The sequence below is a fragment of the Ovis aries genome, chromosome 20 (assembly GCF_016772045.2).
Source record: "Ovis aries strain OAR_USU_Benz2616 breed Rambouillet chromosome 20, ARS-UI_Ramb_v3.0, whole genome shotgun sequence".
NCBI classification, from domain to species: domain Eukaryota; kingdom Metazoa; phylum Chordata; class Mammalia; order Artiodactyla; family Bovidae; genus Ovis; species Ovis aries.
The window spans coordinates 27,828,631-28,069,384 of record NC_056073.1 but is presented as its reverse complement, the minus strand read 5'-3'; the positions used below and the strand labels follow the sequence as shown (position 1 = coordinate 28,069,384).

General features: G+C 46.1%; 10 protein-coding genes, 3 long non-coding RNA genes and 1 pseudogene across 43 annotated transcripts; 7 read left to right on the top strand and 7 right to left on the bottom strand.

Annotated features, from left to right (window-relative positions):
- Positions 1–24,395: 24,395 nt before the first annotated feature.
- On the bottom strand, positions 24,396–27,070 carry LOC114109557 (putative olfactory receptor 2I1; annotated as a pseudogene).
- A 6,289-nt stretch (positions 27,071–33,359) lies between these two features.
- Positions 33,360–62,915, bottom strand: GABBR1 (gamma-aminobutyric acid type B receptor subunit 1). 3 transcript variants are annotated; one of them, XM_060403752.1, is made up of 23 exons: positions 62,811–62,915; positions 62,159–62,243; positions 61,258–61,461; positions 60,347–60,532; positions 58,969–58,989; positions 57,290–57,450; positions 53,775–53,909; positions 53,225–53,395; positions 52,072–52,173; positions 51,580–51,645; positions 50,945–51,136; positions 44,259–44,501; positions 43,577–43,640; positions 42,041–42,118; positions 40,510–40,660; positions 39,898–40,030; positions 38,490–38,606; positions 38,282–38,389; positions 37,766–37,859; positions 36,968–37,095; positions 35,847–35,975; positions 35,483–35,626; positions 33,360–34,762 (listed from the first exon to the last, which is right to left on the bottom strand). In XM_060403752.1, the coding sequence occupies exons 2-23, from the start codon at positions 62,241–62,243 to the stop codon at positions 34,589–34,591; spliced, it is 2,886 nt and encodes a 961-aa protein (XP_060259735.1). In that variant the 5' UTR covers positions 62,811–62,915; the 3' UTR covers positions 33,360–34,588. The 3 variants fall into 3 exon arrangements, with proteins under 3 accessions (XP_060259735.1, XP_027814904.1, XP_042093283.1); XM_027959103.3 differs by having other exon boundaries at positions 62,644–62,887; XM_042237349.2 differs by lacking the exons at positions 60,347–60,532; positions 62,159–62,243; positions 62,811–62,915 and having other exon boundaries at positions 58,969–59,129; positions 61,258–61,431.
- Positions 62,916–78,560: 15,645 nt separating this feature from the next.
- Positions 78,561–94,952, top strand: MOG (myelin oligodendrocyte glycoprotein). Of its 8 annotated transcripts, XM_015102803.4 has the most exons (8): positions 82,604–82,746; positions 83,870–84,217; positions 88,125–88,238; positions 89,713–89,733; positions 90,064–90,084; positions 91,707–91,823; positions 92,121–92,141; positions 92,524–94,952. In XM_015102803.4, exons 1-8 carry the CDS (start codon positions 82,662–82,664, stop codon positions 92,535–92,537), a joined length of 741 nt encoding a protein of 246 aa, XP_014958289.1. In that variant the 5' UTR covers positions 82,604–82,661; the 3' UTR covers positions 92,538–94,952. The 8 variants fall into 8 exon arrangements, with proteins under 8 accessions (XP_060259744.1, XP_014958289.1, XP_027814941.1 ...); XM_060403761.1 differs by lacking the exon at positions 82,604–82,746 and adding exons at positions 78,561–78,869; positions 82,217–82,321 and having other exon boundaries at positions 91,707–94,952; XM_027959140.3 differs by having other exon boundaries at positions 92,121–94,952.
- Positions 90,503–115,290, bottom strand: ZFP57 (ZFP57 zinc finger protein). 13 transcript variants are annotated; one of them, XM_060403753.1, is made up of 7 exons: positions 113,831–115,290; positions 110,830–110,905; positions 109,521–109,573; positions 96,943–97,442; positions 96,359–96,485; positions 95,583–95,687; positions 90,503–94,772 (listed from the first exon to the last, which is right to left on the bottom strand). In XM_060403753.1, exons 4-7 carry the CDS (start codon positions 97,126–97,128, stop codon positions 93,499–93,501), a joined length of 1,692 nt encoding a protein of 563 aa, XP_060259736.1. In that variant the 5' UTR covers positions 97,129–97,442; positions 109,521–109,573; positions 110,830–110,905; positions 113,831–115,290; the 3' UTR covers positions 90,503–93,498. The 13 variants fall into 13 exon arrangements, with proteins under 13 accessions (XP_060259736.1, XP_060259739.1, XP_060259741.1 ...); XM_060403756.1 differs by having other exon boundaries at positions 95,583–95,663; positions 114,554–115,290; XM_060403758.1 differs by lacking the exon at positions 109,521–109,573 and having other exon boundaries at positions 95,583–95,663.
- A 72-nt stretch (positions 115,291–115,362) lies between these two features.
- Positions 115,363–118,712, top strand: POLR1H (RNA polymerase I subunit H). Of its 2 annotated transcripts, XM_004019007.6 has the most exons (5): positions 115,363–115,422; positions 115,620–115,774; positions 116,013–116,113; positions 116,535–116,644; positions 118,488–118,712. In XM_004019007.6, exons 2-5 carry the CDS (start codon positions 115,639–115,641, stop codon positions 118,510–118,512), a joined length of 372 nt encoding a protein of 123 aa, XP_004019056.1. In that variant the 5' UTR covers positions 115,363–115,422; positions 115,620–115,638; the 3' UTR covers positions 118,513–118,712. The 2 variants fall into 2 exon arrangements, with proteins under 2 accessions (XP_004019056.1, XP_060259745.1); XM_060403762.1 differs by having other exon boundaries at positions 116,535–118,712.
- Positions 118,713–119,757: 1,045 nt separating this feature from the next.
- LOC132658309 (uncharacterized) lies at positions 119,758–123,694 on the bottom strand. Its single transcript, XR_009597742.1, has 2 exons — positions 123,611–123,694; positions 119,758–121,196 (listed from the first exon to the last, which is right to left on the bottom strand). It is a non-coding gene; the product is annotated as an uncharacterized LOC132658309 (long non-coding RNA).
- Positions 123,695–123,833: 139 nt separating this feature from the next.
- Positions 123,834–126,968, top strand: PPP1R11 (protein phosphatase 1 regulatory inhibitor subunit 11). Of its 2 annotated transcripts, none has more exons than XM_004019006.6 (3): positions 123,834–124,112; positions 125,173–125,281; positions 125,717–126,968. In XM_004019006.6, exons 1-3 carry the CDS (start codon positions 124,044–124,046, stop codon positions 125,917–125,919), a joined length of 381 nt encoding a protein of 126 aa, XP_004019055.1. In that variant the 5' UTR covers positions 123,834–124,043; the 3' UTR covers positions 125,920–126,968. The 2 variants fall into 2 exon arrangements, with proteins under 2 accessions (XP_004019055.1, XP_011956413.1); XM_012101023.5 differs by lacking the exon at positions 123,834–124,112 and adding an exon at positions 124,141–124,347.
- Positions 126,905–132,351, bottom strand: RNF39 (ring finger protein 39). Its single transcript, XM_027958389.3, has 4 exons — positions 131,814–132,351; positions 130,095–130,117; positions 129,788–129,879; positions 126,905–128,356 (listed from the first exon to the last, which is right to left on the bottom strand). The coding sequence occupies exons 1-4, from the start codon at positions 132,177–132,179 to the stop codon at positions 127,776–127,778; spliced, it is 1,062 nt and encodes a 353-aa protein (XP_027814190.2). The 5' UTR covers positions 132,180–132,351; the 3' UTR covers positions 126,905–127,775.
- A 10,859-nt stretch (positions 132,352–143,210) lies between these two features.
- Positions 143,211–159,387, top strand: LOC121817448 (uncharacterized). The gene is made up of 2 exons (XR_006057377.2): positions 143,211–143,423; positions 155,596–159,387. It is a non-coding gene; the product is annotated as an uncharacterized LOC121817448 (long non-coding RNA).
- Positions 159,388–160,587: 1,200 nt separating this feature from the next.
- Positions 160,588–190,142, bottom strand: TRIM31 (tripartite motif containing 31). 4 transcript variants are annotated; one of them, XM_042237591.2, is made up of 10 exons: positions 189,780–190,142; positions 171,776–172,254; positions 171,035–171,130; positions 170,012–170,242; positions 168,685–168,707; positions 168,045–168,160; positions 165,317–165,391; positions 164,102–164,167; positions 163,374–163,547; positions 160,588–162,065 (listed from the first exon to the last, which is right to left on the bottom strand). In XM_042237591.2, exons 2-10 carry the CDS (start codon positions 172,190–172,192, stop codon positions 161,539–161,541), a joined length of 1,725 nt encoding a protein of 574 aa, XP_042093525.1. In that variant the 5' UTR covers positions 172,193–172,254; positions 189,780–190,142; the 3' UTR covers positions 160,588–161,538. The 4 variants fall into 4 exon arrangements, with proteins under 4 accessions (XP_042093525.1, XP_042093524.1, XP_027814248.1 ...); XM_042237590.2 differs by lacking the exon at positions 189,780–190,142 and adding an exon at positions 172,435–172,461; XM_027958447.3 differs by lacking the exon at positions 163,374–163,547.
- Positions 161,921–167,073, top strand: LOC121817447 (uncharacterized). Its single transcript, XR_006057376.2, has 2 exons — positions 161,921–162,033; positions 163,226–167,073. It is a non-coding gene; the product is annotated as an uncharacterized LOC121817447 (long non-coding RNA).
- Positions 190,143–199,051: 8,909 nt separating the features above from the next.
- Positions 199,052–212,367, top strand: TRIM40 (tripartite motif containing 40). Its single transcript, XM_042236804.2, has 6 exons — positions 199,052–199,123; positions 199,661–200,202; positions 209,451–209,546; positions 210,181–210,399; positions 210,692–210,714; positions 210,895–212,367. The coding sequence occupies exons 2-6, from the start codon at positions 199,858–199,860 to the stop codon at positions 211,136–211,138; spliced, it is 927 nt and encodes a 308-aa protein (XP_042092738.1). The 5' UTR covers positions 199,052–199,123; positions 199,661–199,857; the 3' UTR covers positions 211,139–212,367.
- A 1,295-nt stretch (positions 212,368–213,662) lies between these two features.
- On the bottom strand, positions 213,663–223,463 carry TRIM10 (tripartite motif containing 10). 5 transcript variants are annotated; one of them, XM_012101017.5, is made up of 8 exons: positions 223,164–223,463; positions 222,559–223,054; positions 220,664–220,759; positions 219,917–220,147; positions 219,159–219,181; positions 218,711–218,826; positions 217,511–217,543; positions 213,663–215,788 (listed from the first exon to the last, which is right to left on the bottom strand). In XM_012101017.5, the coding sequence occupies exons 2-8, from the start codon at positions 222,985–222,987 to the stop codon at positions 215,247–215,249; spliced, it is 1,470 nt and encodes a 489-aa protein (XP_011956407.2). In that variant the 5' UTR covers positions 222,988–223,054; positions 223,164–223,463; the 3' UTR covers positions 213,663–215,246. The 5 variants fall into 5 exon arrangements, with proteins under 5 accessions (XP_011956407.2, XP_042092753.1, XP_060259731.1 ...); XM_042236819.2 differs by having other exon boundaries at positions 223,251–223,463; XM_060403748.1 differs by having other exon boundaries at positions 222,559–223,463.
- Positions 223,464–226,279: 2,816 nt separating this feature from the next.
- On the top strand, positions 226,280–236,872 carry TRIM15 (tripartite motif containing 15). Its single transcript, XM_004019003.6, has 7 exons — positions 226,280–226,820; positions 228,970–229,065; positions 232,053–232,283; positions 233,030–233,052; positions 234,305–234,420; positions 234,799–234,831; positions 235,852–236,872. Exons 1-7 carry the CDS (start codon positions 226,452–226,454, stop codon positions 236,367–236,369), a joined length of 1,386 nt encoding a protein of 461 aa, XP_004019052.3. The 5' UTR covers positions 226,280–226,451; the 3' UTR covers positions 236,370–236,872.
- Positions 236,873–240,754: the final 3,882 nt, after the last annotated feature.

Sequence of the window (240,754 nt, the reverse complement as noted above, 5' to 3'; positions counted from 1 at the left end):
AGACTGGGATATTCACACATCTCTTACCAGCAAATGAGCTATTACCTGGGAGATATAGTACCCCCGAAGATGGGAAAGATCCTCTCAAACTCACAGCTTTTTCATCAGATGAGGAGAACGCTCAAGGGCCAATGCTCCCTCACTAAACTTGCACAGATAAAGGACATGGGGATTTTACCTACAGCACGTGAACCTTTCCTGATGGGAGGAGGGGACCTCCTCATTAACCACGGGCTCCTTAGGGACAAATTGTGCAGATTCTTGTAGAGAAATGAACAGCCTGAAGGCTAAAGTCTTTACACCGGACATTCCCATCCTTGGATCCTGGGTAACATTCCCCTCCTTCCCTCCCTGACTGACTCACTGTGCTCTTGCCCTCTCCCCAAATCCCTCAGGAACCTCCTCACTGCCTCCTGCACTTCCTTATTCCTGAGGGTGGAGAGGAGTGGGTTGAGGGCGGGGTGCGTGACAGTGTAGAAAAGAGAAATGAACTTGCCTGCCACTGGTTGTAGCTGTGCGTGGGTTGCAGGTAGCTGCAGAGGAGGGATCCACAGAACAGTCAGATGGCTCTCAGAGGGGACACACAAGTGCCCACCGCTTTCCTGTGGCTTCCTCTGGCCCTCATGCCACAACAGCATGGGCCGTGCTGCCAGGTAGGCCAGGATCATAGCAGAGGGCACGAGCAGCCACATGATCCAGAGCCAACACTGCCTGGGGGACACACTCAGCCAAGCCCAGAGCCAGCGATGCGCAGAGCTGCCCCAGGCACCCGGCCAGCTCCAACCTCAGCACCCGACCACGGATGCCAGCAGGGGAGGCACCACGCTTGAGGTGAAGCCCACATCCACCAGGGCCAGGTGGCAGAGGAAGCAGTACGTGGCCACGCACCGCCAGCAGCACCAGCACCAAGTTCCCCTTAGAGTCAGGAGGTAACAGAGGAGGATGAGGGCAAAGCGGACAGGCTGCAGGGAGGGCCCATTGGAAGAGCCCAGCAGGAGGAAGAGCTCTGTGCTGTGGTTGCCCTAAAGGGCAAACTCGCAGAAGCTTTGGAAGGACGACACACACAGGGTGATGTATCCCTTACAAGCAAAGGGATGGGAGTGCAGAGGGGAAATGGATGGCAGCACACACATGCTTAGGTGTCCATGGGAGCTCATTTACAGATCTGAATCCTTAGTTTAGGAAACAGCCATGTATGAGGATACCCTGCTGCTGCTGCTAAGTCGCGTCAGTCGTGTCCGGCAATGGCACCCCACTCCAGTACTCTTGCCTGGAAAATCCCATGGACAGAGGAGCTTGGTGGGCTGCAGTCCATGGGGTCGCGAAGAGTCGGATACGACTGAGTGACTTCACTTTCACTTTTCACTTTCATGCATTAGAGAAGGAAATGGCAACCCACTTCCAGTGTTCTTGCCTGGAGAATCCCAGGGATGGGGGAGCCTGGTGGGCTACCATCTATGGGGTCATTGATGTATTTACCAGAAAATTCTGTAAGTAAAATAGAATCTCCCTCCTAAAGATAAACATATTGGGCTCTATAAGATAAAGCGTCCAAAGTTCATAGTCACTGAGTGGTGCTTTAGAGATGTACTCAGACCTGTTTGATTTCCGAACCAGTACACTTTTGCTGCTTCCCTGTTTCTGGTGTATTCCTAGGGGTCAAGGCAGAAAGTAGAAAGCTAAACTTCCTCTCACACAATAGCCCTTCAGATATTTGAAGACAGATTTCTTTTTTGAGCCCCGCAACCCCCTTCTTTGGAAGCATGTAAAAAAGTGCCTTAACATAGATTAAATGCTCCAGGTTAGTATAACCAACACGGGGTAGATCAGAACTGTCACTTTTTGATTCAGGTGCTTTACTTCCATGAATACAGCCAATATACTGGTGAATGCTGAATTTTAATCTGTGGTGAGTCTCTCTTCCAGGTTATGTCCAATGTCCATACCACTCCTCTTTACCATCTAGTGTGACGATCATGAGCAACACAGATGGGTACGTGTGTAACAGGAAAAAAACATCAGTCAGGAGACCTGGATTTCACCTAACAGAACCACCTTGGTCCAGTGATTTGATGATTTTATAGTCATACTGGAAATGAATAAATGCAAGAGATGACATTCAGGCTTATAGACCCATGGTTCTAGACATGTAGAGTTATAAAAAGTGAAATCACCTAATTCTGTGATTACATAGACACACACTAGTTCAGACAGACAAACTTTAAACCTCTCCGTGCCCATCCCCAATCCCTGTCCTGCTGCAGGACTTTCTCTTTCCAGATCACCCTCAGCCTGACCTGAGCTTTTCTGCCTGGACACTGGTGAGGATTCAGAATTCCCCAATCCTATTGGACAGTGAACTCGGGGAGGGTGCTGCTGTGCTTCAGCCCAAGGTCATAATCTTGTCTTCTAAACTCAGGGACAATAGGAACCTGGAGAACTATCTGAAGGGAGAAAAGGCAGGTCAAGGTTTCCACTCTATTCCATCAGACATTCTTCCCCCTTCATACTTATTCTGTGTGTTTTAGAATATATGTCTTTCCCATACACACACGAAATACGCTCAAATAAGTATTAGGTTTTCCAACTTGATTCTCTCTCTAGTGAGAACTTAAAAGAGGAGAACAGGGTTTATGTTAAGTTTTTTAAAGTATTGGAGTGAGTTCTCAGCTCCCATTACTTTGTTGTTGTGGTTGTTTTGCAGTGGTTTTTCCCATACATTGCCATGAATCAGCCATGGGTATAGATGTGTTCCCCATCTTCCCTTCATCTTTCCTCCCCATCCCATCCCTCTGGGTCATCCCAGTGCACCAGCCCTGAGCACTCTGTCTCACACATTGAACCTGGTATGGCGATCTCTTTCACATCTGATAATACACATGTTTCAATGCTATTTTGTCAAATCATCCCACCCTCACCTTCTCCCGCTGAGTCCAAAAGACTGTTGTTTACATCTGTGTCTCTTTGCTGTCTCACATATAGGGTTATCATTACCGTCTTTCTAAATCACATATATATATGTTAGTATACTGTATTGGTGTTTTTTTCTGACTTACTTCACTCTCTATAATAGGCTCCAGTTTCAACCACCTCATTAGAACTGATTCAAATGTACTCTTTTTAATGGATGAGTAATATTCTATTGTGTATATGTACCACTGCTTTCTTATCCATTTGTCTGCTCTAGGACATCCAGGTGGCTTCCATGTCCTGGCTATTATAAACAGTGCTGCGATGAACATTGGAGTCTCTTTCAATTCTGCTTTCCTCAGTGTGCATGCCCGACAGTGGGATTGCTGGGTCATAAGGCAGTTCTATTTCCAGTTTTTAAGGAATCTCCACACTATTCTCCACAGTGGCTGTACTAGTTTGCATTCCCACCAACAGTGTAAGAGGGTTCCCTGTTCTCCACACCCTCTCCAGCATTTATTGTTTGTAGACTTTTGGATAGCAGCCATTCTGGCCAGTGTGAGATGGTACCTCACTGTGGTTTTGATTTGCACTTCTCTGATAATGAGTGATGTTGAGCATCTTTACATGACATGTTAGCCATCTGTATGTCTTCTTTGAAGAAATACCTGTTTCGCTCTTTGACCCATTATTTGATTGGGTCATTTATTTTTCTGGAATTGAGCTACAGGAATCGCTTGTATATTTTTGAGATGAATTCTTTGTCAGTTGCTTCTTTTGCTATTATTTTCTCCCACTCTGAAGGCTGTCTTTTCACCTTACTTATGGTTTCCTTCGTTGTGCCAAAACTTTTAAGTTTAATTAGGTCCCATGAGTTTATTTTTTATTTTATTTCCATTACTCTGGGAGGTGGGTTATAGAAGATCCTGCTGTGATCTATGTTGGAGACTGTTTTGCCTATGTTTTCCTCTGGGAGTTTTATAGTTTCTGATGTTACATTTAGATCTTTAATGCATTTTGAGTTTTTTTTGTGTATGGTGTTAAAAAGTGTTCTAGTTTCATTCCTTTACAAGCGGTTGACCAGTTTTCCCAGCACCACTTGTTAAAGAGATTGTCTTTTCTCCACTTTCTGTTCTTGCCTCATTGGGCAAAGATATGGCGTCCATAGGTGTGTGGACTTATCTCTGGGCTTTCTATTTTGTTCCATTGATCTTTGTTTCTGTCTTTGTGCCAGTACCATACTGTCATGATGACTGTAGCTTTGTAGTAGAGCCTGAAGTCAGGCAAGTTGATTCCTCCAGTTCCATTCTTCTTTCTCAAGACTGCTTTGGCTATTCGAGGTGTTTGGTATTTCCATACAAATTGTGAAATTATTTGCTCTGGTTCTCTGAAAAATACCATTGGTAGCTTGATAGGGATTGCTTTGAATCTAAGGATTGCTTTGGGTATTATACTCATTTTCACTATATTGATTCTTCCAATCCATGAACTGGTATATTTCTCCATCTATTTGTGTCCTCTTTGATTTCTTTCATCAGTGTTTTATAGTTTTCTATATATAGGTCTTTTGTTTCTTTAGGTAGATATATTCGTATGTATTTTATTCTTTTCATTGCAATGGTGAATGGAATAGTTTCCTTAATTTCTCTGTTTTCTCATTGTTAGAGTATAGGAATGCAAGAGATTTCTGTGTGTTAATTTTACATCCTGCAACTTTAATCCTGCACTTGATTCCGTCAGGCATTCTTCCCCCTTCATACTTATTCTTGTGTTTCAGAATGTATGTCTTTTCCACACACACACACGAAATACGCTTAAATAAATATTAGGTTTTCCAGCTTGATTCTCTCTCTAATGAGAACTTAAAAGAGGAGAACATGGTTTATGTTAAGTTTTTTAAAGTATTGGAGTGAGTTCTCAGCTCCCATTACTTTGTTGTTCTTGTTGTTGTTGTTTTGTAGTGGTTTTGCCATATATTGCCATGAATCAGCAATGGGTGTACATGTGTTCCCCCTCCTGAATCCCCTCTATCTTCCCTCCCCATCCCATCCCTCTGGGTCATCCCAGTGCAACAGCCCTGAGCACTCTGTCTCATGCATCGAACCTGGTATGGCGATCTCTTTCACATCTGATAATACACATGTTTCAATGCTATTTTGTCAAATCATCCCACCCTCACCTTCTCCCGCTGAGTCCAAAAGACTGATCTTTACATCTGTGTCTCTTTGCTGTCTCACATATAGGGTTATCGTTACCATCTTTCTAAATCCCATATATATGTGTTAGTATACTGTATTGGTGTTTTTTTCTGACTTACTTCACTCTCTATAATAGGCTCCAGTTTCATATACCTCATTAAAACTGATTTAAGTGTATTCTTTTTAATGGATGAGTAATCTTCCATTGTATATATGTACCACTGCTTTCTTATCCATTCGTCTGCTGATGGACATCCAGGTTTCTTCCATGTCCTGACTATTATAAACAGTGCTGCAATGAACGTTGGGGTACATGAGTCTCTTTCAATTCTGCTTTCCTCAGTGTGCATGCCCAACAGTGGGATTGCTGGGTCATATGGCAGTTCTATTTCCAGTTTTTAAGGAATCTCCACACTGTTCTCCATAGTGGCTGTACTAGTTTGCATTCCCACCAACAGTGTAAGAGGGTTCCCTGTTCTCCACACCCTCTCCAGCATTTATTGTTTGTAGACTTTTGGATAGCAGCCATTCTGGCTGGTGTGAGATGGTACCTCATTGTGGTTTTGATTTGCACTTCTCTGATAATGAGTAATGTTGAGCATCTTTTCATAACATGTTAGCCATCTGTATGTCTTCTTTGGAGAAAGGCTTGTTTAGTTCTTTGGCCCATTTTTTGATTGGGTCATTTATTTTTCTGGAATTGAGCTACAGGAATCGCTTGTATATTTTTGAGATGAATTCTTTGTCAGTTGCTTCTTTTGCTATTATTTTCTCCCACTCTGAAGGCTGTCTTTTCACCTTAATTATGGTTTCCTAGGTCTCATGTATTTATTTTTTATTTTTATTTCCATTACTCTGGGAGGTGGGTTATAGAGGATCCTGCTGTGATCTGTTGGAGACTGTTTTGCCTATGTTTTCCTCTAGGAGTTTTATAGTTTCTGGACTTGCATTTAGATCTTTAATCCATTTTGAGTTTATTTTTTCTACGGTCTTAGAAAGTGTTCTAGTTTCATTCCTTTACAAGTGGTTGACCAGTTTTCCCAGCACCACTTGTTAAAGAGATTGTCTTTTCTCCACTGTATGTTCTTGCCTCATTGGGCAAAGATAAGGTGTCCATAGGTGTGTGGATTTATCTCTGGGCTTTCTATTTTGTTCCATTGATCTTTGTTTCTGTCTTTGTGCAGTACCATACTGTCTTGATGACTGTAGCTTTGTAGTATAGCCTGAAGTCAGGCAAGTTGATTCCTCCAGTTCCATTCTTCTTTCTCAAGATTGCTTTGGTTATTCGAGGTGTTTTGTATTTCCATAAATTGTGAAATTATTTGCTCTGGTTCTCTGAAAAATACCATTGGTAGCTTGATAGGGATTGCTTTGAATCTAAGGATTGCTTTGGGTATTATACTCATTTTCACTATATTGATTCTTCCAATCCATGAACTGGTATATTTCTCCATCTATTTGTGTCCTCTTTGATTTCTTTCATCAGTGTTTTATAGTTTTCTATATATAGGTCTTTTGTTTCTTTAGGTAGATATATTCATATGTATTTTATATTTTCATTGCAGTGGTGAATGGAATTGTTTCTTTAATTTCTCTTTCTGATTTCTCATTGCTAGAGTATAGGAATGCAAGTGATTTCTGTGTGTTAATTTTACATCCTGCAACTTTAATCCTGCATTTGATTCCATCAGGCATTCTTCCCGCTTCATACTTATTCTGTGTGTTTCAGAATATATGTCTTTCCCCACACATGCACGAAATACACTTAAATAAGTATTAGGTTTTCCAACTTGATTCTCTCTAGTGAGAGCTTCAAAAAGGAGAACATGATTTATGGTAAGGTTTTGAAAGTATTGGAATGAGTTCTCAGCTCCCATTACCTTCATTACACGGACACTTCTGTAAAATCATATTCTCCAGGATGGAAAGAGCTGGAAGTAAAATTATTGTCAGGGAGTGAAGGTACACTAAAGGGTCACTGAAACACAGCAAACAATGATGAATACCTGGCATTTCTGAAGACTTTTTACATTGAACTTTAGGAGGAACTTTTAGTAATCACTCTCAGAAAAGCAGAGAGGAGGGTATAGAAATGTCCTGAGCCTTAGGAAGAGGGCAGAGATTAATCTGGGAAGTTAGGAGATCGGGGTAAGGAAAAAAATTCCAGGAGAACGCACAGTTTATGTACTCCCTTGTCATCCTGATCCAAATCCAAACATGCACGGAGTAAGAAGCCCCTTACGAATGTGTGAGATGACACGAGTGAGTCTCCAGGAGGAAAGGCCAAGAAGTAGAAGAACTATGGTGTGAGAGTGGGTCTGTGATTGTTTTGACATCTAGAAGGTGAGAGTCAGCGTTTGACTGGTAGTTCTGGATAGTTCCCAGGTAGTGGATTTGATTTGCAGGTTCTCAGACAGGAGAGGAAGAGTGCTAGGAAGCTCAAGAATCAGGAATCTAAAATTCTTTGTAAGGGACAGTATGTAAAGAAAGTTTCTTGAGCCTGAAGACCCTTAGGAGTTCTCTCCAATCACAACATTTATAGACCAGAAAACCAACATCTTGGGCGATGAACAGATTTGCCCAAGTTAATTCAGCAGGTGGCATCCCTGGACTGGAATCACGTCTCTTCTCAGTGCAGGGTTATGTGTCTTATGTCTGGTTCTCCTGGTGTATTTCACACATTCTGTCAGGCTGGTGTGAACAGGCTGCTCCTGGTCACATCACCCACAGCAACTCTCACTGTCATGTCCAGGGCACTCTTCCTCTCAGAAAGACCCTTAAATACTGGTAGGAGGAGGAAGGGTCATGGGCCGGTAGAGTTCTTAAAAGCACTGGAGAAGACCAGCAATGTTCAAATTCTTCCAGCCACTGAAGGTCAAGGGCTACATAGAAATCAGGATTGAGAGTGGTGGGTGGTTAAGCACGCAACAATTTCCAACACGAAAGGGTCATGTCACTTTAAGATCAAGGAGGGCAATGGATTGGCTGAGAGGAGACAGGCTTGATTAGATGACATTTCTGCTTACAGAATCCTCTGTAGAGAAAGTGAAAGCACTTGCAAAAACAATGGGTCCAGGAAAACCTGATACAAACAGCAGGCAGGCAGGGGATTTCCAACGTAGCTGCTTCTATAAATGAGAGGCCAGCTCCTTTGCTCTCTCTCCTGTTTCTACTATCTTGAGTGCAGAGATGGCTGCCACCAGTTTCATAAGTTAGGAGTCGATACTCCGGAAGGGAAAGAAAGAGGACCTCTGAGACATGGTGGAACTCTCATGGGTACATGAGGGACAGTGCTGGGGAGATGGGGTGGCCAGGAAGACATCTGGAAGGGAAGGAGATGGGCATAGATACCTACCCAATGTGAAGAAAGTTTCTGTGAAGAGGACCTGGTCATTGGACTCCTGAGTCCTCTTGCATTGAGACCTTGCAGGGGCCACTGGTAGGGTATGTGGTACTGTTGTAGCCACACGTTCTGGGAGACAAACTCACTCAGAAGGACAATGCAAATAGTGGAGTGCAGTTTATTACACCAGCAGGCCCAAGGCAGAGTCTCCTCTTAGCCAAGAACCCCGACCAGTTTTTGTGAAAACCTTATATACCCTAAGTGTACTTGCTCAAACCCATCTTCCCAAATTCCTTGAAACTACTCTGGACAAGGTAAAAGAGATATACGATCAAAGTTAGCCCATGATTCGTGTGTCACAAGACTAGATAAACAGTGGACATTTATCAATAGGACGGTAGTCATATCCCGATAAACATAATGGAATTTACAACTTTGTTCTGCTACAGAGACAATTAGCATATTCTTTTAGGCACCGGAGAGTCCAAGTACAAGTCCTGAGGCTCTTTTATCCAGGGGATCTGGTTTCCCATTAGTATGCCACTTCTATAGACACCGGCCACAAAGCTCAGAGTCCATTGGGAGGGTGACCATGAATGTAGCCTAATGTTCACAGCCTGGCCTAAGATGGAGTCCAGCTCTGTCTGTTTCCTCCTTCACTGTGAGCATTTCATTAGGTTGTCAAGTCTAAGAAAGTCTCTTTGGAAATCCGGTGTCAATCTTTGGATATTTTGCAATTGTATTCAATCTTTTTAAAACTTTTATTGGAGTATAATGTCTTCCCAGGTGGCTTCCCAGGTGGTTCAGTGATAAAGAATCTGTCTGGCAGTGCAGGAGGCACAAGAGATACAGATTCCATTTCTGGGTTGGGAAGATCCCCTGCAGAAGGAAATGGCAACCCACTCCAGTATTCTTGCCTAGAAAATCCCTTGCACATAGGGTCACTATGAGTCAGACATGACTGAGCAGGCACACACTCAAAACACAGTGTCTTTACGATGTTGTGTTACTTTCTGCTGTACAGCAAAGTCAATCAGATATATGTGCAAATATAGCCCCTAGTTTTTTGGATTTTCTTCCCATTTAGTTCACCACAAAGCACTGAGTAGAGTTCCCTGTGCTAGACAGTAAATTCTAATTAGATATCTATTTTATGCATAGGATCGATGGTGTATATATGTCAATTCAAAGTTGCAGTGAATTTTGACGTCTGACAAACTTTATATGGACAAGAAATAGGCAATATTTTGGGATGGATAAGAGGTATGATCACAAAGGAAGAGGACAGTTTTTCTTGCCTTATAACCTGGAAAATTCCAAAGAAGGAAGGGACACAGCTTGTTGTGATGGATGAGGAGAATCAGGCAGGCATTGAAGGGTGGGAGCAATAAGAAGGGGGAATAAAGGGTGCAAATGGTAGCAAGTGCTCTAGGTTATTGTCTCCTGTCCTTCGTTGTCCCGGTAAATGTCCAGTCTGAGCAAGGGGAATTAAAAAGCTTCGCTGCCCACTCAGAGGACAGAGTGAAGACCATCAGTGACCACTCCCAATCTGAAGCCAAGTTTCCTGCACAAGATGAAGTCCTCCGGTGGAGTTCGAAGAGTCTACATTCCCAGAGGCAGGAGGATGGGGCCAGCATGCAGGGCGGGGAGGCCTCGAGGCACTGGCTCCACAGCTCCATTGCAGTGGAGGACTTCATAAAGCTGCTGTGCTCTGTCTCTGACAAGAGGCAGATGAAGGAGGCCAAAAAATACACCTGGAGTGTCATCCTGGTCATTCTGGCCTGCACCCTTCCTGGGTGGTATGCTGGGGAGTCCACCAGGAATACTCCTGGGAGGGATCATCAGGAGTCAGTTGATGAAAGGAAGAGAGTCAGTTCAAACCAATTTCTCAGATCATAATGAAGCTACCTCCTGGCAAGTAGAAGAAGCTCTTTAACAAAGCCACTGTCATCCTCAGAAACCTGTACTGGACGGATGTCAAGCAGCTGACCATGCTGGTGGTGCTCAGTGAGACCCTGAAGAAGCAGCTGGTGGATATGCTGAACAATTATTTCAGCAAGGAGCTGGGCTTGGAAGTGAAGCAGGACAAGTAGGCCTCTACCCTGGGGGGCATGGTCCATTTGGATGATTCTAAATTTGTTATAGTTGATGCATAACTGATGGGCAATGTCACATTTTTTTGCATGGGGTACAGCAAAGATCACTTACTTTTTCTGACATAGCGCTGCATTGATGGATGACCATCCTGGAAATGCAGGTATATCAGGAGCAAAAGACCGTTTATCCTTTTTCTTCTTACTCACTAGTCACGTCCTTTGAAAAATTCTCAAAACTAATCAGAAAGATAAATAGAACTCAAAGAGAGCATAAAGTAGGGGGGAAACCTGCAGAATATTTCTAGCTCAGTAATTCTTTGATTTTAACATGATTGACTAAATGGCAGATTTTCATATAATTTAGGTATAATATACTATAATAAATGAAAATTTAAGGCAAATTAGAGATAACATTCAAGTAAGTTTGCAATTTAATCCTTTCTTGGTTCCTTCTAATTTATCTCAAAATGTCTATTTCTTTTCCATCCAAAATATAGTAAATTTTAGGTGGGGCCTCATGTTTTACATGTATCTATATTTGCATCTTTGTTTAGCCCAGTGCTTCATCTAACATATCAGTAGATAACCATTGAGCCAAACTCACTTTCTACTTACAGAGAAGAGTGAAATAGTTTATTATGAAGTGAGTTATTACTTACTTTGACATAATTGCAGGCTTATTCAAAAATAATTTAGAAATTCAATTGCATTATGACCCCTCGACCTTTTATTGTTATTATTATTGAGTAGTGAATAAGAGAATATGAGGCATACTGAAACTGGCATCAAGTCAATTCAGAAAAGATTTTTGGAACATCACAACTCTTAATGGTAGACCCTTTTAGATATTGCAGATCTGGACCACTGGCTAAGTCTTGCTGGACCAAAGGCACTTGCAAGAATTCCACTCTGGGGTCTACAGTACTCAGTGGTCTGGACAAAATGGATGTCTATACGGGGCACTTTCTGCTAATTCTGCCCCAGAGTACAACAAGCTGATATTTAATTTTAAAATAGGTTACCTAACTTCTCCTGGTATGTTAGATGATGGATTCCAGTTCTTTTGGGGCTTTTGCATCTTTTGTCACTGAGCCCCATGGCAGGTCATAAGCCTCTTTGGAATCCGCGAGTCAGAATACCCTGAGCTTTCGATCTATCGTCCAGAAAGAGTGGCAGTCATGGGGCCTGGCTCTTCCTCGACTGCTTCTGAGGTAGAGTCTCTAGTCCTGGAGGTCTTCTACTGGAGGTGACTCTCCGTCCAAAACACGTCTCAGCGTCCTCCAGATCTCCTCCAGGGGTGCTTCACTTCGATGTCAGACGTCAGGATGCCTCTTCTGTCCAGAGCTCCGCGTCCGAGCTCATGAACTATGAACAGCTTGAAGGCAGTGCAGCTATTTGGTATGAATGAGAAGGGGATGACAGAAGATGAGATGGTTGGATGGCATCACCAACTCAATGGACATGAGTTTGAGTAAACACCGGGAGTTGGCGATGGACAGGGAAGCCTGGCAGCTGCAGTCCATGGGGTCACAAAGAGTCAGACACAACTGCCTGAACTGGACTGGTATGAATGAAATTTGGTACCAAGCCCCCTGTTATTCTCACATCCATGTAAATGGTTCCTATTTCTGGGGATGATGGCAGTCATGGCAAGATACTCACCTTAGGGATCTAGAGATTTTATGCTGCTCATGGGGGCTCTTTGGGAATAGATGTGCTCTAGGTGGGAACACTTTCAGGAAGGTGGGGTATTGGGGAGCCGTCTCTGTCCTGCCTGCCTTAAGCTCCAGCAGGTCTTCTCTGGGTTGAGTTAAGGGGGTGGGGATTGGTCTCTGGGTTGACCCCAACACTCTGTCCAAAGTCTGCCTAGTGGAGCTTTTTCCTCTCGACCTCCTCCATCTCATTCCCTTCCTTTCCTCCTCCATGTCACCACCTCATGTCTCCCTCCTGATAACATTATGTTTTTCTCTCAGCCTGAAATATGTCCACCCTCTTCCACATGAGTCTCTTCCCTTCTTTATAACTGTCTCAAGAACCACTTCCTGCAGAAGCGTTTCTAAACATAACCCCACTCAGCACAAGGCACACTCATAGGTGTTGCTCATTACAGTTATGAGCGACATGCTCTGGGGTGGGCACTATTTAACTGGGAAGGTAGACATTCAGTTGCACTGATTTTTTTTTCTTCTGGATGGAGTCTCCTTCAAGGTAGAGTCTATGATTTTATTGTCATTTTATTGGGATTTTTCTGATAGCAGACACCTTGGCATCTTCCATGGTGTTTTCCATCAGACTAGGATCGTCGTACATCTCTTACCAGCATTTGGTCTCTTGACTCGGGGATACGTTATCCTCCAAAAGTCCTCCCAAAATCATTTTTTTCATCAGCTTAGGAGAAAGCCCAAGGGCCATTCCCCCCTCACTATACCTGAACAGTAAAGGATGTGGGGCTTTTTATTTATAGCACATGACCCTTTCCTGCTGGGAAGAAAGGACCTCCCCGTTAACCATGGGCTCTTTAAGGACAGATCCTGCAGATTCTCATAGAGAAATGAACAGCCTGAAGGCTAAACTGACTGACTTTCCAGTAGGCATTCCCATCCTTGGGCTCTGGGGTAACACTCCCCTCCTTCCCTTCCTGATTGATTCACTGCGCATCTTGCCCTCTCGCCTGACCCCTCAGGAATTCCTCTTTGCCTCTTTCACTTCCTTATTCCTTAGGGTAGAGAGGAGTGGGTTGAGAGTGGGTGTGGCTACAGTGAAGGAAAGAGAAATGAACTTGCCCAATGTTGGTTGTAGCTGTGAGTAGGTTGCAGATAGGGGTAGATGGTGGGTCAATGGAACATGCAGACGGCTCTCAGGTGAGACCCACAGGTGCCCACCACTTTGCTGAGACAACCTCCAGTCCTAATGCCCAAACAGCATGGGACACGGTGCCATAGGAGGTCAAGATGAGGGCAGATGGAAGTAACAGGATGAAAACGCAGTCCAGAGCCATCACCACTGGGAGGACGCACTCAGCAGAGCCCAGCACCAGCGATGCACACAGCTGTGCCAAGCAGCCACTGGGCTCCAACCCCAGTGTTCAGCTGCACAGGTTGACCAGCAGGGGTGGCACCATGCTTGTGGTGAAGCCCGGGTCCACCAGAGTCAGATGGCAGAGGAAGCAGGACATGGGTGTGTGCAGGCGCATGTGAAGGCTAGCACCGCCGGTGGCCGGTGCTAAGTCGCCCATCAGAGTAAGGAGGCAGCATAGGAGGATGAGGACGAAGAGGACAGACTGCAGGGAAGGCCCGTCGGAGAAACCCAGCAGGAGGAGATGCTTCTCTGTGCTGTGGTTGCCCTAAAAGGGGAAAGTTGCAGAAGGTTGGGAAGGACGACCCACAGAGGGTGATGTGTCCCTTACAAGCAAAGAAAAACCGGGACCATGGTTGGTGGTGGGTGAGGGAACGGAGGGCAGCACACACATGCTTAATGTCCGTTGGAGCTCATTCACACTTCTAAACCTTTAGTTTAGGAAAGCAGCCATGTATAAGTATACCCTAATGATGTACTTCCACAAAATTCTATGAAAGAGAAATCTCTGTCCTAGAGATGAACACATCTGGACTTAATGGAGTAAGTCATCCCAAGGTCATAGCTTGTGAGTGGCACTATGGACGTGTACTCAGGCCTGTTTGATTTCCAAACAAGTGCTCTTTTGTGGCTTCCCTGCTTCTGGTTAAACTTATAGAAGCCAAGGTAGAGATCTAACCTTCCTCTCACATGATAGCCCTTCAGATATTTGAAGACTGATTTCTCTTTGAGCCTCCCAATCACCTTCTTGGAAAATACGTAGTGCCTAAAAATAGGTGCTACCAGACCACCTGACCTGCCTCTTAAGAAACCTGTATGCAGGTCAGGAAGCAACAGTTAGAACTGGACATGGAACAACAGACTCGTTCCAAATAGGAAAAGGAGTACTTCAAGGCTGTATATTGTCACCCTGCTTATTTAACTTATAAGCAGAGTACATCATGCAAAATGCTAGGCTTGATGAAACATAAGCTGGAATCAAGATTGCTGGGAGAAATATCAATAACCTCAGATATGCAGATGAGGCAGAAAGTGAAGAAGAACTAAAGAGCCTCTTGATCAAAGTGAAAGAGGAGAGTGAGAAAGTTGACTTAAAGCTCAACATTCAGAAAACGAAGATCATGGCATCTGGTCCCATCACTTCATGGCAAATAGATGGGGAAACAGTGGCTGACTTTATTTTGGGGGGCTCCCCAGTCACTGCAGATGGTGACTGTAGCCATGAAATTAAAAGACATTTACTCCTTGGAAGGAAAGTTATGACCAACCTAGACAGCATATTAAAAAGCAGAGACATTACTTTGTCAACAAAGATCCGTTTAATCAAGGCTATGGTTTTTCCAGTAGTCATGTACAGATGGGAGAGTTGCATTATAAAGAAAGCTGAGCACCAAAGAATTGATGCTTTTGAACTGTGGTGTTGGAGAAGACTCTTGAGAGTCCCTTGGACTGCAAGGAGATCCAACCAGTCCATCCTGAAGGAAATCATCCCTGAATATTCACTGAAAGGACAGATGCTAAGGCTGAAACTCCAGTGCTTTGGCCATTTGATGTGAAGAGCTGACTCACTGGAAAGGACCCTGATGCTGGGAAAGGTTGAGGGCAGGAGGGGAATGGGACAACAGAGGATGATATGGTTGGATGTCTTCACCGACTCAATGGACATGAGTTTGAACAAGCTCCAGCAGTTAGTGATGGACAGGGAGGCCTGGCGTGCTGTGGTTCATGGGGTCACAGAGTCAGACACGACTGAGCAACTGAACTGAAAATAGGTGCAATAGTCCAGGTTAGTATAACCAACACGAGGTAGATCAGAACTGTCACCTTCTTTGTTTCTGGTGCTCTACCTTCATTAATACATCCACTATACTGCTGAATGCCGAATTTTAATCTGTGGTGAATCTCTTTTCTAGGCTGTCTCCAATGTCCATGCCACTGCTGCTTACCATCTAGTGTGATGATCATGAGCAACACAGATGGGCACATGTAACAGCCTTTAAATGCAGAGTCTTCTGGGTAGAGGAGAACTCATTAGTCAGGAGACCTGGGTTCTACCTGACAGAACCCTCTTGGTCCAGTGATTTGACATGAGGGGGTCACTTCATTTCCCTTCATCTCAATATTTTCATGTATAAATGGTCATCTAGATGACTAGATGACTGCTGAGATTCCTGTACTACTTTCCTGGATCTCAGATTGATCAGTATTTTTCAAACAAATGAATGTGGATTCAACTCTTGAGTGTGATGCTGAATCAATGGTATGGAAACCATCATAGTTGATGTGATGGATAAAGTTAATGGAATCTTTCTACTGCAATTTTGCCAATGGGTATCTTTTATAGATAACCTATTTTCAACATCTTTAATTTTCTTCATTTGAACAATAATCTTGTAATTCTTTATTAATTTTTCAGTAAGGAACTCTTTTCATCCCTGTCAAAATATTATGTATACATGGTTCTGTCGTTATAGCCCTAATAGGTAGAGCAAATATTAATAGTGTGATTAAGAATACATGTTTGGAAGTCAGCCTTCAGAGATTCAGTGTTGCTTTGCCAATTCCTAGATGAGCATTCTTGGGCAATGTTGCTTAACCTTCCATGCCCTTTTCTTGACTTGAAAATAATATTTGTTAACTAGTCAAACAGTCAGAGCTCTTAAAATAGCGCCTGACAACATTTGTGTGTGTGTATGTGTTAGTCTCTCAGCCCAGTCCAACTCTTTGTGACCCCATGGACTGTATGTAGCTTTCCAGGCTCTTCTGTATGTGGTATTTCCCAGGAAAGAACCACAGAAGCATGCTTGGAAGCAGCTAGATCCACAGATCTGCAGCTCAGGGTGGGGCTATGGGTAGAGATCTCAGGAGTATTGGCACACAGATATCATTCCTGGCAAATGACATTTCTGGGCTCAGCATCCTGGAGATTCTGACCAAGGTTCCCTGCTTCCCATGAGAATGCAGACTTAAGCACCAACATGGCATAGGTCCCTGGAGCCAGAAGGGCAAGACAGAAAGGCTCTGAGAAGATGTGATTTAATTTTGAGCTGTTTTAACCATCCACACTTCCTCTTCTCTTTCCAGAAGTGGCGTGAAGATTTAAGAAATTAAATGAGTGCAAGTAAAGTTTGAAAATTGAAAACACTTTACTCCAGGCTGCCTAGTTCAGTCTTCTTACTCTTTCCAGGCCCCTCCCCCATCCCTGTCCTGCTGCAGGACTTTCTCTTTCAGGATCACCCTCAACCTAATCTGAGCTTTTCTGCCTGCCCACTGGTGAGGTTTCAGAATTCCCAGATCCTACTGGACAGTGGACTTGGGATAACCCTTTACTGCTGTGCCTCAGTCGAAACTCACAATCGTGTTTTCTAAACGCAGGGATAGTGAGACCCTGGAGAGCTGTCTGAGGGAGAAAAAGCAGGTCAAGGTTTCCACTCGATTCCATCAGGCATTCTTCCCCCTTCACAATCATTCTATGTTTTTCAGAATGTATGTTTCCACCCACAAAATAGGCTCAAGTAAGTATTAGGTTTTCCAACATGATTCACTCTCTAGTGAGAGCTTCAAAGAGGAGAACATGACATATGATTAAGGTTTTCAAAATATTGAAATGAGTTCTTGGCTCCCATTCCTTTCATTACACGGACACTTCTGTAAAACCGTGTTCTCCAGGATGGAAAGACCTGGAAAGGACCACCAAGTGTTCAAAGTCATCAAGACACTGAGGGTCCAGGGCTACATAGATGTCACAATTGGGAGTCGTAGGTGGTTAAGCACAGAACAATTTCCAACACAAAAGGGTCTCTCATGTTAGGAACAAGGAGGGCAATGGATTGGCTGAGCAGATACGTGCTTGATTAGATGACATTTCTCCTTACGGAATCCAGTGTAGAGAAAGTGGAGTACATTCTCCAGCACTTGCAAGAACAAAGGGTCCAGGAAAGCCTGACACACACACAGCAGACTGGCAGAGGATTTTAGCTGCTTCTATAAACGGGAGGCCAGCTCCTTTGCTCTTTCTCCCGCTTCTACTCTCTTGAGTGCAGAGATGGCTGCCGCCCCGGCGTAAGTTGGAATTTGATACTGTGGAGGGGAAAGAGAGAAGACCTCCGAGACATGACGGAGCTCTCAGGGGTGCCTGAGGGACAGAGCTGGGGAGATGGGGTTGCTGGGAAGACATCTGGAAGTGGAGGAGACAGCCATGGATCCCTACTCAATGTGGAGTAAGGTTCTGTGAAGAGGAAGTGGTTGTTGGGCCCCTGAGTTCTCCGGTATTGAGACCTTGCCGTGGCGGGAATGGCCTTTGTGCTCAGCAGGGCTGGCAAAACTTCAAACTATGGAAATACTGTTTTGATCCCCTTTTCCTTTATTCTGTTTAGGGATCCAGGGCTCTTAAATCTCCTTCTAGTCCCCAGAGAGAAGTTCACATAACTCTGTTATCCTATATTCTTTATGACCTGAGCTGTTAACTGACATAAGAATATAAACACTTGGAAGGAACTTGGCATGAAGGCAATGCTTAGCACAGAAGAGTGAGACTCAGGAAAGAAATGTCTGTTGCATCTAGATTAGGAAGATATTTTTGAATGAAGCCTGGAAGAGGTCCTCTGAAGCATTCCAGTGACACGATAGGGATTAAAGTTCCCACATTCAAAATTTTGAAGTAAGATATGCCTCCTCCTTTCTGTAAGTGAACCCTGATTTGATTAAAGGAAGAGATCATTTTCTGCAACAGGTAAATTTAAAAACACAGGAAACACAGATGAGCAAGTGATGTTGAACATGAGCATGCTAAGTCTCTTCAGTTGTATCTGACTCCTTGCAACCCCATGGACTGTAGCCCACTAGGCTCCCCTGTCCATGGGATTTGCCAGGAATGAATACTGGAGTGTGTTTCCATTGCCCTTTTTCAGGGGATCTTCCTGACCTAGGGATCAAAGCCATGCTTCTTAAGTCTCCTGCATTGGCAGAAGGATTCTTTTATTTTTTAATTTATTTTTTTATTGAAGGATAATTGCTTTACAGACTTTTGTTGTTTTCTGTCAAACCTCAACATGAACCAGCCATAGATATACATGTATCTCCTCCCTTCTGAAACTCCCTCCCATCTCCCTCCCCATCCCACCACTCTAGGTTGACGCAGAGCCCCTGTTTGAGTTTCCTGAGCAATACAGCAAATTCCTGTTGACTATCTATTTTACATATGGTAATGTGAGTTTCCATGTTACTCTTTCCATACATCTCACCCTCTTCTCCCCTCTTCCCATGTCCATAAATCTATTCTCTATGTCTGTTTCTCCATTGCTGCCCTGTAAATAAAGTCTTCAGAACCATTTTTCTACATTCCATATATGTGTGTTAGAATACGATATTTATCTTTCTCTTTCTGACTCACTTCACTCTGTATAATAGGTTCTAGGTTCATCCAGCTTATCAGAACTGACTCAAATGCATTCCTTTTTATGGCTGAGTAATATTCCATTGTGTATATGTACCACAGCTTCTTTATCCATTCATCTGTCGATAGGCATCTAGATTGCCTCCATGTTCTAGCTATTGTAAATAGTGCAACAATAAACAATGAGATACATGTGTCTTTTTCAACCCTATTTTCCTCAGGGTATATGCCTAGGAGTGGGATTGCTGGGTCATATGGTGGCTTTATTCCTAGTTTATTAAAGAATCTCCATACCATCTTCAACAGTGTCTGTATCAATTTACATTCCCACCAACAGTGCAAGAACATTCCCTTTTCTCCACACCCTCTCCAGCATTTATTGTTTGTAAACTTTTTGATGACGGCCATTCTGACTGCTGTGAGGTAATATCTCACTGTGGTTTTGATTTGCATTTCTCTAATAATGAGTGATGTTGAGCATCTTTCCATGTTCGTTAGCCATCTGTATGTCTTCTTTGGAGAAATGTCTGTTTAGGTCTTATTCCCACTTTTTGATTGGGTTGTTTGTTTTCCTGGTATTGAGTTGTATGAGCTGCTTGTATATTTTCGAAATTAATCCTTTTTCAGTTGTTACATTTGCTATTATTTTCTCCCATTCTGAGGGTTGTCTTTTCACCTTGCTTATAGTTTCCTTTGCTGTGCAAAAGCTTTAACGTTTAACCAGGTTGCACTTGTTTACTTTTGTTTTTATTTCCATTACTCTAGGAGGTGGGTCACAGAGGATCTTGCTTTGATTTATGTCATCGAGTGTTCTGCCTATGTTCTCCTCTAAGAGTTTTACAGTTTCTAGTATTACAGCAGAAAGATTCTTTACCATTAGTGCCACCTGGGAAGCCCAAATATTGAACACTGTTGTTGCTATTCAGTTGCCAAGTCGTGTCTGACTCTTTGCAACCTCATGGACTGCAGCACACCAGGCCTCTCTCTCCCTCACCATCTCCTGGAGTTTGCCCAAGTTCATGTCCATTGCATCAGTGATGCCATCCAGCCATCTCATCCTCTGATGCCCTCTTCTCCTTCTGCCCTCAATCTTTCCCAGCATCAGGGACTTTTCCAATGAGTCAGCTGTTCACATCAGATGACTGAAATACTGGAGTTTCAACTTCAGGATTAGTCCTTCCAAAAAGTATTCAGGGCTGATTTTCCTTTAAGATTGACTGGTTTGATCTCCTTGCTGTCCAAGCTCCTCTCAGGAATCTTCTCCAGCACCAGAGATCTAAGGCATCAATTCTTTGGTGCTCTGCCTTCTTTACAGTCCAGCTCCCAACACCGAATGCAACCACTGGGAAGACCATAGACTTGAATCTTGACTATATGGACGTTTATCAGCAAGGAATGTCTCTGCCTTTCAACACACTAGGTTGTCGTAGCTTTCCTGCCAAGAGGCAGAGGTCTTCTGATTTTATTACTGCATCACCATCCATAGTGATTTTAGAGCCCAAGAGGAAATCTGACACTACATCCACCTTTTTCCCTTCTATTTGCCATGAAGTAATGGGGACGGATGCCATGGTCTTAGTTTTTTTAATATAAGTTTTAAGCCAGCTCTTTCACTCTCCTCCTTCATCCTCATCAAGAGGCTCTTTAGTTCCTCTTTGCTTTCTGCCATTATAATGGTATCATCTGCATATCTGAGGTTGTTGATGCTTCTCCTCCTTATATTGATTCCACCTATATTGAACATAGTGTCGCTATAATACATGAGCTATTACTATAAACCATTGGGACATTAAAAAAGAAACTAACAGGACAGAGAGGATGCATCTTCTAATCAGGATTTCCTTGTAACATATTCAAAAAGGAAGCCCTATGGGCATTTCATTAGGTTCTCAAGTCTGATAAGCTCTTTTTGGAAATCTGGTGTACACCTTTGGATACTTTGTGATTGTATTTAATTTTTAAAAAAATTTTATTGGAGTATAGTGTCTTCCCAGGTGGCTTCCCAGGTGTTTCAGTGGTAAAGAAACTGCCTGCCATAGCAGGAGACACAAGAAATCCAGGATCCATCCCTGGGTTGGGAAGATCCCCTGGAGAAGGAAATGAAAACCCAGTCCAATATTCCTGTCTGGAAAATCACATGGACAGAAGAGCCTGGCAGACAACAGTCCATAGGGCTGCAAAGGGTCAGACACGACTGAGCACGTGTATACATGCCCGTACACACACACACACACACACACACACACACAGTGTCTTTACAATGTTGTGTTACTTTCTGCTGTACAGAAAAGTCAATCAGGTATATGTGCAAATATAGCCCCTGTTTTTTTGGATTTTCTTCCCATTTAGTTCACCACAAAGCACTGAGTAGAGTTCCTGTGCTATGCAGTAAGTTCTCGTTAGGTATCTATTTCACACCTAGGATCAATGGTGTATATACATCAATTCCACATGGCAGTGAATCTTGACGTCTGACATGCTTTGTATGGATAGGAAATAGGCAAATAAAGTGGGAAATCATTGAAATATTTTGGGATGGATACAAGATATGATCACAAAGGAATGGGACAGTTTTTCTTGCCTTATAACCTGGAAAATTTCAAAGAAGGAAGGGATACAGCTTGTTGTAATGGATGAGGAGGATCAAGCAGGCATTGAAGGGTGGGAGCAATAAGAAGGGGGAATAAAGGATGCAAATGGTAGCAGGCATTGTAGGTAATTGTCTTCTGTCCTTCGTTGTCCTGGTGAATGTCCAGTCTGAGCAAGGGAAATTAAAGCGCTTCACTGCCCTCTCGCAGGACAGAGTAAAGAACATCAGTGACCACTCTTGATCTGAAGCCCAGGTTCCTATGAAAAATAAAGTCCTTCAGAAGAGTTCGAAGACCATAAAACTGCAGAGGACCCCCAGAGGATCCTGAGAGAATGGGGCCTACGTGCCTAGCACTGACGTCGCAGTGAAGGACACCATGAGGCTGCTGTGTGCTCCGTCTCTCAGAAGAAGATGAAGGCGGCCTTCAAGTACTCCTGGTTGGGTGGCCTAGTTACTGGGACTGTGGCCGTTGTGGGTGGTTTGGTGGGTGGTCCAAAAGGAATAGCTATTGGGGGAGCTGTCGGGGGTTTGTTAGGTGCATGGATGACGAGTGGAAAGTTTAAGCCAGTTCCTCAGATCATAATGGAGCTACCGGCTGACGAACAGGAGAGGCTCTTTCATCAATACCATTGCCATCCTTAGGAACCTGTCCTGGATGAGTGTTGAGCACCTGACCATGCTGGTCATGGGCAATAAGACCCTGCAGGAGCAGCTGGTGGATATGCTGAATAACTATTTCATCAAGGAGCTGGGATCAGAAATGAAGTAGGACACGTAGGCCTCTGCCCTGGGAAGCAGAGTCCATTTGGATGATTTGCAATGTCATGGTTTTTTGTGGGGTACAGCAAAGATCACTTACTTTTTCTGCACTGATGGATGACCATGCTGGGAGTGCAGTGATACCAGGAGTAAAACGTCGTTTATCCTTTTTATTCTTACTCACTAATCACATCCTTTGAAAAATTCTCAAAATTAATCAGAAAGATAAATAGAACCCAAAGAGTGGACAGAGTAGGGAGGAAACCTGCAGAATATTTCTAGCTCAGGGATTCTTTGATTCTAACATAATTGACTAAATAGCAGAATTCATATAGTATAGGCATAATATACTATAAACTAATAAATGAAAATGTAAGGCAAATTAGAGATAACATTCAAGGAAGCTTGCAGTTTAATCCTTTCTTGGTTCCTTCTGATTTATCTCAAAATGTCTATTTCTTCTCCATCCAACAATATAGTAAGTTTTAGGTGGGGGCCTCATGTTTTACTTATATTTGTATTTGCATATATGTTTAGCCCAGTGCTCCATCTGTCATATCAGTAAATAAACATTGAGCCAAACTCACTTTCTACTTACAGAGAAGAGTGAAATCGTTTATTACAAAGTGAGTTATTACTTACACTGACACGATTACAGGCTTATTCCTAAATAATTTAGAAATTCAATTACACTATGTCCTCTTGACTTTTTAAAAGCTATTTGGTATGAATGAAACTTGGTACCTGTTATTCTCACACCCACTTAAATGGTTCTTATTTCTGGAGATGATGGTGATCATGGCAAGATATTCACCTTGGGAATCTAGAGATTTATGCCTCTGGTGGGAGCTCTTTAGGAATCGATATGCTGGAGGTGGGAACACTTTCAGAAAGGTGGGGTATTGAGGAGCAGTCTCTTTCCTGCCTGCCTTAGGCTCTAGCAGGTCTTCTCTGGGTTGAGTGAGGGGGATGGAGACTAGTTTCTAGGTTGACCCCAACACTCTGCCCACACTCTGGCCTGCGGAGCTTTTCCCTCTCTGCTTCCTCCATCTCATCCCCTTCCTTTCCTCCTCTGTCACCACTTCAAGTCTCCCTCCTGATCACATCTATGCTTTTCTCTTGACCTGATATATGTCCACCCTCTTCCCTACTAGTCTCTTCCCTTCTTTATAACTGTCTCGAGAACCACTTCCTGCAGAAGCGTTTCTGAACGTGACCTCACTCAGCACAAGGCACACTCATAGGTGGTGTTCATCACAACTATGAGTCACGTGCTCTGGGGTGGGCACTATTTAAGTGGGCAGGTGGACATTTGGTTGGACTGATTCCCTGAGATGCGAGACCAGGGCTTATGCTTCTGGATGGGGTCTCCTGCAGGGAAAAATCCACGATCCTCTTGTCATTTGGGGATACTCTGATAGCAGGCCACGGGGTCTTCCATGGTCTCTTCTAACAGCCGTGATCATGTCCTCCGTCATTTTAGCACATGGAATCTCTGGATGCGGGGGAGGTGGGGGTTGGTTATAGCATCCCCTGAGGATGGTGAAATTCTTCCTCAAATCATGTAGTCTCTCTTTACTGGCTTAGAGAGAGCCCGAGGACCATTCCCACCAACACTAAACCTGCACGTGTACAGATATAGACACTTCCCCAGAAGCACGTGAGCCTTTCCTGATGGGAGGAAGGGATCTCCCCCATTAACCATCAGCTGCTGAAGGACAAACCTTAAAGACTCTCATGGAGAAATGAACAGCTTGAAGGCTAAACTGAGTGACTTTCCAGTGGGCATTCCCATCCTTGGGCCCTGGGGTAACACTTCCCTCCTTCCTTCCCTACCTGACTCACCATGCATCTTGCCCTCTCCCCAGAGCCCCCAGGTACCTCTTCGCTTCCCCCTTCAGTTCCTTATTCCTGAGGGTGGTGAGAAGTGGGTTGAGGGTCGGTGTGACTACAGTGTAGAAAAGAGAGATGAATTTGCCCAACGCTGGTTGTAGCTGTGCGTGGGTTGCAGGTAGGGGTAGATGGCAGATCAGTGGAATGGGCAGGTGGCTGTCAAGTGAAACCTATAGGTGCCCACTACTTTCCTGCGGCTGCCTCTGATCCTCATGCCCCATACAGCACGGGACACGGCACCAGGTAGGCCAGGATGACGGTAGACTGCACCAGCAGTTGCGTGGTCCAGAACCATCACCACCAGGAGGACACACTCGGCTGAGCCCAGCACCAGCGATGCACACAGCTGCCCCAGGCAGCCAGCACGCTCCAGCCTCAGCACCTGGCTGTGCATGTTGGCCAGCAGGGGTGGCACCATGCTCATGGTGAGCCCATATCCACCAGGGACAGAAGGCAGAGGAAGTAGTACATGGGCGCACACTCCCAGCAGCACCAGCGCCAAGTTGCCAATTACAGTCAGGAGGTAGCAGAGGAGGAGGGCGGAGAGGACAGGCTGCCTGGAGGGCCAGTCAGAGAAGCCCAGCAGGAGGAAGTGCTTCTCTGTGCTGTGGTTGCCCTAAAGCAGGAAACTCCAGGAAGGCTGGGAAGGACAACACACACAGGGCAATGCATCCCTAACAAGCAAAGGAAAACCCAGACCATGGGAGTGGGGAGGGGGAACGGATGGCAGCACACACACTCTTAGGTGTCCACCGGAGCTCATTTACACATCTGAACCCCTAGTTTAGGAAGGCAGCCAAATATTAGTATACCCTAGTTGATGTATTTACCAGAAAATTCTGTGAGGAAGATAGAATCTCCCTCCTATAAATGAACAAACCTGGGCTCAATAAGGTAAATCATCCCCAAGTCATAGCTAGTGAGTGGCCCTGTGTACTCAAGCCTGTTTGATGTCCAAACTAGTGCCCTTCTGCTGCTTCCCTGCTTCTGATTGTACTCCTCCGGGCCAAAGCAGAAATCTAATCTTCCTCTCACATGATAGCCCTTCAGATATCTGAAGACAGATTTCTTTTTTGAGCCTCCCAACCCCCTTCTTTGAAAGTGTGTTCTGCCTGAAAATAGCTGCAATGTCCCAGGCTGGTATAACCAACACTGGGTAGATCACAACTATCACCTTCTTTGTTTCAGGTGCTCTACCTCTATTAATGCAACCCAATATACTGCTGACTACTGAATTTTAATCTGGTGAATCTCTCTTCCAGGCTGTGTCCAACATCCTGCTTACCATCTAGTGTGATGATCATGAGCAACACAGATCAGCACATGTGTCCAACTCTTTGCAGAGCACATCTGTAGCAGCCTTTAAATCCAGAGTCATCTGGGTAGAGGAAAGACCCTTAGTCAGGAGACCCGGCTTCCACTGCCTTTGACCAGTGACTTGATATGAGGAAGTCACTTCATTTCCCTCTACCTCAATATTTTCATGGGTAAAAGGAAGACTTTGAGCCTAGATGACCTCTGAGGTTCCTGGCTGTAATTTAATAAATACTTATCATTTAGTTTAATTTTTTTTGACCACACCACAAAGCACATGAAACCATAGTTCTCTGACTAGGGATTGAACCTACAACCACTGCACTGGAAGCCTGGGGCCTTAACCACTGGACCAGCAGGGAAGTCCCAATAAATATTTTTCAAACAAACTAAAAGTGGATGCAGAAACCTTTTAACCCTCGGTATGATGCTGAATCAAATTTCCTAATGATACAGAAACCATCATGGTTGATGTGATAGATCAAAGTCACATAGAAATCTTCCTACTGCATGGTCCCTGACAGGTATCATTATAAGGATAACATTTTAAAAGTCATATTCACTGTCCTTAAATTATAAATTATAATCTTCTATTTTTATTGTTCAGAAAAGAACCTTCTTCCCCCTAACACAGCAATGTATTTATATAGTTCTCCCGTTTATCTTCATTAGGCAGAACCGATTATTAATGTGGTTGAGAACAAGGATTCAGGAGTCAATGTTTGGGCAATGTGGGTCTGGTGCCATCTAATGGCATAATGTGATATTGCATCTGGCATCCCAGACTCCTGACCTAAGACCTAGCAGTGGTCCACCGCGGTTATCAGTCCTGTGCTCTTGCTCAGAAAGATGATAATTATCATATTGTTATTATTAGGTATTTATATAGTGAGTATGATATCCCAGGGGTAAATTAAAGTGGCCTACATGTTTAATCTCTAGTACAACACTATGAAACAGATAATATCATTATCCTCTCCCAAATGCAGAGTTTAAGTACCAGTTGAACCATGCCAGATATGTGGACCCAAGAGGACTGATTCAAGTCCTCATGGTCTCAACCCTGCGGTTGGATACAAATAGTGTCTCCCCAGCCCAGGTGAGAAGTCTCAAGCTCTCAGTGAACTTTGAGGAAAACATCTCCATCTAGAAATAATTTGATCCCCCAGCTGAAGGAGGTTTGCTTCCCTGAACTAAGAGCATCCTACAGGAACTCCAAGGAACTTCTTGTTCCCTGGGAACAAGAAACAATAGCCTGCCTGGAGGAAGTTTGGGGACAGCTTATGGGGTGTGTTCCTCAGTTCTCCACTAGATTTCAGACTCCCAAAAGTAGACCATAATGTTGCAGACAATTGGCCCCTAATTAGTTCTATAAATGAGTGAGTGAGTGAGTGAATGTCTCTAAGGAATGTGTAAAGGGTTCTGGGATCCTAATCTCACAGTTGCTGTCTCCTGCTTTTCCATGGCAAAGACAATACCAAATTCTCTCAGGCACATGCTGACAAAATAAGAAAAAGGAAAAGCCTAGTTTTATTCTAGTCCCAACACAAAAAGGCTTTGATTCAACATTTACTCTGGAATCAGCACAACACAGCAGCATTAATTCTATTTCAATCCTAATCTTCATTTTAGCCTTCATGGACTAATGTTCTTGTCTCCTTGGCCTAATTAGATTGTATCTTAATCTCAATGTAGATCCCCATTTTAAATTTAATAATCCTAATCTCAACCCTACAAGTGATGCCAACCCTAGTTCTACTTTTCAAATCACGTATGTAATACATTTTTCTCATGATCACCTTCATCCTCTTTCTCTCAGTGGGACCTGGAAATTTCTGCTCTTTTTGTCTGTTTATCAGCTACCTATGCCCAAAAGCCCTAATGTCCTCATACAGGAAAATCCTTTCTAGAGATTCTAGGGGAAATACAACAGAGAATTAAATGAAGCAGTGTAAATAATCTGTTGTCATGAAACCTAATTTGTTGAATAAATGGTTTAACAGAGGCTTTGGGGCTAACATGCCAAATGCGTTCAGTCTGTGTGGACAGTTATCTACTGGATACTCCAGGAGAAAATCCAGCACAAGCTCACTCAGTCACAACCCTCAGAGTGTTTGAAGCAGGTTGAGATGGTCAGAGACACAATTCCAACATAAGTAACCACTACACAACTGAGATGGGACTCCCCAGGTGGCACCAGTGCTAAAGAACCCGCCTGCCAATGCAGGAGACACGGGTTCAATCCCTGGGTCGGGACAGTCCCCTGGAGAAGGGCATGGCGACCCACTCTAGTACTCTCACCTGTCACCTGGAGAATCCCATGGACAGAGGAGCCTGGTGGGCTACAGCCCATAGGGTCGCAAAGAACTGAACAAGACTGAAGTGGCTTAGCATGCACACAACTGAGTTGGGGCCAAGTACGAGGCCAAAGGCATAGAGAATGAAAGAATAAAGTGTGCGAATGTGTGGGTGGTGTGGGTATCAGAGAATTCTTCCAAGAGGTTTGAAACACAGCAGAGGGAACAATATTAACATGAAATATTTGCCAATTCACTGTGTGGAAATGAGCTAATGCATGTTGTGCTAATGCATGATGGAAAGATGTGAGGTAAGGAGTTACACCAGGGAACCAAATGATTAAAAAGGAAAATATAAGTTATTTTAGAAACATGTAGAAGCTATTGAATTGGATACAAGTGGAAAAAGGGATATCCTTACAGACAATTAAAGTCTACAAGATTTACGTCCGGTGAATGTGAGCACTTCCCCATCCAGTAGGACACACAAGTTGGAAGCACTTGTGTTCAGTCACTTCAGTCGTGTCAGACTCTTTGCGACCCCATGGACTAGCTCCCCAGGCTCCTCTGCCCAGAGGATTCTCCGCAAGAACACTGGAGTGTGTTGCCACGCCCTTCCCTAAGGAAACCTTCCCAACCCAGGGATGGAACTCGAGTCTCAAGTCTCCTGCATTGGCAGGCAGGTTCTTTACCACTAGTGCTGCCTGGAAAGCCCTGGAAGCACTTAAAGGACCTTATTCAGGAACCTCAGGTGTAACCTCCAGTGCACTTATGAGGGGCTCACTGCACCATGAATAGGTCCGGAAGCACAAACCCAGCTTCTGTTGTGTCCCTCCAGCACCCGCTGAAGCCAGACTTCCCAGTTGCCCTGACCAGAATTCATCACTCATGCCTGAAATGTTCCAGGATATGCTACCCCAGAACATGTCTCTTTGGTGTATGGATTATTTTAAGCTAAAGGCCATTAACCCGCAGCTGTGGGAAAAGCTCTAAAACAGAGCACAGGTTTTCTTTTTATAAAAGAAATTTGCATTCATTAAGGCGTCTCCCCATCATGTAACTGGAAAAGGAGTTTTAACAACACGCTAAGGAGAGGGAACTGGCTTAAATCTGCATAACAAACCTTAGTAATGATACTTCTTGACTACACTTTTCCTTCCCATGTGGCACTAGTGGTAAAGAACCTGCCTGCCAATGCAGTAGATTAAGAGATGCGGGTTCAATCCCTGGGTCGGGAAGATCCCCTGGAGGAGGAAATGGCAACCCACTCCAGTAATTTTGCCTGGAGAATCCCTCGGACAGAGGAGCCTGGCGGGCTACAGTCCATGGGGTTGCAAAGAGTCAGACACAACGGAAGCGACTGACTTAGCACACACTTCTCCTGATCGCTTTCCCAAAACTTGCCTCCACCACCCAGAAGCTCAAAACCCCTTTCCTTTGTTTAGCCTAAAATGGTATAGAAGCCCCAGTTCTAATGGTCTCTCTAGGTTTTTCATCACTGACTATTCCCATGTGCGTGCACGATGCACGTGGTAATAAACTTCTGTTTTTCTCCTGTTAATCTGTCTTTTGTTGGTCTCATTTCCAGGGCCCCAGCTAAATAAAGAACCTAGATGGGTTCTAGAAGAATAAGATTAATTCTCCTCCCCTCCACCCCCAGAACACTCCTGTCCTGCTTAGCTTTACTGCCACTCGGTCCCAGCACAGCGCCCTCTCGCGGAGGCCTCTATGCAGTTTACGGTGGCAGCCCGTTCATCTCTGGGGGTTCCCTTCCTTGCTCCGCGGGCTGTGTAAGTGGATGCTTCATTGATTAAGTATTTTGAAAATCAACCCTGCTGGTGGGACAGGGGAGAGTACTGTCTGATATGAAGCCCACTCTCCGATTCCCCTTGGGGTAATGGAACCTGAAGTACAATGAGAAGTTCCTGTTTCAAAAACCAGAGAATAAGCTCTATCCAGAGTGCCCACTCCAGTACTCTTGCCTGGAAACTCCCGTGGATGGAGGAGCCTGGTAGGCTGCAGTCCATGGGGTCGCAAAGAGTTGGACACGACTGAGCAACTACACTTTCACTTTTCACTTTCATGCATTGGAGAAGGAAATGGCAACTCACTCCAGTGTTCTTGCCTGGAGAATCCCAGGGACGGGGGAGCCTGGTGGGCCGCCGTCTATGGGGTCGCACAGAGTCATACACCACTGAAGCAACTTAGCAGCAGCAGCAGCAGAGTGGCCTAAAATTACAATGGACCATAGGAGGAACTACAGTTGGCAGAAAGGGCTAGGTGTGGGACTACTGCTGGCCCTGAAGCATCCAGAAGCAACCAAAGACCCAGAAAGAGACTGAAAGGCAGCAAACAGCAAGCAATGCCTGGGGGATGGGCCTGGGTGGGTAGATGGCAGTGTGTGAGGCGCCATGAACACTGGCTTTGGAGTAGACAGACCAGATGCAGTGGATCATTCTTTCCAAAGAAGGCTGCAGCAGCATATTTATCCCATCCCACATGTTCTTTTCACAGTGGGACTGATGCTCAGCCCACCATGAAATGAGGTCCATTCTTCATCTCCTTGAATCTGGGCATGGCCTTGTGCCTGCCCCGACCAATGGATGTTATGTGACGTACAAGGTTGTGTCAGGAAAAAGTTGGGCTTCAACCTAGCTGGCTCAGATTCTTGGCTTCGGAACCCAAGCACCATGTTATAAGGAATCCCAGACTGCATGGAAAGGCCAGGTTGTAGGGGTTCCAGCCCACAGTCCCAGCTGAGGTCTTGGCCAACCCCCATCTTGAGACCCTTCTGAGGATTCCAGCCCCCAACCTTCAAATCTCTCCAGTGTCCCCTGAGTTCCTGACCCACAAAGCTGTGAGACATAATAAATGATTATTTTCTTAAGCCACGGTTTTGGGGTAACAGGTTATGCAGCAACAGACACTAATTCACTCAACCTGGATGCTGTCTCCTCTCATCAACTGTGTGACCCTGGACCAGAGTCTTCCTCTCGGAGTTGCAGTCTCCTTGCCAGAAAACAGACATGAGCACATGACCCCTTCCCTCGGCACAGTCTTGAGCAGCAGAACTAACGACTGTGAGGTGCCCACACTCCTGGCTGTTCTCTCAAGCTACGTTGTTTAATTTAACCTGCCTACTTACTTCAACTTTCCACTTTGAGAATGTACATCCCACAAAAGCCCATCTTGCCTACTGCTCTGGTGTGCTTTAGTCACTAAATCGTGTCCAACTCTTGCAACCCCATGGACTGTAGCCTGCCAAGTTCCTCTGTCCATGGGATTTCTCAGCAAGAATACTGGAGTGGGTTGCCATTTCTTTCTCCAGGGGATCTTCCCAACCCAGGAATCGAACCTGGGTCTCCTACATTGCAGGTAGATTCTTTTTTGACTGAGCTACGAGGGAAGCCCTGCCAACTGCTCTACCCCAAGGCCTATCAACCCTGGGATTTCTTTGGAAAGAATGATGCTAAAGCTGAAACTCCAGTACTTTGGCCACCTCATGCGAAGAGTTGACTCATTGGAAAAGACTCTGATGCTGGGAGGGATTGGGGGCAGGAGGAGAAGGGGACGACTGAGGATGAGATGGCTGGATGGCATCACGGACTCGATGGACGTGAGTCTGAGTGAACTCCGGGAGACGGTGATGGACAGGGAGGCTTGGTGTGCTGCGATTCATCGGGTCACAAAGAGTCGGACACGACTGAGCGACTGAACTGAACTGAACTGAACTGAAGGCCTAGACAAGCACCTACCACCATAATTTCCCCATCAAAACCTGATTGACTGAAAAAAAAATAGTAAAACTAACATAGCAGCAAAGTGTTCACAAAACACTTCCTGTTAATAAGTGATCAGGGCAGGGAGGCAAAAGACCAAGTCAAGGCAGAGCAGGGGCCACTGAGGTCTGGCAAACAGTCTAGAGTTCAAGATGTTCTGCAGTCAGGAGATCTGAAAGCCCAGAGGTGAAGCCCACCCTGACCCAGCAGGGCTGGAGAGGCCAAGGGAGCTCTTTCCAGAACTGCTGAGTAGTAGTCACATACTTCCTCCCCACACCAGGGGCCTCCGCTAGCCCTACCATTTGACCTGGCCCCTGTCTGTGCTCCTGCCAGCCAAGAATGTCTGGCTTAACCGTGGCTCAGTAGAACTGATCTTCTGTAATCTGCAGCCCTGCTAAGCGCAAAGAGGGCTTCCCAGGTGGCTCAGTAGTAAAGAACCCACCTGCCAAGCAGGAAACGCAGGTTCAATCCCTGGTCGGGAAGATTCCCCTGGAGAAGGAAATGGCAACCCACTTCACTATTCTTGCCTGGGAAATCCCATGGACGGAGGAGCCCAACAGGGTGCAAAGAGTCGGACACCACTTAGTGACTAAACAAGTACAGGAAAGTTCAAGGTGGTGACTCTGGTCTTTTCTGTTCTGCCCAGGGCTGGGAGGCAGCTCCCACTGCTGCTTCTGAAGCCAACTGTCCATTTTCTACACTGCCAGCTGACCTCCTCCACAGGCCTCTTCCCTTTGCCTTGAGAATGCTCCATTGTGGAATGAAGGGCTGCCAGATTCAAATCCTAGTGATCCAAAGCGGATACTCACAGTGGAATGGTTTTCAAGTACTGGTCCAAGATTCAACCTCCCCTGCTCTTGGGAAACTTCAGAAATTGGCTATTAAACAGGGTGGTGAAATGACACGGCCCATCTAATCCTTACAGCGCTTTCGAAAAAAATATATGAAAATCATTTTTTAAAAATCAGTGCTATGGGGAAGGAGAGAAACTGAGCTTCGGGGAAAAAAAAAAAAAAAAAAAAACACTTCTCCAAGGGGACACAAAAAATTACAAAACTGTCGAGCAATGTTTTGTTTCATTTCCATTGGCCATTGAGGACTTTCTTTCATGTGGACAGCAAGCTTGTGCCAAGATGCTCTGAGTTCTCAGTGACTTTTCAGGGTGGAAGAACTCAGGGACCATCTAATCCGCTACCTCCGAGTGGTCACGTTTTTTTATTATCCTCAATTCCTAGGAGGAATAGCCCTCACATCTGTTCAGCCACATGCTCCAGGCTCCCAATACATGCCCATCACTGTCAGAAACCTCATTAAACAGTGACAGTGGCTTGTTTACCCAACATGTTCCATGAGCCAAGAACCATCATGAGCACTCGTCCTGGCATCCACTCTGCGGAGGGATGGATGTGAAGACGGTGGTGGGAATGATGACTATTACCTTCACAAGTGAGGACGTGGAGAAGAGAGATTAGGAATGCTTTTTGTATGTGGTAGAATCTGAAGCTCTGGGACTTTGACTCCGGCCCACATTTTTAACCTGTTATGTCACCCCTCACTAATCTCAGCCCTAACTGTGTCCTCCTTAGCCCTCGACGGATCAACACCTCTGTCCATCCCTCCACTGAAGTGCCTTTTCATCAGTGCGGAGGGGCCCCAGAGCCTCCCTTCTTGGGCTGAAGCCCATTAAGTTCACAGTAAGGGACGAGGTGCTGAGTCACTCCATTCACTGGTTTATTGAGATTTGGGGAGCTCCTTTCCCCAAGACACCACAGTGCAAAAAGGACACCATCTCCCGCCACACAGGACCATCTTCTGCCTCCACAGTCAGGGGTGCCTTCCTTTGGTCAGGCTTCTCACCAACTACCCACTGCAAGCAGCTCCCCAAACCTGCCCCCATTTCTTCTCCCTTCTTTCCCTCAGAGAAATACAAAACAGAAGGGAACACTCTTATAGAGGAGGATTGTGAGTGTGGACCGAGGATGCTCCAGAGCACAAAGGAGAGCAGGGTGAGTGCGAGCAGAAACCGTGATGTGGACCCAGACGTGGACGGCCACACCAGATGGGAATGGGGGTAAGTGTGTAACAATGTGCAGGGTGGGTGCATATGGCTCTGCTGGAAGGACACAATGATTTTAAGGTGCAAAAAGAAGAGGGTACACGAGGGCACACAGGGCAAGTGCACAGGTAAACTTAGACGTGTACAAATGGCACACGCCCACCCACACAGCTCTCCCAAGGGCATATCCACGACCATGAGGGGGCACACGCAGCCACGAGGGGAGGCAATACAGCAGGGCCCGTGTGGCCACAGGAAGAATGGAGAGAGCACATGTGAAACACGTGCAAACAGGAAAGTGAGAACAGGGAGGATAGATGTGTCTTGGGAAGAGGGAAGGAGCATGTGACCCTTGACAAAAAGAGTGAGTGCCTTGCAAAAGCTAAATTCAAGAGGGATAAAACATGGGGCAAGTGGGTTGGAAGGAGATGAGGATGGTGAGAGAAATGGCCAGGCTCTGTTGCCACGGGGAGAGCACTCTGGGGTGGCCCCTGCCAGTGGGAGCAGAGCACAAAGGTGAGGGGTCTGCCGGGCTGTCGTGGCAACCAGAGGAAAAGAAGAGGGGGTGTGTGTCGTGAGGCACCAAGGAGCCAGTGAGTGAGAAGCTTCAAGCCGGGTACAAACTTGATTATGAAGTAGAGATAGACAATGATTCAAATGAATGAGAGAACAGGGCCTGGCTCCCAGAGCACTGGAGACTCACATGGAGACTCACACGACGCTGGAACCTGGGACTCTGGGACTCAAGAGGGGCAGGTATTTACAAGAGATGGGATGGAACGGTGTTCTTCCCACCTAGGGTCCGGATCCCCTGCTTCGTTCCCGAGCTCCCCTCCTTCCCCCTCTGCCTCCCCCTACTTGCCTGTCCCCCCTCACACCTCCCTCACTTGTAAAGCAAGTGGACTCGACTTCCATCACAGCTAAGCCGGTCAGGGGGCTCAGGGGGCCCCCTGGGCAGGCCCCCCGAGGGGTCTGGGGGTGTCGGAGGGTGACGCCGGGATCGGAGCTGCTGCCGAGACTGGAGCTGATGGCGCAGTTCAGAGACGCGCTCCTCTTTCTGGAGGAAGAACACAATCGGGCGAGTGGGAGAGAAGAAGTCAGGGAAGGGTGGGAGGAGGGAAGGAGAGGCAGAGAAAAATGTGGGGGAAAGGGACGGGGAAGACGGACAGAAGAAAGGAACAGGAACTACCAGGCAGGAACAGGGAGAGCCGAAAGCACACACTGAACACAGTGGGGCGGCAGTCGAGATCAGGGAAAGAAAGGGGGTGGGAGAGGGGAGACAGGGCCGAGCACATAGCTTCCGCTTCCCACAACGCGCTTCCGACAACGCACTCAACAGCTTAATGCCAACCCAGTTTGAATACCCCCAGCCTGATACTGCACTGGCCCCTAACTCCCGCTGGGGCCACTGCAAACACCCTGCATATCTGCCCAGACCCCTCTCCCTGGAGGGTATACTCAACCCCCACAACCAGCCACGCCCAGCCCAGGGCCACGCCCTCGCCTCCAGGAGGCGGAGTCAACAATGTAGTTCCTGCTCCAGAGCCCCTCCACCCGCTGAGGCCAGCAGTTTCTCAGATTTTTACCTAAGATTGACTCCACCTTCTCCCCTTCCCTGTCCTTCTCCACTCACTCCCTGACAGCTTGTCTCCTGAGACCCTCCCTTGGTAAATCACCTGCACAGGAACCCCGATCTCAGGGTTTACCTCTGGAAGCCTGACCCCACCCGAGACGTGGGCCTCCCTGACCTGCCACCACCTCTGCCTTCACCACACACCTCGGCGATGATCTTCTCCAGCTCGCGGTTCTCCTTCTCCAACAGCCTGGACTTCTCCTCCTCGTTGTTGTTGGTCGAGGACCCTGTCTTCATGGTGTCCTGTGCCTCCGACTGCCACTCCCCTCGGGTGATCAGCCTGCGCATCTGGGAGCGGGAGTTGGGGGTGTGGATGGGCCAGCAGGGACTGTCAGCGATTAGCTCATGGTGGGTTGCAGTTGGAAGGAAGGAAAACAAGAGGGAGCCGAGCCCAAAACGGACGAAATGGGAGGAAGGGAAGTAGGGTGGAGAGGCTGGGAGGACAACCAGAGCCATACCTTGGGCACAAAGTAGGTTGGAGAGGCTGGGAGGACAACCAGAGCCATACCTTGGGCACAAAGAGCACCACCAGGGTGATATAGGAGGAGAAAACTATGGCGAGAGAGGCGAAGGCAAAGGCAGCATCCTGCTGGCTGGACAGGATCATGGTGACCGGGGCAGTGATGAGGCACAGAACCTGGGGGCAGAGCGTGTGTGGGGTCACAGACCTGCTGGCTTAGACAAGAGCCATGATCTTCTTCCCCCAGCAAAGTCTATGGGGACAGGTTCCTGGGGAACTTCCCATTCAAAAAGGACCCAAAGTTGGGATGTGAGAGTTGGGCCATAAAGAAGGCTTAGCACTGAAGAATTGATGCTTTTGAATTGTGGGGTGCTGAAGAAGACTCTTGAGAGTCCTTTGGACAGCAAGGAGATCAAACCAGTAAAGCCTACAGGGAATCAACCCTGAATATTCACTGGAAGGACTGATGCTGAAGCTGAAGCTCCAACATTTTGGCCACCTGATGGGAAGAGCCGACTCATTGGGAAAAACCCTGACGCTGGGAAAGACCGAGAGCAATAGGAGAAGGAGGCAGCCATGGATGAGATGGTTGGATGGCATCACTGGCTCAGTGGACATGATTTTGAGCAGACTCTGGGAGATAGAGGAGGACAGGGAAGCCTGGTGTGCTGTAGTCCATGGGGTCTCAGAGTAGGACACGACTTAGCGACTGAACAATAGTCAGGATCATCCTCAACTGTAGGTTGGTAAGAATCCCAGATAAACTGTCCCAAACCAGCTTCAGGTCTAGGACAGCCCCTCCCTCCAGACAGGAGCCCCCAGGATCTCTTTACACACATCAGAGTCCTTAAGAGCCAGTCCTGAGCACCTCTGGCAGGAAATCTCATTCACATTCCAGCTTGGGAACCACAGATGAGGAATTTCACCTGTTTCTGCTTCCACATCTGTCTAGTGGGGATGCTAATCACCACTTCACTGGGTGGTTATACGAAGATTGATGTGCACTTTATACATTTATAAAGTGCTTTTCAAACCCAAGGCATTAGAAAAGGTTTTAAGACTTCCACCCAACTGACCCCACATTAGGCACCTCATTCTTCCCAGGCCACCCCCATCTGGGTTGCTGTGGCCAGTCCCCACGGTCAATGCCAGGTATCCAGGGAGCTCACCGCCACATTGTAGATGGCCATGCCCACAGCCCGGTGGTCATTGATCTTCTCAGTGGACACACTCTTGGTCTCATAAGCAAGAAAGATACCCAGCAGCAGCAGCAGCCCCTTGTAACCATAGAAGATGCCTAGGATGGCAGGGAAGGGTTATCCTCCACTCACTCCCCGCTTCTCTGTGCTCCTCCTGATGGCAATGACATGGGGGTCTCCTCTCCAACCCAGCCCCTCTGACCTAGTACACCCCTCCCTGTCCACTGCCCCTGGGCCCACCCTACTCGCCCTGACCTCACTGCTTCCTCCTGGGACTAAGAGCCCCATCACACAGGACGATGATGGTTGAGCGGCTATCAGTACACACAGTGTCTCACCTCCTCACCCTGAGTGGGAAGATGGCTTTCCTCGCTGAGGGCAGGTTTGCCATTTGTGGTCAGAGTGATGTTAAAAGGGCCAAAGGGGCCTAACCCCTCGCAGCCCCAGTCTCACTCCAGGGAGTGAACCAGACAGAGATGGAGATGAGGATGAGGCCACATTACTGGTCCCTCTGATGAACACAAGCTCTGCCTCATCCCTGCGGTGGACACTAAGCACCTCAGGCAAAAGACCAACTCTCCCCCAGCTCAGAAAAGACTAATGCAGTGGCAAACAGGACGAGATTCCAACTGAGTTGACATGAGTTCTCTGCTTCTTTTTCCAAAGACCCTTCCCCCTTCAAAGCTACTGCCCACTCCACACACATTCCCTCCCCACTAGCCCCCCTTTATGGGCATCTCCCCCACCCTTCCCCCACACCCTGCACACCAAGCCACGTGTTCATCTTCTTGGAGCTACAGTGCTCCAGCTGGGGCAGAATAGACACGTCAATATCTTCCTTCGGCTCCTCCTTGGCAAAAGTCTAAGGAAGAGAGAGCCACACGCAAGATGGTTGCTGTCCTCCTCTCCCCTCCCCACCTCTGCTCAGTTCCCGACTCCCAGTTCTGCCCCTTCTTTCTGAAGAGATCCTCAGTTTTCATGCCACAGCCAACTCCAGGCCTGGGAACATTTGCCTAAACACCTTATAAGTGCTTGTTCCCTCACGTTCACGATGTCTGAAAGTCTGCCCATCCTCCCAGATCGCCAACACTTCCTTTCGTCACAGGAACTCAGAGTGTCTGCTAGGGCTCCCTCCAGAAAGCAGGGAGAGCTGCTGAGATACCCAGGGCTGGAACACACCTCCCATGGGCAGCTCTTCTCCTCAAGACCCCCTGCAGCTCCCGAGGCCTTTCCACCAGTGTGTCCTGCAAGGCCTCCTGACCCAAGCGCCTCCTCAAAGGGTACCTCAATGGTCCGGTGCAGGGGGTCCACGATCTGCCAGATGGCAAGGGTGAGGACGTCCATGCCCACCAACAGGCCCACCGTGGCGTACAGCTTCCAGGGCTCCAGGGTCTGAGTCAACACACAGTACAGGCGTGTTAGGGTAGGGGACAGGGCCTCCCAATCCCTGAGAGCCTAGGCACTAGGGGCTGAAGGATCCAGAGCAGCTCACCTTCCTCCACTCTTTCTTTTCCTCCTTCTTTGTGAAGACTGTATGGACCCACCAGATCTTGGTGAACATGGAGCCGTAGCCCAGGCTAAAGCCCAAACCCAGGAGCCAGAGGCGGGCCTAGGAAAGGAGAGAGAGCAGGAGAGAATAGGGCAGGGCAGCAGGTGGGCAGTGCCAGGATGGGGCAGGGCTGTAGGAGGGAACAGATGACCAGACTGGCAGGATGCAGCCAGTAGGGGCTGGGTGGGGAGGGCTACTGGGCAGCAGACAGTCTCTTTGCACTTTGCCACCTGGATAATCTTGCTAAAAAATGGGTTTTAATAGCCAATCACTTCTGACTGTTCCCCAAGGCCTGCAGATTGCAGCCTGAACACCTCCAGATGCGGCATGAGACCCTTTACAACATGGTCCCACCCACCTTTCCAGCCTCTTCTCCCCCCAGACCCTTACCTGCCCCAGACGCTCACCTGCCCCTGCTCCAGCCCTGCTCAACAGCTTGCTTGCTTACCCTTGCCCTTGATCTACTCTCTTTTGTGCCTCTGCTACCCACAGGACACTCCCTCCATTCCTGGAGTAACCCTCTTTTATTTCTCCAGCTGACAAAAGCCCCTGCATCCTCCACAATTCACATGCCGCCTTTGGTGAGGTCCATGCAGCCACTCGGACAGTCAGCTGCTTTCTCCTCGCTCCCACAGCAGATCCCTGCTCTGATACCTCTTGTGTGTCGCTGCTAATTATCTGCTTTCCCACAGTATTGGGTCTCTCTGAAGAATTGTAGGTGTATGTATGTGCAAATGCCATGTGTACAGATGTGTGATCAGGAAAGGTACAGAGCAGAGGAGAAGAGTGAGAATGGGCAGGAAAGAGAGGGGCAGCATAAGAAAGAACCAAATATTGCCGCTGAAGCCAGGCTTACTCTGTAGCCCCAGAATCTTCCATGTGCCAAGAGTCCCACAGGGCCTCCTCCCTGTGTGAAAGTGGTCCCTTCCCCCAATTCTCCCTGCTGTTGGTTCAGATCCCCGCCTCCGTCCTTCCCAACCACAACTAAGGCTCCCACGGGCAGTCCCCAGTTCTTGTTCTCAGCCCCTGCGCCACAGACAGGCCACCATTGTCCAAAGGTTCTCTGTGCAGACCCCTTCCTGCGCCTTCAATACCTCCCCCCACCCTTCTCTGCAAGGCATGCCATGGCAACCTTGGAACTGACAAGCCAGCTACAGAATGAAAAAGTCTGGAGGCACAGAAAGAAGGGACAGAGCCAGACAGAGATGAGACGGCGATGTCAGGAGAAGAACTAGGGACAAGGAGGAAAGACAAGGAGGACAGGCAGGGGACGGCGCATCACAGAAGGCACTCCTGAGGGGGCAGGCCGGAGAGCCATGCTGTGGCAGGCGACCTGCCACCCCCTCCTCACCTGGCAGACGAAAGGGAACTGACTTCTCCCGATGTGGTAACCATCCAGCCCGAGGGGGAAGACGGCGGCTAATGCTAGTGAGCAGCCCACAGCAGTCAGATTATTCAGGTTGGGCTGTGAGTTCTGGATATAACTAAGGCAGAGGCGGAAGGGTGGGAGAGATTGAAGAGCAGAATTACCCTCCTCTCCAGGGAGGCTCAGCTCCCCAAACACCCCGCAACGGCCTGACCCCAACCTCAGGACCGGGAGACAAAGGCAGGCGGCCTTGGAGCTGGCATCAGAGACGAAGCCAGTTCGGTCACGGGGGCCCACAGACGGCTTCCCAGGCACAGGACCCTGCCACACACACACTCTTTAGAGCCCTAAATTATGTTACCTGATCCCAAAAGCTTTTTCATTTTTCCATTAGCTGCTTTGGAGCAGGGATGGGAGTTATACCTAGCTTCCCCCTTTTCGTTCCCAGTGGTCACTAGGCAAACACTAATCCAGAGTGGCAATCTCAGAGACACACGGCCTCAGGAGCTACATACGTTCCTTCTCACTCCCGTCAAGCAAATGACCTTTATCTTAGAGAAGCAGACAGGACAGGGAAATGTCAGCAGAGAAACTTACCGGACATGGGAGTTATAGATGTTAAAGGACAGACAGACAACAGCTAGAACAATGCCCAGGCTGGAGAGAACGGAGACGGAGATAAAGAGTTTCTGTGACAGGAAGCGGAACGTCTTGATGACCAAGGTCTGGTCAGCTGGAGGGGACCCTCCTGCGTGGCACAGGGGAGGGGGAAGAGAAAGGAGGAAGGACAAAGGCATGAAGGCGGGACAGGAGAAAGGGGAGAAGGACCAAGCTGCTGATGGGCACCCAGGTCTTAACTCTGAGGACAGGAGGCCCTCACTGCCCTGAATCAGGGCTTGCTGCGGCCCAAATGCTCTTTGATTCTCTGGCTCTTAGGAAGCAATCAGAAATGAGACAAGAAGATGGAACTAGAGGCTGAGCTGTATCACCAAAGTTGTAGTATTTTTGTTGTTGCTTTTTGTTCTTTGTGTTTTTTCATCTTTCAGGAAAGAAAAATGGAAGGGAAAGAAGGGGATACTAAGAAATAACTTTTATGAGGTCTCTTACAACTCAGATCAGAAGCTGCAAAAGACAGTCATAGAGTCATGAAGCTAAAGTGCCTCATAATAGAGTCTGGCCTCCTAACCTCTGGAGGAATTTTCTTAAAAAAAAAAAAAAAAAACTGATCTGTGATTTTAACCCTGGCCAGGTGATAGTCCCAAAGGTGTTTCTCAGTTATTATTAAAGGGAAGCTCAAAGTTGTCACAGAATTCACAGAAAGCAGGGGGTGGGGGGGGTGGGGGGGGAACGGGGAGAGGAGGGGGAGGTACTAATTTCAATTTGCTGAGCTTTAAAAAAAAAAAGCATAATTTAGGCCATGCAGCATTTATAGCAATACAGAACACTGTCCTAAATTCAAATTATAAAAAAAAAAAAATTCAGAACTCCAGCAGTGCTGAGAACTACTAGATTTCAGCTGGGTAGGGCAGATGGCAGCTGTCTCCCATGGCTGTGCCCTTCCCCCTCCTGAAGACACCAAGCCTTTTTTTGATCAATAGAGTCCTCATTTTGCCCACCTTGAGTATCTTTCCCACTTCCTATTATTTAGCCCACCAAGCACACAAAGAATATAATTTCTTCCTTTCTCTCCTTAAAAAGCACATTTTAACAGAAGACAATTAAATGAGGTTTTACATCCTCTCCTATAATTTAAGCAACCGTCTTCCTAAGAAACCTAAGAGGCAACTTGAGGCTTGAAGTAACTGATTCAGATACATCAGGTCACCAGAACATCTGGGAAAGCCAAATGCAGTTTTCATTTCCCACCCCCTGGACCTAATCCCCAGTCATCCCAGGAATGTACTATTTTTAAAAATGCATTGCTACCCACCACCTATACCCTCTCCAAATACACCAGTCTCCTACCCACATCTTGAAGGTCTTATTCCCTTTCTCTGAAACCCAGCCCCTGGTTCATCTCCTTAGGACATTTCAACCCCATGGTACCAACCACCCCACCCTCGTTCAAACATAGTATTCATCAGTGGTTCAGAAGGGCTAAAGAAAATTATAAACAAGATCCACTTACCAATCCACTTATCTGTTTTGGACCAGGAAAGGTCATCCTTGGTGCTGTCATAATAGCCAATCTTCTTGTAGCTGCCACCTGGACAGATGATAGAGGTAACCACAGGTAGGTGAAGAGCTGATCCCAAGCATTCTCAACCTCCCACTTCCCTAAAGTAGATCTCTATGGTCATTATCTGATTCTCCCTTCACCTGAGCCCCCAAAGGATACTTGGAAGGATCTGGGGGCCACTTGAAACAGTGATCTGATTGAAAAGCACTATAGGGTAGATTCCAAGGCAACACAAAGAAATTGCTATTTAGTCACTCAGTCATGTCTGACTCTTTTGTGACTCCATGGACTTGCAGCCTGCAGCCTCCTCTGTCCATGGGATTTCCCAGAAGAATACTGGAGTGGGTTGCCATTTCCTTCTCCAGGGAATCTTCCCGGTTCAGGGATCAAACTCATGTCTCCCGCACTGGCAGGCACATTCTCTACCGCTGAGCCGCCAGGGAAGCCCACACAAAGAAACAAGAATGTCTTTTATGCTTTAAACCCTTCAGTGAAGAGCGCTGCACAGGATGTCTGCCGCCCATTCCACGGGCTCACACCTCAGAAAAATGCCTCTCACTGTGATTCTGGCTTAAAAATCTTTAAACATGTTTCTGCTTATTCTTCCTCTCCTGATAGAATCACAAGATCTATTTTCCCAGAGGCTTTCATTTTAATTTTAGAAATTTCTCATCCATTGACTTGGCTTCTAATTTCTCACACAAGTTGCATCTGCCTCTTAAAAAGCCACAAAGTGAAATTCAGCCACTCCTAAGATTTCTAGAGCTGCCCCAGTTACCATAACTTTTTCTTCTAAAGCCAACTCACAGCCCTTGGACCGTGGCTGAAGTCTATTCGTTCTTGTCCTGGTTATAAAGATCTGAGAGGATGTAGGAGGTTGGGAGAAGGAAAAGAAAGAAACTTTTCACAAGAGGCCAAGAATTGGTTCTTTTGGCTCTGCTCTAAGAGTCTGAGTGGAGTGGAGTTGAAAAACTAATTCACAAGTTTTGCAAATACCTCACTGTGGGAAGTTATAAGCATACACCATCTAGAAGAGCCAAACTAGATATACTGCAGAAAAATCAGAGCTAATTGTTTACATATCAAGGAAATGCAATAGGTTCCCTTTAAAATAGCATGTTTCCTAGATTCAGCTTTCCTTGGGTCCACGAATATGCCACTGACAAGTCATGAACCCCTCAAGTCACCCACCAGAGGGAAATTTCTCAAATCAAAATGGGGGCCATTAGGGGAAAAGAGTGGTTGTTTTCAATTTGCATGCACAACCACTGCAACTCAAAGAAATTCACCCATCGCTAAGCTTTTTATTATCAGTATCATCATTATTTAAAAGCTTGGGGAACATGGAAGAGCAGGCAGGAGGTAGGGAGGCACCAAGGCAATGTCTTCATGTCTCCCAGGTTTCTCTTCCCAGATGGTATCCTAGCCCAGCCCCAGCCTGGGCCCCCCACTGACCTCCCCATCCCCCCACATCCCCATGCTCACCCTGCAGCTGCTCGATGAGCGTCCATGCCATCCGAGAGCCGCTGGCATCAAACACCACATGGCCCTGAGGGGGAGAAACATGTGGAGGAAGGCAAAGGGGATAAAAGCAAGAGCGAAATGAGAACATCAGGGCCTCTTTGAATCCTTATGTTTTTGAAGTAATTGAGCTTCTGAATGAATTCTATTTATGGCATTTGCCTGCATATAGGACATACCCCAGATGCCCATACCCTAGATTTTAGAAACATTATTCTTTGGAAAAGAAGCTTCACCCAGGAGATTTGAATGGGAAAAATCCCCAGATGGAACACCAGGGGACCTGGCCTCTGGCTGTGTGACCTGAGCAAGTCACCAAGTCCCTCTGGATGCTGATTTCCCCACTTTAAGAGGAATAAGGAGAGGACCTTTCAGGCTGCTTCCTCTTTTAAAATCCTGTAATTTTCATCTGACTCATAAACATCAGGACTGAGAAAAGTGAGGGGAGAGGTTGGAGGAAATGGTATGTATCATTGCTCTTCTAGACTTCTGTGGGGTTTTCTGGCTTGGGGGCTCCTACTTCCCTGGTCTGAGACTGATTATTGCAGAGAGGTAACTGAGACAGAAGGCATGTCTCCAGAGAGACCTCAGAGAGGTCTCTCCGGATGGGAGGACTGAGGTCAGCAAAGGGGTTGCTGTAACTCACAGAAACACCCTCAAAGGACGAGGAGTTCATTGCCCGGTAGATTTGGTCAGTTATGGTCTGGTTGTTGTAGTTGAAGTCTTCCAGGCGCACGCCCGAACGGCCGCCCCCTCCGGACGTCTTGTTGAGGGCCAGTGCCAAGGCCCAGATGGCATCATAGGCTAGGGGTGCCTCCTGGAAGCCTCCCGTCTCCTCGGGGTGTCGTTTTAGTCGTTTGGTCAGTTTCTCCACAAACTCCTGGGACGTCTAGGAAGGGAAGAACAGGTCGAAAGGATTGGAGTGCGGTGGGCTTCGGAGTCTGGCTCTGACACTTTGACTTGAATGGATGATTTGTGTTTAAGCCGTCAGATTGAGCCTGTGTACATTCAACATCTTTAACTATACATGCGCATCTAAGATCAGAAGCCACTAGACTAGAGCAGGGGTTAACTGGTTCTGATGGCCTTAGTGTGCACAGCTGCAAGCTCAGAACTGCAAGCAAAGAAGTTTAATAAATAGATGCTCTGCATAATGAACAGCAGAGAGAATGAAATGAAAGCAGAGAGAGCAAAGCAGAGATGTGGCCCTGCCAGTGAGGAGCTGCAGCACTGGTGTTCTCTCAGCCTTCAGACTCTCCCAACAGAGCTGACGCAGGAACTAACAGCTCCTCCAAGTCTGAAAGAGCCCAGAAAAGGTGACACCACAGCCTTCCTCGCTCTGTCAACCAAAAAGATTTTTCTTTAGCGTGCTAACTTCCTGCCATCCTCGTGTGCTTTCAGTTCACTGTCTCTTGGATGGTTTTCAGAAGACTTGGGGCTGCAGAAACACCCTTCACACGTTTGAAGTCGATTATTCAATCCCTACCCACACCCCTCCCAACCTTACATCTTTTTTTTCCAAGAAAGCTAAAAAGAATAAGAGCTCCTTTAACTCTGTCATGAAATGGATGAAGAGAGCTGAATTTCTATACCCGGCAGTAACACTGTTTACCTAAATGACTGCAAGTAAATTGCTTCCTTTTTTGGAACTGTCTTCCACATAATGGGGAAAATCATGTCTGCCCTTCCTTACCTCCCAGAAACCATACCAGGAAAGGCTCAGTGTCCACCTCTTGACAAGGCACAGCTAATACCCAGGGGCACCACACAGCTCTGTTTAGACTTGGAATGTGTTAACATATATACATGGGCTTCCCTGGTGGCTCAGACAGTATAGAATCTGCCTGCAATGCGGGAGACCAACATACATACATACTCTAATGAAGGGATGAATAGATGAATGAAGAATAAATATGAATCTCTGTTCCAGATGCCCCGCCTACTTTCCCTTCTAGTCAGCTTTCTGGAGACACGGGGGAATGGGAAATGCAGAGGATGCGCAGTGTGGTGAGGCGGAAACAGCCCAGGATTGAAGACAGGCAGGCCTGCGCTCTGCTCCTCCTGAGGACAGGACCAGGGTCTCTTCTGCTCTTAATCCTCAGCATCCAGCACTGTGCCCCCCCCTACTCTGGACAAACAACAAGTGTCTACAGATGAAGGCAATGAAACATGATTATCTACCTATCAACACCTACTCAATGTACACCACCAAGAGTGAGCCCTCTGTAAACAATGGACATTGAGTGTTAATGACATAGCAGTATAGGTTCATCAGCTGTAAACTCTCTGGTGGGGAATGCCAATAATGGGGGAAGCTACGAATGAGTGGGGCAGGGAGCATATAGGAAAGCTCTGCGTCTTCCTCTCAATTTTCCTGTGAACTTAAAACTGCTTCAAAAAAAAAAAAAAAAATCTTTGGGACTTCCCTTGTGGCTCAGTGGTAAAGAATCTACCTGCCAATGCTGCAGACATGGATTCAAACCCTGATCCAGGAAGAATCCACATGCCGAGGAGCAACTAAACCCGTGTGCCACAACTATTGAGCCTGTGCTCTAGAGCCTGGGAGCCGCATCTACTGAAGCCTGCATGCCTTAGAGCCTGTCTCCACAGCAAGAGAAGCCACCACAATGAGAAGCCCACACATCACAGCTAGAGAGTAGCCCCTGCTCACTACTGTTAGAGAGTAGCCCCTGCTCACTACAGCTAGAGAGTAGCCCCTGCTCACTACAGCTAGAGAAAGCCCCTGCTCACCACAGCTAGAGAGTAGCCCCTGCTCACCACAGCTAGAGAGTAGCCCCTGCTCACTACAACTAGAGAAAGCCCACACAGCAATGAAGACCCAGCACAGCCAAAATAAATAAAATTATTTTTCAAAAAACCATCTTTAAGAAAAATGTCCATTGGATGGATAAACGGAAAGATGTCTTCTAATTCCAAATAATCCACCAAGCTGCTATTTAATCTCAAACAAGTTATTAGATTTAACTATGGAGTTATTCAGGCTTCCCTGGTGGCTCAGTCGGTAAAGAATTTGCCTGCAGTGCAGGAGACCTGGGTTTGATCCCTGAGATGGGAAGATCCCCTAGAGGAGGGCATGGCAACCCACTCTAGTATTCTTGCCTGGAGAATCCCCATGGACAGAGGAGCCTGGCGGGCTACAGTCCATGGGTTTGAAAATAGTCAGACACAACTGAGCAACGAAGCACAGCACATGGAGTTATTCGGCTTTAAAATGGGAGTGATATTAACTACCTTGAAAAGTTTTTATAAGGATGAAATTACAACATTATAAAATGCTGAGTATAACATTACATTTTCTCTTTCAACCTCATCATTGTTACCAGTATTCAAATCTGTAATTCCAGCTCAATATTTCAAGTCCTGAGTCTTTGTCTCTAAGGCATTTGTAACTATATAATCAGTAATCTCAAATTAAAAATATCTAAGAATAAGCTTTATTTTTCCAACACTCCCCAGTATATAGGATTGAAACCTTAGGATCACCTTGCTGCTGCTGCTGCTGCTGCTGCTGTTAAGTCACTTCAGTCATGTCCGACTCTCTGCAACCCCATAGACGGCAGCCCACCAGGCTCCCCGTCCCTGGGATTCTCCAGGCAAGAACACTGGAGTGGGTTGCCGTTTCCTTCTCCAATGCATGAAAGTGAAAAGTGAAAGTGAAGTTGCTCAGTCGTGTCCAGCTCTTCATGACCCCATGGACTGCAGCCCACCAGGCTCCTCCGTCCATGGGATTTTCCAGGCAAGAGTACTGGAGTAGGGTGCCATCACCTTAGACTCTTTCAAATCACCGAGTCCTCTTAATACTTTTGTGTTGAAGTGTTTCATTAATATCACTTCTTATACAGAATGATGTTAATCATAATTATAGCCGATATTTACATTGTTCTTATTATTGTCCTCACATATATCAACTTATTTAATCCTCAGATAACCCAATGAGGTAAATACTATATATGCTCATTTTAGTAAGTGACAAGGAACCTGAGACACAGAACACAGTTTCACCTGCTTGAAGGTATGCTGCCAGCACATGGCTGAGCCAGGATTCCAATCCGTTCAAAGTCCAGTCGCTTCCAGCTACCCTGTAAACTGGAATATCTCTCTCCAATAGCACCTGCTCAGCAGATAGCAACTAGCCTGAGCAACCTGTCAGCCTCCAAGCTCATCCAGCCTTCAGTTCAAAGTAAACCCTGCATCCAAAAATCACTCAGACAGGAAGGGAATCATCTGCTCTGCATGACACTCTCATGATCTTCATACCCCCCTGGCTTCAGGTCACCACCACTAACACACTTGGATACGGGGAGCACCATTGCCCCCAGGCAGGACTAAAATTACCAAAAAGTCTCTCCCCTTTGGGTCAGCAATGATGGCTATACATTTTCAAATAGAAATGTTATAAGGCAACTTAAAGATAACAACAAGAACAAAAATTCTGCAAAACCCATAGAAATTAGTGAACTATTAATAGATTACCCAAGTACCAATGTATGATCCTAAATTTTTAACAGCCCTGTTGGCAGTCTCTATATGTGAGAATAGATGTACAATGGTGATCTAAAATGTATATCCTGAGGTAGATTTTTATTTTCTATTGTACCCAACTTCTCTATCCCAACCAGAATTTACTGACAATCTTTTTTTTAATTTCCCAGACTCTTTTTAAAATTATTTATTTATTTAATTTTTATTTGTTGGCCGCTCCTGGAGGCATGTTGGATATTATTTTCCTGACCAGGTATCGAACCCTCCCGCCCTGCACTGGAAGCATGGAGTCTTAACCGCTGCAATGCCAGAGACGTCCCCATATCTTATCCCCAGGTATACTGCCTCATACCTGAGCTCTAGTACGGCTCCATCCTGGAGCTGTTTTTTTCCAAAACCACTCTAATCCACTCTCCCATGTATGGCTCCTAAAAACTTTTTCTCTAAACCAGAATTTCTCAGTCTCTGCACTACTGACATGTTGAGCAGGATAATCCTTTGTTGTGGGGATGATCCTTTGCATTGTAAGTTATTTAGAAGTATTCCTGGGGACTTCTCTGGTGGTCCAACGGCTAAGACTCCACATTCCCAATACAGGTGGCTGGGGATCAATCCCTGGTCAGGGAACTAGACCTCACATGCCACAACTAAGAGTTTGAATGCCACAGCTAAGACCCAACACAGCCAAACAAATATTTTTTAAAAAGAAGTATTCCTAAAAAAAAAAAAAAAAAAAGAAGTATTCCTGGCCAACTCATTAGAAATCAGTTGTGACAACCAAAACTTCCCCTAAATATTGCAACCTCTGAAAAACAGTGTGGTCCCCAGACCAGTAGCATCAATATCCCAGGGAACTTGTTGAAATGTATTAAGTTCCAGTCCCACTTCAGACCCACTGAATCGAAACTTCCAAGGAAAGAGCCCAGTCATGGTTCTGATCCAGGCTAAAGTTTGAGAACTATTGATCTAAATGTAAGGCCTTCCTTACAGAGAGAAGGCAACTCTGCTTCTCTTCTAAATCTACTCGGTTCTGAGTCATAGGCTCCATCCTTGCTTCTGATCCACTTCTCTTGGTCCTATCTGATCCATCTGTAACCTCGTGTCTAGTTAATTATTAAGATGGCTTCTACACTCTGAAAAATCTTGGCCTTTTCATCTGGCATTTTAGGCTCCCAAGCAGGCCTAGCAATACCTCTAGATCTCAAAGGCAGGCACCATCTTTCTCTAGAGACCAAGAGTCAGAAAGAGATCCTCCAACTCAAAAGCCCAGGGGCCTATATACCCCCATGCAAATCCCTGTTTCCTATCAGGGCAGAGGGGCAGAAGGCACTATTGGCAGGTCCTGGGTTCAGGGCACCAACCAGCTTTTCTGGCTTCAGTTACCACCTCCTTTACTTCCCTAGAGTCTCAGGACAACTCACCTCTCAGGTGATCTACATGGAAACAACCTGGCAGAATTTTTCTATCATAATTTTTCAATGAAGATCCCTTGAATATGCCATAGGACAGTATCCATGATTAAAGTACACATGGCAACTGACCCTTACATCACAATCCACTGCCAGAATAAACTTCCTCAATCTTATCTCTCTCTTGCTCAAGAACTGTCATCTGCTAAACAGTGTTAGCTGATATAAGGGCAAGCTTTTTAGTGAGACTTCAAGGTTTTCCATGGGAGGTGACAGAGCAGATGGTTTAGAGTTAGATTCAACTAGAATTCAATTCCAGCTTCACCACTCAGCAGCTGGTGACCTGTGATAAATCACTTAACCTCTCTGAGTCTCAATTTCTTGTCTATAAGATAGAAATGAAAAATCTACATCAGAATATCACTATGAGCGTCACTGAGATCATGTGTCTAAGCTCCTGGTTTACTATATAAAAGTGATTATTACTACAGCGTTTTAAAAATAAGATATTCTCAGGACTTCCATGGTAGTCCAGGGGTTAAGATTCCACACTTCTGATGCAAGGGGCATGGGTTCAATCCCTCATCCAGGAATTAAGATCCTACATGCCTTGTAGCGTGGCCAAAAAATAAATAAGATATTCATGTGGTTTTACAGTCATTCACGCTCTCCTAGAATGTTCTCCAAGGCAGGTATTCCAGATCTGGGGCTATACCTGAATAATAAGCAGACATATAGGTTTCCCTATCAAGCTCAGCCAAGATTCTCATACTCTTTAATACAGTCCTGAACCAGAAAGGAGGCTCCCTGCCACACCACACCCTACCCACTTGTGCCCCTCACCTCTAGGCTGGTTCCCACATCAACCAGTGTGTCTTTTAGCCCAAGGTCTGTCAATAACCAGCTATCTGTGGCTAACTGATTTCAAAAATCCCTTCTGCATTTAAAATTCTAAAAGAAAATCATTTTTTAAAAAGCATCAGGAGCCAAGCTAATTGAGTATCAATCAAGAGTGAATACTAAGCAACTCTAAAGTATTCTGAAGTAACCAAGAAAATGAAATGAATTTTTGCCCAGAACAGCGCTCCTACAAAGGTGTGCTGGCAGATGCAGCATCTATATTGTCATTAATACCTCTCCCTCATTTGACTTCTTGCCAACTGCTCCTTGTTTCCATGGTAACAGCCCTGCAATTCATCAGGGGCCCACTGAATGTACCACTCTCTTCAGTCCCTCTTTCCTGCCCAAGGAAGTCACGGCAGAAATGGAATCCATAGGAAACACGATGCACAAGTTGAGGGTGAGCAGAGGCCCCTTGCCCTCCTAAACCTCCAAGTCCCATACCTGCTCCCCACCTAAGAGATTCCCTCAGTCCCTTCCTCCTGCCCAGAGGCCACCTTCTAAGTCCTCACACACTCACCATGTTGGAAATGCTGCGAGTGTTGGCCGGGTTCAACATGACGATCTCAGTGGTGATGTGGCCCTCCACCGCCTCGGTCATCTCGTCAACTGTGCAGTTGATGGACGGGTCATAGATCTTGAACCAATTGTCAGCATACCACCCGATGAGGAACCAGACGTACTTCTTCCCAAAGAGCCGCTCCTTGTACACCTGAGTGCAGAGGAGGAGTGGGGCTGGGTCTTCGTTTCGTTTCTTTGTCTTATCTGACATGACACTATTCAGCCTCTTCGGATTCAGAGAAAAGCAGAGCATTGAAAAGACAAATCTACAAGTCTGGGGGTAATAGGGAAGGTTCAACTACTTCTCCTTCTAAGTGTCTCCCAGCCTCTATTTCTGAATGGCCATTTCCAGCCAGACAGGAAAGATGAGATTCTTCCGGCTCCTCTGGAAACACAAAGTGATAGGAAAATGAGACCTGGAGAGAGTGTCACGTGTGGGAGAGGCCAAGATGTGGAGTCAGAGCCAACAGACAGGAATTTCATACTAATCCTATCCTTCAATCATTTGCTCAGAGAGGCAAAGAGGAGAGCCCAAGAGACACCCAAGGCAAAGAGCCCACCCAGTGCCCCTCCTTTCTCAGATTCCAACTCCACCTCACAAAAAACTTTCCGGGCTTCAGTCTCGTAGAAAAGTCCCACGATGATCCGGGCATCCTGGCGCTATGGAATGGAGAGAGAACAGAGCTCCTGAGGGATGCAGGAAGGGGCCAAGGCAAGCAGTTTCACAGCTTTGACTTCCTGTCCCAAGGCACTCAGTGCAGGGTTCTGTTCGATGAGTAGTGGATAAATGTCAACTACAGGATGAAGCTAACCTTCCCCAGGAGATGCTTCTGCCTCAAAGAATCAAAATTATGTGACTTGATGCAGGTGTTAGCTAACGCTATGATGGTAATCAAATTGCAATAGATTAATGTATCAAATCAACACACGGCACTTCTTAAATTTATACAACATTGTGTGTCAATTATATTTCAATACCAAAAAAAAAAGTATCCAACCCATCTCTGTCTGCCTCTTTTCCCACCCACCACTATTCCCCCCACCCAGACCCTTACAGGCTGGGCCCACCAGCCTCCACTAGCCCACCTTAAGGTTTTTGACGGGCACAGCTGGATCCGAGAAGAAACTCTGACGAAAGGTAATCTCAATTCCAGCCTCCTTAACCCGCTCCTCCAGGTCGTCCAGAGTCTTGGGAGGGGATGAGGAACAAACAGAGAAAGCACAGGGTGCACAATGGAGTAAATCCTGGAGGTGTCACCTGGGGACCACATACTCAGAACAAAGGAAGAGCGGTTCTAAACCAACAGCTCTGTCCCCTGTGGGAAGAGTTTGAAGGAGAGCTTCTGGGGTTTTAGGACATGGCTCCCTACTGGGAAGGTGCTTGGTGAATCCCTCCTGAGGCTCTGAGTCCAGGGAAGTCACCCCATCACCTCACCCCTGCCTGACAGCAAAAATTGGGGAAAGGAAAATAGAAGAACCAGGAAAAGACAAGGCAGGGTCTGGTCTAGGCAGGATGATGTCAACCTCAAGAGGCAAGTGGGCAGATAGACAAAAGGATCAGAGAATGTCCTGAGTCACTGAGAAGGTTGGGGGAGGATTAAAGAGTCACCGAACACGAGAGTGAATAGAGGACCCCAAGAATAGAATTAAAGAGAGGGAGCAGACTGTCTTCTTCGGGTAAAGAGCCAGGTATTTCCTTTCTACCCCCCTCAAGTCTCCCTTTTCCCCCTCCACCTCTCCTTGCACGTCTGCACCTCCGTCTACACCTCCGCGTCAATTACCAGCCATGTGCGTGCCTGTGTCTGTCTGCCTCTTCTCTCCCTCCCCCCTGGCTCTCTCTCTATTCCCTCTCTTCCCATCACACACGCCCACCACCTCCCCTGGAGTGCCTCTGGAATCTACTACCTCCCCAGGTTCTAGTTTCATATTCTCTCCCTCATCTTATTTCAACTTTAAAATGAACCTACTTAATAGAACTGGGTTGCTTGGAATCTATCTGTCTGGGGGATAGAACATCAAAGCAGGGAAAAATTAAAGACCTAAAATCAAAAAGTTGGAGAGGGTCCTGAAAACCCAGCTGGTTTACTCCTCTGGTTACAGGAAGAACATGCACTTAACCCACTTAGAATGTGTCCTCTCTTGATAAAGAACCAAGGTCTTCGCCCCAGAAGGAATCCCGTGTCGCATCCCTCTGGGCTGGGATTTGAGCCCAGGGCCCCATCACCCCATCCATCCTCACCGAGGTGAAGACTTCAGTGGTCTGCTGGATGGTGGCGATCTTCTTCCAGCCCCACTTCTCGAAGAGTTTCACCCGGGTGGGATTGTGGAGTGTAGCCGATGGGTGAGTTCGGAAGAAGGTAGGAAAGCGTTGTCGGTTCGACAGAGCTGGTGAGCTGGAGCCGTAGGAAAGCTACGAGAGGAGGGACAGTCTTCTGCCCCAGTGTGTTCCTGGCAGCCTCACTAAGAGAGCTCCTTCCACCCTTCCCTGCCTCTGGGCTTCTCTCCCTCACTCTCGCCAAGCTTCCCTACTTCTGCCCAAGGGAAAGTGATTCTCAAAAGCCCCCTCCCTCAGGGTACCCTTTCATTCATCTGCCTTCCATTCCTTCTGATGGTGAGCAGGTCAGCTGCAGCCCTGTCAGACCACTGCTGCTAGCAGGCCAACTAGCTCAGTTCTCCAAAGAACTCTGATCTTGGAAGCGTGGCCACTGTGGTCCTCAATACACCCCCCTCTTTTGTAAATGGCCCAAGAGGGGACAGCCCCACCTTCTGGCCCTCAGGGCCCCGCATACCACAATGAGGTTCCACATCCTGGCAGCCTCAGCCACGAGCGTGGAGACAGAGCTGCAGCCAGGCATAAGGATGATCTTGATGGGGTCGTTGTAGAGCAGCTCGTACAGGTACTTGGTGGCTTGGCCTGGGTCACACTGCACGAGGGCGAGGATGGAGGGGGTGATGGGAAGCTCCCCCAGGGCTCCTCCCCTCCCTGCAACTCCTACTCTCTTCTTTTCTCCAACAACCTAGTCACTTGCCTAGTTACCCATCCCCCTGCTCAATCTCTTTTCTCATTATCCCCATTTCTTCTCTTTCCTGAGTCTCCTTTCCCCTCATTCGTGAAACACCCTTCTCTGCCTCCCACCTGGCACCTTATCCACACCCTCTCCTGCACGCCCTCTGCCAGTGTGCATGCAAACACTGCCTTCCCTCCTCTCAGAGCATCCTCAGACACCCCCTAGCCCACCTTCCCTCAACGACCCCTCCCTCCCTTTTTCCTTAGGTTTCTATGCTCCAAACACCTGTGAGTAGAAAAGAGTCTGCAGGAATATGAATAAATTTTCCCCAAGTCCCCAGACAGCCTCTTGAAAGCCATATTATGAAAAGTCCTCCCTCACCTCTGCAAACTCCCTCTCCCACCTGCTAGTTTTTTTTGTTTTTTTTTTTCCTCCCTCTTCTCTTTTCAGGGCTAGAGACACACAAACAGGAGAGAACAGGGACAGACCCCCAGGGGGTCCTGGCTCAGTGGATTCATGCCCTCCTGCTGGGCTCTGACATTTGGCGGGTGCACTGGGAAAAAAGACATTCAGGGGCAGAAGCGGGTGGGGAGAAACAAGGATGAGGGAAGAGCTGGGGAGAATAAATAGAATGGGATGCCTGAGAAACCAGATGCTTTCAGGGGTGCCTGCAAGAGAGGGACAGAGCTGGGAAAGTAAACAATGCAGAGAGCTTGAGGGGCGGAGGGGAAGTGGGGGGAGGAACAGCCAGCCGTGGGGCTCCCACTGCCTGTTCCCCTCCTGCTGAAATATGACATTTCAGAAGCTGCTGGAGCCCCAAAGGAAGGGGAGAAGAAATGGAAACCAGTGGGGAGCCAGGGCAGAGGGGACAGACAGGAGGCACAGTGGACTGGGGAGGGTGATGGAGGGCAGGGCAAGTAGAAGGAAATAAAGAAGGCCCCCTAGGGCCTGCTCACTTCCCACTGAGGCCTGACATTTGGGACATGGTGGGAAGCTGGAGAAGGGGGAGTCAGGGGGAGGCTGGCCCATAGAACCAACACCCTGCTGCCCACCCAGGCCTACCCCTGCTAAGGGCAGCGCTCAGTGCCTGCTCAACTGCGTGTTTTGAAGGTTCTGCATTCCTCCCACTTGCACATCTTTGTGTATCTTTACCATCCTCACGTCCCAGCTTCCTGCATTTATCACTCCAGATCCCTGCCCCCAGCTTCTCCCAAGGGTCCTCAGTGGTCCTTCCTTTCTTGTCTGAGGGGAGGTTATTAGGAACCATGAGGCCATATAAGAAGAACACATAAGATATGGACAAACAGGGCAATGTACAGGACCCTAATGTCTTTCCTGTTTCCTTCCCTACCTTCTTTTGCACTCCTTCCCCCTTCCACACTCTATTCCATCACTGCACACTCCCTTGGCCACATGATTCTCAATAGACCAGATCTGTCTTCCTCTCTCTCCTTTCCTCTCTCTCCCAAGGAGCAAGGATCCAGATTTGCAGGCAGGAAACGACACATTCCAGTTTGTCTGCCTTTTCATCTCCCCCTCGCCGCCTCTGCTATTTTCTCCTCCATCTCCCTTCTCTCAGGTCCCCATCTGCTCCCCAACACCTCCAGGGAATCACCTGTCATGGTGGATGAGTTGGAGCTCACACCCAGGGCTCCCCTAGCTCCCTACGATCCCTTATCCTAAAGCCTGCACCCATCCCTCCTTGTCCCTCTCCCCAGATTCCCACTCCCATAGCCAATTACCACTCTTCTAAACTGACTCCTCCATGGGATCTGACCCTCTTTCTCATCCTGCCTCTCCTACACTAACTAGTTCTTTTCCTGTGTCCTGCTACCCTTCCTATAGGCATCCTGGGGTTAGCCACATAAGATTTTTATTGGTGAAAATGCAGACCCTTGGGACTCATCCCTGACCGAGGAGTTAGGATCTGGATTCTTAACAAACTTCTCTGGTGAGGCTTAGGTACACTGAAGTCTGAGAATCACTGTGAAAGTCTCAGAAGTGATTCAAAGTTCCAGAAGAGTCCTTGTACCCTCTCCTACTCAAGCATCCCATCTTCAGCTCCACCTCTGCCCCCTCCTCCCTCACACAGGTATTTCTAGGTGTACACTGCTATTCCAAAGAATGACTATAAATGCCCAGTCCACCCCAGGTGTAAGACCACCAGGTGCTCACCCGCCCCTGTGCTCTTTCACTCTCCCCCAAACCCTTAAGTCTCTGGGGCCTTCTGGGATAAATGATAGATTTGAGGTCCCAAATCACCTTGCTTGCCTGGGCCACATCCTCCCCCATACTCCTAGTGATTCGTGGGGGGGGTGGGCCGGGAAAGGAATCTTACAGAACTATCCCCTACTACCCCTGGGCCTTTCCCCCTCTCCCACTTCCCCCTCTCCCTAACCCTACATTCCATTTCCCTTCTCACATCTTAAAAGGCCACAATGCTGCAGGGAAGACAAACTCAGGAGCCAAGCTCCACAAGACACCCCAGGGTCTCACGCAGTCACCACTCCTCTTGCTGGCTCCCCTCCCCCACTGCCATTCTTTCCTGTTCTTTCTCTTCTCTGCATTCTGACTTCTTGCCACCCCCATGCTCTTGTGGGGGGCTCCTGTGTAGACCTTTAATCCCCTTCATTTTCCTAGCGCCTCTGCCCATCTCTTGACCATTAGCCTTCCCGCCTACAGTAGACCACAAAACAATTCCACGATCCAGGAATCCACAACAGGGTTGCAGATGAAGGGATGAGAAAGAGTCAGGTGGGGACCCAAGCTTCCGTGCTGTTTGTTGTGATAAATAAACTAGAGCACTGAAGTCCCTCAACATTTTCCTGATTGGGTCCCTATTCCTTCCGCTCCAACCTGCTGCCAAGATTTACCTTGTTACCATGGTAAATGTAAACCCCTGATCCAGCTCCATTCCCTCCATCCCCCAACCCACCCAGGGTTAGTTTACTCCCGGGAGGAACCAGATCGGCTTGTTCCCTAAAGCCATCACCTTCCCTAAAGCCATCACCGTTTCTCCAGCTACCCCCCACCTGGGCACTTCCGGGGGTCTCAGAGAACAGAAGGGTCTGCCTTGCAGCGTGATTAACCACCTCGAACCTCTAGACCCTCATCTTGAACCTCCAGCCTCTGCCACTCTCCCCAAGCTCCCACATCCCCCGCCTATCTCCAGCTAGTCACACATGGGAGGGGTCAGCCTGGCAATCGAAGAAGCGACTCAGACTAAGGCACGTGCAGCAGGCCCCCTGCTCCCCCAGCCCCCCCCCCCCCCCCCCCACTCCCCTGTCCGGGGCTACCTTGCTGTCGTGGTGGATGAGCTTGAGCTCATAGTCCGGCAGGATGTCCCTGCGGCTATTCACGTCCTCCAGCGCCATCTCCACCGCGGGCTGGCAGGCCTGGCCCCCCGGCCAGCCCCCGCTCATGGGAAACAGCGCCCCGATGTACACAGCGCGCCGTTCTGAGGAGGGGTGCGGAGGGACCCGCGGGTGAGGCCGCGGGAGATGAGGGGAGTGGGAGGCCCGCACCGGAGTCACCCCCGCAGCCAGCACCACCAGGAGCTGCAGTGGCCACCCCACCCCGGGAGAGGGGGCCCCCGGACCCATGGCAGGGGGCGGGCAGGGGGCTGGGAGCTGCTTGCGGAGGGGGACGAGCTCAGGGGGGACACTTTTCCTGGGGAGGGCTGCTGAGGGGCTCTCGGGGAGGCGCCTCCATCCCTGGTTCTGTGCGGAGGAGGGAGATAGGGTCTCGGGAAAGCAGGGAAGGCTGGCTTCCTACGGCCCCCACGGCTCCGGCTCCCGCCACAGCCGCCGCCGCCGCCGCGGACTCTCCTCGCGGACTGACTGACCGACCGAGGGGAGGAGGAGGAGGGAGAGGCAGGGCTGGGAGGGGGCTCTGACGTCACGGGCGGCGCGCGGCGGCGGGGAGGGGGCGGGGGCCGGCTTGGGGAGGGAGGGAGGGGGCGGGGACGCAGGCGAGAGCGGCTGAGGGAACCTCAGAATGGGCGGAGGGGAGGGGAGGGGAGGGCGGCCGCGCCCCCCAGCGTGACGGGGGCCGACGGGGAAGGGGAGGGTCCCAACCTGAGGGGACGTTCGCGGGGGAGGAAAGAGGGGAAGGGGTGTGCCCGGAGGGCAGGGTGGGCGGAGGGAACCGCGGGAGCCCGAAGCTCTGAGGGGCGAGGGATGGAGACGCGAGGACGACAGAGGGACGCGAGAGAAAAGGGGCTGGCGCCTGAGCGTCTTAATGGGGGCGTGCATAGACGGGGTGAAGGGCTGAGGGCTGGGCGAGAGGGCGATGGGAACGGTTTTGGAGAGAAAGGGAGAGCTGGGAGGCGAAGGCTGGGGTAAAGGGCGTGGAGGTGGGGGGTGCGGATGATGGGGACAGAGCAAGGGAACACGGAGCTGGGTGGACAGAGTCTGGACCGAGAAAGGGTGGTGGGAGAAGGAACTGAGATGAAAGAGAAGGGAAAGGGCGTCGGGAAGGGAAGGATGTGGGGAGGCGCTGAAGGCAAGGGAGGGTGAGGCCTGGCAGGGTGAGATGGGTGGGCCGGGCTGATGGGGTCAGCAGGTGAAATCCTAGGAAGGGGGCAGGCAGGAAAGGTTCCAGAGAAGGTCGGAAGGAACCCCACCGGGGCAGGCGAGGGGCCGGCTCCGGGTCTCCCAGCACTCTGCCGCCCCCTGCTGGGGCTGTGCCATTTGGCAGAAGCGGAGTCTGGAGGAGGCGGAGCCGAGGGGGGGCGCCTCCAGGCAGGGAGATGGGAGGGACCGCAGCCTCGCAGAAAACCGAGACTGGAGGCTGGAAACAGGTAGGGAAAGAAAGGGCCGGCCGCGTACTGGGGACTGGGGTGAGCAGGGGAAGGTGGGGGAGGAATGGGCAGGATGAGAACCCACAACCTAAGGGGCAGAATCCCTGGAGGTGGAGGGTGAAGAGTGAGGGGTAAAAGGATTGCGGTGCACGCGATGAGGGTTTCTGATCTCACCTGAGTGTGGCGTTCGATTCACTGGCAGCAGGAAAGACGGGGATCAGAGAAGAGTTACCAGTGGCGCCCGGCTTCCCAGGCCTGATCCCCAGCCCCCTCCCACACCTGTCCATGCCGAAGACCGCGGGGAGCAGAAGCCTGCGTTTCTGAGGGGAGGGTGCCTGGGAATAAGAGCAAGTGGGGCTGTGGGTCAGGATTTGTGGTTTTCTTCTTTTATTTTTCATAGGACAACAGAATATGAGACAGGAGTGCCAACAGCTAAGACATGGGCAGATCCTGGTTTTGTGGAGCCTAAGTATTACAAAATTTGGGGATCTCTCTTTAAGAGAAAAAAATTACAAATGCGATTAACTTGAAGCTACTGCTGTTAAAATATCTTACTTTGGCAGTTTTTACAAAACCCTGTGACCACGTGAACACATTATTAAACCCTCTATGTTTTTCTCTTGGAGCACAAGGACAGGCCTGCGTAAGTAAGGAACCCTGGAGCTTAAATTTCGTTAGCGTCATAGTTAATTCATCCCTGGATGGGACTCCCACTTCCCAGAATGGAGTGGTAAACCACAAACAGAATAATTTAAGTGAGGAAAGCCAGGTCCAAGCATCTCAAAAGGCAGAAGGTCTACAAAGGTAGAGGAAGCGGGAGGTATGCCTGCATCCCAGGAGAGAAGATTGCAGAGGGAGAATCTGGGAGCCCAGGAAAGTGGGAAGTTTGCAGAACCAGATGGAGAAACAGGTGATGGACACAAGACGGATTCCCTTGGGGAATGATGGAGGTTGTCTGGGAAGTATAGAAAAAGACTGTCCTCTTCCTTCCCCATCTCTGGATTGTTCTTAATGTTCTGACAATTCTGCCCCCACTTTGAAGTCTTTTGACTTTTACCCTGATAATTTGCCACCCTGGATATTCTTTTCAATCTTATTAATTGTTCTAAATATGGCATATGGTTTATTGCTGAGTCTTTACAATAATTCAGGCATATAATGAATGGAGAGAGATCAATTCTAGAAGAGGATCATGCATAGGAAATGTTAAGTTTACAGAAAGGGACTGAGGCTGGGGGAAACTGTAGTATTTGAATCTTAAGAAGGGTGATGGAGGGTGAGATTCATCAAGGAAAGAAGAAAATGTGAGACCCAAGGGTTGAAAGCATGGGGAAGATATTAACAAGAGAAAGGTAAAGGAAGGAAGCCCTCAGCATAAAGTGGAAATGGGGAACTTCAGGAGGAAGTCTGAGGCAACTGGATGGAGGAAAGAGTGGAGCATTCACCTCTGCCTCCCCAAAGCACCCTGTTTTCCCCACCATCCATTCCCACCCCGCTCCCATCCTCTGACAAGCGTCCTCATCCGCTGCATGCAGGCAGCTGTTCCCCTCACCCTGGCAGTGGGGCTTGGGGGTGCTCCACTGGCCCTGACTACAGATGCTCCGGGAGCTGCCCACCAGATGAAAGTCGGGGTCACATCGGAAATCCACCCGGGCTCCGTCCAGAGCTGGGAGGTCCCCACCCGTCAGGAAAACCTTCCCATTTTCCAGGGTCAAATAAGACTTGGAGCAGATTCGGACTGTGGAGACAGGAAAATAAAGAGAGGCGAGTTGGACAAGGCTCCTTCCCCTTAGAGAGAGGGAGGGGGCTCAGCTTTGAGTTTGAGTCCACAAGCATCCTACTCTGCGGGAAATCAGGTATTAAAAAGATAGCTTCTCTAGTTTCCAGTCCTCCCTTAATCCTGTAAGTATCTACATTCAGAAAAGAAAGAAACAGCATTTCCATCATAGGAACCCAAGATGGAGCTATAAGCACACAAAATGGGATCTCTTCAAAGTGGGCGGTTGTCTGGCTTTGAAATGTGTAGATGTATGTAACTTTAGATGCACAATCAGATTTGCCTTATTATAGTTGGCTTATACTCCTGTTAAACTGGGTGTTAATTGGGGGGGGGGGGGTACTGGTCTCTCCACTGGAGACAGGTATTCCCAAATGGGATAAAATCATTTTAGAACGTTTTTGCATAAACTGCCACTGGTAATCCTCAAAGATACTAACTCACAAGATATTTCCTCAAATGGTCAGTGGCCTAATGACGGGAGGATGAAATGAAACCTGCAGGCTGCTAACTTTACTGCCTGCAATTGCACACAGCAAAGTCCCTCTTACATAGTAGTCATTCCATAAATGTACTTGTGAATTTAGTTACACTGGATTTAAAATGCTGACTTGCCAGCAATGATGCCAAGTTTGAGGCAGGAGGAATTGGCTGGAAAAGGGGAGGGGCTTTGGGAAGCTACTCACCACAGCGGCTGGGCGTGTCCATATCTGTCCAGGAGCCGTTGGCCAGGCACTTGCGCACCTTGGGCCCCACCACCTCGCGCTCCCCCCGGCACACATACTCAATCTCATAGTCCACGGGCAGGAAGTTGATGGCCTTCACCTGGTCCCGAGTCAGGCCCCTGTACCTGATGCCCCCTTCCCAGGGCGGGTGTATGATCTGGCAACCTGGGGGGTGAGTCCACAGGGAGGGGGAAAGAGAAGGATGGGGGGGGGGGGGGGGGGAGGAAAAGGCAGAGTCAGCAGTGGGAGGCAGGGGTGCGTAGGGCGGGGTCTAGGGGGCAGGTGGAGGACAGGTGCTGGGGTGAGGTGCTGGAGGGTGGGAGAGGGGAGGAGTAGGGAGCCCTGGGTTAAAGGGCACAGCGGAATGGGCCAGGGCTAAGGCTAATTGGGGAGCCCACAAGTGGGAAGGGAAGGATGCTGGTTGGGGTAATGGAGAAAAGTAAGAAATCACGAAAGGGTATGATATGCAAATAAGTTTGGTAAGAAAAGACTAAAGGAGAATCTGGTTGAATGAGGATGAGAGGAGAGGGGTGTCTTCCAAGGCCACCCGGGCAGCAATGTAGGATCAAGGAAAAAGCGGAACTGAGGTAGCAATGTGGGCCCGGGAAAAGGGGGGGGGGGAGGGGCGGGGAAACAATGCGGGTCACAAAAGGTGGCCTAGTGTAGTAATAGGGGGCAGAGAAAGGGGGTGCTGGGTAATAATGAAGGGTGATGGAAAGGAGGTCAGGAGTAGTAAAGTGGGGCTGAGCAGACGGGGTTGCCAGGCCCCGATGCCGTGTAGGGCTGACGGGAGAGTAGGGGGGATGCAAGGAAAGGGGGAGTGGGGTGGCGGGGTGCCCGAGGTCGCCGGAGAAGGGTGCACCTTCAGAGGTGGCGTTGGGGGTCTGCGCCCCGCCCGCGCCCGGGGGGCGGAGAAAGAGCGGCGCCAGCAGCAGCAACAGCAGCATCTGAGTGAGAGGCGGCCGTGAGGATCGGACCCGGGAGGCGGCCAGGCCTCCCTCCGGTCGCCTCGCCGGCTCCGACCCGGCTCAGCCCGGGGACCGGGAGAGCGCCCCGCGGAGGAGGCGGGGGCGGAGCCCGGCGCGGGGTGGGGGGAAAGGAGGAGAGAGAGCCTGTCCCCACCCTCCTCCTGCCTCCCTCGGCACCCCCACCCTCCCGGGACTCCTCCTCTCCCCGGGCCCCGGCGGCTCGCCCGAGCCCGGCTGCCCCGCGCTCCCCGGATCGGCCGCCTCGCGGCTCCCGGCTCCCTTCCCCGCCGCTCCTCCTCTCCTCCGGCCCCCCGGCCCCCGGCTTCCTTCCCCGCACTCCCCTCTCCAAGCCCGGCCTCCCCCGGGCCCTGGCTCTTACCTCGGCGCGCCGGCCCGGCTCCCCGGCTCTCCCGGGCCTCAAGGCCCCAGGCCCGGCCGCTCCTCCCGGCTCCCCCCTCCTCCCTTGCTCCACCTTCCCCTCCTCCCGACCCTCCTCCCGGCGAATCCGCTCTCCAGCCCGGCCAGGGTCTCTCCCTTCGGTCTCACCTCCCCCAAACCCCACCCCCGTCTCTCCTTCCCCGGGGCGGCGGCGGCCGCGGGAGCGGGGAGCCGGGAGGGAAGGAGGCGGCGCCGGGGACCGGGAAAGCTCCCGGGCGGAGGGAAGAAGGAGGGTGCGGGAGGAGACAGGGCGGGGGGAAGGGGGGGGAGACTGGGGAGAGGGCACCTCCCACAACCCAAACCCCGGGAGCCGCCCCGGATCCCGGCCCCGCCCTGGACCGCCCACAGCGCCGGGGGGCGGGCGGCGGGCGAGCAGGGTTCGGAGGTAAGGGAGAGGGGCGCCGGTGCACCCGCACACACGCGCGGGGGGACCCGCGGGCCCAACCACTGGGAGCTGGGGCGGGGGCGAGGGGGCCCGACCCAAAGGCCGAGGAGCTGGCGCTGAGACAGGGAGCCTGGGATGCAGGTGGAGAAAGACGGCTGCACAAAGGGAAGCAGCCCTGGCCCGGGTGAGACGGGAGAGGCTGAAGCCGACGACCAGGGGCAGGACGAGATGGGTGGGAGAGAAAGAAGCCAGGGTCAGATAGCGGAGGGGCGGGGAGGGGAGGGGGTGAAGGCCGGGAGCCACCTCAGCGCGACTGGAGTTGTTGGATGGAGAAGAGCTGGAGACCAGAGCGGCTCCGCGGGTCCAGCAGCGAGGCTACTCGCCTGCCTAGGGAGGGAAAGCAGAGGGAGGACTGGAAGCAAAAGACGGGGAGGGTAACGTCAAGGAGAGAAATTGAAGTAGGAGGGGGGGAAAAGACAGAAAAAAGACCAGAGAATAAAGAACCTCCAAGTGGGCAGAAGCCAGCATTATCTCCGCTCCAGCAGGGCCTAGCAATCAATATTTCTTGACTAAGGAAGAACTGGGCGCTCTAGAGACAGCGGGGCAAGTGCAGGCCTTTTGACAGTTCCAGAAGCTCCAAGCTATTGTCTTTCTGGTGGAGGAAGAAATGTGCGTGTGTGCACGCACACGTGTGTGTATGGTTCATGGGGATGGGTTTGGGCTGCCACAGGAGACAGAAGGCTCTTTTGTGGGGTGGGGGGAGGGGTGGATTTCTTTCTGGCTTGTCCTGGGAAGGGGTGGGGGAAAGCTAAATACTATGAGACTGATTAGAACTGAAGTTCTAAAACCTTCAACCCTTCAAACATCTTGTCATGAGTCCTTTACTGTGCTGAATTGAAACTCATAAAGGAAATAACCTACCTACACACAGAACTTTAAAAAAAAAAATGCTTCCCTGACTGTAGCATAAGAAAGAAAAAAAACAGTAATTTGTAGTAAAAGAACATAAACAGTATTTTAACGTATGAGTGTTGAAGTCATGACGAAGTAGGCAGATGCTAGCACTTATCCATAGAATCACAGGGCTGGAACTGCTACAAACGCCGGTTAATACAGGTGCTGAGTTGGTGACTCAACTACCTCCAGCGTGTTGCCATCAGTGAAGTGACTTAACAAAATGTTGAACAACTCTTGGTAGCAAAGTCAATCTTCCCTGAATTCACACAGAACTGTAATTGCTTTCCTAGAAAGTTCATTGTATATTAAAGCCGCTTTTTTAACTGTATTAAATTCTAGGTTCAGATAATTAAATACAAGTTATCACCTACATGAAGGTCCTAGGGGATACTTGAGAATCTGGAGGAAGGACAGCTCTTCACTCTGCAGGCTATACTTTGAAGGCTGTCTTATTCCCCATTAGGGCCCATTAGGGCCCTCGGTGGCCCCCTCCATCACTTACAAAAAGAAAGCCCACAAATTTTCAAACTGTCCTTTAGGGAGTGGTTGGGATCTGCTGAGCTACAAAAAGGGCAGGATTTCTAACCTCTCAAAATGATAGCAATCCCTCCTCTAAAGATGTGCTGTTTTTTTCAGCAAGGCAGAATCAAAAATGTGGGTGTCAAGTTATTGGCAGCAGCAAAAAAAAAAAAAAAATCATATGGATGAGAATTTTCCTAGACTGCTTTGAAAGAAGTGTTTCCTGACTCTACCGTGTCTATGGGCTAGGTCAGCTGTCTGGTCATGCTCTTTCTTGGTCCTGGCAAGGTTGAGAGCCCAGAGGACACCTTCCCCATTGCCAGCAGGGCCTTCCTGTAGGGGAGCATCTGAGTAGGAACTCTCCCAGAAGCCCAAAAGGTCCTCATCTAGTCTTTCTTTTCTTTTTGACGAATGTACAGCTTGCGGGATCATAGTTCTCTGACTGGGGATTGAGCCCAGGAACTAGACAATGAGAGCACCAGGGAATTCCCTAATCTCTCACTCTGGAAACTTGTCTTTGTTTCCCTGAGGTCCTGAGTCCTTCACTACACTGAACTGAGGAAGGTGGAAGGACGCAATCCCCCACCCCCCAGAAAAGAGGAGTCTAAGATTCTATGAAATTGAAATTTATCTTGGTGATATTTATCACCACACTGCTGATGCTAGCCCAGAAAGGAAATAACTTTAATTTAATGTCCAAATCACAGAATGTTGATTCAATAAATTAGAATGTTATTCATTCAAAGGAATAGTTATAAAAACATTTTTAAAAGAGTGTTTAATGACATTTACATGGGAAAATAAGCAAATTTGAGGGGGGAAGCAGAATACAAAATGTGTACAATTGTGGTATACATGTGTTTAAAAGCTGAAAGAAAATACATTAACATATTAGCTATGATTACCTCTGGGGCCATAAAATTATTAGATACATTTTTTGGGGTCATATTGGTTCAATTTTTTTCAAATGTTTTACAAATATTACCTTTATCATACTTGTTTTTAATTGTTGGGGGTTTTTTTAACCTTCAAAAGCATATTGAAGCAGTGTAGCCAATATCTCTTATTCAATGGGCAGAGGCATCTGAGGGTATGGAGAGAGGCTCCAATTATATTCAGTATACAAACCACTCACCTTTTTCCACCAGTAGCTGCAACTCTTCCTTTCACACCTTTGTACTCTCCAATATGGCTTCCCAGCTTCCTGGTCCGTATTCCTCAGGGATTTACTGAGGTCCTTCCTTCCCCACTCACAGCTTAGTATCCTAACCCCTCCTCCCCACAGTCAATCCACTTCCTTCTTCCACATTCAGCTCAGAACTCCTCTCTTCCAGAAAAGTCCTTGAACCTGATTCCTTCCTTCCATCGCTCCTGTATTGTTTATGCCTTTGGCAACATCAAAGGCAGTTTTCTCAGTTTGGGACTATTTTTTTTATAGAGACAGTAGCGTTCCCACTCAGATTAACTGAGAATTTCCATGCCCAATTATCTGACCAATTTCCATGTTCATTTTATTTCCCATACTTCCAGTTTCTTTCCTGTCATCTGCCTCATGTTCTGTCCAACTCTGAGAGGAAAAAGCCCAGAATTTAACACCTCGTAAGCCCTAAAAACATATTAACCAAAGTAGCTCAGTTAATTGATGATCTGCTAGATGCTTTCGTGGGGCATCTAATATAATTTTCACACAACCATGCAAAATAGATGGCAATGTTTTAATTTTGTGAGAGGTGAAAGTGATAAGTCGCTCAGTCGTGTCCAACTCTTTGCAACCCCATGGACTACACAGTCCATGAAATTCTCCAGGTCAGAATACTGGAGTGGGAAGCCTTTCCTTTCTCCAGAGGATCTTCCCCACCCAGGGATCGAACTCAGGTCTCCCACAGTGCAGGAAGATTCTTTACCCGCTGAGCCACAAAGGAAGTTTTAATTTTGGAGGAGAGTAAACTGTGATTTAGAGAAGTTAAGAGGCAAATCAGAGGATACTGAGCTACAAAATCAGCAGAGCCAATATTTGAATTCCACGTCTTTTACTTCATTTCCAAAGACTTTCCAGTGCATCCAGACTTCGTTTCAAGGCGCATCTCTCATCTAACTCTCACCCCAAGGTATTCTTCATCAAAGATCACACTGCATTTCAGCTCTGTCTTCCCATCTGAAGCAGCAGCGGTCAGTGTGTGAAGGGAGGATATTTGTACCCTCTTACGTTACCTTCAGGCTAGGTTTTCTGTCCTGCACAGCTCTTGCTGTTTAGAAAAATGTATAGGACAAAGATTTAAAATTAAACATGAGTTATTTGCATGCTAGGCTTCACTAAGGCATATACAGGGGAATCCAATCAGGAATTCACAAAACTTCAATGAAATTAAAAAGCCACATTGCAAATGTCTAGCCCAGTACTTACCTCCTGTACCCACAAGATGCTCTGAGGTCATGGGGACTACTGTCTCTCAGCAGCTCTGGGCCAGTAGTGACCAGATTATAAAGGTGATACGGTGAGTTACCTCTGCAAATAATTTCTCCATAAATAAGCCCTTCTATAATAATGAATGAACACAATGTAATGAAATGCTAGGTTAACCTAAGCAATAAAAAAGGCAGTGGTTATTTTGTCTCTCTTATAAAAGGTATATGAGGTCAGGTTAGCAGATCTAGAAAATATTCTGTTCTCACAAACAAATCTGCTAAGTATTTCTACTCATGGAACTATGAGACGATCGGATTTTTAAGGATTTTATGATAAGGAAGTATCATGTTTAATTAAATATATATAATTAAGTATATACACCAAGTATGCATAATTAATCATACAATTTCAAAAAACACATGCATCAGAATGCATGTATGAAATTGGTTGGTAGAGATCCTACTTGTTCATTTTGCTGTAACATTTTTCTCTTCTGAAGTATCCAATTCACATATCTATCATGATTCTCACTAATGCTAAGCACTCTAGGACACTCAGTTCACTTCAGTTCAGTCGTTCAGTCGTGTCAGACTCTTTGCGACCCCATGAACTGCAGCATGCCAGGCCTCCCTGTCCATCACCAACTCCGGGAGTTTACCCAAACTCATGTCCTTTGAATTGGTGATGCCATCCAATCATCTCATCCTCTGTCGTCCCCTTCTCCTTCTGCCCTCAATCTTTCTCAGCAGGGTCTTTTCAAATGAGTCAGCTCTTTGCATCAGATGGCCAAAGTACTGGAGCATTCTAGGACACTAACCAAATGATATTCAGAGTAAAAGGACGCATCACCCAGATTTATCTATTAGCAATCACAGAATGTTGAAAACTCCATTGTTTGATAGGTATATCCAGGTCTCAGGCCCATAATAAGCACAAGCATGTTTCTGCAGTAAAATGCATGACTCTCAATACTAGGCTGAGTAAAGACCATACACAGGTTTACCTCTGGCTTTGCCGCAAAGTGGAGGCAAGTCAAGCCAGGTATGCCACCAAATGAGTTTAGAAACAAAATTTTTGGTTTTCAGAGCATTGTGGATTTTGGAATTACAGAAAAGGTGGTGTGGAACCCATTATACAAGTATGAGAAAATATTTACAAATCGATGTTTTCAGGAGTCAAATGAACACACCTGAGGCAACAGACTGGAACTAATTTTTTATTAGTTTCTAATTTTTATTGACGTATAGTTGATTTGCAATGTTGTATTAGTTTCTGGTGATTCAGTTGTGTGTGTGTGTGTATACATACAGACTAGAAATTCTGCTTATGGAAATACCATAGAAACAGGGCTTCCCTGGTGGATCAGTCCATAAAGATCTCCCTGCAACACAGGAAACCTGAGTTTGATCCCTGGGTTGGGAAGATCCCCTGGAGAAGGAAATGGCAACCCACTCTAGTATTCTTGCCTGGGAACTCCCATGGACAGAGGAGCTTGGCAGGCTACAGTCCATGAGGTCACAAGAGTTGGACATGACTTAACTACTAAACTACCACCACCATGACTATACCATAAAAACACCATTGAGGATTTCCATAAAGGCCCTATATGGAAACCATGACCCTACAACAGTGGGGCAGATGGGTCCTGCCCTGGGCCAGAGAATCATATCATACTACTCAAATCCTAGCAGAAAGAAAGTCTCAAACAGCTGTGAAGCAAGCTCTGCTTTTAGCAACTAGAGTAAACAAACACCTGCTGAGTTTTACCTCTTCCCTATTATTCCAAGACATCATTCTGAAATTCTAAAAACCAGCATGACTCATCCACACCTTCAGATGCTTTCAGTATTTATTACACTTAGAGCAGCATGGAAACATAATACCTTATTGGTGTATCATTTACAAAGAACTCGCATTATCTCTCTTAATCCTTTCAACTGCCTCAGTGTGGTGATATCTCCATTTGTCAGATGAGAAAACTGCTGCTCAGAAAGTCTAAATGAACTCCCCAAGGTCACACAGCCAATAAATAGCAGAGCTGGGCAACAAACCCAGGCTTTTGGTCCTTCCTTCTCTCACCCTGCTCCAACCATGCTGGCCTGATTGCATTTTTTGTGTGCTTAGTCGTTCAGTCGTGTCCGACTTTTTGTGACCCCATGGGCTGTAGCCCGCCAGGCTCCTCTGTCCATGGGGATTCTTCAGGCAAGAAAACTGGAGAGGTTGCCATGCCCTCCTCCAGAGGATCTTCCCAATCCAGGGATGGAACCGAGGTCTGCTGCACTGCAGGCAGATTCATTATCATCTGAGCCACCAGGGAAACCCAAGAACACTGGAGTACGTAGCCTATCCACTCTCCAGGGGATCCTCCCGACCCAGAAATCAAACCAGAGTCTCCTGCATTGAAGGCAATCCTTTACCAGCTGAGCTACCAGGGAAGTCGTCTTCATGGTGTCTGTAGTTTGTCAAAGACCTTGCAGGTATTGGTAAAATAGGTACTTTTTTCCATGGGCCATAATGGTGACACACCCTCCATATATGTAGGTCTTTCCATCCTGTGAGTTACAGAATCACAATAATAGCATTTATTGTATTATTAACAGTTTGGGGCCGTGTGATTTACTTAGACTGTCTCACGTGCTCCTTATAACATTCTCTGGTATAGATGTAATTTCTGTTTTTATAAGCTAGGAAAATGAGAAGCAAGTGAATTTAATAATCTGCCCAGTGTCTCACACATAATAAGCTGAGATCAGAACATCTGTTTATCTGACTCCAAAGACCCTGCTTAGCCTGATGACCAGCTGTGGGAGGTATTTCGAAAGCACCCAGGGGTCTGACTCCCTGGGAGTCTTCTGTGTATCAGCCATGCTGTTGTGGATGGAACCACTGGGGCAAACATTACATGAGTAAGATTTCTGTTAGGAGCAGATTCACCTGAGCATAGATAGAGCCAGGGGATTGGCAGGAACACAGGCAGGGTCCCTCTTCAGGAAGGCTTCTCCAGTATTTTCTGAGATGTTTCCTTTCAGCTATGGGCTTCCTAGATGGCTCCAGCAGTAAAGAATCCACTTGTCAATGCAGTCAACAAAGGTTCGATCCCTGGTCAGGAAGATCTCCTGGAGAAGGAAATGGCGACCCACTCCAGTATTCTTGCCTGGGACAGAGCAAGCACACAACTCAGCAACTAAACAACTTGTAGCAATGTCTCTCCTTAGTTGCCTTATTTGCAGGTGCTGTTGCTATGCGGCCCATGGTGCCGGGATGCCCATGCCCTTCCTTTAGTGACCAGTAGATGCATAGCCCATCCTAGTTGGATTAGTAAACTGAAGCTGCCTCACCAGTATTAAGCCTGGCAGGATCTCTGTTCATTTCCCAGCACCCTCGAATTTCCTCTAATGGCATTTTAGGTATAGTTTCTGGTGATGTATAAGCTTTCATCCAGATGGCAGCACTCATGGTGGTCCATGTACTATGCTAGTACAGTAAGATGCTACTGGGAAGCTGGTCCTCCTGCCCTTTCTGCTGCTCTTAAGGAAGGTGCCCTTCCAAAGATCAGTCTTCTTGGTCTTTTTCTAGGATGCTGCTATGAAATAGAGACAAAGGTGGAGATCGTCTCTCTGTATCTGGAGCACATTTTTATTCTGTCTCTTTAATTACAAGTAGGACAGGGGAAGGGGACAAATGAAAAGAAGAGGGAGACCCAGTGGACCTTGGGAAAAGAACTGGCGACCCTGCTGTCCCCGGTTGCTGTCAAGCAGCCGGCAGGCAAGACAGGGTGTCTTGTTTCATCCTCCTCTTGTGCTCACTGTCCTAAATCTGAGAACAGTCACCCTTTGAAGTCTCCCTCCCTCAACCCAAACCAACTGAAGCCATTGTGGGGAATTTTTTAAATAGCAAGTATCCCTGAATTTCCTACCCTCTTACTAACATGTTACTGAGGGGACTGGGGGTAATGATGTAGCTGATACTCTAGGGGCCTATGAGGAAAGAACACAAGCTAAACAGGAGATTAATGTGGAGGGAGGAATGTGGATGTACTGGTTGGGAAGGAGGATGAAATGGCTCAGAAGAGAAGCACAACTAGGATGGGCTGAGCACCTACAACCTTTTTTTCTTTTTTTTTTGGCCACCCGCTTGGCACATGAGATCTTAGTTCCCCCACCAGGGATTGAACCTGCACTGTCTGCATTGGAAGGGTGGTGGCTTAACCACTGAACCACCCAGAAAGTGACCATTTCTTGATTTTAACTCCTGAGTAATTTCATTCTGTGGGCACTGAGGGGTCATGCAATCTCCAAAGTCTATCTGGGAGTTAGATAGACTTAGGTTGCATGTGGTGGTTGTTGTTGGTGGTGGGTTTCCCCCCCCCGCCAGGAAATTGGTTTACTTTTATTTGTGGGGAGGCAGGGCAGCAGATATATCTTTCTTCAGGTAAGCTCAAAAAAACGTTAGAACTAGAACTGATTTATTGCAAAAATATTTAGAATAGGATAAATTTAGACTTACATTTATCTAATAAAATATGAATTGTTCAATTTACATGAACATAGTTTACAAGAACATTTTTATTCCATATTGTGAGGTGCACTTATGTATTTTGTTTGTTTATACATCATCTTTTTTCACATGTATTTTTTTTTTTGTGGAGGAGAACAAACAGAGAGTCAAGTGTTATTCTTCCTTGCTTGGAGGAGAAAGAAGTAAGGCTTGAAATATAAGATATGTCACGTCCATACTTTTCTCAGTTATGAGACAGCTTCACCGGCGATATAATTTAGGGAATTATTTTGGATGAGGGAAAGGCAGCAAAACATAAGTAAAAGAGAAAGGAATTTGAAGTGGAAAAAGAAAAACCAACCTAGAATTAAAGAATCAGATCAGCCAGCAACAGCACCCTAGCAAACAGCACCCAATATGAGCATGTGACCTGACCTCGCTGATCCCTAATTTCTAACTATAAATGGAAAAAAAATTTCTACCATCACTCATTTGCTTTGCTAAGTAATTATGAGGTTCAAACAACATAAAGCACTCTATACGACTGAAACCCTGACACAGTGTAAGTATGTAAAGTGTTACTATAGGATGATCCATGCCTCAAAGAGACAGGAAGACCAAGAAAATGAATGTTTGCCTATAAAGTAACAAATGTAGGAGGCACTCATAGATGGGGAAAAATGGAAACAGAGGCAGATTTTCTTCTTGGGCTCCAAAATCACTATGGACATTGACTGCAGCCACAAAATTAAAAGACCCTTGCTCCTTGGAAGAAAAGCTGTGACAAACCTAGACAGCATATTAAAAAGCAGAGATATCACTTTGCTGACAAAGGTCTGTATAGTACAAAGCTCTGGTTTTTCCAGTAGTCATGTACGGATGTGAGAGTTGGACCAAAAAGGCTGAGTGCTGAAGAATTAGTGTTTTCAAATTGTGGTGTCAGACAAGACTCTTGAGAGTCCCTTGGACAGCAAGGAGATCAAACCAGTTGATCCTAAAGAAAATCAACCCTGAATATTCATTGGAAGAACTGATGCTGAAGTTGAAGCTCCAATACTCTGGCCACCTGATGTGAAAAGCTGACTCACTGGAAAAAACCTTGATTTGGGGAAAGACTGAAGGCAGGAGGAGAAGGGGGCGAAGAGGATAAGATAGTTGGATGGCATCACCAACTCAATGGACATGAGTTTGAGCAAGCTCCGGGAGATAGTGAAGGACAGGGAAGCCTGTTTTGCTAGTCCATGGGGTCACAAAGAGTCTGGCATGGCTTAGCAACTTAACAACAACAGCAACAATTCATTGAATGTTTGTGATTAATTTAGAAACAGAAACATGGAGTCCTTCTGATTCCCCATCCCAGAAGAATACCCTCCCACCATCCTCCACCAATAGCCATCTGGGAAGCCCCAGGATGTCTGAAGCAGCAAGTGAAGGGAAGCTGCTTCCTTTCCCTTCACAGAACCCTGAGAGGGCACTGGCCTCCTCTCAGAGTCCTTCACTCAGATTCTTAGATCTTTTCCGTCTCTGGATGCTGCTACTGCACCTGGCCCTGGATTCACCAGGAAGTACCCAGACGCCACAGCTCCAAGATACACAAATAATTGCTTAGCCCTCTGTGCCTTGCCTCATTCTCAAAATGAGGTAATAATATATGTCTCCTGGTGATCAAGTGAGGTAGTCTTGGATGTGAAAGTTCCTGGCCCACAGAGGCTCCCCAAAAGAGTCCCCATCCGCAACTCCTATAAGTGCCCCCCCGGCCTAGTCTCAGCTCAAACACCTCACAATGGGTATAGAAAAGAAGTTCTATCATGGCTTCATGATGGACAGAATTTATTTCTTATGTATTCTTTCGGAGATAGATTATGGCTATTTAAACAAATATATTTCCCCTTTTCTGACACAATGTGATTGTTTGCAGAGATTGTTCTATAATAATACACAAAGGCCTTCCTCTTGCTTTATCATAGCTGAATAATATTCTGTTGGATGGCTGTCTCCATACAATCATCATTCAATGGATGAAAATGTGTTTAATCAGCTCTCTTTTAATAGACCCTAAGATGTTTATAATATTTTGCAATTACAAACAAAGCTGCATTGAATAATTCTGTACGTACATCATTCTCATATGTGAGGATTTATTGGCAGGATCACTCCATAAGAGTAGAAATGGGTAAATCGTGTATGGATGTGGGGGCGGGGTTGCCAAATATTACCAAACTACTGGCAAAGGGAGGACTTCCCAGGTGGCTCAGTGGTAAAGAATCCGCCTGCCAATGCAGGAGCTGCAAGAGACATTGGTTTGATTCCTGGGTCAGGACAAATCCCCTGGAGAAGGAAATGGCAACCCACTCCAGTATTCTTGCCTGGAAAAATCCCATGCATAGAGGAGCCTGGCAGACTACAGTGCATGGGGTCGCAAAGAGTCAGACACGACTGAGAGACTGAGCACAGAACACAGACAAAAGGGGACTCTTGCCTGAAAAAGAGGATATCATCAAGGAGTCTGAGCAGAAAAATAAAGGATTCAGAATGTTTTTCTTATCTATGTCATGGGCATTATTGCTAAGAGCCTCATAAGAAAATATTATTGTTCCATAACCATTATTGAAAGTATTACAGGTGTATGAAGGAAACTGCATTGGCTGTAGGTTTTGTTTTGTTTTCATTTATTCAACAGATATTTGTGGAGCAAAGCACAATGCCAGGCACTCTGGGGTGTCACACATCTGAGAGAAATATGGTGTCAGCAGCCTTCATAGTCCTTACGATCTGCAAAAGTGATTTGGAAACTGGGATCGAGAAAGATAGCAAAATAAATCCATGCTTCAAGGCTCTGGGTTTTTGGGGGTTTTTTTTCAGTTTAAAAAATAAAGACCGATAATATATATTTGATATGAGAACTAATTAAAATATCAAGTTTCCTTACTCTGGGGTAGAATTATTCAAACCCATACACTCATAGCAATGACTAGAAGACTGGAGGAAGTTATAATTTAAAATAGGTTTGATTAATAAGAAAAAATTAATTATATACAAATTTCATGCTGTTGCTGAAAGTCAGGTCTCCAAACAGTTCAGTTTGAGGAAAATAATAAGAAGGTGTAGAAAGGGAATTAAAAGCTACAGAAATGGTAGAGAAAACTTAGTGAACCACTAGCTTCAATATCTAATTGAACTTAATAAAATCCTAAATATAAAATGAAGCCTGCATATTTCCACCCCTAACTGAAGCAGAAACATCTGGAAAAAAATGCCAGTCTGATAACCTAGAATTCAGGGTTCTAGGTCTTACCCTGACAACAATCATCTGGCGACCTCAGGCCCCTCACAACATCTCTGGTCTCAGTTTCATCATCAACACAAAGGAATAAAACTTTTATTTAATCTTCTTATGCTACATATTACTGTGAGGAATAAATATTAAAACAATCATAGAAAACATTTTGAGGAGATTAAAAAACTCCCCAAGAACGAGAATTAGTTATTTCCTCCACAATTAGCATTCAATGCTGGTATGTTACACACCACCAGGTTCTTAAATGTGAGTTCATTGATGCATTAATATTTCAGTGCGTATAAACTCTATACAACTTTGTCAACCAACTAAGATACAATATGTCCTCCACTAAGTACTCTCACAAGGACAGACCCCAGCTAAACTTCACCCAGTGTCCCTCCATGCTTGCTGTGTCCAATCTCACAGCAATAACTTAATTTGATCACTAGAGGGCACTGGTTACAAGGCAAGCTTAAGTTCCTCCAGAAACTATTTTTCCCAGTTAAGGAGATTTTCCAGGCTTGTTTGTTTGGTAAGGTTGTTTTGTTTTGGTTTTTTTAATCATTATTATAAAAGCCATATGTTCACTGTGAAACTATATCAAACACTGTATGAAATAACAAGGAAATGTCTCATTTCCTAGCCTTGATTTGAATGCAATAGTATGTAGCCCTAATTAATCCCAGTTAAGCAGAAAGCTGTGCTGGGGAAATAGAAATAGCCATAATGTTTCAAGACCACACTGGAAGCGTAGCCATAACCAACACAAAACTACTATACCCGATGTCCATCCCACCCCACCCATAGAAACACACGTCTCCACATTCAACTCCACTCTCATTAATTTTAAGGCCCCAATCCTCTTAATAGTTTACTGTCTCCTTTCAAAATCTTTGTCCTTCTTTAAGGGAATAGCATCAACAGACTAACTGAATTGGTTGAACTTCTGTGGTTGTTAGTAAGTCAGTAACTTGAAAGAATGGTTTCAAGAAGCATATTTTAAAATCCTACAGTCATGGAGAAGGAAATAGCAACACACTCCAGTATTCTTGCCTGGGAAATCTCATGCACAGATAAATAGGCTACAGTCCATGGCATCCCAAAGAGCCGATCCCAACTTAGCAACTGAACAACAACAACACACAATCAGGCAGATTGTGATTTAGGAAACTACTTCTTGATGGAAATCCGGTATAAAATGGGAGTGAAATGACCTAGCAATATGGAATATAGAGTTTTGTAAAAAAATTACAACTTATGTATAGAATAATAGCTGCAAATATTAAAACAATAAAGTCCATAGCTAAAGGATTAAAAAAACACCTACAGTCAAACATATAAATATAATATTTTTCCCTCTCCATAATGTTTTTTCCTGAGGTAAAAGTATATATCTCATGACTTCGCAACACCAACCACTTAGAATGCTGCTGACAAGGGCAAATGAGAACCAAATTGTTCTGATTAGTCAAAATGCCTGTCATAACATTCATTCAACAAGAAAGAATACATTTGAATCAACTTGATTGATTAACAAATCTAGATATCAGTCTTCTCATCTGGCACTTGAAGGATTCTTGAGCACCTGGGTGCTGCGGGTTCAGAGCATCAACATCCCCTGGGATAAACACAGAGATGGATTGCCTTGGTGGGAAAAAAATGTCTTCCTTTCCTAGAGCAGGAGGGAAGATGACAGAAAGAGAAAGACTTGGGTCCTGTGCCTGTGAGAGTCTCGGAAGCTGTGGAAGCAGAGGTTGGGAAGAACATGTATATACAGACTGCACTGGGTCTTCATTGCAGTCAGTGGCCTTCTCCTGTTACTGAGCTCGAGCTCTAGTTGTGCTGGGTAGGCTTAGTTTGCCCCACAGCATGTGGGATCTTACTTCCTCAGTTCAGTTCAGTAGCTCAGTCATGTCCGACTCTTTACGACCCCATGAATCACAGCACACCAGGCTTCCCTGTCCATCACCAACTCCCAGAGTTCACTCAAACTCATGTCCATTGAGTCGGTGATGCCATCCAACCATCTCATCCTCAGTCGTCCCCTTCTCCTCCTGCCCCCAGTCCCTCCCAGCATCAGAGTCTTTTCCAATGAGTCAACTCTTCGCATGAGGTGGCCAAAGTACTGGAGTTTCAGCTTTAGCATCATTCCTTCCAAAGAACACCCAGGGCTGATCTCCTTTAGAATGGGCTGGTTGGATCTCCTTACAGTCCAAGGGACTCTCAAGAGTCTTCTCCAACACCACACTTCAAAAACATCAATTCTTTGGCACTCAGCTTTCTTCACAGTCCAACTCTCACATCCATACATGACCACTGGAAAAACTTCCCCAACCAGAGATCAAATCCTCATCCCCTGCGTTGGAAGGTGGATTCTTAACTACTAGACCACCAGGGAAGTCCTGGGTATAATATTAAGGGATGGCAAAGGTGAGGGGGAAGGGCGAGGAGATCCTGGCTTCAGGTAAGCCACATTTGGCCCCTGAAAAGCAACCAAAGCCATTTATCATAGGTCATCCCTACCCCTCAAAATAGTTCCCTCCAGGCAAGCAGACACCCGAAGCTCCTCATCACACAAAGCCCTTAATCCAGGATTCAAGATGAAAAGTCAAAAATACTAACCTCTGAATTAACAAGTTGGTATGATCATAGACCAAGTAAAAGTGTAAACACTGATCTAAAGGGATTACAATGCAAGAAGGTACCTGAAGGCAGAACCCACAAGCCTGAAAGAGAGGACACTACAAAGGCTGGTGATCTGAAGGTGAAAATTCCAGTTTTTCATTTATTCTTTATACAACCATATTCTATTATGTATCCCTCTTTCTTCCAGCCTAGGAGGATACAGGGAAAACAAGATAGAGTCCTGCTCTCATGGCTGGACTTTCTATGCCCAGGCAGGCCCTGCACAAAAGGTGTTATTATGGCCTTTGAGAGTCAGATACAGACCTAAGTACCTTACATACCTTGTCTCATTCAATCCTCACATCAACCCCATAACTCCCATTTTACAGTTAAAGAAGCTGAGGTTTCTTTTTCTATCCAAGGTAACATTCTCCCACAGACTAGTAAACTGGAGTCTGGCATGTTTATCAATCAGCTGCATGGAGCTGGAATTTGCACTTGAGCATCTAGGCATATATATATATATATATATATATATATATATATATATATATACATAGAGAGAGAGAGAGAGAGAGAGAGAGAGAAAGAGAGAGTCATATTCTAGAGTAGGGATATTGGGAGCCCTGAAAAAGTTGTACGAATTCCGAACAGAATTCTCTCTCCGTGTAGTTTTCTCTGGTAGGTGAAAAAAAGAAAAAAGATTGTCGTTGCCAGACTCTAAGATGATGGGCAAAAAGACAGTCTCTGAGCTCCAAAATGGCCACGACGTTTTCCTTCGTAGGAGCAACCGCGTAGGGACAGAAGGGCCATTCGCAGGCGGGTGCTCTCAGGGACTGGGCCAGGCGCCAGAAGGGCCAACTGGATCTTCCCTCTCCTGAGCTATTGGCGCCGCAGCATTTAAGGGCTCCTTAATCCAGGGTCGACAAAAGGAGAGGAAAGAGACAGAGGAGGAAGTTAGGTAACCAAGGGAGGTGGGTCTAAACTGAAAGAGCAAGAAAGGCTTTCCCGGTTGAAACTGGATGTCACTGTTGTTCGGTCTGAGGGCGCCTCGCTTTTGCGTTGTTCCCCGCCCCTCAAGGGCTCCTGGCAACCAGTTCTCGGCGCAAAAGCCGTATACGTCACCTGTTGCGAGGCAGACTGGGAGCACCTCCTGGGCCTTCACCTTCGACATCTTTAGTGGGCGTTGCCAAAAAGTGAAGGCATTAGGGAGGTAGGAAAGAAGTGAGGAGGAGAGGGGAAGAAAGAAGAAAATGTATATTCTTGTAAGGTTATACAGCTACGAAAAACATCTTAGAGTTACCTAGCCTAACCTGCCATTCTAAGTTGGCAGGACGTCCAGGAATGGGATGCCAGCTCTCTCCCTCAGTCTGATGGACAGAAGATTCTCCTTTGTATTGAACTGAACTCTAGCTCTGAATTGTACCTGTTTTACTCCAAGAGGAGCCTCAGAACAGCTTAACGCCTCTTCCATAGGACTGCTGCTGCTGCTAGCTGGTAAGTCGCTTCAGTCGTGTCCGACTCTGTGCGACCCCATAGACGGCAGCCCACCAGGCTCCCCCATCCCTGGGATTCTCCAGGCAAGAACACTGGAGTGGCTTGCCATTTCCTTCTCCAATGCATGAAAGTGAAAAGTGAAAGTGAGGTTGCTCAGTCCTGTCGGACTCATAGCGACCTCATGGACAGCAGCCTACCAGGCTCCCCCACCCATGGGACCTTCCAGGCAAGAGCACTGGAGTGGCTTGCGATTGCCTTCTCTTCATTACATTTTGCTCAAAATCAGCACAAATTCATTCCCATCTATGGGGCAGGGGACAGGGTGGGTAGCAAGCCTAAATGCTTGACTCACCTGATTCATAACAAGTTGAATGCTTTTCTTTTTGAAAAATTAAAATATTGGTGGTGAAATTCAGAATAATAACAAAGAAGACACAAACATGGAAGAAATATTGATAGATAAAACGTAAACTTTTGGCTACAAGGACTCACTTGCTGGATACCTGCATCAGCTTACTCAGATCAGTGTTCGCATTTCTTCTGTAGACCCATGAAACATTGGGCTAAATGGATAGAAATTAGACGTTTTACAATCTATCAGTTATTGAGTCTCCTAGGAACTTGCAAACCAGTTTAAGCACATGTGTGGAGAAGGAAATGGCAACCTACTCCAGTATTCTTGCCTGGAGAATCCCAAGGACGAAGGAGCCTAGTTGGCTGCCGTTTGTGGGGTCGCACAGAGTCGGACACGACTGAAGCGACTTAGCAGCAGCAGCAGCAGCATACTGTGAAAATAAGGCCACAAAAGGGGAAAATATCAATTTCCTCCTGATATTCGTACCACTAGGGGGAGCTCCAGAAGAAAAAGATCACTGCAAGTGAGAGCAAATAAGGGCACTTACAGAGTGTTTACTGTGTACCATTCACAGTTCCCGTGGGTTCCTTCCTGTAATTCTGCTCACAGTCCTAATGGGACAGATGTCATTCTCCTCACTTGCAGAGGAGAAAGCTGAGCTATGGTATATTCACATGTACAGAGTATACAGCTTTGTGCAGGGCAATTTATTAAAACTGCAACTGCACATGCTTTTTGAGCTAACAACTGCACCTGTACAGAGGGCAGTGGACAACCAGCACAGCTGCACAGGACCCCATGATTAGGAGGGAGCACTGTGTTTGGGCTTTAATGCTCCGTGTCACTATCTTTTTTTTTTTTTTTTTGGCTGCTCTGGGTTTTAGTTGCAGCATGCAAGATCTAGTACCCTGACAGGGACCAAACCAGGCCCCCTGCATTGGGAGCATGGAGTCTTCACTGCGTCACCAGGGAATTGCCCTCTATGTCACTATCTTGAAATTCTTAACACTTTTCTTTCAATTTGTGTTTTGTAAAAGAAGTCCAGTGGGGTAATAGAATGTGTGCTGAGGGTTTGGGGCCTAGATTCAAGCTTGATCTCGCTTCTTAATCTCCCCAGGACTGGTTTTCAGATGTCTTCAACTCCACCCAGGAACCACTGCCACCCTCAGTGCCTCCCAGCAGGAGCCTGGGCACAGGAGAGAAGTGGAGTCAGGCATACACATGTGTTGTGCCCAGTAGAGGGACGGGACCCTAGGCATGTGGGAAGGCCTGCATTCACCCTTATGCCTGAAGAAATGCAACATTAAGTAGCAAAAACAAAAACAAGGCCACCGTGACATATCAAGAGTGAAACTATAGAGAAAGCTGGAATCTTCTTGGAAATTCCCTGGCTTTCCAGTGGCATGGACTCCAGGCTTCCACTGCGGGAGGTCCAGGTTCAACCCTAATCAGGAAACTAAGATCCCTCAAGCCTCATGCTACGGGCCAAAAAAGAAAAAAAAAAAACTTTTTTCTTTGTCCTGCTGAAACTTTTACAATCAGAGCCTAATATAAGGATTGACACACATCATTTCTGCTAAATATTTATTAATTTAAGTTAATGGAATACATTTATATGTAACCTAGTAGCTGGTAGCTCAGATGATAAAGAATATGCCTGAAATAAAGGAGACATGGGCTCGACCCCTGGGTTGGGAAGATCCCCTGGAGAAGGGCATGGCAACCCACTCCAGTATTCTTGCCTGAAGAATTTCATGGACAGACCATGGGGTCGCCAAGAGTCAGACACTGAACAACCAAATAAACAAGAATCCATTTTCCAAAGTTCAAGAGGGCTATATTATATACTAATGTGGGATTATGCATTATTAAGCGAACATAAGAAGCAGAACAGTGCATGATCCATATTCTACACATTCTTTAGAAAACCTTACGCAGTACTGCTGTTCGGGAACATCTAGGTAAGCTCCCATTTATTGAGTGCTTACTATCTCACATATGGATAGTGTGCTGATTAACATATACATTACCATATTTATAGCATGTCACTTTGCATACATGACTGTGTACACAGACTGTTACCAGACCTGGTGAGAGGTGTGGCTCAAATGGACACTGCTGAGGAGAGCAAGAAACAACTGAAGAATATTTGTAAGAGCACATAACATATGCCACACAGAATTAAAGTAACAATTAACTGCTGACCGTCATGACCAGCCTGACCAACAGCACAGGGTTGTTAGACACGACCACACCATGCTCCATGCTCAGCAAACCCAGAGGCTCCTATAGCGATTTCTGTAAATGGCAACACCACCGGCTTTGTTTCCCTTCTCTACCCTTGTCCAGAGACCATGTCATCCAAGGGACTGCTCACCCCAGCTCCAGAAATCCACCTCCTTTACAAAGATGTGAGGCAGTTGAGGGCATGGAGGTAAGGGAAGTGAGCTCTTCAGAGGTAGAGTGACTTCAAATCCTAGCTCTCGGCAACTTCCTTAGTGGTTGGGACTCTGAGCGTCCAATGCAAGGAAAATGGATTCTTATTTGTTTATTTGGTTGTTCAGTGTCTGACTCTTTGTGACCCCATGGTCTGTTCTGTGCAGGTTCCACCCCAGATCTCACTTTCCTTGTGAGACGGAAGAAACTGGAGAGTGATGCCCCGGCTGGAGGATGCATCCTGGTTGCTGGTCTGTCCTCAGTGCCTGTGTTGATTGACAGTCACTGACTTTGCAGATCTTCTAATACTTTCTCCAAGCACAGGCGGCAATCAACTCGTGTGACTTTCCAAACTGTATTAATATTCTTTGGGAGAGAGAAGCTAACTAAATCCAAGCAACACATCAGAACATAAGGAAGGGCATTTAGATTTGCAGTGAGAGAGAGGAAGGTCAGACACCAAGAGGAATGAATGGCCTGGTGATGACAGAAGATGGTAGAAATAGGAAACTAAGTCTAAATGTTTCTTCTTCATTTTTTAAAAAATCCAACACAGATCCCTCTCCCTTGGCTAGCGCCTGGACATGAGGGGTTGAAGAGACCTTGCAGATCACTTGGACAAGCTCCAGCCTGAGGTCCAGTGAGTGATTCATCCCAACAGGTCAGATCCTGGAAGCCCCCTGGAAGGCTGGCTGCCAGGAGGGAGTGGGGGAGGAAGGCCCAGTACCAGGCAGCCTCTGCTCCGGCTCCGAGGGGGTGGGGAAGGCAAACCCTGGTCATCCCCTGGCTCTGTAGCCCTTTTGTGTAAGTCCTGGCAGGGATGACATGGGGCTGTGCCTGGGAGCACAGCTGTGGCTCTCTGGGGAAGAGGCAGGGCCAGGGCAGCTCTGCCCTCCCCGATCCTCCCCTAGGACTTTATCAGGGGTGGGGACATGCACCCCAAGGGCCACTCCTTGGCCTGACCCTGCTGCAGGGGCTCTCTGTCCCCACCGACAGTGGAGATGGCCAGTTTATTGAGCTCCTCTCTGCCCAGCTGTCTCCCCTCCCTCCTCTTCCTCTTCCTCCAGTTGACTTCCATCTCTGCAGGTAAGATTTCTCTTTATTCCTGCCCTGGGGAGACTCTGAGAACAGAAAGGCTAGTTCCCTGGGCTCACCTCCTTCAACACATCCCCAAGTTGCCATGCAAGTGATCTTTCCAAAACATAGATGTGCTGACATGATTCCCCTCAGACAACTTCAGAGCCTCCCTACAGCCTTCAGAAGGGACCCCAACTCCATCATGTGACTTTAACTCAGGGCTCTCCCTGAACTTGGTTCTTACCTATCATTCCAGCTTTGATTTCTCACCTATCAAACAGGGAATATCATAACAACCTTTTGGTGTTGCTGTCACAGTTCAATGAGATGAAACCTATAACATGCTTAGTCACACTTGTCCCAAGGTAAACCTCGATAAATGTTTGTTGAAGTGTCTTGTCACGTCTGAGAGTTCTGTTCTGAGAGTTCTGTTCTGCACGATCAGACACTAATAAGTTTTTACAGAGGAGCCCTGCTCTCAGAAGACACATTCCCAACCTCAAGGAGCCACCTAACAGAGGGGGGCTATGCATGCCTTCAGGAAATCTTTGCAGGTCTAATGGAGAAAGCAGCCTCATCTCCCAGTTGCTCCCTGTCTGAGGAGGAGACACATCCCACAGATGAAAACAGACTGGGAGCATGTATGGCAGGGTCCAGGAGCTATAGAGAGGGCTGAAGATACAGAGGAAATGAAGAAGAAAATAGAGCCACCTCTAGGGTGATCTCAGAGAAGAATTTGGGACCAGGGTGTGAACAGGACAGAGAGATGAGAAGTGATAGAGAGGTGATAGCAGTGAAGTGGCCAAAGCAAAACCACTTAAGGGAGTGTAAGAATCAATCTGGCCAAGTCTGAACAGGAAGGCCCACGGGACCATTAAACTGAGCAATGTTTGGCTACATTCCTAAGGGATGAGATGGCCACTGGCTAGAATGGTCTATGCAGGGAACTCACAGTATCTCTCTGACCAGAGACCTTTAAGAAATATTGAGCTTCTCCCTGGTTCTAGAATTCCACTTAAAAATCAAGCTTCTTCTTCTATCCCTGTTTGAAGCAGCCCTTCCTTCCCATGAAAGACTTGTTTGTCCAGGTTCCCTCTGACACTCAGTTTCTTTTCTTTGGTGTCTTGGACAGGACAGTTCAGAGTAATAGGACCAGGACACCCCATCCGGGCGCTGGTGGGGGATGAAGTGGAATTGCCCTGTCGCATATCTCCAGGAAAGAATGCTACAGGCATGGAGGTGGGATGGTATCGGCCCCCCTTCTCCAGGGTGGTTCATCTCTACCGAAATGGCAAGGACCAAGATGAAGAGCAGGCACCTGAATACCGGGGCCGCACGCAGCTGCTAAAAGAGACCATTGGGGAGGGGAAAGTGACCCTCAGGATCCGGAATGTGAGGTTCTCAGATGAAGGAGGTTTTACCTGCTTCTTCCGAGATCACTCTTACCAAGAGGAGGCAGCAATGGAATTGAAAGTGGAAGGTGAGTAGTGTATCAGTAGGTATCGCCTGATCGATGGCCAAGACCTTCCTCTGAGCCTCTGACCATTCTTTCAGTGGAGATGAGATCCTTCAACCCAAACAGCTTGCTCCTGGGAATTAACTTCATAGAGATACACACATCAGCACGTGGGAATTCATATGCCTACAATGTCTGCTACATCATTATTCTACATGAGAAAGAAGCCAGAATCAGAGTCCAGACCCAAGAGTAGGGAGTGACTGAGTAAACACTGTTATCCATATAGTGAATATCATGGAGCCATGTAAAAAATTGCTTTAGGGCCATACCAGACAGCCTGGAGGCATTTCACAAGGTATTGTTGGATAATAAAAGACAGCTACAAAATATAAGGAACAGGACAAAACCTTATGTTTTATATCAGAGAAACATAAAAAGACATTGGTAAGAAAGTTAATATGGTTCACTTTGGGGGAAAGAAGGGAGGATAGGGTGTAATCCAACAAAAAGAAAAAGGACTGTAATTTTATCCATATCATATGTATCCATTTATATAAAAATGTACACATAATGTATACATTTGTGGGTATGCCTAGGGAAACCTTTTTATTTTAAATAGAAAAAAATGATAAATGCAGGCAGCAAAATCCAGAACAATCTATAGTGTTATTTTGGGCTACTCAAGGGGAATATGAATTATCTAAAAGTTAATCAAAGTATCCAAGTGGACTTTTTCCCTTCTTGTTTTGTTTTGTATTGTCTTTTTATTTATTTGTTATGAATAAGAGCCCTATTCCTAAGGAGTCAAATTGATCAAATCCTATTACAATGAATTCCTCAGCTGATGTGTTTGTGGTGTTTCATTAGATGAGGTACATTTTTGAAGAATATATTCCTGATAAACATAGCTGCAAGTGAGTTAAACAAGTAGAAGAAATGTCTGAATATATTCATAGAAAGAGATGTTACCTGTAGATTTTACCTCCATTCCCTCCTTTCTCCAGAATTTCATTGCAGTATGTTTTGTGTGATGGATGACTTTGAAACTTTGTTTTGTTTTATCTATCCCTGAGGAGTTAAGATGTGCACGAGGAGGGGGAGATTTGAAAGTTAATTGCTATTTAATTGAGGATCAAAAATATTTTGAGGCCAGAGCCTCAGGTCGTTTTCCTTCCGTCCTCCCCACCTGCAGCACAAACATCAGACAATCGATCACTTTTGTGTCTCAAGGGCCGCTGTCGCAGTGCTGGGACCAGAAGATGGCATTGTATGTGGGATAACAAAGCACTGTTTCTACGGAGGGATTTCAGGCATGTGAAAAAAGCTTTGTGTGGCACAGAATGTTCTTCATACAGCTGTTCTTACTGGGGGATTTTTACCTGCAAGGGAGTCTAAGAGTGAGGACCTCTCCAGTTGGCTGATTTTCCTCATTCCTGTTCAGTAACTTCCTCCTTGCTCAAAAACTACCTCCCCCAATACATTTCCCATCCCCAGGAGAAAAAAAAAAAAAAAAAAACCTCCCTGGGGAGAAAGTTTTCCTTTGGGTGGATTTCCATAATCCAACCCACTTCCTCCTATCTCGTAATCTGCATGCCTAAGAGTCTTTAAAAAAAAAAAAAAAAGAGTATTTTATAAGGGACCACTCACCTGGCCTGTGGCTCCAGGAAGCCAAGACAAATTTAGGACCGAAATGCAGTAAGCATGTGATTGCCAAATTTCAGGTGTAATTGGTGGTTTAGTCACTAAGTCGTGCCCAACACTTGCGATCCCGTGGACTGTAGCGCGCATCAGGCTCCTCTGTCCATGGGATTCTCAGGTGTAATTACCTTCCCTTTTCTCTAAAGAGTTTCTAATCTCACTTTCCAACTTTGCATTTTTCTTGTCACTTTTATGATTTTATTACTAGTTGTCTCTAAACCTTTCCTTAAACTCTTCATTATGAAACTGTAAAATACTCCCAGGAGTAGAGAGATTCTTATGAGCCTCCCAGTTCCCATCACCTGACTGCAGTAGTTATGAACCAGGGACAGACAACCTATTTCATTCAACCACACCCATCAACTTCCTCCCCAGCTGAATTACTCAGGCAAATCCTAGACAGCATTATCACGTCATTTGCTAAATTCTCAAGAATGTATGTCTCAAACAGAAAAACTCATCAAACAAAACAAAATCGTAACCAAAATATTAGTTACATCTTTAAACTGTAACAAAAATTCTTATTCATACCCAGTCTGTGTTCACATTTTTCTGATTATTTTATAAATAAATTTTTGCAGTTGGTTTGCTTGAATCCAATCCAGACAAGATACACAGGTAGGTATTTGCCCTGTGGAGCTCTCCATGATTTCATTCCCATGTTGTTCAACATGGTGTTCCATACCCTTTATTTCCTATGGACTCATCGATTAGAATATGCACCATCAGATTCAGGTTTGATTTGTTTTGTCAGGCACATTTCGCTTATCACCTTACATCAGAACTCTCCCAATGTTTGCTTTTCTCTCATTTTGTGATTCTAACCCTTTGTTAAAATATAAAAGGTGTACAAAGAAAGGAACTAAAGTATGTAGTTGCTAAATCATGTTGCTCCAGGTTACTTCCGATAAGAACTTTGAAAGCAGAGTTGACTGTGTTTTCTCCTGGGGGACACAGTAACAGACAAGAACCTGACACTGCAGCTTGAAGGGTGGTGCTTTTACCTAAGAGACCAGTTTGAGGTTTTTTGCTGTGACATAATGCCTACCCTGATGTCAGTATCTTTATTTAGCCCCCTAAGTGAGTAAGTGAAAGTCACTCAGTCATGTGGGACTCTTTGCGACCCAATGGACTATACAGTCCATGGAGTTCTCCAGGCCAGAATACTGGAGTGGGTAGCGTTTCCCTTCTCCAGGGGATCTTCTCAACTCAGGATCGATCCCAGGTCGCTCGCACTGCAGGCGGATTCTTTACCAACTGAGCCACAAGGGAAGCCGTTAGCCCCCTAAAGCAGAGGACAAAATGAAAAGCGCAGTCCCTGCATGCTGAGACTACACCAGGAGAACTTTGAGGCACTGAAGGGCAGACTCTAAACACAGCACTGATGGCACCAGAAAGGCAAAGGTTACCCCCTCTCTCTTTACCCTTTCCAGTCCACATCTACCAAATCCACAGATTCCACTTTCTCAAAATCTCCAGAACAGAGGTTCTGAACTTTTCTTTGTGTCATGCACCCTTTTGTCAGACTGGTAAAGTTGACAGACCCTTTCTCAGAGAAGGATATTTGAAAAGAATACCATACCTGTACTAAAATAGTTATCAAAATCGTGTTGCTCCAGGTTACTTTTAAATAAGATATGGGGTGGCCCTGATCAGAGTGTCATTTCAAAACGGTGACCATAGGTGATATTCTGAGATTTCTGCACCAACTGTGATATGAAAATAGTTGTGCTTTTTAGGGATGACAAAGTCTCAGGTTCTGTTCATATTGTTTCAGAGTGTTACCTACAAACATAATTGAAAGAAACCCTACATTTCAGTTTAAGAGTTACTAAAAAGACTTTTTTTCCCTGTTTAAGTTCACCTCGATTTCCTGCACTGTCCTAGTTCAGGCTCATGTTTTTACTTTCACTATTATCATAGCCTCTTAATTGACTCCCCACCCCCACCCCCCCATCCTGCAGTGTGTCAGATCTTGTTACTCCTCATCATGGAATCCTTCAGAGTACCCCCATGACCTTGAGGGTCAGATCTAAGTCCCTTCTGTGGTTCTCAAAACTCTCCAAGACTTGCCTAATATATAGACTCCTGTCATTCTAAACTACTGGCCCTGCCTGGAAACAACCACTTTTCCTTTAAGCCTAAGCTCAGATGTCAGTTCTGAGTCATCTTTGGGCCCTGTGCTGGGTGTTGAGGTTGAGCACGGGGCCTCCCTGGTTCTGCCTTTCAGATCCCTTCTACTGGATCAACCCCGGCGTGCTGGTGCTCATCGCCGTCCTGCCAGTGCTCCTGCTACAGATTACCGTGGGCCTCGTCTACGTGTGCCTGCAGCGCAGACTCCGAGGTACAGGCTGGAGGGCTGCTGGCGGGGGACTGTCCCTGAAGTGCCTGGCCTCTTGGCGTTTGGTCAGCTGATATCTATTTTTGAGGGACTTCTGGGTTCAGAACTCCATAATGACAAGTTTTATATCTTGCTGAATGTAAATATCATTTGGGCAACAGGACCTTTAGCTTTCATAAGAGGTAGGACTGACATGCAATAACCCCATTTTACAGAGGAGGCAACTGAGGCTTGGAGCGGTTCAGAGATTTACTCAAGCTGGTACAGCTAGTAAGTGGCAGAGCTCAAACTGAAACCCGTATTTTCTGGCCCCTGTAGCATACACAGCAGCTCATCCTTCTGGGAGAGTATGAGCTTCAGAATTTGGCAGGTCTGTGTTATTAGGTTTAAAAATACTGTAAGTAAAAGTCCCTACCACACAGTAGGCATTTCTCCTCCATCCAGCACCAAGTACTGGGGTCCAGCTGTCTGAAGCTGCCTCTTGTGCCCACGAGTGTTCATGACAAGATTCTCCCCTCCACCAAGTGTTCCCAAAGCCAAAGCCTATATGACCTCCTTCCCCTTCCCATTCCTATGAGGCTAAAGCAGCAAGGACAGTTTGGAGTATATAAAGGGGTGATATTGGTGGGGTCTTCTCTCCCCATGACCTCATCCCAGATATTCAGTAACCTCTTCACCCACATGGCTGAGGAGAAAGGCCCTGACTAGTGGCACCCCCCTCCAGTACTCTTGCCTGGAAAATCCCATGGACTGAGGAGCCTGGTGGGCTGCAGCCCATGGGGTTGTGAAGAGTCGGACACAACTGAGCGACTTCACTTTCACTTTTCACTTTCAGGCATTGGAGAAGGAAATGGCAACCCACTCCAGTGTTCTTGGCTGGAGAATCCCAGGGATGAGGGAGCCTGGTGGGCTGCCGTCTATGGGGTCGCACAGAGTCGGACACGGCTGGGCAGCCTGGGTTTGGGTCCAGCTCAATGACCAGAACCCTCCAAGTCTCAGTTGCCTTGTCTGTGCCCGACAGAGATAACACCCTCCCTCCTAGAAGGTAGAGGACAGTGTTATGTAAAGTGCCTAATACAGAGCCAGTCTCAAAGCAGCTGCTCAACTAAATGTTTAGTTCCTTCTTTCCCCCTTCAGATGGGAAGTAGCTTTAGATTAACAAATTGACAACCCAGCGGGGTGCAGTGCCCGTGTGACCCCAGAACCAGCAGGAAAAGGAGCAGAGAGCAGTGGGGGAGGTAGTGGTTGGTTTGGGGTGTTGGTGGACATTATAGTCTACCGAGGTTCTCCATTTCTTTAACCCAGGCAATAGCCAAAGAATGAGCCTGAAGCCCGGGATTAAAATATAGTTCTCACTCTAAGGATGCTCCCAGGATGCTGAGAAAAGAGCCTGCACAAAGGCCCAGGGCAGTGGGTGTGGCGGGTCTCCATCTACTGCCTGAGGTAGAATTAACAATATTGCCTTTTTCTATTTTAGGAAAACTCTGGGCAGAGATAGGTGAGTTCCAGGCACCCTCCCTCCCCAGACCTTCCCCATAACTGAAATGGTCATTTTCTCTGACCATCTCTGCCTCTGTCCCAACACCCTGTGCTCCCTTGGAGCAAGAACTTCACTATTTAAAACTCCTAAAACCAGACGTACAAAGTTTCATTCCTCTTCCCTGCCTTCAGGGAGAGCAGAAGTAAAATCCTACAGCTTCCCTTCCTCCATCATTGTGCACCACTTACAACTACAAACAATTGAAAGTGATTAAATAACAAAGGCTCAGAGCAGAAAGGATCATTGCGAGTGCACTACTAAGTTTATTTGCATTTTTTCTTCTTTCAGAGAATCTCCACCGGACTTTTGGTAAGTTCTGGGATACCCAGCCCCCCAGGTCAGCTTGGTGTTTCACTCCTGTCACCTGGGGACATAACAACCCCCAGCTCCCAGCTGGTTTTCTCCCTCTTGTTCTTTCTTTGAATGTCATCGTCTGTATCTAAGATTGGTTAGATAATAGCATTATTAATTAATAACACTTAGAGCTTCCAGGTGGCTCAGTGATAAAGAATCTGCCTGCAACGCAGGAGATGTGGGTTCGATCCTTAGGTGGGGAAGATCGCTAGAGGAGGAAATAACAACTCGCTTCAGTATTCTTGCCTGGAAAACCCCACAGTCCATGGGTCGGAAAGAGTTGGACATGACCGAGCACACAAGCACACACTTTCATGTGTGGAACTATAACTAACAGCTTCCCAATGTTAACTCATTCTAGGAATTACAAATACTTTATGTACATGCTTTTATTTTTTCAGGAATTACAAAGGAGAGGTAAACAGAGCCTCTGCACATCAATTTGATGTCTAGTTGGGGAAGTGACACATACACATAAATTAACTGGTGAACGAAAGTACATATACATCATTGACAAATCACAAGGAAAAATGAGTTTTCATGAATACAGAATAAGTAACTGACTCCTCGGGGAAGACTTAGTGGGGGAAGTGAAGACACCCCCCCCTAGAATATTGGCCTGACAGTCCACTGACTCTGCACTTCCACTGTAGGGGGTACGGGTTTGATCCCTAGTGGGGAAACTAAGCTCCTGCATGCCACACAGCAAAGAAAAAAAAAAGGTTGGCCCAAGGATATGGTTTCTGTCTTTTTTGTTCACTGCAGATCACCTAGCACCTAAGGACAGTGCCTACAACGGACGGGCACCCGAATACTTGTTGAGTGGATGTTGCAGAAATTTTAATATGGTCCCTTCCCGAGCAGCCTTCCCGAACAGTGTTTGCTTCTGAAGGCTGGAGGTGCCCCTGGCTCCACCCTGGCATTTAATCATTGTGTAGAAAAACACGCACAGTCTCCAACTCAAAGGGGAAGACCAAGATCTTTGTTTTACAGGATTCAAATAACAAAGGTCTTAACTCTACTCTTCAACAGTCTGGTGAAGCCTCACAAACCTCTCCCTTCCCAGAATGTTTTGAAATGTACACATAAAATACAACACATATGATTAGAAAGAAAACCATTGTTTTGAAAGTTATCAAAATATAAACAAATTTGTGATTAAAGCAACCAATGTTTCTTTAAATAACAAAACTATAGATTAAATAAAATGTAGTGGCAAGTCTAACAATCTGGTATTTCAAAATATTGATAAACAGTATTTTGAGACTTCAGAAACAACTCTGATGGGAATGCTGTTTCCATTGGTGATAAAGTCACAGGTACCACTGATAACTGATTTGTTACCTACAGTCCTTTTTCAGGAAGAAAAAGCTAAATTCAGTTCAAAGTTAATGAAAATAAAAATGTAGTGCTTTTCTCATGCAAATTCATGAACTCCCTGGATTCTATCCAAACTATTTTGGGACCCAGATTAAGCACCCCCAATCCCAAAGAAATGCAATAATAAATGGAAGGGGTGGGTGCAACACAAGGGGGAACACATGTTCATCCTGTTTGTTTTGTGGCAAACAATTCAGATCCCCACTTCCTGATGGTGCCCTGCTGGAAGATAACCCTATTTGTCATCGTGCCGGTTCTCGGACCCCTGGTGGCCTTGATCATCTGCTATAACTGGCTACACCGCAGACTAGCAGGTGCAGTGTTGGGGCAGCACACGGGACCACTGAGCTGGAGGCATCAAGCCAGCCCTAATGGGAAACATAAAGAGGGTGGATGGGAGCAGGGTTCACGACTCAGAGCCGGAATGTCCTTCCTGCTCTGTCCCCATGGCCAACCCCAGACTCCTCAGAGAATCCAAGACAGGAACCACTTATTGAGATCTGCGGGGTCTCTTAGTGGAAGGGGGGAGGGGCGTGACTACAAAGTCTACAGGGAGGATGTGGGAGGAGCCAGTCATCTTCTGCTCATCACCTATTTCTCTTTGTTTTCAGGACAATTTCTTGAAGAGCTAAGTAAGTTTTCTTCAATTTGTTATAAGCTGAGAGCAAAAGAGAAAGAGAGCAGCAGCAAGGGAAAGAGGGGGCTACTGAGGGATCAAAATCCAAGAGGAAAGGAAGGGGCTGGCCTGGGTGGAGGGATGTCTCCTCCTGGGGGATGATGGGAGCTGAAGGCGCTCTCATCTGCTGCCTGATCTGCCCCAGCTAGGAGCCCCACTGTCAGGAATCCTGCTCCGGCTGCCTCCTCTCCCATTCGTTCATCCATTCCCTACAGCAGCTGCCCTGGGCCTCACCTCTGATGCTGGGTGGCTCCTCAGGGTCTTTCTTCTCTCTGCTTTAACAGTTTCATGACAGGAACTGTTGACAGCTTTTTCAAGTTATTTTCTCCTCCTTCTAGGAAACCCCTTCTGAAGGATACCGTATCTTGGCTGGGATGGAGAAGAGCCTGGCTGGTCCAAGGATCAGTCCTTGGGGTTGTCACATCCACTGAGTTGCACATTTACTGGCCTCCCTCCTCGCTGCGGGGATATTGCAATCTGCATTTCCAGGAATGCTCTGAATTCCAAACAGGATTGACTTCTCTTCTGTCATTACCTTGTCTGTCCCTTTCCCCAGCTCCTTCCTTCCTCTCCCCCTTTTTGCTGCCACATCGTTCTGCTCCTTAGTCTGTCTTCCACCTGAAGTCCTCTCGGGCTACAGCCAGGCAGGTGTTCTTCTCTCTGTCAGAGGACACCTGTGCTGCAGAGTAACACAGACAAGTGGGTCTCTGCCATGAACCTCCTTGTTGCAAATTACAACACATCAGCTTTGCAAATGGTGGTCATTTCTTCCAAAATCTCAGCGCTGGTAGGCAGAGCTGAGGGGTGTGAGGGGTTGAAGAGAAGGTGCAGGAAAAGTCCACAATATCTCAGAGAGAGCCAAGTGACCTGCAGAGTAAGGACCTGGGGAGAAACCCATGGAGTGCTGGCCAGAGCTCCATCTTGTCTGGGCAGCTCAATGAGGAGCCAGGGGAGCAAAGGATGAGAACGGAGCAACACGCCTGTTTTCAAACACCTCCCTTCTACTTCCACACCTCGTCCAGATGGGCCCCTCAGACTTTCCCTTCTCTCATCCTTTCCCTCTCATCTTCATACCTAATAGAGATCCACTGTCTTTTTGAACAATTACTACTTGATGGTCTATCAGACACAAAGAAACAAGCTAGGTGCTAATTAATAACAATACAAGTTTCCAAGTGCCACTTCTTGTCCCCTTTCTTTTCTGTATGTCCTCCACTATCCCTTCACCTCTCTTCCTTTATCCCAGTCTCCTTACCCTGGAGGTCATTCCTCTGGAAAACCAAACAGAGAAAGACCTCGGGTGGACAGGCCATTCATTTCCCTTCCAAGACCTTCACTGCCTTGTCTGCTTTCCTTCTTCTGCGTGCCTTTTCCTCTCCATTCCTCCCCTTTCCTGAGGGTCTGGATCTAGGAGAATGATTCACTTCCTTCCCTGCCACAGCAGAGGCATTGGGAAAGAAGCCAAGCCACTGACCCAGGATGGCCCAGCACTTGTGGGGACTGCCCAGGAACAGCCCCTTACTTCTGTAGCCCCCCCAGTGACCCAAAAGGTCCTCTTTCTCCCCAAAGCAGATGTCGCAGATAGGGCAACAGTAGACCCTCTGCTTCCAGTGAGTCTGCTGGTGCCGGATCAGCCCGGAGAATAAAGTGAAGGTCTTGCCACAGTGGAAGCAGCGGTTGGACTGCTCTGTGAAGTGGGCCTTCTGATGACTGGAGAGACGGGTTTTCTTGCTAAAAGTCAAGGGACAATGAGGGCAAGAGAAGACCTTGAGTCTTGAAGGCTTCTCTGGGTGAGAGGTGGACTTGGTGTTCAGGCGTGTGGCTCGCATGTTGGTTGCCAGGGTCCTGGTCACAGGCTCTGGGGCTGGGGTCCTGGTCACAGGCTCTGGGTCTGTAATAACTGGGGCCTGAGCGATTACCAGGTTCTTGGTGGCAGGTGCCTTGTTCTTGTCTATTGACGGCTGGGGCTGAGTCTTGGGACCCTTGGTTTTAAGTGTGGGTCCTTGGGTCCCAGCCACTGGTGCATGGTTCCCTGTTGCCAGCCCCTGTAATCCAGCTCTGGTATCCAGAGTCCTCACAATATGCTTCTGGTTTCCAGCCCCCAGCTTCTGGCCTTGGTGTGTCTTCTGGTGGCGTTTGAGCTCAGACTGGTCCCGGAAGCACTTCCCACAGAAGGGGCACGCATGGGGCCGGTAGCCCAGATGGACACGGCGGTGACGGCTCAGTCCAGAAGCATCGCAGTAGGTCTTGCCACAGAGTGAGCAGCAGAAGGGCCTCTCCCTGAGTTGCTTGCACCGGCCGGAGCTGAGGTCCTTGGGGTTCTGGAAGGACTTCCCACACTGGGCGCTGTTGTGAACAAGCTGGTGGTTATAAAGGCTGGAGCGCTTGCTGAAGCACTTGCCACAGGTGTGACAGGTAAAGGCTGGCCGAGCCCAGGATTCTGGCAACGCTGGTGTCTTGTCCGGGGACCCAGTTGGAGGAGAGGTTGGGCCCGAGCCTCTGTGAGCAGGGGAGGCCTTCTTGTCATCAACAGTCCCCTCATCTCCCAAACTCTGACTCTGTTCTTGGCGTTCCTCCTTCTCGCCTCCTGGAGGGAATGAGGAAGAATGATGGGATTCATCACGACAGCCCTGACACAGCTCTCTGTTCAGCCCACACTGCTTCCTCTCCCACCCGACATTCACCCTCACTCTTACACCTCAGAGACCAGAGATAAGAATAAACTTTTGGGTTTTCAAATTAAAAGCATTAAAAAATTTAACTGGAATCTTCCAACAATATTGGAGATCAAAATTTTAACCACATTTCTGGAAATCCATTTCTTTTCACTTTCTTTTTTCAATTACTGAAGTATAGTTTATTTACAATGTGTGTGTTAATTCCTCTCATTTGCAATATTGATCATACTCCCAGACACCCCAGATATCCACGTGACCTCATAATATATCATGAGGAATGGGACACTTGGACGACCAGAGGTGATATTAAGAATCAAGCTGAGGTGAGAAGCATAAAGCGGAACTGTCCCAGCAAACCAGGAGTGGGGTCAGCTCAGACTTAAATTTCTCTCAAGTCCTTATTCTACTCTCAGGAACAAGTCATCCTTAGTCCAACTCGGCATCAAGCTTATCTCCTATCCCTTTCTTTTTCTCTTGGGAAGGACTTTTTAATCAAGAGGCTATCACTGCCATAAGCAACTGACATGGAATCTCTCAGTCTCTGGAAACTGAAGATACTCATCTTCTTGATGCCAGGGGACTTGAGCAGGTGATGTCCAGGCAGGAAGGATGCAAGCTAGGACCAGGGATACAGAGCCCTGTTCCTCTTAGGCATTTCCATGCTCCTGAGGCAGGTCCTAGGCCCTTTTCACCCTCCTCTCTCCTTCCGCAATTCTCACCTGAATGAAAGCCTTCTCCATTCGGGGAACAGAGATCTGCTTCCCACTGTTTCTCTTCTTGCTCAAGCTTGGCAATCAGATCTAGATTAGACAGAAAGATTCCATCTGGGGAATGGGAAGGAGAAGAAGAGCTGAGGTCCCAGGCTCAGCCCCTTCACACCTCATGGGGACAACAGGCTCCCTTCTTGCATAGCTGTGGTTTAACAGCCATAATCTGGGACACTTAAGTGCTGGGAGGAGACACACAAAAGGCCAGATTCCAACAAAGTGCCAGGTACATAAGACAATAGGGAAGTCGCTCAGTCGTGTCCGACTCTTTGTTACCCCATGGACTGTAGCCTACCAGGCTCCTCCGTCCATGGGATTCTCCAGGCAAGAGTGCTGGAGTGGGTTGCCATTTTCCTTCTCCAGGGGATCTTTCCGACCCAGGGACCGAACCCGGGGCCTCCCGCATTCCAGGCGGATGCTTTAACCTCTAAGCCACCAGGGAAGCCCACGTAAGACAAATGACTCAGTAAACACTGGCTGGATGAATAGGCAGATTTGCATTCTTTGAAAACACTGTCATCATGTTCCAAGTGTTATCTTTGCCTTCACGCAAGCTTTCATTCCTTCTTTCACCCTGAGCCTAGTAACCCAAATCTTTCCCACCTGGAATATAAAGAACCAAAACCAAGGATCAGTGAAGATAACTGTGAGCTGATCTACCTATCCAGGGAAACCAGATGTTCCAAAGGCCTGGGACAGAAAGCTTGTGAGGAACCCCAGCCTCTCACCCACAGACATCAGGTTTCTGACAGTCTCTGATATAACATCCTGGTAGAGGACCTTCTGACTGGCATCTAGACATTTCCACTCTTCCTGGGTGAAGTTCACTGCCACATCCTCAAAGGTGACTGGCTTCTGAAAGAACAGGAGAGATTTGGGGAGTTTGTATACAGACAGACAGACATCCAGTCTAAAGGTTCAGAACACTAAGAGAAAAGAAAAACCACAGAAGGAGGGAAGAAATAGGAACAGGAAAAGACAAGTACAAAGTCAGCAACTTTAATGTACAGAGAGGAAAGGAAGGGTGGAGAGGAAGGGAGAACAATGCAGGGGGAGAAGGGAGGGGTATGTACTGAATACAAGTAGGAAGGATGAAAGGCTGCCACTCTGATGAATTTCAGCAAGTAGTCCTCGAAGGATTCCAGGTTGGTGTGGAATCTGAAAAAAGGACTCGAAGCCCCTTCTCCTGGATGCTTTTCAGCTTGGAACCCTCTGAGATTCCATTTGGTCTGCAGACAGGATAATGGATGAATGAGCTCCTAGAGTCCAGGACCCGGGCCCTCCCTCCCTTCCTCTCATTTGGCCTCCTCACCTTCACCCACGCCTTCCACCAGCCCTCTCCCTTCCGGGCTTTCGGCAGACCCTCCTCATCCACCTGAGGGAGCAGCTTCTGTTCAGGTTCCACTGACTTTGGCTGGTCAGACACCTTCTCTTCCATGCTATCTCTTTTAAGCTTTATCCATGCCTGGCCTGGCCCCCAAGGCTGACTAGGCTCCATCCTGGGGCTATCTACCTTCCAGAGACTAAGGAGATGGAGAGATCTGGCAAAGGCCTTTGCAAGGGGTTTGAATTGGCCTCCTGTGTCAAAGATATCTGCTCCAGGGGGCTATCTTCCTTTTTCGTTCTGCTGTCCAAACTCTCCTTTCACAACTGAGAACACCTTTGATTCCCTTCAAGCCTCAGCCACAGAGTTCAGGGACCTGGTCCCCCTTGGCTCAGCAGTCACTATTCAGTGATGCCAGGTTGCAGCTCTGCAGGTGTCGTCTGCCTTCTGCTTCACCCTGCTTCTAGCTGCTGCCCACCTCCAGGAACCTGAGGTCAGAGAGAAACAAAACTTATCAGTAAGAGGGGGAGTGAGGAACAACAGCTTCCTAATTTGGTCAGGAAACACCAAGAGTTACTGAACCTCTGATTTGTACCTAAAACCTCTCAGTACTGCCTCATGAGGTAATGATTAATAACCTCATTTTAAGTAATCTAAAGTACAGAGATGCTAGGTAATGTGCTCAGGGATGCTCCCAGTCCACAGCAGAGTTAGTTAGTGTTCAAAGCCTGGACTCTATCACCGAGGACAAGATCCCCACTGTACCAAAGCCCCCTCTAGGTATTGGCAGTATGGTATTCTGGAAAGAAAGCATATGCCTGAGGTAACCAGCCCTGGTTCTGTCACAAATAGCCTTGTACAAGTGTCTTCATTCTGATGTGGTTTTCCTGGAAAATAAGATTAAAGGAGACTCTCTAAGATCCCATCTAAGATGATTCTGTGAATTTTTAATACATACAGATCCTTGTAAAGAATGATAAGGAAGGGACTTTCCCTGTTGGCCCAGTGGTTAAAAGTCCAGGCTTGATCCCTTATGGGGATCCTGCATGCCCCACAGCAGAGTTAGTTTAACGACCGTTAAAATAAAAAAAAGGGGTAACAGCCCAACAACCAACACTTACACAGGGCTCCCAGGGAGCCAGCGCTGCTCTGCCTAAACATGGCGGAACTCCCACCTCCTCCTGCGGACTGCCACTCAACCCCGCCAGGCCTCCCTCCAGATGGAATGAATGGAATGAAAAGAATGAAGACTTAAAAACCTGTTGATGTTCTTCCTTTCACTTTTTTGAAAGGTGGTAGAACTGAAAACGCCAGAAAGGAAAGGGGCGCTCAACAATGAAGTTAATAGGATCGCTAAAAAGAAAAGGAAAGTGAAGTCGCTCAATCGTGTCCAACTCTTTGCGACCCCATAGACTGTAGTTTACCAGGCTCCTCTGTCCATGGGATTTTCCAGGCAATAGTACTGGAGTGGGTTGCCATTTCCTTCTCCAAGGGATCTTCCCAACCCAGGGCTCGAACCAGGGTCTCCCGCATCGTAGACAGATGCTTTACCGTCTGAACCAAGAGGGAAGTGCTAAAAAGAAAGCTGACAGGAAAGGCGCGTTTCCTAGGAGGTGAGGTTGGTCCCTCCCTCCCTTCGCTTCAACCCATCCACAATCAAGCAGTGAGATGGTGCAGGTCTGGATTATTCTCCTACTAGCCCGTGGAACACAGCAAAAGTAACACTTCAGAAGTCTCTATAATCGTATCCTCAAAGTTCTGGCTCTATTGTTTTCCCTCAGGAAAGACCCACCCTTGTAAGTCTTTCTCAAAAGCATTTGCTGGGGGTGGTGGCCCGGGGCGCTCGGTCCAGATTCTAGGCTGGTTGTCTGGTTTGGGGAAAGAGCATGACTATGGAGTCTGAACTTCTGGCCGCTGCCGCCTGCCCCTGCCACGTTGACCTAGAGAGTACTTTCTACATCCACTCGCCCCAGAGCTCAAACCGGTTGGCCTGCTAGTGCAAGGCGGCTGGGATAACTTACGACTCTAGGCGCAGACCTGTTTATCAGTTCAGGGCCCGTTCCCGCCCTTCCAAGAACGTAAGCCCCTCGAGGGAATGTGTCGCCATTTTCCAGTGCTCTGAGTCCACTCGATCTCTAATCTCAAACCCGTCCAGTGTCTCCAGTAGCGATTCTGAGAACCACTGAAATCCCCAACACACCCTCCAGGCTTCGGGGGTCCGCCCTCCCCGCCCCGCTCGCCGCTGCTTCAGCCACTGGAGTTTTCTACCCTCCGGCCAAGCAGAACGACCCTCGGGCCTTCGCCCTTCTCATCCGGTCTTCGGGTCTCTGCTCGGTCCTAGCTCTGCCGGGTCAGATCGCGGGCCCGCGGCGCTCACCTCTGGCCACTGCGCGCTGGACCTCGGAGGCTCTCGCGGGCAGGGACGGAGAGTTTCGCTCACGATTGCGTGGCCCGCTCCTCAATACCCACTGAACCGGTCCCGCTGACGGGAACTGCACTGCCCCGAAACCTCGTTGCTGGGACCCCGACTTTTTCAACACGTGCTAGCAGCCCGTGCTCTTGGCCGAATCCCCGGGGAGAGAGTGGTCGCCGCTCCGGACCACACCCTGACCAGTCCAGGTTTCCCCAGGGCTTGGGGAAACTCCTCCGGGACTAGGGGCGCGACGCTCCCCTCGCCTGCCGAGGTCGGGGGCGGAAGATCGCGGGACGAACCTTTCACTAGCCTCCACCACCGCGAGCTCAACTCCCCGCTGCCCTTACTCACCCGCCGCTGCCGAGGACCCGGGCTCCAGCACGTAGGACTTCCGCTGGGCCAGCGGCTAGCCGCTCCAACCCAGCGCAAGTGTACCGGGAGCCCGCGACCCCGCCCCGGCCCTGCCAGGGCCCCGGCCCGGCCCCGCTCTCCTCGCGGGTTTCCGCAGACCCACCACGTACCCTGCCTGGCTTTGCTTGTGGGACCGCCCAAGTCAAGAGTTCAAAACAATCTAGGAAGCTTAAAAGAAAAAGGAACCGCCCATCCCACTAGCCCATCCCTCCTACCAATTGTAGCTGCTGGTCCCACCCAGGGCTAGGATCCCATTCCCAGTCTCAATTCACTCTTGGGAGAAAAGGGGTTGAATTATTTCTGATAAAAACACACAATTGGGCTACCCAAGTGGCTCAGTGGTAAAGAATATGTTTGTAGCTCGGTCGTGTGCGACTCTTTGTGACCCCTTGGACTCTAGCCCACCAGGCTCCTCTGTCCATGGAACTCTCCAGGCAAGAATACTGGAGAATGGAAAAGAATGGTTTACCATTCCTTTCTCCAGGGGATCTTCCTGACCCAAGGATCAAACCCACCTCTCCTGAACTCGCAGGCGGGTTCTTCACCACTGTAGCTGAGATGGTAAAGAATCTGCCTGCAACGCAGAAGACCTGGATTTGATCCCTGGATTTCGAAGATCCCCTAGACAAGGAAATGGCAACCGACTCCAGTATTCTCACCTGGAAAATCTCATGGATGGAGGAGCCTGGCTGCAGGCCATGGGGTCACTTAAGAGTCTAACAAGACTTAGCAACCAAACAACAACAAAAACACACAATCACCAACCACCATCACCTAGAGCCCAAAGGGGAAAAATGAGATCTTCATGGGCCCCCAGAAGAGACCTGGAGGCACATAGCACCTTAGAAAAGCCAAGACAAAGAGGAAGAATACACACTGTGACTTAGATGATAACAGCATGCATGTGGCGCAGAGAGGACCATGCCCAGGTAAAGTTCTACTTAACCTTAGCTGCTTATCTGGTTTCTCAGCAATGTCTTTTTTTTTTTTTTAATCCGCTCAACAGAAATTACATTTATTCTTTCCACTTAATTAGCACTTATCATAAACCATTTTGTATCATGATCATGTTTGACATGTCACACTGGCATGGGGTTTTACAATTTTCAAAAAAAAAAAACAAACTTGAAAACATAGCCTCCATTAAATCCTCATACACATCTTGTGAGAGGTTGGAATTGTTACTCTGTCTTTACTGGTAAACAGACTCAGAGATATTGAGCCTTGCCAAAGCCCACATCTGGCTTCACGGGACAGGAAACCAGACTCTGCTTCAAAGTCTGCACATTGGCGTCTTGACTCCTTGATTAGTACTGGATGGTTAGCAAATGGGTGGGGAAGGGGGCTTGCTTATTTTATTTTTTTAATATTTATTTATGGTTTTTCTTGACTTCCTACAATGAAAAGGATATCTTTTAGTTCTAGAAGGTCTTGTAGGTCTTCATAGAACTATTCAACTTCAGCTTCTTCACTGTTACTGGTCGGAGCATAGACTTGGATTACCGTGAATCCAAGTTTGCCTTGGAATTATGGTTTGCCTTGGAAAAGGACAAGCTAATAGAGTTCTGCTACCAGAACGCACTGGTCATAGCAAACACCCTCTTCCAACAACACAAGAGAAGACTACACATGGACATCTCCAGATGGTCGACACTAAAATTAGACTGATTACATTCTTTGCAGCCAAAGATAGAGAAGCTCTACACAGTCAGCAGAAACAAGACCAGGAGCTGACTGTGGCTCATATCATGAACTCCTTATTGCCAAATTCAGACTGAAATTGAAGAAAGTGGAGAAAACCACTAGACCATTCAGGTATGACCTAAATCAAATCCCTTATGACTATACAGTGGAAGTGAGAAATAGATTTAAGGGACTAGATCTGATAGACAGAGTCCCTGATAAACTATGGGTGGAGGTTCGTGACATTGTACAGGAGACAGGGATCAAGACCATCCCCATGGAAAAGAAATGCAAAAAAGGAAAAGGCCTGTCTGAGGAGGCCTTACAAATAGCTGTGAAAAGAAGAGAAGCAAAGAGCAAAGGAGAAAAGGAAAGATATACCCATTTGAATGCAGAGTCCCAAAGAATAACAAGGAGAGATAAGAAAGCCTTCCTCAGCAATCAATGCAAAGAAATAGAGGAAAACAACAGAATGGGAAAGACTAGAGATCTCTTCAAGAATTAGAGATACCAAGGGAACATTTCATGCAAAGATGGGCTCAATAAAGGACAAAAATGGTATGGACCAGAAGATATTAAGAAGAGGTGGCAAGAATACACAGAAGAACTGTACAAAAAGATCTTCATGACCAAGATAATCACAATGGTGTGATCACTCATCTAGAGCCAGACATCCTGGAATGTGAAGTCAAATGGGCCTTAAGCATCACTATGAACAAAGCTAGTGGAGGTGATGGAATTCCAGTTGAGCTATTTCAAATCCTGAAAGATGATTCTGTGAAAGTGCTGCACTCAATATGTCAGTAAATTTGGAAAACTCAGCAGTGGCCACAGGACTGGAAAAGGTCAGTTTTCATTCCAATCCCAAAGAAAGGCAGTGCCAAAGAATGTGCAAACTACCGCACAATTGCACTCATCTCATACGCTAGTAAAGGAATGCTCAAAATTCTCCAAGCCAGGCTTCAGCAATACGTGAACTGTGAACTTCCAGATGTTCAAGCTGGTTTTAGAAAAGGCAGAGGAACCAGAGATCAAATTGCCAACATCTGCTGGATCATGGAAAAAGCTAGAGAGTTCCAGAAAAACATCCATTTCTGCTTTATTGACTATGCCAAAGCCTTTGACTATGTGAATCACAAAAAACTGTGGAAAATTCTGAAAGAGATGGGAATACGAGACCACTTGACCTGCCTCTTGAGAAATCTGTATGCAGGTCAGGAAGCAACAGTTCGAACTGGACATGGAACAACAGACTGGTTCCAAATAGGAAAAGGAGTACGTCAAGGCTGTATATTGTCACCCTGCTTATTTAACTTCTATGCAGAGTACATCATGAGAAACGCTGGGCTGGAGGAAGCACAAGCTGGAATCAAGATTGCCAGGAGAAATATCAATAACCTCAGATATGCAGATGACACCACCCTTATGGCAGAAAGTGAAGAACTAAAGAGCCTCTTGATGAAAGTGAAAGTGGAGAGTGAAAAAGTTGGCTTAAAGCTCAACATTAAGAAAATGAAGATCATGGCATCCGGTCCCATCACTTCATGGCAAAAAGGGGGGAAACAGTGGAAACAGTGGCTGACTTTATATTTCTGGGCTCCAAAATCACTGCAGATGGTGATTGCAGCCATGAAATTCAAAGATGCTTACTCCTTGGAAGAAAAGTTATGACCAACCTAGATAACATATTAAAAAGCAGGGACATTACTTTGCCAACAAAGGTTCCTCTAGTCAAGGCTATGGTTTTTCCAGTGGTCATGTATGGATGTGAGAGTTGGACTATAAAGAAAGCTGAGGGCCGAAGAATTGGTGCTTTTGAACTGTGGTGTTGGAGAAGACTCTTGAGAGTCTCTTGGACTGCACGGAGATCCAACCAGTCCATTCTAAAGGAGATCAGTCCTGGGTGTTCATTGGAAGGACTGATGTTGAAGCTGAAACTCCAGTACTTTGGCCACCTCATTTTGCATGAGTTGACTCATTGGAAAAGACTCTGATGCTGGGAAAGATTGAGGGCAGGAGGAGACAGGGACGACAGAGGATGAGATGGTTGGATGGCATCACCAACTCAATGGACGTGAGTCTGGTGAACTCCGGGAGTTGGTGATGGGCAGGGAGGCCTGGCGTGCGGCGGTTCATGGGGTCGCAAAGAGTCGGACACGACTGAGCGACTGAACTGAACTGAACTGATTTATGCTTCGGCTGCACCAGGTCTTTCAGTTGCAGCACTCATGCATATCAGTATTGCAGCATGTGGGATCTAGTTCCCAGATCAGGGATCAGACCCAGTGCCCCTGCTTTGAGAGTACAGAGTCTTAGCCACTGGACCACCAGGGAAGTCCCTAGAGATAGGTTTTAAATCTGAGTGTTCCCCAAGGTACCTGAACCAGTGATCTGCCTTTGCAGACAGATGATGCATGTGGGCAGGCTGAGGAGACGCCCACAGAGTCAGGTGGAAATAGCAGGCAGGTGGAGATGGTGGTGGAGGCAGCCTGTGTTCAGTGGCACCCCTAGGGTTCTGGGCCTGCCACCTTCCTAACATGGTTACTGGGTACACTTTTCTTTTTTTGAAAAGCCACATCAGCTTGCTACTGGGCTCCTATTGAAACTAAGCACCCAACACATGGAGGCCTTCGGACACTCTTGCTTAATATTCACATTTGAGGGTAGGTCAACTTGGACTCAAGACCTCCTGGAGTAGGATATGGCAACCCACTCCAGTATTCTTGCCTGAAGAATCCCATGGTCAGAACAGCCTGGTGGACTACTGTCCCTGGGGTTGAAAAGAGTCAGACATGCTACAGCTTGGACTCAACTTCTGACAAAGTGGGAAGGATTTAATAATCCTCACTTGGAAATGGTATATTTAAGGATGCGGCTGTCCTGGCCTCAGCATCTCTACTTTACATGAAAAAGTGGCAGATATCCCTCTGGGGAAACTTTCCCCCTACTCTGCCCACTGAAGCAGAACTGCTGGTTCCATGTGGCTCTCAGTTCACAGAGATTTCCCTAAATGTCTGGCCCTGGTTCACTGTGGTTCCGCTAAATTCAACTCTCTCCCTGGCTGATTCAGCCATTCAGTCTCATTGCCAGTGATGCAGAGCCAAAAATGGCTGTTGTCAGTCCTCTTGGCGGGCAGAACTCAAGGCCATTTCATGGCTCTCACCAGTAATCCCTTTGATCAACCTTCCTGTAGTTTTACGGCCTCTTGGGCTGTTGCCAACCTATTTGGTCTGCCGCGTGAAAACTAGACTGGTTAGGCACCTCTCTTTGGAGCTGGAAACTGTGGAAATAAATCATAAATGCTTATCTAACCACTGAGAAAGTTCATCCTTAGGTAGGTTGATAAGGAGTCCAGGGCCCTTGAGGAGGAGGGAATCCAGGGCCTTCGAGAAACAGAAAGGGGTCTGAGGCTCTCTAGGAGAAAAGGACAAACTTTTTTCCTACATAGCTTTGTCTTAGTCAATATAACAATGTATCTTGCTCTAGGACATGTTTCTTCTTAACAAGAACATTCTGATTCATCTTGTTATCTTAAGATGGTTTGTTTTGGGAGTGTGTCTGGTAAGACCCTTTACTGTAATAAGGTATATAGCTCCCTTGCAAAGACTGGTGAGCGGGGGCACTTTCTGTCCCCCTTCTGATGTCTATGTTAGAAGCTCTCTCTGTCCCTCTTTATATTTTAATAAAACTCAAAACACAAAAGTTCTTGAGTGCTCAAGCCTGGTCCCTGATCCCAAAGCTACATCTTCTTCAGAGATCACGACTCCGATATCATCCATCGTAAGCTATCACCATCTGGGTCACTCAGGTGAATGCGCACAGAATGAGTCTAGTCTCTGATGGGGTTGGTTATAATCAAGCTGCAGATGGAAACATGTTTTGTGAACTGTCTCCCCTGCTGCCTGAGTCCATTTTCACACCAGACATGGCAAGATAGTCGCCATCATCAACTAGTAAAGGACTCCGATTTTTTTTCCACATTTATTTACTTATTTAACTTGGCTGCCCTGGGGCTTGGTTGTGGCACACGGGCTCTTCAGTCTTTATTGCTGCATGACACGTGGGATCTTTAGTTGCAGCATGTGAACTCTTAGCTGCCCCATGTGGGTTCTAGTTCTCTGACCAGGGATCGAACCCAGGACCCCCGAATCGGGAGCTTGGAGTCTTAGCCACTCAACCACCAGGGAAGTCTCAGGACCCAGTTTCTGATTTGCACTTGTGACTGCTGTCAAAGGTTGACTTGTCTTACCGTGAGCGAGGCCACACAGCATGGGGCATTGTCCACACCTGCTCCTGGCAGACGGGCTCCATTGGCTCTTTGAGCCCCTCAAGGGCTATCAGTGGTGTCTCCCGAGTGTTGACACTTTAGGGTGCATGTGTGCTAAGCTGCTTCAGTAGTGTTTGATTCAGTGTGACCCTAGGGACTGCAGCCCACCAGGCTCCTCTATCTATGGGATTCTCAAAGCAAGAATACTGGAGTGAGTGGCCGTGTCCTCATCCAGGGGATCTTCCAAACCTAAGAATTAAACCTGCATCACCTATGGCTCAGCATTGTAAACAGATATTTTTTTACCCACTAAGACACTGGGGAAGCCCACACTTTAGGATACAGTGCTGTTATTCTAGTCCAGCCTCCTCCATCCATATCATTGAAACTAATGTGTCATGGTTTTGATTTTCCAGAAAACACAACTTTGATTTGTATAATTCTGATTTCTCTCATACATGTAAGTAGATAGATGTGTGTGTGTGTGTGTGTGTGTGTGTGTGTGTGCGTGCGCGCATGCTCAGTTGTGTCTGACTCTTTGGGACTCCTTGAACTGTAGCCTACCAGGTTCCTCCATCCATGGAATTTCCCAGACAAGAATACTGGAGCAGGTTGTTATTTCCTACTCCTGGGTATCTTTCTGACTCAGGGACTGAACTCACAACTCTTGTGTCTCTTGAATTGGCAGGTGGATTCTTTACCACTGTGCCACCTGGGAAGGCCTCACACAACATGATGTGCCTTTTACTGCAAAAGCCACTTGACAATGGGATGATAGTCAAGGTATCAGTCAATTTTTCATGTTTCCTACCACATTCGTGTTTAAAAATGCCACAGATTCAGACTTATTCTAATTTGTAAAACTTTAGCTCTATTTAAAATACACCAGCCTTGTATATCTTACATCCTGAGGCTCAGTTTTCAAGCCACTGTGACTTTCATGGTTAGAGATAATATCAGGCATGCTTTAATGAGTTAAAATCTTATCTCACGTTAAGTGACAGTATAAGGGTTATAGTAATTATCTGCTTTGTCTCCTGCTCTGTGTCCTGATAATCTGTTTCTATTTTGGACTTTCTTTTTAAAAAAAGAAAAAAATATATATATATTTAGCTGCATCAGGTCTTAGTTGTGGCATATAGGATCTTTGATCTTTTAGTTGCAACAGGTGGAATCTAGTTCCCAGACCACGAATTGAACTCAGGCCCCCTGCCCTGGGGGCGAGAAGTCTTAGCCACTGGACCACCAGGAAAGTACCTAGTTTGGACTTTCTTAAACCCCAACTGTTGGCTCAGCTTAGCCTAAGACTCAGAACTTGTTCGATCGTAAGTGGAGACCAAGTCAATAGTTTTACAACCTGGATCTGTCAGTGCTTCTATTCCTATTCCAGTGTTTTATCCTGAGTCTTATGACTGCTTGCTTATCTTTTCCTTTGGTACTTTACTCCAGTTTCTGAAACAGGTTCCACTGTGCCCTGCCTGATCTCCAGCTTCTCAGGACAACTGCTCTTCTCTGGTCTCTCGTTTTCTATGTACTGCATTCCTACCCTTGAATTCTTGACCCCTCTTGCTGCCAAATGCCTATAGGGTCTTCTGCTATTGTTGGCACCTTCTTCTCTTTATTCCACCCTTAACTGTTCATTGGATATAGCCACATGGAGCACTTTGTTGATGGCTCAGCAGAAAGGGATTTGGTGGACTGATGGGCACTGAAGCCAGAATGCAGGGAGCCGGTATAGACTTTCTAAGAGTCTTCACTATGAAGGAGTGCAAATAAATAGCATAGTAGCTTATGGTTTGGGGTTTTTTTTTACATTTTTAATTAAAAATTTTTTTTGGTGGTGCCAACTCAGCTTTTGGGATTTTAGTTCCCTGACCAGGACCTCAGCAGTGAGAGCACCAAGTCTTAACTACTGAAATGCCAGGGAATTCCTGCACATAGAAGCTTATTTAGATGGGAGAGATTTGAGTACAGTTCATGGGGTCACAAAGAGTCGGGCAAGACTGAGCGACTAATACTTACTTACCTACAGGTCAAAAGGATGGTCTAGCAGTGAATATCTTCATGGTAAACAATTACCAACAGTTATGTATCAGTTACTTTTCTATCCCACTCAACTCAAAGGGTTTATCATTACCCTAGTGATTTGGATTTCTAAGTCTTTTGTCTCTTGCATACTGATGATCCACATTTTTGCAAGGTATATAATCTAAAACTGTGACATGAAGATGGAAGACCAGAGAACAACAGGGCAAAAAAGTCTGCATGAGGCAAATCAGGTGGTAGGAATAAGATGTTGGTAGGTGTCCTGGTCACATTCCAAAAGGAGCAAGGGGAGGGCTAGTTCCTAAACCCAATTGAAGCAACTTCAATCAACTCATTTCCACACAGAAGTTGCCTACAGTAATTTTTTAATCTCTGTGGGATTAAGGAGCATCTCAAATATAAAGGAAACTAAACTGATACTACTGTAAGTGATCTATTATACCTGCAAATATTGTTAAAGACAAAAAATGGACTGTGGGATTGAGGTCTAACATAGGAGTTATATTTATCTAGCACCATGCTATACAACATGGTGGTCACTTGCCACATGTAGCAATTTTAAATCCATGCAAATGAAATAAAATGAAAAATTCAGTCCCTCAGTTGCACTAGCCACATTTCAAATGCTCAGTAGCCACATGTGGGAAACCACTACTGTACTGAAGAGGAAAGCTATAGAAGAGTTACATCACCACAGAAAGGTCTATTGGACAGTGCTGATCTAGCAATATCTGTGGTAAAGGGTGTCCTGCTGATACAAAAGGGTGGGCATCAGGACGATCATAACTTAAGTGTAATATTCCTTAAGCCATCCAGTTTCCCTTTTTCGGCTTCTCTACTCACCAATTTTGAACCCCAAATTTACCAACTTTTGGAAGGACATCTATTTGAGATAGGTGAGTTGGGTTACCTCTGAGTGAATCCAAATATGTTTAAGGTCTTGTTTAAGTGGGTGATAGAAACTGACAATATATGGAGCTGGCAGAAATATGAGATATTACTACACTTTATACTCTGACCTTCTTCCTCACTCTGCTCACCTCAGTTAGATGTCCCTCCTCTGTACACACCTAGACATACCTCTGTCATAACCCTATTTGATTATCTGTTCGTAGAGTGATCTATGCCATTAGCTGTAAACCGGCCAAGAGCAAGGATTTCTCTTAATTCATCTCAGTAACTAATAATGTCTGGCACATAGGAGGTTCTCAAAATTAAGTCTCTCACACAAATAAATTACACGGTATAAGCTAGACTTTTACAGCCTGGTTAGCAGTTCCCGATAAAGATATGAACAGAAAACAAAAAAACTGCATGGTGACCTACAGCAATCTCAAGATAACCTTTGAGGCGTGAGGGTAGGAGGAATGGAAGAGGCAGATTGGAACAACTCCTTATTCACCATCTTTGCCCAACCCAGGTCTTTCCAAATGGAAAACCCAATATTTATGAAATATCTGATACATGCTAACGTTTCACAAAAATGAAATCCTCTTATAAATGCTAGGAACTATTATTTTCCAACTTTACAGATTAGGAATGAACATCAAAAAGGATAAGCAACTTGAACAAACACAAGGCAATGAAAAATAGCGAAACTAGTTTTAAACTCCAGAACTATCTGGAAAAATGAGATACTGTAACTTCTGTAAAAATGAGAAACGTCACTGAACCCTGCAAAAGAGAACTAGCATTAAAAAAAAGTGTGTGTGTCGGGGGGGGGGGGCGGCGCAGGGAGTTACTCACTTTTCCTGGGTCTCTCATGTATATATGTTATTAAACTTTTGTTTGATTTTCTCCTGTTTAAAAAATAAAGGTTCATTTAAGAGACATGATCTAATCATGAAAGCACTAAATCTTTTATTTTTCCTATTTGACTTCTCAAAAAGGGTGGCATAGTTAAGAATCTTCTTTGAAGTGGCTTGATAATTGTGTTGTTTTCTTCTCTAGTCTGAGACTTTTCCATCAGAACATTCACTTTAATCCGACTGCTATTGCACGGCTGGAAAAGTGGATATGCAATAACACTTTCATACTCTTTTATCTCTTTCTTTATGCTCTTTATGCTCTCACACTTCTCACGAAGAGGAGGCTGGCTCCAGTCTTTCCTCAAGATCCCTTCCTTGAGTTTTTGCTCTACAAGTTCTCTCCCTCGAATCATGCGTTCCCGGTGATCTTTAATCTGCATCTGTTCTCTCTCCTTTACCTGCTTGCTTCTCTGTGTGTTCTGGATGCCATGCTCTCCCAGCACAATTCTGGGAAATTTTATTTCACTAGAGTGAGGTGGTAATTGTTTCAGTGTTTTACTCTTAAACTCTCTGACCTGTCCACCTCGATGTATGTGCCTTTCTATGTGTTTCATTTCTCTCTCAGGGAGCAAATAATACCGTTTTTGTCTCTCTGTGCTTTGGGTTGTTTTTCCCTCCAATCTCTTGTTGATTTCACTGCCTTCCTCTTGTTCTTTCACCGTCTCCATTATTCTTTTATTATAATAAGACTCTGCTTTGGCAAGCCAGTAGTCAAGGGAAAGCCCTTGCTCCCTACAGAGTATTTCATACTCCTCTTGATATTTTTGAATTATTAGTTGTTTTGCTTCTGATGTATGTACGCCACCTAGATTCTGTCAAGGTGAGGTGCAGAATTTTGTAATATGACCATCTTTTTACTTTGAACATATTTAAACAGAGCCTATTCTCACTATTGACACGAAGAAAGGACCATGGTGGGGGTGGGGGTGGGGGAAGAAAGGACCATGTTCTTTCATTAACTTTGGAGTAACAGGGATTTTACTTCCATCACTCCTAGGTGAGCCTGCAAGCTCTCAAAGTTGATGTTCTCACCACCAAAATCAATAACTAGTTGGTTTGTTTTTTAAGAATAGTGTTGGTAGTTTTCAAAATAATATTTTGTTTTACAAGTAAAGATTCAGCTGGAAAATATTTGCCAGTGTGGACACATTACGGCAAAGTGTCACTTGGGTGGCAGTAGGATTTTAAACCTAACTTTCCTTCTTCTAATCTTTTCAAACAGTATGATGTTAGGATGATTTATTTACCAATATTTTTTTCTCCAGTGGAGACTGTAGACCTGCAGCAATCCTAGGGTCTTTTGATACTTTAGCCCAGGCCAATCTGTAAGATAAAAAAGCAAAGGTAAAATAGAAGGTGGGAGATGTCAGAACAAATTTGCTCTTATAGCAACTGAATCAAAAGAACCCAATTGTTTTGGCTAAGGCCAAAGGTATTTCCCTCAGAAAGAAAACACCTAGGAATAGGTAGGACTACAGCAGGGCCATTTTCTGATGAGAAACCATGACATTCCTATGGTGACAAATGATGAATACTCTTTTAAAAATAAGGACATATAAATAAGAGCATACAGTCACCCCTCAGTATTTGTGGATCACCCTCCCCACCAACGTCCCTTGGTTCCAGGACCTGCTTCCTCCAGATACCAAAATCCATGTGCTATCCCTTATATAACATGATATCATATCTGCATATAACCTTGGCACATCCTCCCATATACTTTAAATTATCTCTCAATTGCTTATAATATCTACTACAATGTAAATAGCTGTTAATACAACGTAAATACTACTTAACAGTTGCCACTAAGTGGCAAGTTCAAGTTTGGCTTTTGGGACCCTTCCATATTTTTGTTTTCCCTGAGTATTTTCCATCCACAGTTAAATCTGTGGATAGAGAAACCTCCGATATAGAGGGCCAACTATAATCCTCTCATATAAACTTAAAAGCATACTTCTCCTGTGGACTCAACATGAACCATTCTGAATCTTGCACCAGGGACTGGGCGTGGGAAGAGACGGGCTCCTTGGTGAAGCGTTGCCCAAGCACATTTACACCATATTGCTCAGCCCAGCTTCCTCTTTTGTCTTCTGGGATGAGTCTAGACTTTGGTGTTATTAATTCATTCTCTTTGTACAGTTTCTTGAGCCGGGCCCTCTCTGCCTCTATCACCACATACAGCATCTCTGCCCTATAATCTTTTGTTCTGAAATTCTATTCTTATTTGTTCGCTGTCTGCTTGCCTTCCTTATTCTGCCAGTCATTCTTCAACCTAAATCCATTGAGACTATTCCCTGTTGATCCACTAGGGATGAGAATCTGGGGTCACTCTGGGTTTATTTATAGGACAGGCCGATGGCAACACAAATGGAGACTACCAACTTTTTGTGTGTCATCTCTGGTCTAATCTGAGTTTACTGTGAGGTCATATTTAAGCCACCAAGGATGCCTGGCATCTCATCTCTGTGCCTTTATTTATACCATTTATGGTTTACACAGCATGGGCTTTGAAGCCTTATAGGGCTATGCCTGAATCCTAATTCCACCATTTCCCAGGTGTGTGACTCAGGGCAGGTAACTCAGTCTCTCTCTAAATCAGTTTCCTCATCTGTAAAATGGAACTATAAGACAAAAATTTGCCTCTTGGAGTTATAAGGAACAAATGAGAATTAAAGATCCTGGCACAGTGCTTTATATATGCTAAGTTCTCAATAAACAGCAATGGTCCATCCTCCTCAGGTCAAGGCTTGACCATAAAATCTTCCCAGTCTTCTCTATGCAACAGCAATTTTTGCCTCCCTATGAACATAATATTTTTTACTTCTACAACTCATTTGAAAATCAATCCTGGTTTCCACTGTGATATCTGTATCCATATATCACTTTTAACATTTTGATGCTGAAATTCAGACTCACACAGTAGGAGCTATAACTTTTTAATCTACAAATATAGAAATCTATCCTATTAGAAAGGATCTGATATCAAATATTGGATCTCACTAACCTCTTGGGCATATTCTTACTTGCCTGACTGCATATACTTATTTTGAGATTTTTAAAAATATGACCACCTTACTTTTATTTCTGTGTACACAGTACCTAGCACAGTACCTAACATTAGAGTCTGTAATCTCAAGTTCTCAAAATTAATGATTTGTTGACTGGTGATTATCCTCACCACAGAATATGAGCATCGTCCTCTCTTACATTCTCCATAATACTGAATCTTTTTATTGAAACTTTTTTATAGTTTTTTATAAACTATTTAATAAATAGTTAAAGTCCTATTTAATAAGTAGGACTTTTTAATAAATAGTCCTCCTTGAAGTATACAGGCATATCTGTTGTATATGCCTTTCCTGGGCTCTCGCCTTTTGTCCTGTAAGTGTACTTTCATTGCATTCTAATTATTCATTTGTATTCCTTAAGGTCAGAGACACAGTTTTTAGCTTGACAGCCACAACTTCAGCTCAAAGACTGGCATATGTGCTCAATAAATATGAATAGGAACAGACTGTTGAGCTTTTGTTGGGAAAGAGACATGCCTTATAATGCTTAGTTAGTTTACTGCATTAGGACAGTATTCAACTCATTGTGTATATTCACTGAGTTTTGTCAATGCAGCCATGAAATTAAGAGGCTTGCTCCTTGGAAGGAAAGTTATGACCAACCTAGATAGCATATTAAAAGCAGAGACATTACTCTGCCAACAAAGGTCCATCTAGTCAAGGCTATGGTTTTTCCAGTAGTCACGTATGGATGTGAGAGATGGACTATAAAGAAAGCTGAGGGCCGAAGAATTGATGCTTTTGAACTGTGGTGTTGGAGAAGACTCTTGAGAGTCCCTTGGACTGCAAGGAGATCCAACCAGTCCATCCTAAAGGAAATCAGTCCTGCGTGTTCATTGGAAGGATCGATGTTGAAGCTGAGACTCCAATATTTTGGCCACCTGATGCAAAGAGCTGACTTGTTTGAAAAGACCCTGATGTGGGGAAAGATTGAGGGCAGGAGAAGGGGACGACAGAGGATGATATGGTTGGATGGCATCACTGACTCAATGGACATGAGTTTGGGTGGACTCTGGGAGTTGGTGATGGACAGGGAGGCCTGGTGTGCTGTGGTTCATGGGGTCGCAGAGTTGGACAGGACTGAGTGACTGAACTGATACTGAAAGGGAAAGTTGGACTAATCTCATTTCTATTTTCAAAGGAGACACACACAGAGAAGAGAGAATAAAAACTTGCCTACCATCATGGGCTCAGCAGACCTTTCCTTGTGAGACAAATTATTATGGGGCTTGTCACTTTCTAGTAGCTTGCTCAGAGTTTTAACCCTCTCACTAATTTGTGTGTTTCCATTATTTCAGAGAGTAGCGGATCAAAACTTCTCTAGGAGAGACCACAGCTTGTTCTCTTTCAAACAGGAGAAAATAGTGATGGCTCCGGGACTTTCATACATAAACAGCTTAGCACAGCTATGAGGTTGAGAGGGGGTGGATGGACTGGGAGAGAACTAGGAAACTCGTCTTGAAGCTGTCCCTTCAGGACGACAAGATTCTACACTTTAGATTGTAGGTTCCAGATGAATTAAAACAGCAAAACTTTTAAGACACTTGTCCTCATGTTTTATAAAAGATCAGGGATATGTCAACTCTCCATCTAATGGATGCAATGATGATGTAGAGCTGGTTGGATGGGAGGCCGGGGACAAGGTGGAAAGGGGTCTGCAACTGAAAGCAAACCTCGACAGTCTTCGTCACAAGGCTGCTCCCTTGACTAATGCTAACCTCCCTCATCTGACGGGCATCTAAAGAGGAAGGAGTCCCAATCTCTTCTGTTCCACTACCTCCAAAGTCTTGAGCCCCTTCCTAAAGTGTCCTACTTCATCCCTGCTTCCTTTCGTTCCTAGTGACTAGGATTCCTCCTCCGCCTTCACCGTTTCCACTTCATGCCCGGTAAGAGGTCGACTCACCCCTTCCAAAGGCCCAGTTTAGTTCAGTCGCGTCCGACTCTTTGCGACCCCATGTACTGCAGCATGCCAGGCCTCCCTGTCCATCACCAACTCCCGGAGCTTGCTCAAACTCACGTCCATCGAGTGGGTGATGCCATCTAACCATCTCATCCTCTGTCCTCCCCTTCACCTCCTGCCTTCAATCTTTCCCAGCATCAGGGTCTTTTCAAATAAGTCAGTTCTTCGCATCAGATGGCCAGAGTATTGGAGTTTCAGCTTCAGCATCAGTCCTTCCAGTGAATATCCAGGACTGATTTCCTTTAGGCTTGACTGCTTTGATGTCCTTGCTGTCCAAGGAACTCTCAAGAGTCTTCTCCAATACCACGGTTCAAAAGCATCAATTCTTCGTCGCCAAGGGCCCAGCACTCGAGCCAGGCGGTGCTCTGCAGAGCGCCCTTGCTTGCATCGCGAGGTCCGAGGAGCGCTAGAACTGTAACTTCCAGAATGTTTCGCTTTGGTTTTTGTTTTTTTTAAAAGAACCAACTCAAAAAGAAAAAAAATAAAAATAAAAAAAAAAAAAGAACCAACTCAGGAACAGGGGAAGTTGTAGTTCCCAGAACTGGGTAGTGAGGGGAAAACAACCGGAGGCTCAGCTTCAATCACCTGCTTTCTTATCCAACATCACAAATCCAGCCTGAAAGTAGCGCTACAACCTTCCTTCAAAGGTTCCGCTCCCTCCGGGGATCAAGTTTGCGATTAATTATGACGTAACAGCCAATCGACAGGCCGGACGACAGGGCGCTCTAGCCCGCTTGCTCTCGCTAGTCCGCAGCGGCGTAGAGCCGGCGTTCTAGCTCGCGGAGTTGGCTTCCTCTTCTCGCCTGTCCCAGGTAAGCAAACCCCCAAGTCGAAGTACCGGACCCCGGTTTGGAATTCTGGATATGTGGGCTCCTTGGTCTTAGAGGCACAGGCATACGTGGGAGAAGGACTCGGGTTCTGTATGCTTAGGTCCAGGGACAGAATAGGAATGACCCTTCAGTGGGGAGGGAGCTACTCTCGTTTGTTAGCAATCTCCTCTTCTTCCCAGTCCTCGACCACCCTCCGTCATGGACCTCGCCGGCATCTGCTCCAGCTTTCAGTCGGACCTGGATTTCTGTCCAGATTGCGGCTCGGTCCTGCCTCTGCCCGGGGCTCAGGATGCGGTCGCCTGTACCCGCTGTGGCTTCTCCATCAATGTGCGAGGTAAGGGGCTTGTACGCAGCGACCCCGGCAGAGGGCCCAGCGTGAAAGGGTCAGTGGCTTGAGGACCTTAATATCGGTTGGATTGAAGAGGGGGACCCTGAAGCAGGAAATCAGGCACTTTTGGCCTTGGGTCGAAACCTGAAGGGAAGAATATAAGGCCTCCTGTCCTAACCGAGAGGGAGTTATGGGTGTCAGCACTCCTTACTGTCTCCACAACCAGTTCTTACTGTTTGCGCAGACTTTGAGGGGAAGGTTGTGAAAACCTCAGTTGTGTTTAACAAACTGGGGACAGCCATGCCTTTGTCGATGGAGGAAGGACCTGAGTTCCAGGGACCTGTGGTGAGTGAATGACATCCAGGACTGGCCCCATCAAAGGAGGGTGGGAAAGAAATGGAGGGGCGATTGCACAGATCTGGAGAGTTTTGTACCTAATTCCAAGAGGGAAGGGTGTGTGCTGTGCTGAGTCGTGTCTGACTCTTTGTGACCCCGTGGACTGTAGCCTGCCAGGCTCCTCTGTCCATGGAATTTTCCAGGTAAGAATACTGGAGCGGATTGCCATTTCCTCCTCCACGGGATCTTCCCGAGCCAGGGATGGAACCCGCGTCTCCAGCATTGGCAGGCGGATTCTTTACCACTGTGCCACGTGGGAAGTCCTTTAAGAGGGAAGAGGGGTCTTTAAAACATCAGAGTCTGGGGAGTGTGACAGCCTGATGTCTGTGACCGGAAAGGGAGATTATTAATCCCACCAGTTGCTTTCCAGGTTGACAGGCGCTGCTCTCGATGTGGGCACGAGGGAATGGCATACCACACCAGGCAGATGCGATCAGCCGATGAAGGGCAGACTGTCTTCTACACCTGTACCAACTGCAAGTGCGTATCCTTTTCCTCCTCTCTGCCCTTTCTCAATCTGTTTGCGACCTAAACAAATCCAGTGACTTACTTTTTGTACTGAATAAACAGTTGTGTTCTTTGGTCCGATCCCTCTCTTCTGTACAGTTGAAGTAATAGGGAAACTTGAGGTCGTTTTTTATTTTAGAAAATTACACTTTTCTTATCCTTTTTATACTCGGTGAATTAAACCTTTTAAGATATTTAAAAGGAAAGAAAAAAAATACAGAAAGCTAATGTTGCTTGATGATCTGGGTGTTACTGTTGCATCTTCCACTGTACTCAAGGTAGTTTTACTTCGATGAGAATTAGTCATGGGTGCTTTAAAGAACATGATTCTCTGAATAGTTTTGAGAACTCCCCTTTGTCTTTGGGGTTCTGTGGTTTCACTACAGTGTATCTGGATGTGGCTTTCTTTTGTTTATCATGTGTAGGATTTGCTGGGCTTTCTGAAAGTAAAGATTGATTTTTTTTTCTTTTCCGTCAACCTTGGAAAATTATCTGCCATGTCTCATTGAATATTGCCTTTACCTATGTTCTCACATTCTGGAGTTCTAATTAGTTGCTTATTAGACTTTACCCACTACTCCATTTCTCTCACCCTTTCATAATTTTCCATCTATTTTCTCTTTATATTGCTTCTGGGTAAATTCTTCTGGTCTTTCTTCCGCTTCACTAATTCTGTCTTCAGTTTATGTCAGTTATTGTTACTTAAAAAAATTTTTTTTTTTGAGTTCTGCTTATTTTTCAAGTCTCATTTTTAATAATTCATGATTCTTTAATCCTATATTATTTGTAATTCTTACATATATTTAAATATATTAAGCCTGATATTTATATTGTGTCTCCTAATTCTCATACCCACAGTTTTTGTGGATCTGATGCTGCCGTTATTCCTGCAGACTTTCTCATCGTGCTTTTTTTGTTGTATAATTTTTTAATATAAGCTCAGATTTTTTAGAATTTGGAAAACTATATTCTTAGCATGTGTGTTTCCTCTTCAGGTGCCTTGAAGCACTACCAAGCTGGAATGACTTTAAATAAATTCTCAGCTTCATGTGTTTTGTAGCAAATAGGTAGTATGGATTTGTGCTGCGAATCTAATGTAAGGCCAGCTTTTGGTTAGAAATTCTAGAGGGAAATTTTTTTCTCTCTCTACCTAGTGAGACTGTCAAATTCCTCTTCTGCAGAGTTGGATTATTTTTCTTGTTCACTTCTATACAGGTGTAGCCCTTTGGAGGTTTCAAACTTACTCTGAGTATCTCCTCTCAGACATTGTAGGCTTGTCTCTGGTTCACTCATGTGGCTCTCAAAACAGCAAGGGCACCAGTGTACCAGGGGCTTCAGTTTTAATGTACCTGTCTAGATTCCTGGTTTTGTATACTTTCACTCACTGTGAAGATTGCCTTTACTTTCTTGCCTTCTCATCAATGGATTAAAAATATAGTTAGAAATGCCTTTGGGGAGTATTTCTCAGTCAGGCTGAGAAATTGTTTAATTTAATTTAAACAACTAATTTAAGAAAATTAAAAATTTTTCTTTTTTTTTAATGACCAGAAGTTTTTCATTTTTATGAGGTCTAGTTTATCCTTTTTTCTTTTATGGCTAGTGCTCTGTTTTCCTAAGAAATCAACATAATTCATAATTTGCAAGATACAGTTTCAATCCCAGCATTTTTAATTGTCTTGAATTTGCGTAGGGTTGTTTAGGGGAGCTAGTCCTCTATGGTCATAAATGAAAGTCCTTCCTCAATTATTTCTTTCATCTTACACTGCTAGTACCTCTTCCTTTGGTCAAATATAACAAGTCTTTTCTTTCTCTGTAGGTTCCAAGAAAAGGAAGATTCTTGATTTTTTTTCTGAGCGACTCAACAATCCTTTTCTTACTTGGAAGCTGGAGGATATTGGGTTCTTAGGTCCTTTGTCCATCTCCCAATTACAGTGCTCTGCTCGCGGAGGAAAAGCAGATCGTCGTGTGTCGATTATCATTGTCCCCAGAGTACTCCTACCCTCATTGAGCTTCCTTATTAAAGTTATATTTTTCTATAAGAGCCAGACATATGTATGTTATTTATAATCTATCTTGTTCCAAAATAAATTTATATTAGCTTAGAGAGATATATTTGTTCTCTCAACAAATGTATCAGTGACAAAAAGGGAATGTAAATTGGTACAGCAGAAGGAAAAAGCCGGGGGGGAATAAAAACCAAGGATAAAAAAATGGAGCCAGGAATGAGGCTAATAACATAAAAAGGCAATTATAAACATTCCTGCATTATCTAAATCTTATTTGGTTCCTGAGTTTAGGGAAACAAAAGGTGGGAGTTTGGATAGTGAGCTTCAAAAGAAAACTCGGAATCAGATTCATTTGATATGTAAGTTTGGACAATAAAATCTACACTCAAAGACAGGTGGACACTCTGGAAATTTTTTAATTGCTCTTGAGATAATGTTATATATATATATATAGACACTTACTCCTTGGAAGGAAAGTTATGACCAACCTAGACAGCATATCCAAAAGCAGAGACATTACTTTGCCAACAACGGTCTGTCTAGTCAAGGCTATGCCTTTTCCAGTAGTCACGTATGGATGTGAGAGCCAGACTGAAGAAAGCTGAGTACCAAAGAATTGATGCTTTTGAACTGTGGCGTTGGAGAAGACTCTTGAGAGTCCCTTGGACTGCAAGGAGATCCAACCAGTCCATTCTGAAGGAGATCAGCCCTGGGATTTCTTTGGAAGGACTTATGCTAAAGCTGAAACTCCAGTACTTTGGCCACCTCATGCGAAGAGTTGACTCATTGGAAAAGACTCTGATGCTGGGAGGGATTGGGGGCAGGAGGAGAAGGGGAAGACAGAGGATGAGATGGCTGGATGGCATCACTGACTCGATGGACGTGAGTCTGAGTGAACTCTGGGAGTTGGTGATGGACAGGGAGGCCTGGTGTGCTGTGATTCATGGGGTCGCAAAGAGTTGGACATGACTGAGCGACTGAACTGAACTGAACTGATATATATATATATACATAAATACACATATTTTTAACACTGTAACAGATTCATATATAGAAAAGTAGAAAAAAAATCAACAGGAATCCCAATCCACAATGATTTTTTATTTTAATGGACTTTATTCTACATGCTGAGTCATAGCTTACTATTTTCAGTTTGAGCCGAAAACTTTAAAGGCAAACAAATACTTAGTCCAGGCACAATCAGCATATTCAAATTTCAGCCTGGGAATTAGTATTCCTGCATTCTTTGGTTTAAGTAGTGCCTAGATGATGACAGTCATGATTATCTTACAGTTGTGTGGCCCTTTATATTTTGGGAGCTCTCATGAGTTTGAGCAAGCTCCAGGAGTTGATGGACATGGAAGCCTGGCTTGCTGCAGTCTAATGGGTCACAAAGAGTTGGACACAACTGAGCGACTAAATGGAACTGAACTGAACTGATATACTGTCCATGGAAACTTAGACAGATGGGCAAGTTAGCTTCCTCCACTGTGTGTTTGAACATTTCTGGTAATTGACTTTAGTGCCCCACTCCTGAAATCTGGTAAAATCTGTTCATGTCTCTGTCCTATTTTAAGCCTTTCACTGACTGGATAATCTCCAAGTTTCTTGCAAACTTTACAGGGCCTCATAACCACACCTACCTGTCAGTCATCATCTGGAACTCTCCTTCAGTTCAGTTCAGTAGCTCAGTCGTGTCCGACTCTTTGCAACCCCATGAATCGCAGCACGCCAGACCTTGCTGTCCATCACCAACACCTGGAGTTTACTAAAAGTCATGTCCATCAAGGCAGTGATGCCATCCAGCCATCTCATCCTCTGTCTTCCCCTTCTCCTGCCCCCAATCCCTCCCAGCATTGGTCTTTTCCAATGAGTCAACTCTTCGCATGAGGTGGCCACAGTATTGGAGTTTCAGCTTTAGCATCAGTCCTTCCAATGAACACCCAGGACTGATCTTTAGAATGGACTGGGTGGATCTCCTTGCAGTCCGTGGGACTCTCAAGAGTCTTCTCCAACACCACAGTTGAAAAGCATCAATTCTTTGGCACTCAGCTTTCTTCACAGTCCAACTCTCATATCCATACATGACTACTGGAAAAACCATAGCCTTGACTAGACGGACCTTTGTTGGCAAAGTAATGTCTCTGTTTTTGCATATGCTATCTTTTGGTCATAACTTTCCTTTCAAGGAATAAGCATCTTTTAATTTCATGGCTGCAATCACCATCTGCAGTGATTTTGGAGCCCAAAAAAATAGTCTGACACTGTTTCCACTGTTTCCCCATCTATTTTCCATGAAATGATGGGACCAGATGCCATGATCTTAGTTTTCTGAATGTTGAGCTTTAAGCCAACTTTTTCACTCTCCACTTTCACTTTCATCAAGAGGCTTTTTAGTTCCTCTTCACTTTCTGCCATAAGGGTGGTGTCATCTGCATATCTGAGGTTATTGATATTTCTCCTGGCAAACTTGATTCCAGCTTGTGCTTCTTCCAGCCCAGCGTTTCTCACAATGTACTCTGCAAATATAGGAATGCATTTTCTTCAGTACATACAAGTACTTTATACGCTGCTTTCTTTACCTAAAAAACTCATTCGTCTGCTTGCCTGTTCTTTACCACTCTTTTGCTCCTTGAGAAACATATACTTATTTTTATCTTACAAACTGGCTTATATTGTAATTTATGATCTTCCAGATGTTCAAGCTGGATTTAGAAAAGGCAGAGAAACCAGAGATCAAGGAGCCAACATCCACTGGATCATCAAAAAAGCAATAGAGCTCCAGAAAAAAAACATCTGCTTTATTGGCTACGCCAAAGCCTTTGACTGTGTGGATCACAACAAACTGGAAAATTCTTAAAGAGATGGGAATACCAGACCACCTGACCTGCCTCCTGAGAAATCTGTATGCAAGTTAAGAAGCAACAGTTAGAACTGGACATGGAACAACACATGGTTCAAAATTGAGAAAGGAGTATATCAAGGCTGTATATTGTCACCCTGCTTAAAACTTATATGCAGAGTACATCATGAGAAATACTGGGCTGGATGAAGCACAGGCTGGAATCAAGATTGCTAGCAGAAATATAAATAATCTCAGATATGCAGATGACACCACCCTTATGGCAGAAAGTGAAGAGGAACTAAAGAGCTTCTCGATGAAAATGAAAGAGGAGAGTGAAAAAGTTGGCTTAAAACTCAACATTCAGAAAACTAAGATCATGGCATCTGGTCCCATCACTTCATGGCAAATAGATAGGTAAACAGTGACAGACTATTTTGGGGGGCTCCAAAATCACTGCAGATAGTGACTGCCCCATGAAATTAAAAGACGCTTGCTCCTTGGAAGAAAAGTTATGACCAAACTCGACAGCTTATTAAAAAGCAGAGACATTACTTTGTCAACAAAGGTCCATTTAGTCAAAGCTATGGCTTTTCCATTAGTCATGTATGGATGTGAGAGTTGGACTGTGAAGAAAGCTGAGTGCCAAAGAATTGATGCTTTTGAACTGTGGTGTTGGAGAAGACTCTTGAGAGTCCCTTGGACAGCAAGGAGATCCAACCAGTCCATCCTAAATGAAATCAGTCCTGAATGTTCATTGGAAGGACTGATGCTGAAGCGGAAACTCCAATGCTTTGGCCACCTCATGAGAAGAACTGACTCATTTAAAAAGACCCTGATGCTGGGAAAGATTGAAGGCAAGAGAAGGGGATGACAGAGGATGAGATGGTTGGATGGTATCACCACCTCGATGGACATGAGTCTGAGTAAGCTCTGGGAGTTGGTGATGGACAGAGAAGCCTGGTGTGCTGCAATTCATGGGACTGCAAAGAGCTGGACTCAACTGAGTGACTGAACTGAACTGATGACCATTTCTGTGTTTAATCTTTCTCATCTCCACCCCAGAGCAAGTGTAGGCAGTATGTGACTAAACTCAGTTTCACAGGTGAGTCTTCAGTTGAGTTCAGTTGCTCAATCGTGTCCGACTCGTTGCAACCCCATGAGTCACAGCATGCCAGGCCTCCCTGTCCATCACCATCTCCCGGAGCTCACTCAGACTCACGTCCATCGAGTCAGTGATGCCATCCAGCCATCTCATCCTCTGTCTTCCCCTTCTCCTCCTGCCCCCAATCCCTCCCAGCATCAGAGTCTTTTCCAATGAGTCATCTCTTCCCATGAGGTGGCCAAAGTACTGGAGTTTCAGCTTTAGCATCAGTCCTTCCAAAGAAATCCCAGGGCTGATCTCCTTCAGAATGGACTGGTTGGATCTCCTTGCAGTCCAAGGGACTCTCAAGAGTCTTCTCCAACATCACAGTTCAAAAGCATCAGTTCTTCAGCGCTCAGCCTTCTTCACAGTCCAACTCTCACATCCATACATGACCACAGGAAAAACCATAGCCTTGACTAGACGGACCTTAGTAGGCAAAGTAATGTCTCTGCTTTTGAACATACTATCTATGTTGGTCATAACTTTTCTTCCAAGGAGTAAGCGTCTTTTAATTTCATAGATGTAAAATGAGTCTTACATCTATGTTAATATTCTAATGTCTTATATTTTTGTTAGTATTTTTTCCAGCCTTCCCCATTAGTTGTTGTAGACTTGGAGCTAAAACGCAGACTCTGAGTGTTTCATGCGCCAGTGACAGGAAAGAATCCATATTGAAGGTGTATTAAGCGCCCTGCTCCAACCCCTATGGGCAAGAGGGAGGATTAAAAGTCTTAATCAAGTGTGTTTCCAGCTGCTCCCAGGTCCCGACTGCCTAATTCCCAGACAAAACAATAAGGAAACGAAGTTAGGCTGTGGTAGGATCATTACTATTGCCCCTTATTTTTTTCCGCCCTCCCACACACACACGCAATGGAATGGACTCAGCTACGGGACGTCTGAACCGGGTGCAGTACCCAGCCTTCAGGAACAGGCCCAGTTCTAACCTCCACCGCGGATTCCTGCTCAGTCTCTGCGTTGCAAGACCATGCAGTCATTGCTCGCCCCGCCTGCTGCTCCCGTACCAAAGTGACGCCTCTTCCGCCAAAGTTGTGTCGCCTCCTTGCGGCGCCTGCGCACTGTCCCATTACGGCGGAACTAATCCGGCGACCCGGCGCTTTGACGCATTTAGTGCCAGGAAGGGAAAAGGGGGACCACAGAACGCGTCACACCCGGAAGTAGGGAGCCGGAAGTGGGGTTGGACAGGTTATCCCCAGGGGTGGGGCAGCGGAGGCCCAGGAGGAGGGGGAAAAAAGAAGGTGGAGGATCCTGGCTGCTAATCTGAATCGATACCGATTCTCTTAGACCTCAGAGACACAGAAAAGACAGAAGGGTGCCTCATCCCCTTTCCTCCGCTTCTCTCTCTTCTCAGCCTTAGCCATGGCGGAGGCAGGGGCCGGGCTGAGTGAGACCGTCACTGAGACAACGGTTACCGTGACAACCGAGCCCGTGAGAAAGGCTGGGGGCGGTGCTGTTCAGGGGTCTGGGAGATACCGGGAGGGAAGGGATAAAGCTTTGGAGAGTTGCTGGATGGGCTGGGCCTAGGGATATGGGAGGAAGTGGGTGTGGGGGAATCGCAGAGTGTTAGGGATTTTTTGGTGTGTCAGAGTTGGTGCAGAAGGCTGGTCAAGTGACATGCAATAGAGTTAAGATGTAGGTGATACTGCTTGGGATGGTGGTGTCTGTAAGTACTGAAAGACCGGGAACTTCGCGATTAATGAGCAAGGGATGTGCTGGGGGAAATGAAGGGTTGTGTGAGAAAGCATGGTTGGAAACTCGCTGTAGAGAAACTTGACACTAAGCATGCTTATCAATAAATATTTCTTGAAGGGATTATTGCAAACGGAAGCAGAGGGAATGAGGGAACAAGAAAAGGGAGATTATGGGAGTATTTTGAAAAATTAGACATGTAGAGAAAAACAACATTTTTGCAAAAACATTGCTTTCAAAGGGAGATGTTCCTGTCGGGCTTAATAACCCTTTGATTAAGGGAGTTTAGAGTAATAGTTACTAGAGATGCCAGGATGCTGGAGAATAGGTGGATAACAGGTTGGGAGGGCTGGGCTTGAGGATGAAAGATGTGAGAATAGTCATTTCTTTAATGGGAAAAAGAACAGGCGTTCTGGGAAAAGAAAGGGAGATCAAAGTTTAGGGATTGGTGATTGAGAAAATAATTTCCATGTATTAACACCACCAAGGATAATTTGGGGAAGAAGACGGAGGAACAGCAAGGATTATATTTTCCTTTGAAGATTTGCTGGGACTTTCCCTAGGTTAGGAATTGTATCTTCTCTGTATACTAGTGGTTACTAAGAACAGAATTCCTCAAGGGACTCCTTGAGGTCAAAAACCTGTTCTGTTTTATCTTCTCCCAGCCTCAGCTCCTCTGTTGCTGTGTTTGTGATCCTGATTGAACTGGGGAAGGGAAGAAAGGAGGCCTCAGGGAGGAAACGGGAAGAGTTAGTAGGAGGGGACTAGCTAGGTATGCCTATCCTTCTTAACCTTCCAGGAGAACCGGAGCCTAACCATCAAACTTCGGAAACGGAAGCCAGAGAAAAAGGTGGAATGGACGAGTGACACTGTGGACAATGAACACATGGGCCGCCGCTCATCAAAATGTGAGTAATTGTTGCTCCACAGTAACACTGGAATCCTGGCTCCCCTCAGCATATCTTTTGTCTTCTGGCATTCACTGGCCTTCCCGAAGCCCCCAGATGCTCACAGTCCTGTGGCTGCCTTGGTGGTTCTCTGGTATCAAGGAGAGGAGGTTAAAGTTAGAGGGAAAGAGGTAGGGAGGGGCTTGAATTTCGATGTGCCAAGGCCTAAAGTCAAGAGGTATCTGAGGTGGGAGAAGAGGAGCTTTGGATTCCTGCCTGGAAAGGCAAGGTGGGTGGGTGACAGAGTCCCAGAGCGTAGGCCTGGGAAAGCTGGATCTGGAAGGTAGAAGAAGATAGTAGGAAATAGGAGTTTTGACTGAGATCCAGTGGGAATGGAACTGACGCTACATCTGAACTCTTCTTCCTTTTTCACTGGGCTCCTCCATCCAAATCCAGGCTGCTGTATTTATGAGAAACCTCGGGCCTTTGGCGAGAGCTCCACGGAGAGTGATGACGAGGAAGAGGAGGGCTGTGGTCATACACACTGTGTGCGGGGCCACCGCAAAGGACGGCGTCATGCAACCCCGGGACCAAGCCCCACCACCCCTCCCCAGCCTCCTGACCCCTCCCAGCCCCCTCCAGGGCCAATGCAGCACTAAATTCCTCGCTCCCCCACCATTCCTGTGTCTGTCTGGCCCTGAATGTACTCATGTGGCTACTCGGGGACTAAACCCACGATTTGATCCCTTCTCCAGCCCCCTCCTCTCCTCTCCTCTGCCTGACAGAGGGAAGAGGGAGAGGAAGGTGGACAGAGATCCTGGAATTCTGACTTGCTGCTATTCCAGAACCCAGGCTTCTGGGTTCCCCCAGCCCTCATTTCTCCTTACAATACCCAGCCTCCTCTCTCCAGGGATCCAGGCATCTTGATCCCAATCTTTTTCCTTTGTTCTCACTGCCAAACTGCCTGTCCTGGGATCCAGTTATCTTGGCCCCTTGCACTCTCTACTTGAGTTCCAAACAGCTAAATTGGGTTTCCAGCAGCCCCAGCTTTCACTGCCAGGGTCCTAGTCAGATTCCAGGCAATCTTGCTCCAGCTATGCTTGTTAATCCTGGCTTTAGAGCTCTTCCACTAATGTATTTATGTCATCCTAACTGTTAGTCGTTGCCTGTGGGATGTGAGGTCTTTTGTAAGACCTCAGGGCTCCTAGCCCTTTCTCTCCTCTCCTGCCCACTTCCCCCAAGCCCTTAAGAGGAGTTAGGAGAGAGGGAGGTCTTTGTCATTTTCACCTTTAATGAGAAATGGAAAAAAGAAATGGGCATGTCCTCTCCTCACTGTTCTCATGTGACTAGGGTTTCTGACAAAACTGGCTCCAAGACTAGTCACTTAGAGCCCACTATCTCCTCAGCCTTTGGTCTTCCAACTTAGGAGACAGATCCAACCCGGCCCCGGGGGCCTGGGTCCCTGGGAGAGGATGGAAAAGGGAGGGAGCCAAGAGATGCAATCTCACCCCTTCCTTCCAAGGCCTTGATGTCTCTCCCAGCCCAGACGTCCAGCCCTCCCAGCCCTCCCCACCCCTTATTGGGATCTGGATATCGTTTTCCAGGCCTTTTGCTGTGCACGGTTGCAGAGATCAGTCAAATCCATACCACCACTGAGATCTCATTTATTGCCACAAATGCACAAAATAAATAACCCAACATCACAAAATGTGTTAAATATGGACCCATTTATACATATGGGGAAAAAAGTGAGGCTATATACACAAGGGCAAATTTGGGGTGTCTGGGCCATTCCCAGGTTGAGAAAAGGAGAGGTAGCACCATTGGTTCCGTGTTATGAGTATGTACCATGCTCATATGGAGCTGGCTGTGGGGCTGGTGGGGGAGCGGGTTGTTGGTTAAGATTCTTAACAGGAAATGGCTGTAAGCATGGAAGGTCGTCAGGGTGAAATAGAACTGTCCTGCCCCCGTATCTCCAAAAAAAAGAGAGCCCTAAGGCCCCCGGCTGAGTTAAGCCTCTTGTTTTAGGGGAGGAAGGTCTCCTTTGTCTTGAAGAGAAACCTTAGAGTGGAGGAGGCAGGGAAGCCCAAACCTCAGAGCTGTGGAGAGGGCACCGTGCTCTTCTTTGCCAGGAGGAGGGGCAGGGGTGGGAGGTAAATATTTGACCAGCTGGCCCTCTGTGTATTAAAAATGAGCCATTTACCAGTACTGATGGGGCAGGACCTGTTCCCCAACCAAGCCTGGGAAATATAGAAGGGGAGGGATCCCTGGGGGAAGTACTGAGATAACCGAGGGGGAGGAGCATCCCGAGATGGAGGGAAGGAGGTTCAAGAACTCCGCTTTGGGCATGGATGTGGAAACAAGGCCAGTTGAGGTCCTATTTGGAGAATATGGAGGGAGGTCCGGGGTGCTTCTCAATACATTTGCCCAGTGGGCGTGGGGAGGATCCCTGGAATGAGTACGGATGTCCGTGCTCATTTGGGCCAGGCCAGAACGGGGATTGTGGGCTAGCTTCTCAGCCTTCCGCGGGCACGATGCGAAGCTGGGCGCGGGCGTCCCGGGTGCACAGCAGCGGGAAGACGCGCTCCCCGAGGGGACCGGGCGCCTGGAAGGCGAAAAGCAAGTCGAGGGAGCGGCCGTCGTAGAAGGCCACGCGGCCCCGCTCCCAGTCCAAGTCCACGCGGATGCGCCGCGGCGGGGGCCTGGCGCCGCCCAGAGGGGTGGGCTCCGGGGCGGTGAGGGCCCACAGCCGGCCGCCGCGGCCCTCCACGGCCCACACGGCGCCCGCGGGGCACAGCCCTACTCGGCCCTTGCGGCGCACCGACTCCCCGGCCGCGCCCAGGGCGTAGAGGCTCTCCCCGTCGTCCTCATCGTCTCCGGAAGAGTCTCCGAGGGAGGCGGTGTCGGCGGTCTCCACCTCCCAGCAGTGGCGGCCAGCCCCGAAGCCTTGCGCCCCCAGCACCGCTGGAAGCTGATCGAAGCGCGCCGGGCAGTCGGGGGGCGCCGGTGTCCCCGGTGGGGCCAGTCGGACGCTACGGCGGTCCTCAGAGACGAGCAGGCGGCGGTGTGCGGTGCCAGGATCCAAGGTCAGGTCGGCTGGAGAGAGGAAGGCACGAGGAAGACCGTGTGAGAGGGCTTTCCCAGGCGGAGGCGGGGTCGGACGCAAGAGGCTCACAACCGCGCGAATGAAGAGTAGGCCTGGGCGAGTCCCCGCTAGTAGGCCTGGGCGAGTGGCGCTGATGGGCCACTTCCTTCTGGAGAGTTGGGCCTGGAGAAGGACCCTGCCGGCCCAGGGCAGGGGCATAGCGCAGAGGTTCAAGGAGGGGTTGCCTGGGTTGTGGACTTGGGGAGAGTGAACCTGGACTGACTTCTTGGGAGCCAGAAGACCGATACGTCAATCTGAAGCATCTGGGGCAGGGCGTGGGAGCTGGGTCCACAGGATGGGAAAGGTGGAGCTAAAGAGGAGGACTGATACCAGAAACCAGCACCCCAAGTGAGGGAGTGGGCAGAGGGAGGAATCCGAAGTATCCTGAGAAACCAGCCCACCACCCACGGAAATAGGTGGGAGTAGACAAGCCTAGTTCTATAGGGAGGGTGGGGCGGAGGAGAGAGAAGGCGGTGATAGCCAAGGGACCAGAAAGAATTAGTCCTTGACCTTGTGTGTATGAGGTGCTTTGAAGAAAGATTTCTGGACTAGGGGTACTAGAAGCCATCTGGTTTGGTGGGATGGTGGGTGTCCAACAGGTTGGAGCACCTTCTCTAGGCAGTTTAAAGAGGGGCAGAGGACAGCCGTGGGAGTGATGGGAGGAACTCCCCAGAAGCTGCAGAGAAGGCCCAGAGCCCCAGGGGCAAGGAGACATGTGAGTTCCGGGACACTTCTGGAAGGAGTGATGAGAAGCAGTGGCAGCAGAGATTCTTCAGAAGCACCTGACCTCCAGGGGTCTGTTGTGTGAGAGTATGAACAGGAAAGGGGAGACTGGCTGGAACATGAGGGTTAAGGCTTGACCTTGTTATGGGTTAAATCGAGTTCTCCCCTCCCCTCAAAGATATGAAGTCCTCCCAAGACCTCAGAATTTGACTGTATTTGGAAAGAGAATCTTTATAAAGGTAATCAAGTTAAAATGAGGTCATTAGGGTGGACTCTAATCCAATATAACCCATGTCCTTATAAAAAGGGAAAGTTTGGACCCAAGAAGTGTGTCTAGGGGGAAGTGTGTCCAGAGGAAAGACACAGGGAGAATGCCATCCACAGGCCAAGGAACACCCGAGGCTACCAGAAGCTAAGAGAGAAGTCCTGGAACAGATTCTCCCTTCCAGTGATCAGAAAGAACCAATGCTGTTGACACCTGACTTCTATTTCTAGAATCATGAGACACTAAATTTCTGTTAAGCCACTTAGTGTGAGGTGCTTGGTTACAGCAGCCCTAGGAAATTAAGAGAGACATCAAAAAGGACTGGATCATATTTGAGAAAAGGGAACAAACTGAAAAGTCTCTCATTTAGTTCCCTCTCTTCTGCCCTCCTTACCCGTCAGTCTGTGAAGCATGTTTTTGACCACTGGGTAATCTTCAGGGAGCTCATCCTTTGAGTTAGATGCCTTGGGTGATGGGGCATCAAACCTGGAGGGATGAGGGAGAAGGGTCAAGAAATTGGTAGACACCCTCTGCCCTCTGATGCCTGCACCCGTCCCCCACTCACATCTCTGGGGCAGAAAAGGGTGAGGCCAACCCAGGAAACCTGTCTGGGAATGGGGGCAAAGATGTGGTTCCCGTGACAAGGTGATGGATGTGGCCGCTGGTAGTGGAAAGGAAGAAACAGTAAAAATGGAACTCACCTTCTCCATGTCATCTTCATATCCTGGAGTGGACAGAAAAAAACAGGTGTGAGCTCTGGGCTTCATCCTGAGGGGAGCTCCCCACCCTCAGGTGGCTGGGTCTGTTCTGGTGAGGGCCCTCTCCACATCTCAGAGTGATCTCCCATCTTTAGCCCCATGTGCTCCTTATTCCTCTCACTCTCCCCTTCTTCTTGCATGACCTTTCCTTCCTGTCCATCACCACTTTCTCATCCCCCTAACTCCACCCCCCACCATCTGCCTCCCTCGCCCCAGAGCCACTCAGTTCCCCTTCCCTAAGATCATCCCGGCCTTTTTCTGCCCCCAGAGTCCTCACCTTTCCCTGCTTCCTCCCCACCTACCTTCTCTGTGTCAATAGCCCCTATCCTCATCCACCTTCCTGAGGGTGTATCCCAGATAAACATCCAGCTTTATCCATCACAGAGACCAAACACATACCTAGAGTCCTTAGGCTAAGAGTTCGTTTCCTGAAGTCTTATAATAAAACCGCTTCCCCTCTTGCCATAAAAGCCCAGTGGCATTTATTGGGCCTTTTGTTCTGTGTCTCTCTATCCTAACCATGGAGACAGCTGGAGACAGCTGGACTTGGATGTGTCCCAGAAGGCCCCGCCGACCTGCAGGGCACCCTGGGAGCCAGGAGAGGGCGTGGGATGCTCCCTCTCCAAATTCTAGGATCCCCTCTTTCGATTTCTCTGTCCAGTGGGGAAGACTGGGGCAGACCAGAGGGATGGTGAAGGGAAGAGGGGAAAGACAACTTGTCTAGTTATGCCAATTATACATAGACTAATTAGGTATGTGTAGACTTCAAAGGGTGAAAACAAGACTCTAGACCGGCTCGGCGGCTGGCGAGAAGCCAGTAGGGAATCCGGGGCGCCTGGGGGTCGAGCAAGGGAACGGGGATGGTTGACCGCCAAGGAGTCAGAGGCCCAGGAGGGACGCGGGAGAGTGGGAGGGTGGGTGATCAGGGTGGGAAGTGGAGAGGAGCCAGGGGTCCCCAGGTTGTTCTCCCGGACCTTGCCTCCACCCGTGTCCGCCTCTGCCTGGGGCCCTGGGCGGAGCTGAGAACAACAATAACAAACAACACAGCAAGGCCTAGACCGGAGCGCGGGGGCCTACCCCAGGACGCTGCAGGAAAGTTTGGACCTGCCTCTCTTCTTCCCTCCTTTTGACAGCCCCCCTCCTTTCCTCCACTCCCGCTTTTTCTCCGCCCTCCCTCCTGCTCCTCCCCTGGGAGAGTTCCGATCTCCCTCACCAACCTCCCAGGCCCCCAGCTCGCTCCCGCCCCCGTCTGCTTCCTCCCCTTTCCTCCCCGCCGGGCCTCCTCCTCACGGGCGCCCAGTGGCGTCTTTCCCAGCTTCCCAGTTCGCGCGCTCTTCGCAGGGCCTCGGGGGTCTCCCCGCGTTCTGTCTAGTGCCCCAGCCCCTTCTCTGCCTCCCTAACCCCTTCCCTCCAGCCCCTCTAACAAGAGCCGGGCATCCGTCCAGCCCCCTTGGCTCTGGGCACAGCGTCAACTCCTTCCCGCCGTGCGTCCCGGCAACTCTCAGTTGACAGCCGCCGCCCCCTCGTCCTCAGCTGGTCTCTTCCCAACTCCTTCTTTTGCCTAAACTTCCAGAAGGGCCCCGGGTCGGGAGTTGCTGTTCTCCCCAGCCGATCGCCCCTTCCGCGGACAGCTGCGGACTCGCGAAGCGCACCCCGCCTCACCTCTCCCTGCGGGTCCAGGCAGCCCATGGTAGGGATGCGCCCGCCTCGGCGTTTCCCCGCGCGGGCCCCGGGCTCGGCCAGCTTCTCCCGCAGCCCGCGGCTGATGCGCACCTCCACCGCCAGCCGCACGTTAGACCTCAGGCTGCGGCGGGGGCACGGCAGGCCGCAGCACGGACAGGCGGTGGGGGGCGTCTCGGGGCCAGTCGCCGGCGGGGTCCCCCAGCGGCGGGCGAGGCACGCGCGGCAGAAGCTGTGCTCACACGCCAGGAGCACCGGGTCCTCGAAGGGGCCCCCGCACAGCGGGCACGTCGCCAGCTGCTCCAGACGCTCCACCAGCCCCGGTCCCAGAAGCTCGGACGCCTCCATGGGGAGCCAGCGCCCGGGCGCCGTCCCCTCCGCGACCACCGCGACCGCCTTCGGGGGCGCAGATGGCGGTGCGCCTCGGCTGCTGGCTGCGTCTCTGCCCCTCTCTCCGCCTCCCGCATTAACTTTCCGACGCTTTCCTGGGATCGCCTCCTTCTTCAACCAGTCTGTCTCCACCAGTCTCCCCACCACATCAGGCTTTATAGGGAGGGAGGAGGCCCCTGCGGGAGGTAAACATCAGGCCTTGCGTAACACCCCATCTGGTTCTCCCGCTTCCCGGTAAGGTTCGGGGGAGGAGGGTGGAAAGGACACCTAGGTCTCGAGCCGAGCAGGTGGTCGCTAGGAGGCGCTCTGGGGGCAAGGTAGCAAAGTAGCAAGGTGTGGGGTGCGTAGCCCACCCCACCCCACCTCCCTCAAGAGCCAGGATCTCGCCTTCCCCTTGGCCTGCAGTGTGCAGGTGGGCAGGGTGCCCAGGCTCGCTTTTGGTATGTATGCCCACATCGCCAGTGTATGAGTCATTCCAGGTGGATGGCACACCTACATCTGGGGGGCTGGGGGCACTGAAGACAGATCTGGTTTGTGTGGCTTTGGCAGGCCTCTGAGCGCTGGCAAGTGGCTGTCATTCCAGGTGCCTCTCTCCATCTGCCTGCCTTACCTATTAAGGCCTTAAGGACACCGAAGCTTTGGGGTAAGGGGTGGGAAGCAGGCGCCCACACTCCTGCCTCAAGGAGTCCGGGTCGGGTTCTCTCCGCTCTGCCTCGGGCTGGCTCCCAGGCCTCTCTTGTTTCTTCCTATATCTCTCTTGCTACTTGTTTCTGTCTCTTTTCCCTGTGTATGTTTCTATTTCCACTTTTCTCTCCTCTCCTTCTTTGGTGTGTACCCAAAGGTTATCTATTTTCACTCTTTTGGTCAACCGAGACCCAGACAGCTGGCATTGTCAAGGTCACACAGGTGATGACCCGAAGTGAAGCCATACCCAGATCTTCTGATTTATGGCCTTGCTGTGACTCCACCCTGCCCCTTTTTAATTTCATATCCCTAGAGTCAGTTCAGTTCAGTCGCTCAGTCGTGTCCAACTCTTTGCAACCCCATGAATTGCAGCACACCAGGCCTCCCTGTCCATCACCAACTCCCGGAGTTCACTCAAACTCATGTCCATCGAGTCGGTGATGCCATCCAGCCATCTCATCCTCTGTTGTCCCCTTTCCCTCCTGCCCCCAATCCCTCCCAGCATCAGAGTCTTTTCCAATGAGTCAACTTTTTGCATAGAACTCCCGTCTATATATATTTTTTAATGTATTTATTTATTTATTTATCTTTGACTGTGCTGGGTCGTCATTACTGCACACAGTCCATCTCTAGCTTCAGTGACCAGACTTCTCATTGCAGTGTCTTCTTTTGCTGTGGGGCCCAGGCTCTAGGCGCACGGGCTTCCATAGTTGTGGCCTCTGGGCTCTAGAGCACAGTCTCAGTAGTTGTGGCACAGGAGGCTTAGTTGTCCCATGGCATGTGGAATCTTCCCAGACCAGGGATCAAACCTATGTTCCCTGCATTGACAGATGAATTCTTAATCACTGGACCACCAGGAAAGTCTTCTGTTCTACTTTCTGATTTTTTCTCTTTTTTGGATTTTTCCTCATGCCCTGTTCCGTTACCTCCATCTCTGTCTCTCTCCTCCTCCGTCCTCCTCTTCTCTCCTCATCTTAGTTCCTCTGCCTCTCTCATGCTAGGCCTTTCTGTCTGGGTACTCCTGGGGGGTTGTGAATAAGTAAACATTCAGATGTCTACAACTGCAAGCACACACTGTTGCACAAACATGTGTGTGCACCCAGCAATGTCTAAATGCCCCCAAATGCACAGCCCTAATAGGCAGATACCCTCATACAATGCAAAACCGCACATATGCCACAAATGGTCTCATACACACTTGTATCACTGGGATGGACACCCGGATTATTTAGGGACAGATAGACATACTGGAAGAAAACATGCAAAGACACTCTGTCATTAGTTTTATTGTCAACAAGAGCAACAATACAACAACAGTAAGTCTTAATGGAGCAGAAGCAGGTTATTAGGCAACCCCTCCAGGCATCCTTCTCCCCCTTTACTTATCAGGGAGACACTCAAACATGACACTCTGATAAACAAAGTACACAAATGAACACACATACACTCATCTTGAAACAAATCTCCCAGCTCCCTGCTCATAAAATGCACAGCTACCCAAGCAAATGGCTACAGATATGACCAAAATCTATGTTGTGAAATGGACTTCCATGTTATGATAGGGAGAATAACGATCCCGCCAGAGATGCCCATGTTCTAATTCCTGTGAACATGTTACCTGTGGCATGGAACCTGTGAACATGTTACCTTACATGGCAGAGGGGAATTAAGCTTGCAGATGGAATTAAGGTTGCTAATCAGTTGAGTTTTAAGTAATAAGATTATTCTAGATTATCCAAGGTCCTTAAAAGTGGAGGACAAGGCCTTCCCGGGCAGTCCAGTGATTAAGACACCACTTGCACTGCTGGGAGTGCGGGTTGGATACCTGGTCAGGGAACTAAGAATTGGTATGCATTGTGGTGTGGCCAAAAAAGGTGGAGGACAGATGCAGACGAGGACAATCTTCCTCTTTGGATTAAAGAGTCATGAGAGTACTCAGCCTGACGCTGCTTGCTTTGAAGGCTGAGGATGGGGAGCCATGAGCAAAGGAAGAAGGTGGCCGCTAGAAGCTGGAGAAGACAAGAAGATGGATTCCAGATGGAGTCCAGCACTCTGACACCCTGTAGGACCCATTTTAGGCTTCTGAACTACAGAACTATAAGATAACAAATGTGTGTTGTTTCACAGATTTCAAACAAAAGTTCATCATAATTTGTCTTTTAAATTTAACTAAATTAATTTACCTTTTGGTTGCACTGAGTCTTCGTTGCTGCGTGCCAGCTTTCTCTAGTTGCTGGTGAACAGGGGTTACTCTCTTATTGTAGAGCATGGGCTCTAGACCACATGAGCGTCAGTGGTTCAGTAGTTTCACTGCCAGGAAATGTCTCACTTTTCAAGACTGTCTCCCTTCCTTGCTAGAATCCCCAACAACTCTACACTTGATCCTCTAATTCTCCCTTGGTTTATTCCATTTTCAGAGAAGCGGATGGGCAGAGCTGGTTTTTGGTGTGTTGGCTTGGGTTCCTCCAGTTGACCATGACTGCATCCTGCCTCTTGGTTAGCACCACATCTTCTCAATACAGGTGTCTCCTACATAACTCCTCCTACCCCTTTCCAACTCCACCCAATATATCTGCTTGTGATGCTGCCGAATGTGGTAGTTAGACACCCGTGCGTGGCAATGGAGATGCTAAAGGTGGGAAGGCCTTGCATAATTCTCTCATTTCTTTTCCATCTCTTCCTTTCTTTTCTTCTTTTGTTTATTTTTCAGTCTATCTCTTCCCCATGTCAGTAAATCCCATCATTTTTTTTTAAATTATTGCTTTGCCAGGCAAAGGGAGACACACCAGCTTCTGCCTTGAAAAATTATGTATCTCCAACATCCCCATGTTATTAAAGAGCCTACAAGTCTTTAGGAGCCTTGGAGGGGAAGAGGCAGGTATGAAAAGGTGTTTGGGAGACTGATGACAAGCCAGCCATGGCCCCTGCCCTTAGGAAGTATGACAAGGCGGGTAAAGTATATCCATCATCATCCGAAATCTGCCATTACTGAATCAGGGAGTGTGATGAAACAAATAAGGTATCTCCATCATCGATCAAGATCTGTCATTACCAAATTGTAAAGGTGTGCTGAAGGGAGAAGAGTGAGTGGAGGGTTTTGTTTACAGGTCAGAGAATGAGTGGAAACTATTTCAGGAAGGCTTCCTGGAGGAGGTGGCTTGTAAATGAAGGATGGGTTGGGTTGAGTTGGAGAAAAATGAAAAAGCCTGAACAAAGCATGTGAAGCATCTTAGGGGAAAAAACTGAAAGTGGGAAAAGAGGCCCAGGGGTAAGGAGCATTGATGAAGGAAACCATTATTCTTTCTCAATTCCCACTCACTATACTCCTTCCCAAAGAGTTTCTTCAACCTCGATTGCTTCTAGAAATACTCTTTGTTTAGAAAAAAAAAAAAAAGGACTGCTGTTTACAGTGTGCTTTAACATGACTGATCCTAATAGAGCACGGCAGCTTTCCTATTCAATGGCTCCAAGAACTCTGGGTAAAACATCTTGTGAGGCTCAGGGCAGCCTCAGGAAGTATGAATTTAAGACTGACATCGGGGACAAAGATTCAGTTCAGTTCAGTCACTCAGTCATGTCCGACTCTTTGCGACCCCATGAATTGCAGCACGCTGGTCAGATTAAATGAGAAATCCTGATGCTCAAAAATGTGACCAGGGTTATACAGGACTGTCATCCATATTGCCTGATCTCTTGTTCAGCCGTTTATCAGCTGTGGGGTTGAGAATCCAGATATTTTACAGTGACAACTCGGATTCCAGCATGGTAAGGGATTTGCCTGGGCTCAAACAGCGGGTGAGAGGCAGAAGTGGGAGTGAAGTTCAGATGTCCCACCTCTGAATTCTATGCTCTTTCCCTTAAGCATTACTTCCGCTCTTCTGAGATTTTATTTTCCCTACCGGAAGCCTCCTTTATCCCTCTCCCTTTAAATCCATGCTTAAGGCTAACAGTTTCTCCCAGATGTTGCCTCTCCTTCAAGTTCATTCAGGATGCCCTTTTATTCTCTTTCCTTCTGATAACCCTCCATTAATATCACTGACATTTCTTTATCTGTCCTTTAAATTCCCCCTTAGACATTCACTAATCATTTTTCTCTTAGTGCCCCCTAGGCTTGAAGAGCTGCTTTCATTAAGCATCTGAGCTTTAAGAGCTGAGCATTCATTCATCCATTCATTTAATCATTCAGCAACTATTTATGAAGCAGTCGGGAAGGTCCCCTGGAGAAGGGAATGGCTACCCACTCTAGTATTCTTGCCTAGAGAATCCCATGGACAGAGGAGCCTGATGGGCTACAGTCCATGGGATCACAAACAATCGTACATGACTGAGTGACTAACACAACATTCTACATGTCAAACACTGTTCTAGGAGTGAGGATACACTGGTGAACAAGCCAGCCATGGTCCGTATCCTCTGGCAATTTAGATCTTATTGGGAAAGACCAACAATAAGCAAGTAAACAAATAAATTAACAAGATAATTATAGGTGTCATAAGTTCTTTGGAGAATACAAAGTGGATAATATAAGAGGAATTAACTGGAGGAGATGTGCACTGATTTTAATAGGCTGTTAGAAAAAGCTTCTCTGAGGAGGTGACATTTAAGCTGAGCTCTGACTGATGAGAGGGAGCCAGAAGTAAAAAGTTGTGGGGAGAGCTTTCTAGGCAGCGGGCACAGTAGGTGCAAAGGCCCTGCAGAAGGAAATATCTTGATGAAGATGGCACACTATGAGGTGTGACAAGAATGGTATAAAGAGACACTGGAGAGGTACTAAGAACCAAGCTGTGCAGGGCCTTAGGGGCCAGATTAGAAGTTGGGTTTGGTTCTACAAAGTGCAATGCCACTGAAGGGCATTAAGTGTGGGGGGGGGGGCCAGTTTACAGGGTCCAATTTATGTATTTAGACATTCCCTTTGGCCTAGTCGTCTTTTCATTTCCTTTTTTAACCCTTGTCCTCCTTCAATGTATTCAAGATCAGCATCTTGGAACTTCCCTGGATATCCAGTGGTTAGGACTCCATGCTTTCACTGCAGTGGGCGTGGGTTTGATCCTTGGTAGGGGAAACAAGATGCCACTTGCTGCCTGGCACAACCAAAAAAAAAAAAAAAATTGAGCATCTCATTGAAGAATGAGTCTTCCAAACAAACAATGTATTAACCTGTGCAGTGCACCAAATGTAGCTAACTCGATTCTGATTGCTTCCTCTACTACAGAGATGTGTAGAACCTTAGAGGTGAAAGGTGGAGAAGGCAATGGCACCCCACTCCAGTACTCTTGCCTGGAAAATCCCATGGATGGAGGAGCCTGGTAGGCTGTGGTCCATGGTGTTGCAAAGAGTCGGACACGACTGAGCGACTTCACTCTCACTTTTCACTTTCATGCATTGGAGAAGGAAATGGCAACCCACTCCAGTGTTTTTGCCTGGAGAATCCCAGGGACGGGGGAGCCTGGTGGGCTGCCATCTATGGGGTCGCACAGAGTCAGACACGACTGATGCAACTTAGCAGCAGCAGCAGAGTTGAAAGGGGCCTGTCTTCAGGCAGCTTAGAGTCTGTGGGTGAGAGGAATACTGTCCAGTCACACAATAACAGGGTGATGAGAACTGTACCAGGAAGGCCTCTGTGCAGACAGAGGAAACCTCTCTGGGTATTTTAAGCAAGGGATTTAATTCAGGGAACCAGTTGACAAGAAAATCGTTGAAAAACCTGGAGAATTAAGAGTCAAGAGGTCCTAACTGGGCGACTGACTTCAAGGTCAATCTCCAGAAATCAGAAATGCTGCAGTCACTCCCCCAACTGGTCTGCTGCCACGAACCTCTCATGTTTATTGGAGCTTGTCCACCTGACCATCTATTATAGGAAAATGGCTTCTCCCTCATTTCTGCCTTTCAAATATCATACAAATACATCTAATTGGCCAACCTTAATTCTGGTTCAGAACCCAGCTGCAAAAATTTCTGAGAAATAGTTTTTTACTTCCCAACCAAATAGAATGGAAATAAAGTCAATCCACATATCTAGAGTTGCCAGGTAAAATACAAGCAAATTTGAATTTCAGATAAATGATGAATTTTTAAAAAGTATTTAAGTATTTTTCAAATATGTTTGGGGGCATACTTATACTAAAAAAAAATTGACTCATTATTTATCTGAAATTCAGATTTCAAGTAGATGTCTTGTATTTGTACTTGCTAAATCTGGCAACTCTTTAAAGATCCAGCACAAAGACTGATAGCAGGCGGCTCTAGTTTAGATGAGAGGCTGAGGAAGTGCTCTCTGAGGAGGTGACATTTAAGAGGGTAACTGAGAGCTGAATAAGAGTTCATTAAGCACAGAACAGAGGGAAGGGTTTTCCAGGCAGAGGGAACAACTTGGCAAAGACTCTAAGGCAAGAGCAATTGAGGCTAATTTAAACAAAGCTGACCAGTGGTTAGAGCTCAGCACTTTTACTGTCAAGGATGTGGGTTTGATCTCTGGTCCAGGAGTTAAGATCCGGCAAGCTGCACAGCTCAACCAAAAAATAAATAGTAATAAATCCTAAAGAAACAAACAAAGCAAACCTGGTGCATGGGGAGCAGGGGAGTGAAGATGATACAAGGTAGATAAAACCTTAGGCAAAGACCAACTGTGCAGAGTCTTAAGTTGTGAGCAGTAGATTAAGGCAAGAGTGGAATGGGAGAGACCCAAGGCCACTAAATGCTTTTGACATTCCCTGGAGCAGTGCAAGATGGTCATTTGAAGAGTGAAAACTATTCCAGTACTTTAGGTGAGAGGTGATGATGGCTTCAGTTAGATGGTAGCCAGTGGACTGGGAGATGAGCAGGCCAATGTGAAGTATATTTTGTAGACAGAACTGAAGAAAGTGTTGGAGTGGTCATTGGAGGGTAAGGGAGGGGAAAATCAGGGGTGAACTCATAGTTCCTGCAATGGGCAACTGGGTTGATGCAAGAACTATTTAGGGAAACAGGAAAAGCTCTTAAGGAGCTGTGGGAGTTGTGATGGGATCACAGGAGAGGAAGGAATGCCCAAGTGATGAAATACCTTGTTTCAGTGGGACAACAGTTCACAGCCACTGCCTCTCTGCAGAGTGTTTCCTAACATCCACTTACCTGCCTACTCCATCTCCTTCACTCCCTGCCTTCTCCTCCATCATTTTCTCTTTCTTACTCTTTCTCTCTTTTTCTTTGTAGTCATCCTATTTCCTGGACAGAATCAGAGACTCAACCAGTGAGATGTGTGGAGTGTAGGAAGCAAGAAATGAAAAGGTTTCTCATGAATCTGTGGGCCACAGTTTCCCAGTGGACCTGGCAAACCATTTAGCCTCACTTCCCTGGACCCAGGAAGGGATGAGGCTGGGAAGAGGGAGAAGAACTTGGACTGAAGCAGCTAAGGAGGCATCATTCTCTAGAAGATGGAAACTAACTGGTCTAAATCTCTCATTTTGTACATGTTTGAGAGGGAGGGAAACTGTGCTATGTGGCATATGGGATCTTAGTTCCCTGACCAGGGATCGAACTGGTGTCTCCTGCTTGGAAGATGGATTCTTAACCACTAGACCGCTAGGGAAGTCTTAATCCCTCATTTTGAACTGAGAAATCTGAGACCTCTGCTCCTTCTGACTAAACTAGGTAAGAACCTGCAGAGACTGAAGGAACACACACATCCCATTTGGAAACAGTGGGGTATTCAATATTTGATTCAAGTCTTGTTCTTTTTGTGGCTATAAAGCAGGAATAACCACACTTATCTCAAAAATTGTTTTAACGATCAAAGGAAATAATTTACATTCATGTATTCAACAAAAGGCTATTAAGCACCTACTATGTGCCAGGTACTGGTGGGAGGTGGGGACTCAGCAGAGAATAATGCAGACAGGAATCTGCCCCTATGGGAATTACATTCTAATGGGGAAAACAGATACGTACCAAATAAATAAGTGAAAAGTATGATAAGTATCATAAAACAACATAAAGCTTGGAAGGAAGATAGAGGTGTTAGAGTGCGTAGGGTTATAACTGTACTAAATAATACTCAAGCAAGGATTTGAAATGGATGAAAGAATGAGCCAATTGCTTATCTGGAGGGAGCATGATCCAGACTGAGGGAAAATCAGGGGCAAAAGCCTATGATATGTGAGACTTAGCATGAAGGCCATGTGGCTGGGGCAGACAGAGGAGTGGGGAGAGTGGTAGGCAGGTAGAGAGGTGATGGGCTGACTGTGTGTGGTCTTGAGGCCACTGTGAGGACTTTGGTACTGAGTGAGTTGAGCCTGGTAAGGAATGAAAATGATGAGAAAGGGCTGACTTCTGGATGTGAGCTGATGAAGAGCTGATAAGGTTGCCGCTGAGTTGCATTTGGGGTGTGAGAGCAAAACAGGAGTCAGGAATCTCCAAGAGATTTGGCTCAAGCACCTTGGGAGGATGGAACTGCCCGGGATGGAGGTAGGGAAGATCATGAGGGGCCAGTTTGGGTGCAAAGTCAGGAGTTAAATGGTGGGCATGTGAAGCTGAGATGCCTGTCAGATATTCAGTTGCTTCAGGGTGTTTTTTTTTGTTTTGTTTTAATTGTTTATTTATGGCTGCCCTGGGTCTCCGTTGCTGCACGAGCTTTCTCTACTTGTAGTGAGCAGTGGGGAGGGGGCTACTCTTCGTTGTGGTGCACGGGCTTCTCATTGCAGCGGCTTCTATCATTGCAGAGCACAGGCTCTAGGCGAGCAGCCTTCAGTAATTGGGTCACATGGGCCCAGTTGCCCTGTGGCGTGTGGAATCTTCCCAAAACAGGGATTGAACCCATGTCCCCTGCATTGGCAGGCGAACTCTCAACGACTTGACCACCAGGGAAGTCCCCAGTTGCTTTGTGAACTGTGCAATGTCCGTAGAAATAATCAATAATCAATCTATAATAAAAATAGGAGAGTTTTTATTTGAGCCAGATTGAGGACTACAGCGTGGGAAATACAGACTCAAAAGCGTGGATGACAAATGGCAGAGGCTTATAAAGGAAAAACCTCCAAGGTCACATAAGATATTTGTCAAGAACTAGGATTGAAGCTGGCAAGGATTGGTTGGGGTCCAAAATGGTTGCACAGTTGCAAGGGGAGACCTTCAGACCACAGGGTTATACCTAACAGCTGCTAGCAGATACTATTTTGAAAATGGCTGGTGTCCTTGACGTTGATACGGTTCAGACAATTCGGGTTCTCAGTAATGCAGGAACCTCTTTGAAACAACAGCCATATTGGCCACCTGGTTCTATTTTTGAATGCTTGAACCACAATTACTCCATGTTGTTTTTTAGATACATTCTTTTCTTTAATGGTTAAAGCAGATGCATGCTCTACAGGTTGTAAGACAGGGTGTTCTAGTTAACATGAGCTCAAGCAAAATCATGCATAAGCCAGAATGACTTCCCCATACCTCAACAAGGCCCAGATAAGCATATGACATTATGAGCAGTGACAGCACCAAAAAGAATAGTTCATGGTTATATAGAAATTTATAATCTTCAAAGCTTATTATTATTTTTATTTTTGAAATTTCACTAACCACTCCAGGGGCGTTCATAACATTCAGCCACAGGGAAGAAACCAAGGCCCAAGCTTGCTTGCCCAAGGTCAAAGGCTGCAGAAGGCAGAGTCAGGGAGGGCTGGGTTCAAGTGCCTCTTCTCTCAACCTGACTCCTGACTCCCAGGGGCAGAGACACAAAGGGAGACACAATGAGAGTCAGAGACACGGTGAGTCAGAGAGACCAAGGCAGAAACATGAAAGCAGGCGTGAGGCAGAGCAGGGGCACCCTTGAGGGAGACAGTAATACAGAGAATGACCCAGAAAAGCCTAATGAGCTGGCGAGCAGTTGAGAGGAGCCCCACGTGCCTCTCAGGTCTTGGCCCACATGACAGACTCTCCCTCCCTCCCTTCCTTCTTCTTCCCAGGTGACAGATCGTCAAAACATCGCTGGCATGTTGCTGGCATCCGGCCTGCTAATTAGCTCAGGAGCCTCTCCCTTTGACTTCCTCCGGAGCTTCAGATGTACGCCTACTTCCTCCCCTACCCCCAACACTCCCCTCCAGCCCAGTACTGCCCTGCCCTGCATCTTTGGGAGGCAAACTGGCTTCGAGGGCCCTGCGGTCTCTGCGGCTCCCCACAGGGGTCAAGCTCCTCCTGGCGCAGAGCGTGGCATCGCGCATCCTTTTATCTGCCACCTCTGTGCACCTTTGCGAGCGTCTCGAAACCAGTGCTTGGTGGAGGCATCACCCGGCCACGCCCGGCGCCCCCGCCCCCAGGGGTGGTGCGTGTGGCCGGGAGGACAGGGAGGGGCTTCAAGGAAGTGGAGGAAAAGGCCCCGAACCAAGGCTCCCGGGATGGCTCCGCGGAAGCTGTGAAGATTCTTCTACACGTAAGAGGAGAAAGGCAAAGGCTGCAGAGACGTCACAGGGGGGATTAGCGGAGAACTTGGCCCACCAAATCAGATGAAGGGGGCCCGAGGATGAAACCAGAGCACTGGGAATGAACGGGGAACAGGTGAGAGGAGAGAGACGGTTTCACAGAAGTGACTAGATTTAGGGCGATTTGTCAAAACTAAGTTGCAAATGAGTTTGGAGAAGAGGCAGTAATGACAATTGTTGCTTTCTAGAGCTCTTTTGCATATTTTAATTTACTTCATCCTCCTGAGGTAGGTCAAGGCTCAGAGAGGTCAAGTGACTTGCCCCAAATCACACAGCTAGTAAGAATCTAAACACTCTATTTTATCCTTTATACTACAAGTGCAGCTGCTTCTGTATATGTCATATTATATAGAAAAGGGAGATTAGACTTTTAGGTACTTGGAGATTTTCTTCCAGCAAACATCTATGGGGCCATTGTTATGTGTCAGGCAATGTGCTAAGCCCTGAAGATGCTAAGGCAGTCTGCCTTCAGAAGGCTAAGCTAATTGAGGAGTGATGTGAGCAGTAACTACAGGACAGCATGGCAGCCCAGATGACTGGGGCTCTTCTCTGGGGGAGGGCAGCTTTCAGGGGGAAGTGACACAGTCTGATCTTGGAAGAAGGAAAGTATTTCCCTAGTGGATGGTGGGGGTGGTGGTGGGAGAAGGCCGTTGAGGCATAAGCAAGCAAACACAGTCTGGGAGAGCTCCCAAGAGTTGAGTGAGTTCAAAGAGAATAAACAAGGGATGTGAAGGGAATTGGATGGAGTTCAGTGACATTTAATTCATGATGGATTTAAAACCATTGCAGGGTTGAGGAGGGATCTTACAACTATACTGTTAAGGGATAATGAGAGTGCTTCTCCATTATGTTGGAGTAATAGGAACTTAAATGAAGTAAAGAAACATTCGTTGACAATTTCTAGGTGCCAAAGAGCAGGCAAAGCACTTTCTCATACATTATCTCATTGAGTTCATGGAGCCGTTAGGAAGGATGAGGACGACTTCTTTGGATCGATTTGTGAAGACCTCTAATACTCATGGTTTAAAAGTGCAAGATATTTTGCCCTATGAGTTGTGATCCATATTAAAGACACACAGGGAAGGTTTCGTTAGAGGGAACAGGGAGTACAGAGCCAGGGAAGCCCAGGGGAACAAGGTGTGTCTGGAGAATGGCAGGCAGTTGACCTTGGTGAAGATGATGTTTATGGTAAGGATGCTCGTGCCCGGGGCTGGAGCTGAGAGGGAGGTGGGGCTTGCCATGCAAAAGGCTAAATATTAACCCTGTTCTCCTAGCTGAGTCTCAGAGACTTTTTTCTTTACTTTTAAGATGGTAAAGGATCCACCTGCAATGTGGGAGATCTGGGTTCAATCCCTGGGTTGGGAAGATTCCCTGGTGGAAGGCATGGCAAGCCTCCAGTATTCTTGCCTGGAGAATCCCATGGACAGAGGAGCCTGGCAGGCCAAAGTCTATAACGTTGCAAAGAGCTGACAGGACCGAAGCAACCTGGCCCAGCACACTGCTGCTAAGTCGCTTGAGTTGTGTCCAACTCTGTGCGACCCCATAGATGGCAGCCCACCAGACTCCCCCGTCCCTGGGATTCTCCAGGCAAGAATACTGGAGTGGGTTGCCATTTCCTTCTCCAATGCATGGAAGTGAAAAGTGAAAGTGAAGTCACTCAGTTGTCTCAACTCTTAGCGACCCCATGGACTGCAGCCTACCAGGCTCCTCCATCCATGGGATTTTCCAGGCAAGAGTACTGAAGTGGGTTGCCATTGCCTTCTCGGCCCAGCACACAGCACATAGTTATTATAAAATATTGGCTATATTCCTTGTATAATATATCCTTGTAGCTTATTTTATACATAATAGTTTATACCTCTTAACTCCCTACGCCTATATTGTCTCCGCACTAGTAACTACTAGTTTGTCCTCAGAGAGTTTTGTTTTGTTTTTTTGGCTGTGCTGGGTCTTCCTTGTGATGCGCAGGCTTCTCTAGTTGGCCTCTCTATTTACAGCACACGGTTTTAGTTGCCCCTTGACATGCAGGGTCTTAGTTCCCCTACCAGGGTCTGAACCTGTGCCCCCTGATTTGGAAGATGGATTCTTAACCACTGGACCAATAGGGAAGTCCCCTCAGACAGTTTTTAAGTGGGGAGAGACACACTCTGATGAAGCATGTTGCATCAGACACACTCTGATGAAGCAGGGTTCTGGCTGCAGGTGGAGAATGGACTCAGAGGGCTGCACAGGCTGGACTGTGGGAATGGGGAGGAGGAGGGGGAAGGAAGTATGTGAAATTGGTCTGAGGGCATGAGTGGGCAGCAGATCTCCACATTGCTGATGAGGGGGAAAAAGGAACACAAGGCATAGATTATTTTTGGGAGTGTGACCAGAGTTATAACTGCACATGAAAAGGCAAATAATGAGTTAACGAGAAAAACCAGCAGCCACACCCACCTCCACCACTTTCAACTCTTTCAGCTGATTTACTTTTTGGTATGTGTCTCCATATCTGTAAACACGATTATATTATTACTGCATGCTTTTTCAATTTAGGTATTATCTATTGCTTCATCATCCCCACTATGCTCACTTTATAGATGTTTTTAAGCTATGCACACACAATTCACATATATATTTCCATGTGTACATAAATATGTATATAAATTCACAGAAAAATGTCCTGAAGGACCACATCAGACTAGGATCCAGGGGACACTGACTAAAGGAGACTTTCATTGTACCTGTCTGGTTTAAAATTTTTTTTTTTTTTAAAAGATAAGAAGTGACGTATTAGATAGGATGCTTGTGAGGCTTACAAGCAGGCAAGTGAGAAATGCCATGCTGAGCACTTACTGGACTAGGGTTTTATAAACAAAAGAAAAGTGGGGAGGGGAGAACTTCTTTGTCTTTCTTGAGTAGATGTCATACTTCCATCATCAGCTCCTCCTCCAGGTTAGGCAGAGGAGTTTTCTTGTCCCTACGTGGTCTAGCTGGTCCACAGATTATTACTTTTTATGTGTGCAGAGAGTATGTCCTAGAAATCATTAACTTCCTGAGCTCACTGGGCAGGATGTGGGGCTCATGTTGTTGTTTAATTGCTCAGTCGCGTCCTACTTTTTGCGACCCATGAACTGCAGCCCGTCAGCCTCCTTTCTCCATGGGATTCTCCTGGCAAGGATACTAGAGTGGGTTGCCCTTTCCTCCTCCAGGGGATCCTCCCAACCCATGGATCAATCCACATCTCCAGCAGCTCCTGAGTTAGCAGGTGGATTCTTTACCACTGAGTCGCCTGGGGAGCCATACATTAATTATTATGTGTGCAGTAAAAAAAGAAAACAACACTAATCCACACAGCAATAGTAAAAGGTAATTATCATTATCCACAGTTTACAGATGCAAAAACTGAAGCCCAGAGACTTAATTAATTTGTTCAAAGTCTTACAGCAAGCAAGTGGAACTGGTAAAAAACAGACTTGTGCCTGAAGGAAGAGAAGGGACCAGTGCTGGGTCAGGACAGAACATGAAGATGAAAGCCAGGAACTCTAACAGGAGAGGTGCCATCTTTGGCAGAAAAGGATCACGAAGGCAGGAGGCAGGAGGCAGTCATGTGAGAGCTGTGGTCTGGGAGGAGATGTTCAGGGCTCTATGGGAGAGGGGGACTCACTAGATCGTTAGACAGACACCCTGGACTGAAGGAGGCAAGGTCATGGCCTCTCTCCTGCCTGTCCTTAAAGAGCATCCCTGGAGAACTCAGGAGCAAGGCATCTGCAGTGAGTCACTGGAATCCAGAAACTGGTGGTAAGAGTGAGATCATCAAAAGGCAGGGAGCAGAGACAACAAGGCCCTTGGGGTCCAGGGAGCTCAACCAGTCTGCTTAGAGGCCACAGTCACAAAACCAACAAAGAATTCATATCTAATAGGTTTTCCTCAGGGCTCACATGAGTCTGTAAGGGAGTCACTGTGAGGCTGTGATACCGGGCAGGATGACAAACAAAAACAGCCAGGCCAGGGAATCAAGCTGCAGAGTCTGTGTCCTGTGAGGATGCAGGATGTCTGGGGAGGAGGAGTCTGGGAGAGGTCGCAGCCAAGGCCGTCGAAGGCAGCTGGCCTCTCCCTCGTCATGACTCAGCTTCACCAGTGCCCGGGGTCACCAGTCCCCTCCCACGGCCGTGCGGGTGATGACCATGAGGGTGAATGTGTCTGCCGGTGACCTGAATTGCATGGCTGAGTTGGCGGTTGGACACTGGAGATAAACTTACTCTCTTTGAAAGTTTCTGGCATTGAACTGGATTCTACACAGGTAAACACATGTGCCCCAACCCCACTAATTCATCCTTCAGCCAGTTCCCCACTTAAACACAGAGAAGCCTCTGACAAAACAGCAGGCTCTGACTTTCAGAAGCAGGCTTCCACTCACAGGCAAACCACGTTATTCTCCTATAAGGCAGAAACTATCTTACAAAACAACGACCTCAGATGAGCTCACTCTGAAATCACGAGAAAAAGCAAGGCCAGCCCGCCGGGGTCCAGCCCCTGCAGGATCCAGGGAAACCCGAAGGAACTGCGTTGGCGATTCTGATTGATTTAGAGAGAGAGATAAGGAAAGAATGTTGAAGATAAGAAAATAGAGGAGACAGACTGCAATGACAAGGCACTGGACCGGTTTAAATGATTAATTACAAACAAAGCATGGTATAAAACATGATGTGGAGAGGAACACTTAAATTTTCTCTGTTTTAAATTTAGCTATCTGATTGACCAGTGCTGGCTTGGTGGGAATAGGGTTAATCTTTTTCAGCAATGAAAGAGACATCTGTTCCAGTATCTAACAGCCCTGATATTTTATTTTTTTGAATTAAAAGATCTTTTAAAGGCCTTGGAGCTGTAATTTTTTGCACCCAAAAGGCTAGATAACTAAATCTAAATGTTTTGGGGCTCCTAGCTTGAGAAGTTAAGTTTTTTTCTTGTCTGATAATAAGGTGAAAGCAAAAGCTGTGTTACTCTTTGACCTTTATTAATTTGCACAGTTTTGATAGGCAGCGAGATCAAAACTTTAATTTTTCCAATGTAATCAAAATCTACTATACCAGGCACCACCAAAATTTCCTGCAAACAAAGCGAGCTACACCCTAGCACAAGTCTCACAATGTCCTCAGACATGCCGCTTTCGTTGGAATCAGAGTAATCGGCACATCAGGGGTTAATATTGTTGCCAAGTCTCTTTTTGCTCCGCTTTTCTCCTAGCCTGGGTGAAGCCCCCCAAGGAGATTTTTTCCGAGGAGCACGCTCTACATATTGTGCACGCGTCTGCTTTTAAAGTTACTTTATAGAGTCTTGCCAAGAATATGCACTGGTCATAGCAAACACCCTCTTCCAACAACACAAGAGAAGACTCTACACATGGACATCACCAGATGGTCAACACCGAAATCAGATTGATTATATTCTCTGCATCAAAAGATGGAGAAGCTCTATACAGTCAACAAAAACAAGACTAGGAGCTGACTGCGGCTCAGATCATGAACTCCTTATTACCAAATTCAGACTGAAATTGAAGAAAACAGGGAAAACTGCTAGACCATTCAGGTATGACCTAAGTCAAATCCCTTATGAATATACAGTGGAAGTGAGAAATAGATTTAAGGGCCTAGATCTGATAGATAGAGTGCCTGATGAACTATGGAATGAGGTTCATGACATTGTAGAGGAGACAGGGATCAAGACCATCCCCATGGAAAAGAAATGCAAAAAAGCAAAATGGATGTCTGGGGAAGCCTTACAAATAGCTGTGAAAAGAAGAGAAGCGAAAAGCCAAGGAGAAAAGGAAAGATATAAGCATCTGAATGCAGAGTTCTAAAGAATAGCAAGAAGAGATAAGAAAGCCTTCTTCAGCGATCAATGCAAAGGAATAGAGGAAAACAACAGAATGGGAAAGACTAGAGATCTCTTCAAGAATTAGAGATACCAAGGGAACATTTCATGCAAAGATGGGCTCAATAAAGGACAGAAATGGTATGGACCTAACAGAAGCAGAAGATATTAAGAAGAGATGGCAAGAATACATGGAAGAACTGTACAAAAAGGATCTTCACGACCCGGATAATCACGATGGTGTGATCACTCATCTAGAGCCAGACATCTTGGAATGTGAAGTCAAGTGGGCCTTTAGAAAGCATCACTACAAACAAAGCTAGTGGAGGTGATGGAATTCCAGTTGAGCTCTTTCAAATCTTGAAAGATGATTCTGTGAAAGTGCTGCACTCAATATGCCAGCAAATTTGGAAAATTCAGCAGTGGCCACAGGACTGGAAAAGGTCAGTTTTCATTCCAATCCCAAAGAAAGGCAATGCCAAAAAATGCTCAAACTACCACACAATTGCACTCATCTCACACACTAGTAAAGTAATGCTCAAAATTCTCCAAGCCAGGCTTCAGCAATACTTGAACCGTGAACTCCCTGATGTTCAAGCTGGTTTTAGAAAAGGCAGAGGAACCAGAGATCAAATTGCCAACATCTGCTGGATCATGGAAAAAGCAAGCGAGTTCCAGAAAAACATCTATTTCTGCTTTATTGACTGTGCCAAAGCCTTTGAGTGTGTGGATCACAATAAGCTGTGGAAAATTCTGAAAGAGATGGGAATTCCAGACCACCTAAACTGCCTCTTGAGAAATCTGTATGCAGGCCATGAAGCAACAGTTCGAACTGGACATGGAACAACAGACTGGTTCCAAATAGGAAAAGGAGTACGTCAAGGCTGTATATTGTCACCCTGCTTATTTAACTTATATGCAGAGTACATCATGAGAAACGCTGGACTGGAAGAAACACAAGCTGGAATCAAGATTGCCAGGAGAAATATCAATAACCTCAGATATGCAGATGACACCACCCTTATGGCAGAAAGTGAAAAGGAACTAAAAGGCCTCTTGATGAAAGTAAAAGAGGAAAGTGAAAAAGTTGGCTTAAAGCTCAACATTCAGAAAATGAAGATCATGGCATCCGGTCCTATCACTTCATGGGAAATAGATGTGGAAACAGTGTCAGACTTTATTTTTGGGGGCTCCAAAATCACTGCAGATGGTGACTGCAGCCATGAAATTAAAAGACGCTTACTCCTTGGAAGAAAAGTTATGATCAACCTAGATAGCATATTGAAAAGCAGAGACATTACTTTGCCAACTAAGGTCCATCTAGTCAAGGCTATGGTTTTTCCAGTGGTCATGTATGGATGTGAGAGTTGGACTGTGAAGAAGGCTGAGCACCGAAGAATTGATGCGTTTGAACTGTGGTGTTGCAGAAGACTCTTGAGAGTCCCTTGGACTGCAAGAAGATCCAACCAGTCCATTCTGAAGGAGATCAACCCTGGGATTTCTTTGGAAGGAATGATGCTGAAGCTGAAACTCCAGTACTTTGGCCACCTCATGCGAAGAGTTGACTCATTGGAGAGGACTTTGATGCTGGGAGGGATTGCGGGCAGGAGGAGAAGGGGACGACAGAGGGTGAGATGGCTGGATGGCATCACTGACTCGATGGATGCAACTCTGAGTGAACTCCGGGAGTTGGTGATGGACAGGGAGGCCTGGCATGCTGCAATTCATGAGGTCGCAAAGAGTCGGACATGACTGAGCAACTGAACTGAACTGAACTTGTTCAAAAACTTTTTATCTTTTTTAGCTTTAGGCAATGCTCTGGGAGGTTTTGGAGGCAAAGTGGGGAATTCCTGAGCTCTGGGGAGGCACAAGCGGGAGGTGGCGGTGATCTCGCTTTAAATCAAAAAGTGGTGGATAAGTTTTTAAAGGTTTGCATAGAGGGGAGGGGCCTTGCCAGGGCGCCTGGCTGCAGCGTCCTGCAAGCCCTCTCTTTCCTTGGGAGGTAGAGCACAGTGTCCCTCCTTTTCTCTGTCAATGGCAGAAAATATGATCTGCACAGAAGGTGCAGACCCTCCACCATCCACCGCTACAGCCTCTCCCATAGTCTGTCTAACAGCCTCATGACAGGGGTCCAGGACATTTTTAATCATACTCCACAGAGCAAAAGCATCTACAGGAAACTTTTTCTGCCCAAGTAAAATATAATAAGAGTTTAACTGTTTCCCCACCCTCTCCCAAGTATTTAACAGTGTCCTCTTCTGAAAACCAAGGACATTGTTTTCATACAAATGTAAAAAGGAATTGAACACTAGCCTTTTAACTTTGATTACTCTTTTGTTTAACAGTTGCAAAATTACTTCTATAAACAGTTGTCCTTCTTTTAGCTCATTGTTACCCGTGTCAGAGGTTTCTGTAGAGAAAGAAATATTTTTGTCTTGTAAAGAAGGTTTGTTTCAACCTTTGTAAATGAGGTTTGTTTCAACCTTTCGATTGGGTTTGTTTCACCCCTTCAGCTGGGTTTCTTTCACCCCTTCAGCTGGGTTTCTTTCACCCCTCAACTGGGTTTCATTCAACCCAAAACTACCCATTCCTACTCACCCTACCTATCTTATGCAGGGGGGTCTGCGGCACCCTGAGTGGGGTCCTAGCTATTCCGAGTAACTGCACAATGAGGGAGGATTACCTTACGGGTTCCTGTTCGTGGCTGGGGTCCAGCCCCCGCAGGATCCAGGGAAACCCAAAGGAGGAACGGCGTCAGCGATTGCGATTGATTTAGAGAGAGAGAGATAAGGAAAGAAATGTTGAAGATAAGAAAATAGAGGAGAGAAAGAGGTTGATATTTCTTGGTTTACATAGAGAACCAATAAAACTTCGAGACAAGAAGTTTGCCCTGTTCACGGAGGCTCCAGGTGCCCTCCCCATCTCCCGAGGGAGTGAAGACGTAAAACGTCTTCCCGTTCAGGTCTTAGAAACCCAGGCAGATAAGTGATCGCAGGGAGCCCCTATGCTCCAAGGGATCAGCCTGAAAAAGAGAGGGAGAGGGGGAGAGAGAGAGAGAGAATGAAAGACACGGGTTGACCAAGCTGCTTTGGTGAGCAAGGCCCAATTACTTTATTTTCAAAAGGTACTTATATATATTTTTTTGTACATAGAAGGAAATGAAAGATGAAAGGTCATACAGAGTCAGCCCAAACATTCCAGCAGTTTTGCCCTTATCAAAACCAGGATTTTTCTGCATACCTTTCCCACAAATGATGTTGTATACAGTATCTTCTGGCCTTGGAGGCCTGTGAACATTTTATGACCCTCTTTTGATAAAGGCTGCTCAACCAGAAAACTTATTTTCCCTCAAAGTGTTTTTTCTTTATATTTCTAATCTATGTCAGCCTCAGAAAATGCCAAACAGAGTTACATTTTTCACAGAGCAAAAGTGCAGTGAGTTACAAGAAAGAACCAATTAGCTCAAAGATCTAATGTGGTTAAATTTAAGGCTACACTTGTTTTTCTTACATTCTCACTATGTTAACTAATGTATCCCAGGTGCACAGTGGATAAGAGATATGGGAACTTAGCAACAAGCATTGGCCCAATAATGAAATCCTACACCAGCACTACTCTAACAACTTTTAACTCTTTCAAAGGCTCTAGGTTTTAGGCTTTCTGTGCCTCTCACAGTTGGGAGGCTATAAATAATCACATGTGTAGCTGTAAGAGTCTGGATATACCTGCCAAGCAAGCTAGAATGCTAACAGAGGGGGTTTGATTTGAAATATTCCTCTCATGTCCAGGAGACTTATTAGCTATAGCCCCAAGTTGATTTTCTCCAGAGAAAGGTGGTCAGGGTTAACCCCCTGTTAATGTCAGAGGAGTTGGTGAAAGTCATGAAATAGTAAAACAGACAGATTCTGGTTTTGGGGTAGATGCTCGAGAAAGCCTAGGGAGCTCCTTGAGCCCTGAAGCCTTGCTTAACAGTTCTCTTCCACATGACCCTGTCATGGGTGGGATCTCCTGTGGTGGCTCCTGGCACCAGCTCATAATTCTATCTGAGCACAAACAAAAAAACCGTCACTGTGCCACCCACAAAATATCAAGCACTCCTTCCCATGGACAAAAAAAAAAAAAAAAAAAAAAGCTATTATTTCTTTATCCTCATTCTAATCACCTGTCTCATTTTTAAAAATATTTATTTATTTATGGCTGTATGGGGTCTTAGTTGCAGTATGTGAAACCACATCCCCTGAATTGGAAGGCAGATTCTTAACCACTGGACCACCAAGGAAGTCTCTGTAGAAAGAACTGATTGAGATAGTTGCAAAATTGATCCTGTTTTCTGACAGCATACTATCTAGTGAAAAATCCCTGCTTCCTTAGTGAGTGCATCCGTGTGTGCTCAGTCGTGTCTGACTTTTTGAAACCTCATGGACTATAATCCTCCAGGCTCCTCTGTCCATGGGATTTCCCAGGAAGGAATACTGGAGTGGGTTGTCATTTCCTCCTCCGTGGAATCCTCCCAACCCAGGGGTTGAACTCAGGTCTTCTGCACTGGCAGGCTGATTCCACTGAGCCACCTGGGAAGCCCCTATTTTCTTAGGCCTGCCCCCAAATCACCTAACCAAAGCCCACATACTGTCATAGGTTTTTGTTCTAACACTCTCTTTCTGAGATGTCCCACAGTTCCCTACTCTTTTGATGAAAAGAGTAATAAGCCCAATATGTTCAACTACAGGTGTGTTTCTGGGGGTCGATGGTTGGAGGACATTGATAATATTCAGTGTTTCTTTTCTTCATTCTTAGCCTCTGAGCTCTACCTTAGGGATTAGAAGCCAGGCTGTGTGAGAGAAGATGGTACAAAGGCAGGAAGTGCTGTCAGAAGGGACAAAACAAGACAAGCATTCACTCGACAAATATTTACTGGGCACCCACATAGGCCACACAGGGATCTAGGTGCGAAGGACAATAGACAAATAAAGCAGGATCCATGATTTTTCAGGAAGCTCTCATCTGGGGGCTTGAGAGGTGGGAAAGAGGCTTCCCAGCTGGCTCAGTGGTAGAGAATCCACCCGCCAATGCGGGAGCCACAGGAGACACAGGTTCGATCTCCAGGTCGGGAAGATCCCCTGGAAAAGGAAATGGCAACCCACTCCAGTATTCTTGCCAGGATAATCTCATGGACAGAGGAGCCTGATGGGCTACGGTCCATGGGGTTGAAAAGAGTAGGACTCAATTGAGCAACTGAGCACACATAAGGTGGGCAAGACACCTAAACAGATCACTCTAGTGATCTATAGAGCTAAGTGCAGTGATTGAGGGAAGAATGCCCTGGGGGCTGCTGCCAGCTCGAGAAGAGGTGCATCGACCCTCATGTGGTGAGGCAGGTACCAAGAAAGGCTTTCTGGGGAAGGGGATCCTTGAGGCCCTGGAGGTCGAGGACCATCTCATGAGAAGGGACAAGACGAGCAGGTCAGGGAGGTGACAAATAGCATGATGAGTGGGGAATTTTACTTGCAATTGATCTCACTAGAATGGAAAGTAAGAAGCAGTGTCGGGGAGGGATTAGGCTGGAGGCACTTACAAACGGGTTTGGGCTTTATGCTTGCCCCAAAGAAGGCATCGTGGAATGTCCGTTGAATGTTCCGCAAGCCCTGACCTGGTGAGATTATGTTTCTAAACATCATTTGAAAGTCTGCAACTTACTTTATTTTGTCTGGTTTTGTGGGGTTTTTGTTTGTTTTGGTTTGTTTTTTTCTGACTGAGTGGCATGTGGGATTTCAGTTCCTCAACCAGGGATCGAACATGCAGCTCCTAAGCAACTTACTTTAAAAAGCATAAAATTATAAGATGGACTGATGGATGGATAAAGGGAAGGATAGATGGAAAAAGCACTTGATAAAGCAATTGTAGTAAAGTGCTAATGATAGAATATCATTCTATAAAACATTCTAACTCTTCTGTTTGAAAATGTTTGGAGAGGGGGTTATGTTGGCCTCTGTCCTGGAGGATGGATTGAGCAGGGTGAAGTCTAGAGGTAGGGAGACTTGACTGATGCATCTCCATCCAAGCCAAGGAAGGACAAAGGATAAAGATTGCCAGCAAACATAGGAATTTGAAGGGGCAAGGAAGGTTCTTCTCTAGATACTTTTGAGAAACTATGGCCCTGTTGACACCTTGATTTCAGACATTTAGCGTCCAGAACAGTGAGGGAATAGTTTCTCTTGTTTTAATCCACCCAGTTTGAGGCAATTTGTTAGAGCAGACTTAGGAAATTAGCACAGGAGTTGAGGATGTCAAGGTAGACGGCACTACCATGGAAAGATTATTATTTGTTATACCATACTATCACATATTTTTACCATATTTTGCCTTTTCAATATGGCTTTTGTGTTTGCTTTCAGTTAAAAGACCTGAGTTTGAGCATCGATGCCAATACCTAATTCAAGAGGCTATGAGGAACAAATGGAATACGGTGTATAAAACCATTTGATAAACTGTTAAACTCTGTGAAGAAGGTATTAGTACTGATACCAGTGTGTGGAGGAGCCGAAAACACCTTGAACTAGAGAATGGAAAGCTAGGCCTTGGCCTCAGTGACTGCTTCACTTTCCAAACACAGCACTATGTGAGTGGCCAGGACCCAATTCAAGTTTGTCAGCTTCTGAAAGATTCAAAAGTGCTTCTTTCCAGACAGGACAGAAGAGGGACAGGTCACAGTTTAAGGTTAGGGACCAGGGGGGAGGACCTTCCCAGATTTAAACCATGTCACAATATGTCCCTTCATTCACTAAGAACTATGCAAGAGGGGAGGAGAGGGAAGCCAAGATGAGTAACAGGCAGCTTCTGCCCTCAAGGACTTCACAGTCTACCAAGGTGAGTGCGATGGCTTGGGAGCGTGGACCTGTCTACAGGAAGAGCCAGGAACCCCGACTGGGGAAGGCGTCCTGGAGGAGGTAAGGTGAAACTGCTCCACAATTGAGTGGGGTTGCCAAGATACCAGTCCTTCCCGAGAAAGAGGAATTAGGAGATGGTTTCCACTTAGTGAATGCTGTCAACCACCTCATTCCCTGATCTGTGCTAAGCGTCAGGGGAGGGAGAAAGTATGAAATATGCTCTTGTAAGGAAGCTAAATCTGCATACAAGAAAAGGAAGCTATGAGATAAAGAGAGTGATGTCAGCCACTCAGACTTTGAATTCGGGATATAGTGACTGTGAACTTTGCCCCAGGAAGATTTCTGCAGGAATGCAGGGGGCGACGGGAGGGCAGCGGCGGGGATGTGGGTCCTGGTCACCTTGTCCCCCGTCGTCGCCTAACAGGCAGATGAAGGCTGCTTCTGTAATCGACAGTGCCTTGAGGGCGACGCGGGAAACAGGATGGGGGTGGGGGGGCGGGTTGGGGCTGACTGCGCGCTCCTGGAATCTGCTCTGCGGGAGTTGCCTCTCCCGGGCCGGACACCTGCATGCGCCCTGCCCCTTCGGAGACGCGCGCGCGGCCACACGGAGATCCGCGGGCGGCTCCCCACGCCTTGGTAATCCAGCCGTTTCCCGACTGGAACCGGTTGGCTGTAAATGCCCGGGAAGCCCGCCCCATCCGCCTACCCCGCTCTCCACCCAGTTGAAGGGAGTCGAAGAGGAAGAAACCTGTAATAATCTGGAACTCTGGAGCAAATTCTGAGTCTTGCTCCCCATCATCTTGTCATCCTCTTGGCTTAGGTTTCCAAGCCTCTCGCCTCTTATTTTCACGGGATTATCTTTGAAACAGGGGCAGTCCTTCTTTAATTTTGGTCCCTCACGTGGCAACACTATATACAAAGGTCTTTGCTGCTCGTGATGCTGGTGGTGGTGGTGGTGTGGGGAGGTGGGTAGTTAGGAGGATGCACCTGGTCCTGAGATTAATTTTGAGGAAATTAAGAAAAAGGACTGACGATTTGCCTTTGAAAGGGAAACGACATCCTCTCATACTCCAGGTTAAGCCAGTCTTTCTAAAAATTAAAATCTTTTCACATCTTTGAAAGGATTTTTGGGTTCTGCGTTAGATCCACTTCCAAATATTGACCACGGGAGGCCACACTTACAGGATGTCTTAAATTTTTTGTGTGTCAACTTTTTTATTATAGAAAAATTAAAACACACATGAAGTGGAGAAATTAATATGATGGGCTCTTGTGCACTGTCACCCCCTTGGACAATGATCAGCTCACGACCAATTTTCTTTCATCAATTGCCTCCCACTCATCCTCCCCTTTCCCCAGTATGTCATTTTTAAGCAAATTCCAGGCGTATTTTATTAATAAAACTTCAATATACCAAAACCTCACTTTATTTTATTTGTTTAATTAATTAATTAATTAATTTTTTATTTTACTTTACAATACTGTATTGGTTTTGCCATGCATTGACATGAATCCGCCACGGGTGTACATGAATTCCCAATCCTGAACCCCCCTCCCACCTCTCTCCCCATATCATCTCTCTGGGTCATCCCAGTGTACCGGCCCCAAGCATCCTGTATCCTGTATCGAACCTAGACTGACGATTCATTTCTTACATGATAGTATACATGTTTCAATGCCATTCTCCCAAATCATCCCACCCTCTCCCTCTCCCACAGAGTCCAAAAGTCCGTTCTATACATCTGTGTCTCTTTTACTGTCTCGCATACAGGGTTATCATTACCATCTTTCTAAATTCCATATATATGTGTTAGTATACTGTATTGGTGTTTTTCTTTCTGGCTTACTTCACTCTGTATAATCGGCTCCAGTTTCATCCACCTCATTAGAACTGATTCAAATGTATTCTTTTTAATGGCTGAGTAATACTCCATTGTGTATATGTACCACAGTTTTCTTATCCATTCGTCTGCTGATGAACATCTAGGTTGCTTCCATGTCCTGGCTATTATAAACAGTGCTGCGATGAACATTGGGGTACATGTGTCTCTTTCAATTCTGGTTTCCTCGGTGTGTATGCCCAGCAGTGGGATTGCTGGGTCATAAGGCAGTTCTAGTTCCAGTTTTTTAAGGAATCTCCACACTGTTCTCCATAGTGGCTGTACTAGTTTGCATTCCCACCAACAGTGTAAGAGGGTTCCCTTTTCTCTACACTCTCTCCAGCATTTATTGCTTGCAGACTTTTGGATCGCAGCCATTCTGACTGGTGTGAAATGCTATTTCATTGTGGTCTTGATTTGCATTTCTCTGATAATGAGTGATGTTGAGCATCTTTTCATGTGTTTGTTAGCCATCTATATGTCTTCTTTGGAGAAATGTCTATTTAGTTGTTTGGCCCAATTTTTAATTGGGTCACTTATTTTTCTGGAATTGAGTTGCAGGAGTTGCTTGTATATTTTTGAGATTAGTTGTTTGTCAGTTGCTTCATTTGCAATTATTTTCTCCCATTCCGAAGGCTGTCTTTTCACCTTGCTTATAGTTTCCTTTGTTGTGCAGAAGCTTTTAATTTTAATTAGATCCCATTTGTTTATTTTTGCTTTTATTTCCAGTATTCTGGGAGGTGGATCATAGAAGATCCTGCTGTGATTTATGTCAGAGAGTGCAAAACCTCACTTTAAAAAGTACAATTATCACACCTTAAAAGTGCACAATTCCTTAATATAAATGTACAGTCTGTTAAATTTTGTCTCATGTTTTAAAATTAGATTACAATTAATTCGTTCAAACCAGGATGCAAACAAGTCCACCACAGCGTTTGCTTGATATCTCTTTCAATCTTTAAGTTTCCTTTTTCTTATCTCCCCCACCTGCACCCCAATCCCTTTTCTTCTGGAAATTTATCTGATGAAGATAACTGATTCTCTGTCCTGTGAATTTTCCCAAGCTTGGATTTGCCCACTGCATTTCTGTTAGCATTGTTAAAATGATTCTGATAGATGGGTTTTAGGTTCATTATTTTTGGCAAGTATACATCAAGTCATTACTTCCTATTGTATTACATTGGAGAGCACATAATGTTGGATTGTCTTTGTTTTTATGATGCTAGAGTTGATCAGTGGGTTCAAGTATTGTCGGAATGATTCATCATTGTAAGATTGCCATAAGCTTTTCACATATGTTTCTAGCAGCTGTTGATTATCGCATCGGTCCTTTATTTCATTAGGCATTAAAAAGAATGATATTCTTCCACCTTGTCTTCATTTATTACCTGGAATATGTAATAAACTGTCCCTCAACCAATTGGTGATCTTAGATATATTTGTACAAGAATGGTGGCATAAAAACTGTGTCTTTATTTACCAGCGTTCAGGAAGAAGTAAAGGTTTCTGAAAGAAAAGTGAAAGTTGCACAGTCGTGTCTGACTCTTGGTTACCCCAGGCCAGACTACTAGAGTGGGTAAGCCTTTCCGTTCATCCAGAGGATTTTCCCAGCCCAGGGACTGAACCCAGGTCTCCCACATTGCAGGTGGATTCCTTACCAGCTGAGCCACAAGGGAAGCCCAAAGGAGAATGCTGTGAGCTGGATTTGAACCTCCCTGGGCAAACCCCATTGGATTTTGAGTCCAATGCCTTAACCACTCAGACATCACAGCTCAGTTTCTAGCATCTTCCAAAAGTGACCAGTGAGTTTATAGTTGTCATAATGAACTGGTGGAACTTTTTTTTTTTTGCATAGTTGACATATATTAATTAATTGCAGATATTATCCTCCTTCATGCTTAAAAGTGTCCCATCTTTAACCAGACATGGCCCCAGTAGCTTTCTCACAATCCGATGTGACAAAATGCTCCAGGGTCATCTTGTGTATTTCTTCTCCCAGACCTAGAATTAGCCAGTTCTTCAAGGAGCCATTTTCTTTTGAGCGGGAAATAATAAGATTTTCATCTGGGTGTAAGCAGGGCTTGCTCAGTGCATCCAGTTAGGCTATTATTATTAATAATAGTGTTTCTTTGTGAAGGAAGCTAAGGAATGCATTTTATTATTTTTTTAAGGAAAACACATCGTGAGTTTATCACATTTTGATTTTCCAATTCAAATTTGGGATCACTATGTTTTTATTTCTCTTCTTTTACGTCATAATCATAAGAGAAAACTAATCTTTCAGGTGGAAAATCTTGGTTCCTGGTAATGTTAACATAATTGCTTATTTTCTTTATCTTATTATATTTGGGTATATATGTACACATACATAATACATGGGCTACCCAGGTGGCTCAGCAGTAAAGAATCTGCCTGCTAATGCAGGAGACACAGGTTGGATCCCTGGATCAGGAATATCTCCTGGAGAAGGAAATGGCAACCCACTCCAGTATTCTTGCCTGGAAAATCCCATGGACAGAGAAGCCATAGAGTCACAAAAGAGTCAGATATGACTTAGGGACTAAACAACATAATACATAATAAATTCAGAATAACAACAAAAATATTATTACCAAGATGATAACTGAAGATTTTAAGTTTTATTTTCAATTCTTTTTGTCATTAGACTATATTCCACAAAGGAGATACAGCTAAATTACTGTGTTTTAAAGTCACCTAAACTAACTCCTAAGAACGGAGAATTTAAGCTACCAACTACTTACACAGTTAGGTTTCTCTTGTTTTAATTTAATTTTGTTTTATAATGATGTAAAACATTTATATAATTCCAAAGCCTAATTTCCATGTCTTCCACTTGGTTTCCCCTCCTCCCAAAGGTGAGTGTTTTTGTTAGGTTTTGGCTTATCCTTCCACTTTAAAAATAAATATAAGCAAAAATAAAAAGGTATATTTACATTTCCCCTTTTCTTAGGTAAAGTGTAGCATGCTGTGTGCACTATTCTCCATCTTGGTTTTTTTTCACTTAATATATCCTGGAGGTCGTCCTAAAATAATAGACAGACAGTCCTCACTTGCAAAAGGTCTAGACCTGACTGAGTCGTCTGGGGAGACAACAATCAGCGATCCGGCGTCATGTTTTCCAGGTCCCTCGAAAGGATGAGGTCCAGACGGGCCAAGCCTGCACACACTCTCAAGGACATCGAGGAGAAAAGCCACAGCCTCAAATCAGTGTGTGGTCTCCTGGAATCTGTGTCTCAACCAACATTCTCATTGCAGAATCACCTATTGATTCATAATGCGACAGTAAATAGTCTTGTCTATTTGAAGCTTCCTTTTCAACCTAGGTATACTGGGGAGAAAAGGGGACTGAAAGTAACAAGGTAAATGTAAAGGGCGGGGTGGGGGCCGTGGGGGGAATGTCAGAGATATCAGGCCTCGATCAAGAAGCCAAAGAGTGTAACTTTCCTAAAGGGTTCCTGGAAGTCTGGCTTCAACCCTACTGCACACATCCCACACATCCCAAAGCGAGGGGGTACCGGGGAGGAGACGCAGAGGAAAGCAAAGAACAACTCTAGGGACTCAGGGTGATCTGGGTCCCGGGAAACAGGAGCCGGAAAAAGGGGAAGATCTGCCCTGGAAACGAGGCGTGGAAGGTGTAGAGGTGCTTGCTCGTGGTGGCGTCGTAGAACACGACCTTGCCGCACTCGTGATTCACGCAGACGCCCACTTTCCTGGGACAGACCGAGAGATCCTCGCGGGTGCCCGCCTCCGTAAGCGCCTGGCACTGGGAGCCCGCCATGCGCAGCGCCCAAAAGCCGCTCAAGGGCTCTATCTGCAGCATGCCCTTCCTGGGTACTAGCTCCGAGGCCACGCCCACCACGCAGCCCCCGCCCCCGGGCCCTTGGAGCTCTGCCTCCCAGGTCTGGCAGCCGGAGCTGAGGCCTGGCAAGCCCAGAACACAGCGGAACGGATAGAAGCGCTCGGGGTCGGTGTGCTCAGCGCAGACTCTCTGAAGATCCGGGTTCAGCGTCACTGTCTTCAGATCCTGGGAAATGATGAGATCTGGGTGAGCCGAAGCCGCATCCAGGGTCAGTGGGTCTGCGGGAAGATGAGGAGAAAGAAGGGCAACCCCAGGTCAAGCCATCCGGGCCCCCTTTAGGATGGCCTTCTCTAGAAGTCAAGGTCACTTTTGCCCCCAGAGAAGTCCTAGCCCCCCGCCCCCTCCTTGACGTTAATCCCTAAATTTCACCATATACAGCTCTGAGGGTGGTCTCCCTCAGAGAGAGTGGTGGGGAGGTGTCATCTCAACACTCAGAACTGAGACTGTCTCCTCTTCCTTCCCCGTTTCCTGTGTTCCTCATATCTAGAACAAGATTTGAGGCTTGTATAAGAGATGTCGAGGTTCAGATTGTCTGAGCTTGAGTAGTTTTTTGAAGTACAACCCCTCAAAAACGGTTCAGTGGAGGGGTGGAGTGCAGAAGGAGGAACTGTCAGCCCCCTTCTCACCCCCTTCTCACACTTTGAGGCGGGGCGGGGCGGTGGGCGCTCAGCATGCAATATCTTAGTTCCCCCACCAGGGTTGGAACCCACCACCTCTGAAGTGGAAGCATGGAGTCTTAACCACTGGGGAAGTCTGCCCCGCACATGCTTTTAATTAGATTTGGGTATTAAGTTATAGTTTGTCAAAGGTAGAAGGCCCCATCCTCCCTCTACAATGGCTTAAGAAGCTGTGGTTCCAGTCCTTGCCAAAGACTTAGGAATCTTCCTTTTACTTGTGTGTGTGTGTGTGTGTGTGTGTGTGTGTGTGTGAGTGTGAGTCACTCAGTCGTGTCCGACTCTTTGCAGCCCTACACACTGTAGCCCGACAGGCTCCTCTGTCCATGGGGTTCTTCAGGCAAGAATACTGGAGTAGCTTGCCGGTCCTTTCTCCAGGGGATCTTCCCGACCCAGGGATCGAACCCTGGTCTCCTGCGTTGCAGGCAGATTCTTTACCATTTGAGCTACAGGGAAGTCCTCCTCTTACTCTAATATGACTTAATGTTTCCTTACTGGATGGGGTGTTTAGGAGAGATGGAGGATGTGGGAATGTGGGGAAGAGGAAAAAGAGTGGTCAGAATCATGAGGATGAGTTAGGTGGATTGGGGCCCAGGTAGTTTTTACTGGTCTCTAGATTCCACCCTGGCTAAACTGATGCCTTGGTAGTTGAAAAAAAAAGTGGACCGGAGCAGTCAACTATAGTGACTTTCTTTATCCACCAGGGGGCACCACAGCCAAGCAGTAAACAGAAGCCAAGTGGTGGGTCCTCGTCCTCCTTTTGCTTGAGAACACCTGCTTCCTTCTCCAAGTCCTCACCTCCATCCCCATCTCCACTCCCTCAAGGACCTTTCCGTGTTCTCAGCCACTCACATATCACCGTCTTGAGCTCTTCAATATTCGTAGCTTCAGGGCTCCCCAGGTTCTCAGAGCTGTCCAGGTTTGGTGAGTAAGAAACAAAAGAGGCCCTGTTTCTGCTCCGGAAGAGTGGGCTGAGTGAAATTGAGAGTATGGTATTTGGCAGCACTGTTTTAGTTGTTCTGTCAACTTTGAGGGAGAAGGAGAGGAGAGAGGTCAGTGGGGGCAAGGCAGCAATGTCAGAAAGTGCTACCGAGCTCTAGACACAGCAGGAGGAATCAGAGGTAGACTCAGGAAAGTGAAACTGCCCACACGGTTCCAGTAGCTGGGGATCAACAGAAATTCTTGGGCTTGCCTTACTGAATGATAAATAAAGGAACAGTTTATTAAAACCCCTCTGTTTATAAGCTGTCTTCACTGGTTAAGCTTACTTTAGTTATTTTTTCCATCTAATTGTAATTTTTCCTTTTTAATTGCATGTGTGTATGTGCTAGTCACTCAGTGGTATCAGACTCTTTGCGACTCCATGCAAGAATACTGGAGTGGGCAGCCATTCCTTTCTTCAGGGTATCTTCTCGACTCACGGATAGAACCCTGATCTCCCGCATTGCAGGCGGATTCTTTACCATTGATTGCATACCCTCCAGGTGCTTGGGTGGGGACAGCATTTGACCCCCTGTAGACTTGGAGGTTCCTTGACTCCACCATTAGAAGCCACCAGCATTCAGGGGCAGGACTCTTACCTGGAGGGGTCGACTCAGGCTCTGAAGTTTTGTTTGTCTTAGGATCATTTTTCTCTGACAGGTACCCTAGGAATTGGTGAGAGAAAACCAATGTTGGTCTCGATAACCGGAAGCTGCAAACTAAAAACCAAACAGCCTGCCACCATCAATAAGAACAAGAATTGGTGATTCTCAGTAAGGACTGCCCCCCAGGTCATGAGGAAGTATAGAAGCCTTTCAGGTTGTCCCAATGCCTGCAAAGAAGGGGGGTACTCTACTGGCCTAGAATGTTCCCTGAGGCCTGGGATGTGATTCAGCAGACCGCAAGGCAGAGAGCACAGTGGAGACTTAACCATGTGCAAACACTGATAGCTCCTCTGGTGGAAAAACACTGGTGGAACAGAATCTTAAGTTCTGCTCTTGGCTTTGGAAGGCATTGTGTAGTTTCTGGCTTTGGCAAAATGATTTCTAATGCTGTCTTTTCCACTTAATAGTCATGTGACTTGGGTAATTTACTTCACCTCTCTGAAGTTGCAGGGGTCCTATTTATTGTAAATTGCCAATAATAACACCTGTCTAGGAGGATGGTAGTGAGATTTTGAACTTTTAGAAGTGGACTGCTTAGCACATGGTGGCTCTTAAAGAAATGGTACTTCTAGTGTTACCATCTCAGATAGCAGGGCCACCTCTGATGGCTTGGGCATAGGCTGTGGTTACAGGGGGTCTCCCTCCCCTGGGCTGTCATGATCTGACTTACAACCAGAAACCCAGCCAATGGCTGATGGCAGCTACTACTATAGAGACTGAGCTGCTTTTGTCTTCTCCTTGTCTTACCTTTTCTTTCCTTACTCTGAGGAATGGAGGAATAAATTTGAAACTTTCTGTTACTTTTTTTGGGGGGAGGGGGGCATGCCATGCAGCACGTGGGGTCTTAGTTCCCCAACCAAGGATCAAACCCATGCCCCCTGAATTAGAACCATGGAGTCTTACCCACTGGACCACCAGGGAAGTCCTAGAATTTTCTGTTACTTTTAAATATTTCTAAATTTTGGGATTAGTCTCTGTTTTGTGAGTTACCTGAGTTTAAAATAATAAAACATATCCATATGCCTGTGCTTCTCCCTTGATGAGGAATGGGGATTCACCTATATTTGGCCTCCATGTAATCAGAGAGACAGAATTCTTCCCCTTTGCTTTTTTCACTTTCCCCAGATGGCAGGAGCAGTCATCACTTACAGCTCTTTCTGTCTCCCTCAGTCATGCCTCTGAGGAATTTGCTTTTATCTTTCTTGCTGTCAGCCTGGAGATTGTCTGTGGAGAGAGAACAGAATGAGATGGAGTAAATTCAGAGAGTTTGAACAAGGAACCCACTATCACACAGCGGGCATCAAATTTCAAATGCCTTGAACTTGACTCTCATAGTCTTAGTGGACCAAGGTGTAAAACTCTGAGAGATGCCCTTTCTGTTACCCTGGAGTGGCTCTCTAGCCCAGCACTGTCCAGTAGAAATACACTCAAGTCACGAATAACATCTTAAATTTTCTGGTAGTCACAACGGAAGGGTTTCTCTTGTAGCTCAGTCGGTAAAGCATCTGCCTGTAGCACAGGAGACCAGGGTTTAATCCCTGGGTTGGGAAGATCCCCCGGAGAAGGAAATGGCAACCTACTCCAGTATCCTTGCCTGAAAATCTCATGGACACAGGAGCCTGGTGGGCTTCAGTCTACGGGGTCGCAAAGAGTCGGGCACAACTGAGTGACTAACATTTACTTACTTAGTAGTCACATTACAAAAAGTAAAGTAAAAAGAAACAGATAAAATTAATTTTTAATTGTATTTTCTATTTAAATAATTATTTTAAAATATTGTCTTTCAACCTATAAAAAGTTATTACTATATTTTACATTCTATTTTCACACTAAGTCTTGTGAAATCTGACGTTTCCTTTACTAGCAGCACACCTGACTTTGGAGCCACATTTCAAATGCCCAAGCGCATATTGGGCAGCACAAATCTAGTCCCTTCCGTGAGAAGAACTGAGAAAGGGCTGAGGGACAAAGGTGTTGTTTGGCCTCATGCTTTGGCTTCAGAAGAAGGTCAGGCACAGGGTGTGGTAAAGGATGGTCCCACCTACTTAAAGCCTGGGTGGCAATCCCTCTCCTCCCGATAAGAGAAGACTCAAGACAAGAAAGGCAAGGGGAGCTCCAGACCAAGGCTCTTGGTGCCCTTCTGTCCCAGTTCTCCCCAAGGAGGGAGTTCTGTGCCCCCGTCTCCCAGACATGGAGGGCTGTCAACGTCTGTGTACCCTCATGGAAATAGGGGCAGAGGACAAAAGACTTTGTGTGGTTGGAGAATGAGCCCATAACTCAGGGACAATGGCTTGTGTCCGGCCTGCACTTGCTGTAGGGGTGCTGGACTAAGGGAAGAGCTACAGAGTGGGACTCCTAGATAAGGGGCTTCCTCTGGGCCTCTGTACCCTTCTAGTGCCCTGTAGCTCCAGGACAGGAGAGAGCCAGCCCTGGGTATAGGTGGAGGGAGACACAGGGCATCTCCTCTGAGGGCTACCAGCCCAGCCATAGGGAATGCTCAGCGACCTTCTTATGAGGGGTCCGCACACCTGGAGCCAGAGCAAACACTGGCCAGCAGTGCTATGCTTCCAGGGCCTTCAGGCTCCAGCCACCAACCCCCTCCACCTCTGGTTTCCCAGACCCAGTCATTCCCCAACAAGAGGCAACCATCCTCAGACTAGGCAGCTATGGAGATTAAACCAGTGTTCTAAATAGGCCCCCAGCACCCCCTCCATCCAGCGGACTCTAAGAGGGCCAGGTGGGAGTTAGGGGACTGTGTGTAGGGGTGAGGGGGGGAGAGAAAATACAGCAGACCATGTTCATCTGTGCCAAAAGGTAGAGAGTGTATTTGTAGGCCCCTTCTCCATGCCCAATCCCAGCCTGTGCCAAAGTGAAAAGGTAATAAACCCCTTTATTGAAATTCTAAACTGAAGCCAAACTATTTAATTTTATTTTTTAGATTGTAGTTCTTCTATGTGAGATTGAACCCAGGCCATGGCAGTGAAAGGCCAGCATCCTAACCACTAGGCCACCAGGGAACTTCAGAACCAAATTGGAATGACTATGAAAACCTGAAATGACTATGAATTGTTGGATTACATGAGATTACACCACGTGGGATGGGAGAGCTGGACAAAGCAAAGCAGTCACTAGGGAAAAGAAAAGTTCAAAACAACAAAATTAAGAACAAAAACTGTGTCTCGGGAGTGGAGATTCTTAGCTAAACAAGTGGTATTCTTGGGGGCATTGTCCTGTTCCTGTTTTTCCAGAGGCATATGGGAGGGATCTTGGGGTGGGAGACTCTTGTGATATTTCCTGGGAGAAAACTCCATCCAGCTCTCTCTACTCCTGGTTTAGACAACCACAACCTTTGCTGTGAAGGGAGTCCTTACAAATACCCAGCTATCTTCCTAGTTGTAAACCCAGACATGTTTTTGAAAAATATCTGACCAAATATCTAAAGCCCAAGTCATCTACTTCTGTCTGACTTCTGTTTCCCTGCAAGGCTGCAAGAAGGATTTCCCTAAAATGTCACTGACTTTGAATCTATTTTCTCATATTCTATAGTCAGAAATAGATTGAATTCCAGTTCTGGCCCACCAGACAACTGGTCTACCACCTTCCTGCCAGTCACTGTGCCAGGCGTGGGAACCTCTTGCAGCTTTTACAGGAAGAGTCAGGGAGGCAAACAGATGAAACATGATGAAGGCAGAGTGCAAGAAATGCCTGAAAAGAAAGATACAGATGCCTGGAAAGTGCCCAGCAGAGAGCCCGGCATTGGAAATGTCCTATATAATTATTACTGACATGGATTAGTTACAGTTCCATTTCCTCGGGGTGATGGAGGAAGAATCCCCCAAAGGGAGGTGAACTGAGTTGGTGACAGCTTCTTCCTTACCTTTGAATCTCTTCAGGCTCTCTGTGAGGGAATCATGCCGTGATTTGATGTCACTGAGTTTTTTCTCCAGGTCCATTGAAACAGGGGTTGGGTTGAGAAAGTGAAATCCTTCACTTCTAGGAAGATACGGCTGAACTGAATGGTGAGATCAAGAGATGGGGTGCAGGGGAGGAAGAGCTGTGACAAAGAGGTGGGGATGAGGTGATGGAGCCTTGGGGGTAGGGAAGGAAAACAGAGGATAGTGAGCTGAGAGTCAGGAGGCCAGGGCTAGGGATATGCGGCCAGGGTGAGCTGGAGCATAGTGTGATATGGAAATGCAGATGGGAGATAAGCCAGAAAGAAGCAGAGAGGAAGGAGGCAGAGAGATGGGGTAGGAGACCCAGGAGCCATCTAACTGAGCAAGAGGTCATGCAGGAAGTGCAAGGAAATAGAATCTGTGATGAAGAAATAGGAACATAAAGAAAACAGCTCTTCTCTTTAGTAACCAACTCAGCTTAAGCCGCAGCCTAAGTACCTGACTGCAGTTAGACAGAGTAGACAGGAACTTGGGAGGGAAGAATGTTGAATATTTGAATGTATGTTGAGCATTGTAAGATGAATGAATCAGTGGGCAAAATGCACTTGGGGTGGCCGATCATACCTGTACAAGGCAATTTTGATGTCCTAGAAGAGAAAGAGAAACAGCATAGTCTTAGCACCTGGCTGATTCATGGGCACCAAGGAGGAAGTATCAACCATGCAGGGCATGGGGCAGAACAGGTGGAATGAGAATATCTCTCTTCCTATATGAACATCTCCACAAACGGTTCCTCCAGGAAGTGTCCAATATGCCAGTAGGCAGGAAAATGATCAGACCTCGAGAGGAACTAACTGAGTTGTTTGAAAATAAGTTTTGTCTCTGAGACTAAACCAGAGAAGGGAGAAGAGAGACAGGAAAAGGGCTGGAATGGCTTTGTGTGGTCTTTCTTTAAAAAAAAAGAAAAGAAATGGATTTCTGAACTAGTGGGAGTGGGAGATAGATTCAGGAGGGAGCTCAGCTCATCCTGTGCGTCACCTAGACCCGCCCTGTCCAGTATGGCAGCCACCAGTCACACATGGCTGTTGAACACTTTGAAACATGGTTAGTATGACAAGGAACCACATTTTTAAATTTTATGAGAGTCACCAATCCAAATTTAAATTAAAAAAAAACAACCTGAAATAGTGTAAAATACTTTTTCCATTAACCACAACTATATTGATTTGGTCAGAATATATTTAATTCAACCATTCAAAATATGATGTCTGAACTGAGATCTGCCAAACATATACCAGATTTTGAAGACTCAATTTTTTTAAAGGAAGAGGTTCATAAAATATTTCATTAATACTTTAAAAATATTGGTTAATGATTGAAATTATAATACTTTGGATAAAGTGAAAGTGAAGTCGCTCAGTTGTGTCCGACTCTTTGTGACCCCATGGATTGTAGCCTACCAGGCTCCTCCATCCATCAGATTCTCCAGGCAAGAACACTGGAGTGGGTTGCCATTTCCTTCTCCAGGGGATCTTCCCCATCCCAGGGATTGAACCCAGGTCTCCTGCATTGTAGGCAGACGCTTTTACTGTCTGAGCCACCAGGGAAGTCCTACTTTGGATATATTGGGTAAAATAAAATATTTCACTTAATTTTACCTGTGTCTTTTTATCCTTTTAATGTGGCTACAAGAAAAAAGTTTAAGTCATATTTGTGTCTTGCAAAATAATTCTAAATTACACATATAGCTCACATTGTACTTCTAAATTATATATATTGTGTGAAATATATTTGTAAATTATGGTTCACACAGTATTTCTATTGGACAGCACTGAGCTGGGGGAAGGAAGATAGAGGCAACTTTGATATCCTGCCACGTGGTCAGTGCTCTGATCTGTAACCAGGGAGGGGTTGCTGTGTTTTTACAACTTGGTCCCCAAGGGACACTCACCTGGAGCAGCTGGCCTGGCGGCAAACACTGTCTGGACTTCAGAGAATCCGTAAGCTTCCTGAGATAGTTCAGCTGTGTCTCAGTAGAAGTGACATAGAATTTCTGCCCCTTGGAGATCTCCTTTCCTAGCCAGTTGATCCGGGACAAGAGGAAGCTCTTCTCCTCCTTTAGCACCTGACGCAGCTGTCTGAAGGTTGTGGTGACCTTCTGCTTCTCTAATTCCACCTGGGCCTGGGGGCAAGAAAGTGGACATTCAGAAGATGAGAGGATGGCCTCAAAGTTCCTTCTATCCCATTTTATTCAATGTTATCATTTTATTAAGTTTATTCTGAGTAACATGCAGTGGCAGACATGGAGGAAAAGACATGGGAGGCGAACAAGCTTTTGAAAGCCCTTACTATGTGCCTTGTTTTCGTATTAGGTTATTTACTTATATTTTTTGCTTTCAAGGACAGGTAGCTAATACTATACCTAAGTATTAAGTATTCATATTTCCAGAAGGCTTTTCAGTTTATAATTTGTTTTCACATAGATTTTTTTTCCTTTTTACACACACCCACCCACAAAATAGGTACAGATATTTGAGTGGGTTCATAGTGTCTTCATTTTCTAATTTGAGAAGTCAGTTTCTAGGTAAGTAAGGGACTGTGAGGGGCAGAGATGGGTCTTAAAACTGGTATTTCTGATTCTAAGGCCAGCACCAGTTTTCCTTACACTACCTGTCCCCAGGTGGAGGAGACCAAAGTGGCCAACCTACTCCAACAACACGAGGCTGGACGTGGAAGACGCTAGCACTGGCAGACCAAGTGCTGTGGAGGAGGAGAAGGCTGGAGCACACCCTTATCCCTGATGCCACAATTCTTTCTGTCCCTCCTACACTCCATCCCATTCTGTATCTGTTCCTTTGTCAGTGAGGTCTTTTTGAGTGGTCGGTGTAATAAGGAATTCTAGGAGTTTTGCAGAGATACCGTTTCTGCTTTCAAGCTCACGGACAGAGAGACCCACACCTGAGTTTTTTCTTACCATGGAGACATTGATCTTGTGTTCACCTTGTGCCTTCATCTGAATTATCTCTCTCTCCTTTTGCTGCAAGACCTCGATTTGTGATTGGATCCGCCCCTGTGGGGAGAGAGTTGTCTTGGCAAGTTGCGCCTGGAGATCTCCTGGCCTCATGATGCCCTCCTTATCTCTTGGGATGGAGGACGAGTCCTTGTGTCATTATTAACAGATGCCCCTTTCCTGTTCAAGCTGGGGGCTGGGGTGTGACGGGGGAGGAAGAACTCAGAAGCCTAAGTGACCTACAAGAAGGGAATGTGGTAATAAATTATAACTAATAAAATATGACTAATATTTGGATGTGCTTTGGGGTTATCAAAGGACTTCCACAAACCTCTCATTTATTATACCTACGACTCTTAAGAAGTACAATTTGTTTGCCCCATTTAAAGAGGAGGCACCTGGAGCTCAGAGAGGTAGAGTGACTCCTTGAAGGATCCATAGAAAGTTCAGGAGTCTGAACCTGAATCTACACCTCCGACTCGAAAGTCCGTGTTCTTTCCATTCTCCATTATACCTTGGTTGCAACGAGCATCAGTTCTCCCGTCTTAGACTTTTGAACCTACTGGGCTTGACTACAAATTTTCTACTCAGGTGCAAAGATAGGGGCAATGGGTACAAACCCAGAGGGAAGAGATAACAGTTTCCAGGTCCCCACTGAACTCCTGGTCTAATGGGGGAACAGGGAAGGGACCCCCAAATGCCTACCTGATAACTCTGGGCAGCTTCTTCTATCAGAGTTGTGTTGTGGGTTTTGTGATCCTTGGATCCACAACACACCACGCAGAGAAACTTGCCATCAACCTCACAGAAGTAATGACATTTCTCTCCATGCCTTAGACATCTCAGCTCTTCCGTTTCTGGCTGCATCTCCGAGGGCTCCATAGATTGGATTTTCTCCACCAGATTTACCAAGAGCCAGTTAGGCGTGATCGTGTCCCTCCTCACAATTTTGTTGCAGAGGGGACATTTAAGAACACTGTCTTCTGCTTCTCCACTCTGAGTGATGCAACTGAGGCAGAAGTTGTGCCCACAGTCGATGGTAGCAGGGTGCTGCAGAATATCCATGCATATGGGGCAAATCACTTCCTCTTGAAGCTTACTGGTAAACTGTTGATGGGCCATGATGGGGCCAAAGGCTTCTTCAAGTCTGTAAGAAGTCTAGAAGTCAGCTGTGGGCACTGGTTCTAGGAAAAGAGAAGGTAACAGAGGCGATGGAGGTCAGAGTCTATTAGACAATCAGAGAGAGAGGAAAAGGAGAGAGAAAAAAACAGGAGAAAAAAGGAAAAAAAGGAGAGAGAGTAGAAAAGAGTCAAAATTAGAAGGTAGGAAATATTATAAAGAGGGAAACAGATGAGCAATGCTACCTCACTGCCTCTTGAGAATGAGTTGATGTAGCAGATGAATATACACTGCTTATAAAATGGGGTAGGTATTCCTGAACCTTGGACTAATTAAGGGTGTTTATGAGGCAGTTAACTGAGATTAGAAGGACCAGGGCACCAAAGTCCATTCTCAGAGGTTCAGGGAAGGAGTGGAGGGACTGGAAAATGCTTCCTGAAAGGTCACAGCCAGTTCACCAGTAATGATTTGAGCATCTTTTCATGCAGAGCCCAAACTGTGGGAGAACATATGCAAAGGAAGGGGGTAATTCTCTACCTCCCGTAATTTGGTTCCACACTTTTAAGTATTTTGTGCAAATGTGGAAAATATTGAAGGAGGAAACAGACAGAGCTGGACTCCATCTGAGGCCAGGCTGCAAACATTAGGCTACACACATGGTCACCCTCCCAGTGGACTCTGAACTTTGTGCCCGGCGTCTATAGAAATGGCATACCAATAGAAAGCCAGACCCCCGGATAAAAGAGCCTGAGAACTTGTACTTGGACTCTCCGTTGCCTAAAAGAATATGCTAATTATCTCTATAACAGAACAAAGTCGTAAATTCTGTAAGTTTATCGGGATATGACCACAGTCCTACTGATAAATGTCCACTGTTTATCTAGTTTTGTGATATATGAATCATGGGCTAACTTTGATCGTATCTCTGTTTTACCTTGTCCAGACTAGTTTCAAGTAATTTGGGGAGGTGGATTTGAGCAAGTACACTTAGGGTATATAAGGTTTTCAGAAAAAACGGTCGGGGTCCTTGGCTAAGAGGAGACTCTGCCTTGGGCCCGCAGGTGTAATAAACTGCACTCCACTATCTGCATTGTCCTTCTGAGTGGTTTGTTTCCCGGAACGCGTGACTACAACAATACAATCACCCGCTCAGGGAGCTTCCAGTTAAAAGGAGAGGCAACCATTCCTCCCCTGGGGAGATTCCTAGTACAGTGGAGCCAGCAAGGAACTTCCTTGCTGAAAGGTCATTCTCTGTTCTCCATCCTAGTTGGTTTTTTACTTCCCCGCAGCACCTGGATCAGTCTGTCTTCTGTTTTTTTTTTTTTTTCCCCAAACATCTTCAACACTCTGGTGTGTCCATGCTCATTCGTTTTTTCTGTGTTTCTTCCTACTTCTTGGTGCTTACTTGATCCCTGGATTGCCTTCCCCCAACCACCACCATGGACACTCCCTCCTGTAGCTCCACACATTTGCATCACAACCTTTGCTCCTTCCCTCTTATATAAGGGAAGGGTCCTTCCTCTCTTCCCATTTCATCTGGATCCCAGCTGCCACCCTTACCTCCTCTCTCTCCAGCATCTGCCATCGGTCTCCCTCAAGAAACACATCTTTCATCTTTATCTGATCTTAATATTTAGGTCAGACAGGCATTGTGGGTAATTTTTGATTATTAACAGAGTGATTGTATGTTTTGGTTTACTTTGGGACAGTGCTGGGTGTCACCTTTGACCTGATGTAGTGAATAGATCATCCTTCCATTCTCAAAAGTATCCAGGTTGGATGATGAATTATATGGTCACCTTAATTATAGAAACTGTTGGAAGCCAAGGCTTTCAGAAGTGTTATACCTTCATTTCAGAAATGTTATGAAAAGGCCTTCCTCTTTGTTTGCTTTGAGGTGAAATTAAAGCATCTTAACTCTTGCATGGAAAATCCCATGGACGGAGGAGCCTGGTAGGCTGCAGTCCATGGGGTCGCTAAGAGTTGGGGATGACTGAGCGACTTGGCTTTCACTTTTCACTTTCATGCATTGGAGAAGGAAATGGCAACCCACTCCAGTGTTCTTGCCTGGAGAATCCCAGAGACAGTGGGCTCCTGTCTATGGGGTCACACAGAGTCGGACATGACTGAAGCGACTTAGCAGCAGCAGCAGCAGCAGCAACATTTGTATAATATTTTATAGTTTATTCTCATCCTAAACTGCTGTCCCCTGGAGGCCGAATTTAACTTATAGGTAGATTTCATTTGACATAGTGATTTTAGACATAATAATTTGTATGACTTTAGAGAGGATGGATGTTTTATTTTCCCTACCACTTCTTACTGCCTCTGTCTGCCTGGCTCCCTGAAGACATCTCACCTTCACCCACCCCCAGCTTTATTGACATAATTGACATATAGCATTGTGAAGGCTTACTGTGATGTGATGTGATGATTTGGCATGTGTGCATATGTGAGATGTTTGCCACAATAAGGTTAGTTAACACACCCTTCACCTCACATAAATAACTTCTTTGTTGTCATTGCTATGGTGAGAGCATTAAAGATCTATTTTTATAGCAACTTTTGATTATATAATAAACTATTGTCACACACTGTACATGACATCCCTGAAACTTATAACTGAAATTTTGTATTATACCCCTTGATCCACATCTTCAAATTTCTCTCACCCCTCAGACCCTGACAAGCAGCATTCTATCTGTGTCTATGAATGCGGTGCTTTCAGTTTCCATATACAAGTGAAATCCTACAGTACTGTCTTTCTCTTGTCTGCCATTTTTCTGACATATCAGGCTTCCCTGAGCTCAGTTGGTAAAGAATTCCCCTGCAATGCAGGAGACTCTGGTTCAGTTCCTGGGTTGGGAAGATTCCCTGGAGAAGGGATAGGCTACCCACTCCAAGATTCTTGGGCTTCCCTTGTGGTTCAGCTAGTAAAGAATCTGCTCACAATGCAGGAGACCTGGGTTCAATCCCTGGGTTGGGAAGGTCCCCTGGAGAAGGGAAAGGCTACCCACTCCAGTATTCTGGCCTGGAGAATTCCATGGACTGTAGCGAAGAGTCAGACATGAGTTTCACTGTCTGACATTTTACTTAGCCTAATGCCCCCATGTCCATTCTTATTGTCACAAATGTCAGGATTTCCATCTTTCTATGGCTGACTTTAAATACATTTGAGAGACTTCACTGGTGACCCAGTAGTGAAGAATCGACCAGTGAGCTAAGATCCCACAGGCCACAGAGGAACTAAGCCCACGTGCCACAGCTACGAAAGTGTGTGCGTTCAGGAGCCTGTGCAACAAGGAAGGATTCCGTGTGATACAATGAAGATTCTGCGTGCCACAACTAAGACCTGGCTGTGTACAGTATTTGCTTTATCCACAACTAAGACCTGACACAGCCAAATAAATGAATATTTTGAATAAATAAAACACACACACACAATAGTATTTGCTTTCTCCATTTGTCTGTTGATGAATACTTAAGGTTGTTTCCAAGTCATGGCTTTTGGGAACAAAGTGCAGTGAACATGGGAATGCAGAAATCTCTTTGAATTCTGGATTTTATTTCCTTCAGACATACCCCCAGAAGTGGGATTGCTGGATCCTATGGTAGTTCTAGTTTTAACTTTTTCGAGGATCTTCCATACTGTTTTCCATAGTAGCTGCGCCAATTTCCATTCACCAATAGTGCACCAAGGTTCCCTTTTCTCCACATCCTTGGCAGCATTTGTTGTCTTTTCGATGACAGCCATTCTGACAGGTGTGAGGTGATACGTCATTGTGATTTTGATTTGCGTTTCCCTGATGACTAGTGATGTCGAGCACCTTTTCATGTACCTTTTGGCCATGTGTGTGTCCCCTTTGGAAAAATGTCAATTCACTCTCTTATAGTGTTAGTCACTCAGTTGTGTTTGACTCTTTGCAATCCCATGGACTGCAGCTTGCTGGGGTCCTCTGTCCATGGGATTCTCCAGGCAAGAATGGGGGTGGGTTGCCATTCCATTCTCCACTAGGGTGGGTTGCCATTCCCTTTTCCAGGGATCTTCCCGACCCAGGGATCGAACCTGGGTCACCAGCATTGCAGGTGGATACTTTACTGCCTGAGCCACCAGGGAAGCCCCAGTCTCTTCAATAGACTGTTTAACTGGGTTATTTGTGGAATTTTACTATTGAGTTGCAGGAGTTTCTTATACACGTTGGATATTAACCTCTTAGTCGGTATAAGACTTGCAAATATTTTCTCTCATCCTATAGGTGTTTTTCCATTTGTTCATTGTTCTTTTGCTATGCAGAAGATTTTTAGCTTGATATAGTCCCGCTTGTTGCCATAATTGACTATATAGAAGGAAACAAAGTTAAGACTTGCACTGTATACCATAAACAAAAATTCTAGGTGGTTTAAAGATCAAGTATGAAAATATTAAAAATTTAGAATAACATTTACCCTTAATGTGAGAGAGCTGTCATTTTTCTGAATGACATTAAAAAAAACAGAAGACATAAAATATTGACAGATTACCAAAAACAAAACAAAAATTTCAACATGGAAAATAATGCCATAAGAAATCAAAGGACAAATAATAGCAAAAGAGAATTTACTAGCATTAATATGACATGTCAAGGGTTAATAGCAATAATATAGAAAAATGATTTGGCATCATGTGGCCACCACTGCTCCCTTCTCTTTCAAAGACATACTAATACTAGACAAACTATTTTTTAAAGGTAAAAAACTACAACCAGTCAATGAGAGAATTCATGAATCTAAGATAGTGCTGGGTCGGCACCTTCTGAGAAGCTTACTAACACACAGCACAGAAACACAGAGAATCACTAAGCGGCAGAAACCAAGTAAGGTCAGAGATATAGAAAGTGAAAGTGAACTAGCTCAGTCGTGTCCAACCCCTTTGACTGTAGCCTACCAGTCTCCTCCCTCCTTGGGGTTCTCCACGCAAGAATACTGGAGTGGGTTGCCATTTCCTTCTCCAAGAGATACAGAGGATAAATCTAAATGCTCCAACATGTGTCCAGTTGGAAGTTCAGAAGAAGAGAAGAGAGGAAATGGAGAAGCAAAATATGAAGAGAAAAAGCCTTCAGGTTGTTTTTTTTTTTTTTTCAGAATGTACAGGCCCCCTGAAAATGCACCAAATATCAAGCACAACAAGTCAAAAATACATAATTTCACACTAAAAACACTTCGTAATGCAACTGAAGAGAATAAAAGAGAAAACTGCAAAAGCTGCCAGAATGAAATAACAGAGTACTGAAGAACAAGTAAATCTTTTAAATTTATTTTTAACTGGAGGATAATTGCTTTACAATATTGTGTTGGTTTCTGCCATACATCAACATGCAAGTAAATCTCTAGAACTGATACTAATATTTCTAAGAAGTGGGAGGAAATTACCAAACTAAGGTGTCTATATTCATTTAATCTATTATTCATGCTACTGCTACTGCTAAGTCACTTCAGTCACGTCCGACTCTATGTGACCCCATAGACGGCAGCCCACCAGGTTCCCTTGTCTCTGGGATTCTCCAGGCAAGAACACTGGAGTGGGTTGCCATTTTCTTCTCCAATGTATGAAAGTGAAAAGTGAAAGTGAAGTCGCTCAGCCGTGTCCAACCCTTAGCGACCCTATGGACTGCAGCCCACCAGGCTCCTCCGTCCATGGGATTTTCCAGGCAAGAGTACTGGAGTGGGGTGCCATTGCCTTCTCCGATTATTCATAAAGGAGGGCAAAATAAAGATATTTTTGGACATTAAAAAAAAAAAACAAACTAATTTTCCACCAGGAGATCCTTGAAATATTTTCTTTTTTCCTCTTTGAATTCTGTTTTTCCCTTTGTGGAATCTTACTTTGTGGGATCTTAGTTCCTCCACCAGGTATCAAACCCTCATGCCCTGCATTCAGAGTGTGGAGTCTTACCTACCGGACTGCCAAGGGAGTCATAGGAGATCCTTGGAATCTTGCTGAAAAACCTGAAAGTTATCTTTTAAAAAGAGAGAGAGACAAAGGCTCCACGATGGGAGTGTGATGCACAAAGCAAAGAAAACATAATTCAACAGTATTGGTAAATATTATATATCACTGACTATAAAAAACATTAGAAACAAAAGTTTTACCTTCAAAAAAGTAGAGCTAAAATTTTAGACAACTATAATACAGGAATTAGAAGCAGGGGGATGTTTGGAGGATAGCTAAAGACCTACCTAAGGGAGCTAAGATTTTGGAGTCTAAAAATACTTAAAATTTTTAGACTTTGTTATAAAAATATGAAGTTAATGACATAAGATAAAAATTCAAAGATAAGTACTAAAGGAATAGAAATTATAACTTTCAAAGCAGCAAAGGGAAAAATACTAATAAAGAACATTTAGCCAATAAAATAGGAGGCAAGGGACTTCCCTGGTGACCCAGTGGTTAAGAGTCTGTGCTCCCAGGACAGCGGGCCTGGGTTTATCCCTGGTCAGGGAGCTAGATCTCGCATGCCACAACTAAGACCCAGTGCAGCCAAATTAAAATAAATAATTTAAAAAATTAAAAACAAAACAGGAGGCAAGAGAGTTGGAAGGGGCTGTAAATAAGAAGTGTGGGGACTTCCCTGGTGGTCCAGTGGCTAAGACTTTGTGCTCTCAAGGCAGGTGGCCTTGGGTTTGATCCCTGGTCAGGGAACTACATCCCACGTGCCACATCTAAAGATCTCACGTGCAGCAATAAAGATCAAAAACCCCCTGTGTGGCAACCAAGACCCTGCACAGCCAATTAAATATTTTTTTTTTAAATAAAGGTCATAAGAAAAAATAAGTAAGAGTAGCTATGAAAAAGAGGAATTATGGAAAGAATGTAAAAAAAAAAAAGGACATGTTGGGGAAAATGACCTCATTATATTATTGATTCATATTAAGGAGTCTCAATAGTATGGCATGAATACAAGATCAGGAATAAGGAAGAGTAGAAAGTTCAGAAATAGCAAAAACACATACAGGCATTTAGTATTTAACAAAGATCCCATCTCCACTGAAGAAATGATAAATGGAACAAGAAGAAAGCGATTTAGAAAAAAATTAATGGATTAAATGCATTCCCTATACCTTAAACTGGGCGAAATTCCAAACAGACATATTTTAAAGTTAAAAAAAATGGAAATATAAAAGCACTAGAAGAAACCATAGGAGAATTATTTATAGTTTCAGAGTGGGAAGGTCTTTATAAATAGGACATAAAATAGAAAATATTGATAAATTTAAATGATACATTTTAAAAATAAAAATTAAAAGTGTTTCTACATGACAAAATTTATAAAAATAAATTCAAATGACAAATGAAAACTGGGAGAACTATTAATTTGATCCATAGATTAATCAAAGATTAAGAATCAATTTATTTGAAACATAAAAAGGCTGCTACAGGGACTTCCCTGGTGGTGCAGTGGGTAAGAATCTGCCTGCCAAAGCAGGAAACATGAGTTTGATCCCTGGTCTGGGAAGATCATCACATGCTGCAGAGCAACCAGGCCTGTATGCCACAACTACTGAAACCCGAACACCGAGAGCCTGCGCTCCACAGGAGAAGGCACCGTGCTGGGACACTGCAGTGAAGAGCACCCCGATAGCCACAGCTAGAAAACGCCTGCGCAAAAGTAATGAAGACCCCGTGCAGCCAAAACTAAACATTTAAAACAAAATGCTGCTACAAACCAATAAGGTCAACAATCTCACCGGAAAATGAGCCAAGGCTATGAACAGACAGTTCACAGGAAAGAGAATACAATTCACATTTAAAACATGTGGGAAATGTTTAAAACATGTGAAAACATGTTTAAAACGTGAAAATTTTTCAGCCTCACTTACATTGAAAGAAATGCATATTAAAATGACACTGAAATATGATTTTTTACTTGATAAAAATCCAGGAGTCTGATGACACTGTGATGGCCAACGTCAGGGGAAAATATTCTTTCATTGCTGGGCCAATGTAAATTGGTGCAATTTCTATGGAAGTCAATATTACAATATGCTTCAAAATTACAAGCGGTTTTGCCTTGTAAGTGGCTTCCTTTGTGGCTCAGTTGGTAAAGAATCCGCCTGCAATGCGGGATACCTGAGTTTGATACCTGGGTCGGGAAGACCCTGTGGAGAAGGAAATGGCAACCCACTCCAGTACTCTTGCCTGGAGAATTCCATGGACAGAGGAGCGGAATAGGCTGCAGCCCATGGAATCGCAGAGTCGGACACGACTGTGCAACTAACTTTCACTTTCTTTTCACTTTACCTTGTAATTCCCTTTACCACTGTACCTCAGAAATTTATTTATCCTATAGATATAGTCACACACCTAAAATTAGTGAGGATTTGTGGCAATGTTTATATTAACAAAAGACTGGAAACAACCCAAATGCCCATCAATAGGAAAATGTTTAAATAAATTACAATCCAGCTTTATACCTGAATAGAAATTAAGAATGACGAAGTTCTGTATTTATAGATAGAAAAATATCACCAAGTTATGTCGTTAAGGGGGGAAAAAAAAAACAGTGATGCAGAATAATGCGTGTATTATGAATCATTTGGATAAAATTCCTATTTTCTTGAACATGAATATAAACTCTCTGGAACAATCATGATCTACTAACATTGGTTGCCTCTAAGGAAGTGGATGACTGGCTGAAGGATGGGGTGGTAGAGACTTTTTACAATATATAAATTTTTTTATTTTGTGAAGGTTTAACTTTGTAAATGCTTTTAAGTTTTCACAAAATTGTGTGATAAAAAATGGGCTGAGATTGAACTGTAAATTCACAGAACAATAAAATTAACCAATCAATAAGCATGTGAAATAGTAATCTTGAAAATGCAAAGTTAAAACAAGATATCACTTTATACCTTAGATTAAGAAGTCTGAGAATATCAAACGTGACTAGAGACATGGGGAAATGGAGACAGCTACACTTTACTAGTGAAAGTATAAATTATAGCAATTTGTTAAAAGTTCAAAATGTGCAGTTAGAGTTTAAAATGTGCAGTTTCAGGATTACAGTATATCATAATGATGATAATGGAAACATTACTACTAATAATAATAAATAAAAACTAACACGTATTGAAATACCATGTACTAGGCACAGTTTCAAACATTTTATATTTATTAGTGAAATAATTATTTATATAGGGAAGTATTAATGCCACTTTGAGGACAAGTCAACCGAAGTTAAGGGAGATAAAGCAATTATTTCAAGGTTATTTGGTAAAAATGCTGGAATATAAACTTGAACCCAACTAGACTCCAGAGCCTAGGATTCTGCCTAAAAATCATGTGTGTGTGCATTCAGAGGTGTGTATAAGGATGTTAAATGTAGTATTGTTTATAAAATCAAAATATCAAATAAAATCTATATCAGGGCTTCCCAACCACATTATTACTGACATTTTAGGCTGGATAATTCTTTGTTGTGTGGACTGTCCTGTGCATTGTAGGATATTTGGCAGCATCTTTCTATCTACTTAATTCCAGTAGTATTCCCCCCTCACACCCCTGTCCCAATGTGACAAACACAAGTGTTTCCAGACATTACCAAATGTCCCTGAGGGACAAAACCTCCAGCTGAGAACCATGGATCTGAAAGTATTCATATGGCTAGGTCTCAATAGTGAGGCCATTCATATACATTTAAAAACACACAAAACAGTGCTCCAGATAATTCATGGCTCTCTCTATATATGATAGAAGTATAAACACATGGATGGCCTGGAAGGAGTAACACTAAATTTATGACAATATTTGAGGAAAACAACTAAGAAAATTAAGTGAACAAAAGGAACTTCAAATCTATAACATTTAATTTTATTTTTTAAATTTATTTTTGTAAATACTGTGGCAAAACAGTTACCTTTGTTAATTCTAGGCTATTGTTACACGAGTGTTTTTTCCCTATATTAACTTTTTCAAAATAATTTAGTTTAAAAAGGAAAACTATAAGAAATGCATAGTAGATATATTCAAAGTAATTCTTAAATTCTAAAATTAAAAAAATTCAACCTCTCTACTACTCAAGAAAATACAAATACAATTATATAAAACTTTGTACTCATCAGATTGGCAAAAAAAAATGTTTTTTTAATGTTTCAGCTCTCATGAGGATGTGGAAAGATGAGCCCTTCATACGTTGCTGGTAAGGTCACTTATAGGAAAAAATCAGGCAAATGATACAAAATGCAATCAGCTTGTGACTAAAAAGCATATTATAAGAAAAATAATATGTAAACAGGATTTCTAAAAGGTTTTCAGACCTTAAGATAAGTTAAGGACTGTGGAGTGAGAAAGAATTAAAGGCACAGCCAGGAATTCCTTTGTGGTCCAGTGGTAAATAATGTGCCTTGCAATGCAGGGGATGTGCATTCCCTCGCTGGTCAGGGAACGAAGATCCCACACGCTGCAGGGCAACTAAGCTCTGTGCACTGCAACTAACATCAGAAACAGTCAAAAATAAACATTTTTTTTTAAATTAATAAAGGGGTAGCCAACACAGAGATACCCTGTGAATGGTCTCCATAGGAGATACATTTTGCTTAGTTAAAAATAGAAATTGAAAGTAACAAAAACAATTCTGTTTAAAATACCTTAATATCTTTAAAATATTTGCTGAGAGATTTTCCTGGTGGTCCAGTGGCTAAAACTCCAAGCTCCCAATGCAGGGAGCTGGGGTTCAATCTCTGGTCAGGGAACTACATCCCACATGCAGCAACTAAGAGTTCACAAGCCACAACTAAAGATCCCACATGCCACAGCAAAGACCTGATACAACCGAATAACTTTTTTTTTTAGTAAATATTTTAAATAATAAAATAAAATGTTTGCCGAGTTGGCAAATTGAATGAGGTTAACCTATGACCCCACTTAAAAGGAGTAAAGAGTTTAAAGTCCTGTATAGAAATCATATCATATAGAGAGCAAAGAAAAATAACCATAAAAATAAATGCATGGGTTGACAGAAGTCAATTTAAAAGTAATAGTTACAGCATTCAATATAACATGAGACTGAGTCACTCAAAAAAAGAGTTGGATTAAAAAAAACACAACAAAATGTAATGTTCCTTTTCTTCCTTACACTCGTTAAAAAAGATAGCATAAAAATTACATGAAAGATATAGCATAGGATTTCCCTGGTGGTCCAGCGGCCAAGACTCCACCGTCTCAATGCAGGGGGTGTGATGAGGATGACCAGGTGTGATCCCTGGTCAGGTAACTAGATCCCACGTGCCGCAACTAAGACCCAGTACAGCCAAATAAATAAATAAATATTAAAAGATATAGCATAAATGCAGAGATATTTAAAGGCTGCTATGCTAACGGAAATAGAAAAATCCCAATGGCAGGCTTATCTGTCTCCCTCTTCCAGGAGAAACTGCAGGCTTCCTAAACAACTTGACTCCAGATGAAGTACGAGCAAGGACAAGTGAAGAAATCAAAAAGACCTGGTCTTCACTTGACTCATTTACTTAAAGCGATTGTAAAGTATTGGATTGACCTGTAGGATGGCTAATATTATGTGTCAATATGGCTAGGCTATAGTACCCAGACATTTGGCAACATCAGTCTAGATGCTGCTATGAAGGTATTTTTCAGATGAGATTAACAATTAATATTTAACATTTACATTTAAGTAGATTTTTTGAGTAAAGAAAATTACCTTCTCTAGTATGGGTGGGCCTCATCAATTAGTTTAAGGCCTTAAAAGAGAAAAATTTCCCTTGAGAAGGAGAGAATTCTGACTCCAGATTGCCTCTAGCTGCAACATCAACTCTTCCTTGGGTCTCCAACTTGCCTGGACTGCCCTGCAGAATTTGAACTTGCCAGCACCCACAGTCACATGAGCCAATTTCTTGAGGGAACTTAGCTCTCCAACCAGGGATTGAAGCCACGACAGTGAAAGCACCAAGTCCTAACCACTGGACCACCAGGCAACTCCCAAGTCAATTTCTTAAATCTGTCTCTCTACACATGAACTGGCTCTGTTTCTCTGGAGAATTCTAATACAGTCTACCCTCAACTCATACCCTCCATAATTAGGCTACCTGGGCAGTAAATGACATCAAAAGACAACTGGAGAGAAGAAGTAAAAATATGGTTGCAGCTGAGGATCTAAACATACCCCTAGCAGAAGACATCAGACTTTGTAATATTTTGTACCATAGAAGTACTGTGCTCAGAGCCCAGCACAGAGTTCTTCGTAATTCCTCACTCTGAGACACCACAGACTGGACTTTCTTTCAGGAGGACGCTAGGATGGTGAACAGCTTCGAAATCCAATCGCAGTAGATGTGGGTGAGGATCTGGCATTGGCCCAACGAGCCTTGGGAGGACAGGAAAGCTGCCTTCTGAACGTTAGGAAAATTGAAGTGAATGTCCACCCCTCCTGTCTTCCAAGCAGATTGTAATGAGCCATATTACATCCACCCGAATTTGTATGCTGAAGCCCCAACCCTTAGTCCCTCAGGAGGTGACTATCATTTTGAGACAGGATCTTTAAAGAGTGACCAAGTTAAAATAAGACCATTGAGGGGGGCCTAAGCTGACAGGTGTCCTTGTGAAGAGAGTCTAGGACACACAGAGACATCAGAGATGCTCTCATGCAGAGGAAAGGCTGTGAAGCTGGCCAGTGGCAAGCCAAGGAGAGAGGCCTCAAAGAAAACAGCCTGGATGGTGGACTGCTAGTCTCCAGAACTGTGAGAAAAAGAATTTCTTCTGCTTGAAGCCATGCAGGTGGTGGTATTTTGTTATGGCAGCCCTAGCAAATTAATACACTGATACACAGATTAATGCCCATGTTGCTGTAAAGCCCACCTTACACCTCACCCCTAGCTCTGAGTTGCCAATTCTGTACAAGGGGTCTCCCTACCCCTCCCACCTCCCATGGGACACAGCAGCACTCAGGGCTGTTCTTCTTCCATTCCAAGCTCTAGGTGGGACATGAGCTGGTTCAACCTCTCGGAACTGCATGTTGGCAACATATACTAGATAAAATTCTTTAAAAATGCACATAAGATCTTTAGTCTCAGCAATTCCATGTCCAAAAATTTGTCCTACAGATACTGAGTATTTCTATATGTGCCAGGCACAGTTCTAGGACTAGTGATAGTGACAAAGCAGACAAAAGCCCCACTCACTGAGAAGAGCCCAGCAAATTAGCTAACCAAATGAATTATACATTAAGGGGCAATACATATTATGGAGAAAAGGCAGGAAGGGGGCGTTTTCAATAGGTGGTCAAAATGGGCCTAGCTGCATCCTCAGCGGTGTCCAACTCTCTGCAAACCCCTGGAGCAGGTTGCGATTTCCTCCTCCAGGGGATCTTCCCCACCCAGGGATTGAACTCTTCTGCCCTTTTCATCTTCTGCATTGGCAAGTGGATTCTTTACCACTGCACCACCCTGGAAGTGCAAAGCGGGCCGAACTAATGCAATGATAATCAGGCAACAATTTGAAGGCAATTAACAGCAAATTGTAAACAGTTGCTATTGCTGGTTGGTGGAATTATGGCTAATTATTTTCTTTTTTACTTTTCTGTACTTGCCAAATATATTACAATTAATGTATTTCTACACGGTAGGGGAAAAACCCCAAATAAATATTTTTATAAAGCCATCTTCAGTCAGTCCTGTTTTCTACAGGACAAAGTCTAAACTGCTGATGTTTAAAGGCCTCCTCCCTTCTATTTAGGCTTATCTTTAGTGTCTCCTCAAGATAAACTGTCTTTTCCAGTAAGGCTGATACTCTGTGACCCATATGTGCCAGTAGGATTGCCAGATTGAGCAAATAAAAAGTACAGGCCAGCCAGTTAAATCTGCAATTTCAGATAAACAATGAATACTACAGTGGCAACCCACTGCAGTATTCTTGCCTGGAGAATCCCATGGACAGAGGAGCCTGGTAGGCTGGAGTCCAAGGGGTTGAAAAGAGTCGGACTCGACTGAACGACTTCACTTTCTTTCTTAAGACATTATGAAATCATCTGAAATTCAAGTTTAACTGAGACACCTGATTTCTAGCTGGCAATACTACATGTGTTCTTTCCTCATCTGCTGGAATAATCTTTTCTCCATCTTCCCAAACCTTTCTAATTAAGCCCAAGGGTGGGGAGGAGGACGAAGAGATGGGTGGAACAGAAAAGCTCGCCTATATAAGCTCAGTCAGCTCCTATATAAGGTAGTCGGGGGGGGGGGGGGTGAGTATGGGCCAAGTGAGGGGCTCCCCCTTTACTTGGACTGGTGACTCTCCAGTAGATAAAGAATGCACCTTTGATCGGAGGGCCCAGACCCTGGAGTCAGGTAAAGAGATGAAAATGCCAAGGCTCTCAAATTCTCTCCCCAAAAGAAACTATTTTAGTTTAAAGGACATTTGTTCCAATCTTTGCTATTTTAATCTGGGTAAAATATCCTTAGTAAGTTTTTTTAACCTAAAAGTGTTAAAAAAAAAATTACATTGCAATGCCTTTTTTTTTTTAAGATGTTGAATAACTTGAGGCTTTTAAAATGGACAGCTTTTGTTCCAAATAAGAATACATTTCTATTTGTCTGACCCACCCATTGTCACCTATCCCGTTCATTAGCTCCACGGGGACCTGAGAGCGCCTTAAAGTTGATCTGAGTCAGATTATTCAGTTGACTCAGAGATTCTGCTAAGTCTGCAGGGGGAAGTTGATACTCCTCTCTCCTAGGAGACAGCAAGGTACTCTGGCCCAGACCTGACACAGAAGAGCTGCGACGCCCAGGCTGCCAGAAACCCTTGGGCTAATCTCCAGCAACTCCAGTCCGCAACAAATCTAACGCTGCCCGGCTGCTCCAGTGGGTCCAAATCACAAGACGGGGAAGCAGCTGGATGAACACCCAGGACAAATTCTAGAAAACCCCTCCCAAATCCACACGGTAGAAAAAAATTTCCCCTTAAGACAATGGGAACTAAAAGTCCTTACTCATGTCCATCTTGATCACCTCAGCACTTAACCTGGTGCAAGATAATTTTGTTGTGATATTAAACTGAACCAATTTATAAGGGCTCTATGTACTGACATGACAAAGATAGCTAGGCTATAAAAGTGAAAAAGAATATTATTTGGCAGGCAAAATTTTGCTTTAAAGGGGGAAAGTACAAATATATATACGTTTATATATATATAGTATAAATACACTTGTATTTACTTCCACCTACATAAACATTGAAACCGTTTACCTCAGACTGGGACTTGAACTCACTTGCTAGGACTTGAACCCAGCCAAAACCCAGTTTGGGACCGAACCCACATGGCTGGGATGCAAACCCAGCCAAAACCCTGCTTGGGACTCGAACCCACAATCTTTTAATTAGAATCATTCACCCGATATCTGGACTTACTGAGGTTCAGGTTCTTTGTGTCTCAGCACAGAAGGAATTCAGTGAGAGGCAAGGTGATAGGATTTACTAACATAGGACACTTGTAAGAGATGCAAGCGGGCACGTGAGGTAGCTCTGCCCTGAATTGAGTGGGCTACAATTTATAATGGAAAAAAGGAGAGGGGAAAAACCACTTTCTTCAGATAGACATAGTGCAGACATTAAGGCATTAACTTCTCCTTCATATTAGGTGGGAAATTGTCTGACCCTCTGAGGTCAAACTAGGATTATTGTATTAGTAGAAGGGTGGTGGTCTTCCATCTAGTGGCCTCCGGCATATCTTGTGGTTTTGTTTATGGTTTTATAATTAAGCAAGACTGCTTCATTGAATAATGTTCCAATAGCTTTTTTTGAGCCATCACTTACTTACAAAGGCCTCCCAAAGTTTCCTCGGTTTCATTCTCTATCTATAGACCCCTCTGGGGACTTCTACAACTACTTGTATAACTATCCTATTCTATCCCTATCAAAAGGATACACAAGAAAGTATTAAAAGTGTTTACCTGTGGGGCAGGGGTGGAGGTGGGTAGTGGCAGATGAGATGAATAGGGGTGGATGGTTGCAAATCTTGTACATAGCTCTTATACACTACTTTTTGAACCAGATAAATGTACAACCCTTACAAATTATATAGTTCAAATTACATGCTTTATTTTTTTGTTTATGTCATTCTGTGATATCAAAAGCTGAACTGGAAACAGGAACTACTGTCTCTAAATCTGTGTGATCTTCAGATAGACCGACAAGAGTACGACACTTGAGTTTTCATGACTTCATAACTTTAGTACCCGTGACTCTCTCAGGCTAAAGTTATTTTTTTTTAACATCTGCTATGCCACTTATTAAAATTCCTGCTTCTCTGCCAGATCTTTCAAGTCTGGCTTGTATCTCCTTGAACACAGCACACACAAAGTCGTTAGTCTCTGCCAGTAAAGGCAGTGTCTGAAATCCCTGTGCGTCTAATTCTGTCGTCCCTGCTTTCCTTACTGGTGGGGTTTCTTGTCCCACTGGTGCCTGGTTATTTTTGCCTGTGTGCTAGATACATTTGAAGACATATTTGTAGAAATAATTCAAAGCCTAGGATTATGTGAGCTTCTTCCCAGAAGGATTCTTTTTTTTTTTTTTTTGACGCTGCAGCCTAGAGTCACCTTAAACAAGTTCAACACTTGATATTTTGGGGGCTTGGGGACTCTATTTCTAGTTCCGTAAGCCTTTAAAGGCTGTCAAAAACGCAGTCTGGGATCTCAGCAACATGCAGGATCAGCAAATGTTCCCAGACAGAAGCAACTTTTAAGTTCTGGGCTCAGATCCACAGATTCCTTTCCCAAACTTTGGCCCAGCCATTCTTTACTGGCCCTTTGAATTTTTAAGATACTTGAAAAATATTTTATCCAGCTTTTTCAGTTATCTTCACCTGGAAGAAGTCTGAATTACTCAGTCCACTGATAAGAGCAGAAAACTTTCTGACTCAGGCCTCAGTTTTTGTAGGGGGTTGCTCTTCTCTGAACCTTAGCTTTCAGAAAATGTATTTTCCTCTTTTCCCTTTACTAATAAAGTCTATATGGACTTTTCTTGCTGGTGCATACACACATTGCCCTTTTACCCCCAGACAGAGCTGAAATAGAATCTTGCATCCTGCACATCTAATATTCCAAAAAGAGCTGGAGTCAGACCAGCCCTCCTTACTAGGCTCAGAAACAAAAAGCCTGTTCCTGCATCTTGTCAGGTTGGTGCCTGGAAGGCACAAGCTTTCATGGTGGCTGTGAGGATTCTAGCTTCAGTGCAACATAAGGAGTCGCACCGCATACAGCATAAGGGCCCCTGATAGGTCTCAGTTTGCAGACCAGGATGTGACAAGAAGACTGGAGCTGCAGCCAGCTCTAGAGGCAGAAGAGGAGCCAAACAGAAAACTCTCAGAGAATGATGCATTCAAAGTTTGTAGCCTAAGGTTTCTGCAGGCCTCACTTCTAAACAAAGTTTTTCCATTCCATTGGTTTGGGGTGAGCTGTGTGCCCAGAGCGCTTGCTAAATGGGTCGGCATAGGGCCGTCTGGAAGGACTGAGGGTCCTGTAGGGGAGAAAGTTCCGAGGCCGGTTTTCTGAGGCTGCCTCTGTTGTAGGAAATCAAGTGTTAATCCTCCCACGGTCAGTCACTTACAGCACATGCTTTTGGTCACCACTCTCAGGGGTCTTCGGGGTCCGCCTTTCAGAGCCTTCCGTTTTTGCGCTGGCAGAATGGAGATGACTCCTTGGCAAGAGGTCGGAGGAGCGGAGGACCGAAGTGAGGCACCCACGCCGGCACCCTGAAATCCGCAGGGTCAGGAAGAGCCAGGAGCAGGCGCGCGGGGACTCAGACCACCCGGGGGTGATGTGAAAGGGGTAGCTGGGTGCAGGCCGCGGCGACCCGCGGAGTAAGCGGAGGAGCGGCTGGGCCGGGCGTGGCCAGTGGGGCGGCTCGGGGGGCCATCGGGCACCGTTGGGGTGACTGGGCCGAGGACCGCCGGTGAGCGCGCTCTGGAATGAGCCGGGGCGCGCGGCGCGCACCCGCCCCCACCTGGGAATGAGCTACAGCGTTTTCAAAAAAGCAACCGATTTGGCGGTTAATCCTGATAATACTGTCTCAGTTGAGGTGGATTTTTTTTTTAATTCCAAAGCACATGTTTGACCAGGAAAGCCACTCCCTCAAAAAAAAGAAAAAAAAAAAACAAAAACCTGAGAGATGGTTGGAAACACGTGAGGGCTCAGATGCCTGTTGGTGAAAGCGAAAGTGAAGTCGCTCAGTCGTGACCGACTCTTTGCGACCCCGTGGACTGTAGCCCACCAGGCTCCTCCGTCCATGGGATTCTCCGGGCAAGAATACTGGAGTGGGTTGCCATTTCCTTCTCCTGTTGGTGAAGGTTTTCTGCAAATCCCGAGGTCCAAGCCTCGCTTCTGGAATTATGGAATCGCTGCAAAGAGAGGAACCCAACCCACCTGAGCACGTGGAGCCTCGGCGCCGCCCCGGGGACGGTTCTGAACTTGCCGCAGGGACTTCTGAGTGGGCTGGCCGTCGGGCACTCTCGCCAGGGCGGGGACTCGCCATCTCACCTGTCACTCTGTCCGCGGAGCCTCGCCACCCAGTGCTCCCGGGCAACTTCTTTTAATGTTCAGATCTCCTTTACGGCTTCCTGATGGAGACCTGCACCCACCTACATCACACCATCACTGCCCCCCACCCCGAAAAAATCCCTCATAGCAGGGAGGGGGAGGGTTGGGGGGATTGGGGTGGTGGAGGGTGGGGGAAGTGGAGGGATCGGGCGTTAGGTTTGTGGAGCCTGAAGCTCGAACATTGTTGGGGCCTCTTCAAGGAAAAGGACACAAAATTAGAGATATAACATTAGGAATCAAAGTGAATATTTACTTAGAATGAGAAAAAAGCAATGGCAACAAATTACAAGGTTTAAAAAGCTGACATATCATAAACATCAAAAAATTCAAATGTTTTTAAATAACTGGTCACCACTATATTTTCCCTGTGTTTTTATACTTTTTTTTTTAGTTGCTCAGTTTTATTTGCAATCACAATCATTTAATCATCTCCCTCCTCCAGCAACAAGGAAATAGGTGGGCCCCAAGCACCCAAGAGCTGGTATAGGCAAAAAAACTGTAGGAAGCAATGCCTTAGGAAAGGAAGTGTTGCCTGACATGGAACAGAAGGCTGGGTCTCAGCCCGCTTTTCCTGGTAGATACTTCAGGGGCAAACAGGGACCCAAAGCAATGAATGGTCCCCACTACCAGGAAAAGGTGGCCAAGAAAGGAAGTGAAGGAAATTCAGAAAAAGCGGGGCATCTTCCGCAGTCCATCTCACAACTGGGAAGCTGCCATTCACCCACAGTTTCTTCTGAGTGGCCTTTCAGATGAGGCTCCTCATGAGGAGCCAGGAACTGGAGGGTGATCTCTGCCTCTAGGGAAGACAGGAACAGGCACTCTCAAGGTGGACTCATGTGTGTGGACCCGGGGTCTTCTGGCTCAGGTGTGGATTCTTGGCCTTGCCCTCACCCAGGAGGGGCAGCACACTGCCTGTGCCCACACGTGGCCATGCTGGCCACCTTGGCCTCCTGCACGACCCACCTCTCTGGAGGGGTCGGCTGGGGCCTGCATAGCTGCCACAAAACCCCCTCAGGGGCCAATGCGAGATGAAGAGAGACTGAGCCCTTCAGGAAGCCTCGCCCCTTCTCTATACTTTTGTCTCCTTCATTTGACAACAACTTTGTAATACATTTTCTCTGGTGATGATTAGTCATTTTGATAGGGACAGAGTAAAGGGACAAAGAAGGTGATTAAATAGTTAATCTTACTACGGGACTGTAAGTAGAAAAAATATACTGCTACTGCTGCTGCTAAGTTGCTTCAGTTGTGTCCGACTCTGTGCATTCCATAGATGGCAGCCCCTGAGGCTCCCCCGTCCCTGGGATTCTCCAGGCAAGAACACTGGAGTGGGTTGCCATTTCCTTCTCCAATGCATGAAAGTGAAAAGTGAAAGTGAAGTCGCTCAGTCGTGTCCCACTGTTAGCGACCCCATGGACTGTGGCCCACCAGGCTCCTCCGTCCATGGATTTTCCAGGCAAGAGTACTGGAGTGGGGTGCCATTGCCTGCAAGTTAATGATTACTCAAGAAAGAAGGTTTGCTTAGCCGCAAAACAAAGCAGGCTTGTTTAGCAACAAAACCATGCAACAGAAGCCCTGGAGACATGCCCCTAAAATGGTGGCATGAGCCCCACATCCTACCCAGTGAACTCAGGAAGTTAAAGATCCCTAAGACATGTTCTCTGCACACATAAAAAACAATAATCTGTGGACCAGCTTGACCGTGAAGGGACAAGAAAACTCCTCTGCTCAACCTGGAGGAGGAGCTGATGATGGAAGCATGATGCCTATTCAAGAAAGACAAAGAAGTTTTCCCGTTACCCACTTTTCTTTTGATTATAAAACTGTAACCCAGGAATTTCTTAGGGCATTGCATTTCTCGTCTGTTCTCACCTGTCCGCTTGTAAACCTCACTAGCTTCTTACTCTAATAATCACTTCTTATCTATCACTTTGCCTCTTTTTGAATTCCTTTCTGCACTGAGATATAAAGAGCTGTGGTACCGGAACTCTTTGGAGTCCCCAGTGAAACAACACCCAGTGCTTTCAATTTGGCGTTTCCTCTAGCTTGGTTAATAATTTTTTAAATTATTTAAAGTTAAATTTAATTTAAAGTTTAAATTTTTTAAAGTTAAGAAAAATTTATTTCAGTTTCACTATCATTATTGATAATAATGTGCCAATTTTTAGTTCATTAACTTTGGGGAAACTTCTGTTAAGAGTTTCTTCTGTGAGCTCTAAGATTTCAGAACACTCCAGTGATTAATCTTAAATAGCTCTTTAAATTGCTAAAGGTCACTGACCTGTTTATTGCTAATTCCTTTTTCTAAAAAGGTATTGTGAGTTCTAAGATTCCAGGTGCCAATATTTCATACCAAATCAACAAGAAATGACAACTAAAAAATAAAGTTTTAAAAATGTAATATGTTTATAGGTTTATTCTTTGCCAGCTGAGTGTCAAAAAACCTAGGACTCTATTCTTTACTTCTATTTAACATTCATCTCTTCCCATCACTTATTGATTTTGGTTTGATCTGAATTGTTTTTCTTCCAAGTTGCTTTTTGGTGTCAGAATAACTTCAATTGATTTCATGTAGAAATATGTTAAAAATAATTTTATTTTGTCATGTATACATATTCATATATGTTACATTGCTAAATATATTCCTGAAGAAAAGTACTTCCATTTTGACCAGACCTCAGTGAAACTAAATCCTACACTTAACATTTTCCACGTCTAGGGATGTAGAAGGGATTTATTGACTCCCCTGTCCACAGACATCTGGTACCACATGTCACAGGACATGTGTCATGACACAATCTCTGACCCTGCGCTTTAGTCTCTGAGGTCAGGTGAGCTGTCTCAGTGGGTGGTAAAGGTGTTCCTGGAAGCCAGGACACCCAGCAATAACTCATGAACTTATTAAGCAATAACTGATGAATCTTAACAAACCTGAACAATGGAAGCCCAACTTAACTCATCCTTAGCTAGATCGCACACCCCAAAGTCACCCGATACCAGGAAAGAGACAGCAATCTTACCTATGGTTAAAAATATATTACTTTTGCAAATTTTACAGAAGAGCTTGGCCCTGTTAAACATGTAGCTAGGGCCTATCCCAGAGCACTGGAAAGGGCCAGAGCAGGTGAGGAGCTTCAGGATCCTCCTCTGTGCACCCTGATACTGCAGCAAGATTGTCTCTGAAGTTCCTCTACTGGGGTCTCACATGCATCTGCCCCTGACTTTCCATCTCGCCTAATGTCAATCTCTGCTCTTCCTGGCTTCTTTTCTTTCTTCTTCAAGCCTCAGTGAGTTTGGAAGTTCATAAATTCCCCTATTTTGTTTATCGTATAGTTTCATCCTTTTGTTGAAAACAGGTGTGTCCAACCATGTACCGATGGTCAGTCACTTGTACACCTTCCACACAGGGTGGATTCAGCCCCTTCTGCCACCTCAACAACCAAAGCATTCGTACGGTTCATCTGGCTGTGCTTCTCAGGAGAAGTCTTTCTATACGACTCAAAATAAGGACTCTATCAACCTGGTGAATGACTAATAGCCTCAGTACATTGCAGGCTTTTTCCTCCATGCCACTGGGTAGAATTCAGGAGGTCCCACCTAGAACATGTTACTTTCACTAGCAGCTCCTAAGGCCTCTGCTGAATTCTCCTTTTTTCCTGAGTCTCCAGTCTTGAGCTCCTATTCCCCTCCATTCCTTTTTCATAATCGTGGAGCAAATAGATTAAGTTTCAGAATTAGACTTTCTGCATTTTAAAATTCTTGGCTATTTCTGCCATCGGATATCTTTCACTGGCACTTTCTTCCTTGGTCCCTGCCTTTTGCTGCTCTGCAGGCTGTCTCTCAACTTCCCTTTCACTTTTCACTTTCATGCATTGGAGAAGGAAATGGCAACCCACTCCAGTGCTCTTGCCTGGAGAATCTCAGGGACGGGGGAGCCTGGTGGACTGCCTGAAGCGACTTAGCAGCAGCGGCAGCAGCAGGCTGTCTCTCCTGGGCTATACCCCTCCTCCTCTTATATAGTTTTATGCCCCCTTGTCCTTCTTTCCTCCCTCTTCCTGAATATGCATTATCAGAGCTAACTTTCCACAGCCAGGTATGTCTTGCTCTGAGGAATTACAAGGCCAGATTTGAAACTCATTTAAAAATGAAATGTCCCAGGGCCCTGAGTCATTCTGCCTCCCAGAGGTGAAAATAAGGTGCGTCGTGTCTTGGGAGACAGCGCCACCTACTGCCCAATGAGAGACAGCTGTTTATTGCCTGTTCGGGGTAAAGTTGTTGGTCGCTCAGTCGTGTCTGACCCTTGGCGACCCCATGGATTGTAGCCCACCAGGTCCTCTGTCCATGGAATTCTCCAGACAAGAACACCGGAATGGGTTGACATTTCCTTCTCCAGAGGATCTTCCCCACCCAGGGATCTAACCCAGGTTTCCTACAGTGCAGGCAGGCTTTTTACTGTCTGAGCCACCAGGGAAGCCCTGTTTTGGGTAAGGTGGCAAATAATCCAGGTAATAATAATTTAGAATCGAAGTTGAGATGGTGATGAGACATACAAGGATGCACAGGAATTTTAACTCGGTAAGTACATCAAGACCATAGATAAAGATCTGGATGGCAGTGGAGCTCAGGGAGCTTACTGGACCTTCTTAAGGTTTGCAGCTGCAAAGTGGTGGAGCAGAGATGGGAATCTGGCCCATCTGCCTTCAAAGTCCATGCAGCTCCACCTCATTGTGCTAGGATGCAGTTGATCCCCTGTAATGCATGGTCAGAGAGGTAAAAGGAAACCCAGGAGGCAGCAGAGGTGAGAATTTCAAGGAAGGGACTGCTGATGCTCTCATGTTTCAGAGACATCAGTTTGGATATGGACTGAGAAAACATCCTTAGGATTTAGTTGGAGCCTTGAAAGACTGTTTAAGATACCCATCAGCGGGCTAGGCATCAGAAGGTATGTCTTCTGTGAGGGAAGACATAATCCTGTTCCTCGCGGAGCTAAGCATGAGCCAAAGTCAGAGAAGTTGGAAAAAAATTTAACAGTAATAAATTAGGAGATGGCTCAGGGACTTCTCTAGGCTTCCCTGGTGGCTCAGCACTAAAGAATCCACCTGTCAGTGTCAGAGACATGGGTTCAATCCCTGGGTAGGAAAGATTCTCTGGAGAAGGAATAGCAACCCACTCCAGTACTCTTGCCTGGGAAATCCCATGGATGGAGGAGCCTGGTGGGTTGGAGTCCATGGGGTCGTTAAGAGTCGGACACGACTGAGCGACTTCACTTTCCCTTTTCACTTTCATGCATTGAAGAAGGAAATGGCAACTCACTCCAGTGTTCTTGCCTGGAGAATCCCAGCTGCCGTCTATGGGGCCGCACAGAGTCGGACACGACTGAAGCTACTTAGCAGCAGCAGCAGCAGCCGCCAGTACTCTTGCCTGGGAAATCCTACAGACAGAGGAGCCTAGTGGGCTATAGTCCATGGAGTCTCAAAGAGACTTAGTTACTAAACAACAGCAAGGACTTCTCCAGTGGTCCAGTGTTAAGACTTGGTGCTGTCAACGCAGGGAGCACAGGTTAGATCCCTGGTCAGTGGCCAAAAGATAATTTTTTTAAAAAAGAAATTAAGAGGTGGTTCAGGAAAAAGAGTGATGCGTATAGACCTGCCAGCCCCTCTGACACCTTTGTGCAATTTAGAATGGACCCCTCCCCTTCATCGGGGGCAATGCTGCTGTGGGCTGCCAAGGTTCGTGGCTCTGTAAGTAGATGGTGGGCTGGGTCTCCTTGCTGCCTCATCCTGTCTCCCAGGTGTTCTTGTACAGAGCACAACAGTAAGTAGAGGCCCTGGAAGGATGAAGATGGAGTAGTTAAGAAGGTTACATGCAGGAAACTGGGACATGAACTGAGCTTAAACTGATTCTAAGAATTTAAAGCAGCTACAAGAAGAGGTGAGGGGCTTCTCTGCTGGAAAGTGTCAGAGCAGAGCCAGAGTGAAGGAGAGGGAAAAGATGCAAATCACCAGGCCCCTGGCTCCAATATTTTAAAGTAGGTGAAATTAGATAAGATCATTCATTCAAATGGCTCTCAATATGCACGGAGCTATGCTGAATAGACTGTGAGGCAGAGAAATAATAAGCACCCCTAACCGGTGTGCACTGGTTTGTAGTTTCTGAAGTATCTCCATTCCCAGCTGTGACATTTGATCCACTTTCCTGGGAAGGAGGAGATTGTGGCTGTCTTGGCACATGAAGCTCCAAATCTCAGAACTAAGACCATAATCCAGATCTTTGGGGTATTTAAAATTCCTTTCATTCTAGCCACAGATTTTTCTTCTTCTTTAAATGTAATTGTTTAAATAGATGATATCCTTGTTGTCATTTAGTCACTAACTCATGTCTGACTCTTTGCAACCCTGTGGACTGTAGTCTTCCAGGCTCTTCTGTCCATGGAATTCTCCAGGCAAGAATACTGAAATGGGTTGCCATTCCCTTCTCCAAGGGATCCTCCCAACCACTATCCTCCCGAGTCAGATAATTATCAATCTATCTGACAATTCATCTTTCCATTTATTAAGACTTTATTGATCTTTTTGTAAGGGCAAGGAAAAGTGTGAAAGATGACATTTTGTGGTGAAGAAGCCCATGGGCTAAGTGACAGATATCCAGATCTGATTCCCAACTCCCTGTTTACCCGTCTGTGGCCTCAGCAGGTTACTTAATCTCTCATTTTCCTTTCTCATATTATCTCATGAGACATGACAAATTAGGAATGTGGAGGGGTCAAGGATTAGAAATTGGTGACCAGATGAGGTAGTAAGAAGCTTGGGAGAGAGATGTAAGACAAGTCTGATGCCTGGATTTGTGACTTTGGGTGGTGAAATCTGTTCTGACAAGGACCAGAGAATGGTTACCAGGGTGGTCCCCAAAAGGGAAAGTCACTGGATGTGAGCCAGCCAAGGAGCTTAAGGGCCTCAGGCCAGATGGTCAACTACATCGTCCTTGAAATCACCCAGGATGGCAGCAGATTGCAAGGTAGGGTGGGGAAGAGCCCATGAGCTTCATTCACAAGACTCAGTGGCTCATCTGTAACAAATCAGGGGAATTGGCTCTGTGGAGGACAGCAAGGAGAGGGAGCAAGTGGACAGCCAGAGCTCCACACACAGGTATTTTTATCTGGCTCTGGGCATCACGCTCAGGAGGTGGTGGTATGGAGTGTGAAAGATGGTCACTCCATCTGTCACCCTGAGATTTGAGGGAGCCATCGCCTTTGATAAAAAGGCCAAGTAACTGTGACTATGGTGAAAGTAACTTTTTTTTAAACAATACCTTTTATGTATTATTTATTTATTTTTGGCTGTGCTGGGTCTTCATTGCTCTGTGGGCTTTACTCGAGTTGGTGAGTGGGGCCACTTCCGGCTGCCATGCTAGGGCTTATCACTGTGGTGGCTGCCCTTGTGCAGCACGGGCTCTAGACACACAGGCTTCCGTAGTTGTAGCACATGGGCTTTCTAGTTGCAGCTCCCCGGGCTCTGCAGCACTGGCCTCATAGATGGAGCTCACGGGCTTAGCTGCTCCATGGCGTGTGGGATCTTCCTGGACTGGGGATTGAACCCATGTCTCCTGCATTCCAGGCGGATCTTTACCACGGAGCCACCTAGGAAGCCTGGGAAAGTGACTTTTTAATAGGAACCCCACAGCAGACAGTGGCCAAGTGGGATTGAGGAAGGATAGTATGGAGTGAGATTTGAACAAGAATGTTGGACCTTTTAACAAAGCCTCAGGAACTCCCTGGAGGTCTAGTGGTTAGGACTGCACTCTTTCACTGCCAAGGACCCGGGTTCAGTGCTTGGTTGGGGAGCCAAGATCCCACAAGTCTCACAGGGTGGCAAAAAAAAAAAAGCCTCAACCGGCAACTCTTATTAGTGTTATTCCCCATGGGCTCCCCCAGGGCAAGGTGCTGAGACCAGCCTGACTGGAAGACAGTGGGTGGGCGCCTGGCGTTCCGGTATCATGAGCAGATGCCATGGTTCTGTGTCACCGACACCGACCGCACCTGGATCCCGAGGTGTCTAAGCTGGGCTCTGGGATCATTCTGTGTCCTGACTGACTTTGTGTCATATTCACGTCCGAGGCACCAAGACTTTCCTCCTTCCTGTGTGCAAACAAGCCACACCTTTCACCGACCAAAGTCCATCTCACCCCTCGGTCAGTCACGCAGCTGTGGGAGGATGGGCCTCATCACCTCTCCCCCACTTTTACTAACACGTGAGCATATATAATTCGCATGGTTTAAAAAGAGCCAGTCGCCTGCTGGCCATCGCTCCAGATCTGGACCGTGAGACACGACCTGAAATCGCCGCGGGAGAAACTGAGGTAGGATACCAGAGGAGCTTTTCAGGAGGAGGACTAGACAAGAGGCTTGGGGATGAGGGGATGAGAGTTGAATGCAGTGTTTTAAGGGACATAGGGACGGGAGAGTACTTTCTTCCTTGGGTCGTTGGAGGTGGTTTGAAAGGAAGGGAAAAGGTCTCTGGACTTTTCTCTGTCCTTTTCTTCTTCTCTGTCCCTTTGATTGTGGAATTTGTATCACCCTGAAAGAGATGCTGGTTGACAGACCACAAGTCTTCAGGTATTGCAGTGTGGTACTCGACCAGCTCCTGCAGCTTCCCTCAACTGAGGGCAAATCAGAGACTTTCAACTTTGAAGTTTATGAAGCTCTGGCTTCTGACAGGGACACTCCGGCCTCTTTGAGCTGTAAAAATATTCACAGAAAGTTCTGAAGAGAGGAAACATGCTCTTTGAATCACCTACTTCCTCTAGGTGTATGAAAAAGAGTGATTTTATGTCTAGTAAAGACTAGGAAACCAGAGGGGAGCGTGAGAGATGACGTATTTCTGGAACTTGTTGCAGGATGGTGATTTCCGTGGTCCACGCTACGCTCTGTTGCTGAAGAGCAGGTGGTTGCTTGAAATTGGAGGGCTGAGTTGGGTCCTATCTCTGGGGCTGCCTCCTCCTTAGCTGGACTGTCAAGGGTCGAAGGCCGTCCAAAGTTCCTGTGGGGAAGGAGGCCCTAGCAGACGGGACGCTGGCAGTGTGGCGTGGAGGCCATGGGCTCCCTGCGGCAGGACCGCCGGGAAGAGGGCGTCTGCCCCATCTGCCAGGAGTGCCTGAAGGAGGCAGTGCGCACCGACTGCGGCCACCTCTTCTGCCGGGCCTGCCTGGCCCAGCACCTGGAGAAGGCCTCGGCCTCCGGAGTCCGCAGCTGCCCCCTCTGCCGGAAGCCCTGTTCCGAGGGGGTCCTGGGGGCCGGCTATACCTGCGACAGTCACCAGAAGAAGGTGTGCTGGTTCTGTGAGGAGAGCAGAAGTCTTCTGTGCATGGAATGCCTGGTGAGCCCTGAACACAAGTCTCACAATGAACTGACCATTGAAAATGCCATCAGCCACTACAAGGTAATGCGAGGTCATTGTCGCTATCCCCCGCCACCACCTCCCCGAGTTACTCCTTTCTGCTCCCTGTCCTTGATCCCAGGCATGTCCTAGAGGTTCAATAACTGACACTTGTCTTCGTTTCTTCTGCTTTATCCTGTTTTAGACCTTTGTCTTCATTTCCTTGTGTATATCTTGCTACTGATGTTAAAGTTGCAATGTATTACTGGGAGTCTGAGAGGAGACACTGTCACGTGACATCAGATTCCCAGGAAGAGTGAACTCCTCACACTTCTCATCTGTAGTATGAAGGAGCTGGACTAAATAAGGCAAAACCCTTTTCATATTAAGACTATATGGTTCCCTTGATGGACAGTACTAGGATATTGGCCAGAAACATATTCAGGTTTTGTTGATATTGATTCGCTAAGTCATGGTCTGATTTTTTTGCAACCCCATGGACTGTAGCCTGCCAGGCTCCCCTGTCCATGGGATTACCCAGGCAAGAACACTGGAGTGGGTTGCCATTTCCTTTTCCAGGAGATCTTCCCAACTCAGTGGTCAAACTTACATCTGCTGCTTGGCAGGGGAATTCTTCACCACTGCGCCACATTTACATATGTTAACAATTATCCTGTAAATACACTGAAACTTGGAAATTAGTACATGATTCTCTCTTTTCCTTCTTCCTTTGTCTTTTTTTTCTTCCTTCCTATAGTAACTATTTTTATTCTATTAAAAAAACTTTTATCATCAAAGTGGTACATTCAGACAACACTGTAATGTATAAAGTCATAACTAAAAATCTTTCTTCCTGTTTTCCCCCATTCTCAGCCCCTAGAAGTAACCATTTTTAGATTTTTGTGTACAATTCTTTCAAAAAAATGTGTGTATGAACACACTGTCTAAAACATAGACATACAAGGATTCTCTACATATCTTTCTGTAACTCATTTTTATCATCTAAAAATACATCTTGGACACTATTTCATTTTCCCATCAGTACTTTAGATCTTATGAATTCAATAACTGCATGGTGTTCAGCTCTATGAATGTACCGTAAATTGGCTGGTATTGAGTTGTCTATAGGTTACTGTTTTGAGATCACAAGAAATGTTGCAATGAGTATCCTTCAACATTTATTTTAAAGGACTTAGAATAGCCAAGATATATTTTGATAAAAGAATAAGATAGCTTCCAAATTATGATCAGTTTTTCTGTCATCATTTACTACTGAATAACCCATAGTCCCCCGCTTATTTGAATCCCAACTTTATAGTATGCCATGGGTGCATATAGACTTGCATATTTTCTTGACTCTATTCTGTTCTATTCTATTTCTGCCTGGCTGTAAAACCATTTTTAAAACTGTCCTTTTCCAATGTATTTTAGTGTCAGGTAGGTCTTAGAACTGTCAGAATATTCTTATTTTTCAGAATTATTGTGGATATTTATATATGACTATTTTGGCAATTAGCTTTAGCATTTTTCAAATCAATCTTCCCCCTCTCCCACCCCCAATTTAGTTTCCATTTGATTGGATGGAAAATTGACATATTTTCACCATGGTGTCTTTCTATCCAATCATGAAGGATAAATTTCCAAAGCTTTCTTTTAGATTCTTGACTTTTTGAACACATTTTGAAACAGAATGAGAAAGTGAGGAGTCCAGATCAAGGGTGACTATGGGAAGGGAGAGAAATAACTCAGAAAACCAAAGAGGCCAAGTTCTCTAGATCTAACATCATTCCCTCTAAGTGTAGGGGATCACAGGAGGGCAGAGGGCGGTCTCCCACCTGCTGATGGGCCAGTGAATATATGGGAAAATCTATTCACTCACTCAATGACTTATTCAGGTCTGTGCTTTGCGTATGGTGTCATGCCAGGCATTGTTGGAACTATAAAGATGATTCATAATCTCTGTCCTCAAGTCTACCTTTAAATTATGACAAGGAGCCTGAAGTAAATAAAGAACAATATTTGTTTAAGAAAGACTTGAGTAAGTTCCTGCAGTGTATCAGTAACTACTATGCATGCTAGGAATACAATGCTGAACAAGTCAGATGCCACCCCTCCTGCCAGGGATTTTCCAAAGAAAGACAGGCAAGAAATCAAATGACAAGTCTTGTATGATCTAGGAAGAAAACAAACAGGAATCAAAGATGGAGAGTAATGGGTGACCCATGTGGTCAGTGAGGGCCTCACGGAGGAGGTGGCACTGGTGCTGAGACCAGGGAAAAGAGAAGGTGGCCAGTGGAAAGACTGGGCAGAAGGAAATACAGATTTGGGAGCCCCAAATCTGGAAATGTCTTGTTGTTCCTGAAGAGTTTATAATTAGAATGCGAATTGACAGCACCTACTGACAGATTAGAAGTGGGGTGAGGGAATGAAGGGAATCAAAAGATGACTTCATGAGTTTCTAGTGTGAGAAACTAGATGGATGATGGAAAGATAAGGACTGAGGAGAACAGGTTTGAACGAATCATCAAGTTTCATTTAAGACAAGTCGAGCCCAAGTTGAGACACATCAAAGCAGGATCTTAGATATGCAGCTGGCTAAGAAATCTGAATCTCCAAAGAGAGTCTGGGGTAGTATTCCCAGAACCTAGGACAGGGTGCCATCAAAATAAAGATAATATTTAAGGGACTTCCCTGGCGGTGCAGTGGTTAGGACTCCATCCTAACCCTCCCTGGTCAGGGAACTAAAATCCCACAAGTCATGCAGAGCAGTCAAAAAAATAAATGAAAGTAAATAAAATAAATTTTAAAAGATAATATTTAAAACTAAGGGAATTGCTGCAATATCCCCAGGAGAGAGTCTAGGGAGAAAAGAGTTTCCAGGGCAAGGTCCTGAGAAAGGCCATCACTTAGACGTAAGATGGAGGGAAACCCAGTAAGGGAGGCTTGGACTGAGCCACTAGCAAGGCTTGAGAAAAGCTAGGGAAGTGGTGTTCCAGACGCTAAGAAAGAAGTGACTGCAGAGTACATTGAATGATGCTGAGCCATCTAGTTAGATGCACGAGGGCAAAGAAGTGAATGCTGGGCTGGGAGGAGGCACACTCTGTCCACTGAGACAGTGGGGAACGAAAGAAAGCATCTGCAAGAGGAGGGAGTCTTGCAATTTGGGAGGTGCTCACGTGTTGTGATTTGAGCCACTGAAATGAACTGAACTGAATATGTGAGAAAGAACACCAGCTGCTGTGTAGTTAGAGGCGGGGATGTGGAAGGTTTGAAAAGAGTGAAGCTGTGGTAGGTCGAGTTTGGAAAAGTGAACCTGCCTATGAGTGAAACCGAGTGGGACTGGAATGTGGCATGGAGCACTAACTTGATTTTTGAAACTAGGGATTTAGTGTTTTCTGTTCAAAAGTTATTATGCAGTTTTGATACTTACTGCTTTTTGGTTTATTTCTAAATGTAGTAGCATTTCACCAAATATTAATTTTTGTCCTTGATGTTCTTGCTGACTGTCTTTTCAGAAGGATTTTCTTATGCAATGTTTCTAAGCATGATGGAGAATTCCCTGAAATTTTCATTGGTATCACACTAAACTTTTTGCCTACATTAAGAATTATTACTTTTATGGACCTACACAGTCTTGACCAATAGCGGGATATATTAATATCACCAGTGTTTTCCTTTATGTCACTGAATCAGATGTTACATTTCTTAATTTAAATCTCATATTGAGGGTAGCTATATATTTTATAAGAGTAATTTTTGGGGGCAATTGGTACATTGTAGATCCAAATGAGAGTCTTTGCTGAATTCCTATATCCTTTAACTTAATTTCCTGACATTTTCCATATGTGTGATCATGTGGACATTGTCGGGTTTAGTCATCAACACCATTTTTCCTCATAAAATATAATAGATTATACTATAATCTATATTCTGGGACTTGTTCTGTAAGGAGCATGTTTTTTGAAAATTGGTCTTTTTGTTTTCTTGGTGACTGTATAGGGAAAGGTAACTTTTTGCCTTCTAACCACTTTTTGTTTGATGCGTATTATTAGTAAGTCATTTGAGAGGATTTTCAATGTTGCTAGGTTCTCATGTTTCATCAGTGCTTACTACTCTTTTTGGTCAAAATTTTTTTATTGTGAAATCACATTTTAGGGTCACAGACTTTAAAAAAGCATTTATGAATTCAAAACAGATCTTGAGCCATTGCTTATCTTTCAATTTGTCTTTTTTTCCTCAAACTCCCTGAGGAATATTTTAGCAAGACAAAAGTTTGTAAAATTTTGCTTTTTAATTCTAATGAGTACCTTATTCACAAAATATGCACGCACTAAATACTATCTTAATGCAAAACTGGATGAATAAATATTTTTTTTTAAAAAGGACTTTACCTTATTCATTTTGAATACTGTAAATGATAGATCTGAATTATCTTCGATTATTTCATGCATTTATCTTTATTGCTGTTATCTTTGTTTCCTTTTTTATTTACACAATGTTCATAGTTGACTATAAACTCTTCATTAAATTTTAAGCTACTCCAGAAGACAGGACTGTGATGTTTTGAACCAGATCTTAGGAACAGGCCTGACTTTGACAGGCAGAAACAGATAGCATTCCTGGCAGAGGGAAGTAAAAGAGAGGTGTGGCTGTATGGGGTGTGTTTGGGAAACCACAAGCAACTCCATTTGGCTCCTGTGAAGAACATGAAGAAAGTAGGGAGAGGGAACACAAAATATAATTGGGTTATGGTGGGGTCTTGAATATTGGGTTAAGGATTTGGGGCTTATATTTGACAATAAGAAACTCTTGTGAAGACAGGAGTAAAACAGGTAAAAGACAAAACATGACTGAGAATTCAGGTTGGATGACAGGCAGAATCGTGGCTCCAAGGACAGACATATGGCAGTCAAGAGTAGTGGATTGCGAAAAAGGGTGGGGAAGAAGAAGATAAGTTTGATTACTCCAGAATGAGTTTGATTACTCCAGACTGAGTTTGAACTGCCAGCAGGGCAGTGGGAGATACTTAGGTCTCAGCTAGAAATAGGATTGACTGTTAAGACAAACATCTTTCAGGAAATTATGATAAAATCTGAAGCCTGAAACTAAGGACGTAGTTCAGCAAAAGAAACAACCTCGCAAAAGTCAAGGAAGGACAGGGTGTGGGAGGTGGGTAGAGGGGGGTCGGGAGAATCACAGCAAAGAAGAGGAGCCTGAGAAGAAGGCACCTCCGAAGCTTCTTTCCTGGAGTTCACTGGTGACCTTGGAGAGAGCAGTTTCCAAAGAGTGATAAGAAGCAAAGATAGATGCTGGGGAGCAAAAGGGCTCGAGGATGTGAAGACAGTGAAAACCGCCTACTCCTTCAAGAAATGTAGTTGTGACACCAGAGAGAGTACATGGAAGGGGTAACAAGGTGAAGGCTATTTGCTTGTTTCAACTTTGTGAGACTTGAACTTTCATGCTTACACAATTCCCCAGCCCACCTGAGCCTCCACCCTCACCAGCGAGGCCCCTGAGTGAAATTCACATGCCCTTCCTTCTGTTTTATTCCTTCTCTGTTGGGAAATGCATGCAGGTAACACCCAGTGACGTGACAAATGTTTAATAAATTCTTAGTGACATCACTGTCTCTTCTGCTTACTCTTTGTTTGCTTGAATGTCCTTGCTGATGTCTCACCCATAGCCCTTTGACTTTGGTTCTATCTTCTGAATCTCAGGGCCAGAAAGAACTTTCACAGTCATCTTGTCCAACCCCAGCCTCTACGTGTACATCTCCAGTGATGCAAGACACTTCTTTTCCAAAGAGGAAGTGAAGCAAAATAACAGGGGGAAAAAAGAAAGAAATATCCCCCATGAACATCCAACAACAAAATCCCCCTCCCCCATTTTTTTTTTTTTTTTGACCTAAATTGAGACGGATTTACTTAGTGAAACACACACTCTTCAGTTAATAGCACACTCTTATCTTTAGTCTGGGCTTCCCTTGTGGCTCAGTTGGTAAAGGATCCACCCCCAGTGGGTTCGATGCCTGGGTTGGGAAGATCTCCTGGAGAAGGGAATAGCTACCCACTCCAGAGAAGGCAACGGCACCCCACTCCAGTACTCTTGCCTGGAAAATCCCATGGATGGAGGAGCCTGGTAGGCTGCAGTCCATGGGGTTGCAAAGAGTCGGACACGACTAAGCGACTTCTTTCACTTTTCACTTTCATGCATTGGAGAAGGAAATGGCAACCCACTCCAGTGTTCTTGCTTGGAAAATCCAGGGACGGCAGAGCCTGGTGGGCTGCCATCTCTGGGGTCGCACAGGGTCAGGCACGACTGAAGCGACTTAGCAGCAGCAACAGCAGTAGCAGCAGCCAGTAACATGGCCTTGAGAATCCCATGGTTTGTACAGTATTCTGGCCTGGAGAATTCCATGGACTGTATAGTCCATGGGATCACAAAGAGTCGGACACAACTGAGCGAATTTCACTTTCTATCTTTAGTCCACAGATCCTGTTTTTGTTTTGTTTGTTCCGTTTAATTTAATCACTGTTCCTCTTTCTTCCATGGTAACTAGTTAGTGTTTGTTATCTTTTAATTTGTAGACAGTTTGCAAAACACACATTGCTGCATTGTGTGTTTATATATTGAATGAACAAAATTACATGATGGGACTCATTCTATTTTTTCCCCCTCGACTGGGCCCCTTGTGGGATCTTAATTCCTGAGCAGGTGTTGAACCCATGCCGTCTGTGGTGGAAGCGTGGAGTCTTAACCACTGGACCACCAGGGAAGTCTCTACTGCTTGCTTTCCGTTCTACCATGAATTTGAGATCAGTTCACGTTCTGTGGGTCACATGGTCCATTGTTTCTGATAGCTGCACAGTGTTTCACAGCAGGCACCTTCCTCATTTTACCCATCTGTTTCCCAGGAATGGACTCTACGTGATTCCAACTCTGTTACCATAAACAGTGCTGTAGCGGACACATTATCTTAGAACCTGAGTGAGGACTTCTCTGGGATTTTTATCCAGAAACGGGACCACCGGATCATAGAGGAAAGCACACCTAGGTGGCCAAGACCCTCAACAGAATGCTACGCTAGTGTGCATCTCACCAGCCCGCAGTGTGGTCCTTACACCCACACACATCCCATCTTACCCAGGTGTTATCCGGTTGTCTAATTTTTTATTAATCTGATGAGGGTCAAGTAACATTCCATTGTATTAATTTCCATTTCTCTAATCACTGATGAGTTTGGGCATCCCTTCTGTAAATTAACTGTTCATATTCTTTCCAAATTTTTCTTTTGATTTCCTGTCTTCTTATTTATTTCTAGGCTTTCCTTTTATTTATTTATGTATTTATGGCTGCACTGTGCGACTTATGGGATCTTAGTTCACCAACCAGGGACTGAATCCAGACCCACGGCAGTGAAAGCATTGAATCTCAACCACTGGGCTGCCAGGGAACTCCCTAGGCTTTCCCTTGATGTCCTGTGTATAAGAAGTCTCTTGTTGGTTTTAAACACTACAGATATTATCTCCTAGTCTGTCATTTCTCTGTTAGTCTTGTCCATAGTGTTGTTATTGAACAGAAATATTTAATTTTTAAGGTCATCAAATTAAATCATTGTCTCATGGTTTGTGCTTTGGGGATTTTATTTAAGACAATTTTTCCCTACCCCCAGGCCACAAATTTATTCTTTAATATTATGTTCTATTAACTTTATAGTTTTCCTTTCATGCTGTCTTTAATCCATCTAGAGTTCTGGATAAGCATTTGGCTTTCTCTGTTGTTGTAAGCCAGTTTCTCAACACCATCTCCTACAGATTTTGTCTCCTCTCTTACTGATCTATATACTACTTTTTATTTTATTTCCGTTTTATTGATATATGATTGACAAACAGTAGTATAAAAGTTTAAGGTATACAGTTGATTTGATGTATATTCATAACAAAATGATTATTACAGTAAGTTTGGTGAACATCCATTATCTCCTATAGATATGAAATTAAAGAAATTTTTAAAAAACTTTCTTGTGATCAGAACTCTTAGGATTTACTCTCTTAACCACTTTCATATATAACATACAGCTGTGTTGATTATATTTATCATGTTGCACATCCATCTCTAGCACATATTTATCTTATAAGTGGAAGCTTGTACCTTTTGACTGCCTTTATCCAATTCACTCTCTTCCTATTCTCTACCTCTGATAACCACAAATCTGATTTCTTTCTTCTGTTTGTTCGTTTTGAAAGTACAATTGACCTGCAACACTATGTTAGTTCCTCTTTACACAACATAGTGATTCAACATTTCTATACATTTCAAAATGATCGCCAGGACAAGTTTAGTTACAGTATGTCACTATACAAAGATATGACAGTTACTGACTGTATCCTCCACACTGTACATTCCATACCTGTGACTCATTTCTTTGTATTTTTTCTTTTTAAAGTCTTTTGTAAACATGGGTCTCTCCCTGAGCTCTCTCTTCTTTCATTTTCTAAATGTTCTTGCCCCAGCACCATACTGTTTTATTACTAAAGTTTTGTATGCCCTTTTATCTAGCAGGGCAAATACATTTTGTCACTGGTCTAAAAAGGGATGACAAGGAGATTGTTTCCAGAATCTTTTGCTGTCACCTTCACCCTGGACTTTTCTTCCATTTTGAGTCATTAAAGGCCTGTGTTGATGTCAGTATCAGCTTTGTTTATTTTTGCTTCCTACATAGTTTTTCAAAAACCTGAAAGTTAATTTTTTAGAAACTGAAATCACTCATTACATCCTTAGTTTCCCGGACACAGTGACCCATCCAGACACTGATTTAAGATTTAGAGAGAGGTCCCATGCCTTCCTGGGCTATAGGTTTACCTCTAATAGAGGATTCTTGTCCAACCCAGCCAGGGTTGGGGGAGTGGTACCAGAGGCTTTGCATCACCTCTCTAGGTTGGTTCTCGCTAGATTAGCTTCACTTGTTGATGAGAAGGAGTAAGAGTTGCCAACAATCAACACAAAACTTGTAGATGTTGGGAGAAAAACACCCTGAATTCAGAGTAGAAAATGTTCTGTTACTGTCTGTTATTCCTGTGTAGTTAAGGCTTAAAAAAAAAAACAAAAAACAAACAACTATCTCTTTTCACCATCATCATCCATTAAATAAACTCTTGTATTTCTTCCCCCAAGGATGACACATAGAAAGCTGCCTCTTTTTAGGCAAAACTTTCCTTTAGCCTCATCCTGGGATCAGGACACCCACCGCCCCCCCCAGTGGGCATCACCCTCACCCGTGGTCTGATCATCAAGCATGTCTGTCTCCCTAGGAACGACTCAACCGCAGGGTCAGGAAGCTCAGAAAGGACATCTGTGAACTCCAGAGGCTCAAAACTCAGGAGGAGGAGAGACTGCAGGAGATGAAGGTGGGTTTCTTAGAGTCTCAGGAAGGACTCCAGTCTGGCCATCTGTCTGTCTGGAGAAGCCTGCTGCAGGGGATGCACCTGGAGGCTGGAAACATGGGTGCTGGGCTCCGTCTTGGGATTTGTTGGCTGAGTGGCCTGGGGCAAGTCAAACCCTCTGAACTTCATGTGATTTATATGTTTAATGAAAGCCAGTCCTGCTCCACCTGGTTCAAGGTAAGAATCAGAGACAAGCAGACTATCAATTGAAAATTACTCCGCAAACCATAAGGCTCTTTCTCTGTCTCTGACCATCTACCTTTCTGTCTCTCTGTCCCTCACCTTATGACCCGAGAGGGTTAAAAGGCAGTGGGAGGATAGAGCAGAGTCTGTGTGTGTGTGTGTGTGTGTGTGTGTGTGTGTGTGTGTGTGTGTGTGTAACATGCACGTGTGGATGTTCACAAGGGTGTTAGGTGGGGAGAAGGGGTCCTGGCATTTTTGAAGAACGTGGCTGCCTCTTTAACACCCATGACAGGCAGAGTCAATGTCATGAAGGGAGGACTGGGAAATCAGCATTCTCACTCAGTGCTCAGAGGCGGAGGGCCAGGCGGAGCCTTCTGACATCAGATCTTACAGAATTCCTTTTCTGGAGTTTCAGGCAGATCGTGGGACCCATAGGCTGGAGGCTGAGCTGGAGGAGCAACCCCAAACCAGAAGAGAGCCGGATGCCTCCGCTCAGCAGCAGCCAGACCAGCAGAGGGATGTGTCAGCAGAGCTGTCCAGAATCCGTGGCATCTCTGAGGCATTATGTCAGCTCAGCAGCCTGGTCACTGATCTGGAGGGGATGGCCAAAAAACTGGACACCAGCCTGCTGAAGGTGCATATCCTGGGGTGCCTTCCAAAGCCCAGAATTCTCCCCAAATAGTGGGCAGCCTACCTGTAGTATCCCTCTGGGAGGTGTAAGAAGAGACTTCTCTGTGACACGTGGTGGTGACCTATCCAGGCTGCCCAATGCTGCTGCAGCAGAGGGTGGGTACACAGAAGGGGTGCACCCCTCCAGTCCTCAAGGTGGCAGTCCCGAGTGCCATCCTCTACTGGGGTGGGGAGGGGACTTGGAGGGAACAGGAACCTGAGAACCAGTGGTGACTCTCACTCTTTCTCTCTCCTAGGATGCCAGTGACCTACTGAACAGGTATGAGCTGTCCCATCTCCCTTCCTACATGTGCTTCCACACACAAACCCACACCAACCTAGATGTGTGTGGGGGCTTTCTCAAGGTCAAGGAGTTCCACTGTTCCTTTAACTTGCATCTTCATGCTACATGGACAGTGGAAGAGTCAACAGAATATACTGAAGGATTTTTTGTTTCTAGGAGTGCTTCAGAGCAATTAGAGGCTATTTATCCCAACTTAGAGAAAAGAATCAACGAGTCACTTGTCCAGCCATCCTCAGCGGCTCTGACCTGTTCATCCCTGGGCCATCTCATCTCAGACTCACCTCACCCTCCTGGCTCTCCTTCCCCCAACCTGTGCAGCCTCCCATTAGGTCTGCCTGGTGGCCCCTCAGACCTGCCATCTCCTGAACATGACCTCCATTCCTCGTCGCCAGAACTGTGACCCAATGCCTGACCCTCAGACCCCTGGACAATAGTCATTGCCTCTCTTCTAAACCAGGCTTGTAGCCTGGCTCCCACTGCAGAGGTCAGGATCCAAGCCCTCCTTTTCCTGTGAAATGATGGTAGCACTCATCTCTCACCATCACATATTGAAATGGGAGCATCCGGACATTTGAATGGTACGCGCTCACAATGGTGAGGCCACCTCTGCACGTGGAGCGCGTGCATCTGTTGGAAAGAACATTCCTTCTGAGCTCCTGTAGCACCTGGTATCTGTACCACTCACCTAGCACTTTTATTATTTTTGTGATGGACAGACTCTACAGTGACCTCTCACGATTCTCCCTTCATGGTGTTCATACCCTTGTGTGATCCCCTCTCCCTGAGTGTGAGCAGAACCTGTGACTTGCTTCTAATCAATGGAATATGGCAAAGGGGATGGGCTGGCACGTCACGGACTGCGTTACATGAATGGGACGCCTCCTTGTTAACACTCTCACTCTTGAGATTCTCCTTGCTGGATTGATGCTGTGAGTGACTCTGCGGCCAGCAGGCAGCCTCCAGGAGCTGACAGCAGCCTCCAGCCTTCAGCCAACAGGAAGCAGAGGCCCTCAGTCTTGCAGCTGCCAGAAAATTAATTCTGCCAACTGCCTAAATGAACTTGGAAGTGGATTTTTCCCCAGTTGAGTCTCCAGAGGAGAACTCAGCCCAGTTGACACCTTGATTGCAACCTCATGAGACCCTAAGCAGAGAACCCAAACTTCTGATCCACAGAAACTGTGAGGTAAAAGATGTCATGGAAATTATGATATAATGAATACAGATCAATGAATAGTACCTTTGTATATTAATCATTTGTGCATCACTTCTTTGGGTGAATAATAACAGTGACCCAACCCGAATCCATCTCACTTGTCTGATGTATAAAATGGGGCTATTTTTTAAAACGGGACTATTAATAATACCTACCTCATAGGGTTGTTGTGATCAATAAATGAGTAATATATTAAAAAATATTTATTTACAGTGACTGGTCAGAGTGAGCTCTCTATGTGTTTGTTATAATTACTAATATTTTTTAAATCTTTAGTTCTTTCTTCGGGAACTACTTGTGTCCCCTCCAGCACCTTCACCATAGCTTCCCATGAAGCTTGGTTAGTGGTGGGAAAGTCCCATTTTCCTTATTTACGTGTCTGATCTTATAATAAACTTTTCTATTATTTGAACTAACTTGAATGAGTTGCCATTCCTTTTAATAGAGCTGTTACAGTGTAAGCTGTGAAAAAATCATGTAAACATGTGGATGTCCCACCAAGTGTGCACAGTCCTTTGGGGGTGTTGGAGAGGGTGATGGGGAGCTTGGGGCTCTGGACTCCAGCACTTCCTGGAGGAGAGAACCTTGAGACCAGACTGTGACAAGCAGAGCGTGGAGGCTCATGGAGCTATCTTATCTTGAAGTCACCATGTTTTAGGATCGATCCACTTCCTCAGCACTGAGTCCACACTCCAAACAAATGAACTTCAATTACCCTGCAAGTGCTGATAGACCAACACAAGTATTTTCACTCACTAGCAGTTTTATTTCTCAGTGTAAGAAATCTAAATTGATTTCTGAATCCAAGTCCCTTGTTGGGAGCATGTCCAATAATAAAATATTCACACCTACTGGTGGACCCATTTCTGAACAAGGTAGCCTGGTGGCTAAGAGCTCTTGGGTCTGACATAGATCAAAATCCTGGGTGCATGATTTTGGCTGAGCAAGTACCCCAAATTCACTAGGTCTCAGCATTTTTAACTTTTACCATTATATAAGGACATGCACGTGCCTTTTCCTTTTCCTTTTTTTTTTGACTACACATTTTACCTGAAATACTGAACACTCCCAGAAAAAGCAATTGTGCCTTCATTTTCCAATTCCTGGCTCCCAATCTCCCCATGTTTTCTACTCGCTAAACTGAGGGCTTCCCTCATAGCTCAGCCCATAAAGAAACCGCCTGCAATGCAGGAGACCTGGGTTCGATTCCTGGGTCAGGAAGATCCCCTGGAGAAGGAATGGCAACCCACCCCAGTAATCTTGCCTGGAGAATCCCAGGGACAGAAGAGCCTGGCAGGCGACAGCCCAGGGGGTTGCAAGAGTAGAATGTAACTTAGCGACTAAACCACCACTAAACTGAGGATAAACAACAGGGAATTCCCCAGCAGTCCTGTGGTTAGGATGCCAGCTTCACTGCCGTGGGCCTGGTTTCAATTCCCGGTTGGAGAACCAAGATCCTATAAGCCTTTTGGCCGAAAGAGGAAAAAAAGAAGAGGGTAAATAATAGAACTTTTAGGGTGACTTCTAAGCCTGGGCCTCAATACGCTGTACCCATCTCTCCTTAGAGTTTGCACCTGGATGGTTTGCTCCTCCCAGAGGCTGCAATGGGGAGATGATAGAATGTTTTACTTTATGTTGAGCAGATTCAACAGAGACAGTATTAAAGTGAAGGGTATATTTAAGCAGAATAAATGACACCACCACCAAGAACTAAAAATAAAATATAAGACAATGCTTTTATTGTACATAGGATTAAAACTTCCTTGGAATGACAGAAATCATCTTACAAACTCAAGGCAGCCACGTGTTAGTTCTTGTCCCTGAACCAGCACCAGACAGGGTGGCTTCCAGAGTCATGAACACTCAGCTTCTTCACACCATGTGCAGCCACAGCTTCTGCCAATACAACCTGCTCCCCTACAAGGTCTCTGCCCAAATCCACACATCTTCACAAAGTCCTGATTCTCTCCCTTCTTCTGCCCAGTCCCTCAGATGACACTTCTTATCCAGCCCTGGAGCAGTCCCAGTGCTTTGGGCTACAAGTCACAGGTCTCCTTCTGTAACTGCATTTGGGCAATTCACCGCCTGCCTCTGTCTGAGATTCCTTCCCCAGTACAAAGCTTATTATGGTGCTATCTCTGCTCCCACAGCTGAGCTATTTGGGACTCATTCCTGTTCACCATCTTATTCCTTTCGTCTCATTTCTCAACGTCAGATGGTGATCAACAGATCAGGAAGAGGATTTTCCTGATTTTCCAGGGGATGAGTGTGGACCTCAGATTGTGGCTTATGTCCACAACTTCCCTGACCCCTTCCCACCAAGGCCCTGCATTTTCATCGCAGCCAGAAGAAGGCACTGAGTGGTGTCAGGGGTGGGTGTCATGAGCAATCAGCTCATAAAGACAGTGCAAATGACCCAGTGTCCCATGGGTCACAGATCATCCATCCACTTCTCTGCCACCCCTTCTCCCTAAGATGCTTTTTCCCCTTTTTTCCTCATTCACTATAATCATCTTTTGGTTTTATTTTTGTCCACACTCTGAAGCATGTGGGATCTTAGTTTGCTGACCAGGGACCGAGCCCACATACCCTGCATTGGAAGCATGGAGTCTTAACCACTGGACCACTATACCTATCTTTTAGACTCCCCTTTCTTGAAAGCAACCCTGACTCACCTCCTGCCTCCTCATGGGTTATACCCCTCCTCTGGGCTGTTCTAGTGCCCAGATCAGACTCCTATCACAACACTTTGCTCTCATTTCCTCCTGAGGTCTCTGTCTCTTCTCATGACCTCCTTCAGATACAGGACAAGTTTTGTGGGGGTTTTATTGTTTGTTCGTTTTTTTCTTTTCCCTTTCATGTCACCAGTGGCTACCATACTGCTTGGCTCATAATTAGCACACAACAAATATTTCCTAAGGATATGAGTAGATGAACTCTAATATTTTAGGGGAGAAAACAAGATGAAGAGAGTGAGATGCCTAGTTTAAGATCATCTAATTAGTTCATTACAAGGCTGTCTCTAGAACCCAAGTCTTCCTCACTCAAATCCAGTATTCCTTCCTCTTACACAGTACTTCTGTGCCTGGTGGGGATGGTGGTGAGGAGGGCTGGCAGTAGTCTGAGTCCCATCCACCCGGCATTGAGGAAAAGGCTTGATCAGCAGACTGAAGTTCATCTCACCTTGTCCCTCTCCAAAGTCCCGACTCTTATCACATCATCGAAAGCAGTCATTTCAAATCTCAGGTGACCCAGCCAGGGTCAAGTCAATAGGTCCTCTCTTCGAGCCCTGTGCTTAGGACATGGTAGCTGCACCCTCTTGGGAGCTCAAGGAGAACTTGGACCCTCGGCCCCAGAGCCCAAAGAAGGGAAAGACCTTCTGGGTGAAGGACGCAGTGAAGGTGTAAATGGGTTCCTGGGTGACGGCGTTGGCAAAGGTCACCCAGCCCACCTCGTAATCGATGGACACCCGCACCTGCTGGGGCTGCTCCTCCAGGGTCAGTCGAGTGGGGAAGGAGCTCAGGGCTGAGACGAAGCCCCAGGCCAGCCTCACCGCCCACACCCCCTCCTCCGGCCGCAGCCGAAGCTCCCCCTTCCGGCGGATGTCCTTACTGACCACGCCCAGGGTGCAGCTGCCCCCGTGAGCCAAGTCCACACTCACCACCCACGTGTGTCTCCCCCCTGTGAAGCCACCATGGGCCAGGACACAGGTGGCCCGGTCAAAACGCTGGGGATTGTCCGGCGACTTCTGCCACTTGTAGGAGAAACGAGCCTGCTGGTAGTCCTCAGACAGCAGGAGCTTGGGGTGGGAAGTCCGGGGGTCTAGAGAGATGTGCGCTGTGGGGAAAACAAAAGGGGTGCAGATGTCAGCAGACACGCTATCACCTTCAAGAAAGGCCTAAACACTCCCCTTGGCATTCACGTTAGCATTACTCCCAACAATGTGTAGAATGCCTACAAACACAGGAAGCATGGGAATCTCCTGGGAACTTGTTAGTGACACTCAAGCTCCACACCAGACCACCTGAGACAGAATCTGCATTTTAGCACCATCCATAAATGATTCCTGAACCTGTTAACGCCTGCTTCAGAGGATGTGTCCAGTTCAGTCGCTCAGTCGTGTCCGACTCTTTTCTGCGACCCCATGGAGTGCAGCATGCCAGGCTTCCCTGTCCATCGCCAACTTCCGGAGCCAACTCAAACTCATGTCCATCGCGTCAGTGATGCCATCCAACCATCTCATCCTCTGTCGTCCTCTTCTCCTCCTGCCCTCAATCTTGCCCAGCATCAGGGCGGTGCTGATGCTGACTTTTCCAATGAGTCAGTTCTTTGCATCAGATGGCCAAAGTATTGGAGTTCCAGCTTCAGCATCAGTCCTTCCAATGAATATTCAGGACTGATTTCCTTTAGGATGGACTGGTTGGATCTCCTTACAGTCCAAGGGACTCTCAAAAGTCTTCTCCAACATCACAGTTCAAAAGCATCAATTCTTCGGTGCTCAGCTTTCTTTATAGTCGAACTCTCACACCCATCCATGACTACTGGAAAAACCATAGCTTTGACTAGACAGACCTTTGTTGGTAAAGTAATGTCTCTGCTTTTTAATAGGCTGTCTGTTTTGGTCACAGCATTAGTTAGTTGGTTAGCGTGTTTGGACACGTGGGCTCTCATCTGGTTCTCTGCAGTCCCCTGAAAAGCACTTCTGCAGCCTGCAAACTGGCTGACGCCCAGAGCTGTGTGTGCCTGCTCTCATTTCCTCTGCTGACACATCACGTTCTATCCCTCCTGTACCTCAGAGGGCGGGGACCTCCCCCCACCCCCAGTCCAAACTTCATGATCACTCCCTGGGTGCATGTGACTCATATGCCCAGTCTTCTTCGCTCCTGTCAGGCTCCCTGACTCACCCACGGGGTATTCATTCTGCCTCAGGAATCTACAATCAGGCCGTCTGAGGGCCACTTTTTGACATCAAAACTATGCATAGTGTTACCTTTAGTATCCATAAGCTGAGACAAATACGTGAATTCTGATATGTCCATGAATTAGAGCCGCTTCCAAGAAGCCCATGACATCCCAGTGTCTTTGGCTGATAGACTAGGAACAATGGCCTTGAGAGGGGTCCAGTCTTTATTCCTTTCCTGCCCACAGGTTACACTCCTATCATCCATGAAACAATACCTGGGAGAGAGTGGGGGGTCCTGACAATTCTAAAAATGTTATTCTAAATCCAGATCAAAGTTCCCCTCACCCAGGAAGCCCTTCCCGATAGACCTTGGCCCAGGCTGATTTAATCTTTCTATCTCGTCAAGTGCAGATCAGAACCTGAACTTCTGTCAGGTACGTGGTATGAGTGTGTGCGTCTCTCCTACAGTCCTTATGAAGGCAGTGACATGTATCACTGCCATGTGTGACATTATGTGTGTATGTACATTTATTTTTATATATATGATATATATGTATTTGACTAGTACATTTTCCAGTGTGGAACCCGGCAAAATTATCCGTCCTTTTCAACTTTAGATTTCTCACTCCCTCCCCATACTGACAGAGGCAACTCACCTGGCTCATAATCCAACTCAAAGCTGAGTTTTTCTGTAAAGAGGAAGTAAAACAAGATGCTATTTCATTAGTCTCACAAAACCACAGAACATTCACTGATGAGGAAACTGAGGCCCCAGAAAGGGAAGGGACAAAGAGAAGAATGGCAGGTGGAACCTTCTAGACCAGTGGTTCTGAACTTGAACTTGCATCAGAGCCCCCGGACCACTTGTTTTTGATTCAAGTGGCCCAGGGTGGGGCCGAGATTTGCTTTTCTGGCAAGTTCCCAGGGCATGCTGATGCAGGCTGGGACTTCATTTTGAGCCTCACTGTCTAGCTCTGAGTAGGCAGAGACCATGTTTACCAACAATGCCTCACACAGAGCCCAGGACATAGTAAATGCTCAAGAAACATCTACTTAATGAACAAATAAGTGGGTTAATTTGTTTCTCATTCTGCTTGGAAATAATTTAGGGGAGAGTCAAAGGTCAGCCTTTGACGAGAGTAAAACTTCCTTCTCTGCTAGGCCACTTACTGGCAGGAAGTGGACTTAGGGGAAAACTCTGCTAAGGTGACTTTTTTTTGTAGGCAGGTCATATAGAACTAGGTGGTATCATTCATGATGTCATGTGGGATGAGGGGGAGGTGCTGGCAGCAAGCCACATTTCTGACTCTCATTTCAAACCCTCCAGTCCCTCACCTATCACCACTCCCTGTCCCGGAAAAGGGATCATGGTCCCCACATGGGCAGTTCAACTCTGAGGACCAGGCTAATGGGGTGGAGGATGGGGGAAAGCCAGGGAAAGGAGGAAGGAAAGTCAGCTAAGACAGGGCACAGAAAAATACTCTCAGTGGCTATTAATTAACAATCATAAAAAAGCTCATCATATATTACAAATGCCCCTGTGGCTTTTTAAAATTATTGACAGTGACCAATTTTTGTTAATCATTATCTTACATGTCACTTCATGACAAGTGATTAGATTGGTTTCATTATTTTTCCAAATAGTTAAAATTTTGTGGAAAGCTTCAGCTTTATTATCTCACTTCGTTGTCACATTATTCTGAAAGCAGATTTTATAAAGATCGGCAAATAAGGAAAACAAGGCACTGGAAAGGCTTGAGCCTTGTCAAAGGTCACACAAGCATAGGGAAGCAGGCATGGAGGCCACTCGTAAGCCCAGGCTTCATGGCCACCTGTGCTCCATGGGGTCCTCTTACCCAGAAACATCTTCATCTCCCTCCGCAGTGGGAAGGCTTGCTGGGGGAAGTCCCGAATCCTCTGGCCCAGCTCCGGAGATATAGCCACTGGTTTCCGGCACCTTCTGGTTTCACATCTAGGGGCACAGAAATGGTGGGGTCTGGGATTTATCCTCCTTAGCACTGCCCCCAGACTCAGTTGGTCATCTTCTAACTGAGCTTGGAGGTGCCAGTCCGCATGGGCAGACATCATTCCTCTAGGATGGACCCCCTTCCTCTCCTCACTGCCCACTTTCGGGTAATGCCATGCTGGGTGTGTACCTATGGTAATACGTGGAAATGCAATTGAGGATGTGAAAGTTTACATGTGAGTTTTATCTGTAAAGTGAAAACGTATGTTTGTTTGGCAATAACCAGGCATGTGGTGCCTGTCTGTTTATGTGTGTGGGGAAAGAAGAGACAAACTTACCTTATTAGAGTGCTTCTGATATCCTAGGAGAAAGAGAGAAAGCAGAGATTGGTTTCCACTTCTCCTTCCCACAAGAAAAGACAAAAATACTGTAATCTCAGCCCTAGATAGAAAAGGACACCAGATCCATGGACTCACAGCATTTTAGGGTTTATGAGGCTTCAGGGATCTTGGAGCCCAACTGCTTTATTTTATAAGATGTAGACAGTGAAGTGACCTGGCCCTCAGAGGCAAAGACAAGTCCCATCCCAAGGTCACCTGCTTCTCAGTCCCAAGTGTGTCCCCCTAAGTCATGCTGCCTTTGTGATGCTGTATTGGGACCCCAGTATCTCTCCTCCAGCAAGACAAAGTGACATAGACTAGAAAGAACATCCTGACTGGGGGGTGTGGCACAGAGAGTGGTTTGCCTTGAAAACAGCACCTGACATTTGTTTGCATAGTGCTTGATGCTTTGCAAAGTGCTACTTTCACTTGCATTTTACTGTGGGATCCTCACAAATAAATAAAGTATTTGGGAGATAAATAAAGCATCTTCCCTATCTGAATGGATGGTGGGATGAAGAGACCACAATCTTCGCAAAGTGACCCGGGAGCTCTGGGGGAAGCAAGGACTCTTAGAATGCAGAACTTGTGGTCCTGTGACCCATCTTGCACTTGGGGTACAAAGATCTGTGAGTGAAGAAGAGATGGCTCAGATGGTAAAGATGCCGCAAAGCCTAGGCGAGCACAGGGGGTGGGGGTGGGGGCTCAGCTCTCACCGTCAGGAGCTCCCTCGCCGGTCTCTCCTTCTTCTCCTCCAGTTCCTCAATGAGGGTGTTGAACCGGCCGATCTCCCCAGTGACCAGGACATCAAATTCATCCCGATGCTTCAGGATGTCCTCATCCAGCTTCTCCAGCTGGGCTAATAGGATGTTCTGTTGCTCTTCCAGGAACTGGCTCAGATGTGCAAACTCAGAAATCACCTTTTGTTTCTTGGTGGCCACCTGAGTCTGAGAGGGCAGGAGAAGAAAGAAGCCAGGAAGTTATTCCTCCTCTTCTTCCCCTTCCTTTTCCTTCTTTTTCCTTAATTCACTCCCATCTCCCTCCTGGCCCAGATCCATATCTTCCAAGGTTTGGTGGTAAAGTCAGAGTCCCCTAGTCTCTAGGTCCCTGGACAGACTTGGAACCACGGCGTGGTTTCCTTTCCACCTGGCCTGCCATTTCCGGGAGGAGATGTAAGGAGGGGGTGAGGAAACCTTACTTCCTGCCGTTTACCAAGTGTAACAACGTGCGTGTCACTAAGGGACAGTCGTTACAGCAATTCAGTGAGATAGTGACGATTTTTAATCTTCACTTCACAGGAAAATAAACAGAGCATAGAGAGCTGTTTGAGGTCATAGAGCTAATTTGTTTCAGGATTCAAACTCAGAAGGACTTCAAAGCCCCTTTATGCGATGTTTCCTTATTTCAGATAGGCACTGGAGCCAGAGGAAAGCAAGAGGGCTAAGGAAGGGATGATGACCTACCAGGAGGACTTGTATCCTTCGATTTTCCCTTGACTGGATTTCTTGAATCTCCTCTCTCTCTTTTCTTAGACATTCAAGACACTTCTGTATTTGTTCCTGGAAAGAAGGGGCATAAAATATCTAAGATGGAGGTGGGGGAGGGATAAATGAGAAGTTTGGGATTAGCAGATACAAGCTACCATATGTAAAACAGATAAACAACAAGGACCTACCGTACAGCACAGGGAACTAAATTCAATACCTTGAAATAAATTATAATGGAAGAGCCTGAAAATATTTATGAACCACTTTGCTGTACACTAGAAACTAATACAAAGCTGTAAATCAACTATACTTCAATTAATTTTTAAAAAATATTTAAGATGGAAACAATGATTTGTGAAGAAGTGTCATCTCTGTCTCCTGGAATAGAGTGACCCAATGGAAGGAGTTGGGCCTCAGCTGACAAAGCCTGGGTTGTTATTGTCCTTAACAGCTGACTCTCTTTGGGTCTTTTTCCTCTTGTTTGTCCCTCCAAGAATTTTGATCAGGGCTTTCCCCCTTTAACCTGCACCATGATAGGCTATGATTCCATGTTCCCACCTGAGCCTTCCTGCTATCAGGTTGTGTAAATGTGCTCAGTCGCTTCAGTCTTGTCTGACTCTGCAAATTTATGGACTGTAGCCCTCCAGGGTCCTCAGTACATGGGATTCTCCAGGCAAGAATACTGGAGTAGGTTGCCATGCCCTCCTCCAGGGGATCTTCCCAACTCTGGGATCGAACCTTCATCTCCTGTGTCTCCTGCATTCAGGCAGATTGTTTACTGCTGAGCCCCCGGGGAAGCCCTGTCATCAGGCTAAACAGACTCTAATTTCTTTTGCCTTTAGAAATGGTATCTAGGGTCTGTCCTGAATTTGATATGCCCTTCTTTGAAATTATCCTAACTTTCTCACATCTCCCAAAAGGAGCACCTCCAAACAACCTCTGTTATGAATGGAATCAACTTTCTGAGTATGATCTGGAGGGAACAAGAAACATGGATAATGCAAAAAAAAAAAAAAAAAATCAATGACTTATTTTAAAAATTGCTTGCTCTTGCAGACTTCCCTGGTGGTCCAGTGGTTAAGACTTTGTGCTTCCACTGCAGGGGGCACAGGTTCGATCCCTGGTTGGTGAACTATTAATAAGATCCCACAGGCCACACGATGTGGCCAAAACACCCTCCCAAAACAAACATACAAAAAATTTCTTGCTCTAGAGAAGAGTTACAAACAGTTATACACATATTAATGCCCATCAAAGTACACTGCAAAATATATTTAGAACTCTTCCAATACATGCTAATTAACTAGCTGACACATATACACAGACACCTACTTGTAATAAAACAAGATGCATAAACAACTAAAACCAGCATACGCTCATTTAATGACAGAGAAAATTACACACTATATGTATCTACCCAACCTGCATATACGTAAACACTAATTTACTCACAAACATGAGCACTCAGTTACACATACACACTCAAATTGTCAGATCCCCCCAAACACATTGCATCCACTGGGAAACGTGCAAACATTAATACTAATACACACTATGCAATCACTTCCTCAAGTGCAAACCCAGGCATCCTCAGACACACCTGACTGATCCAGGGCCAGACACACATGCTCGTGTTTTGGTGACTCATTCACTCACTGTGTGTTTGTTGAGCTACTATTATGCGTTGGCCGTAAGGAAACAATATAGGACATACTTAAAACACAAACACACGATCTTGCATTCCTGGGTCTATTGCCTGGCTGATGATAAAATAGAGAGTGGCCCAAATCATCCACCCCTCCGCTCTGCTTCTTTCAGTCTAGTCGCATCCGAGACCCACCCCCAGAAAGCTCTCAGTTTCCCCTTCATACCCGGTAGGGCCCCGCTGCATCCTCCAGGAAGCGCACGGTGTGGGCGCGGTGCTCCCAGGCCTCCCGGCACACCACGCACAGCTGCATCTCGTCGTCCTCACAGAAGAAGTAGACCTTCTCCCCGTGCTCTGGGCAGACGTCCTCCTCGTCTAAGTCCATCTGGGACACCAGCTTGAGACGCTCGATGTTCTCCACCACGTTGGCCAGCTGCCAGTTGGGCCGGAAGTTCCCTGGACGGAAAGGCTCCTTGCACAGTGGGCAGGTCGGGGGCTCCTCGGGGTCCAGGCTGGTGATCTCCAGGTAGCGGATGAGGCAGACGCGGCAGAAGTTGTGGCCACAGTCAATGGTGACCGGTTCTCTGAGGGTCCCTTGGCAGACGGGGCAGTTGACCTCATCTGCCAGGCTGGTCACGGAAGCAGCTGAGGCCATGGTGCTGCTGCTGCTGCTGCTTGTGACCTCTTCAAGGTCACCTTCTCTGCTCGGCTCTGGGGCAGGGCTGGGAGAACAATGAGGACGCACAGCGCACACTCACACACCCACATGCACACACGGCCAGACACAGGGGCACCCTACATACCCAGCCTCATGGTCACACACATACACACCTGGACTTGCGCACAAGAGCAAGGCGCCCACTGGCATGCCTGCAGCCAGGGCTCTGCTTTCCCCCTCCCAGAGGAGCAGACACACACCTCCAGTGGCAGAGATGGAAACAGCAGAGGAGCAGGAGAAGAAGGGGTGACAGCCTCCCAGAGATGACCTCAGTTACTGTCTCAGCTGGTGCCCATGACCAGCAGGTTGCTGCTTCGTCCCGTCCATCCAGAGACCCTCGCGGTAGAAGGAAAGTATCTTAACCACCCATGGGTGGAAGAGACTGTTCTTCTTTTGGGAGCAGGAGGGAGACTGGGTCACAGAGCAGTGATGCCACCCAGCCTCCCTGCAGTATGACCAGCTGTCTCCAGGGAGATTGAAGGTATCAGCCAACCCAGGGGAGTGTGGGGATCCAGATAAGGGTGTTGTACCCGGGGCGGGGGCGGTGGATCAGGGCACAAGCAACTTCACCAGTGATGCTCCAACCGGCCTGCCGTCGGCTGCCCAAGGGGTTGGAATGTACTCTGTGTGGGGGAGGAGAGAGAAAAATAACACCAGCCAGAGCTTATTTACGATAGCCATATTCCTCATACTGACATAAGCAGTTTAAACATGCCATCTTATTTATTCCTCCAGGCTGCTCTGTGACGTCAGCGCTGTTACGATATTAGCTGAGCTCAGCCAGGTTACTTAGCTTGCTCAAGGCACAGAGGTAGGGAGGTGAGAGGCCATAATTTGCACTGAGATTTGTGAGTTTCAGAGTCACGCTCTCCAACAGAAATACCATGTGAGCCACATGTGCAATTTTAAGTTCCAGTAGCCATATTTTTTATAAGTGAAACTAATTGTTGTTGTTGTTCCATCACTGCAGCAGGCCAGGCCTCCCTATCCCTCACCGTCTCCTGGAGTTTGCTCAAGTTCATGTTCATTGCGTCAGTGATACCATCCAGCCATCTCATCCTCTGGCGCCTTCTTTTCCTTCTGCCCTCCATCTTTCCCAGCACTAGGGACTTTTCTAATGAGTCGCCTGTTCACATCAGATGACTAAAATACTAGAGCTTCAGCTTCAGTATCAGTTCTTTCAGTGAATATTCAGGGTTGATCTCCGTTAAGACTGGCTGGTTTGATCTCCTTGCTCTCCAAGGGACTTAAAGGAGTCTTCCCCAGCACCACAGTTCAAAGGCATCAATTCTTTGGCATTCTGCCTTTATTACGGTCCAACTCTCACAACTGTACGTGATCACTGGAAAGACTATAGCTTTGACTATACAGACCTTTGTCGGCAGAGTAATGCCTCTGCTTTGCAACACACTGACCAGGTTTGTCATCACGTTCCTGCCAAGAAGCAGTCATCTTCTGATTTCAAGGCTGCAGTCACCATCCACAGTGATTTTGGAGCCCGAGAGGAAATCTGTCACTACTTCCACCTTTTCCCTTTCCATCTGCCATGCAGTAATGGTGCCGGATGCCATGATCTTTTTTTAATATTTAGTCTTAAGCCAGCTCTTCCACTCTTCTCCTTCATCCTCATCAAGAGGCTCTTTAGCTCCCCTTCACTTTCTGCCATTAGAGTGCTGTCATCTGTCTATCTGAGGTTGTTGATGTTTCTCCTGCCTGTCTTGATTCCGGCTTGTAACTCATCCAGCCTAGCGGTTCTCATGATGTGCTCAGCATATGGATTAAACAAGCAGGGTGACAGGAAACTAATATTTAGCCCCAAACATTACCAATGTGTGTAATTGGTAGAAAAAATTAGTCATGAGACATTTTACATTCTTCTTATTTGGCGCTAAAGTCTTTGAAGGGGCTTCGAGGGTGGCTCAGTGGTGAAGAATCCACCTGCCAAGGCATGGGTTCCATCCGTGGGTCGTGAAGATACCCTGGAGACGGGCATGGCGACCCACTCTAGTGTTCTTGCCTGGAGAATTCCATGGACAGAGGAGCCTGGTGGCCTACAGTCCGTGGGGCTGCAAAGAGTTGGACATGACTGAGCAAGTAAACAACAACAAAGTCTGAAATCAGGGCGTATTTTACACATACGGCACACTTCATTTGGGACCGGCCACATTCAATGCCCAGCAGCCTTGGGCATTTGGAGGCTCTTGTGCTGGACAGCACAGCTCCAGGGACTGCACTTTGGGGGCAGGGGCTGGAGGTGGGGGGAAGGGAAGTTGATACACAAAGTAGCTGGAGTGGAAAGGGAGTGAGACAGGGTGGAGGGCTGATCTCCAGTGGGGTTATGGGAGGTGTTTTCCTTGGTTTTATACACAGATGCATGTGAGTGGATGAAGACCCATGACTGTCTGATCCCCTTGTCCTGGCTGGGAGTTCAGGAAGGGCACGTGGCTAGAAGCCAGGAGACTTGAGCTGACTGCAGCCTTGCCGCTTTCTAGCTCTGTGACTCAGGAAAAGTCGCTTTACCTTTCACTTTACGTTTCCTATAATCATCACCTGCCCTCAAGGGCTGTTATCAGATTGGATGTAATAATACGAAAATACTAAGCCTTAGATAAATGTGGTTGAACCTGTTTATCTTTTTTTTTATTAATTGAGTTTTATAAATTGTACCAACACAGATCACTTGTATTATGCTTTCTTACCTTCTCCTTGCTGCAGTTAAAAGCTTAAATGGAAGTACATTGTTACCTCCAGTGGGGATGCTGACTCTGGGAGGTGGTGGGGGCAGAGTTCAGGAAAGACCAGGCAGAGTCAAGGAGGTGAGACAAGGAAAGGAGGGCAGAGGAGGGGACCTGGTGAGTGATCATGACACCTGCAGCACTGAGCAGAGCCCCCGGAACAATCTCCCGGAAGTGAGCACTCCCACTCCAGCTGGACTTTGCCGCTGTGTGCACACCTCAGAGCCAGTTTATGGCTACCACCTGCTCAGCCGGACAGGAAGCAAGGTCTCCTCCCCAACTCTCCCCACCCCACAGCGGTCAAGGGAAGGATTCCAGGAAACCCCATCTCCCTGTGACCTCATGGTGTGCTCTGTTCCCCACCCCAGGGGCGGGAAGGACTAGGACGAGGGGAGACTGGGCTGCCAGGCTGCTGTTGGGGAAATGCTGGGTAATTCGAGATGCCCTGGAGTTTGAACCCACTCAGCTGATAAGTGGTGGCCGGGACTCTGGGAAGCACAAGAGGTGGAGCCAGGTGGCTTTTCTGTCCGGACACTCCTGCCTTCCCCTCTCTCAGCCTCCCATTCCTTTCCTCTGTGACTCATGTAAAGTGATTCAGTTTCAGGGAAAGAGGGTTCATGTGGACTGAGCAGAGGTCTGAGAGGACAGGCTGGGGAAGACACCGTGATGCCCACGACCCCCTCCCACAAAGCGGCTGCCTGTTCCAAGTGCAAAGGGCCCCTGGAGGATGCAGTGACCGCTGCCTGCGGACACACCTTCTGCCGGCTGTGCCTTCCTCCGCCCTCCCAGATGGGGGCCCAGCCCTCCGGCAGGGTCCTTCTCTGTGCCCTCTGTGAGGAGAAGGAGCCGAGTGAGACCCTCCTGGTCCCCGTGCCCTTGGGCCCTCTTGGGGAGACTTACTGCGAGGAGCACGGCGAGAAGATCTACTTCTTCTGCGAGAATGACGCTGAGTTCCTCTGCGTGTTCTGCCGGGAGGGTCCCTCCCACCAAGCCCACGTCGTGGGCTTCCTGGACGAGGCCATCCAGCCTTACCGGGTAAGAGGCGTGGGGTCAGCTCGGGCCATCTGGGGCAGGACAGTGTCCCGAGTGGTGAAGGGGATGGAGCGGAGAGCTCCAGGAAGAGCCGTGGCTGGATATGGCCATGGTCCATATCAGGAGACCAACCCCAGGCTGCTGGGACCTGGGGCAGCCCCTGGATGAGTGGGACGTAGTTCTTTCCACTTGGAGGTGTGGCCGTTCAGTCTTGGAGAACTTCAGCTCCAGCCCTGAGGGGAACCCACAGTGACGGAGCACAGAGCAGTGTAGCCACGGCTTCACTGGGAAGGAGAGAGAGCAGCTGTCCTCCTGCAGGTCACGGGCAGGGTGGCCTTGGTCTCCCCAGATCCAGACTGGGTATGGGACCTAGCAAGGCCCCGACGGCTGGGGCTCAGAGGGGAGGCAGGATGGGGAGGTCATCCTACAAGCGCTGCTCTTCTTTTCGAGAAGCAGGGTGTGGCAGTACAGTAGCCCCTCTGGTCCTGGGGACGCTATCCACTCCTATCTGCCCCTCAGGTCCCTCTTGTCACCCAGTCACCAGGTCTGGAAGTGGCCTCCCTGGAAGCATCTCTCCTCTTTCCCTCGGCACTATCCCCACAACCACCACGGAATCCAGGCTGTCCCCGTCTGTCACCCAGAGGCTCCATCAAGGGCCCTGTGTGCGCTCTCACCTCTCCAGTCACCCTCCAGTCTGCTTCGAGGCAGAGCCTCCCAAATCGCAAAGCCCGTCACGCCGCTCCCCTGCTCACAACCACCCTGTGGATCCTGACTCTGTGTCTGAAGAAAGCTCGTGCCTTTAGCATTCAAGGCCACTTGCATTCAGGGTCCTGCCTTTATCTGTCAGCCACCTTCTCCAGGCACAATGTGTCCAGACAGACTGACCGTTATGTACCTGCTGTTTGCTGGGTTAACACTCTTTCCTGCTTCTAATACTTCTCAGTGGTTTCTTCTTCTTGGAAAGCTTTCCACTCCCCTCACTCTCCCCCCCACCCACCTTAGTGGTGGTTTTTTGGGTTTTGTATTGGGCTATAGCCAACTAACAATGTTGTGATAGTTTTAGGTGAACAGTGAAGGGACTCAACCATACATATACATGTATCCATTCTTCCCCAAACTCCCCTCCCATGCGGACTTCCACATAGCATTGAGCAGAGTCCCATGTGCTTTACAGCAGGTCCTTGTTGGTTACCCATTTTCAATATAGCAGTGTGTACTATATATATATATAAATATTTATATTGTATATATTAAAAAAATATATATATATATACTGCTGCTGCTGCTGCTAAGTCACTTCAGTCGTGTCCAACTCTGTGCGACCCCATAGACGGCAGCCCACCAGGCTCCCCCATCCCTGGGATTCTCCAGGCAAGAACACTGGAGTGGGTTGCCATTTCCTTCTCCAATGCATGAAAGTGAAAAGTGAAAGTGAAGTCTCTCAGTCGTGTCCGACTCGTAGCGACCCCATGGACTGCAGCCTACCAGGCTCCTCCTATATATATTTAAATATAGCAGTGTTGATCCCCAAATCCCTAACTATCCCTTCACCCCACCCTTCCCCCTGCCAGCAACCGTAAGTTCACTCTCTAAGTCTGCTTCACTCTTCTCTTTTTTTAAAGCCATTTTACCAAATTTTAAGTGTACAGTTCAGAGGCATTAAATACCTTCCTCCCTGTCTCTTACCCAACTGGAAATGTGTCTTTCATGGCCCATTGTAACTGGTAGCTGCTTTCTACCCCCTTCCCTTGTCCCTGCAGGCAGAACTGTCCCCTCTGCTGTGCACCCACCTCACTGTGTACACACCTCGATTGTTGCGTTTGTGTCTGTTTCATTCACCTTTCACAGACTCCATCTCTACATGGTGGTCTTTTTTTTTTTTTTTTTTTTTTCATTTTTGAGCTGAGCAGCATGGCTTGTGTGATCTTACTTGCCCAACCGGGGATCAAACTCAGGGCCCAGGCAGTGAGAGTGACAAGTCCCAACCACTAGACCACCAGGAAAGTCCTGATAGTGGTCTTTTACAGACAAGAACTGGGTCTTTTTTTACCTTTGACTTCTTCAGCACATGACGATGTGCCGGGAACATGGTAGACAATTGAGTCGAATCATGAACTAAGCCACCTCTTTCTTCCTATTCTTCCCTCCGCAGGACCGTCTCAGGAGTCGGCTGGAAGCTCTGAGCACAGAGAGAGATGAGATCGACAACATGAAGAGCCGGGAAGCCCAGAAGCTCCAAGTGCTCCTGGTAAAGGCCACAGCCCCATAGACTGTCTTCTCCTTTGGGGATTTTCTTTTCTCATTGTTTGTTCATTTTCAACTCTGTTTATTTTCATCTCAGTTTTCACGCAGATTTCTATTTGGTTGTTTTCCAAATACAGTTTTGCAGTTCTTTTTTTTTTTTTCCTCCTTCAAATTAAGTTTTTTCCTGTTTTCCCCATGTCTTTAAACCTTACTGTTAGTATCTGAAGGTTATGTGATATTTAATTTCTTTTAACCCTTCATCTCGGTAACTTATTTTCTTGTGAGTTTTCCTGTGGTTCTCACATTCGGGGGTCCCACATCTGGGGTGGCTCCAGTGAGCACCTTTCTTTGTTTATTCCGAGGGGGCAGGGTGGGAGACAGTCCACACGGGAGGGAGGGCCATGTGATCAGTCAGTATCTGGATGGAGCCCTGGCCTCTCAGTCTGATCGCTCTTCTGGATCCTGCTCTTAATAACTTCTGGTCCTGAGAAGTTCCCCAAGTTTTCCATCATCTCCGTCGGACATTTTAAGGATTCTTGTAACCTTTGAGAACTTTTGGTTGTCTGCATTAGATAGCTTTTAGGAATAAGTATAATTTTGTTCTGAATCATCAAATAACCACCTAGCATCCACAAATAAAATATCTCACAGAGACATTTGTGGCAGAACAGTCTCATAAGAAATCCTGGTTTTCTTCATTTAGAACACCCCACCCCATATATCATATAATAACGTTATTTGTAGAGTGTGATTATTTTCTATATATTTATTTTTGGCTGCACTGGGTCTTCGTTGCTGTGTGCAGGTTTTCTCTAGATGCGGTGGTCGGGGGCTGCTCTCTAGCTTCAGTGTGTGGACTTCTCTTTGCAGTGGCTTCCCCTGTTGTGGAGCATGGGCTTAGTTGCACTGTGGCATGTAGGATCCTCCCTGACCAGGGACTGAACCCATGTCCCCTGCATTGGCAGGCAGACTTCCAACCACTGGACCACCAGGGAAACCCTGTATTTATTTTCTTAATATTTGAAAGTGTTTTTCTGGTTTGCACAAATTTCTGATGTGGTAATCCTCCACTTTAATGAATAAGGCATGTATATGGCCAGAATTACTATTTTGCTTTTCTTTTTTTTAAGGGTGCATTTTCTCCTTCCATCCCAGCTTTTATTAAGGTATACTTGAGAAATAAAAATGCATATGCTTAAGCTATGCAACATGATGTTTTGACCAATGTATACATTGTTTACTGTAACTTTAAGGTAGTTTTGGTAGAATTAGGTGATTTTAGTCTTTTATCTCTAGTCTCACTGCTTCCTTCTTAGCACTCCTTTGACTCTGCAAAAGCAATATCAGTTTGGATTTGCTATTTAATCCAGTAGCTATTTAAAATGATCCTAAATTCAATTTTCTTGCAGCTATATAGTACTTATTAGTTATGTATTAACTGATATTTTTATTGTCATTCCCAGTGCTGAGAAAATATGACCTATAGGATTTCTGCTGTAGGATTTCATAAAGTTAATGATACATTTTTAGGCCTAAAACCTTGCAATATTAAAACAATACTCTGTAGTATTTGAATATTATGTCCATATTCTGATAAGTGCTCAAAAATGCTTTTCATAAGTCTATCTGACTAGTCAAACTTTAGAATAAAGTTATTTAACACGTGTTTATTTGTTTTTAAAACTCACTTTATTTAAACAAAAAGTTTACCCATTTCTCCCACTTGGAAATCCTGTTAGGGGTTTTCTTAGCAGACTCTGGGGCAGCTTGTTGTCTGGTGTCTGTTGCCTGGCTGGGAAGAATGGGCAGACTGTTCTTATTCACCTCCCTGGCTTGCCTCTGCCTCTGCCTCTGCACAAGGGCATTTGGGGTCAAGGTTGAGGAATCCCAGAATATCAGAGCTGGAAGTGGTTCTGGCATCTTCTAATCCAAGATCCATCTTGCCAGCCATTATTTTTCAGAGCAGAAATTTCATGTCCAGAAAAGTGATACTCCCAAGGCCACATGGCAAAGTCCAAGTTCATGATGAAGTAACTAAAACCTGGTTCTCTTAACCCTTAATCCATTGCTCTTCCCATTACAGTCTGTCTACCTGAAAGCACTGCCTTCATATAGGAACCTTGGGGCCAGAAAATGTATACCAGTGTCTGCACGCTAGGACTGATCACAAGGCTGACCCTGAGGACAGTGGGCTGATAGTGTGGCAGTATCTGGCTCCCTTCCATCTCTTTTCTTGTGCTACAAAGTTCTCCAGGAGGATATCCACACTATGGAATCTCTGACCAAAGAGAGAGAGTTTGGGGACAGGAAGATCTCCAGCATTTCTGAACTCCCATCAAAACATGCCCTGTAGATGGCGACCTCGGTGGCTAAGACCAACATCACATGGTTCTTCTCTCATACAGTGCGTGCATGTTCAGTCATGGACATGACCCCATGAACTGTAGCCCACCAGGCTTCTCTGTCCGTGGGATTTTCACAGCAAGAATACTGGAGTGGGTTGCCATTTCCTTCTCCAAGGGATCTTCCCGACCCAAGGATCGAACCTGGGTCTCCTGCATTGCAGGTGGATTCTTTACCACTTGAGCCAGTAGGGAAGCCCTCTCTTCTCATAAGTTGTGCTCTAATCACAGCCTCCTCTAGCTTCAGTTGCTCTCTAAGAGATCATCTCCACCTGACTCTAGAGATGGTATGGGAGGGTTAGGATGGTACTGCAGATGTGGAAGTATGTTTGAAAATCCTGGCTCTGAGAGCATGATGGACATTATTATTAGAATCTCTAGGTGAGATGAGAGCATGACTCTCATCCTTGGTAAGTTTATCCTGACACCTACCTACTTGTATTAATACCATAATATTATTTGGGAGGATGAATCTTGAAACTACTTACTCCCTGTCCCTTTTAATCAACAGTAAGGATATAGATGAGGCTTTGGGAACCCAGCTCTGTGAGTTTCTCGCTAACCATACCTGTCTTTCTACCCCTTGCAGACTCAGATTGAAAGCAAGAAGCAGCAGGTGGAAGCAGCTTTTGAGAGGCTGCAGCAGGAGCTGGGGAAACAGCAGCACCTCCTGCTGGCCAGGCTGACGGAGCTGGAGCAGCAGATATGGAAGGAGAGGGATGAGTATCTCTCCAAACTCTCTGAGGAAGTGGCCCGGCTGGGAGCCCAGGTCAAGGAGCTGGAGGAGAAGTGTCAGCAGCCAGCAAGTGAGCTTCTGCAAGTGAGAGACACCCCACCAGCTCATGGGATAGGAGAGGGAGCCCACAGGAAGGGGACACCATGCTGGGGGCTGGAAGATGCTGGAGAGAGACAGGAAAGGGAAGCGGAGATGATGTGTAATGAGAGGGACTGATGGTTATTGGGTTCCTTTGGCCCAAGGAGGTTACAGAGATGAAGTCCCAGAAGGGCTGGATGACTTTCCCATGTCACATATGGTGGTCATGCCAAAGGCTCTGGAGTCTGATGGTCTTGGGCTTCAGTGTCAGCTCTGCCGGCTATGTGACTCTGGCAAATCTCATAACCTCTCTAAACATGGGGAGATAATAGTACCTCCCTCATGGGGTTGTTGCAAAGACCATTAAAAAAATTTCATGCAAAATGCTTATCATAGTCCCTGGCTCACTGAAAGGACAGTGCCTGTTGTGATTATCACTACGTTATTCTGTCTCATATCTTCTGGCTGGTAACACAAGGCCTGGTCCCTGCTGTCCACCGTCTCCTAATGGTTGGAAGCAGAACACACTCGTAGGATGAGGCTGAGACAGAGGACCAGCTAATGAACTGACAACACAGTCCCACATGAGTAAGGAGGCATGATGTAAATGAACAGTCTATGAGTAGGTGATTAAACAGATCAGCTCTCTGGAGGGGACAGTTTTGAGCTGATATGAAAAGGAAGAAAGGATGTACAGAAGCCCTGATGGGAAGGATGTATGGAAACTAAGTGCATTTTTTTTTCTTTTGTAGGATGTCAGAGTCAACCAGAGCAGGTAGGCCCCACTATCCCTGCTCTGCACTTGACAGTGAGACTGAAGGGGGAGAGGCACGCATTGTGGGACTGAAGGTGCAGGGTCCTACACCTTGCACCCACATGTGGTTACACAGAGAAGCAAAAGCACTTCGATAGACACACTCTGTCATCCCCTCACACATAAACAGCCCCAATTTACTCAGGTCTGTATGCTAAGGCTCCTTTTTAAACTGGTATTGGGGACACATTTTCTTCCCTCTTAGAAGTGAAGTTATAAATAATAATCATGGGGAATTCCCTGGCATAGAACTCCATGCTCTCACTGTCTAGGGCCTGGGTTCAATGGCTGATAGGGAAACTAAAACCCCACCAGCCATGTGGCAAGGCCAAAATAGTAATAATTTAAAAAATTAAATAATAATTATGTTGAACTGATCCAGGAACATCTTATTTAATTCCTGAAATTATTAGTGTTTGAGTCAGTATTTAACACCATGTAAAATGTCAGTCAAAGGGGAAATATTTAGTACAGAATATGAGAAGCACGAAACTTGGGAAGACCAGTCTATTCTTTCAATCATTTTTCCCACTCAACTTAGACACAGTGACTAGGGAAGAGTTCTCATATATTGTTGCCCATGTGTGTGTAGGGGGGCTGAACTCAGGTGCCCACGAATCAGGAAGTTCTCTAAACACACTTCCAAAGAATGTCGGAGATTTAGATCTAGAAGAGTTTTTCTGAGGTTTTCATGTCTGATGAAGAAGCTAAGACCTAGAGGAGAAGTGCTTGTCAGTCACACAGAGATTGACAAGCAAAGACTGAGCTGGAACCAGCACTGAGGGCTTTCTCGCTGCTGCTGCCCTGTAGGATTTCTTTCAACTCCTTTTTTCATCCCTCTTCAACCCCTTTCCCTTTGTACCAAACATCACGCAAATTAGATCGGTTAAGGCTGTTTTTCAAATGGCACTGTACCGCCCTCTAGAGATTAATAGGGGTGGTGATCTTATCCCTTTTGGTCCCCAGGGGTACATTCTCTTAAAGCACCTGTATCTAATTCCTGAGGAGTGGTTACCATTAGTTCCTCTTAGGTCTAGCTGAAACCCTTCTTGCTTTAATAACTCCACATTTCCAGCAAAGATAAGAGATGTCACTCAATCTAATTCACCACAGATGCCAAGATTCTTGAGGCTGATTATAGCCTCATTGGGTCTGGATGACACAAACCTTATTTTTGGAATTAGAACCTAACTGGTTACCAACTTGTCTGCAGGTGTGAGATGAAGACTTTTGTGAGTCCAGAAGCCATTTCTCCTGACCTTGTCAAAAAGATCCGCGATCTCCACAGGAAAATACTCACCCTCCCAGAGATGATGAGGGTGTTCTCTGGTAAGTGAAAGGGGACAGCAACTTCCCCATTCCCATCAGTTTCCCATCTGCCTTCCATGAAGCTCCATCTTCACCTTCCCAACCTGGCTCAAGACATCTCCCATCCCTTAAGCCTTCCCTTAGTGATCCTACTCTGCCCAGAAAGACCACTCCTTGGAGCATCTCCTCTCCCCAAGGATGGGCACAGCAGAGTCAGGAAGGTGAGGACATCATCTCTCTCACAGCAGAAGCCCCCTTTCTTCTGTCCCTGTCCTCACATTGTTCCCAGGACACACTGCCCTTATTTATTTGAAATAAGAGCTAATAAGTCCTATAAATCTGATAATAATAAGGCTTATAAGAATAAGTCACAGATCTTTCTATTTTTGCTTCCCTCAGAAAATCTGGTGCATCATCTGGAAACAGAATCAGGTAAACACTTGGGGGCTTTGGGAGCCATTGTTTTATTTATCCCTTCGTGCATTCATCCATTCACTCCAAGACAGAAGGACAGAGCAATTAAACTCTAGAGCCTAGTTGTTTGGCTTCTCTGTTCTAGCTTTTGCTAGTTATGAGACACTGGCAAGTCATTAAGCCTCTTTGTCCCACAGTTTTATCTGTAAAATAGAAAATATAATAGTACCCATCCCATAAGTAGTTGAGGGTAAGTGAATTCATGTATGAAAAAACTTAGTATAATATCTGGCACATAGTAAGTACTCAGTTAATGTTAGATGACACATACATATTATTTATTTAAAATACTTATCAAATGCTTGGTCTTTTTTCTAAAACTTGTACTAGACTTTATTGACCTGGACAAATATTATAACAGTTCTTTAAATAGCATTTACTTTTAAGCTTCCCTGGTGATTCAGATGGCAAAGAATTCTCCTGCAATTCAGGAGACCCGGGTTCCATCCCTCGGATGGGAAGATCCCCTGGAGAAAGGAATGGCAACCCACTCCAGTATTCTTGCCTGGAGAATTCCATGGACAGAGGAGCCTGGTGGGCTACAATCCACGGGGTCATGAAGAGTCAGACACGACTTTTAAATTGGTGTTTAATTTAGAAACTATTTCCAAAAGCATCACCTTATTCTGCTTCTCAAATTTAACTTGCAGAAAACTCAACTGGGGGGTCTTACTAAAATGCAGATTCTGATGCAGTAGGTCTGGGTTAGGGCCCAAGATTCTGCATTTCTAACAAGCTCCCAGGCAAGTGATGGTCCTGATTCATGGACCCCACTTTGAGAAGCAAAGCCTTGCAGCACCCCTTGCTGGTCTGGTATAGATGTCATCCTCTGCCTCCTGGAACAAAACTGAGGTTCTGAGAAGCGGGACAATGACAGGCTGCCCAAGGCGGATGCTCTTTCTGCCTCCCAGTCACAGCGCTAGCTCTAGGGGTACTTTTGGTGCCGCCAGTTCTGATGTGCAGCCTTTCTCCTAATAGAGGTCGTCACTCTGGACCCTCAGACCGCCAGCCGGAGCCTGGTCCTCTCCGAGGACAGGAAGTCTGTGAGGTACACCCGGCAGAAGCAGAACCTGCCCGACAGCCCCCTGCGCTTCGAGGGTCTCCCGGTGGTGCTGGGGTCCCCCGGCTTCTCCTCGGGGCGCCATCGCTGGCAGGTGGAGGTGCAGCTGGGGGACGGCGGCGGATGCACGGTGGGGGTGGTCGGGGAGGAGGTGAGAAGGAAGGGGGAGCCGGGCCTGAGCGCCGAGGAGGGCGTCTGGGCGGTGGTCCTCTCCCACCAGCAGTGCTGGGCCAGCACCTCGCCGGGGACCGACCTGCCGCTGAGCGACATCCCGCGCCACGTGGGCGTCGCCCTGGACTACGAGGCGGGGCGCGTGGCCCTGCTGGACGCCGACACCCAGGCGCCCATCTTCACCTTCACCGCCTCCTTCTCCGGCAAAGTCTTTCCCTTCTTCGCTGTCTGGAAAAAGGGTTCCTGCCTTACCTTGAAAGGCTGAAGCAGGCCGTCCAGTGGGCAGTGCGGCGCCCGGGGATCCAGCGCCGACCCCTAGACGGTTCGTTAGGACACGGGATCTCCAAGTCCCTATAGTTTTGTAATTTTTTTTCATTTTATTTATCGTATGTCTTTCAACTCCCAGAAGTCCCTGGTCACCCCGCTGACGCTCCTGCCTTCTGTGCACCCCCGAGGGGAGAACCAGTGATAGGCAGGTTGCTACCAGGGCAACCAAGTGGTGTAGTCAGTGGGTTTTGGGGGGTGAAAAAAAAACTAAGATAAAATTTTTTTAAGTTTCAAAATAACCGTCATGGGAAAAGCCAAAACTGTGTGGAACTTGCACTAAGGTATCCAGTTGACTGTTTTTATTTGGACATACACATGGAGATGCTTCTGCCTCTCTGATCTTAGAGTCTCTTCAGCCAGCCCCAAGTGGACCAGGTCCCTTTTATTTCTGGTCCTTTCTCTTGTAGAGTATGTCCTAATAAAGTGTGCAACCCACCCAGACTCCTGCGTCCGGTGTGTCTAATCAATGCTGATGGGGTGGACAGAAAGGCCAGTGGAATCTCTGTGACCAATACATATCCTGCCCCTTTTACTCAGGACTTGCCTGAGGGTAGGCTAGCCAGACCCCACTGTTCGATAAGAGGTGGCTTGTGTTCAGTTCCAACTCACTTCTTAAACATTTATTATTGTTACTGTTGTTATTGGACTGAGAATCTGACTACACATTCAAGTAAGTTCGCAAAGTATGAATCTCTGTAAAAATGACGATGATCCACACACTACCACCATCACTACCTCCACTATACTTTCTGATTCTAGCTCTCTTTCCTTTCAAGTTTAACACTTATATTCCCATCCTCCCACCCCAACCCTGGAAAAAAATCTACCTTCTTCCCCTATCAGGGTCTCTCTAGTAGAAATCTTTGTACAAGATTACCTTTTGTATCCTATGAGCCCTGTTCCTGAACTATGGGGTCAGATGTTTTCAAGATACTCCAAGTGCTTGTACCCTATGTGAACTGCATTACAAAACTGTAATATGAATCATTGCAATGTAAATAATTACCGCCAGTTTCAGTACATTAATATAAGTCCTTGATACAAAAGAAGCGAATCTGAGGCTCTTTTGTCGTCACAGGCAGAGCCACTCTGTGTCTAACCCAGAAAAAAATCAAATTGTTTGATAGTCCAGCCTAGTACTAGCAGTAGTGAAACGTGAAAGCTGAGTTCTGTTCACGGAGCCGAGGAATGAATTCTGCTAACTCGCCAACACTCACGCAGGCAAAGTTTATTCTAGAAGATAGAGATACAGAGCCCTCAGTATAGACACTGAGAGGGGGTGAAGAGCCCCCAAAAGGCAGGGATTACAGTAGTTTTGTATCTCTACTAGTATTGACCTGTACCTTTTTGGTTGGCTCATGACTTTAATACATGCCATTTTTGACCAACTAGTTTAAATGTCTCAGTGTCCAGTTTGTCAATTTATGGTTTTCTTGGAACCCCCAGTTTCTCAGTTTCTCCAGACATTGCGACACCATCCCTTGACCCTTTCCCAAGACCCCAGATCATTAGTTAGGGGCTAGATGTCTGATTGGGAGCTAATTGTAGGTAATCGTCTACCTGGAGTTTTTCTCCTTGATAAACTGGACAGCAGCTAATGATTGTCTTGTCCTGGGTCTGAATGTTTTATGACCGTCCAGACCAGGGAAGCATTCCTCTGAATGCCTGGAAATTGAGTGAGAGGCTTACTTAAGAAGAGAAAATTTAAATTTAATAAAAATGAATTGAAGTCTCAAAGTCTTATACTGTCTAGCAATTTCTGCCTCAGTCGTATTACCTAATGTTTATTATAAAAGCAGTATCAATATATACTCCTGGTTTTTCAAAGATTTAAACATTTTCAGAGAGTGAAAAGTCCCACTCTCCTCACTTTCTCTTATCACATCTCATAAAATTCTGGTTAAACATTTTGTGTATACTACCAGTTTTGTAGACAAGTGTATTTAACTTTTTTTTAATGAACTTATGAGATTATTCCATAAATACTCTTTGCAATGCCCCTCTCAAAGAAAAATGATATGCAACACATGCCTCATTGTAACATTTGTCAAATATTACCCAAATCAAAAGCTATTTTTCAAAAATACATATCTTCCTTTGAACATTTTGACAAACCTGTGAAGTACAGAGGACTTACTTTGTTTTTCTCACCCCATGGCTGAGAAAACTGGCACAAGTTAAAGGAACTGTGTGACGGACTTCTCAGCTGGTCTTTGTAACCTGTGGGAAGTGGAATCCTCAGTTCCTGGTCCTCAGTGCCTCAGGCTGGTGACCTGACGAAGAAGCTCAGACTTTCCAGACAGGTCGATGGGGCTTTGCTTCTCTTCCTCCGTCTTGAACTACTGTTTTAGACGGACAAGACTATTTTTGGTTGAGTATGAAATAGAAAAGAAACAAATGAGTGACTTACACTGTATTTCCAAACCTCTAGTACTTCCCATTTTAGGGTGGACCAGAACTTCCAGATGTTCAAGCTGGTTTTAGAAAAGGCAACGGACCAGAGATCAAATTGCCAACATCCACTGGATCATGGAAAAAGCAAGAGAGTTCCAGAAAAACATCTATTTCTATTTTATTGACTATGCCAAAGCCTTTAACTGTGTGGATCACAATAAACTGTGGAAAATTCTGAAAGAGATGGGAATACCAGACCACCTGACCTGCCTCTTGAGAAACCTGTATGCAGGTCAGGAAGCAACAGTTAGAACTGGACATGGAACAACAGACTGGTTCCAAATAGGAAAAGGAGTACGTCAAGGTTGTATATTGTCACCCTGCTTATTTAACTTCTATGCAGAGTACATCATGAGAAATGCTGGGCTGGAAGAAGCACAAGCTGGAATCAAGATTGCCGGGAGAAATACCAATAATCTCAGATATGCAGATGACACCACCCTTATGGCAGAAAGTGAAGAGGAACTGAAAAGCCTCCTGACGAAAGTGAAAGAGGAGAGTGAAAAAGTTGGCTTAAAGCTCAACATTCAGAAAACTAAGATCATGGCATCTGGTCCCATCACTTCATGGGAAATAGATGGGGAAAAGGTGAAAACAGTGTCAGACTTTATTTTGGGGGGCTCCAAAATCACTGCAGATGGTGATTGCAACCATGAAATTAAAAGACACTTATTCCTTGGAAGGAAAGTTATGACCAACCTAGATAGTATATTCAAAAGCAGAGACATTACTTTGCCAACAAAGGTCCGTCTCGTCAAGGCTATGGTTTTCCAGTAGTCATGTATGAATGTGAGAGTTGAACTGTGAAGAAGGCTGAGTGCCGAAGAATTGATGCTTTTGAACTGTGATGTTGGAGAAGACTCTTGAGAGTCCCTTGGACTGCAAGGAGATCCAACCAGTCCATTCTGAAGGAGATCAGCCCTGGGATTTCTTTGGAAGGAATGATGCTAAAGCTGAAACTCCAGTACTTTGGCCACCTCATGCGAAGAGTTGACTCATTGGAAAAGACCCTGATGCTGGGAGGGGTTGGGGGCAGGAAGAGAAGGGAACGACAGAGGATGAGATGGCTGGATGGCATCACTGACTCGATAGACATAAGTTTGAGTAGACTCCAGGAGTTGGTGATGGACAGGGAGGCCTGGCATGCTGCAATTCATGGGGTTGCAGAGTCAGACACGACTGAGCAACTGAACTGAACTGAACTGGGCAGACAGAGGGCTGTGGATATGCACATGTGGAGGCTCTCTGCCAAAATAAAATTGCCCTGAAGAAAAGATTCAGAAGCCTGAAGCAAAGGCTTAGGTGTACATAAGACCCAAGGATGAGGACTCGGAGCTGTCTGGAAAAAAGGCAGAGGAAAATAATCCATTTGGTGGCCCCACTGGAAAGTTGGAGAATATCTGTGATGCAGTGTTTGTGCTGTAAAGCCATCCTTTATCTCCTCTATGGGATCTTTGGCACAATCTCCATTGATCTCGATATTTCTGTTAGCACTGCAGTTTTCTGGGAACAAGAGAGTGTTGAGGTCTGTCCACTGCTGAGAGTGTGCTCAGTCGCTCTGTCATGTTCGACTCATTGCGAGTCCGTGGACTGTATCCCACCAGGCTTCTCTGTCCATGGAATTTTCCAGGCAAAATTATTGGAGCAGGTTGCCATTTCCTACTCCAGGGCACGTTCCTAACCCAGGGATTGAACCTGCATCTCACATCTCCTGCGTTGGCAGGTGGATTCTTTACCACTAGCACCTGGGAAGCCCGTCCCCTACTGGGCAGGAGGCAAAAAGAGATCTCACAACTTCCTTACCCATTCCTCTGTTGATGGATGTTTAGGTTGCCTCCATGTCCCAGCTATTGTAAATAGTGCTGCAAT

Excerpts from the sequence above, each read along its gene's own strand:
- GABBR1 (XM_060403752.1), bottom strand. The coding sequence starts at position 62,243 with ATGCTGCTGTTGCTGCTGCTGGCGCCGCTCTTTCTCCGCCCCCCGGGC. Across the intron at positions 43,641-44,258 it reads CGTCCTTTGAGGGTGTTTCT|GGCCATGTGGTGTTTGATGC; the intron begins GTGAGTTACAGC and ends TCTCCCCCTCAG. Across the intron at positions 38,390-38,489 it reads AAAAGAAAGAGTGGAGGAAG|ACCCTGGAGCCCTGGAAGCT; the intron begins GTGAGCTGCTCT and ends GTGTTGACTCAG.
- MOG (XM_027959139.3), top strand. The coding sequence starts at position 82,662 with ATGGCCAGTTTATTGAGCTCCTCTCTGCCCAGCTGTCTCCCCTCCCTC. Across the intron at positions 82,747-83,869 it reads GTTGACTTCCATCTCTGCAG|GACAGTTCAGAGTAATAGGA; the intron begins GTAAGATTTCTC and ends TGTCTTGGACAG. Across the intron at positions 89,734-90,063 it reads AAAACTCTGGGCAGAGATAG|AGAATCTCCACCGGACTTTT; the intron begins GTGAGTTCCAGG and ends TTCTTCTTTCAG.
- ZFP57 (XM_060403753.1), bottom strand. The coding sequence starts at position 97,128 with ATGGAGCCTAGTCAGCCTTGGGGGCCAGGCCAGGCATGGATAAAGCTT. Across the intron at positions 96,486-96,942 it reads GGTGGAAGGCGTGGGTGAAG|AAGCCAGTCACCTTTGAGGA; the intron begins GTGAGGAGGCCA and ends CTGTTCTTTCAG. Across the intron at positions 94,773-95,582 it reads TGGAGAAGGCTTTCATTCAG|GAGGCGAGAAGGAGGAACGC; the intron begins GTGAGAATTGCG and ends CATTCCCTCCAG.
- POLR1H (XM_060403762.1), top strand. The coding sequence starts at position 115,639 with ATGGACCTCGCCGGCATCTGCTCCAGCTTTCAGTCGGACCTGGATTTC. Across the intron at positions 115,775-116,012 it reads CTTCTCCATCAATGTGCGAG|ACTTTGAGGGGAAGGTTGTG; the intron begins GTAAGGGGCTTG and ends CTGTTTGCGCAG. Across the intron at positions 116,114-116,534 it reads CTGAGTTCCAGGGACCTGTG|GTTGACAGGCGCTGCTCTCG; the intron begins GTGAGTGAATGA and ends GTTGCTTTCCAG.
- PPP1R11 (XM_004019006.6), top strand. The coding sequence starts at position 124,044 with ATGGCGGAGGCAGGGGCCGGGCTGAGTGAGACCGTCACTGAGACAACG. Across the intron at positions 124,113-125,172 it reads TTACCGTGACAACCGAGCCC|GAGAACCGGAGCCTAACCAT; the intron begins GTGAGAAAGGCT and ends TTAACCTTCCAG. Across the intron at positions 125,282-125,716 it reads GGGCCGCCGCTCATCAAAAT|GCTGCTGTATTTATGAGAAA; the intron begins GTGAGTAATTGT and ends ATCCAAATCCAG.
- RNF39 (XM_027958389.3), bottom strand. The coding sequence starts at position 132,179 with ATGGAGGCGTCCGAGCTTCTGGGACCGGGGCTGGTGGAGCGTCTGGAG. Across the intron at positions 129,880-130,094 it reads ATGAAGATGACATGGAGAAG|GTTTGATGCCCCATCACCCA; the intron begins GTGAGTTCCATT and ends TCATCCCTCCAG. Across the intron at positions 128,357-129,787 it reads CATGCTTCACAGACTGACGG|CCGACCTGACCTTGGATCCT; the intron begins GTAAGGAGGGCA and ends TCCTCTCTCCAG.
- TRIM31 (XM_042237591.2), bottom strand. The coding sequence starts at position 172,192 with ATGGCCCATCAACAGTTTACCAGTAAGCTTCAAGAGGAAGTGATTTGC. Across the intron at positions 168,708-170,011 it reads CGCCAGGCCAGCTGCTCCAG|GACATCAAAATTGCCTTGTA; the intron begins GTGAGTGTCCCT and ends TTTCTCTTCTAG. Across the intron at positions 162,066-163,373 it reads AGAGCTCAAGACGGTGATAT|ACCCACTGACCCTGGATGCG; the intron begins GTGAGTGGCTGA and ends ATCTTCCCGCAG.
- TRIM40 (XM_042236804.2), top strand. The coding sequence starts at position 199,858 with ATGGGCTCCCTGCGGCAGGACCGCCGGGAAGAGGGCGTCTGCCCCATC. Across the intron at positions 200,203-209,450 it reads ATGCCATCAGCCACTACAAG|GAACGACTCAACCGCAGGGT; the intron begins GTAATGCGAGGT and ends CTGTCTCCCTAG. Across the intron at positions 210,715-210,894 it reads GCCAGTGACCTACTGAACAG|GAGTGCTTCAGAGCAATTAG; the intron begins GTATGAGCTGTC and ends TTTTGTTTCTAG.
- TRIM10 (XM_060403748.1), bottom strand. The coding sequence starts at position 222,987 with ATGGCCTCAGCTGCTTCCGTGACCAGCCTGGCAGATGAGGTCAACTGC. Across the intron at positions 217,544-218,710 it reads GGAGATGAAGATGTTTCTGG|AAAAACTCAGCTTTGAGTTG; the intron begins GTAAGAGGACCC and ends TCCTCTTTACAG. Across the intron at positions 215,789-217,510 it reads TGAGTTGGATTATGAGCCAG|CGCACATCTCTCTAGACCCC; the intron begins GTGAGTTGCCTC and ends TTTTCCCCACAG.
- TRIM15 (XM_004019003.6), top strand. The coding sequence starts at position 226,452 with ATGCCCACGACCCCCTCCCACAAAGCGGCTGCCTGTTCCAAGTGCAAA. Across the intron at positions 229,066-232,052 it reads AGAAGCTCCAAGTGCTCCTG|ACTCAGATTGAAAGCAAGAA; the intron begins GTAAAGGCCACA and ends TACCCCTTGCAG. Across the intron at positions 234,421-234,798 it reads GATGATGAGGGTGTTCTCTG|AAAATCTGGTGCATCATCTG; the intron begins GTAAGTGAAAGG and ends TGCTTCCCTCAG.